The sequence below is a fragment of the Denticeps clupeoides genome, chromosome 13 (assembly GCF_900700375.1).
Source record: "Denticeps clupeoides chromosome 13, fDenClu1.1, whole genome shotgun sequence".
NCBI lineage: Eukaryota > Metazoa > Chordata > Actinopteri > Clupeiformes > Denticipitidae > Denticeps > Denticeps clupeoides.
The window spans coordinates 18,177,798-18,421,590 of NC_041719.1; the positions used below are offsets into that span (position 1 = coordinate 18,177,798).

A 243,793-nucleotide genomic window follows, 5' to 3' on the forward strand; every position below is an offset into this window, starting at 1 on the left:
TCCCCAACCACACAAACACGAACTCATCCTGCATCAGCACTGTCCACCCATCTTCATCCACAGATGCTGCATGGCCAACTGTCTGTTGACCCTCTTTCTACTGACCTGTTTTCTTGTTTTTACTTGTGCGTACATCTGTGTGTATGTGCACACGTGATTTATACCTTAGTATATGCCTAAGTATAATGATTGCAAGTGATCATAAGCATTTATACAAGGTTTCATGATGTGCTGTGTTTATAGTGTATATATCCTAACATATCATAAAGACCACAGAGTTTATGTATCATTTTGTGTATGTACGCATTTCAGTAGACAGAAGTTTACTATTTGTTTGCAAGCTTTTCTCATGGGACAACACTATTGCTACCATATATTTTGCCTCGTAAAGGCTTTGCATGCAGAATACATTTTTACATTTGCTTTGCTCTGCACTTTATTAGTGTAGATTAATCCACAAACAGTTTACTTTGATATGTCCTTGTTTTGCTTTAACCTTAAATAGTATATATATATATATATGGTTATATGTTTTTGTATCACACACACACAAAAGGTGTAATGCAATACATATGTGTGTGTGTGTGTGTGTGTGTGTGTAACTTACTGTGTGTAACTTACTGTCATGCCACAGGGTGCAAAGGAAGCGAAAATGGTAAACATGTGAAAAGGTTCAGTTTAATAAATGAAAAAGAGGCGAAAACTCGAAAAAAAGCAAAACAACACCAACTTAACAGAACAATTCAGCACAAGGGAGTGAGGGAGAAAGCCAACAAATGAAGGGGTCTAATCACCCATGCCAAACCCTTGTGTGCATGTGACTGGCAGCACCAGGATAACCCAGCGCTGCCTTGGCATCACAGTCACATACAAAAAAACGGTAATCAGCCATGTATGTTCTGGTGCAAGAGGACAATAATCTTCCTCTTTCCTCACATTCAGCATCAGAATGCTGACTGTTTGCTCCCATTTGCTCCCATTTATGCTCCCATGTGTTACAACAGATGTCCTAATGCCATCTAGCTTTTATGGCAAGAAATTGTTTGGGGTGGGATCATGCTAAATTGTTGCTCCAATGCATCATCAAACAATCTTTCATGACCCACCCGAAGAAAATCCTGAACACAAAACTGTTTTCCAGTATACTGTAACTCCTCGATTCAATTCATAGTTTTTAAACATGTTTTCCGCAATAATTTAAGGACCACAGCATTATGTAGTGGGCAAAAAAGTGTATTCATTTATAAAAAATATTAGGAAAAATAAATGGGAAAAGCCTGTTTTGAGTTGCCAGTCTGCTTGGCAGTGGGTCGCCAAATGGCTTGTTTTCCTCTCTCTCTCACTTGCTCTCTCTTCTGTGCTCTAATGATATCCACAAGAGACTTGAGGATGGTTCCTCTATCCTCATGAGCCGACAACGGGATATCTTATCTGGGAGCCATTAGTGCATTGCCCAACAGTACATGGCTTTGCATTCAAGGAATTAAAAATTAACCAGCTTGATATCTTCTTTTGCTGTCTCCTTCAGAATGGGAGCGGGTGAAATTTTCCCTTCTGTACCCTGAGATTAGAAGGGAATGACGTCAGAAACCCAATCAGCCCCACAAAAAAACTGATAAAAAAGAAAAGAAAAATGGAATCACTGACTGAATAGAGAAATTAAGTAGGGCACACCGCCAGTTGTGATTATTAACAATGGGCCTTCAAACTTGCTGCAAAATTGGTGCAGAAAAGCGATTAAAACATCTTAAACGACTACTAATAGCCAGTGGTGCAATTTCAGATGCAATATTTTACTAGAGTAAAAGTCCTCCTTTTAAATTTCCACTTAAGTAAAAGTAGAAAAGTATTTGCCTTTGAATGTACTTAAGAATTCAAAGTAAAAATACTGGGCTTTATTGCGGTTATTGCATAATAACCTTTTGTGCAATCTACTCCTTTTAGATGAAATGACAGTAAAGTCACACAAAAATCTTTTTTTTTCCATCACTAAAATGATCACAAGCACAAACAAGCACATGCATGCTATAAAATTTCAGGATTTAAGAAGAGGTTCTTTTTAAAATGTCTTTTTTTTGTTTTTCTGTGCAAACTGTGCATGTAAGAGTTCTTACACTTCTGAATTTGTATGAATTCAGAAGAAAGACGTGTGCGGTTTTGTGTCAACCTGCTGGTCTGCTGCATTGAATGTAAGAGCCGGGTTAGAAAACCGAGAAGAGAAGAAACAGTAGAGCAATGTAGTGTAGTGGAGATCTTTTTTTTTTTTAATTCCTTTAAAAAAAATAAGATAAAATTTCTCCCCAAAAGGAAATACTTTAGTACACATACACGCAAAAAAGAGTGATTTTCCCAAGGATGAAGCAGATTTTCCTCATGGGATGTACATGTGTGTTGCAGCGATTGGCGGGCAGTGGACGTCAGGAAATGATATTAGTCAAATTACATCAGCAAACTGAAGGCCAATGAGAAGTCCTTCATTTTGTGTGTGTGTGTGTGTATATATGTGTTTGTGTCTGTGTTCCGTCCGGTGGCATGGCACACCCCCTGTCCTGCGCCCAGTGTCCCTGGAAGGGCCCCGGCAGCCATGATCCTGAGTAGGACAGTAAGCAGTTATGGAAAATGTGTGAGAATAGCCAGTCCTACATTATTGGCCAGGATACAAATCCAACTGTGAACAATGACAGCGGTCCAGCAGTGAAGGGTCCAACGTGCAATGCAGAAAGGCTTGGAAAGTTGGTGCCCAGTGAATGGTTCTGAAGAGGACAAGTCCTTTAAAAACCGGTACAAAGACAATCCATGTTACTCTGGAGGAACAGGATGATAAAAGACATCTGACAATCAAAAGGCAACCTTTGCACCGAGGGACCTGTGGTCTGAAGCTGTGTTTTTTTTAATCTCTTTCACCTACACATGGTTGTGTCCTTGGCTTTGGGAAAAGGAAAGGTCCGTCTTCCCCTCGGAACTCTCCCCGGGTTTTAAATGGCGATCAGCCCATCTGTGAGGGTAGTTCTAGAAGCGAGGGAACGCATCACCCATGAATTTTCGGCCGGGGGCCCTGGATTACTGATCCCGGCGCTCCGGGGCTGCTGGAGCTCGCAGGATAACCTGACAAATCCAGCTTGTCGCATCAAGCCCACCTGCCTCCGTGCCAATGCTGATTTCCACCACAAAAACAAAAATGACAGAAAGTTCTGGGCCTTGAAGCGGATTCGAAATGAGCTGTAGCATGTGGAACACGCGCGTGCCAGGGCGCAGTGTCTCCGTTTTTGAAAAATCTGTTGTGACTGCCAAGAAAAGGCAGTAGCGAGCTTGCCGCTATATCCCCTTTCACACTCCCCTGTTTTTGACACGTGAAAGAAGCGGAAGCTCCACCCACGCGGGCTTGGCTGGAACGCTCACTTCCTCCGTATCTAAGGTGACGAATTGGCTTATCGGTGGTTTCTGCTGCAGCAGGGGTGCCCTTGCGAGGACACATGCTTGCACTCGGCGGTCATGGGCGGCTGTTAGAGCCGGTCCGCTGTGCAGGCCGCTTCCCGCAGGCACCTTGGCCTCGTAGGGAACCAAGTGGAGCATGCTGACTGCGGGCGTTCCCTAGGGCGCATTTACTGTATTACAGTCACGGGAGCAGATGGACCGCGTGGGGCAGTTTCTGCTCCGTAATGCTGGGAACCTGACTTCTATGAAGACCATTCATGCACAGGAGACCAAACTTAGCCTTGAGAGAGCTTGCCGCTTATTTGTGCCAAGGGCTTGGCCACACTTCATTAATTCACCACCGAAACCCAAAGGCATGAAGTCTCCCTAAAAACAAAAAGTTTTTTTTCCAGGGGAGAGTACAACAGTGTTTTTATGGTATTGATCAATTCTGAAATTATAGACGACCGCAACCTAAACACGTACAGCAAGGAAGGCTGGAGAAGGGTTTGGGTTGAGAGCGGCCGTTCCCATAATGCCCCTTTCTGTGCTGATGACTGCTTCTAATGTGTGCAGCCTCACTCCTTCTTCTCATCCATATAATTACAGCCCCTTTTCATCCCCACAGCACTAATGCATCACCCTCCCAGCCCCAAGTTGTCCTTCCACTGTCGTGCACTTCCCCCATCGCCTAATCACCAACGTCCTCCTGCTTCCTTCCAGTTAGGGTCACAACGAACATGAGAGCATTTTATAGTTCTTTCCTTGATGCTGATTCTGCTTTATTATCAGCAGAATTGCACACAGAGTTTGACGGGCCTTCGTTTGAGATGTGAAAAGCGTGATGGCGTCCCTTTGGACAGACACACCGCATGTGTGCCAGACCACCTGCTGGTAACCCCTTTCCTTCAGATATGCTACAGATGATGGGCTGAAACTTTGACGGGAAAGGTCAGCATGTTTAAAGAGGAATACGTTTTTCCGTGACAACTGGTGCTGAAAGAGGATTTGTGTTGTAGTATCAGAGGAGGGCTTCTCTTCGTTGGGAATTGTGATTATTCATTTAGGAATAGTTCAGTGTACGTTTATTGTCAGATGGACACTCGCTTTCCTCTTGTAGAGCTTTAATCCTGTTGCCGGAGTCAAATTCCTCAGTTAGTATTTTCTGTGTTTGTTTTTTCAGAGCACTTAATGTCACGCCCTCCTTCCCATCAGCACCGTTTGGCATCGAGGAAGAGGATTACTGACACTTAAGGGTTATGCATAACAGGGAAAAGCCTGTTTGGCCTCAGTCCCAATTCCAGCCCCCAACCAAGTGGCACCACTTCCTGCACATGAGGAAACAAAACCATGGACTGGAACATAATCAAAGTACAAGATTTAGCTATGGAGTAGTACCTCCACTATTCAGATGTGAGCAGTTTCAACAGGGCCTCAATCTGCACAGGACAGGGCACGATTCGAAATATTAATGTAAAATAATCGTTCAAAAAGTACACAGCTTGTTTTTCATGTGGTTTTACTGATTTCACAAATTAAATCCTTGTCTTATACAGTTCACTTTTCTATTCAAATGGAACAGTTGTTCTCTGGTGCATGAGATACTTGCATACAGGAGTCCATTTCCTCAGATGAAACTTGGTCTTTCCCAGGTACGTAGCAGCATCATAAGCCTCTGCTTTTCACTGGGGTGGTGAAATAGTCTTATGACTTGTTTATTACACTCACTCACTATCCATTACCGCTTAATCTGCATCGGGGTCGCAGGTGCCAGAACCCACCTCAGGATGTCCATGACAGGATGCACATAGCAGTCACTGGCACACTCATACATATGGCCAGTGCCCAGTCATCAATCCACAGTGTGAATGGCATAAATTTTTTTTTTACTTTAAGACGTTGGTGATCATAATACTATTATTAATTGTAAATAAAAAAGGACTGAGGGTGGTAGTAGCCTAGTGGGTAACACACTTGCCTATGAACCAGAACACCCAGGTTCAAATCCCACCTACTACCATTGTGTCCCTGAGCAAGACACACAAGTTGCTCCAGGGGGACTGTCCCTGTAAGTACTGATTGTCGCTCTGGATAAGGGCGTCTGATAAATACTGTAAATGTAAATGAGTTTGGCACAGATCATAGTTGGTACACATCTTTCCCAATACATCCCTCCCTGAAATGCTAATTCTGCAAGGTATCTTGCATGCATTGCTTGTCTCTACACATTTTCATTAAAGTTTACGTAGAGGGACTGAGAGGCCCATGGCAAAAAACTTGCAGGATGCGCTTCTTGAGGTTGTGCTTCAAATCATATGACCCCTCCTCTTTTCATCTTCAACATTTGTAGAGCCATGGTGATGTTTGCTTGGTATGAGTTCATATTCACTCTTGTCACATTTAGTGAGGTATTCCCTGTAGTGCTGTGCAATATGGCATAAAATTCATATTGCGATATAAATTTGACCATAGATGCTAGAATGTATTGCGGTATACAATTTGATCTGTAAATTTCAATGTAACAGTTTTTGAAAGGGCAACATGTGTCCATAGCAAAGGCGCTGCAGCAGGAAGTTGTATAAGAAACTTTTTACAGATACATTAACATATAGCATAACCGTATACCAGATAAAATAATATCTGAGCACTTTCTGTCACACTCATAATGTGAAAGGGAAGTGATTGTCATTGTGAAACACTGCAGCACAGCACACGGTGACACTATGAAATGTGTCCCCTGCTTTTAACCATCACCCTTGGTGAGCAGTTGGCAGCCATGACAGGCATGTGGGGAGCAGTGTTTGGGGACGGTGCCGGGGATATCGAGTCCTTACCCGCTAGGCCCCCACTGCCCCCCTTAATTTTTTTTGTAAAATAGTGAAATCCCAGGTATTTGTATGATGTGAGATATAACATTTTTTCAGCTGTAGTGTTTACATTAAAATTATTGTTAGAAAAATTTAAAACAACACTATGATTGTTCATATTTTATCATGCAGTCCCTTTTTTTGGGTGATTTTTAAAATCATAATGATTGGGCAAGTGGTACAGATCTGGCACTGAGATTATTTGTGTTATTTAGTATATGTAGACAGATCTGTATACTGAGAGAGAGAAAGGGGCTGTTACTGATACAAAAGAACCCAGAAAGTGAAGCTGAAAAATCATGATCAAAGTTCTGATATTAATACATTCATACGAAGACAGATGAAACCCTAAATGGCAGATAGGCTGACACATCCTGTGCATGATGAGAATAAATGTGTATTGGGCCAGAGAGAGTATCTATTGTCAAAACCACACAGAACAAAAGATATTACATGTACAAATATTCAGTAGCATTAAATCCATGCCTCAAATAATTCAAAGATTTTCCTCTACTTGATGCTGGAAAACATGTAATTATTTCAAACTTTGGCACAACCAAAAACAATTTTTTATCAAAATGTTTCAGAAATATCCTGCCAAATAGCCCGCCAACACTGAACTGGAAAGAAAAGCCCTAATGTTCAGCTGTGATTTGTTGGTGTGGAGTAAAAAAATGCTGGGTGAACATCCTCAGTGTTGCGATTCCATAATTCATCTCAGAAGCTGTAGTCATATCCAGGGGCACTTGTAAAAAACGTGGCCTATGAACTAATACACTATTTACACCATTAATAACCCCCCCCCATGCATTAAGGCACCCCTGGTCATATCAATAAGAAAGTAGGCGCTTTCCTTAAAACTCAGCGACATACCATGCGCCACAACTTAGTTACAGGATCAGGGTGGTACAGTATCAGTGTACACCAGGAATAATGGCATATTGTACTGAACCAAAAGAAAATACATTACTGCCTTGAGACTTTGGTTATCCAACATAATTAAATCAACAGATTTAAATAAGGAGGAAGGTAAAATCCTCTTGAGTAAAAAAAGGCTTTCAAGGGGAAGGCTAAGCTACTAATGAAGCAGAGGCCCTTTGTGATGTGATTAGTGGGTGTGCCACTAAGTTTAATTGAATTGTTGGCCTGACCCAGTCTTTGTCCTAAGGTATAAAGTGATTGAAGGCCTCAAACTGCAGGTCGCAGGGGCGCGTGCTGGCAAAAAGGAAAACCATGTCCCCGTGGACCCCTGAAAATGGGGACCACTCTGTTTTTATCTCTGTTGTGTTGCCATCTGTGCAACACTCTAAAGCCATTACGGGCCCTGTTTAATCATCCATACCCGAGCGGAGGAGGTCGACGCAACCTTTTGCACTTGTTTTAAATTAGTGACATTCTGTCTGTCTCTAAAGAGTGTGGGAGTACCGGAATAAGCAATGTGTTTAACTGTTGCATGTAAGCCTGATTAAAGTTACACAAGGTGCATGGCAATTATTCACTCAGTTTCAGAGTACTCGTGGCTGGAAATCGCGCACAATTTCCGCGTGTGGGTGTGTGTTATACACAAACAGTTATAGCCGCAGATGAATCATGTTTTGCTGTGATGCAGGGAAATGCATATAATGATGCAAACAAACAATAATGCAGCCATGCCACCCTCCCCCCATTCTTGTTGAAAAGGAGAAACGATTATTGTAGTTTAATTTTCTTTTTTTTTTTTTTTTCATTCTAGTGTACAGTCCCTGACAAAACTCCTGTCGCTTGTGTACAAATTGACCAGAAGTGCCACTGAAATATATTTCCATATATTTTACAAGAAATTGCTCATTTTATTCCCAACGGCTTTTGTAATAATGTTTCAGTGCAAAATGAAACTGTCAAAAAGTATTCTAATATTCAAAGCCCATTGAGTAAATTTTTGCAAAGACATAAGTGTTGTCACCTTGTCATATGAGCTTCACCTGTGACTAATAATGAATCTTCTGTTGAATTACACCACAGTCGCCACAAATATTGCAGGAGACGTACTGGAGCTCGCATGGATCTGAGATTCACACAGCAAATAGTGAAGTTTGGTAATAATCATAGTCTGGGGTTACATCCCGTATGGGGGTGTGCGAGAGATCTGCAGGGTGGAAGGCAACATCAATAAACTGAAATACCAAGAAATCTTAGCTACCTTTTATATTCCCAACCATAAAAGAGGCCAAATTATGCAGCAGGATGGTGCTCCATCTCCACATCAAAGTTCCTCAAGGCAAAGAAGATCAAGATGCTCCAGGATTGGCCAGCCCGGTCACCAGACATGAACATCATTGAGCATGTGTGGGGTAGGATGAAAGAGGAAGCATGGAAGACGAAACCAAAGAATATTGATGAACTCTGGGAGGCATGCAAGACTGCTTTCTTTGCTGTTCCTGATGACTTCATAAATAAATTGTATGAAACCTTGCCAGACCGCATGGATGCAGTCCTTCAAGCTCATGGAAGTCATACAAGATATTAAATTTGGGTCTTACAGCACCGCTACTTAATTTGCTGACATATTTTTGTATTTGCAGTAAATTTGTTCAAATTCTGTATGGGTGACAAAACATTTGTCTTGCCAAAATTTGACCTTTCTGTCTTGATTAAATGATTAATCTTTTTTCAGTGAAACTAATTCATATCAATGCATTAAACATCATTTGGTAGGGTTTTCGTTTTTCACATAAACTATTTCTAACACCAATTGATTAATTAAAAGTCAGGTTAATAGCAGGTGTTTCTATAAAATAGATAAGTGACAAGACTTTAGTCAGGGACTGTATTCCCCATGCAACATGATTGTGTGTGAATTCCTAAATCGCTAAGATATCAGCTCAGCTTTCAAAAATTCTCATTTAATTAAATTAATTTAATTTAATTAAAATCCCATTTTTTTTCCAACACATCAGCTAAAACAAATATAATTGGATGTTTTTCCATTTCCCTTGTTTCAAGATTTCAAAGTTACTTGGAGTAAGTTTGGTTCTATTATACGGCACTGAGGTGCCACTGAGCAAAGCACCGTCCCCACACACTGCTCCCCGAGAGCCTGTCATGGCTGCCCACTGTGATGGGTTTAAAGCGGAGGACAAATTTCACTGTGTGCACCGTGTGCTGTGCTGCTGTGTATCACAATGACAATCACTTCACTTTCACTTAGATCAGCACATGAGTGGCAACATCACACTAAAGCTAAAACTCATGTGCATTGCTGGGACATTACCACCAAATATCTGTGTATGGTTGTTACGACATATAATAAACCATAATCTGGAAAATGCAAATTAAATAAAAAAACAACACTTTTTGACATGCTGCTACTGTTATTTTTATTTTACACCAGAATAAATGGCAACAACAACAGACAAAATAATCCTCATAACCATGCCACAGTGTACACGTGACCTTTATGTCCCAAAAAGCTACTTATTTTGGTACTTTTCACTGATGGCATTTGGACAGAAGTGTATGTGTGTTACAGTTTGTCACTGTCAGTTTGCGGTGCTTTGCTGTGCAGTGAATGGGCCATGTGACATGTGTGCAGACATGACTGATCTTCTGTCTCGTGCTTCCCAGAAAATTAGGAAACTTGCACAAGTAAGGTACCTGCCGTGTGCATTATATCAATCTTGTCTGCGCCGCTGAGTACTTGAACAGATACAAGATTGATGCGTAATAAGTGACTCGCTCAGGTGAAGAAAAGTCCTCGTATTGCATGCATGAAATATATACAACATCACATTACAATGCGCAAAACGTACAAATGTGCAGCTGATATCATGTCGGATGACCACTGATGACACTTTTGTCTAGGAATTTATCACAAGGGCCCTGCTGTTAGGGCTTTTGCATGGCGGGAACGCTTTATTAAGCTCACAGTGGGGAACTTCACCAGGTAAATGTGATTGCACCACGGTCTTTGCCAAGGTGCCTTACTATGTGTTTGACAAGAATGATGAAAAACTGGAGCCTCTTTAACCCATTTCTGATTTAATCAAGTTAAATAATAATTTTTCTGTATATTTAAACAATTATTTTTAGTTTTTTTAGTTTTCTCCCGCATGTACACTGACAGTGTACGGTATATTGGTATATACCTGGTATATTCCAGTATATGATTATATGATTCTGGAGCTTTAACAAGGTAGACCCCAGTAGAAACTATTTTTTTTCTGTGTGAAATTCTAAATAACCCATCCACCATTATGGGGTTAAGTTGCATCATTTGTATGTTTTGGTTTGGTACAACCAAGGTTGTGTTCAAAAGCAACAAATAAAAAAAAATTCTGTGGCAAGACTGAAGGTCGTATTCTTTCTAGTTCTTTAAAATGTTTAAAAACAACATATTTAGTGCAGAGTCTTGGGTTATCTGAATAATAAAATAGTTAGACATTAAAGCCTCAATCAGAATACTGTTGAGTCAGTTCTGCTGGGCGGAGGAATTCTAGAATCCTACATCTTCAACGACCTTCATCAGTGGAATACTAAAGGAATACTACTAAAGGTTTGATTTTGAGTTTCTTTCATGATTGAATAATACAAAGAATGCAAGTAAGTGCATGAAAATAAAAGCAAGGAATACATTAATCATCATTGTACAGCAAACCAGTAACCTTGGGCAGGGAAGTTTAAAAAAAGTAATAATGAATGCATGAAAACACCGAGCTGCGTCGCGGGAAAAGCGCCCTCATCACGACGCGCTCCGTAAAGTGCCGACGGCGCACGAGTGGAGCCGAGCGCGCCGGCGTGCAACCTGTGCGCGAGGAGGGGGAACGCGCGCGGGAACGTGACTGGCGGCGAGGAGCCGAGCGGAGAGCCGAGCCGAGCAGAGAGCCGAGCGGAGAACCGAGCAGAGAGCCGAGCGGAGAACGGAGAGCCGAGACGAGCCGAGCGGAGAACGGAGAGCCGAGACGAGCCGAGACGAGCCGAGCGGAGAACGGAGAGCCGAACCGAGCCGAGCTGACGCAGGGCGACGGGCGCCCGAACGCGGAGAGAACTCCCCACCGACGCCGGAGAGGAGAAATTCGCTCCGTGTCGCCTCGGAGCGCGAAGGAATATGCACTGACGAAACTGAGGAGGCTAAAGGACGCGTGAGTGAAATAGAAAAAAAAAACCCGGGAACCTGAGAGAAGAAGGGCAGGATTTTTCTCCTTTTTTAACTCCTTCAAGTGGAGCGGGAGCTCGAGGTGGCCGCCGTCGGACGCGAGAACATGAACCGGAGCGCGGAGAAGAGGCAGAGTGAGTGAGTGTGTCCCCTGCAAAGTGCTGCTTATTTGTGTTAATTGCGCTAGTGATGGGTGTGTGCGGGTGTGCGACGTCGGGCGACCGGCGACCGTGTCATCGTCTGGCAGGATCCGCGCATCACCTGTCAGGGCGCGAAGACTCCGGACACCGAAAAGTGCGCCGCCGCGGCGTCTCTCGCGGCTTTTCAACTTCGTTCTCACTCCCTATTCCACCGAAACAGGACTAACGAAGTTCCGCACCAGAGATACAAAAAACGAAATAAAACCCCCCAACACCGACCCGACCCCGGAGCGCGTGCACGCGGAGCGCGTGTAACACGTTGTCGGGAGCGCGCCTGCGGCCGCGCGGAGCCGAACGCGTTAAAAGCGGCGGCTGGTTACCGCTGATGGATGGTAATTCCTCTAACTGGGATCACGGACGCCGCGATGACAACTGCCGTGACGTGGCTACCTGGCTTTTTTCCCACCCTTTATTAATATACGTATTATTGTCACTATGATTATCATGTTTCCGCCGCGTTTTTGCGTCGCGTGTTGGCGACTTGCTGTGCAGAACGCGTCAGTGTGTGTGTGTGTGTGTGTGTGATTTGCAATTTCTGTGGTAATAAATGAAACGTAAAATAAAGCGTCTCTGATGAGTGCAGTCGACCTACCGCCATCTAGTCTGCATCACGTTGTGCGTTAACTTCTCGGCCAGCTCTACATTTTTTAACATTTTGCTTCATCAATCCTCATCCATATCCATATATAGTGTATGTAAACACCCACGGTCGGTGACGTGGATGTAACTTGTAATAATGGTTCCTGCCAGTGGCTGGGAAATAAGTTAGGATTTGAGTGACTTGGGCCAGAGACAGACCTGCGGAGGCATCTTCAAAACGGCGTCTCTTTTGCAGTGGTCGGGATCTACCAAGAGGAAAACCCAGATGGCCAGGGCTCACCGATGATCCAGAATATGGGCGTTGGAGCATCGGAATGGGAAAGAAGGTGGCCTGGTCTTTTGGATCGTGCGGACGGCCACTTTCAGCAACCTGTGCGTTTTATTTGGTCAAAATGGACGCTCTCCAAGTGAAATTGGACCTTTCTAGTTACAGATAGCAGGCTGCTGTGTTCAGTTTCGGCGCGAAGGCTCTGCTGTGTGGGCATCCAAGGTTACTCGGTGCTATGAATACATCCATATTCACGTCAGTGCATGCGAGATCGGGGTCAGGCCTGGCCGCGGTCAGGGCGCCTGTTCCTGCCGCGGCCCTTTGCTAATGAATTCCCGGACTCGCGGGCGGAGCGGAGCCCGCCGCGGTAAACAAAAGGGGCGAGCGCTGCCGTCCGTAATTAGCGCGGCCTGCTGCGCCGTTCCACCAGACTCTCTCTCTCTCTCTCTCTCTCTCTCTCTCAGGCTCTCTGCCCATGCTCACTCATGCACTCCACGCTGATGAATTATGTGTAATTTCAGAGATGAGTGGGGGGCATAAACGTGTTAGAAGGGTGGGCCTGCTCGCCCCAGTTTTAACACCCAGGGTAAAGTCATGCAGCAGGTAGCCACGCCGTGTTAATGGGGCGGATCTGTACGATAATGGAGGCGGTTGCCTGATGACATTGACGTGGTGCTCTTGAGAGCGGCAAGTGAAAAACCGAGGTCAAGATTGTTTTTGATAATCGTTTGCGAGTGTTTATTTGTGCCTGACTGGTCGGCATAATAGTCGGTTTGCCGCGGTGACGCAGTTTTCGCTGGAGCTTGCACGTATAAAGATGCCCCAGCCGTTGCTGCGTCGCCGTGGGCTTCCCTGCTGTTGTCTTAAAATGCAGTTTGCCAGTTCCGCTCCGAGAGGACCACCTGCCAGAACGCTCACAACCCGACACGTTCCGTATTACGTTGTTGGGAAACACCTCCATTCCATGCAGCTGCTGAATAATAGGAGGATGTACACTACCACGCAAAAGTTTTTTTTTTACTCTTATACAGCAAAACTGACGACTGAAAACTATGGAAACAATTCATATGTCTGGTTCCTTAAGCATCTCATTTTTCTGCGATGACAGCATTTCACACTCTTGGCTTCGCTCAACCACCGTAAATTCTTTTCAAAAACAAATCTTCCTGTTTTCAATTCTTAAACGAAGTCTCTGTCATAGTCGCCACAACTTGTGTAGAGTTGGCATGTCCACGGTTTAACCAGGAAGGGTTGGAGTAGGACTTTCGGCTTGTGTAGAACTATTTCCAGTGTTCACTAAACCAATACTCAAATAGAACATTTTGTCATGAATGCAGAATAATTGATGGTGTGAAGCGCGCAGTCTGTACCATTTACCTGAACCTTTCTGAACATGCGTGGACTTTCATTCAGAAATATCTGGAACGGATCAGATATTGAGGCAGAATTCGAATGAATTCTGGGATTGAATCTGTTTTGGGCACCGTGTAGGGCACAGTGTAACCTCATACTAAAAAAATAGCTTTTTTTCCACAAAATGGAAACAGTCAATTTAATTCATTTTTGGAAATGTGAAAATGTTTTAAAATGAGCTAAGATAATGAATTATTGTAAAGAAGCTACAAATTGCGTTATACTAGTGGTGGGATAAATGGCGGTAGCCGTAATGGCCTTAAATGATGCCAGAGAGTGGATGTACAGTGTCTTGCTGTATGGCTGTTATTGAATTACAAATGTAATCATGTCCTGTAAGAACCACTACGTTGCAGGACGGACGGCACAGGGCCTGAGGACATTTTAAAACGGGAATATCTCCGCGCTTGAAATTGGGCCTTTGTTTGCCCGAAGAGGATTTTATTATGTCTCACTGTGGCTATGTACAATAATACATAATAAATAAATAAATGGTGTTTACCGCGAGAGCAGAATCTCAGTCGTAATTGGATGCTGCAGGGCATGCTTTGTCTGTCAATCCTACTATCATTTGACTAAACGCAAACTAATAGCCTTAAAAAAAAGGGGGGGGGGCTGAAAAAGGGAGGCGCAGTAAATGAGTACTGGCTGTCAGGGAAGACCGCGAATGCCAGCCGATGTTGCAGGGAATCTTCTGCCCTTGCACTGTGGGAATTATGCTTTTTAAAATAAATGTTTAATATATTGACAGAAGCTCATGGTGCAGAGGCACAAGTGAATAATGCGAAGGACAACTGTGAATGGAGAATAAATTGTATTAACAGCACGTTTGTAACATAAAAAATGACTTAATTGTTCACATTCCCATGGGTAAATGTGGTGGCGGGGGCAGTGGTGGCCTAGCGGTTAAGGAAGCGGCCCCGTAATCAGAAGGTTGCGGGTTCGAATCCTGATCCGCCAAGGTGCCACTGAGGTGCCACTGAGCAAAGCACCGTCCCCACACACTGCTCCCCGGGCGCCTGTCATGGCTGCCCACTGCTCACTCAGGGTGATGGGTTAAATGCAGAGGACAAATTTCACTGTGTGCACCGTGTGCTGTGCTGCTGTGTATCACACGTGACAATCACTTCACTTCAAATGCTCTAAAACCTGAAACACACACATACAAATGACATAGAGTCACATCGAATACATCTGAATTTTCAGCACTGCACTACAGGATGCATGCATATCATTTTTTTAAGACCTCTGTTACACAACTGCTGATTTCACTAATTAATTTCCTCTCTGTGTTTCCGGTCTGACTAATTATTTATTAGTCGGTGCAGTGACTTGCTTTGTGATGTGCACATTCCTTCATGTTGCTTCTCAATAGGTATTGTTTCTGCTCTTGAAGTTTGGCTGTTGTTTCTGGTTGCTGCATTTTTAATATAATCTCAATTAAAGTGTCATTATTTTTTGTCTTAATTTGCCTCTAGGGTGGGGATTGTAGTTACTCAGCAGATAATAACCTGAAGTATATGATAAACTGAATGCTGTGCCTCAGCAGTATAGGTGCATTTCTTGTAATAATAATGAAGTGCACAGAGAGGATATTTCACTTAGTAAAAGCCAAACACATGTAACTTGATATTGGTGCTTAAACCCGTTAATCCACTAAACAATGTTTGCAGCTATAAATGCCCGGTGCATTTGAAAGAGTTATTTGTGTTTTTTAACGGCCCGGGGAGGGGGATAATCCCGTCAGTACAAAGCAAACTGTACAGTGTTTACACCGTGTTCCCCAAGAAGAGACCGGAACCCACAGCACATCCATTGCCAGCCTGGCATTGTATTGTGCCTTGCCTGATTGACCTATCAGCAGAACAGTCGAGGTGTTTTCATTATATCCTCACAAAAGAATGAAAAAAGAGGAACTTTGCAGCCGAGGTTTCAATTACCCCCCACCTCTGTTTGTAGTTTGACCAGAGTGTTGCTGGTCGTCTATTTTTCCCCATCCTGCCTGGAGAGTGGATCAGGCTCACTCAGACACAATCATGGCTGGTCCTAGTAAGGGTCATATCACGCAGTATCCAAAAAATGCTGGTAATTATGATTACCACCGCATTGGGATTGTTACGTACGGTGACGTGATTTATGTGACTTTTGGGAATACTGTGGAGAGGTAGTCTGCCACTTCCTTGCTCCAAGTGTCGACTCCGCCCTGACCACTACTTCTGCAGGTCGACTCCACCCAGCCTGGTGGTCACAGGGTATATTAGCAGGGAGAAATGTCTAAGGTTTCATATGTGCAATAAGGTTTCTGCCTCTCCCTTTAATTTTATTTTAGTATTTTGTATCATTTTTTGTATTATATTTGTATTCTATTTTGTCTTTTTAAACTAGCTTTATGATACCTCTCCAGCTCAGGGACTCCCCCTAATTTCGTTGTACTTGTTACAATGACAGTAAAGATATTCTGATTCTAAGCCGGAATCCCCAAAAGCTCCAATATCTTGTGAAGGTCTGGCAGGTTGATCAACACGCCTCCTGCCTTTTGTGGTTTATTCCTGGGTGTTGACCTCGGTGTCAGGCGTGTTCTAGGCTTGTGTTTGACCTTAAATTCTTTTGTGTAAGAGACCTAATGTGTGATTTGAAGTCTTTTGTTTATTCTTTATGTGTGGGATTCTGAGTTGGTGTTTTGGGTATTTTCATTTTGTGGTGTTTATCATATTATTCACTTATTGTTTACTTAGATTATTAGAAACACTTTGAAATAAAGAATTTCCTTCTTTAATACAATCTTTTCTGTGTCATTCATTCATTTTCATCTACACATCATATGTTATGTAATACCTCCCTTAGCTCCATCAAGATGTAAAAATGTTCAAATACAATCGGCGTCTCACCTGCACACTGACAGTTTTTCTGCTCATTGGAACAAATCTAAAGACTCTTTTAAACTCCCGGTTAGTCAATAATGTGGTGCTGTAGATCTCTGGACACTCAGAGACTGATAAGATCCGTTTTTCCTCCATTTCCGCTTTGTGTGTGTGTTTTGAAGGGGTAGACCAAACACTAACCTGCGAAAGGCTGGGAAAGTACCGCGGTGCGTGCACAACGCCGGCTATTATATATTCAAATTTGAATACTTCTGTATAATGCCTGCCTCTCCAGCTATATGTTGATGGAAATCTTGATATTAGGTCCAACTTGAAGAACTGGCCTGTGAAACTGACCCCATCTAATTAAAATAATATCATCTTGATATGGTTCTGTAGCCCAGTACAGATGCGGTGCGTTAGCTCAGCACATGAGCATATTTAAAGCGTTTTTGTTTTTTGTGTGTTGTGACATTTATACGTTGTACCTTCACACTAAGACATGACATGATCTTCTAAGGCGTGAACTGCCTGCGTGTTAAAAGATATTTTTATTTATTCCAGGGGGGGGATGATTAAACGACCACGCAGGTCCTTATAAGTGGATTTACCATGCTGTCCTACCTTTCTTTACGTCATTTTCTGCACTTTGAAGTGAACGCTGTCAGCTGCAGGAGGAGTTGAGACACTTTGTAGTTTGCAGCATGACGTTAAAATGTTAAAACAACCGAGGCATTTGCTGTGAAACACAGGAGCTTCTTTTGATCATGAGCCGAAAGGCAGGGCCCGCAGAGTGCAACCTGCAGGATTGTTCTAACAAATGTAGAGCGGGGATGACATGTTGTTGATACAGTCGAAAAAATATATATATTTCGCCTCCCCTTTAGTAATTTTTTAAAGAGTTATAGCAGGCGTGACACCAAGTGGAATTGTCAGTATTTGACTTTTTTCCTCTTCTCTTCCACTTTTTCTCTACCTCTGCCATTGCGCCAGCACTCACAGAATTTCATCAATTAATGACACGTCAGCGAGGACGACTAGCTCTCTGAAAAATACTCAGCTGTCAAGCCCACCCAAGCCTTTCCCACAATGCATCAAGAGGAAATTTCACCTTTTTCTTGCTAGGCGATGTGCGAGCGACATTTTAGTTTTTTGTGACGGTGGCCTAGCATGAGACACCAGCCAATATTTTGCTGAGGAATCTCGTGCGTATGCGTGTTAGACGTATACAGAGCCTTGACTCTTGTGAACGTGATAAGATCACCGGCTTGAGTAATTCAAACTCGGTCAGGTCGCGCACCTCTCATTTGGTTTTAGAGTCTCAGTGGAGGTCCCCAAGGCTCTTGTCATTGTACGTGTCACGCGAGCAGACAAATACCTTACGGATAAGTGAACGTAGTAGCTCGATATTCGATGATGAAAACGTCCTGTTTATGATGGCGAAACGGGTGAGTAATTGACGTGCTTCCTGGGAGACTGCGAGTAATTAGCATGTGCGAGGAAAACTGATAAAAGCACACTGCTGACTCAAATTGCCATTTTCTGCTTAATTTCACATCGGTGCGTATTCAGAGGGCTGCGCTCTCACGTCCCCTCAAATCTCTGTCATGTAGCATAAAGCCAGAAATGCGAACTTGCTTGTCCGAGGAGACGAGTGGCCGGCACTCTGGGATGGCGGATGATTGAGGGCTAAACACATTAGGCAGCCTGTCTCGTTTTTCCTGCCGATTGCCCTAATGCAAAGATGTCAGTGGCATCCAGCTAAAAAAAAAAAATCAACAACTCACAAACAATTTCGCAATTTCATTCAGCGTTCCCTGAAATTCTGGAGATGTTGCAGATTCAAACGGAGGGGCTCTTTCATCTGAGCAGAAAGAAAGGCACATTTCCGCTCGTCGCGGCGTTGAGGGATATGCTGTCTGATAACGCCGCAAACAAAAGATGCCAGAGATGTACCTCGCCTGCAAGGTAGATAGCGTGGAGGGTTTTGTTGTTCTGGCTGCTGCAATTCACATTTCTCGGGATGTGATCAAAATGTTCTTTGAGTTCTTTTTGCTTCCGAACAATGGTGTGTTGGTGTTGGCGCATTTGGCGTTTTTTTCTGTTGTTTTCCGGCCTCCTGCCCTGCTCATTGGCAGTCTGGGAGCTGCCATTATGGTGATTCGATTGCTTGAATGAGAGTCAGATGACTCACACTGGCCATTAAACCATTTGTTAAAATGGCCCGGCCTTTCACGCTCAAGGACAGAGTTGGTGGGGACGGGGATGCGTAAATGTGTCACCCAGATCAGGTGCTCCATCTTAAAAGGGCGCACGTGAAGGTAACCAGACCCCCGTTTTGCTCTTTTTCTTTATGGCTGCTTTTATGAAGCCACGCACCGACGGGATGAAGATACGAGCTGCGCTGTGACCAGGGTAATAGGGACACGGGCCAGAGTGGTCTATCATGGGCCCAGACGCATTCAGGAGATTGAAATTCAAGTATATATATTGTGGAAAATGGCAGCTTAATAAAATATTCCATCAAGTCAGCCGTGCTCAGATGCCAAGCCATTAAAGATCATGCACTGCAGTGCAGGATGGGAAACATGTTCAAAGGACGCCAGTGATTGAAAGCTACTGCAGTGATGGAGCTGTTTTCAAAGAATGCATACTTATTATTGCCTGCTAAAATCGTTTTAAATTAAAGACCTACCGGTGATGAACTGCTCTCCTGGTCTCAGATGACATTAATTTAAAAATGAAATGTATTTTTAATTTTTACTATTCAAATAAAGGTTTAAACGAGTATCCCAGTGGCAGTCAGCTCAGCCAGACTTTTCTTGAATTAAATCAGATGTAAGGAATCAAACCTCTCATTAAGCCTAAAAATTCATCAGAAGGACATCGGCATGAAATCTAATTTAGATAATTTGCTGTAAAGTCAGTGTGATGCAATACCATGTTGTGTATCAGCTACATGTTTCCAGCTTATGCTTACTCTAAGGTAGCTTAATATTCATCAAAGTCAGGCCTCCCAGGGGAGACAGCTCATCAGAGGCATCTATTATGCTAAAGGAAGCAAAAAAGAATGCCCAGAATAGTACTGTTCTCCTTTTAAAATTCATTCTGGAGAATATGAAAAAAGAGGATAAGGTAATGATCTAAAATGAAGCTTGGCTTCATTTTAATTAGAGCTTTGTCGTGATATTTCAGACCAGGTTTCAATTGCTTGGTTTCACAGAGTCGCATCATGCTACCATTATATGTCCAGATTGGGGCCTGATGTCACATGGTGCAAGTGTGGGTCTGGCTCTGCTCCCATCTCAGTGTGACGCGTCCTCCCAAATGCTGGTTGTGCCTCCGTGGCACAGAGAAAATGAGCACGCCCTTATGCACCATTACAAAGGTTTGATAAGGTTTCATAACCTGTCAGAAAGAGCAGACAATGCTGTGACACTGAAATGCCTCACAAATATATTGATTTGTTGTGGCCATTCATATCATCATCAATCGAATATATGAATGAGCAGTTGATCAAAGTAAAATAAATCAGAAAATAAGTTTCCCACTTTTTTCCCAACATATTGATAGTTTGTGCAATATGTGATTGTGTTTGATGAGGAAAATTAAACAAAATGCCTACATTTTGGTGACTGTCCAAAAACAAATATTGTATGGATTTAAATTATATTAAATAAGTCAAATGATATTGAAGCTGTTCTTTCATTATAAGGTAGACATGTATAATCTCCACCCTTAAAGGGGTTAGCCATTTGCATTGTTTGGTTTTTACATGTAAAGAACAGCCTCCTCTGTTTTTTAATGTCAGTATGTCTTCTGATAAGATCTTAGAACGTATGTTAAGAAAGTAATTAGAAAGTATGTTCATATTTATATCATATTTAAAATAAGAAATCTGGTTCTTTACTACAAGGATAATTAGTTTCAGTTTTGGCTTGTATGGTCTTTCAATTTACCTATGGGAGTGGCTGGAAAGGGGAAGAGCCTGGGAGAAAATGTACTTCTAATCAAATTTCGCAATATACCAAACAATGAATTGACAGCTTTGTTACATTGTTACACTGATGCAATGTCATTGGAAGCAGGTGCATGAAGAGTGTCTATATACCAACATTTTTGCTAATCCAGATGTTAGGTGTTGAGCTAAAACAAATTATTATCAATCCTGTACTATCTTTATCTTGTCACCTCAAAACTCACAAGAATTGATATTGCTGGTCCATCATTTTTCACTTTCCATAAATGCTCAGTCCTACTCATGGTCGCGGCTGTCGTAGTCCATCCTGGGACACTGGGTGCTGGGCGGGGACTCACCCAGGGTGCATACACACACACACACACACACACACACACACACACACACACACACACACACACACACCTTTCATTCACACTCTCACACCTACGAACGAGTCGCCAAATCACCTAGTGTGCATGACTTTGGAGAGCAGGTGGAAGGAAACCAGAGAACCCACATGGGGAGAACATGCAAACTTTGCTCACACAAGGTCCACAGTACTAATCACTGCACCATAGTCATATCAAAATGCCTGTTAGCAGTATTTGTGTATAGAATGTGTATTGAAATCATCTTCTTTGATTTCCACATTTCTGCAGTGTTAATTGGACGAAGTGTGTGGCGTGGCAACTGATAGCCTCTCTATGGATGTGGTGAAGGAGAATTGTGATGGAAAGTGGGCGAGCTGGTAATTGATGTGGGCTTCGTCTGAGCTAGGTGAGAAGGTCGCGCTCTTGATCAAGCTGCACATTACTTAACAAGCTGAGCCACGGCAGCAGAGGCTCGTTCATAATAGATGGGCGAGCGGATAAGAGTGGTGGTGATGTTAGGATAAAACATTTTCCTCCCCTCCCTCCCTCCCTCAGGTCCTCTCCTGGGCCCTGTGCCTCGTGCGCCCGTAAGCCTGGCGGCCAGGTGACACGCGTTGGCAGCAGCTTTTCCCTGGCACGGTGGCGTTGAAAGGATTGGTTGATTCATGGCCGAGTGTCACATCGTCCCCCTCTTCCTGCCCCCTGTCCAGGGGCCTGAGGGAACAGCAGGCATTATCAGTGGTAAATGGGCCTGCAAACGTTTGGGCCAAGACAAGCTAGCCAGCTTTTGATTTATCGCGGGGCAGTGCTGTGAATAGTTAGCTGGGTTACCGATGAGGATATAAGCATTTTCATGGCCACAGTTCAAGTTTATTTCAGATATAAATTCTAAACAGGACATGGGGCAAAATTCAGCAGGGAATTTATGACGTGGGAGATGTTGTTTGTGAGCTGCCAGGAGGAAGTGGTGTTTTAATGCATCACAGACAAGGATGAACGGTTGTTTTGTTCTCTTATCTCTCTTTTGCTCTCTTTTTTTTAGTTGAGAAGTATATTAAAGATCTTTTCTTCAAAGAATAAAGAACTGAAAGCAGAAGTTACGGCACAAAAATACTGAGGCTATACATTTTTTTCTTTTTGAAGTTCAGTGTTACTGATGAATTGTACTCAACTTTGTACTCTGTAATTGGATTTATCTGACCGGATATATTAAACGAGACGTACAGGAGAGTGAATTTAAAAGAAAATGTTTTTGTCCTTTTCATTTTGACACTCTCCATTGGTGTTTTTAAAGCCCACAATCAATCAGAGAAAATAATTAACCTTTGAAATGTACCACAGCCGGTGACAGAAAGACAATGCCAAGCCTCAGGGGCAGCGTCGAGGTGGCTTGTGTCTTCAATGGATTTGTCAGGCCATTGGCTGCGCTGTCTGTCCGTCTGGGTTCCACTTGTATTCCCTCGGTCAGTGCTCATTACGGCCCAGAGACTATAATCAATGGCGGGAATCAATAGCCCACCACACGGCTGGCCTGGACAAGATCACGTTTCCCAGCATTCAGTTCCCAGCACCTCCCCTTGGGACAGGAAGCACTCATCCTGCATTAGGCATTGAAATGATGTTTTGATGTGGAAGCTTTGTTAATAACTTGTTAGTACTCAAGAGTATCCATTATGAGCCACACATATAGAAATGAATGAAAAGCTCTGTCAGGTTTCATATGACCGACTGTTAAAGTAGCTTAAGAACAAGGTGTGTGTGTGTGTTCTCATGCACATTTACTTTATTTTCAAATCAAGCCATGCAGCTGCTTTTCAATCACAAGTGTGCAATGTGTCAGTGTCTTTTTTTCAGGCACAGTGAGAGTGGAAATCAGACATGACCAGATGAAAATATTTAAATGCTCACAGTACCATGTGACCTGTGGTTCATAGCTTTTCTGGGTTTTTAGAGTTATTATTGTTTACTCGTGATTATTTCATAGCAACATGTATGATCAAATTGTCATTTTTTTTTAATTGATTGACAGCCTTAAAACAGTTAGTCAAAGTAATTTGGCCTTAATCTGACTTAATTGTTTTAAAGCTATGTATATGTAGGGCTGGGCGTTATGGCATTCAGGGTAATGTGTCCGTAGCAAAAGCGCTGCAGCAGGAAGTTGTATAATAAACTTTTCGAGATACATCAACATATAGCATAACCGTATACCAGATAAAACAATATCTGAGCAACTCTACTGACAGTGGACTTTCTGTCACACCCATAAGGCCAGTGAAATACCAGGTTTTTGTATGATGTGAGTGATTATATACATGTTTTCCATTAGTATTCAGCTGTAGAGATTACATGAAAAAAATTCGCAGAAAATATTTAAATAACACTATTCTTGTACCTATTTTACTATGCAGTCCCTCCAGTACTGACAAGTGGTACAGATCGGGCACTGACACGTGCGCTGCACTTAGTAAACCCGGAATTGTGCAGTGATGTCAGGATTGCCTGCAGCTGGGCTCCACACCGGAACCCAATCCTGACGCCCCATAAATGCCGGAAGTTTCCGCCCGTTCGGGGTCGCTGGCATTTTCGTGAACTCTCTGCACGAGCTTGACCTGATTTAGTTTTATGTGTTTTGAGTTCTGGCAATCGCCACACGCCTACGGGTTAGTTTCAGTTCTTAATTTAAGTTAAATTGTTTTCGGCCACCGCGCCATTGTTTATTTGTATTTCGTTATTGTTTGTTATAATAAAACCCCCTTCCCAACATGTCAGACCTCTGCGCTTCCTTCCCCCATAAGTCCGTAGTCGTGACAGAATGCCAGCGACCCACCCAAAAGCGCAGAGGTGGAAAGCAGAGGAGAAGAAACGCCGCGAAGGACGCAGCCCGGCGCGGCGAACGCGGACGCCAGGGGAGAGACGCGCCGCCCGTTCTGGTGGAGCGTTTTCTCCCCGAGAAGCCGTGGTACGCGGCGCCACGTGATGACGTCACCCCCGGGAAACTCCGCGAAACCCGGAAGCGACAACGTCGGCGGGTGAGTGGGCGGAGCGAGGACGTTGGCGTCGGCAGCAGCGAGGAAGTGACGTGGGCAGCGAGCGCAGAAGATGCGACCCCCACGATCTTCGCCATGTCGAGCCAAGAACTCTGCGCTCTGCTGGCAAGGCTCCCTGTGGACTGGGACGACACGGACGACGACGAGAGCACGGGAGACGAGAGTTGGGCTCCGCCCATCGCGCCAGTCTGCGATCGTCGCAAGGTCCGTGGGGACCCATGTCACTTCCAGGGGGGTGAGAAGCGGCAACAACAACGGCGGCGTTCCTCCAGCGAGGAGGTGGGCAGCCTCCAGCCCGAATGGCCAGAGTACTGCCCATGGGAGCTTATCGCGCCATGGGTCCAGGATGTCCGCAGGGTGGACGACCCTCGGAGTCACCGGTGGGAGGACACGGATGACGAAAGCGATGATGACGTGGATTTTCGGTGGGCGGTCGGTGCCGGGATGGCTCCGCCCAGCGTGCGCGTCCAAGATCATCGCGGCGTCCGTGATGACCCATGTGACTTCCGGGGGTACGAGGTGGACACGGACGACGACCAGGATGACGCCGTTTGGGCAGTCGGTGCCGGGATGGCTCCGCCCATCGCGCCCATCCAGGATCGTCACGAGGTCCGTGGAAACCCACGTCCCTCCCAGCAGTGTGAGGAAAGCTGGTGGAAGAGGGCGACGGGAGGTCGCCAGCCAGCAACTGCGCTGCCGGGACTGCCTCGCAGGGAATCCTCCATTCCTGCTCCAGTCGCCGACCCGCCTTCCCTCTGCCCGGACGTTCCCCAGCGAAATGGCAGCGCAGCACCAGCGCCCACACCTGCTGGAGAAGACGTCCACCCCCCTCCACACCACACACCTACCACCATCTCCAGCGACGTGCCCAGCCCCGTGTGGGACAGCCCAATTGTCCCGGGACCCTTCAGTGGGGCAGCAGACACTGATAAGACCACCACCATCCTCTCGTGTCTGCTTGGGTCAGCATGGGGCTGGAGCGCAGCCCTCTGGCAGCAGGGAGAGACAGACAGCAGTTTTCGGGACTTCCAGCAGAGACTGAGGGCGGAGTTTGATCGGCCAGAGCCTGAGCCAGGGATCGAACTCTGCCCCTCCACCACATCCAGCGCCAGTCAGGATCCGGGGCAAGAAGACCAAGCACTGGCGGGCGACGAGAAGGTCGCGCCTCCCGAGATCCTGGCTGTGCCCCCTGAGGAGGTCCCGGAGTGCTCAGAGAGGGAACTAGACGACCCTCTCTTCTGTCTGTCTCTGTCTGTGTGTGTGTGCGTGGCATATGTGTCCGTATGTCGCCCCCACTTCCCCTCTTTGTGTCCACCAGATGGTGACCCAGCAGCAGAGCCGAACCCCAGGGAGGGAGTTCCCAACCTGACTGCACCGGTCCAAGGCGAGGTGGACGAGCCCCAAGGTACCCCTAAGTCCAGCCGGGGGGGGTGCTCCCCCAAAGAATTTTTTGGGGGGGTGCAGTTCGGGTTGGGGACTCCTCCTGAGGGGAGGGGAGGTGGGGAAGCGATGGAGCTGGGTCCTCCGGTAGCCAGTGAGGAGGGCGGGCCAGGCATGGGCCTGCGTCTGCCTCCAGAGGGGTGGAGCGCCATAGAGCCCCCGGGTAGGCATGAGGACCCAGCTGGGACAGACAGGAAGAGGGCCTGCTTGTCCCAACGGACGCAGAAGGGGCTAGCCGGATGGTCTGGCAATGCCCCCCCCTTGGCACCAGGGCCGTGCAGCGAGAGGGGCTGCATAGTCCCAGAAGGCACCAGCCTGGGGTGCCTGGAACAGTCGCCGGAGGCTCTGGGACAATCTCCCTGCGCGGTGCAGGGGGTGACACAAGACGTGTCAGAGGGGACATGTGGAGACAGGGCCCACACGTACCCAGATGGATCGGCCCTGATTATTGTGTGCAGGTACGGGAGTCCGGGGCCGCCATGCGGGACCACGCCGGGGAGCCAGGCCGAGGGTCCGGGGCCGCCAAGCGGGACCACGCCGGGGAGCCAGGCCGAGGGTCCGGGGCCGCCAAGCGGGACCACGCCGGGGAGCCAGGCCGAGGGTCCGGGGCCGCCAAGCGGGACCACGCCGGGGAGCCAGGCCGAGGGTCCGGGGCCGCCAAGCGGGACCACGCCGGGGAGCCAGGCCGAGGGACCGGGGCCGCCACGCCTGACCACGCCGGGGAGCCAGGCCGAGGGACCGGGGCCGCCACGCCTGACCACGCCGGGGAGCCAGCCCGAGGGACCGGGGCCGCCAGGCCTGACCACGCCGGGGAGCCAGCCCGAGGGACCGGGGCCGCCAGGCCTGACCACGCCGGGGAGCCAGCCCGAGGGACCGGGGCCGCCAGGCCTGACCACGCCGGGGAGCCAGCCCGAGGGACCGGGGCCGCCAGGCCTGACCACGCCGGGGAGCCAGCCCGAGGGACCGGGGCCGCCAGGCCTGACCACGCCGGGGAGCCAGCCCGAGGGACCGGGGCCGCCACGCCTGACCACGCCGGGGAGCCAGCCCGAGGGACCGGGTCCTCCAAGGGGAGGATACAGCAGGGCAGGAGCCCTGTGGTTGCCGCCATCCGCCCCGCCGCCTCCACTGATGGTACTGTTGGGGCTCCGAGGACGTAGCCCTTGGAGGGGGGGCTCTGTCAGGATTGCCTGCAGCTGGGCTCCACACCGGAACCCAATCCTGACGCCCCATAAATGCCGGAAGTTTCCGCCCGTTCGGGGTCGCTGGCATTTTCGTGAACTCTCTGCACGAGCTTGACCTGATTTAGTTTTATGTGTTTTGAGTTCTGGCAATCGCCACACGCCTACGGGTTAGTTTCAGTTCTTAATTTAAGTTAAATTGTTTTCGGCCACCGCGCCATTGTTTATTTGTATTTCGTTATTGTTTGTTATAATAAAACCCCCTTCCCAACATGTCAGACCTCTGCGCTTCCTTCCCCCATAAGTCCGTAGTCGTGACAAGTGACCAGCGAATTACTGACAGATTGAAGGTTTATTTTATTTATTGGGTCTGCAGTATTTTTAAGACCTTTAAACTCTAAATGCTGCAAGTAGGGTGATGCGACTCATTTTCGCGAGGAGCATATATTTTTGCGCTAGGCCGGCATAATAAAAATCTCTCTCATTGGCCAAATATATATCGCATACCATTTATATTGTTTATAGCATGCAGCTCTCTATATACAGGTATACAGGTTGGGTGGTAGTAGCCTAGTGGTTCACACACTGGGTTCAAATCCCACTTACTACCATTGTGTCCCTGAGCAAGACACTTAACCCTAAGTTGCTCCAGGGGGGACTGTCCCTGTAACTACTGATTGTAAGTCGCTCTGGATAAGGGCGTCTGATAAATGCTGTAAATGTATATACAGGTATAAATAGAGGCGAGACAACATGGCTCCAGCACTTACAATACACAGAACAAATAGGGATTATATACATAGAATATAAAAATACTGAAAATATAAACACACATTAAAACTATATGTGCAGTACATTAAAAAATGCACATATTCGGTTGCAGTAGGTAGACAGTGTTGCACTATGAATAATGCTTTGATAACACCAACTGCTGTTCTCGACTGTGTTAGGTGATATGTATAGCATCTAACAGCTCATTTGTCCACTCTTTATCTCAAGCCACTGGTGTATTTTGAACACGGCTGATATGTAACTTTGACCAGGAATGTTCAGCCCCCCAGACAACATTACCTTGTCAATGTAAAGCCTGATATTACACCAAAGCCTCAATGGTTCTCACACTAAACCAAGATGAACCAGCATATATCTGGAATATGTTCAACATCGTACACTGCCACAATGTAGAGCATAAAACAGATTAATGCTGTTTTACAATTTAAACATTTTAATATTCAAGACAATAATGTAAATAGAAACACCTTTGTCTCAGTATACTCACATTATACTCACTCAGGTTAAATTCTTAATATTGTTATAAATAGTAATTTTAACCTCTTTCCAAGGTCTGATGAAGAAACATTAAACTGCAGAACAACATCTGTGCAACATCATATTGAGATGAAGACAGTGTTTTCCACCTCACTCGTGCAACCTAATTTACATGAGCCCAACATGAGCTGATTTAACTGGACACATCTAGCAGCACCTAACACATGTCTCACAGCCTGGAAAGGACTGACCTGCAGAGGGCCAGAGTAGCAACGGGTTTGCGCTTACCATTCGCATCCAGATCATTAGGATATTATTTTAATTACATTCAATATCTGTAACCAAACCCTGTACCTAACCCTATGCTACTAATAAATATTGAAATAATTTTTTTCTTTTCAATAACATAGTTGAGTGGGTATAGGTATTTATTTTATTATACATGGGAGCAGCACATGTATGTTCTAGTTATTGGGTGACTTTGGACTTTAATTGAACTGAACATCCTTTTATCTTATATTAATGCACCACTTTTAAGAAGAGATTAATTGAATATTTAATCTGTCTCAGTTCACTTTGCTTCTGGCTCTGGCACTTTTGAAATGTCCTTGAAGTGACCTACAAGGGAATGCCTTAAAGGAAATGATGTTTGGTTGGCTGGAATTATTGTAAAGGTGTGCTGCGTTTGTCAATATTTAATACCATTTGAGTCTTAAAACCTCCTTTGCAGAGATAAATTTTTATTTTTTCAAATTTGACGGAAAGGATTTCAGGCATGTCTTATGAGATTTGGGTGACATATACAGGGAAGTGTAAAATGAAATCTCCTCATCCATATTCATTCCTTTCTGAGCGTCGGACATTATGAGGGCTTTACATTTTATTCACAGCATACGCTGTCAGCTACATCCAGATCATTTCAGTTTGAGTGTCTGTCAGTTGACTTTGAGTATTGAATTAAATGCCAATCCTTGGTCCGCTGCCTTGCTAGTAGGACATTCTGGGCACTATCCATCATGGAGGTGCTCTATGTGTCAGGCAGCCCAATGAGCAGTCTATAACGTACTGACAAATTAGTGTTTTAGCAGAAATTCTGTTCAGGCGAATGGAAAAAAAAAACGACTGTATCCTTTCGGGCGTGCACCTTGATGTCGTCCAAGAACCCTGTGACCAGTTCTGTCAAAGATGTGATGTACTACGTCAGTCCCGGCAGCCTGACTAGGCACCCCGGTGATTTAGTATTCAGACAGAGCACCCGGTCTCCGGGCTGCCACGTCTGCGCCGTAGTTAAAATTCAGATAGCGGTAAACGCGGCGTTCAAAGCCTCCTCCGTGTCACGCATCGAGCTGCAGTTACGGCAGGGGTGAAAGCGGGGCCTCGCGAATCGGCTCCGGCTGCGAGAGTCCCGGCCGTTTCTGCTGAAAGGGACAGCCTGCTCGGCCGGCACGCCGTGTGCCATTTTGGGAAAGAGCGGCGCGCCGTTCTGACAGGTGCTCCTTCTAATTGCTCCAGTTGCTTCAGGAAGGTCTGTCAATAGGCAGGGCACTCTAACGAAGATGTTCCACAGTTTCGCCCCCGGTAGTGGAAGCCGCGCGCGGGCCCGGGCCCCGGAATGTGATGAATATTAAAGGCCCCCTCTGAGAGGCGCGCCTCCGGGGATGTTTCAGTCGGCAGCGTCTTTAGCTGAAATTAATCCGCAGTGTGGCACCGATGATTGTGTACGTGTCACCGCCACGCCGCTTCCGAAGCACACGCCGAGGCCTCATTTGGAGAAGCTGCTGCCATTTTGTGCCCTGTCATGCTAAACGGTTTCCTGCACTGATTGACATCAAAGTCAAGTGTGCGCACAGACGGAGAAGGAAAATGCAATTTGTTGCATCAGGGCATGACATTAATGCCTGCCTGGTTGCCCTTAGCAACCACATTTCAGCATACTGTCTAGTTTCCTGGCTTTTTCAGGTACATTCGAAAACATTTTTTTTTTTCGGGAACAATGGCTACATTTTAAATAGGAAAATCTTGAGCTAATTTGGATTTTAGCCCGAGCTCACTAAATGAACCATCTGGGCAAAGCATTTATGTAAACCAAGTACTATTAACCTCACCAAAAAAATCTGTATTATGTAATGTAATATAAACACTGAATAAAATCACCTTCTATGTTACAGTCTATACGTAACAAACCTGAAAATGTACTGGCAGGTGTGAAGAGTTGTAATCTAAATGTTAGAAGCTAGAAAATGCATCTTAGCAACAATGGCCAATTTATGATGGCTACATGACAGGATCAGAGCATCTCCAAAACAGCAGATGTTTCGGGGTGTTCCTTAAAGGAAGTGATGAGGGACCAGGGCTCATTGGTGTGCATGGGGGCCTGGCTCAGAAGATCTCAGAAGATCTGCTGTCGCAGTATTCAGCACTTGCGGGAAACCGTAATGCTGGTCATGATGGAACGTTGTCAGAACATGCAGACTGCTGTGTATGAGGCTGCATAGCTGGAAGTGGGCCTTGTCTGATGAATCACATTTTCTGGTAGATATAATTACATGTCCAAATACTTATTTTACTGTAAATCTGGATCTATTGTCTATTAGCATTTCATGTCTTCTTAAGCATTTTATTAATAGGACTGCAGTATGTGTTTTGTCACTGATTTAGTGTGTTGTGGAGCATTTGTTTAGGGATTAAGCATGGTTTGGGATAATATGCAGTAAATACCATCTGAAGGCCATGATCTGTTGCAGAGTTTCATTGAGTGTTTTTGTGCATTCTAAATTTTACATATTTCCTCAGTTTGATAAATGCATTGAACCTGCTGACTGTTGTATTATTTCTTCTGGTCATTACTCTCCTGTTATTATCTTGTCTAGACTTTGCTGTAATAAGTCAAACCAGAGAGTCACACCACAGGCTGTGATGCACTATTCCGCTTTCATCAGCCTCACAGCTGCAAGTGTGGTGGGGGTCACTGGTGTCTGAATATCCATCTTCACATTGGCCTGCTGGAACAGCCTAGCCATTGGCTGCTCTTGGTGTACAGGCGCAGGTCACATCCCACCTGTTGAAGTGCCCTGGATTCCAACCAGAACAGTGATGCTCATCCTCTGCTGTCTGGCTGCTTGTGCTTCCAGGTCTCATCAGAGCTATAAAGCTTCAACTTTTACTGCCTCCTGGATTAGTTTGTCCTCGTCCTGGCAGGCTCTACCACTGCAGCGGGGGCCATCTTCTTCCAGACGAGCTCAGCTACGCAGACCTGGCCTGTTCTGCTCCCACTGGATGGTGCTAGCCTGCAGTTACACTTTGAAATACATATTCAGATTCCAAATGACACTCTTATCCATGCTTATTTCCTATGATTTTCATATCTCAGTGGGACACCTCGTGGGCTTGGATGAAAGGTTAAGTGTGTCAGTGTGACGGAAGTTTGCCGTTTTTTTTTTCAGGTACAGGGGAGGATTGTACTTCGGGGGCGGATTTTGCTGAGGGTCCGCAGAGTGGCAGTGGGGTTGACAGTGGTTGATGATGGCTCTGCAGCAGGGTCGTGACAATGAGTTGATCTCATTTTCAATTCTGACCTATTTAGCTGCCGGCGTGACGAAATGGAGAAAAACAGCTGATTTCCGAGGCCGCGACTTTTAATGTAGCAGGGACACCTAATTGAGAAATCAGTGAGACAGTTAACAGATATACTTTCCCTCCGATCAATATACATAACTCGTTATTTCACGTTTACTAATCCATCGACTTTTTTTTTTTACGGTAGACAACACTTCATCATTTATTTTTTTTCAAGGTTACCGGGATGTCCTCCACGAGTGGGCAAATTAATGGCATGCCTTTAGGACTGGGAAATGCTGGGCTTTGGCCTGGGTTCCTCCTGAGCATTTCTGTCACACATAAACGGCGCATGCTGCTAAGTGGTTGCGACCCCCCCCTCCAGCTCTGAGCTCAAAATGCCGTGTCACCACATCAAACGGGTGTCCTCAGGGGGCGCAGCGTCCAGAAATCAGCCACCTAATAGCGGCTTTTCAAAGTGCGCAGTGCTGTCAGTTTGTCAATTAACAAGCCGAATTTGGCTGGCGAGGCACGGGTTCGACACTCACGAAACTGGGAGCCTCGGAGCTGCACCGTCCCCTCTCCCCATCTGTTTGACTCAGACAGTGATGGGGACGCGGCGTGGGTCCTGGACAGCCTCCATGCTGCAGTGTGTGGATGGGAGGGGATGTTGCCCGCTGTGTTTGGCATTGCCGAGGTCTGGCCAATCTGCCGCGGCCGCGGGCATCGAGCTTACGTGCCACTGGAGCTCCTTAACTAAGATCACCAGTTTTCCCATGACTACGTGCTTCTCTCAGCACTGGACAGTCATTGGTTGGACCTTTTGCCCCCTTTTTTCACGACGCTGTTGAGGTTTTTTTGTGCTGGGACTTCAGTTCTTCAGTCTTTCTCTCTCTCTCTCTCTCTCTCTCTCTCTCTTTACTCAGTGCTGTTTATTCTCCTGCAGAGATAAGGTGATAAAGCACCTGTCCAAACAACACACTCACACGTCCACGCTCGGCTGCCCCATTCAAACAGGAGACACTGCTCCATTGTTTAAAGCTCCAACTCCAGGCATTTTCATCCCGGGGCCAAGGATGGTGGTCACGTGCGGCAGAAAGACTTGCAGGTTGTACGCACCTCCTGGCAATTAAAAACTCAGTGGCCATGGAATGTTCTGGCGTCCATATTGTGTGAACAAGAGAGGGAGGCTCTCCTCACCTCATGGCTTGGTGAGCGCTGTCCCGCTGAGCCTTTTTGGCTTATGTTTGAATTGCTGACCACTCTCAGTCGAATAATTGAGAGCAGCACTTGGGGAAATGGCTTTTTAATTCTTTGAAAGTGTTTTTCTCTGAAAGCGGCCTTTTGACGGCATGTGTTTGAATGCACAAGACAATAAAAAACGTCAGAAGGACTGACAGTAGATTCAATTTTCAGACATCTGCCTGAAACCGTTTTGAGACAGAACCCAGATCTTCCAATAACCGTGCGGTTGGCGGGCCCTACGCCTGTATTAGTTTGGGGATTACAGGCCCTGTTTGGAGGCTGGTATGATTTATGATTTAACCCTTTGATTTAACCCTTTGCCTCTCGGACCAAATATCCATAATCTTACAGTTAGGGAACTGTACATAGGCCGTTCCCATTTTTGTGGAAAAGGTGCTACAAATATGAACTTGATGTTTGCCGACATTCCCAACATTCACCGCCATGACGTGTGCTACGAGCATCCTCATATTAATGCCTTTGCTTATCACCCAGAGCACAGAGCTCTTTTGTGGTCTGTCTCTCAGCGCTCAGCCGCAGAGTTGATAATGTTTCCAGGAAGTGAATGGAATGTGCGGCGGCAGATGTCGCTTCTCGCTCTCCCACACCATTACGGAATGTGTGGACTAATTGATTAGTTTTGCTTGGTGTTACTTCCTTGCCAAATCCATGCGTATACGTGTTTTTATTTGGTTTTGTTTTTCTTGCATTTCCCTATGGACTTCTGAGATGATTCGATTAACACTCAGTTGGGCACCTGCTCCTCCTCTCATCTCATGCTTGATCTAAGTCAAGCATCTGTTAGGTTCTTTACATGAGAATTGGCTGTTCACAAAGGTGCTTCAACTCCCCCGCAGGCGTGCGCAGAGGAGACATTAAAGCTGAAACTTTCGGCCACTCATTAATGTAGATGAATCCATGGACAGGTCATCTCAGGACTAACGAATCGAATTTCAGTTACATCGCATTGCGTGATGTGAAATATAAACACACATTTTCTTTGGTAATTAGGTTTCTTTTTCTTAGAATACAAATTAGACCAGACGTTGTTGTTGTTTATGCATATATGCATATATTATGCATGTATAATTAACCTAATTCACATCTATTAGTACCTGTTTCACTCATTATATGAAAACTCAGATCTTACAGCCAACTGTCAGGTTTGTCTTCTACATATCAGGTTTAATCTGCACATCAGAACCATCTACCCAATAATGTCTGGGTCCCTCCTTTGGTTCTGTAACATCTCTGATCATCAAGAGCACTGAAGTGACCTGTGGTGTCTGGTTTCAAGATGTTAGTTGTAGATCATTTAAGTCCTGTAAGTGTGTATCGTACGGATCTTAACAGCACATTCCGATGCTCGATTGGATTGAGACTTGGGGAATTTGGATGTCAAGTCAACACCTTGAACACAAACCATCCCTGGCAAAGAGCATTTTTGGTACATTATCCTGCTGAAAGAGATCACCACCATCAGGGAATGGCGTTCCTGAGAAGGGTGTACATGTCAGAGTAACAGCCATATGAATAATATGAAATAAGGTTTCACAGCAAAACATTGTTCTGAGCATCACACTGCCTTCACCAGCTTTAGTCTTTGCTGAGAGCATCCTGCTGTCATTTCTTCCCCAGGAAAGCAATGCACATGTTCCTGCTATTCACAGCAGACCAGCCTACTTTCTTCCATTGTTTCATTGTCCCATTTGACACTCTCGTACCACTGTAGGCACATTAAGCGGTGGACTGGAGCGTAAAGGCACCCTGGCACAGCAGGCTGGGATTCACTGTGTCTTCTATCATGACCAGCATTAAGATTTTTAGCATCTAGTGCCTTTTTAGCATCTAGCCAACCTGTGACACACATAACCCTGTGAATATTTCACTGATGGTCCTTTCTTAGACCACACTTGGCAACTACTGGAGAGGCTCTAACCCTGTGACGTTGAAAGTGAAGAAATTTGGTCTTTGTTATATGACAATAGAGAGGGGAAAGTGTTTCTGTCTCGAGAAATATACAGAAGGTGTGGTGCACTGAAAAAGTGGGAGTAAAAGTAATATTCAGGAAAAAAAATCAGTAAAGACATCAAATATACAATAATATACAACTACAACGTTTTTAAAACTAGCACAGGTCTGTAGTATCTTTGCTAGGTTTAAGTAGTGAACCACGCCATTGCTTCCAGAGGTGGGTAGAGTAGCCAAAATATTACTCAAGTATGAGTAGCGTTACTTCTTAGTTAATGGAGTAAACAAGTAAAGAGTAGTCATCCAAAAAATTACTCGAGTAAGAGTACAAATCTATGTAGTGATAAAACTACTGGGTAAAATTTTTTAGAAAAGATATGTTCAGACTGAAAAAATACATTCTGGTAATTCCTAACAATAATAATATTGATACGTACAATTTGTAGTTATTAATGGACTAAATCTAAGCGTATAAACTATCTTCTATATCTAATTATATGTGTTAGCATTGATATATTAAATTAAAACAGCTAACACTAATTCCTTTCTCTAGAGAAAATGTTTAGTGGTCTACTTAGCTCATGGCAACATTTAACAAAATGTTTACCAGTGCTAAAAGGGTATTGTACCAGAAGCTTAGAATTATTGCATTTTGAGAACAATTATGGTAGACACGCAATTTCGATTCTGTCACGAAAATGTTAGTGTTAGCTACAGGCTTAACCACCCAGTAAAACTGGGCTATTCATTTCTGTAAGTCTGATGGCGATGTTACGTACTCTTTGCGTCTTCCATAATTGCACCTCCACCATGCAAATATGTCCTTAATCCGCTCATCATTATGCACTTTGTGTTACCACGTGTTATAGCGTGCATTGATTGGTTGCCAAGTGAAGGCATGTGAGACAACTGCACATAAACAAGCCAAGTATATCTGCACAGTTAAATGAAAAGAGAGATCTGTACCTTGTCGTGCTAATGAAATAAAATGAAGGGGGAAAATGATTGTACATTATGGGATTTTTAAAATTGGTACAGATGCTACAAATATGATCATTATAATACGTCTGGCAACACTATTTGAGCTGAACTGTCCGTCCCAGTTTGTGTGCAGCCATGTAACTGCACGGCTATGTCTGATTGGTGAAACAATGTCATGTGATTTTTGCTGCTATGTATGAATGGTGAAATGTGTTATATCTACTGGTTGGTCTTTATGGAAAAAATAAAGCATATAAAGGGTTTAAAAAAGAAACAAGAAAAGTGTTGCCAAAAGTAGCGAAGTAAGAGTACAGTTATAATGCTTTTTACTTTTTTTTGCTTTTCAACTAAAAAGTACTTTTTTTTTTTTCAAAAAGCTACTGAAGTAAATGTAACAGAGGAAATGTAACTCATTACTACCCACCTCTGGTTGCTTCCATATTCCAGCACTTCTCATTTACTGACGGTTTCATTTTACTCAGGCTCAGGCTTGTGCAAAGTTGGAGGAAGAAACACTGTCGTTTCAGTTAAACTTTTCAGGGCTATCATAAGTTTAACAATATTTTGGTAAATTTGACATTTAGTGATTTTTTTTTCCTTTCCCAATTGCACAGAAATTTCAGAGAATGTATTGTCAGGAAAATGTGCCTTAGTGTAACTGAAAAGTCATGGAAAAGTCTTAGCACACCTCCGGTTCTAATAACACCATTTCTAATATTAACATTGTTAACAGGACCGTTTGTGTGATTGATAAAAATGTTACCCAGACTTATTTCACATTTTAAAACCATGAACGTGTGGAGAACAGTTGGAGAACTGGTGAGGAGCCGAACAATACAAGTCATGGACAGGCCTGATGTATTTGCTGAAGTGCCCTGTCTCTTTTTGGGTGTGTCATGGGGCCTTTGACTGCAAAAGAAAAATCTCCATCTGCTTGTTTGATTTATGAAACGTATTTATTTAAGGCTAAAGCATTAATCATGGGTGAAGCCTTAAGACCAATAGGCTGCCTGCCAAGCTCACAACAGGACAGCAGGAAGAGGGACGAGATACAGACCCCCCACCTGTCCTGTTTTCCTGTGCTCTCTCCAAATCGTGCAGTGAATACAGCCTCTCACTCGACTGCTGATTGAGAAGGATAGGCCAGTGGAGGGCAGGTGGAACACATCATTGGCCACCTGAGCCTCTGTCTGCGAATTTTGGTTTTAAGAGGGTTCCTCGGCCTTCAGTGGAAGTGGCAGCAATTAGTATATCTTGCTGAGACGTCACGGCGCGTACTGCACCTCAGGGCCATATTTTCCTATGTCATAAAGCAGGCGGAGAAGACCTTTTAGGACCCCATCCTTTCGGTCACAGCTGTGTGCTGGTGCTGGATGTGGGCGCGATGGCATGGCTGATGAAATTTACACAGGTAGATTTTTACTAAAGCAAAACATTAGGTCACTGAGCTCCTTGTGCCCTTTTAATGAGCTTCATGTGGAACCTGCCTTCGTTGAGTCTGGAACGTGTTGTCTTGGAGTGTAGGGATTCATGCTGGTCTAAATATATGCAGCGAAGAAGAGAATTGATTTTATTTTGCCTCCTCACGCCCCACAAAAGGTCTTAGCTGGAAATGCATTCCTGTGGGATTCCATCGCCACGGTGGTGCCTACAGCCCTGAGCTTCTGCAAGCTCCTCTGCTCCGGCTCCTCTCCAGAGTCTTTGTGTGCTGACAAAAGTATTTTTGGACCAGTTTTACTATTGATCCATGTGCATTTGTCACAGCATTCTGGAGTATGAATGGCCGAAGAATCCGATGAAAATGTGGTTAGACTGATATGTCTATTTGTGTGAAATTCATTAGGTCTAATGATTTTGGATTAGAATGACTTGAATGAATGATTTTTGTAATTTTGAGTGTTTTTTACATTCACATTTATTCCCACATGTAAAATACAGTAGAACAGTGGCTGCCCCAGCAAGCTCTCTGACTCTCTCTAGCTCGCTCTCGTTCTTTCTCGTAGCTTGAAAATATAGCTTGATTGTGTGAGTGGTATTTAACCCTGGTTATGTTTGCTTCAGGTTGCTTGTTCAATTTGGTCGTTGTTCTCGCACCTCTGCACTCAATGCTGAACATGTGCCACTTTTATGGTTTGGAAGATTTGGTCGTTTGTGCTCTCGCTTTTACCCTTAGGGGAGTTCAAACCCAAATGATTTTCTGCAGTCAAACCCCTTGTAGGCTGCTGTTTAGCACAGACGAAGAGGAGGGTTTGGTGATGAGACCGCAGGGGAAAAAAGTGGGACATTAAATCTCTCCGTGGTCTGTTTCGAAGCCTACCTGTCATAGGGCTGCCCTTGACGGTATGTTTTTCATGCTTTCATGGTCTTCTGTGACCAACACAGAGATGAACAGTGACATGAATACCAAGAGCTGGATTTATGGCCAGGAATCAGTTTTATACTTTCACAAATATAGTATCTAATTTAAGACAGATTTTTTAGGAATGCAGCATAGCCAAATGTTATTTCAGGATAATAATATTGAACACATTTGAGTGAAAAAGGAAAGAAAAATTAAACTGAGTGGGCTAGTCTTGTAGGACAGACACCATTCTATCGAAATATTCCCTCCTTTTTAATGGTGGTGGATTAAATGGTGGACATCAATTCAAAATCTCTCAGTTGATATGTGGATGCAAATCATGTGATTTATTTAATTTTACTCATTCAGTTATTTGGTTTATGTTCTACAGACGAAGTGGGTTAAATCTTAGGATGAAGGTGAGCGCTGGTAACAGGGCACTTTCACACTTTGGTATGTTTGCTTTCGTGGATTGTCTCTGGACACTTTCTGCAGCGTAGGTTGTGTTGGTTTAGAAGCGTGGATAAAGTCTTTATATTTTAGGTGCTTGATTAAATTACTTGCGTTAAATGCGCTACCTTTTGAACCTCCTCTGGACAATTTCGCTGAGCACAATTTGCAGTCCGCTTTGTTTTGTCGTCTTCATTCACTTTGAAATAGTTCCACACGGCTGACATGTATCGCCTCGACCTTCTCCCCGCTCTGAGCTGGGGGCGGGCACTAGGCGCCTGTGATTAACCCCTTACACGCCGCTCAACCATAGATTTCTCAGACCGTGGTATCGGTCCCCGGTATCGGGGGACTTTTAACGAGTACTTTAGAAAATGTGGTATCGGTGCATCACTAATATTACATGCATTTACTATACATTTTGAAAAAGTATTGCGATTATGTCTTGAAAACAATATGGTGATGAATTGGAGTCTCCGAAGTCACATAAGAAGACAACAGAGAAGGTGGCGTGCATTAAATCATACAGAACTGTAGAAAAAAACTGTGTAACTAACATTGAAATTTAGTGATAATATTTGGTCATGTTTTGGTCTCACCAGGTGAACCACACTAGAGTTTGCGATTCGATTCGAATCGAGACCACCTCTTTTTGTGGGTCTTAGTGTGGTTTTTTTGATGCGAACTTGAGTGTGATTACTGTTCACACCAGATGAATCGAAGCGCAGCAAGGGGGAAACGAAGCGCACTAAAGCCTGTAGGTGTGAAAGCATTCTAAGAGCTACCATGTTGTGTACTTTACTTGTATTGTGTGTTGAAATAATATACACTGACTTGAAGATATAATCAATTCATATTGTGGTATCTGTCAGAGAAAAAATAGATCTATTGACCACTCTGAATATCCCGCAGATTGAATTTTATTGAAAATTAATGAGGGGTAAATTTGTGTTGAGTTCTTGTTCAAGGCATGACCTGCTTTTAAAAAAAATCCATTTGGGTGACAAAAAATGTCACTGTAATTACAGACACATTTTTCATCAAAGAAAACCAAAATAGAAAGAGCTCAATTTTTTGGTCTCCTCTAATGGAAGGTGTTAATCTTTGTCATGCTGAAAGATCTGTCAAACACTGATAGTCAGAATGCCATTGTTCAGGTTGTTTTAGGTTGTCTTTTTTTCATCGCACATCTTAAATAAGCAGAGAACCTGGTGAAATGGGAGACGCAGATGCTTTCAAGCTTGGGCGCTCTGCAGATTTGAAGAATGTGAGCGTACCTAATCCCAGTGCTGTTATTATATCTAATTGGCCATGATGTTTGCTGGAGGAGGAGGTGACATTTTAGCGTCTCTCCTCTTTCCCCGCCACCGGCCTCATAAAGCACACTGTGTTTCCATGGTTTAAAAACAGCCCCCACCTCGCATTTAATGCAACCACAGCGCTGCGTTATTGTTGGGAAGGCTTGTGATTTGATGTTCTTTCGACCGCTTGCAGGGAGAGTGCTGACAGACCATTAGTCACGCAAGTTGGGAGTGCAAAGTTCACCTCACTCTCCATGAATGCCCCAGGTAGGAAAGGTGGAAAACGAGGCCACCAACTGGTTCCAACACCCAGACAGGCGGCTGTGGGTTTTGGGTTCAGGCCTCGCTCATTCTCTCTGCGCTCTGATCTCCGTGTTGGTTACAGCTGTCCTGGCAACCAGGAGGTGTCCCGCTTCCTTGACATGGCACTGTCATAGCTTGACCTCAGGTATAGGGGAGAAGTCAATAACAGTTCAAGGTCAAGTGTAGTAGTGCTAGCATATACTTGATCACATTTACATATGGTTAAGTAATGATACAAATTAAATCTGAAATTATTTTTGGTGTGTCAAGTAGGGATGTCAAGATTAACATGCTAATCATTGTGATAAATTCCTAAATATTTAAAGTTTTAGGAGTTTAGCAGCTGATTCATGGGAGCAACATGCATGCAGTGTGTCTCTGATGCACCTGAACATGTCTTTTTTATATCAATGTAAAGAATAGAAATCAGACATGACCAGATGAAAATATCTGACATAATTGCGATTAATTATTTGCAAAATGTGCAATTAACTTGTTAAATACTTTTAATCTATTGATAGTAAAAAATGTTGCTATATCATGACTGATCACGTCATCAGTGTAATGATATCTCAGTGTCTTGTTTGGCTGTTGAACCAATGAAATGCTGCACAACCCAAGATTATTTTTTAATTTAGCTAAAACAATCTCTGTGTTTAAGGGAACAGTTATGAATATTGAATAGATTAAGCTGGTTTTATCTGGCAAAATGAATGTTCCACGGATCAGGAGAAGAAATGTTCCTCCTCTTTAGTCGAGATTGAAATCACACTTCAGCCTATCTTAAGAAATCCTATCGGACACCAAGCTGTAATGAAGCCCAAAACGTTTTGAATGGGAAACTTTATCTCTCGGCTTCCTCAGCACAGTGAAAATAATCACAGTTTTCTCCCTGTGTATAATTGAGGGCAGCCCTTGAAAGACAATAGTAAAGATTGAAGTGGCCTGGTTAATTGTCTGTGGGTGTCTGTTGCGTGTCCTGACTCACAAGCAGAGACTTCCTGTAGGCTTTAAAGGGGAGCTGACGTAGGCCCTGATAAAAATGTGCCATTTCATTTATCCTGATGTCCCCTAAAACCGATCTGTTTTGCAGAAGAAAGGGAATATAATGTATCATCATCTACCTGAAGTGCTGGTCTAAACAATTTTGTGGACCATAGTCCTTTAAAGTCCATTGGTCAAATGTCATGTCTATATTTTTTATTGCATTAGACTGAAAAAATTCATTATTGTTGTCAGCAAAAGCTATCATTTTTGCATAGACAAATGTGCCTATTGTGCAACTACTTTCACATGTATTATTTTTCTTGAAATATTATACTTCAGTTTAAACATTTATTTTAAAATCGCTGACACTTAACTGAATTGTTGAAGATCAAAAAGAGCAAATGCAATTTACGGTCAGTCAGGGTGCGCAGTGCTACCTGCTGCATGATGGTATCTGGTTATTTACCACCAGTTGATGCATACATAGACAATTCAGTTTTTTAATATTTAATGTAATATTGGTTGATGGTTGGTAGGATGGTGGCTCATCTCAAGAGAATTAATGCAGGTTTCCCAACTGGGCCTCAACTTTTGTCTGCAAGAAGTCAATGGTCAGATGTTTTTTACAGATCCACCCCCCCACTGTATTATGTTGTCATTGTTGTTCCTCAAAGTACACCCAGTACCCCATAATGTCAAGGCAAAATTCAGTGTTTCCTAAGTATTCACACCAATGTCTTCATATTTTGATGATGCACCTTTGCCTGCAATCATAGCCTCATGTCTTCTTGTCCCCTTGTATATTCCTCTGCTGATAGGCAGCCTTTTTTAGGTTTTCCAGAGATATTTGATTGGATTCAAGTGTGGGCTCTGGCTGGGCCACTCAAGGACATTCCCAGACTGCTCCTGAAGCCACTCATGTTATTTTGACTGTGCTTCAGGTCATTGTCGTGTTGGAAGATGAATCATTGCACTTTAAAGCAGGTTTTCTTGAAGAATCTCTCATTTGTCTTCTGTCATCATACAGTTTATGTGGACTAGTCGCCCATTTCCTGTCGCAGAAAAACATCCCTGTAGCATGATGCTGCCACCACCACACTTTACAGTATGGATTGTGACAGCAGTGCTTGTTGTTCTTCAGACATGATGCTTTGAGTTCAAGCTTAGGGGGGGGTCTGCCTAGAATTGCGCCTTGCCACAATCCGGACTCTGAACGTTTTTTAGACAGTTCCTTGGATGTCATTATTTTGTGTGTGTGCCATCCCAAATAATGTTCAATCAACTGAATTTACCACAGGGGGAGTCAAGTTGTACATCAAGGCTGATCAATGACAACCTGAGCTCAATTTTAAGTGTTATCCCACTGTGCATTGACACGAAGCAATGTCTTTTTCAGGTCATCTGTGCACATCCACTGTTGATCTTCTGAAGGTGCAGAGTGTATTTTTTTCTTTGTCTCATCAGACCATGGTCTGAGAGTCCTTGCCTTTTGGCAAACCAGTCAGACAGCCATGTGCCTTTTCTAAGTAGTAGCTTCTGTCTGATCTGGCCACTCTACCATACAGGAAGAGTCCTGGTTTTTAAGGGACCTGAAAAGCAGCAGAAATTTTTCTGTAACCTCCCTTAGATTTGTACTGAAACAATCTACAGACAATTCCTTTGACTTCATGCTTGGTTTGTGCGCTGACAACTTTCAACTGTGAGACCTTATATAGACAGGTGTGGGCCTTTGCAAATCACGTCTAATCAACAGATTTTTCCCCTAGTGGACACCAAATAAGCTGCAGAAACATCTCAAGGATGATCAGGGGAAACCAGAGCACACATTTTTCACATTGGTGTTATGGTCTTGTGTGGAGGCTGTCACATATGAACCAGCAACCTTCTGATTACAAGGCCGAGGTCAAATGTGTTTTATGTATATGTGTGTGCGTGTGATGTATGTTAGATGTTCCTAATAAAGGCACGTACACGTGTATTTGTGTGCATATTTTTCTAGCTCTCTCTGTATATGCATGTTCTTTTCCCTCTGGCGCAAAGCAAAGTAGGCCTGTAGCTTCATTTTTTTCATGTGTGCTGAAAATCAACAGCGCAAGCAGAAACACACCTCATTTGACGCTCACAAGGCTTATTGACTGCCGCCCGGAGACGTTAATTTGACAGGCACAGCCACACGGGCGTATCACCCGCCCCCCTTACCTTTCTTCTCTCTCAGCACTGTTTTGTTAGGCCCGTCTGGCTGTTGACACCACATCGGGGAACATGAGCTCTGCCATTGGCCAGACCTGATGAGTGAACGTTGCTAATGATGCCTTCAGTGATAGGACTGGATGCACGGACTTGATTCATGCTTCTCCGAGAAAGGGACTGTGGGCTATATGGGTGAATATCCTCCCACAGAAATATCAGAGAGCATATATAGAGCATATCAGCACTTTAGATGATGACAACTAAGACAAAAGCAGAAGTACCTTGGTAATAATTATGGAGCAGAATTAGTCCCATGTGCTTAGAATACATCTACTCAGATTTTTGTTGAGAAAGGTTTTGAAAGTGAAAGTGATAGAACAGCACACGGTGGCACCACAAAATGTGTAAATCCTCTGCATTTAACCCATCATCCTTTGTGCGCAGTGGGCAGCCATGACAGATGCCCGGGGAGCAGTGTGTGGGGACGGTACCTTGCCCAAGGGCACCTCAGTGGCACCTTGGCTGTTTGGGATTTCAACCCAACCCAACGCTTCGGTTATGAGTCTGCTTCCTTACCCGCTAGGCCACCACTGCCCCTTTATTACATTACTTCCATCTGACTTTTGTCTGCAAGATAACACATTTCTTCCAACACATACATTTTTACATATTGTATATATAAAATATATATTTGTATATATTATACAAAATGATAAAAAATAATTCAATTGCTGTGAAATTATATACTTTATAGAATGCGTGACCATACTAATTTAGAGAAAAGCTTGAAACCCAGTCACATGATCAAATCAGTCAGAAACGAATAAGAAAATATATAAATAAATGTGCTTTTTCTGTTAAAGTGGCCCACATTTGCACTCGAATTCACAACCCCACTGACATTAAAATGAAGTGGTCAAATTGTAATGCAGTGATTTCCATTAAACACTGTATTACTGAATTCTCCAAGATGCATTGAGTACTGCAGACTACAAAAGCACAGCATTGCAGTCAAAAGCACTACATGCGTTCAATAACCCCCAGTCAATAAGCAATTTGTTTTGTTTGCTGGAGCACGTTCTGTCACAGTTTATGTCCATTTCAACTCTCAGTAGGCCACAACAGCAATATTAAAACTGACAATCTGTATGGTTTGCAAAAAATGGTAATGAAAATTTAAATACTATATACAAGAGGCGTACATCAAAATGACATCGGCATATTGAACAACCAGTTTTCACATTAGCATTGAAAAGGAGTGCAGATCAAATTAATGCTATAGTTGGGAATTATGATAACAGGAATAACAGGAATCACATCTTAGACTAAAAATGTGTAATTAGACATTGTGGTATTAGGATCAGTATCTGATTTTGTCATATTTATATATAAAGTTATAATTTTTTTATTCATTTACATTTAAAGGTCCCGTTGGTCTCTTTCCAAAATTCAGCCATGTTGCAGAATTACAGCCACTTTGAGCCTGTCCAACAATGAGATTTCCCCAGGATGCACCATTTCGGTGTGTGTAGCTTTAAATGTTAATGAGGAGGAGAGAGGCGGGACGAGGAGGTGAGGTCATCAACACCATTCACCAACCACAATGTTTGGCACAGAAAGGAAGTCGTGTTGGCATTTTTCCAGAACCAAAATAAAATTAACCCGCTGGTTAACCCAAAGTTATTCAGAGTCTCAAATAAAAATAAAAAATTTAAAAATACATTTGTGCTCATTTTTACATCAAATCACTGAGCAACTGCAATGCTTCGTTTGCAAGCCATGATGGTCGCTGGAGATAATGTTTTAGGAGAGGGGTGGGAAATTCTCTGGGCAGACAAAGCATGAGATGCATGAAGTATCCTTTCCCCTTATGTCATAAGGGGAAAATTCCAAATTCTGCCGTCTGAGATGCGGCTGTCTGAACGGTGAAGCGGAATGGCCAAAGTACTCTTTACACCATTGTTTATCACCATTTTCAGCAACTGCAGGACCATAGACAGGCTAGGGGAACTTGGATTAATGTTAAATAATCTCACAAAGTGAAATTTTCATGTCATGGGACCTTTCTGGGGAGCACAATCCAATTTCTATTGGTTAATTCTGACACAAGATGTTACTGGTTGTATAGTACCAGTCAAAAGTTTGAATGCACCTACTCTGTGGCAGTTTTTTAATTGCAGGATTGAAGTATGTTTATACCTTCTTGACTGCTTTATTTATTATAATGATTGACATCATTAACATGAGATGTTCACTAACATGAGTGAATGATAAGAAACTGTTTAGCATAAACCTTCAGGACTGTTGGAAACCATCCCTGTTGTCTAACTTAAGGAGAAAAGCCAAGACTATGAAATGCTGCCATCAAAGCAAATGCTCCAGAGCATTCATTTTTAATTTTTTTTTTTGGTTTGTTACATAACCTCAAGTGTGTTATTTCATAGACCTGTGTCTTCGGTTTTGTTTTTTAATGTAAAAACATAAATTATTTGGTAACTGGTAGTGTAAGTAATAGATCATAAAGACAACTGCGTTGTCTTCTGACCACAGTCAATGTTTTCGTTCTTTAAAACCTTCTGATAAGCAAAGCCAGAACAATACCATGTTTTTGATTCCAGTATAATGTTCTAATAAATTTGAACAACAATGGGGAATTCAAAGCAGTTTAACTCTAGCATGCAACACAAGCCAGTTTTCTGGGTTTTCCTTCTGGATTCTATAATGATTCTATAATGCCATGTCATATCAGCCAATCACCAGCGGTTTTAGATCTCTGTATGAAATTTTGGCAACCATAACCAATTTGTGGATTATAAAAAATGCAGTAGTATTCAATTTGTTGTGCATCCCTAATGGCTTATTCTGTACCAACAGTAGCACTTCATTCCGGCTCTTGCTTTCGTGGCCAAGGGTGCTGGTCTTTTCTTGCAGCAAACCACCTGAAACCAGAAAACACCACAGTGTCTCAGCTTGTACCACAGAGGGCCCTCCATAATTCATTGGCTTTCCTGTGAAGATCTGTGGTCGACAGTATGTTCTCACCTGTTAGAGGTCCAAGCGCGTCTCCCCCAGTGCGGTACATGTTTCATGCTTTCAGCCTGTAGCACATGGCACAAAGGTGAATTGTGTGGAGAAACTCTGATCTGCCCCACATCCCACTTCGGAATGTCAAGTCCTGTTTCCTTAGCCTACTGAAAGGAAGACATGACAGCCCTTATATGGGGTTGATTTATATTGTTTTAAAATGCCTTGCCTGTCAGTGGACCCGTATCCTATCTGGTCTCTACAGTACATTAGTGCATTCAGTGAGGAAGATGGGCCCTCACATGAAGAACTGGGCCCTAATGGCATCTGAAATCAGAGCTTGCGGGGACGGAAGACCTCGGCCACCTACCATGCTTGCAGCTGAATGCATGTGGGTTTCTAGGATCTCCTCTGTGCAGCCGTGTGGGGGTAGACACTGAGTCACTCTTCACTGACAGTGGAGCATTCTTTGATCACTGATGTTGATTTCTTTCTTTTTTGTTCATGTCATTTGAGACATTTTAAAACAGTTTGAAAATGGCTCTTTCCACAAAAGTTGGATTTTTTGGCTCCACAGATGTAGCAAGATAGACTTTGTTTACTTTTTTACATTGTACTTTGGGAACGGGCATCCCGAATGCTCTCAGGAGCCATTTCTTCAAGAGCTTGTCCTTCAAGCCCCCTCTTCAAATGAACGCTTTAATAAACAGAGCTGCTGTTCTTATTTGTCGAGCACAGACGTCAGAGAAGGTCAGGCATGGATGGACTGCAGGCTCCATCCTGAGAGAGTGACAGCAAGCGAGCAGCGAGCGTTCACACGGCCCCTTAATTATCCCCCAGTGTGCAGGAGAGGGAGCATTTGTAATTACAGTGAGGAAATGTTAATGCATTCTGGGTAAGATAATGGCACTGCCTCGCATCCCAGTGGCCTGGCATAAATCTCGCGAATCAGTTTTTTCTTCTTCCTCCTCTTCTTCTTCTTCTTTGCACAGCCCTGCTGGTGCTGCTGCTGGCCATTCCTTGCCTTGATGGAGCTTACGTATTCACGGCGGCGCTCAGCTTCTCCGGCACCTTGGGATGCGGCGTGTTGTATGAGACAGATTTTCTGCTAGCGTGACCTCCCTCTTGTTGCCAAGCCTCCATTTTGAGGAGCCAAGGATTTTTTTTGTGTGAGATATTCTCTTTGATGCCTGTTTGGCGGCTCTGAAGGACGTGCAGCAGCATACATCAGTAATTGTTCACTGAAGAAAGACATTTTAAATGCTTAAAGGCTTTGTTTACTCTTTGTCGGCCTTTTTCTGCTTGCAGTCTTCGGGAACAACAGGGGAAATTAACGCAGCGGTAGAAGACGGGGATAATGCGATGGCGATGCTCATGTATAATGTTAACAGGAGGGAAAAAAACAACAAAGAATTCGGGGTTGAGGGGTGGGGGAGAAAACCATCAAGACCACCAGGCAGTTAGACGAAGTGGCAGGTTACTGGAGCATTCATACGCATTTACAGTGACAATGGAGAAGACCACCCTCAGCAGTCCATCCTACCCTCCGTCCCTCCCTCCCTCACATCTCTGCCCCACTCTAGCTCTCTTCTTTCACGTCCCTCTCCCACTTCTGCATTTTTTTATTCTTAACCCACCTTCTTGCATCCTATCTTTTTATCTCTTCCTCTTCTCTTTTCTGTTCCTCAATTTTTCTCTGTCTAGTCCTGTCTTTCACTTTAAAAACTTTACTGTTCAAGGGTTAGTCAAAAATTTTAAATTAGTTTGAATAAAAAGTAAAATATATATATTTTACTTAAAAAATTTTATTGGAAAATAATAATAATTTATTTCAGATTTAACTTTAGTACCATGTTCCATTTGCAGCAATTTTTGCTTTAAATTACTGAACACAGCTTTCTACAGCAAGTTAATACTGTAATGCCACGGCGGGGTGAAGGAGAGGCGCACACACTCGACATCATTTAAAGAAAATGTGAGAACATCAAGCTGTGAGTCCTGCAGATACATTATAAATGGTCCTGCTGTAAGTGATCAAGAACCAATAATCAGCTCAACAGTGTCGCCTGGGCATCACAAATACTAATTGTTTCTGATAATGGATATAAATGTATTCAGATATTCCATTTATTTACAACCATTTCCTGCTACAACACTGCTACGGTGTTTGGACAGAATTTCAGATTAATTTGATGGAATTTTAATGGACAAACCAATGGCTTTCTATTATAAATAAGGCAATGATATTTCTCTTGCCGTTACAGTTATGTAAATTTGTAGTAATAGGATTGTACACAAAGGCAGTAAGCCTTGCGATGCATCAGACTTGTATTCTTTAGTTCTGTGTTCCTCTCTGTCTCTTTCATTCTTGATCTCTGTAGTACTCTCCATCTTTCAGTTTTTGACCCCCCTTTTCATACCTTTCTTTAAGACCTCCTTTTCTCTCCATCCATTTATCTCTTCTCATTCAATCTTTTTTTTTCTTGCTTTGTGAGGGCGTGTCTTTATGTGCGTGTGTTTATTAATAGCTGGTGAGCAATGAGAAAGAACAGAACGACAAGCAGAGGGAAGTGATGGATTGCCACCCCCTTGTGTAATTAGAATTTGTCTTATTTTAGTGATAAATAGAGAAGTGTGTACGAGCCAGAAAGTGACAGACTGGAAGAAGATGAGAAAATAGGCTGATGTGACAGAGCAAAATTCAAAATCAAGACTGGCAGGCAGAAACAACCCCTGCTGTTTTGGGGCTTTTTACAATACTTAAGACAACTGAGTCATGCTCTGCGTTACGCTGCATTAAATCATTCACTGTTGCCACGGTAAAAATAAATCTGGATCTGATGTGTGACAAAAACAACAGAAATGCATTATTTTGTGTTTCCGTTAGCGTGGCATTAAATATTAATTTTCCAACTCTTGCAGTCAAATGTAGGAAATTAATAGTTAATAGCGAGTTAAAAGCCCTTGTTCTTCCATTTTCAACCATTCAGAAGTGTTTGTGCAACTTTGTATGTTTTTAAGCGACAGCATCATTTTATTGTTGTCACCGGGCCTGTTTAATACGGAATATTAAATGCCGTTACATTTCCCCAGCGAAAAGTAAAGCTCTCGTGTCACTGGCGTGGTAACGAACATGCACCAGAAAATATCACCATGGGGTGGAAGAGAAATGACATTGAGTCCCACCGATATGCCAGGATGCACCAGGCGTGCGGAATGTCATCGTCCCTCCCCCACCGTTGAGGCTCACACATGGGGGATGCAGAAGATGTCAGAGCTCTTGGCTCTGGTTGCACTCGTCTCCAAACCTGGCTTTTGAAGTATGCGTTCGTGCGTGTGCCTGTGTGTGTGTGTGTGTGTGTGTTCATGCAGCTTGAGGAGGCAGTGGATGCTGTGCCCTAAGTCCATCTACTCTGGCTCATTTCCTGATTTAATTTGCCTATTTAAATGCACCTCTGGTTTGTCAACACCTCCTGGGATCTGTGATGAGAAAAAAAGATTTGGTGCATGCATTCTCCGCCATGCCCGTCTAAACTTGGCAAAATAAACAACATCACGAGAGCTGCTCAGATGGCCACTCTGCCTCACTTTCTTTATTGTGACAATTCCTCTTAAGTGAGCATCCCACTCCACTCTCCGATGCATTGCTGTGCCTTGCCAACTGCTGTGGCTTAACCCGCGGTTCCTCCTCATCACGGGGCTGCAGTGGTGAAGCTGGTTAATGCTGCAGCTTTATATAATCTTTTCCTTCAAAGCTGAGGTCCCTCATGTGACAAAAAATGTCTTTCTGCATTCTTTCCACTGCAAATAAAACTTTGTATGCGGCCGGTGGAACAGAGCAGCTTTTGTTTTTTTCGTGTGTGTATTGTGATGATTGTTCCTGTGTGGTTTTCACTCTCTGTTTAATGCCACAACCACCACGTTGTTATTGAGCTCCCTGGTGACCTTGAGGCATGTGAGGAAATGGGATGTGTGGAGGGTGACGACAGACGTGCGCCATCTGTGATCTGATGTCTCATTGATTATTGTAATGATAAATAAAAACCAAGTGGCCCCTGATCATTGTCACTGCAGTAAAAGCATTGCATATTATGTCTACATAATATAATACGTAATAATTAAGTAACTGATGATTAAACATGTAATAATGACCCTCTGTACCTATTCCCCCCTGTTATTGCCCAAATAATTATTATAATTTGCTCTCAGACTTCTCAGATGTAAGGGTGAACCCGGCATTTCCAGGGATTCAAACTCACAATCCTGGATATGTATGTCCACTGTGCGGGTCATTGTCCTAATTTTAGATATTCATCGATGCATGTATGACCACAGTAAGTTCCAACCTCATTTTTTGATTGGGGACGTAGAAACTACATCTACAGCTTCTCAATAAAGCTTTTTTAAAACTTGATTTTTACATTAGGCATAAATGAAAAAAAAAATTCCAGAAGTGCATCGGTCATACTGTACTGTGAGATATGGGCCCTGCTCTGCATGCAACAGAGACACATGGGTGTCAATATTTCATGGGTGAATAAAGTACGCCCTTTTCCATATTATTGCAAAATTATTTCACATATTACTTTTACATATCATGCAGCTCTACAAGTTGTTCAATCCAACAGAGATGGGCAGAAATAAATTTAAATGTGCTTTGAATCGTAAGTAGTCCCCCATTCTTGCTTGTGTTGGTCCATTCTTTTTTTTATGAATTGAAACACAACAAAGCTTATTTGACAGTCATTAAGTGTGCAAATCTCCAGATCCTGTGAGGATTTTATTTAGCTGAATGGACTTTGAAAAAGATGGTAGTGCACTGTAGTGCTAAGCGGACACATGGAAAAACAATGCCCCAAGACATGAATGTTTCATGGCTCAATTTAAAGTAATGGAAATGTGCGCACAAAAGGTGTTCCGTGTAAATCGACGCTAACAGCGTTCATTACTTTGAACCTTTTTTCACAGTCTCATGCACTCATTAAACTCTTTTTCAATTCCGACAGAAGTAGTGAATTGACTTCTTCCTGCACACCCTAAGCACAATGTTAGTCAGGAGTGAACATTAAACTGTTAATTAGTTGACAGTTGAATAGGATGGCAACAGGACGTCAAAAGAATGCTTCTTAAAATCCTTTAATGTGCACCTTACCCCATTTTCCTGCTTAGACCGTGGTTGCTGGCCACAATAATTACATTCATTACATCCTTCTGTAGGGATCTATTGTCTTTTAAGGTTCAAGAGAGGTTTGTCAATGCAACAATATACACAGTATATACAGTGTATTGAAAAACGGTTTTATACAGACCCCCCATAGTGCAAATTATGTGGAACGTTACACTAAACTTAAATCTTTTAAAAAACAAGGGAGGACAAAGGGACATGAGACACTTCAAAGTGTCTCGTGGAAATGGGGTGTGGAGATTATTATATACATGCGTAAAATGAACATGGCCAGATTTAGTATGAGGGAAACAGTTGAAATTGTGAAAATATTGTTTGAGGTTTTACGTGCAATGTTGTGTGTGTTTGCCAGTCCTTTGGTGCTGAAAAAGAGTTGAGAGCTAAGACTACTCATCAATCTTCCCACAACTGACGATGATTCGTTTTCAGAAAGTATCTTTCTGAAACCTGCATAAACGTCCTTCCTAAATGAATTTATTTTGTTTGTTTGTTTGTTCATTGTGAGTATAGGTTCTCTATATAACTGTTTGTGCGACCTCACCCAGCATTATGTCACATTCTTAGATGATTTCTGTTATAGAGTTTCCATCCTGCATTGTTTCGGCCACTTTTACTTTCTGTGTTGCGGAGTTCCCATGAGAAACGTGAGAAATCGTGTGTGCCAGGTGGTTAAGTAGTTTGGGGGGATTCGGCGGTGTCTATTCCACTCTGTGAAATCACGAAGGTTGCGTTTCAGCGGCGGTAACTCGAGTGGGTCACTTTTGAAATAGAATGCTGTGATATTTAGCCGAAACCGACCCCCCCACCAGCCCACCTCAGAATTACAGCAGCAGGTTGTGGACAGATCCAGCGGGGTGTTGTTCTGTTTAGTGCTGAGTGAACGTCGAGGAGAGCCGCTCACAATCACATTCCTGCGCCCTTTTTTAATGGCTGGTGTGTGTCTGTCACTACGGCAAAACTCACTGTAATGTGATTCATGGGTATGAACATAAAGGAATTTTCCATTTCTGTAGACCATTGTTAACGTCTACTGGAGAAAAAAAAGAAAAACTCAGAAGAGTACATATATTACACTAATGCACTCTAGCTTTTATTCACATTCCTTACAAATGACACTAATTATGTTTTATTTCACAATCTCTTGAAATGAAAGTGGCTGAAAAACTCTCCTCCATGAAGAATTTGTAACTCTACACTAAAAGCGGTTCTTTGTGTGGGGGTGGGAAGTGGAATTGCGTTGTTTAACCTCATTAGGTGTACTCTTGCAATGCCCGACGCTCAGCCAACATTAAAATCCTGGGATGGCGTTCATCGGAGGGATCGTATCGGCTGAAATGCATCTGCACGAATCTGGGATATTTCTACAAATGGGGCTAAGCTGTGAAAAGAAGAACCAACCTGGCACTTGGTTAATAATTAGCAAGATTTTGAAACCTTTACTGTGTAGACTCATACCGACCGTGGCAAATGATTTGTTAACATACTGGTGAGTTGGAGTTTCTGCATTTCTGTCTTTTGTTCTCTTTTTAGTTGCACATTTAGTTCCATTTTCTTTTTATTGCCTTTTTCACACTCGGATTCATCAGAGGTCTTTAACACTGTGGTTTAAAGCACTTCACAGCACCAGTGTCCATTTTGTCTGAATCCCATTTCCTAAATAGTCTGAGTATCCGATAGCTATTAAAGCAGAAGCATGCCTGGGCCTGTGCTATATCCCAAATCAATAAACACGTGCCATTTAAAAAGCTTTATCTTAACTACAACGCCTCAGCAGCCAACCATCGAGCCCACCTGCATGTCTACTCATTTTCAAACAAGCGATGAGGAGATAAAGCTCAACTCCTCCCTCTGATCCGCAGCGGCCCGTGACTCGCTGGTATCTGATGGGATTTCCCTTTTTCTACCTGTACGACCTAAAGGGAGAGGGAAAAAATCCAAAAATCAAATCCTCATTGGTCGGTCACCGGGAGTAGCCCCTCCCACTCCAGCCCCCCTCAGTGAAACTCAACACCTTGTGACATCAGACGTAGGCACAGGCTGTGTTGGGACTAGCCTTGCTCAGACAGAGTCAACAGTCCCCGGAGAACCAAGGCTTGCATGACGTCCCTGCGTTGCAGCTCCTGACGTCCGACCGCACGGCACCGGTCCGATGGATTAACCCAAAGCGCCGGCTCTCCAGCACCACGTCCACCTGTGGCTTCCACCCCGCCGGCTTTCCCGCAGCCCCCCCGTCTCTGGACAGGCTCGAGCTTTGTGCATGAGGAATTTCTTTTGTATGGCACGCTGCACCCCGTGTGAGGATAACACTGGCTTTCCATCACAAATAAGGTCTGAAAGGGACACGTTTTCCACCGGGATTTATTTGGACTTGCTATGGGTAAGTGGTGGCGTTTATCCCCCAGGTTCTGAGAACCGTTGTATGAACTTCTCCCGTTTTAATAACCAAACATGCACACTCTCAAAATGTGACCAAGGTTCTTTTTATCATACCAATTAATGTAAGTAATGGTTCTTTTGCATCATGCACATGGGAAAACCAAATGAGTAATAAGTCGGATGACAAGATGAGATTTGGAGGTACCTGCTCCTGCCTGAAACACCGACCCGTTTCTTTCCTGGCTTTTTTCTCCACTTCCAATTGCTGCCACTGCACACGGATCACACAAGTGCTCATAGTTTATAGCTCTGTGCTCCATTCTGATCTCGGAGCAGACTGGGACCCGCACGAGTTTCAGACCGCTGAATGAACTTGTCCTGCGGCGGGATTGCCCTCAGCAATGGTAGCGTTAAGATGCGACTTTGTAGAGAGTGCCGGAGTCTCCTGAACTTCCTGCTGCTTTAATCTGCATTCAGTTCAATCGAGATCAAAAAGTCGGTTCTTGTGTACTCTCCCGGTTCTTTCGTGTGATTATTCTTAAGAAAACATCTTTCCCCTGTCTTATTCGGCAATTATTAATTGCTGTGCCTTCTTAACAAGATTCTAACATAGACGCACCGAGGCTGTAATTATGTTCCATGCGCTGCTTGGAGACTCTACAAATATATTTTTACAACTAATGAACTAAATGGGTATGTTGGTGATGAGAGGGAAATAAGTCAGTTGATTTAATTATTTTGTAGCTCTTTTCCTAGCCTTAATTGTATATGGAAGAGGGGAGGGTTTGCAGTAAGACGGATAAATACTTATTTTTTTGGCCCCTGGGGGAAAATGGCTAACACGAGCATCACCCTTATATAAATCATACGGACAGATGGATTGAACTTCTGAACTTTTCTCCTCGTTGATTGTGTTCCCCATCAAAAGTGTCTTTTGGTGAGAAGTCACCGTGAACAAGCTGTCTGTCTCGTTTCGCTTGGAGAGGAGCTGAGACCTCTCCGGGGAGCGATTGGATTTCAGGCAGCTAGGCTTACGTCTTTCAACCGTGCCATTGTCAGCCCCTAATCCAACAGACCTCCACAGTTCCTCACTCATTCATTTAGGGGAGGGTGAAGAAAAAAAGACGCTCGTTTGCTTTTCCCCGGCCTACATGTTCGGACGCCTCGTTGGTGGGCGCCCAGCATACTGGCCATTTAGACGTTTGACAGTAGCGCTGAGGTAGAACAGGAAAGGGAAGAAAACAAAGCCGGCATCTCCGGGAGGATGAGCGCCAGGCTCGGAGCAGATCTGGGTCTATTCTCTTACCTTCCTTTCAACCCCACCCCCCTGGCCCAGCTGAGGCATTGTAGGAACTGGTGTGGCTTCTTTTTACCTCACGGCCTTCTGGGACCTGACCACGCTGTTGGCTGCCTCCGCCCATGTGGTCTTTCTGTGACCTCGGCATTCTGTCGTTTTATAGCTCACTGGGTAGTTTTTTTTTCTGTTTTATTGCCCCCCCCCCTTCTTGCTTTTGTCACGTTTTCCTAAGCCCCCCCTCTCCCCATCTGCACTGGCGCCACACGTTGGAATCTGATCGAGGGCTCGGCCCGCTGCAGGTTAATTGCCACTGAGATTCCTGGCCTAATGGAGCTAATCCGGTCTTTGTGCCGTGTGTCGTGCGGATTTCAGCTGTTTGCCTTGTTATTGTGGCGGCGCAGGCATTAATTGATTAATCTTGAAGGTCTTGCTCTAGATTTGCTAGACTTTTTTTTGCCAAGTATATCCACCCCATGGGGCGTTGGTGTATGCACACACACACACACACACACACACACACACACTGAATTCACTAGCCTGAGGTTTACTTACAACCACAATTACATTCCACCCAAGCTGGACGTGGATCAAGCCAGCGTTGCCTGTAACACCAGTAATTTGGTTTCCTTTTAGAGGGAGTATTTCTGTTTATTTCTTTGATGGAGGATTCAAAGCTCTTCCCTGCACCACAAGCCTCTGAAGAGCGGTTCAAAATAGACGGAATTTAATTACCATTTCCACCCTCAGTTATTTAGGGTGGCATCCACAGTTAGTGGCAGCGTGTCTAATACTCACTTTATCTCACTTTGGTTAGGTTATGAGGGAAATGCACTGACATTTAATTGCAGGCCTCTGAGGGATCGTCTCAGCCCGGGGTTTTGAGTACAAGATTGATGGTTTGGTTTCCTGGGACTGAATGAAAATCAACATGTTTATTGTCTTTCAACAGTTTTTACAGTCACTTCTATTGTGACTAATTATTATCCTAATTAAGCAAGAATGTACAAGAAGGGGTTGTGTCAACCTCATGGCCCCAACACCGCAAGTTTACTCTTGCATTATTGCACCCAGTTTACCATGTAGTTATTATGTTCCTTTTAGTTTTCTATTGCAACAATAAAAACATTGGTTAAGAATGATGGGTCAGAGTGACATCATTGTGAGCTATTGTCTCAGCCAATGAAAATGCATATCCATTTGGTATAAGTGTTCAGTAACAGCTGCATTTTCACATATACATTCATGCCACTTATAAAGTGTGAGATGCATCTGCTAGTCACGTGACTCCTAGCTGAATAATGTTGCTTAGCAACTAAGCAATATGTGGATTAGAGATGTTCTTTCTTTAATTATGGTAGTGTTTGTATTATTACGGTTTGTGAAAGTTTGCCTTACAGTGCATTTGGCAAATGCAAATCAATAGCTGAAATATAATTACTTCTCTCAATCCAACAGAACACTTTAAATTGTCTAGCCAATCATAAGCATATACTATACTAGTCTAATCAATAACCTGTAATCCATTGCGAAAGTTAATTGGACAAATTCTCAGTTTGAGACACTTTTGGTGCCAGAGACACTGTTGCCACCAGCTCCAGCTGCAGCTACGGCGCTGATGAAGAGCCTCCAGGGGTCAGCTTCATTGTTTCTATGGGTGACTTGACTTGGAGCGGCCACACTCATCAAAGACTTCCGCTCTTCCCTCCTCCTTTCCCACCCTTTGGCCTCTCGGACATTGTGAGCGTGAAAGTCACTTTGAAGTCTTGACTGAAAATGACAACCTGTAGGGTCTGTCGCTGGTCTGCTGCTGTGGCGGCGAGGGGCTGATGAATCCTGACACGCCCTGGAAGCACACTGGTGGGCGCCAGCCTGATTGTTGTGACAGGGGTTGTGCCCTGAGACAGGGCCTCGAAGCCCTTGACAGTAAAATGGAGTTTTGTTCAGTAAGTGATGTAGGTGGCGTATGGAGACGCTCAGTGACCACTTCTCATATCGGTTATTTTACAGCCATCGTGCCTGTTTCAGTTTTTGTTTGTGGAGGTGGGGCACGTAATCCACCATGGGTCTGATGGGACCAAGGCTGAGCGACAGATATACTGAGTGACAGGACTGCCACGCTCGCTGAGGTGGCTGAGACCTGTCTACAGAATGTCTACAGGGTTGTGAGGGAACGTGTCACTCAGGCCACCCCTCCCACGCACCATGACCCTTTTGGACAGGAGGAATTAGCAGTCTTCGCATTTAACGCTGTTTACAAGCCGAGACCAATGGCCACCTGTCAGGCCGGGGAAATGTCACCTCAAAGCCAGTGTACAGCGGGGGGACACGGTGGCCCACGTCAGGGCTGTGAGAAGATTTTGGATTCCTGGGCCGAACAACTGTAGGCCAGTTGGAATATTTGACCGGCGTGATCTTCAGAAGATCCAGGTTGTTAGCTGTACTGCCGGGAAAACCAAAAAAAAACAAAAAAAACACGCAGATATGATTCATATTCATCGTGTGACTCACTGTGGCTGGAAACAATGGCACATGCAAATCTGTCCAGATAAGCGATTCCTCTCCCGCTTTCACTCGGCTTCGGCAGCTTGCGTCCACTTCCCTCTCCACCCCTGCCCGCAGTAGCCTTGGCAGATGAAAAGCCCGCGCTTGCCGTGGAGTGCTGCGGCACCGAGACGCCAGCCTCGTTCCACGGTAATTGCCACTTGCGGTTATCACACCGAAATATCTGCCCCGCCAGCTGTTGCGGTTTAATAAATAGCCACGGCGAGAGGGAAGACTTTGATTGGCCGACGAATCCTCTTTTTGCTTTTATTTCTCTCTCTGCTGGGTTTCTCTGTAGTAGAGTAGAGGGTCTAAAATCATGGCTCTGGACTCACGTCTGGGAGAAAACTGGCACGAAGAGTGATGTTGTTTACAGTTTTATTCATGAAAAATCAGAATTATTATTAAATAGTGAACATCTCGTGTATGAAATGTTAAATATTTTCCATATTTCCAGTAGTTAGTTTGCCGCATGTGAAAATATGGGATTACTGAGCCGAGGGTTCGTGTTGAATTTTAATTGTGCCACATTTCTCCCCTCTTGTGAATTAATTAAGATGAAGGCAGCCATTTTTCAACATAATTGATTAGCATGTTGATGTTCAACTCACGGTAGAAAATGGGGTGATTGATATGATTGGCAATCAATGATGTCAGGCTCGCCTCACATGCTGTTAAAGTGTCAGCGCTTTTGAAGGACATTTCCTCTCTTCGTGCGGGCAGCCGCTGCATGCTGTTTTGCGTTCTTCTGGTTTCTACCTGGCACGTAAGCAGGCACAGACTCGTCGAGCAGCTTGATAACCTGGGCATCTGCCAGTCATGTGTCTGAGTACAAATATTCAAAAGCTGTCTTCCACCGTTCCATCACTTTACGAACACATTTCATGCACTCGTTGGCCACATTAAACACCTTCCCTCTGGCTACACTTGTGTGTGTGTGTGTGTGTGTATGTATGTCTGTGTGTGATTTTCAGTTGTCATGGCACTGCCAACATGGAAGGGAAGGAGGACGCATACGTTCGAGTCGGCAATACACAGCGACGTAGACAGGGGTTACATTCAGGTGAACAGGTGAACACATACGTTCCATAAAAAACCACGCTAAGCCCAGAGCAGTAGCAGGGTCATCATGGTCAATACTGATCCCATAAGCAGTGGCATATAAATACATATATGCTGATCAGCCATAACATTACCACCACACGCTAGACCTATGGAGGAATGCTGCGGTATCTGGCACCAAGGTCTGTTGGTTCCTACGTGGACATTTCACCTAAAGTCCGTTGTTGTGCTCCTCAAACCATTCTTGAACCATTGCAGTGTTGCAGGACACATTATCCTGCTGAAAGAGGAATTGTTATAAGGGAATATTCTAGCCATGAAGGGGTTTACCTGGTCACCAACAATGTTTAGGTAGGTGGTACATAGGTACATTAAAGTAAGATTTCTCCTCAGTCTACCTTTGTAGGTGAGCCTTGTGACCCTTGACCCCCCATGACCCTGACACTTGTTCACTGGTTTTCCTTCTTTGGACCACTTTTGGTAGGTCCTGACCTATGATGCACCTGTGTATCCAACACGGCCCCAGTCACTCTCTAGCTATATCATTTTACCATATCAACATATCAACCAATCAACACTTAATTTGTAAATTAAGTTACTGCCAATAATTAACATTATAGCTTAGCAGATCAAATATTATGAATATTGATCCCTTGTCCAAACTGATGACCTGAAAATGAACATATCACCCCCAGGCAGGTGTAAAAGTGAGCGGGCAGTGTAAAAGAAGGTGAAGCAGAACGTTGTTTTGTCCACTGGAGGTAACTGATAGTCTGGGAGTGTTGGCCGTGAATAAAGCTCGTTTGTGATACTCCGCTGGTGGACAGGGATAGCGTGCAGCGAATAGAGGCAGACACTGAAGGAGGGACGTCCGAGGACAATAGAGGGCCGGTGTCAGAAAGATCTCACGGAAATGGTGCCTTCAAAAAGACGGCATACCTCGTTTTACGGCAAATCATCATAAGTCATGTTGGATCTTATCTAGTTGCCTGTCAGCTGACTCTCAGCGTTTTAATTTGGAAATTCTTCACCTTGACAAGTTATAAGCTGCTGTGAGCTTACATATTTGAGATGTTTTGCGACTTGTGCTTGCAGTTTGGATGCTGTGGATATTTTTCTGCCTCCGCTTGGTTCAGCATTGCTGTTAACGGCTCAGAAAAGAAAAAACAAGTGAAAGTTGAGCTACACCAATAAACGTGTTTTCTATGTAACTTGATAATAATAACAGAACACATCTACATTCGTACTGCATCAGTGTTGCAGTGTGGTTTTCATTACAACTTTCACAAAGGACTTCCTGGCTGGTATCGATCTTGATCGGGTTTCTAAGTGCTTCTCCAGTGTAGTAAACTTGATAGTGGTATTAATATAATATAGTGAATCAATATACAGATGGAACACACATGGATCCTTATATGTGCAACACTTTCATACACAACGTGTGTCAGGCATTTTTATTATCATTTTATTAACTTGTTTTAAATGACTGCAGCAGTTCCTTGTTTCATAAATATAACCAATTGAAACAATAATTGCATTGATGCCTTTAGTAGGTGATACATTTGCTATTTTCGTTCAGTCCAGCCTGCTTGCAGGGATAGGATGTAGTTTATGCTCAACGAGAACTACTGTATAACAGTAACAGCGTTATAAGTGATGCTGGTGTATGCTGGAACTGGGCAGGAGAACGGAGCAACCGTTAATTTGACCTTTTTTTAAAAAAAAAAAAAATTTAGAAGATAACGGGTAGAGTGAGCGTGTGCCCTGCGGTGGAATGGCGGCCGCTGCCGATGTCATGTTGGGCCACTACAATCACTACAGTGGTAGTAGCCTGGTGGGTAACACACTCGCCTATGAACCAGAAGACCCAGGTTCAAATCCCACTTACTACCATCGTGTCCCTGAGCAAGACACTTAACCCTAAGTTGCTCCAGGGAGACTGTCCCTCTAACTACTTATTGTAAGTCGCTCTGGATAAGGGCGTCTGGTAAATGCTGTAAATGTCATATGGTATATTCGGGAATCCGTCCATACCCCCAAACACCCCATTCGTTCCAGAGTGCGTTCTATCATTTTCCACCATTTTTAACCGCCAGTGCACGTTAATATGAAAGTGTGTACGGCTGCGACACCGCAGTGACAGACCTCCTCTCTGTACCCGGCATTGGCGGGCCTCAGGGAGATTGCTTCGTTATTGTACTCCGTCATTCATCCCGCACGATAGCATTTCGGAACAAGTTTATTAGCAGGCGGCGGATACAGCCATTTGTTACGGTGCATTGAAAACAACTCTGCGGTGTCGTCTGTGTTTTTCGTCCAAATGCGTATTTGAAAGATATGCCACCCTTAATGGAACGGCAACAACCGCTTCCCCCGCCAGCTCGTATAAGCAATATTTCAGCCTGCTCCAGTGCAGCGTTACGGTGCCGTAGCCCGTGGTGATGATGGTGCGAATTCTGCGGCTCAGCCCTGCTCAGCAGGCCCTTATCTCGCTGGACTTTCAACTCCTGCGAGCAGCAGTGTGGCGGAGCGCGCTAATAAACCCGGCTTCTCGGCAGTACATTAAGGCTGGGGGATTAGGGCTGACCACAGCCGCCTAGCGCCGCTCTCCCACAAGTACGTCGGCGGAGGCCCGGCAGCTCATCAGCGTAGCGCAGCGCCACTTTTTCAGCGGCATATCGATTAACCCCGCCTCCCCCCTTTGTCTGGTGTTAATCCTCACACTGCGTGGCTCTGTCAGAGGGGACGCTGGGCCGTGGCAGAGCTGCCAGCCTGGGTGAGGGCTTTTCTCCCCGCTCTCTGCCCGGGGCTCGTCTTTAAGGTTTAAACCGAACGGGGTGTGTTGACTCAGGGAGTTGAGGATTGTGGCTCTTAAGACCTTGTTCACTGTTTTATGAGCTCAGTATACATGGTCATAACTGCAGTGCTGCAGAGTGGCTCAAGTGGAGTAAGTATGTGGTTGGATGGTCTGCCGGAAATTACATTAGATGATTTTTGCTATGCAACGTTCTCTCAAGGTCCACGAGCAAAAAAAAGTTCATAATAATAAGTGTATTGACATTGCATGTGCCATGGGAGGCAGGTTCACCGCCCTCTTCCATTCTCTGAAGTCACACCAGAGTTGTGAAAATGAAAGTGTTTACTGATTTCACACACTGATAATTATTCAAGGCGGATTATCCATATCCCCTAGCTTGATTTTAATAGACTAGCTTGCTTTTCAGGAGTAGCTGTCACCGTTCTGTGCTCCCTCTGCAGTCATGTCACACAGAAACAGTTGGGACTTCTGCACACGGCACATGCATAATATGCTGCTTTTGGGGGAATAAAACAGCCGCTTCTGGAAAGGACAAAATGTGAATTAACAGCTCTTTTCCCAACTCTGTGCCATTAATTATGTGGTTTGTGTGACTACGCCACAGCGGGAACCTCCACATTGTCCACCGTGCGGCGAGACAAGAGAGACGCTACTGCCTTTGATTATGATGCTCTTCAAAGCGCCAAGCTCATAATTGCTCTTGTTGTCAATAGAGAGATTTTAATGCAACCCATCTTAGAGCACCCTGCCTGTAATTAATTCCTTTTCAGGGCCAGAGTGTTCCGTGATGTGAAAATGCCTGGTAGGCATCATTGACTCTGCAAGTATATGTGCTTCCGAGCCCATCAGAAACCTGGGCCCATTTTTCAGGTTCCCCGGGTGCCGCAGTATTTAAAAACCTACTAGGCTCGCCCGCCTCCTCCTGCGGCTGCCCTGCTGTGCCACCCCCTCCAGAGTAAGAATGTGGCACTGACCCAGGAAGACAAAGAGAAAAAAATTAAAAAGCAAGAGAGGAGAAAGGTAAAGGGGGGGAGGTATGTCACTTTCCCAGCCAGCTACTGTGTTGGTTAGTGACGTCAGGACCCTGAGCTGTCCCTCCAGGGGGTCATGACTTAAGTATACAGCTTCCACAGGGCGGCTCAGCTGTGGCCAGTAGAGTCATTGTTACGGGCTGATTTATGAGTCCCCTCGCCCCACTCTCCCCCAGTCGACTCTCTCTGGATAGGCTGCTGGGAAACCGGTGGGTCTGTATGATTATCTGCGCTCTAATCAAACCCGCCCCCGCAGGGGCGGATGCTACCGGACCCAGACTAGTGCTAGCTGTAAATACTGGTCTGTGTGCGAAGGATTTGAGAGCCATCCAGGTTGTCCGCCAGATTGGTGACGCTGCCTGTCACCTACGGCCCAGGAGACGGGGGCAGGGAGAGCGAAGGAGCGACAGAACGGGAGAGAGACGAGCAGTCACCACCCTCTCCATTCACTGACAGCCCCGAGCGTGATGGATGCCACCCCTCTACTCCGATGAAAGGGCGTCTGCCAGAATGTCCGGGAGAGACAGGAACACTGCTAACCCCTACTCTGGCGTGATTGAAGGGAATCGCACCGAGACGCTCTCCGAGGTGCCTGTTGGGAGAGCGTGGCTCTCTAAACAAAACCAGTGGCAGATTGGCACTGTCCATACTGTGACTCTTTCTTGTGTTTTGGGAGAGTGGCATCCTGGAATTAGTGGGTACTCTCTAGTAACAGCCCATGAATTCAGTTTTGTTTTAGTATTTTATTTTTTTGACATCTTATTGAGTACACAGAGGTCAAAGGAATCGGTTAAGAATATATCAATTTCAGTTAAGATTAGTATGCACTATGCATCATTTCCAAACCAAACAATTACTTATTGTATAGAAGAATTTTTTATTTTAAGTTCTTCTGAATGAAACAGAGAAATTCCCACCTGATTTAAACACTGAAATTGGATTCAGGTGAAGGAAGAATAGCTGTTGTGCTAAAAGGGAAGTTGGAAAGTAAAATACTGCATATACAGTACTATACAAGTATGAATCTGTGCCTTCAAAATTCACAAAATCATCAGTTCTTCTAGTTACGCTTGCTCACAGTTTTTGAAGGAACTCTGCTGCTAAGTTGTTCCAAAGATCTTGGAGAACTAACCACAGGCCTTCTGTGTCCTCAGATCCTTCTGTGACTTTTTTCACGCCGCCATAAGACCTTGCACAGTACTGTGCTGGGGCTGTTTTATGAAAGTAAAGTATGTTTCATGAATCTGAATGTGTAGAGCAACCTCTTTTTTCCTCCATAATGCACACTACTGGCATCATCATAAGACAACAGTGAAAAGTGGGTGGTAGTAGCCGAGTGGGTAACACACTTGCCTATGAACCAGAAGACCCATGTTCAAACCCCACTAATTACCATTGTGTCCCTTGAGCAAGACACTTATTTCTGTGTATCCATGGGAACTGTCCCTGCAGTGGTGTCCTAGCAGTTAAGGCAGCAGCCCCGTAACCAGAAGGTTGCCGGTTCTGTCACTGAGGTGCCACTGAGCAAAGCACCGTCCCCACAAACTGCTCCCTGGGCGCCTGTCATGGCTGCCCACTGCTCACCAAGGGTGATGGTTAAAAGCAGAGGACACATTTTGTTTTGTCACTGTGTGCTGTGAGGTGTATCACAATGACAATCACTCTGGATAGGGCGCCTGATATAAAATGCTATAAATGTAATTACATTTTGTTTAAAAGACCCACAAATAAGTTGGAACTAAGAAACTTTTGACAAGGAGAGTATTATACACAATGGTCCCAGCACTTGACCAATAAAACGGGAGGGCCCAAAGTTGAGAGTCAATGAGCGAAGGAGTGTGGAGGGGATCTCAAGTGGAAAAAAAGTCTACCCCACGTTTGGTGATGTATACAAAGTTAATTTAAGGTCAGGTCCTGCCTTGGGGTACTAATAAAAGAATTTTGTGAGATTAGCTCAACCTGCCTTGTTTTTTTTTGTTGCATATTCGGCAGTTGTCATGTCTGCGATGCCTCATCACCTTGTCTTGCTAACCCATGTTCAATGTAACTTCTGAGAACAATGCAATTCTCTGATTTGGGTAATAACAAGCTTCACACCATATCTGGAATGTATTTTTACACATCTGTCCCAAAGCAGGTCACACAGGCATGCAGTCCTATGATGAAGTGAGGAGTGTGCAGCAGGAAAAAGTAGGCTATCTTAACCCCGCAGTGGTTGATTGGTTTGGCCAGGATAATATACACTTATAACTCGGAAAAGGATCATGCCTGGATTTGTTCTCTGCTGCTAGACACTCGTGACAAATGACTCAACCGTTACCTTGTGCTATTGGCAGCAAAGTAAAGTGGTTCAAAGGGTTAAGATCAAAATTGGCCATTTTGATTTTTCGCCCTCACTGGGACATCGATCTCAGCCTCTTAATTAATGCCAGTGTCAGAACTGTCTGATGAACGAGGAGCGTTTGAGATTAGGCTGCCTGGGCCACTGCTAGTACAGTCGATGAAATTAAATATAACTGCTTTCCAATAATCAATGGAATGACCCCTATCTTTCAGTGCAAATACAAATATGGCCATGGAGGAAAAGTGCTTCCTTGCTGTACTCACGGTTTGTTTGGAAAATGGGAAGCGGACAACTATTTCATGCTTTTCCTGTTTCAGTTCTTGCTCAAAACGACTTTGTGCTTATGCAAATGTAAACATTGACTGAAAACTTGAATAGTGTTAAAAAGCAACGGTGGGAGGCCTCTCACTACAGCACTGGACGGAACAATGGAAGAGATGACTGCGGGGGTCAGTGGCACCGCCATGGTGCCTTTCTGCCAGTGTAATTGAGGTTTGGTGCCTTTCCCACAGGCCCAGCAGAGCATCCCTTCTGGATGTGGGTCCAGACAGGAAGCCGCTGTTCCATCATTTCCCCAACCACTGGAGCATGCAGCGGCTGTGACAGTCTGAGAAAATGGGATCAGTCCGAAACAAAGACCTGAGCTTTTATATAAAAAAAAGTTCTTTTTTTTTTTTACTTTTGGTGAAGCCATTATCCAACAGCTGAAACATAATAAGTAAGTTTATTTATTTATTTTGCAACTCAGTGCATGTTCTCGCTGAATTCATAATGAGGAGAAAAGTCCTCTGCAAACTCTCCCTGTTGCCACTATTGTGTCTTACGCACTCGGCATTCGGCGCGTGATTTGTGGTGTGGGAACAGCAGAAATCACAGGTCTTTGAATAATCCCTGCTAGATGATTATAAATACGCTTGTTGCTCGTAATTTATGTGGCTCCCGGAGTTTAAGGTTCATTCAGCGGCATAAAGCCACACAGCGTCGGTGTAGTATATCATGCCGAGGCCTGCGCGGCACGTTGGCTCGCATAAGCGGAATGATGGGTCACCCCCGGATAATCATTAACTCATTATGGCTACGTGTTGCCGTAAATCAACCTTAACTCCTGCGGTGTTTGGAGGACTCGGGCAGCTTTATGAGGGAGCTGTTGATACGTGTGGGTCGCACCAGTAAACCAGTCTGTGTGAACTGGGAAGGCTTATTCCAGTTGGCTAGACACTGGTGGCAAAAGGACAGGGATCATTTTTCCTTCTTTAATTTTACCTCATTACATGCCTGGCAGGTACTTTACATCCTGCTTAACCTCGTCTTCCCCCCAGCTTTTACATTTGATCTGATAAATTATTCCCCACCTTCAATTTGTAAAACCGTATTTAAATATTTATACATATTTCTACTTTTTTTTCTCTTCGTAAAAAAGATATCAGCAACCAAACAGAACTAACTTCTGATTGACGTCTGAATAATGCAAAAGAAAACAACGAACAAGGGTAAAGAAGGTAATACGGTTATTAATAGTCACTAATTAGCTTCCTGAACAAACATTTATCCCTTTGCATTCATGCACATTTCTGCTTCATTATTGACTGTGAAAGCAAACAACAAACCAAATTTGTTTGGATATAAACACAATCCCCCCACTTCAGACCTTATTAGTTGTGATAATTGGCATGGAATGTAATCAGAAAATTATCATTTTATTCACCTGTAAACAAATGTATTGTAGTTATTGTATTTTACCCAGACGGGGAGGGTTTCCTCACTTATCATGGGTGCATTTTGTTGCAGTCATCTGAAGAAAGTTCACTTTACAAGTAGGACAAGATTCTCCATAATTGTTAACTTCGCAGAATAAAACCAGTCTACAGAGACTGACCACTGTCACTGATGCTATTAGACTAATTAGCTGATTACAGTAGGATTTTGTGGCATTTTTTAAATCAGCTCAGTGGGCATTATTCCTTGTGCTCCAGTGTCAGACTCTTTTTTTTTTTTTAAAGGAGAGATTGATCCACCGTGATTCAAATGGATTCTGTGAATGGAAGAGATCAATCCATTCATGAGCCATAATACAACTGATGGTGATCCACTCTCAGGCCCTAAAGATCCTCCTTCCTTGTGTTCTCACCTTTCCTGGTCCATCCTAGACCCTGTCATTGTGTTGTGACATTTTTCAGCCCTCTCTCCTCGATGTGCCCATAATTAGCCTAATCGTGCCATTAACTCTGGCTCTGAAACTTTGCACTCGGGGCAAAGTTATTTCATAAATCTTTTATGGCTGCCCAGCAGCGCGCGTTATGATAGCGTGTCCCACGGGCCTTGTCTGCTGCGCTCCAATAATATCGTTCAGGTAACACTGGGGGGGCTGCTATCAGCCATCAGCCACCCCCACAGATACGCCTCCACCACCAGCAGCCCGGTAATTAGCCACCGCCGCACGGGGGTGGTTGCTGAACCGAGCCTCTTACCCGTCCCCTTAGACACGTAATCCTGTAAGCGCCATCGGAAAGCGCAGACGGAAGCGAGGCGGGGAGAACGGGAGAAAAGTTCAGGTTATCGGACGGCTTAAGATTCAAAACCGTCAAGTTAAAAGCCCCTTTCATAGCTTTGAAGATGAAGCCCTTTCACTCTGTGTCCACGGCCCTCAAATCACGTCAAGGTCAACATCAGAGTCTCACCTCAGTGCTTGGTGTTATTGGCTTATAGAGTTAATACTGCGTTTTTTTATTTATCGTGTTGTATAAAGCAGTCGTCGGGCTTGTGCTTCCTTTCAGCCCCATCGGCAGTAAAACAAGGCCTTTCATCAATAGCGGAGTTGTGATTATGCCCTGATTTTATTAGAGGCTTCTTGTCTCGCCGCCTGTGTAGTGATCTCTGGGATTAGCTGACTGTGTTCCTAGCATCTAGCTGGGGGGCTGATAAGAGTGCCTAGCTTGCAGGTAGGTCTATGCAAACAGGCAGGAGTCCCTGTTGAGCTCTTCACACAACCTTCCCTTTCCAGGCCCTGGGCTCATACTATTGTCTCACACTATTGTTTTTGGTAAGATGTCTCGCATACCCCTCCCAAGCTCTCCAATCATCCCCATTCACTGTCATGAGATGGTTTGTCCTTCCTCCAGGGACGATGGCGATGAAGGAACAGATAACTGTGTGAGCATGACCCCGGGAGGTTACCTCTTCCAGGATGAAATAATCTGCCTTCCTGCACCGTCTGCTGGGAGAAGATATCAGTCTGGCAGAGAACCTCCTTCTGTAAACACATTTGACTTTGGCTTCCTCCGGCAAACCAACGAATGCACCCTGCATTGCAAATACAGTCAACAGTGGGCCTGGGGCAAGCTTGGAATTCACTCCATGCTTATTTTGCAGCTGTAGTTAGTTGTGGCTGAACTTTGCAAGTATCTGAAGATTCCAGAACTCGGAGTAAAGAGGCTTCATTATTACTGGTTAGATGAAATTGTACTGCAGCTGTTACAGTGTGGATCTTTTGAACTGATATTGTTTGCCTGATGTCTATATTGTTAGTGAGCTTTGCCTCTCATGTCTCCTCTCCTGCTTCTGATTGTCACCAACTTCAGGGGTCAACTATTATTTAGCCCGGAGTGCTGGATAAGACCGACTGACTCTAGAGCGGATTGAAACGGAGAAAGCTTTGCGGGTGAATTTTTCAAGCACCTCTCCACTTTTTTATATAGATAAAAAACTTTCCAGGTAAATGTTTAATTCCATTTGCCTTAAGCCACACAAGATGATAATTCCTGATATCCGCATTAACCTCAAAATCCAAGGATTTGGGTTATTTTAATGATTAATTATGGCAGTCTTTAAAATAATATTGACAGGATTAAGTAACCAGTTGTACAGGAAGGCTCTTTAATTCACTTAAAAAAAGCAAGAATGAAATATGTTATTAATTCAGGCTGAAGTGGGAGCCTTTCTGTTCTTAGCTCTTCATTTAAAACAGTGCTTGGCAAATGTATTACTTTTACATTCCATTACCTTGTTATTTCATAGACCTACCTTGCAGGTCCATTTTTTCCCCATTATCAGTTTCAAACATGCTTATCAAATATAATTTAGATGTGACACCATCCTCAACATGCTGGTGGCTGTACTGGTTGAAGTAGACTGTCTGTAATGGGCAGAGCATCGAACACCCACCTCGATAACCAGATAGCAAGCACCCAGTAGTCAGAAACAAAGAGATGGGCCAGAAGATGATTGAACACAGGCCGTTCACCAGCAGCTGGGCTCCAATCTGTAACCCTACACCAGATCTTCTCAAATAGTGGCCGTGGAGCAATGCCGAGGGGAGCACTCAGGGAGACTTGCTTTTTTCGACCTGAGTAAAGTTAGCAGTGAATTCTGTATTCGACAGTCATTAATAGAAATTTACTGGATTTGCCTTGACTCAATAAGCAAAAACCTAGAAATCTCCACTTTCACAAAAAAGTCAAGTCTGTGAGCTTACACATACACATTGGTTTTTCAATTACTGCGACTGATACATTTTTATTTAAAAACAGCACATGGTGACACAACGAAATGTGTCCTCTGCATTTAACCATCACCCTTGGTGAGCAGTGGCACCTCAGTGGGAACTTGACGGTTCAGGATTCAAACCGGCATCCGTTCTTTACCTGCTAGGCCACTGTAATACAGCTGCTCTTCCACTTGCTGCACTTTTGACGGTATACAACGTTTCAAAATAAAAATTCCAAATGGAAAGACAGGGAATGATTTAATATGTATTAAAGTTTATGGTTAGGGTTTTACTTCTGTCTGGGATGGTTTAGAAGGAATGCTTACTTCTTCCTGGGGTGCGTAACAGAAAATAAAAATCTACAAAAAAAAGCTTATATTAAGCAGTCTCTAATAAACTGGCCAGGAAGCTTACTGTGGCAAGCACTTTGGAGAAACCACCCTCATTTCCAAAAAAAATATCACAGAAAGCATGGTGCCTGACATGTAGCAATCAGTTTCTGTGGGGGATTATATGAGATTATACATCAAATCTAGCAAATAGTAAGACGAAGGGGCCTATCATCATCCTAAAAGCCTCTAATTCACTCCTGCAAAATGCCAACAACATGTTGCTTGGGATTATTGACCATACTGTTTATGAACAAAGCACGCTTATCCCACAGTTCCAGCAGTGACACCCCCACCCACCCCACCCAGCCTATCCAAATTATACCTCTATATGCTGATTTTTCATGTAACGCCAGGATTTAGTATCCATAGAGTTCATTATGAATCTTTTGATGGGCGATCCTGTAGGCAAATGTTCAGCCCTGCTCGGCTCTTTGTTCGGAAGCCTCGGTGGAAATCTCACCACCGTAAACCTTTATTAACAGGCCCATTGTTGTGAAATTGTCCGCCATTCAAAATGCCTTTTTAGCTGTGCTCATCGATTTGGGGATCGTCAATACGATAGAGGACATTTTTGATCCTTCTTTTGATCCTGTTGTACGTGGCGCTGTGAGTCCCTGGGAGAATAAGATGTTTTTGAGTGGGGTGAATTCAAATTGAAGACTTGACTGGGTGTGTTCCTTAGAAAGTGCCATTCCTATTAGGCCTCCTTGTCAGCATACATTAGCGTAGAGGCGCAGCGTCACTATGGATTCTTTGAGACACTTTAAACCAGATTCTGCCTTGTCCTTCATCATCCCACTCACAAACAGCATGCCAGAACAATTCGTCAAGTGCTTATCACAAGTTTCAAAGTTTCATTTGTTCTGTGAGCACTGAAGTGTTTGTCAAAGGACTCTTACTCCATTGTGGGTTTAGGAATGCAGGCTTATAAACATTCAAGTAGCATCTCTGCAGCACGTTGTCTATGCTGGAGAGAGGAGCTCGGACATTTTTCTAAATTGTAAAGGTATTTCAATAACAATCTGACTTGTATAAACTGAGAACGTAGAGAACAAAAGAGAGAGAGAGACGCTCAATTCTGGAGATCTAAGCAACGTGTATAGAGAACCACTCAGGTCCTTGGTTGCAGCTGTGTGGTTACCCATGATGACCTGGGGCAACTTATTCATCTGTGCCGATCCTCCTTACAACCTGCAGTCCCCTTCCTCATAAGTAGGGGACTCTCACAGGTGCCGGGTCTTCTGGGATTTGTAGTTCCCACTTCACATGGTAGCGGGGCAGGTGTAGAGAGTAGCAGGTAGCAGCTCGTGAGGAGCCATGTGGTCTCCCCCAGCGTGTTGGGGTCTCCCAGCTCCTTCCTGGCCCACATTGCGTCTGTGTCAGTCGGCAGATGTCTGCCTCCATGCCTGCGCGGAATGATTAATTGCATTGAGACGCTGGTAAGGCTCTTAGGCAGTGAGCAATCTTACTTAATAGGTTCGTGAGGTGTCTTATTCATCAGTGCTACATGCGAGGACAGGCTGGGGACCCGTCTCTCTGGGGAAATCGTACCTAACTGGCTATTAACAAGTAGCATGTCCCTTGAGAAATGAGGAGGCGGCTTTATGGGGAGGGGGGGGTGCAAGATTCAATTGATGAAAGCAACAATAAGACTCTCATGGGAACCATTTTGCTTCTTTGTTTTGGTTTTGTTGTGGTCTAAACCCGGCACTTTAGTTAATTAACTCTGTGACATCAGTTAGTCAGTGGTGCCACACAGGACAATTGTAATTCATCTGCTCCTCTAACGGCGGCCTCCACGCAGCCATTGTTGTAACGCCAAGCCTCTTTTCACGGCGTTGTGTGGCCTGACGCATTTTCTCCTGCTCCTCCTCCCTTCTGCAGGTGTCACCCCATGATTGCGTCAGCTCACAGCCACTGAGCAGGAGGGAGCATCGGGACCCACAGACCGAGCAAGAGCTCCATCACCGATGACCATGGTGCCGCACCCCAAGCAGGCCTCTCCTCTCGCCAGGGCCCTCACCCTGCTGCTGCTCCTGCCTCAGCTGTGCTGCCAAGCGGGACCCTCACGGGCAGACAGTGAGTGCAAAAAAAAAACCATAACCATGTAACGCAATTAGTGAATAGATCCCTTTTATAAGTGTGTGTGTGTGTGTGTGTGTGTGTGTGTGTGTGGACATGTAACCGGTAGCCCAGAGCAGTATGGCACTTTGTCATAGATGGGGGCATGTGGAGAAGTAAGCCTTCATTTTCAGACAGAATGACTCCTGGGCACATGACTTCAAGAGCAAAGTAGAGTGAAAACAAACACACACACACACACACACACACACACAGCACACATAACACCCAATTATTACAGGCAATTCTGTGGGAGTGAGAACCGTAGTTAACATCCATTTACAATTACCTTAATTTTCACATTTACATTAAGGCAATTTGTATAATGTTAGAATTACAACATTATATGCGTTACGGTTAGAGTTCTGAAGCTGTGGAAAAGTTGTCCTCTTAACACACTTTGATGTTAGTCTGGTAATAATGAATAATCTCTGACAAAGTGTGCTGTGCACCTGAAAAATGAATTATCCCAGCGTCATTAATTGAGTTTGTTCTACTGAGCTCTGCAGCTGCCTGAAATCTGTGTTTTTACTGTAAAACACAAATCTTAAAGCTTTACACTGTGGGATATCGGTGTTGCTTCACAGGTGAGCGTGAAACTGGAGCATCAATTAGCATACCTGTCTGTGGGGACGCTTTAGGGAGCCTATCAGTGTGGGATAGCAATGATTCATGAGACTCCCTCTATTTTGGCTTTGTGTCCTAAAGAATGCTGTTTTGTGTGTGTGTGTGAGTGTGTTTGTGTGTTCTGACTTGTCGGTTTCCTAGAGACTGTTGCTTCGATGAGGCCTCATTTGAGAGAATGGGCTGTGAGCATGCATGTTTTACGGTCTTCTCTGGATGGCTCCATTCAGCTAATACAAAGGCGGCAGACTGCATACTTTCAGCTTGTCTTTACAGCTCTCAGGCAGGCCCTGGGCACAATGGGAAGAGTCCTTCACCCGTCCCTGTGCGCACATTTAACAGCTTCTTTACATGGCACTGCATCACTGGCTGTATTGGAAAATCAGGGTGAAAGATCTTCCTTTTATTTATTTTTTAATTGCCGTACTGTAATTAAGAATCATCGTACATCCCTTTGTAATAATTGGTGGTGGCTGAGCAATAAACCTTTAGGCAATGATTGCATCCCATAGCACGTGGACCAAATTGGTCCGACGCTCTGGAATTTGCCCTTTGAAACCATTAGGAAGGACCTTCGGGGAGTTTTAAGAAGAATGTGAATCATTTGTAAATTGTAAAACCTGAATGTTGTCTGCTGTCAAGATCGTCTTTCACAGTTCTGTGTGTAACCTATGATATTTATAGCCACACAGAGCACAAGACAACGTTAAGTTTTGTTGTTGAACCTCGGCAGCTTTGAATGACTAAAATGGAAAATGGAAATTCAGATGAAGCTATGAATGTGTTTGAATGCAGGGTTAGTACTAATTGTTGAGTCAAGTTTTAGTGAAGTGTATGAAATGTCCGATTGACAGATCATGGGTGCAAAGTCATGCTACTCTTACATTAAGATAAATATTTCAATAGATCTTCACTTATACACGCTTTTTAAAAATACTTCTTTAATTTATTTCAGCATTTACTAATTTCATATTCTTTTATTATTATATTATAATAATTATTATCATTTTATTATTGACCTTGAGTAATAAAATCACATTGTATGGCAACCATTTTGCATTTTATTGAATAAAATAAGTATTTTATACAATAGAAACATATTTGATACAGAAACAATTACAGAGGTCAGATGGTCAGAGATCAGCATACAGACCTTCTCCAGATCTTTCAGGTTTTGGGGCTGGGCAGTGTCAGCTTCCTTCATAGATTTTCTGTTGGGTTGAGATCTGGAGACTGGCTAGGCCACTTGAACTGCTTCTCACTCTTTGGTTGTCCTGGCTGTGTGTTTTGGGACATTGTCATGCTGGAAGACCCAGCCAGGACTCATCATACTGAGGCATACATGGCCTCACCCATCCTCTCCTCAATATGTTGCAGTCATTCTGTCCCCTTGGCAGAAAAGCAGACCCAGAGCATGAGGTTTCCACCTCCATGCTTCACGGTTGAGATGGTGTTCTTGGAATTGTACTTATACTTGTTCTTCCTGCAAACGCGGCAAGTGGAGTTCACTCCAAAAAGTTCTGTTTTAGGATCGTCTGACCAGATTATCTTCTCCTGGTGTAGTGTGTTCATAATGGTAACCTTTGAGACTGTAATCCCAGCTCTCTTCAGATCATTGCCCCAGCAGGGGTTACATCTCACCAAGTTGTTTGCCTATTGTCCATCAGCCCATCCCAGCCTTATGCAGGTGTGCAGTTTTGTGGAGAGGTTGGAGTTTGATTAATTGAGGTGTCTTTTTGAGGTGGTAGGTGATCAAATAATAATTTTAAAATCATACAATGTGAGTTTTTTTATTCTGTCTCTCCCATTTGAGGTGTACCTACTAGGGATGCTCATTTCGATTAATTTTCCCAATCGACAACCGCTGTTCGTTAACCAAACATTAACTGATCAGATTAGAATATGGTCACGGCCAGCATACCACCTCCAGCCCACCAGAGGGAGCAAGATCAGCCGGGGAGATAGCGACCCGGAAGCAGAAGTGAGCGGAAGTGACGCACTTGCAGACATGGACGTTGACAAATATTAAATAAGAATTGAAAATAGAACTGAGGAGAGTCTGATTAATTATGCGAACATTTCTTTCAGTTTTATTTTAACATGTGTGAGCAACAGCACAAAGAACATATCAGAACAGAATCTGGATTCACACATCATCAAATTTTCACGTACCTGCAGTGTTTCTGACCACAGACTAAAACAAATTAATATAAATTAAAAGAATAAAATAAATAGGCATGCACTAAATATTTTTTACTTACATAACAAATTAAGATTACAAAATGAAAAAGTTTAGTTGCGAGGTTCTCAGCTGTGTGTCTGCTTGTCATACTCTGTGTTAGTAGTACAGCTGAATTAACTTGCCAGTTTTATCTATGTAGTGGCAAGTTATTGTTATATAGCTTTCCATTGTAAGTGCCATCTGGCAGTCAGTCGTAAGGGCCACAAACTTTGTGCAATTGAGATTTGTTTTAAGTGATTTTTTCCTCTCTTCAAAACAGGCTTCAATTCTACGGGTAATAGTAGGTCTTGATGGGATATCGTAATTAGCCTCAATATAGCTTAGCAGCTCTCGAAAACCTTCACCACAGACAACGCTGATGGGCCTAATGTCCTTAACTAACACTCAGTTAGAGTGTTAACACTCAGGGCCATCTTTGTTGTCCTTCATTGCACAGTGCTTGTGGATGTTTGCTTTGCTAGTGATATTGCATCGTACTTGTACTTCTGTTGTATTTTAATACCGCGTAGCATATTTTGCAAGTCTCTTTGTAGAAATGGTCCCACACAGTACTTATTTTCGCTCGCTTCATTTTGTTTGCCCAGCAAAATATGTCTGAAGGCACGTGTGGTTGCACGTTATAACGCCCCATGAGTTAGCAAATGGCGTATGTGTAGCATATTTATGCCGCAAAACTTTTTACTACTACTACTACTACTAATAATTATTATTTAAATATATATAAACATTTAAACCATTTAACTGATAACAATAATTGGACAAAATTCATTCTTTCGGTTAACGTTTAAACGGTCAATATGAGCATCCATAGTACCTACATTGAAAATGATCTCCACAAATATCTTGACAAATTGACAGTGTATCAAATACCCCATCCTCCCCCCACTGTATGTAAAGCACCTTGAATTGTCACTGTGTATGATATATGCTTCATAAATAAGCTTGACCTTGCCGTGCCACGCTATATCACCGGTAGACTCTAGTTGAACCGCTGTTAGTGAAGGTAATGGTCACCCCTAGGCCTAGTAGCCTATATCTCCATCCACTGAACCATAGGCTGTTAAACCCATTTTAGTATAAGAAGGCATCACTAAATCACCCCATGTAGTAAAAAATACGATTGTATTCATGGGTAGACGGGGCGGTCAATTGTGTTTGTAACCAAGTGTAGTGACTTTTATATTCCTCTTTGTCAGTGTATATCTGCGAGTCTGGATTAGTTGGGGCTGTTTTTGGTCTTCACCATGGTAAATTTGCAATAAATTAAGCATTGTACATTATTCTAACTTTCTGAAGAAAAACAAATGTATTGCTGCAGACTATTGACATGAAGGTTTTGCTCTGAGGCGGTTGTTCATGAATATTACCCTGGGGAAGTCCGCTTCTTTATTACCTGTAAACCTGGCTAGCGGAGTGTAACATAGAACACTGTTTCCTTAACCATCGAATGGCAAACATTTTAAAGCCTGACTGCAGTGCACTCTTCTCCAATCTGGTCGAATAATTCCAGCGGTTTCTGTAATTATCAAGAAAAAGAACATTGTGGGATACTCTCAGAACGGGGTTCTGTTATTAATGAGATGACGGTCAATTAATACAAATGTTTAATTCCAAGATGTTTGCCACAAAACTGTCACAACACACTCCAGGAACATACTAACAATTGATTGTGGCTAAATTAAAAAGCCACTTTTAATTCGTAGTGGCTTTATGACACTGCTGTGTGCTGCCAAACTACAGACAGGGGACAACTTTGAAATGTCAGCGAGGCGTCGGTAGACCACAGGACAGCTCCAACGCGTCCTGTTTGTTACCTCTCTGTTTACCGTGTGGACCGAGCACTTGTCTCAAAAATCCGGCAAACTAATTGGCCAGATCAGTTAAGTGCCCCGCGGATAGGCTGGTGGAGGTGGGTTCACTGCGGAAAAAAACACCACGCTCCTGAGGAGATTTGTATTGATTTGCAGTGACCCTTTAGTCTAGGGGCACACGTGGGCATAAAAAAAATGCGGCAACATGTCTCCCCAAATGAGATTTTCTGCTCATTTATTCAGAGCCCCCCGTCTGTGCCACATTTGACTTGGCAGGTCTATAACCATTTCAATGAAGCTCTGTACAGAGTGACGTGCATAGATGCTGCACACAATTTTAGTAATTTGGCCTCAGGGCTGCTTTTTCCACGACCGACACGTTCTCAGCAAAGGTCTCAAGGCCGCAGAGTGTACAAACAGGAGAATATTAAGGCGGGTGTTTGAGCTCGGGCTTTTTCTTTTTATTTCAATGTGTTTTGTAAAGCCTTGCTCTTAAACAAGGGTGAGAAAAGGCTCTCGGCTGTACTCCTCTCCACCACTGAAACCCCAAGACATTTTCAGTGTCAGATTCCCCAACGTGTGAATTCTTGTGGACTTTTTTTTTTTTTGTGTGTGTGTGTGTGTGTGTGTGTATGTCTGCTTTCTCCTCTCACTGGCTGCTTGAACCCTTCTGCGCCACGGCACAGACAAATTGTGTGAAGTCTTTGTGTTTGTGGTTCCCCTGGGTCGCATTCGGATGATGATCTGCAAAATAGAATCTCTTATTTTCCTCCTTTGTTTCCTTCTCCCTGCCTTTCAAGTCACTGTGTGGTAGTTCTCACAGACTTGTGTGGGAGGCAATTTGAGGGCTGCAAACACGGAGTGAAGGGAACAATGTATTATTTATAAGAGCAAATATGACCGGTGGTGGTGATGCTTTAGCATACAGGTCTTCCAAACAGCGCTCAGGCTTACAGAGTTTCTCACACAACGATTGATACTTTTTCTGCCGCATATTTTCCACTCTCTCCGATGCTGGCTAATGTAAGACTAAGCCTACTTGTGCAAGCTGCACCGCCATTCCACAATAAGGGGCTTTGCTGGGAGATTTGGCTTCTCATCTTCCAGCCCGTGTAACCGAGTCAGGCAGAGCCCATTGTTCTTGGCCCGCTGCAAATCCCAATGTATCTAATTAGGGGCGTGAGCGTGCCCTTCCTCCTCACGCCTCTTCCCCCAGCTGCCTCCACCACATCTGCACTGATCCAACCGTGGGCCCTCCGAGGCTTTGAAGAAGGTCATGTTGCCAGCACCCACCCATACCAGTATGCGTTGCTTGCTTTCGGAACCGTGAGCCCAGCACGACCCAGTTAAGTGCTGTGAGACCCAGGAGGACCAGCCATCTGCGGACAAGGTCATGCCAAGGTGTCTGCAGCGAGTCTAACGGAGAGAGAGAGAGATGCCACTTGACATCTGTTTTTGAATCTTTGCTTTTTTTATTCATCCGTTGGGTGGGTTGCCTAGCGGGTAGGGAAATGGACCCGTAATCAGAAGGTTGCCGGTTCAAATCCCGAACCACCAAGGGGCCACTGAGGGGCCACTGAGCAAAGTAGCGTCCCCACACACGTCCCCACGGGCATCTGTCGTGGCTGCCCACTGCTCACCAAGGCTGATGGTTCTAAGAAGAGGACACATTTCATTGTGGCACCGTGTGCTGTGCTGCAGTGTTTCAAAATGGCAATCACTTCACTTTCACTGGTGCGTTCATTGGTGGTTTCAAAACATTTGCATGGAATGCGTTGGCAAAGCATTTACTGTAGTTAAACGGCAACTGTTAATGGGGTTTGCACCTTTTGTATGTGGCAGAACTAAAATGCTGCACCCCGAGGCTACTTATTGGACTGTGTTGAAGTGTCTGCTGCGTATCGATGCTGGGGCTAACTGACACGGATGAGAATCGATTTTCTTAATGACATGCAACTGTATCTACAGCAGGACAGTCGGTGACAGGCATGTCTGGAAACGTTTTCACCTGCAGTGTCTGACACTAACCCATGGAGGGAGAGATGTCGGTGTACTAAATCCAGGTGTGTTGTCTTCTAAGCATATATTTAGTATATCTTGCCATTTTGGAGGGTGGGGTACCTGTCATGTATAAAAAAAGGTAGTTTATGAAGGTCCACCCAACCAAATAAAATTCAGCTTGATCTTGGTGATCAGCTTTGGGCAGATTTTTCAGAATCATGATAAAAAATGGCAGAAATTAGCATATTTGGTGTGCATTTACATTACTTTTAACTGGAAACTCGCAGAAGGTCCAGGAGTCTTCCGCATAGGCGGTTTCTTGATGCCCGCAAATTTGATAAAATAAAATATCACGCGTGAAGCCTGCACATGATGGGACGAGAGAAAGTTATTTATGTATTTGAGTACATAAATGTACGCTATGTACAAAAAAAATACGTTTTTGCTTACAGCTCCCTGTAAGTGATAGAAGTGCGAGTTTTGGGGATGAAGCCATCAAGAAGCGACCATGGTCCTTGTCTATTCAGTTCATGAGCAATAAAGGAATTGATCAAATGTGTTGACTGTGCTAGACATGTGTTGTGTTATGCTACAATATGCTATTTTGCACATTGTTATATAATTCACGGAGCAAAGAGCTGTCACTCAAATACTTGCTGGCCAATGATGGGAAGCCCCACCTACACGAGAGATAAAAGAGTGTATTGTGATCATTTTTTGACACATTGCCCATCTCTATATTTAGTACATATTTAATAGATTGATTATCCCATTACTTGGGAGGAAAAGCAACATTAGCATGTAATTTTTTTTTTGTTGTTGAAATTTCCATGTTAAAGAAATGTTTAACATAAGGACAACTGTTGGCTGAAAGCCCACAGGCACCTTCAGAAGTATCAAGGACAACACTAGACAAAAACAGGCAACACAGTGCCTGATGTATACTGGTGAAATATACTCCAAACTCCAAGGATCTGGAACGCTGGCTATGAACCTAGCGTGGACCTATGGATCTGGCATTTCTGTTCACACTAAAGGTATCCAGAAAGGACCTGTTTTTGTTGTATCTGTACTTATTTTCTGTACTTGCATGTGAGACCTCGCCAGTCATTGGTACTGTTTCATTTTAACATTCACATTTAGTCATGTACAGACCGAATAACCGGATGTGTTCTCATTCTTGAGGGAATTATTCAAGATCAGGGAATGATTTTGGTTGTCAAATGTCCCAGTATGCAGTATCACATAATAATCGAATAAAATCTGTTGCAGTGTAATTTATAGTGGCAATAAACACATTTTCATTTTAGAATGCTGATTATTTCATTTATTTCAATATATTCATTTAGAATATTACTTTGAAATAGTTTGTGGTTGACGCATGATGGTTGGAAAAATTAAGTCTGAGGAGGAATGTATACTGAGAAAATGTAGTATATTTTTGCCTCCTATAATTTACCACACTGTATCTTGAACCTGACAGTTTGTTGTTATGTTATTGTACAGTGAAGATAATGGTAAAAAAAAGAATGCAGGGAAGAGTCTATCCGAGCTTAGCTGTGACACCGAGCACCACTGTCTCAGAAGAAGACTGAGCATTATGCGTTCTGCTTTCCCCGGGAGTCTAGACTCTTGAGCTGAACTTGCCAAGATTGGGGTACCTGCAATTTACTTTGCATTATAGCCCTGGTTAGATGACTAATTAGAGGTCTTATTTGCTAAAGAGTCCTAGCTGATGTGAAGGTTCATAAACATTGCTAACATTGTCCACAGTCAAATAACATCATATGTGATATTAGCAAATTTTTCTTATTATTAATGGTAAGCTGGCCGTGTATCAATGGTGCTGAGGACTACCTGGCCAACACAGATTCAGCACACCAACTTGCCATCTAATTAACAGTTTACAATGTCGGTCCAGTGTTACATATTCTTGAGACTGTGAATTGCCCAACCAGAGATGCACCCTTTGACATAGAAGAACCTTGAACATGAACATGGTGCTAGGTGATGAACATCTTGCAAACTCTGGGCTGCAGAGGACATTTACATTTAGATTTACAGCATTTAGGAGACACCCTTATCCAGAGTGACTTGCAATCAGTATTGACAGGGACAGTCCCCCTGGAGACAAGTATCTTACTCAGGGACACAATGGTAGTAAGCGGGATTTGAACCTGAGTCTTCTGCTTTATAGGCGAGAGCGTTACCCACTAGGCTTCTACCAACCACTGATGAGGTGATGAAGATGAGTAGAGGAGTCGCAATATGGATGATAACATCTTCAATTGTTTATGGGGCTTCATAGTGATTGAAGACATCTAGTGAAGATAGCTGTGAAGATGACTGCCTTAGGTGGCACCACTGAGTCCCAGAAAAAGCAATAAGTGAAAGTTAAAGAAGGCATATGGGGTTTCATAAACTGAATATCTGTTCATACATGGCATGGAGGGAATGGATTAACGGAGGCATACAGCAACATACAGAGATAAAAGGTAAATAGTACAACACAATATATATTGTGTTTTCTTTCTGACAACTTCGAACTTTCCATCTAGAATGTCAGCAAGAAAAATGTTTTTAAAGGTCCCCTATCATGAAAATTTCACTTTGTGAGATTATTTAAAATCAATACAAGTTCCCCTAACCTGTCTGTGGTTCTGCAGTGGTCCTGAATGGTGATAGATGATAAATGGTGTAAAGAGGGCTTTTGGTGTTGATTACGTAATTTCTGCAAATGCCCCCTCAACAATGCATTGTGCAGCTCTACAGACTGTGTTAAAGCTGGGGGACATTGTTTTGGCTAAGGGGCATCCAGATGTGTGCCACACTACTATATCGGTTAGTGATATCCTGGGTTCTAGATGTGTAATACATATCCCCTGATTATAAAGATTATAAAGTGAAGTGATTGTCACAGCACACGGTGTACACAGTGAAATTTGTCCTCTGCATTTAACCCATCACCCATGGTGAGCAGTGGGCAGCCATGACCGGCGCCCGGGGAGCAGTGTGTGGGGACGGTGCTTTGCTCAGTGGCACCTCAGTGGCACCTTGGTGGATCGGGATTCGAACCGGCAACCTTCTGATTACGTGGCCGCTTCCTTAACCGCTAGGCCACCACTGCCCCTGCACCAAGTTAGGTTTCATTGCATAGAACTCTAAATTCTATCACCTTGATATAACGCTTTTTATTATATCCAATACTGCATTGATTGTGAGCTGACTTGATTAATCGACAGCCTATGTGACAAGGACAAAAGAATTGGTATTGTTTTCTCTGGAAACACAAGTGAAAGAAGAGAATGTCAGCAAGGAAGATGTTTGCTTGTTGTGATGGCACTGTACCTGGGTATTATGAATGACAGATGCCATGGCTGCGAGCCAATCATGTGTAATGGAATAGATCTTTCACTCATGCTGTCAGAGAGCCCTGCACTACCTGCATTTGCCCGTGTATAAGCTACTAGCTGCTTTGCATTTAGGGTCACATTTGCATACAGTGTAAACAGCTGTAGTGATTTCATTGTAGGAACATCATTTTAATATTTTTTTTTAAATAATGTCTTCTTTAACAGTACCTAGTGTTTTGTTAATGCGAACATTATGAGAGCATTAAACAGTTGTTGGGGGGCATAGCCCCTCTTAGATCAGATCACATCTCTAATTCTTTTAAATAAACTGAAACATCTTCATGGCAGATCAGTGTCACCTCATACGCCACGGGCACCCTCCTTGACTTAATTGGAGAGAATATATTACCACACATAATCCTTACATCCATGCGCAACAACACCACTGCACGCAGAGGAGCGGAAATAGAGGCAGAACCATGCCGACGGCAAGCCGCTGCCCCCTGTGGAGAGAGCAGCTCCGACTGAGATGCTTATGGAAGAGAACCAAACTTTACTTCCCTCTGGGGGTGTAGTCCCAAGCCTCTCCTTGACTCCTTTCTCTTCCTGGTCATGTTTGTATCAGCCACTCACCCTCTCCATTCGCTGGTACCTCATAGCCACAGGGGCTTGTTGCGATGGAGGAACGGAGAAGCATGGTTGACAATTCATGCATTCTGTGTGCTGTCAGGCATCTCAACGAGCAACAGCCTGGGAGCTGGCAGGTTTTAAAGTATTAGAACACCGTGGATTGTACTGGGGAACTGAATGAGCAAGTTCACTTTTTTATTTCCTCAATCTCCCTTTCAGAAGGTCTTAGCCCCTTTTTTCTGGTATCGCTGAATCTATCGCCCCTTTTTTCTGGTATCGCTGAATCTCCTTCTGTATCACAGCCTCTTTCATTTGGGCAAACTCAAACTCAAGCATTCCTCCCCTGGAAGTCTTATAAAGCCACTTTTGGGTAAATTAGCATTGAGTAATTATTTTTTACAGACTTGGCTCTATAAAATGGCAGAACGTGTGAGAGCAAGTAAACTCTTGAAAATTGACACAGCAAAAAAAAAAAAAAAAAAAAAAGCAGCAGGTAGTATATGATTTATTGTCCAAGGCACACACAGCTAGTTATCATTTCTTCTTGCCTTTTACAACGTTGTGAGCTCATAAATTATGGCACTATTGTCCACATAAGAAATTTGTATTAAATATTAAGTACTATCTTGCCCTCAGTGCCATTGGAAGAGGAAATTGCCTTCTGCTTGAGTATGTCATTCTTGGTGAACGTGTTGCTGGGAACCTTTAGTGAAGAATTTCTTCCACCATCAACGTTATCTCACCTGCAGGAACTGCAGAGACAGAAATTTTAGTTTACCCATTAATTTGACCAAACTCAGATATGCGTGATGCTATAGAATCGCACAGCTGAATATATTTTTTTTTAGTTCCAGAACAGATTTTAAACTTTGTCATTTGTCACTGGAAATTGCATTTGAAACACACAGAACACCACTCGCTGCACACAGCATTTGACTGTCTGGATGTCTGCCTAGATGCCATTAAATCCTGGTTATTTGAGCCCCAAATGAGAGAGAAAATGCCTGTAGGACAACTGAACTGCGAGGAATGACAATGAGAGCCGTGACGGATGGTTGTAAAGTTTAAGGCTATTCAAATAGGTTTCAGGTGGAACCCAGTTCGGGGAGGAGGCAATTTTCTGGCCCCTGTGGGGACTTTCTGCACAACTCAGAACATCTTCTGGTTATGGTCAGTCTGTTTTGTGTGCTGGGAAGCTCGTTCAGTGGTACCCATGAACATAACGTCTTTTAATATGTGAAATTTTCCTTTTGGGAAATACCACTATATGTTAATATATTGATACCTTGCCCATGATATCAATATAATTTCGTATTATCACCAGTCTCAACATTGTGATATATAATCAATACATAGTGAGTACATAATTACTATTTTGGATGACATTTCAGTGACAAAGCATCCTTTTTAACAACATTTATTTCTTAGCCCAAAATCACATACAGTATGTCTCAATGGGCTTTGACAGGCCCTACAGTTGACACCCCCCACACTTGACCCTTCTGCACACAAGGAAAAACTCCACACAAAAAAACTCTAGGAGAGAGAAAAAAAAGAGAGGAAGAAACCTCTGGAAGGAGTGATACAGAGAGGGACCCCCTTCCAGGGTAGAGTGAGCCTGCAAATGGTTAATGATAATTTATGGTATCATTTGGATTTTACTGTGCATATACATTGCTTTGTAACACTGATATCAGTACTACACTCCACATTGTGGTGCAAAATTACATGTAATGAAAAGCTAGCACCACCAAGCTAGCACTACAGGGTGGTAGTAGACCCAGGTTCAAATCCCACTTACTACCATTGTGTCCCTGAGCAAGACACTTTACCCTGAGTGTCTCCAGGGTGGGACTGCCCCTGTAACTACTGATTGTAAGTGGCTCTGGAAAAGGGCATCTGATAAATGCTGTAAATGTACCATTTGTCCTGGGCTTTTGCGCTAATTCAGTTCCAAACAGTCCAAAAACAGCATCTATTTGGAACCGTTTCTCTCCTCTCATCCTTATGCTTAACGATTAATGACTTTCTTACTTAGCTGTCATGTTTTACTGTCTTCAGAGGATTAATTGTGCTACAATTAGCTCTGACCTGGCACTTTGATGGGTACAGAGGAGTCCTTGGAGCAGTACTAATGCATGAATATAGCAGATAATGATATTGTGCAGAATTTTAGTCTATTGTCCACACCTAAGTAGTGTGATTAAACATGCATAGCAACGTGGTCACACAACAGAAAAGTGCACCGTGTATGTGTAGTATGATCCATCTGTATGGTAAGCCTGTTTGTCAGAAGAGCCCATTAATGGATTTCCTGGTCAGGTCAGAAGCCATTTAATGCCTTGCTCTCTGTGATGTCGTACCCTAAGCCGCTTTTGTCCATACAGCACTTTTGAGACAGGGAAGAGGTTTAAAAGCCGACCCCCCAGAGTGAAAATGTTTTCACGCTTGATGGAGTCTCAGAATGGCTGATTTGCAGGAGTTTAGGGAGGGAAAACACTTTCTTCACCTCTGAAGGTCAGAAACAGGAAAGGCGATAATGGGCACTATCATTTTCTGCATACGTTGGTATTTGGACTGTCAGAAGTTTCACTGGCTAAATGTGTCTCGTGAAGCAAGAATTAGCCGAGATTACATAGTTGACTAATTGGGAGGTAGACAAAGAAAGAGTTCACTGGTAATTTGCTGGGCGGGAGCATTACTGTGACCCCATGCCCTCATATGAGCCTTAGTCAATGGGTTGTTGGCAGAGGCTGAGAGCTCTTATGGTCATTAACCATAAACCTGGAAAAGTCATGGGATTTGAAAAGAGAATTTTGTAGGTCTCGAAAAGTTTTGGAATAAGATAAAATAATAAAAATAAAACATAGAAATTCATGATTGACACATGAATGTATAACGAAGTACATATTTCTTGTAAGGCTGCATGAGAACGTTTAAAACTAGCTCAAGTCTGTAGTGACTTTGCCGGCTTTACTTAGTGAACCATGTCACTTGGTGCTATCCATGTTCCAGCACCTCTGCAGCCACGTGTAACCAGAAAATCGGTCCAGAACCAGAAGCAGAAAATCGGTCCATTTTACTCGGGCTCAGGCTGCACGAACTGTGCCCGGGCGTTTTTCCTGACTGTTTTGCATATCTCTCACTGTCCCTTATTTACCCTTCACTGGTCCCAGAACTCAGGGAAAACTGGTTGTCTTTGTTCTAACAGATGCCAGAAATAGCTGAACTCCTTCCTCTACAGTTGACGCGCAATTAGGCCGACACCCCCACCGAGTATGATTCGTACCCCGGAAAACAATGGCACGGTGCATTATTCCAGCAGAGGCCGTACTCTGCGAGAGCACAGCGAGCCACGTTCTTAAAGGACGCGTATTATTTCTTGTAATGGTCGTCGTCTCTTGTTGCTGGCAAGAGTTTTTCTGCTTGCCCAAGCATCACCAAGGCCCGGTTACGGAACAATCTCTCCGGTGATCCGCAAGCACCTCCACAATGAAAATGGATTGACCACCCAGCAACATGGTTAAGGTTATATAATATCCTTTCGAGGCGGCAGTGGGGGCATCGCTGGGAGTGGAGCCACAGTGAATGGATGGGCAAATGGGGAACCCTGGTGATAATGTGCACACAATCCCGCTATTCTTCCGCCTATTTGGAGAGGACCATTACTTTAATGCACTTCACAATGGGAAATAAAGGAGAGGCAATTTCACTCGAGGTTTATCTCTGACTTTCTCCTCTCCTGAATAATTCAGAGCCGAGAGAATGCCTCAGCTGGCAGAGAACAGGACTGCTCGCAGTGGCACGTCAAAATCTTGTCTCCGGCTTGCCGTAACCTTGCGCGGATCCTACAGGACACTGAGTCATCTCTGAGATTTGTTCCGGCCCAGTACGGCACGCACTGCCCGGAACGTGGCGACGGGGTCCGTAATGGGACCGTGCCCACCTGAGCTGCGTGTCCTGCAGACATTTGTTTCTCTCCCAGACACGATTTAACTAATTGGCTACTGTCTGGAGCACCCTGCTGGGCGAGGGGGATTGATGGCCTTAAGGCATGCCAGGCAGGGCAGGTCTTTTAGTGCAGACAGAAACCCACCTCACAACACACTGACAAAAATGTCTAACACAGTTAAACGTACAATGTTAAAGATTACAAGCTCATTAATGTTTCGGGGTTTTTTTGTCCTTTAAAAAATAACAAGACAGACGACATAAATAATTTTGATAAAATATAAAGAGCGCAGGCAGCCCTAGAGTTTTATGCGTGTGCGTGCTTGTGTGTGTATGGACGCGTCAAGAGCAGAGCGAGGCAGGCGATCATGGAGATTTTTCTGTCACAGCCTCCTTGGCTCAAGGACACACTAACCTGGAGGACAGCAAGCAGCACAGAGGCTCTGAGAATTCTTGTCTCATCACTCATGGCCAGTGCGTCATGATTAGAGGCTGCGGCTCCCGAATCAGCTTAGTGTTTCGGGCCTTTTTTTTTTTTTTTTTGGTTGCAGGAACCAAAACCATCAAACGAATGCCTCAGCATCGCCCTGCAGTTTCCTCTTATTCTGGGCAACGATGCCCATGGATACTTGGCATGTTTTTTTTTCTCTTTTCATTTTTTTTTCTGGCCTTGATTTTAGGTGGTAACTGCAGTTTGATACAGGAGCCACCCCTCAGCGTAGCAGATCACGAAAATGATGCGTGCTGGGGATATCCCCCGTTCTGTCTTCATAAAGAGGCCATTTAATGAATTCAGAAAAAGGGGGCGGCTCTCAAATATGCAGCTCCCGCATGCCGCTAAACCACCCATGAAGAAAGGCATTCATAACCAATATGGTTTATTCCAGCAATTATTCACAGCTGGCTTGGGGGACCTGGTGAAATGCAATTGAGATAAATAGTCTATTTCTTTCTCTGGAAATATAGCTGTTGACATAATAAGCCATCGGACGTAGAAATAAGCATGCAGTGTGTGTAATGTTAACTTAAAAAAATTTGAAGTGATCTGTCGCACCTAAATTTTTGCATTGGCATTTGAATAAACCAAACAAAACCTGCTGCCAGTAGCATTATAGTTAAGTAAAAAAAATATTTACTCATTAGCATAAATTAGACAGCAAACTAATGAACCAAATAAACTAATCAAGCCTGCTGTAACCTGTTTTTTTTCACATGATGTCAATGCTGAAATATTAGGTGTGACAGATTACTTAAATTTAGCCAGTGTTCACTTTTTACAGTGAAATGCACGGTATTTAGCAGACATGTCGTTCAGTTATTGGTGGTATGGTCATTTAGTTATTACATGGCTCAAGGTAGCTAAACTTGTGCGCTAATACATCTGCAGAATCTCTGCTTAATTCTCGATCTTTAATAAAAGTAATTTTTGTTGTTCGCCTGCCTACACTGAGTAAAGAAAACCATTTAAACTGTCTTTTGTTTAATGTGTTATTTTTTTATAATTACAGTAGTTAAAAATATATAATTTACTCTTTTTTTTTTTTTTTGCTGTTTCTTTTAGTCAAAGTATGGCAATGCTGAAATATTAGGTGTGACATATTACTATTTAACCAGGTGTATTTCAGTTGAGCCAGGGTTTTCTTTTTTCAGTGTACTTTGTCTCTCACTTTGTACCCATGAAACCAAATTTGTATATTTCTAGCATCTCTCTATATACATGCAGGGTTTTGATTATTAAGTTTGTGCTGTCCACTTTTAAATAGCCTGTTTTAGAGTTGCTATTAAATATTTAAAGCCCTTCAGATATTTTCACAGGGCTTTAGGTTTTTGCCTGGGGCTCTAGTGGTGTCACAATATCTAATTTCCTGAATAAATCTCTAACTGCATTACGTGTAATAAGGACACAGTTGATTGTGATTAATGAGCAGCCTGGATGCAGGAAAGAGAAATACATAGATTTGTTGACCAGCCCAAAATGCCACTGCATTGTATGCAAACAAACAAACAAAAGAATGAACTTCTCTTAACAAATAAATTACCGGCAGCGTACCAAATGCCTCCAGTTAATTGCAGGCTGTGTCTGCTAATGGTGCAAAACACATTAAAGACGTGCTCTGTTGAAAGCACCACCGATCCCGTCTGACAAACATATATTAAGCCTAAATGAAAGTAAGTGTCCCATCCATTATTAATGAGAATAAATGGCTCAGACTCCAGTGCAATTATCGATTCCTTGTCTCAGATTGCTTCTTAATAGTGGGTTGTGGACAGGGAATGGGTCAGTGGGCCGGGCTCCGGGCTTCCGTCACGCGGAGCTCAGTGCTTCTTGCTCGGGGCTCAAGTTCCCCCAGATCGTAATCCTACTGGGGGCTGCTGGGGGAGCTGCAGGTCCAGCTGTGGTCTGGTGTGGAGAGATGAGCAGGCATCACATGATCTGCACAACAGATGTGATTTATGCCCCTTCTCAGCTTTCACATTGCAGTAGTAGTTCCGTTCCACCCTCATGAATCTGTGATGAATTCCAGTTCGTCCCACATTGTGTTTTTGGCTAATGCAGAATCGGCGCTTGCGTGTGTGACCTTATGTGACGTATGAAAGCATGAAGTACACACTTTTTTATGTCTTAAATCTCACACAACACACCAAGCAATGGGCATCTTGCGGCACCAGCTGCGAATGGTGGGTCAGTATTCCAGCCCCGGATCCAGACTCCAGGCTACATTATGCAAGCAGATGCACTGATCTTCTCCAGCCCGGGCGCATTTGGAGCTGTTCAGGCATTCAGCAGGAACGTATGCATGAGCCCCTCAGCAAACAGCCCAGGCTTATTAAGTACCCAGGAAGGTGCCAGTCCATCGTGGCAGTGCCCACACCCTGGGGTTAAAAAACGTGCGTGAGGTGCAAACATGGACTCATTTGGTGTAGGGCCGGAGTACCGTGGCGAGATGGTTTACTTAAAACAGGCCTATAAATGTGGTCGATGTTGGATAAAGACAGCTTTAATCCAGCCGTCAGAAAACATGCGTCAGAACATAACATGGTTTTCATCCTTGAAAGCAGGATGTCTAGTACAAGGCGAATATGATAATTTTAGCGAAATCAAGGACGAGAACATAAATTACCATAATGAATGAGCAAAATAAATACACAGGACCTGCATGATGAAAGCTAAATGGTCCCCTCATGAGGGGATCCCCGGACAGTTTGTGGGTCGTGGCAGGAAGTGGGTGTATAAGTGGGCCGTCGATTCATGTGCTCTGCACTTTCGGTGAACCCGATTATCTCCCAAATTTGTGCAACTGTCTCGTTCATGCGGGTTGGAGATAGGATGCTTTTGTACTCCTGCTTCCTCTTGTCCTGCTCATGCCAGAGCCCATGCAGAAGCGATGGCTGGATGGCAGGGGGACGCGGCACAGTCGCACTCGTAAGCGGCGTGGTGGGCATTTGTCACTACGGAAACAAGACTGGCTTTAATGTTTCATCGAGCGGCTCACGTTCGCTGAACGGATCCTGCAGAAAGAAGCATTCTCCCTGGGCTCCATTTTTCGATCAGTTGCTGGCCTTTAGGTGAATCACGTTTAAACTTCAATTTAATCTGATTATTATTAAATCATGGTGTACTGATCAAGTATTTATGCGTCAGGAGACAGAATCCTCCCTTCATCTTTTTTTTCTTTTTTTTTTTTTTCGTTGAGCATCTTCTTCATGGAAAAATACATACAGTTTGACCACAATTTTTTTTAGAAGAATACATTTTCTTTTCGGATTTTTGTGCATGCATCAACAGAGCAGTTCCAGGGAACTGAATGAGCTTGCTTTAAACTATGAAAAACGAAAAGCAAGTCATGTATGAATATGGGCTGGGTGAATATCCAGAGCTGCCAATCACATGACAGGCTGGAGGAAGCAGCGTGCTGCCTCCTCGTTTTAAACGTCAGACCTGCCCTGCTTTGGTCAAAGGGTCAGCTGACTCCTAAATTAATAATGGGCTGACCTTTAAACCTCTTCCCCCGGTGTCCATCTGTCTGCAGCAGACAGAAGTCTTGTCTGTGGTCCTCCTGTTGAGGTGAAGCAGTGAGGTGTCAGGCTGACCTGGGCGGCCTTCTTTTAACACTCCAACCTCAGGAAGCGGCCCCGTAATCAGAAGGTTGCCAGTTCGAATCCCGATCCACCAAGGTTCTACTGAGGTGCCACTGAGGTGCCACTGAGCAAAGCACCGTCCCCACACACTGCTCCCCTGTCATGGCTGCCCACTGCTCACTCAGGGTGATGGGATAAGTGCAGAGGACACATTTCACTGTGTGCACCGTGTGCTGTGCTGCTGTGTATCACATGTGACAATCACTTTCACTTTCACTTTATTTGTGGTGATTAATCTTCCAACATGATATTGTGACAAATTAAGCAATTAAATGAAAAAAATTATGTGTTTTGTGATTTTGATGCCAACAGCGTCCCCATATGATGGGCTGAGAGCTGGTGACTGAAGGTCACATCATAAGATTTATATATTGTTCATTCCGATCAGTGACACCCATGTCCTGTGGAAAGACAGCACTCCAATCAGGATAGAAATGTCTCATTATAGGTTTAAGATGATCCCTCACAATCACTTAATGATTGATTTGCAGTGAACCTTCCCATTAAGGGGTCAAGTGGACCAAAACCCTGACAGCAAAAAGCCCCCAGGAGCATAACAAATCCATCAGCCCAGTCGTATGGTCTTATTATGGAACATGTGGAATAACTGAAGGGGGACATATTTTTTTCCTTATGGGGATGTATTTGTTTTCAGCACGTGTGTGTGTGTGTGTGTGTGTTGTTTTTTTTGGATGTCAAACCAAACCAAACTTATTATAATGTACAGAATATTCAACCTCAGGAAAAGCGCTAAGATGCAAATTTTCACTTTGCTGCCGCTGGTTTTACACATTTCTGACAGAGATTTTTTTAAAACACACTGACCTTATTAGCATACTGTATTTTGCTGTTTTCTGCCTTGTCTTTGACACAATAGCCTATGTGGCTGATTTACACACTGTCGCCTGTGTATAAGTGTGTGTGGGCAGGCGTGTGTGTGTGTGTGTGTGTGGTTGTGGCCTTGCCCCAAACAGCATACCTGCCTTCTGCCGCCTTTGTGTGGAATGCAACCACAAACCACATCAGGAGGAAGAGCCCGAAGCAGGAGCTTGTCAGGACTTCAGGCGACCGCAGAGCAGAGCTGCCATTCTATCACTCGGAAGCCTGGAGCAGAGAGGAGAGCTTCCTGTTGTGAAAACAGAGGAGTGTTCCAAAGAAGAAGGGACAGGAGTACATCATTACCTGCACCCTCTTGCTTTCTGTCCCTCTGACTGCCTCCCGTTTTCGGTCCGTATCACATTTTCCACCTGTGGACTGAGCTCTTTCTCACACCCACACACACACACACACACACACACACACACAGACCTTGTCTGCTGTGAAAGCGAAAGCAAAGTGATTGTCATTGTGAAACACAGCAGCACAGCACACGGTGCACACAACAAAATGTGACCTCTGCTTTTAACCATCACCCTTGGTGAGCAGTGGGCAGCCATGACAGACGCCCGGGGAGCAGTGTGTGGGGACGGTGCATTTGCTCAGTGGCACCTCATTGGCACCTCGACGGATCTGGATTTGAACCGGCAACCTTCTGATTACTTTCTTTAACTGCTAGGCCACCACTGCCCCACTGCACCACTACCACCACTGTAGAAACACAGAACAGACACTGTCTCACCCAAGGGCAAATTATCTTTGCATTATCTTTGCATTATCTTTGCATTATACATCTGCAGTGTGAGAGAGGTAAATAATCCAAAGCAAAGTAGGGTGTTGGAGGTGCTTTACCCTGTGGTGGTGCGACCAGAGCGCTGTGTTTAATTACGCGCCACATTGCTGCTGGCCACTAATGATGGCTGTGGGGGGATGGGTGTGTGTGTGTGTGTGTGTGTGTGTGTGCGCGCGCAGGGAAGGTGATCAGAGGGGAACTGGCGGAACTAAGTTTATTTGTGTTGCCATGGAGCTCCTCCAGAGAGGCTAATTGTGTTTTTGGATTCCTGATACAGATATGGGTGAATCACAGACCCCAAAGGTTTAGTGAGGCTGGGAAAGAAGCCACTGCTCAGGGAATAGCATGCCACATTTAGCGGTCAAACAAAAGTAAAGAGGTGTGTACTTTTATATTAGCGGTTTGAGACTTGGATCGATTTAAAGCAGTGTGTTGTGTTCTGGTTGTTGTGAATGAGCAGCGTATCACTGGTGTATACATGTTGCATATTACCTGCTTCACTGTCCACTGTTTCTAAATGTCTTATGTGTTATTTTTTGGTCACTGATTTCGTTATTAATGGTTAATTTCATCACTGTCAAATATTTTCTTCCATATTCTGTCATGTAGAGCCAGTTCAATAGATTTCTAAGTGTTGTCAGGTCCTCCATCCGGCTTCATATGTAAATAAAGCTACGCAAACGAGGCATAACATGCACAATGAAGAAAGCAATATAAACATATTGAAAAGATTTGAAAGATTTATGCACAGCACTAAATTGGGAAATGTAGTTTACAATCTGGAAGCTAATGGGAAAATAAGAAGGAGAAATGAATTAGAACATTTTGCTCTTTTTTTTTGTCCCTACTCCCAAGCTCCTAATGTAAACTCTCTTGGTCTCGCTCTCTCTTTCTCAGGCATGCCCAGTTTCATTAAATCTCCTGATGACCAGACCGGCATTTCGGGAGGGGTGGCCTCCTTTGTGTGCCAGGCGATCGGAGAGCCCAAGCCCCGCATCACATGGATGAAGAAGGGGAAGAAAGTTAGCTCACAACGCTTTGAGGTGACTGACAGATTTCAGGCCACACAACAACAACAAAACAACAATAATAATAAAATGTTTTTAACTTAAGTAACATGTTTCAAGCCTGGTAAATAGTAACAGAATGAACATGGTAACTAATTAGTAAGTAAAATAAACACAAATGCACGTGATTGTTATATTACTACATTAAATTTGATCAAAATCCTTCCTGCATATAGCAGATCTCAAATCAAGTTGTTACACCACATAACAATTTTATTTTAGTATATTGGGTCAATATTTTTTTGGCCACCACTCTCTGTTTCATCGTTATATTATTTCCTGTTTTCCAAGGATTATTCTCCTTGTCGTTTGTTGACTTGGACAAGAACATTCCATTCATTGATGGCCCAGGACTTAAAGCAGTGCCATCCAGTGCTTTATATCCTGTTAAACAGTCACTGGCTTAGGGAAGCAGCATCTGGCCTGGATGGAGGTCTGCCGCAGGAGACGTTCTGGCTGGTGCGGAGCGCGGAGAAGCGTGCTGCAGACCTGAGAGGCTCCTTAATTAGAGGACAGGCTTTGGTTTGTGTCAGATGTCCAGTTTTATTTCCCAAAGGTGCAAATGAGATTTCGCTCCTCTGCCACCAGTAGCTTCAACAGCAGCAGTGCTGCACCTCTGCCCCCACACAGCTGCTAACCTGCTGCTGCTACACGGCTGTTCATCTGTGTGGGATTTTGTACCTCTGAGTGTAGTTTAGTACGTTTTGGGGTAGGGTTGGCCTTCGTGGAGTTTATAATACGTAGTGTACATTGCATGGCAAGCAATAATCTGTTCCTCACAACAGTTTGTATTATTGGCTGATGGTGCAGTCTCAGGCTGATGTAATGTTAACAGTAGCTGCTGATGTGAGTCAATCTGATGTAACAACAGTGACTAATCTGCCACAGCAGCCTCCCAGCACCGGTTTTCAGACAGCATCACCCCCTCTCCCCAGCCCAAATGTAAAGTAGCAGGGGCTTACCCCTGCATTAGTCTCCCCGCCAATGATCAAACCTCCAGCGCTCCTGGGGCCGGTGCGCCGAGCGCGCTCCTGTACGTGTCAGCCAGAGATGTTTATGGCTGCCGAGATCAAAGGCTCTCCTGAGTGAACACTCAATGGTGGCACAGAATGAAGAGTAAATGTAATTCCTGGTTAGAGGTCCGTGGGAGTGGGGTGTGTTGGCAGGAGGTGGGTGTAATGGCTGCGCTCCGAGGGTGAGGCCGGGCTGATATGCGGTCTTCCTGGGCCGGCAGGTGATTGAGTTCGATGACGGCTCGGGGTCGGTGCTGAGGATCCAACCGCTGCGCACTCACCGGGACGAGGCCATCTACGAGTGCACCGCCACCAACAGCGTGGGCGAGATCAACACCAGCGCTAAGCTCACTGTGCTGGAAGGTAGGGAGCTCCAGATCTCTTTCATTACTTTTCTTATTTATGTTTGTTCTCCCCCACTCGCTCCATCTCTCAACTATTTTTTTCTCTACTTGTTTGTTGTAACTGGGGATTAAAAAATTATTTTCTACTGTGTTCATTCCAAAGAAAAATTTGATTTTTTTTTATCTTTTTTATCCCCTTTTCCAAAACACATACACACAGAGTGATATAAATCAGGGTAGAGTATAAGCAACATGGGCACAACGCCGTTTTTTCTACACTAATGTGCCCGATTCAAATTATTTTCCGTGGCTCTCCTACATAATAGCTATGTAATATGCAATTTAATAATATGCAATTTCCCACTTGTGGGACTAATAAAGGTTTATCTTATCTTATCTTCTTATCTTATCTTGTGTATGTGGTCCTGATTCATTACATGTTAAAGAATCTGTAATGGTCTTTCTGAATAACCCTTATAATTCAAGTAATGTATATATTAAAACATGTAGTGAAAAGGTGTTTCAGATACTATGAAAATAGTATTTCTTTATATTGATTAATAAAATGACAAGATAATCAATTTAAACATAGTGTGCACAGTGAAATATTGTACATGTTTGGTGCTCTATACTGCGTTGGTGGAACTGTGATTTGTAACAAAGCACCCGTTTATTTTCATTAATGTAGGAGTAATGTAAGATCACCAGCATAGAAATATGGTGGGTTACAGTCACACAATGTTAGAATGTTATGGCTAATATATTGCTGAATACATATATTAAGGAGTTGAGAAATATTAGGATGCTGTCAGGGGTGGGCTGGACATGGCGATGAAGGAGGACGCATTCGCACGATTTCACACGACAGGGGTTTAATACAGACTACACACGACAAGGGAACATAAACACAATGGGCCCGATGGCGAACAGACACGAACAGGATAGTTTTATACAATTATATAAATAGACAACAGGTGAACACGATCAGGGAACACTACACAGGACAAACATGAAACTCCGGTCCGAACTCCGGATCCGGAGTCAACCCTGCTGGTCCGGATCATGACAGATGCTTATAAATTGTCTTTTAATGCACACATTTTCACAATTTCTATTCATTTGTTTGCATTGTAGTTTCTATCTACACAGAGTCTGATTTTAATCAATTACCACTTTCAACATTTAACTAAACACATTGCTTCCCAGTCAGGACAAAATATGATTAGTTACTGCTTTTTTGCAATCATTTGATTGCGCTGGTGACTGCACCCTTTTCTGAACACGAGCAAAGCAAAGCAGAGTTCACTCAATTCCATTCGGCAACTGAACGCCTTCTCCTTCCCTGACTCCTCCAGCACAGGTACATATGAGGGCAGGGTAAGGGCAACAAAGGAAAAACAAAACAGCTTTTTTATTATTTATTTGTCTGAATTTTGGGGATGTTCTGCCTCCCTGAGGAGATATTTCACCACTCATTCTCTCACTGGAGCGCCAGCGCTGTGTGTGATTGACTCTGAGGGAAAGGAAAAGGTGAAGAGATATGTCCTGGCAGTGTACGTGATCATCTCAGTAACACAGAGAGAGAGAGAGAGAGAGTGATGGAGGAGTGTTTTCTACACCTCATTTCCATCCTTGCTTTTCCTCCAACTCATTTCTTTCTTCTTTTCACCCGCACACTATCTCTCCATCTGTTGTCTCCTGTTCCATCACCTTCTCATATTCATGTTCTGACACAGGTACTAGCTGTTCTTTGGAGCCCCACGTTCATGCTGCCTCTTGCTCGGCTGATTGCGGAGGTGCACGTTTTCAACGCATATGGTCACACTGCTCTTTTTTTTATAGTACTTTATTTCTCCCCTTGAAATGGTCGCTTAAAAAAATGACTTGATGACTTGCAATTTGCTTCAAGGGTAGATGTTTGATTAGATATTTGATTAGAAAATGGCTCAGCATCTGTATTTGATAACATGTAGCAACGCATAAATCTTCACGAATTGATCTCGTTCTGCGCTTGTCTCCGCCTGCAGGGAGATTAAAGATGATGTCCGACAGCAATTATTTCATTCCATGTCGATCCCATACTGCGTGGCCCACACAGAAATGTGTTTTTCTATGCAGTTTTTATTCTTCCTCCCTCACCTTTGATTTTTTATCGTTAATCTCCCAGGTATGTATTTTCTGGAGGTAGAGATGGTGCTGCAGATATCGTGAGTGTTGGCTGGGGAGGCGTAGCTGCAGGCTGTCACGCAAAGCAGACAAGTCTGTCTTTAAAGTGGATGGTATCTGCCTGCACAATGAACTAATGCACAAATTAGCTTTTTTTTCTGACAATATAGCTGAGGGGGGAAGGGCATGACCATATCAACGTGAAGCAAAGCAGCAGGACCTCCTGGTAATCCCACATCGTCATGTCTTTCCACTGTGACCTAGCGGTGCACATCCTACCACGTTGTGACAAGCTCAGGGTATATGTTCTCAGAACACCTTTGTCTGCTAGAGCTGATGTGTTCTACTACCAACACCTGTCATTTATTTGCTTTATTGGATGTAGTTCTGTTCTTATTCACTTGTCTGATACACAGAAGCAGGGAACGCATGAAGCAACGATAATGGAATGTCAGTCATGACTCCATCATTAGCAGCAGTCAAAGTGAAGGAGGCAAGTGGAGAGAGAGACAGAGTGGGAAACATGGTGGGGAGGGGGGGTGTTTGGTAAAATTATCATGGAAGACAGATATAGGCCACTTGCCCTGAGTGATATCAACAGGCAACTCTCATTTCAACTCTTACTGAGGAACTCCAAGATTTACTTTATTGCCAGTAGACGAATTCTTAAAAAAATCGATGTGTTCAGTTATCACGGGGCACGATTCTTAAATAAAACCTCAGAATAACTGAATCATCTGCTTTTTTGACCACATCAACTTCAAAATAGAGAAGAGTCTAGATGAATATTTTCCTTTTACCTTCAGAGATGGAGGGACCAGGTGAGCAGTACTGGAGGCTCGGAGTATACGAGGTGCAGTGCGAGGTGTAATAAGGGCTGTGAGGTAGGATGGTGCTACTCCATGTTTGGCTTTGTAGGCCAGCATCAGTATTTTGAACCTGATGCGTGCAGCTACTGGGAGCCAGTGGAGGGAACGTAGAAGAGGGGCGGTGTGGGGGAGTTTGGGAAGGTTAAAGATCAGTCGTGCTGCTGCATTTTGTATTAGTCGTAGAGGTCAGATGGTACAAAGAGGTAGACCAGCTAGAAGGGAGTTACAGTAGTCCAGTCGTGAGATTACTAAAGACTGAACCAGTATCTGGGAAGCCTGTGTTGACAGAATACACTGAATACACTGAATATTACAGTTTACATTACATTTACATTTACAGCATTTATCAGACGCCCTTATCCAGAGTGACTTACAATCAGTAGTTACAGGGACAGTCCCCCCCCCCCCCCCAGGCGAGTGTGTTACCCCACTAGGCTACTACCACCCTTGAGTGATATACTTGAGTGAGATGAGAGTTATGTCCTCATGTCTGAGCCAGCGTTGTTCTGGCGTTTGTGATGTTAGGTGAGCACAGACTGAACGCCAATGTTTTTTTTTTTTTTTTTTTTTTTTCAAATCAAAGTGTCCACATGGCATCAGCATTCAGTTGGCTGTGCATTTAGATGGCATCAAATAAACGCTGCATGCAATCTTTGCGTCAGTTTCTACCGTTATACTGACTGACGTTAAACAACATTTCTACCTTCTGGCATTAATGTATTCCATTTTGATGAAGCCAAAATGTTAATGCAGACAAGTAATTAACCGATACACTTTCTTTATAACATGAGCCAATGCAGCACACTAACAAGACATACACTGGCAAAATAAAGTGATTTTTTCTTTTGATTTATCATCGGGACTATCTGTCATTGGTTCATTTATTCTGTCTTTCTCTGTGTATAAACCTGTCTTTATGTCCCCATGGGTAAGCAGCACCTATTTAGTTATAATTGTACATTGGCTGTACACAGCGTCATTTATTTAGATACACATGTATGAATTTAAAAGGCTACCCTTCAATTGCTAAATATATTTGAATTGCAGATCAATGACTATAAAGGGTTTTTAGTTTATTAGTGCAATTATTTATATACAGTACAGGCCAAAAGTTATGACACACCTTCTCCTTCAATCTGTTTTCTTTATTTTCATGACCATTTACGTTGGTAGATTCTCAATGAAGGCATCAAAAGTATGAATGAACACATGTGGAGTTATGTACTTAACAAAAAAAGGTGAAATAAATGAAAACATGTTTTATATTCTAGTTTCTTTGCTCTGATTACTGCTTTACACACTCTTGGCATTCTCTCGATGAGCTTCAAGAGGTCGTCACCTGAAATGGTTTTCCAACAGTCTTGAAGGAGTTCCCAGAGGTGTTTAGCACTTGTTGGCCCCTTTGCCTTCACTCTGCGGTCCAGCTCACCCCAAACCATCTGGATTGGGTTCAGGTCTAGTGACTGTGGAGGCCAGGTCTCCACTTTTTGTTAAGTATGTGTTCATTCATAGTTTTGATGCCTTCAGTGAGAATCTACCAACATAAATGGCCATGAAAATAAAGAAAACACATTGAATGAGAAGGTGTGTCCAAACTTTTGGCCTGTACTGTATATTTTAAATATAAGTGATTTGAGAGATCCTCTTTCTTTGTACCACAGCAATAGGCTTATTTGTAGTAAACCCACCTTTTCCTAACTATTTCCCTGCTATTCCCTGCACTTTGCTTAGTGTTTTGAGCTGGTGTTTATACAGAAGAAGAAAAAACAGGAGCTCTGGGGATGTGTATGATTGTCTCGGCTCTGCCATCTCAATGTTGAAACACAATGAGAAATGAGGAAGAGAAAAATGGGCGGTGAAATCGTGAAGAGATATGTCTTGGCAGTGTAAAGCCTGACACTGTGGGAAATGACAGAGGTGAACGTCATGATCATCTGAGAGAGAGTGAGATGGAGTTGTTTCAATGGTTTTTAATCTCACCAATATTCCCATTTTAAACAGCTCACTAAAAAACATTTCGTTATTGTCGCTTGCATAATTCAGCATCGCTGATGCGACTTCCATGATTGTGGCAGAGGTACAACATTCATGACACCTCACACCTTACTTAAGCAGGCTTCCCCTTCACGGCTCCATTAGCACTCAGCCTACATTAGCGTAACCTCAGCCACCCTCTCCCCTCACTTCCTCTACAGTGGGCCTATGGGACACAGACTTGCAACCTCTTTCTTGAACACACCCGTCCCAAAAGCGGCACATCTTGGGCACTGCTAGACAGGGGAGTGTTGTCCTTAAGTGCTGCCAAAAGTGGGCAAATGTGTGAAGCTCTGATAACTGCTTTTTGTGAGTTTGTAAGCCTTTATGTGGTCAGCCAGATCAGTGCAATGTTGTGTGTGTGTGTGTGTGTGTGTGTGTGTGTGTGTGTAGGGTCACACACAGATTGACATTTTAGCAGATTACCTGAAGCGGCGGGTGACATGCAGCGATTGCTGTCCTCACATGTACCTGCACAGTGTTCACAGATTACAGGCTGTCTTGAGAAGAGTGGCCTGCCTGTCATACACACACACACACACACACACACACACAATTGTGAACATTGCAACACTTTCCTAATCTTAATCTCACACATTCAAAACAAGCAATTTTAGAAGAGCAAAATATAACTTTACACAAACACATCACAAACACAAACACATGGTAGGCGAGAGTGTTACCCACTAGTCTACTACTAGCCACCAGTCATCTCAGTGTGCGCAAAAACTCACACCACATATGGACGTGGGGCAGGGAATGGACACAAACGCACAACTCAGAAACACAGGGATTTAATAATAAATAAAACAGGGCACAGGGACCCTCACATAGACACTACTCATGAAACAGGGCTAACAGACACAAGACATGGCTAGGATTAAGGCTGGGCAAAACTTTTTTTTTTTACCAATTAATTTAGAAATTATTTTTTTGATGAATTGATTGCTCTAACAATATATATATATATTTATGATCAATTATTTCCTCATTATTGACTATTGACTAATCCTTATTTACATATCTGGATGAAAAAAACATTAATTTCTTAACTTGTGTTTTTAGTCTGAATCAGTCAGTTTGTAACATTGTAACATTTTCCACTTTGTTTGGTTCTCTTGCACACCGGAAAAATCTATGCTGCTTCAAATCACACAAGAAGGTTCTCACTGCTGATTGGTCAGATGTATCGGATGCAGAACTGCTGTTGTGGACTGTTTGAATGAAATTGCTGGGGAGTCAATTTTTTACATGGGTTGGCTGTTGCCCTGGTGATTTTATATTATTAATGCTCAATGATTTAAATGCATGATATTACATGCATTTACCACTTTAGGCAAAACATACATTTTGAAAAGGCAGTGCGATTACATCTTGAAATCAATATGCTGATGCACCTGAGTCACCAAAGGCACATAACACGACAACACAGGATATTGCATTAATTATTCATATAGAACTGTGAAAAAACTGTGAAAACCACATTGAAATTTACCCATAATTTTCTGTTCTCAAATCATGTGACAGCATTTGGTCCTGGTTCGGTATGCATTCTCACCAGGCGGAGTTCGCGATTTGATTCGAATCGAGACCACCTCTTTTTGTGGGTCTCGGTGCGGTTGTTTTGATGCGCACTTGAGTGTGATTGCTGTTCACAACAGACGAAATGACCCGCACCAAGGGTGGAAACGAAGTTGAGTTCGATCGAAGCGCACTAAAGCCTATAGGTGTGAAAGCACCCTAAGAGAAAAATAAGTGGCAAATAATGTCAGAGGTAGCTTTCAATAAAAAATAAAAAAGCCACTCAGAATACTCTCTCAGTACAATTGAAATAATATCATAATCATTGTAAACTTGAGGGCTTGAATACAGAAGGTGTTTTATTGCTTTTATTAAAATAAACAGCATCAGTGGAAGCCGTCAGCCCACTATGGTGTATTTACTGATCACTCAGAATTTAACTATCTTGAAATCATAACATCCCACTTCCCTTTTAGGTATCCTCTTATAGTCTAAGTACAAATTACAGAATAACTTCCTTTTAAATTGAAGTTCTCCCACAGCGTTGACCAGCGATCATGTTTCTTGCACTGTTGAAACTCAGAGTAACTCGTGTTGTTGCTATTTGCTTATGCATCATCTTTATGGGCAGTTAGGCCTAGTGGTTAAGGAAGGAGACCCCTAATCGGAATGTTTGAAGGTGCCCACTGCTCACTTAGGGAATGGGTTCAATGCAGAGACCACATTTAACTGCACTGGGTGCTGTTAAATCACTTTCACTTTATTTTGGGTCCAACACATAGACGTGCATATTGATGACGTTGACGCGTTGCCCCAGCCCTAGCTAGGATACATTTATACTAATTATAATATCTGGAAACAGTCAGGGCAATCAGAAAAACTCCAGACAAGGCTACCCAGAAATGTCCGGATCGTAACACATATACACATGATCTGCTAACATACTGAAGAACATGCAGGTAAACACACACACTGAAAGACATGGTGAGCCATCAGCCTGTGCTCATAAACAAAAGTGTATGATTAAGTCTGGCTGCCTTCCAGATGTCCTCTCCGCATTCACCCTCCTCCTGTACCCACCCAGCTGCCTCTGTGGCTCGGGCTCATTCAGGGTGAGGCTTCCCCTCTAACCTATTTATGGCATTTACATTTACAGCTTTTTTCAGATGCAACTTACAATCAGTAGTTACAGGGACAGCCCCCTGGAGCAAGTCAAGGTTAAGTGTCTTGCTCAGGAATACAATGGTAGTAAGTGGGGTTCGAACCTGTCACTTGGTGCATCAGAGTCAAGTGTATTACCACCTAGACTCCTTCCCCCCTGACAACCCCCCACGCCACCAGGCGCCAGGAAAAGTTTCTAGTCACCGGAACGGAATGGATGAACTCATTCATTCCAAATTACCTCCTGCTGTTTTTGCATCCGCCCACTTTAAGGCTGGAAGGATTGTGGACGAGATGCGTTGGCTGTGCACACTGGACCGGGTGACAGGCTCCCCTCGGAACAGCAGAGGCAATTCGTGGAAGAGCTTTTACGGCTGTAACTTCAGCCTGAGATGTCCAAGTGTGATCAGAGTGCCATTTTTCACACTTGTTTTTTTTCCACTCCACTTCTGGTTAGGACAGACAAGGAGAGCTGTATTGATTTTTATAATGCCACGTTTGGAGATGACAGTCCTGCTTGAGCCTCCATCAAGATTAATCTCAACACGAAATTCAGTCTAGAGGAGCTGACCCTGAGGATTCATCAAACCCGTACGAAAAAAGGGAAAAAGTTAATAAATAAAAAAGAAAGGTTACTGTAGCTACAAAAGGTTAGGTCCTTAGAAACGGATGAAATTTCAACTTTGTGTCAGAAGCGGTTTGTTTTTCTTTGAGATAATGTGCACTTATATTGCGGTAAAACGACCAACAAGGCAGTGAATTTGAAAAGGGTTTATTTCTGTTTGCGCCTGCGGGGGTGTGTATGTGAGGGGTTGGGCGGTTATCTAATAATCAAAACAGGCGAACCACCCCTGCACACTTGTCCGTCAGTGTTTCAAGTGCTGTCATTCATGTGAACTGAACTGCATGCATGTAAAATATAAAAAAAAAGGGCGCTGGCGTATAACTAGGTGTGGGAATCTCATACTCACAATATGACACTGCAACGATGGTAAAATTCGAACTGAGCATGTCTTGTTCAGAGAACAGCTCTCAGAATGGAAGTCGAATGACTGCTGTAACTTAAGCTTCGGCGTGGAGAACCAGCTATGTCATCCTCTGCGGCGGTTTGCCATGGGTGCCCGTGTTTGCCACCCTTGTTGACAGTTCAGCAGCTGTATGCTCTCTCATCCCACCCTGAACCCGATCAGCATGCTTGTTTATCCACACAGAGAGAAGTGGCTTCATTTTTTGCCAATTTATTTGCAATTTCGTCTTCTTTTCCAAAGTGGCTGTGTGAGGACATTAAAATGGTGCCACGCTGTTTTTGCATAAAATGTACCAAACACAATCAGTGGCTTAGCTCATTGTTAGTGGGTACTGACTCCTGCCTGGTCCCACAGTGGGCTCTGTTTCTGCCCTGGTCTTAGCTGCAGGGCAATGAGTGTTTCACCTTTTTACAAACCTATTTTTAATCACAGTATAATAGCACAAGGCTTGGTGGTCTTGCCGTTTTTCCTTTGGCATTCCTGTAAGGTGTCATGTTGTCCCATCCTCTCAGATTCCAGCACACCGATGAACTGTTTTAACTCCCTATGGCTTGGAATCACTGTTATCGTAGACAGTCCTTTTCAAGAAGATCTACTAAACAGTCGGAATGTATCTAACAGCTAACAAGAGCCAAATCGACAACGTGGAAACACAGGTGTAGGAGTTAAAGAAGGGACAAAATACATTTCAGGGCAGGAATGATGCAAACGCTTGACTCAAGGGCAACACACAAGAGTTTAATCACACATGGTACAGGTAGATCATGGGAGAGCCCGGAACAGAAACACACAGAAAACCTTTAGAACACACTACGGGTGATGACAATCGAGGGGATTTGGCAGACAACCAACACGAGGCACCAGGAAAACCAGGCCTGGAGCGTCATGACACTCTCACCAGAGGACGTTACCTTCTGAAAAAACCCCACACAGTAAATAATGGGATAGGTCCGGGAATAGAAAGGGGCATTATCGGGCTGCATTAGGTCCTAATTGTCATTTCAAATATGCCCCCAAATTGAGACATGCCCAAGAGATTCAACTCAAGGCAGGAAGTGAAACTCAGAGGAGAAATAGATGACAGTTGTTCTGATGTGACGCGGAGAAGCGTGCTATTGTGCATTATGGTCTGTGGAATAAGAAAAAACCAGATAGAGACCACTGACTCTTCGATTTTACATGCACACGGACACACGCAAACACCCCCCCACCACCACCACCACACGGCACGGCACAGGCCCGAGGCTCCGGCCGCTGTCGAGGGTTAATTTGTCTGTCTGCTAGCTGGAGCACCGGGAGGACGGAGGTGGGGAGGACAGGAGCCGCTCCGATGTCAGCCTGCCGGGAGCCGGCTTGGGCGCGCTGCCTCTTCTCTGCACATTATTTTCCAATAATAAAATCCATTTACATTCGTAATGAAGACACAGGCTGCGGCGGCAGACCCGCACAGGAGCCAGAGGGCCAGAATCGGTGTGAGAATCAGCCTCTTTTTCTCTCTCCCTCGCACTTTCACTCCTTCCCTTGCACATATGGTGGGGGGAGCTGTCCAAAAACAACTGCGGCTCCCTCCACCGCGTCTCGTCGCTGCCGCTGCCATCGCTGCACAGCACGTACATCAGAGAGCACAGGATGAAGGAGGGACGGAGGGAGAGGGGGCTATAATAAATGACTGAGGCAAAATTAAATATGAATGATGAGCAGCGTTTAGCAGTCCTGTCGCCGCTGTGGGCTTTATGAATGTCGGCACGCCACGCCGCCTCGTCCTCCTCTTCGTCCTCAGCCTCCTCGTCCGCGGCCACGCTGATGCAGCTTTTGCTCGAATGCTGCGGGGCATCAAACAGATGTATGAATTATCCAAGTTGCATTTTGATGTGTAGATGAGAGGGGTTCTTCTCTTGGGGTTCTGAAAAAATAGAACCACTTAAGAGTCCTGATGAATCTCAAACAGCGGAAGAGAAAGAAACATTATAATAATTTTTTCATGCTGCGCTCACATTTATATGATGTTTTTATCACTGTAGTGGGGTTTGATAAAGATACTCACCTGCTGGGATGAGGTCAAGATGGAGAAATAGAGATGGAGTGTGTGTGACTGAAATGAGATTTACCCTGTTCATTTACCCACCAAAATGCATCTAGCAAGGCAAACGAGGGAAAGCTATTATACACACAGAACCTCAAAAAGCTTTAGCTGAACATGTTAAATAATCATCAAAAGAATGTGAATAAAATTAGAGTTTGGACACAAACTCTTTTTGATCTTTTCTGAGGTTGGCGCGCTAGCCAGCTAACCAGCTCGCACTGTCTATCTCTATAGCATTCAGTCCTACTGAAAAAAAAAAGAAAATGCCATTTTGTAGGCCCGCTGAGAGCAACACTATGCTTTTTTTGTGTATTTGTTTGGATTTGTAGAATTTTGGACTGTCTCAGATGAACGATGACAACCCAAAATCCCTTGTGGTGAAATGACGTATCTGTCAACGCGGCACTGCGTGCAAAAACCCAATTAGCACGGAGGCAAAACATAAGAGTAGTAGTATGTCGGATCGCAGCAAGAATGAAATGCTTGTGGACTTCTTATTCTCCAGCTCCGAGGCGGCTGTTCTGAGTACATTTTCTTCACACACACACACACACACACACACACACACACACACACACACACACACACACACACACACAAAAAGAACTGATTGTGACTACACGTGCTTGTGACATTTACATTGGAAGGACGTATTCAAACAAATCTATTGTAAACTGTTTTGCAGGTCCATGTCACACACTGTCATTAAATCGTACGGACTGTAGAGGTCTACAGACCGGGGGAACCTGTGCATTTGGATGTGATGGGTGGTCAGTTTAACACGGGGGGGGTTATTTGAATGCCTTTTGTTACTTTATATCAGGAGATTTATGAGAGTAATGTTATTCATCTGGGGTTGGTATGGGTGCGGTCCAGTCATTCTATTCCAAATAGTATTTATCCATCGTGCTGTAAACATTTACATTTACATTTACAGCATTTATCAGACGCCCTTATCCAGAGCGACTTACAATCAGTAGTTACAGGGACAGTCTCCCTGGAGACACTCAGGGTTAAGTGTCTTGCTCAGGGACACAATGGTAGTAAGCGGGATTTGAACCCGGGTCTTCTGGTTCATAGGCGAGTGTGTTACCCACTAGGCTACTACCACCCACAACAACACGTGCGCTTCCAGTAATAAGCCCAGGGTGACATATCGACGATTAATTTGTCACCAGTCCCATCTCCAGTACATGACAAGCCATTTTGTGGTTGAAATGCATATTTAGCTGTGGGTTTCAAAAACGCAAGTTGATCAGATCAATTTATTAATGAAACATTATTGAAGTGAGAGCCTTTCAGGCTCCTGTGGGCATAACGTGTCCGTCAAGTGTCTGTCTTTTTGTATATCTGAGGAGCAGTTGTGGCCTTGGGTTTCCTGGAGTCGCTTTGAACAGCTTTGACCTTGATCAAATGCAGCTTGTGTAACAAATCTGGGGCTTCTCTGTCTTCGGTACAGAAGCATCGTGAAAACATAAACTGTAACATTTCGGCGGCCCTCGATAGTATTGTCTGATCAGAGGCATGGGGGCTCAGATGAAAGGGGCCGACTTCAGACAGACGCTGCTATTCCTGAAGTGCAGGAAAAGCGGAGATGACTTTCTCATTTTCTGCTGGACACCCTGTCATTCGTCAATTTGCCCCCCCTGCCACAGGTGACCTTTTCGTAAAGGACAATGGACCCTATTTCTTTCTCTCTCAGTTGTTGCAGTGGTTTGTAGAATTTGTCCTGAAGTTAATTAAATACTAACGAAGATAAATGTAACTCCAAGTCCCATAGAGAGGTTTACATAACGTTGCGGCAGGCGCCTGTATGGAAATGTTGAAGGGTAAACATGTTTACCGTTTACGCCACCCTAAGCGAAGTATGGCAACGATTCTCTAAAATAGCTAGAGGAAATAAATGATGATCTCTAGAACCTGCCCTGATTTTTCTATTGCCAAGCAAATTATGCTGCCTTTGGGAAGATGTGCCATTTCACATTATCATACCGTTACACTGAAGATTTCGCTCAGCATGCATTTATTTGACAATAATGTGTGATTTGTCTACAGGTTTCACGTTAACAACTTAATAGAAATTGGAAAATCATGTTCACTTTGGAAATGTCTCAGCACACTCTTCTTAAAACAACTTTCACTCTGACTGCACCCCCCCATCTGATGGTGCAAATGATACACCGCATCATAGTTTTCTTGGTTTGGCCCGCAGCAGGTCATTTCCAGATTGCGAGCTGGGATGGGGTCACGAAGCCACTGAATTAGTGCAGGCCGGACGTGGTGCATTCCGCCTGTGGGTTTGATGGGCAGAGATGGAAGGCTGACTCTTGGTTTGATGGGAACAACTGTGCATCACAGCTTTGGTCTCTTGCCACCTTGAATAAAAGGCATATTATAAAGTTATATTAACTTTATAATACAAGATATCATGGCTTTACCATATGTGAAATCTTTATACTGTCACGTCCATGCGGGCATGACGCGGCGGGTGAACGGAGAGGAGGATGAAGAGTGACGAGGAATGACGAGGAATGAAGGACGCTTTCACCTGACATCACGAAACAGGGGTTTTAATGGTGAATCACAGGACAGGGGAGACATCCGAGACGTAGACACTGGTGACACGGAACATAACGTCAAAGACCTGACAGCGGACAGAAACTAACAGGGCAGCTTTATACAATTAACACAGGTGAAAACGATTAGGGAACATTTCACATGACAACAATGAAATCCCGATCCGGACCGGAGTAACCCCATTTCGGACCGGATCGTGACATATACATCTTTGTCTTTGTTGATTCTGTATTGCTCTTGCAACACCAATGCGTTTTTTTCCCCATATATCATTACCTAGGTCAGCAGGTGCTTTATAGCATCTCATACCACTGGCCCGTTTTTATTGTCACTAAATCACTATATGCATATTCAGTCACAGTCAGTGTTTCCAAAATTAAGGCACCCTGTCCATAAAAGGAAGAAAAGGTCTTTATAAACTTCCCTGTACTGACTTCATTTTCTGTCATACTGCTAAAAATAGCCACATGGGTTTCATATCCCTTGAAGTGCATGGAGTGTGACTAATATTGGACAGAGAGCTGTCTCTCACACAAAGCAATCTTCTCACCAATGTGTTCCCTGAATAATCCATGAAGTCCAGAATACCTTGGTTTTAACCCTGCCGCGCAGAGGGCGGAGCCCGTCCAACCTCCTCCTTGTTTCAAGCGCGCCCGAATAAAAGCGGCGTCTCTCGGAGCGGCCGCGGCGGTCTCACCTGGCCCGGGATCCTGCCCGCTTTTCTCTCTCCCGGCGTTCAGGATGCCGGGGCGCGCTGTCCTCTGTCTGTTGCACAGAGCTCTGCTCGCACATATGAATAGAGACAGTGAGGGCGAGCGGGGGGGGAAGAGCTTCAAAGAAAAAGAGATGTGAAGGGAGGTGAGGTGAGGAGAGCTGGGCCAAATGAAAAATGTTAATGGCCGTGGTTCCTCTCCCACACACTGCCCACCTCGGCAGCATAAAAGGGCTACCGGTTAGGTAACCACAGCATCACGCCTGCTAATCGGTGTCACTGAAGGTTTGATTGGTCATGCAGAGAATCCCTCCTGCTGCTCCGCGCTGTTATTCAGCCACTCAGGGTCCAATTGTTGCTGATGGATGATGGCGGGGGAGCTGCGGTTCACCCGGGAGCAAGACCGGTAAATATGGCTGCTCTCTCGCGCGACCGCGGCCTGCTGCACTGGCCAGGGGAGTCAAGCAGACGAAAGGCCCCGGTAATGTCACCCCTGGGTGCGTGAGCTGTAAATCTGCCATGGAAACTTTTGCCTGGGCTGGGAAAGAAAAGCAATGACTGGTGTGTGGTAGGTGTAGGAAGATGGGGCTCTGCCATCTTGGCTTCCTTGAAATGTGCTATAGAAAGTTATTATTATTATTATTATTATTATTATTATTATTATCACAGTAGTATTATTATTCTCTGAGTGTGTTTGCGATGGCAACTGAAGTAGTGGTCATGAGCACGGGGTCAAGCCCCGCCTTCTGCCCCGAAAACAGCTTTCATATGGCACCAGCACAATTACAGTCGCTGCTGTAGAGTATGTGTTTGTACATAATTGCATGGGACAGAGAGTGGACTAGCTCATGGCTTGGACGACCATCGGCGGCTGTGCATCCACCATCCTGTTCAGTTTGTGCACAGCTGCCGACTCAGGCAACTTTTGGAGATATTTTTTGTGTGTAATGGTACAATCCTACACGATTCAGTAACATTCATTATATATATATATATATATATATATATATATATACACACACACACACACACACACACACACACACACACACACACACACACACACTTATTCAAAGTGCATTTAAAACATAAAAAAGAACAAATTTGAAATGCCACATGCCTCATCATTTATGATAGAAATGGTCTAAATGGTGCTACACCATAACTTAAGGCTGTACTGTCTGAAACACAGGAGTGAAACATTTGAACTTTTTTAAAGCTGCCATGTAATGAACCAAACAGCGGGATAAAAGCAGTCGTTCACCAATCTCAGGTGTGGCATTTTTGCAGGATGTTAATATGAACCCACACATTCAAATTCTACCATTCCCTTCATTGGGATGCTAAAAAGGTGGGCTTTTGAGCATGTGATGTGAAAAGATTCTTTTTTTAATCCCAATCATTCTTTACACAAAGCATCTCTTATGATGATTAGTCATATTTTTGACCTAAGGACCAGATATTATTCTCAGTGACACTGTGGTGCTCATGGGGTGCTGGTGTTGTTTTTGGGGTATATTCAGGATGTTGTTTTTCATAAAATGCCTAGAGAGTATGAATTTGTTTGTCTGTTGTCTACAACCTTTAATATGTAAGAAACAGTCAGGAGAATAAATATAGTGCGATAATCCCATGACCTCATGCCGTTTTCTTTGAAACCAGAAGCCCGCTGCTTTGGGGCGAATCTCTCACTGGCATTAAGCTTGATATCTGCATTACCTGGACTGTTCGCTGTTGCACTCGTATTGCAAAATTTCGGCAAGACTCAATGTCTCCATCTGTTGAATGGGGGGCCGGAGGCCTTTTAAACCAGCCAGACAAATCACGGGCAAGCAGGAAAGCCCTTGGTGGCTCATATTATTAAGTTGTGCTTTATCTTGTGCGCTTGCTTTGCTCGTAAAGAAGAGGGGGCTATTTTATTACAGCAGGGATTGCATAAGCGCATTGACACAATACCGTCTGTTCGCAAACACAATATAGGACGAAACTCTATATGACACCTCTGATATTCCAGTGTCTCACTGTCTCTCTCGCTCTCTCGCTCTATGTTGGTTTTATGTACTCTTGTAGGGACATGGTGTTAGCTCTGTTGAAGTGCCCACCGGAGGGGGATAACAGAGGGACGCAGAGAGCGATAGAACGGGAGATAAGGGAGGGAGAGAAGGAGAGAGCAGCTTCAGGCACATGGAGGATGCTTCTGTGCACATGTGAACCGGCTAAGCTGGACGGGTTATGTAAAGAGAGAGGCGTGGCGGCAGACACTGAAGTAGCGGCAGAGTTGTCGAGGTCGCGTGCGGAACTATGTAGGATGTATGCATTGTTCCTCATGTTTCTTCCCGAAGTGTTCATTTAGAACGTTTGTAAGAAGAAGGACGGGGCGCGTCACCTTCTCTCGTGTTGGTCTGTAAAGAGCCTGTGGCGATGAGCGCAGGTATGCAGGAGGGATCAGGCAGCCTCTCCCATGCACGCACGCACACATCCCCCATAAATAGTCTGTAAAATGTTGCATGAGACATGAGAAGAGAGAAAACGCGAGCCGTGTTTTATGCCGGGCCGGCGAGGCGTCCTTGGCAGAACAGAGACCCTCCGCTCGCCGTGCCCGGGGGCGTGGATGTGTTGATCCAGTGCGTGTCAGTTGGCCAGCCTCTGTTTTCTCTCCTGGGCCGGCGCTTATTTGTTTTCCGCAACGGAGCCCCGGCGAGAGAAGGCCGCGCTCTGGGAAGGAGAGGGAGCGCTAACGGAGGGGTGATGAAGAGCGCGAGGGTCCGAGAGTGAACAGGCATGCTTTACAGTTGTAATATCGCGGCAGAGGAGAGGACATGCTGGGTAATTACCCTCATCCATCACCCCCTGCGCTGCCCACGGAGCAGCGCCCAAGGCCGGTCAGCCCATACCCACGTAACCGAGTCCTACACACACAAGAAAAACACAATAATATGGAAAAAATGTCATATGTGTGTACACTTCATATTTAAAGCATACAAAACTCATACAGGCATGTGCACAGTTACCGAGTGTTTATCCCATCACCGAGGTGCCACTGAGCAAAGCACCGTCCCCACACACTGCTCCCCGGGCACCTGTCATGGCTGCCCACTGCTCACTCAGGATGATGGGAAAAATGCACAGGACAAATTTCACTATGTGCACTGTGTATCACATGTGACAATCACTTCACTTTAAAGTTACACACAGAAATGTGTGTACACACACACATAAAGAAACGCAAGTTACGCAATCACTAAGACACACAGACAGTCACACCCACATCTGCTGTGGGGCAGATTCAACAAACACACACACACAAATTCTGTCTCTCACCCAGCCGTGGATTTATGATCTCGCCAAGTATTTGTCGTGTTAAATGTGCCAGAGGACGCGGATCTCCGTTTGCGAGGGCTGCTGGCCTGCTGATGAAGGGCCGCGCGGCGTCCTGTCACACGGACCTGCAGCCTGGCCTCATCAAAATATTTAGCCGCGGTAAAACACTCGGTAAACTGATACGAGGCGTCACCATGTGTTGCTCAACAACCTTTTGCTCAGCTGTTTCTGTGTGTGGGGCTGTGGGGAGAGTTTGTGGGGTTTGGAGACGGGACTTTGGTCCACGACGCCCTATTGGCTCTCCCATGGTCCCCTCTCCCTGGTGATTAGAGCAGGCAGGAGGCTGGAACACACACACACACACACACACACACACACTCAATCAATTAAAGACACCAGAGCTTCCACAGAGAACGAGAAGCGTGGGTTTGTTTCTGCCCCTCGTCCTCGCGCTCTGGCCAGATGTGAAGGCCCCCAACCGTAAACTGAGTTGTACGTGAAGGGCCGTCGAGCGCAGCGGTACCTGGACAGAATTAAAGGAGATGTCCTGTTAAAAGTGTCAGCAGCGCATGGCCGGGGGATGATGGATGCTAGCCGCACGAGGCGCATAATGCGCTCTAAAGAGCAGAATTCCTGCCTTGCCTTAAAAAGAAACTGTGCCAATTACAGCTTGCCCTCCCTCGCCTTCCACTCGCAAATCCGGCCGCGCGGCTGCCTGAGCGCCGGTTCTGGAACGTTGCTTTGGAATTGCGGGGCGGCACGAGAATACACAATGTGCTGCTTTCCTAAACACGCCGTGTGGGGACTGAAATGGGGTGTAAAGTTAAAGGCTTGATTTTATAATACAGCTATTACCTTGTCTTGCATAACATGCATTAGCTGCATGGTTGTGCGTGTAGCATTTCTTGGAAATTCTGCAATGGGGAGCTGCATAAAAGCCTTCTGCCTTGATGTGGAACAGGAGATGAATACTTAACAAATAAATAGCCGTTTTATGCCTGGCTATTTCATACACCCTTCGGTTTTGTCCTAATGAGATTGGCTGGGTTGGGTATATTGTAATTTATCGCTTGCAGAAATAATGCAATTGTTTTTCATTTCCTTTCTTGTCTAATAAATCAACAATGGAAGCTGCCTTGATATTTGTCTTTCGCTAGCAAGCTGCAACTCACGAGTGCTGTTAAGAATGAAAGACGGGAATAAGCACTTGGATAGGCAAAGATTAGAAGATAGTGTGATATAGGGCACTATTTCCAAACTGGCCCTAGTTGCATCATTATGCGTTAATCATGGGTGTAATCGTGGGATCGCTAGTGTAAGAGCAAAGGATTTGCTTAAATAGGATAAAAAAGAAAGAACCATTTGGTAGTTATTGGAATGTAGATGAAAGGAAACTTTATGTCCATGTGTGAAGCGGGAGGAGGGACACCCTTCATGTTGGACACGATGCTAGCTTTCGTTGTTTTAAAGCATTTCTTTAGGCCTCTCTGTCGATCGGTTCTCGGTCGCAGAGTGGGGCGCCTCCTCGTCTTCTGAGGTCACATCACAGAAAGCCACCGTCTGTCACGGACATCTGCAACACACAGATTCCAGCTGCAGCTATCTTCTATCTGAGCCTGCTGTTTATCTCCAGCCAGACAGGCCTGGTGCACAAACACACATACACTGAGGCCCACAGGGACCCCGAATCCCGATAAAGAAGCAATTAAAGCTGTCAGAATTGTTCTTTTAATAACAAGGACTTATTTATCCCACAAAATCTTTTCTTTGCAGTATGACATTGGGATTCTTTTTTTTGTTTTACTCGTATTGCTTGTACTCGTACTCGTCTCGGTGCTTCCAGCCTCCTTCAGTCCTCTGTAGTGAACTCATTTGAGTCTGTATCTGTAGTATGTTTGGTATACGTGCACGCCTGTACATGTAATTGGGACGCCCTGACTGACCTGTTCCTCTGGAGAACCGCAGCTCTGGAATACCTGTAGCCCAGATTCCAGCTGCCAGGGACAGGACGCTGAACTGGTATTGGCTGTAAAGTGTTAAAGCGCCAGCCTATGAGTAAACTCTGCTGCCTTATGTAAACCTCCAGGGAGCAGTCTTCAAAGAGTTCAGTTCAAACAGCAGCTATTAAAGGCTTATTAGGAACTGTGATGCTCTGTGTGTGTGTGTGTGTGTGTGTATGTAAGGGAGAGACAGAAAGAGAGAGACAGGGCAGAAAAGAAAAGAGAGAGAGAGAGAGAGAGAGAATGAAATTATCAATGCAAATATATTCCACTAATTATCCTTGATGAAAACAAGTGAAGGTCGGAAGCTCGGCTGCAGTGGCGGGAAGGCAATTCCATGTCGCCGAGGGAGGCTGGGCAGAACGGGGCGTGGCAGCCGTGTTTCCCACCACCATCACTGTGTCTGCGTGGAGCTGTTGCCGTGGCGTTTGTTAGTGTACCGAGACACATCCTCCCGTCCTCCCTCCCCAATTACGCTGTGACAGGCTGTGTGACAGATCACGCCACGGCTTCACTCCGCGCCGGCCCCGCCAGGGAAGATTACGCAGTAGCGGCGCACTAACAACCGTCAATACTCTAAAATAAAAATAGGCTTCTGCCCAATATGCCATTGTGCTGTTGTCTGTGCAGGTGTCTTTTTTCTTCTTCTTTTGCTCTTCTTCTTTTCGCTCAGCTCAAACCATCAATTACCATGAGATGTCAGGGTCATCACACTCTTCACACCTTTAATACAGTGTTCCTGGCCAAATCCTATACTTATCTATAAAATCGTACATATACCATAAAAAGGCCCCAAAATGGAAAGGATGAAGCAAATCTTTTTTTGCTTTTTCACATCTCAATATTGTTCTGTTAGACTGGGTAACAGTGGGTTATATTTGTTTAAGATTTAGTTTTGTCATTACAATGTAAAATTACAAATGTTTTTAAAAATAAAATCTGGGCCCACCCAGATTTCTGGCACGAAGTCTATTAGCTATAAACATAATGAGCAACATATAGGGATATTGTGAATAACGTGTAAGCAGCAGCAACTTTTAGCCACCAGTGCGATGAATATATAAATCAGGAGTAGGCCTAATATTTTAACCAATTATCTCCCGGCTCGGATTTCAGAGCAAGAACCCCATGTTCATTTTGTGTTAAGATACTGCAAGTAATAAAGGCCATAGGCTGCTAGATGACAGCCTTGGGGTCTGGGTGTCTCCCTTCTGTCTGCCCACATCTTTATCTCGGCCTCTGATGAGGGAGTGGCTTCTCATTTGCTGTACTACCCCGGCCTTAATTGGTAGAATTGGTACCTTCCTCAATTTCCTTACCAATTCTATTTGCCATGCTCCTGTCTTGTTTTTTTAAGCAACTTCCTGTCTCATTTTAATACCCATCACCTCCACTACACACCACACACACACACAGACACTTCAGCCAGCTCTCCTCTGACACAGACTCAGTACGAATCTTTTAATTTGCCAACAAAGGAAGATCTGATTAAGGGCATGCAAGTCCCTCTGGGGATTTTTGCCGTCTCCTTGTTTAAAGTACTGACTGTGTGTGTGTGTGTGTGTGTGTGTGTGTGTGTGTGTGTGTGTGTGTGTGTGTGTGTGTGTGTGTGTGTGTGTGTAGAGGAAAGAGAGAGAAGCTGGAAATGTCACAGGAGAGAAAGGTGTCCTCTTTTTATTTTAGAGTCTCCCAGGTTCATTTCATGGATTTGGCATTAATTAAAGTAGCGGTTACCGTTGGGGAAAGCCAGGTTGGCTGCATTTGAAGCCAGTGGAAAACCTTGACTCTCTTGACAGAGTCAGGAACAGAATTTCAGCCTGACTGAGAAGAACATGTGCCATCCAATGACATATTTATCTTTTTGTAAACTGGTATGCAGAAAGTGCTGGTGTGGGGAATACAAAACATGGTCTGCACACAGTCATCAAAATTCAGTAATAGTAGCACATCGTAAAGCCTGAAATAGTCAGGGGGCTGTAATGTTATCCCTCATTTTTTTTTTTTTTTTTTTTTACCAAAAACTAAATGAGCAAAGATTTGGTATTTCAGTGTAAAATACAATTTCTTAACTTATAATTAACTTATAATACAGTTCTAAATTATTATTCTAAATCTTATTCTTATTTCTTAAAATTCCTGGAATCGGGATATACAGTCTAATGCTAACTAAAATGATCATTATGTCCAACACTTTATTTAAAAGCAATCAGATGCTTCGTCCACTTACCCTTCCGTTCAGAGAATTCATTTAAATTGATGCTCTTTGGCTGTAAGAAAATTAAATTAAATGCATGCATATGCCATTAACATGTTGTGATATTGTTATTAGTATTTGTTCCCAGTATCGTGCTGCTTTAATATCCACTAGAATTGTGAGAATTCTGCACTCTCTATAATACTCCAGTTGGATTACCCGTCGCAGACACTGTAAACCCATCCTTGGGAAAATTTGTGGTAACTGATATCCACCTGAATTCCTGAGGCTGACCTGTCAATCCCACATGGTATGGAAAATTGAGATGTGTTAATCCATGTGTGTATGTGTGTTTGTGTGTGTGTGTGTATCCATCCCCCCCCCATGCCTGCCACACACGTTCTTACACAACCAGGGGAATTCCTTGTCTGTCGCTCGTCTTTGGCCCACGTCCCAATATGAACACACAGATTATTCTGACCATAAAAAGCTAGACTCTGCGCAGGCTCCTGCAATGGGAGCAATTTTCAAGATTTACGACCCCAGCGTCCGCCCGACTTGCCTGTTTGGGTCACAGCTGCAAGGCTACCAGCCTTGTGAAGTCCTGCGGCTGGAAGCACCAGAAAGACACCTCTGACATTGGGATGCATTAATTTCCTCCTGCGCCAAGCTTCCTAACCCTTGACTCGGCATGAAAGGGAACTCCCAAGAGCTACCGTCATCGCCAGTAGGTTCTATGTGCCACCATCATCTCAACTGGCATGCCCAAAATACCCTCCCACCTTCTCTCGCTGCCTCCCTCTCCCTCTATGCCCTCCCTGATTATGTTTCTCTTCTAAATTACACCAGGAATGCACCACTTGGCCTGAGCCAAAAACCTCATTGCAGAGCCTGTCCGCGGAACAATAGCACCAGCGCATGCCGCGAGCATCGCATTGCACAACAATCTGCTAATGCTGAGAACTACTCCGTCCTTGCAAATCACGGCCTGGAGCATTGCAAAACAACGGTAGAACATACTGGAACAATGTCACATGGCCCCTATTGATTTATGGTAAATGTACATCCATTGAGCTGAAGGAGGGCGTGCTTTACGTCACTGTAATGGAATGTGTGTATCAGTTACAACCGTGGTGGGAATTGGCACCCACCACTGGCCACATATGAGTAATCCATGAGAGGAGAGAAAGCATCTGATCTGTTGGGGGGCATAAATGCGGCATACGCCGCTGGTCTGCTGCAGGTGCCATAAACATTGCAAAAAGAGCTGAACAGAAATGTGGCGGAACAGGCGCGGTCCACCGGATGCCGGTTATAGAAAACACACAGTGCCGTTAACGAAACAACACTGTTTGCATGCATGCACAGAGCAGGTAGCCTCAGGTACATGTGAAGCGGGTGTCAAGCATTGAATTGAAAATTAAATATTTAAATGAGATTGTGTTCATCATAATAGTGGTAAAACAGTGGCTGACAGAAGTTGTTCAGTCATGTTGCATCTAAACAGTAGATACTATTGATTTTTAGATGTCCAGTGTGCTGGTTCTCATTATTTACTCATTTACTCGTGACTTAAACGTTTTTTTTTTGTTTTTTTTATACGATTGCCTGAAATGGAACAAAATAGAAGGTCACACCATTTGTATGTGATTATGTTAAAGTAAAAAAAGTTAAGAATTACAGGAATAAAGAGAATGCTGTATCTGTGCTGGTCGTTGCAGGAATGGTGGGATGGCTCCTATGCGGTTCTGCCCAGGTCCGTCTGCCTGTGTGAGTGTGTGTGTGTGTGTGTGTGTGTATGCATGCATGTATGTTTACATCACCAGTTGCTTAATCAGTGGACTCCCGCGAGCTGCAGCAGGCATAGTGACAAGGGAAGACAGACGGGAACGTGTCAGCACACCGTAATTTTCCGACACTCATTCCCCGTGAGTGACAGGCCGTTAGCCCGGCAACAATGCCCGGACTCATTGTGTGCGCGGATTATGTACGTAGGTGAGGACCGTGATCCCCAACTGAAGAAATTCCACTGTGGGGGACCGCTTGAGGTGTACTGTTTTTATTTTTTTATTCTTTTGTTCTTCCACCACGTGCTTTGTTCTTCCTTGGAGAACAATAATTCCCTCCAACAAAATACACAGGAATGTGTCTGTCATACAAACCAACCATTTTCCCTTGAAGCCTGTTTTTGACATCCATATCCAATGTCAAGCAAGCAGAAGAAGAAAACATCGCTTCTCCGGGTCGCGGCCGGGAACATTTGAAGTAACAGCGTAAATGCGATCTTTGTGGTCGTTAGGCGTCATCGTGTCAGCTTAAACCCGACGGAGGGTGTAGGATTTCAGGTGGACCTGACTGTTTCTCCGTCTGCCCCTTTTATTTTTTTGCCCAGGTTTTTTTTTTCTTCATTGTTTTGTTCTCTCACTCTTTCTGAAAGCAGAGATATGACATGTTTTCTGCACCCATCACAGTCAACAAAGACCCGCAGAAGGAATCCTTCAGGCTGCCTTTGAAAGCCTCCCGGGAGAGTGACACTTAGCCGCTTCACTGCAAATAGGCTATGCAGGCCCAGTTTCTGAATTGTGGGGGGAAACCGGCTTTTTTCACTTCTTTCTCTGCTCCTTCATAATGTTGCTTAAACTTCAAGGTTTTTGGGGGGATTTTCATCTGATATCTTGTTTAAATCTGGCTTGCTTCTAATTCATATTTAGCACTCGGGATCAATGAGCGTGTGGCTCATTGTGACTCAAAAAAAAAGTGTCCCACAGTACCTCTGCAGTTGAAATTGTGTTGGCTGCCCAATTATCGCATGTTTCATTCCGTTCTTCCATTTCCATGACTCCCAATCCCCCCCGCACACACACACACACACACGGGTGTGTTAGAACGGTGTATGGAGAGATGGATGCATTCCCACTGGATACCGTTACAGCATCTGACTGTCATGACAATTAGCACAAAAAAAAGAGTGAGCACATTGTTGCTCTCTCCTTTCAACAATGGCATAAAATGCTCTCCCTCTCAGGTGGCAAACAGCCTGTTCCACCCTGATGTCAGTTTATGGGAGCGGCTTTCAACACTTAGTCAGATCCAGGCATCAACGCTGAAGAGGGTTTTCAATTGTCCCGTTCTCAATTAGAATCTCCCACCCTGGGAAGTGGGTATGATGCTGATCATTAGAGGAGTTTCCAGCTCACTCAGTGCATCCTGTGTAGCACAACCCACAGCGATCCCACTGTAGACAAAAAGATGCATCAAATTTAAAGATCGGAACCTGAAATCAGATTTACCCATGTTGAATTCTGGAGGAAGTCATCAAAACTGGATATTTCCAAAATGGTCCATTGTTTTGGCACTAGGATTTAACACTTTATTTCAGCACTGCCTCATTAGGCAGCATATGAAGGAAGGTTTTTTCTGCTAAAACTACATGATTACCACAAGTCAGGAGTTATGAAAAACGTTTCCCAAATACTTCAGTCCACTTTGCTTCCAACTTGGCCTCAGATGTCTTTTCTTTAGATGTGTCCTTAGACGCACCTGCAATCTTTTCTGCTCCGCATTAATTCTATCACAATGCAAATCAAGGAAATTGAATTCTGTTTCATTCTTAAATTGGTAGGGCTGGCATTTGACTGCACTTAGCCTCTCAGATCATCTGAGCGGGTGAGCAACTTTTTTTTTTTAATCTGGTTTCTGTGCTGTGGGAGAGAATTGTGTCTTTTGCCCTCTCCCTTGAAAAGGATCCATGACGAGAAATACCACAGCCGGATTAGTCATGGCCCGGCACGACGATATTTACATTATGAGTGGATTTCACACCGTTAAAGGGGGAACACCTCCTTTTTCAGGCTCTGACTTCTGAAGTCGAACAGTCAGATTGCAGTACAGCAGACTTTTCTCTTCTTTTTTTTTCACCATTGGTTGTCTGATGTCTTATTCTGTGCTGGATCTGTCCTGTCCTACCCTGTCCTTCCCTGACCCTCACCTGCTCTCTCTGTACGTGTTTTGCAGAGGACCAGATCCCTCACGGCTTTCCCACCATCGACATGGGTCCTCAGCTGAAGGTGGTAGAGAAGACACGCACGGCCACCATGCTGTGCGCAGCCAGTGGCAACCCTGACCCAGAGATCTTCTGGTTTAAGGACTTCCTGCCTGTTGACATCAACAGCAGCAACGGCCGCATCAAGCAGCTACGCTCAGGTAGAGAACAGGTTCCATCTTCACTCTCTCTCTTTATCCCACACCTAAAAACCAACAGACGGCTTACTCTAGAATGTTAAGTGTCCAAATGGTCTCAGTGTACTGTCAGTATAAAAAGTGCATAAATGAGAGTATGACCATATGTTCATTTGGACTGGCTTGGAAGACGCCTGTGGCAGGGGGATTTGATGTGTTGCACATAGACTCTGCAAATGTTTTCCACTTTCCACAACAAAAAAAAGTCTGTAATTATTTCATATGTCAGAGAATATGCATATTTTTTTAACTCCGCTGCCTGAGTCAGTTTTGTGTGGGAACGTTTAAAGTGCCCCCGGTGTCTCACAGGTTCAGGCAGTGATTAATTTTAATGAAGCAACAAGCTATACCAAGCTCGACTCGTTAGAGGATGAGGAGGGAAAGTGTGTCCAAGTAGAACAGTTCTCAAGTAGAGACCCTCTCGGAGCAACCGCGGTCGCGGCAAGGCAGCCTATCTTGCATCCTATCAATCCGCTTTCATATAGTGACTCAGAAACAATAACTTATCAGTATTACTCCAGGCCAAACATTATCACAGCAAACTACCATTTTTTTTAAAAGAGCGAGCTAGACATGTATTTTTATCTTTTGTTGTGTGGCGCCCTCACATTCTGCCTCCAATTTCCTCTCACAACAGAGAAATGCCACGAAGCCACCTTCAAGGCATCTGGGGCTTTGAAGCTATCGCTAGAGCCTTTTCTTTTTTCTTCTTTCCTCTGGCAACATCTGAGGCCGGGGGTGGAGGCAGATATGCCATGCATTATTAACTTGACAGCACGGCAATTGGTTTCAATTAGGTCCGTGCCCTGTCTCACCCCTTGGTGTACCTGTAGTCAAATAACAGTAAGCATATTCACAGTTGGCCTATCACGGCAAGCATAAACCAGGATTTAGCCCACTGCCACATTACCTCCAGACATTTGTGTAATTTATTTGTTTTGATATAATCTATTATTTTTCCAAAGATTAGATTTGCTCTCAAATTAGCAAGCGGAGTGAGGTGCCTCTGTTCCATCAAGAAATTGTAATAGGTCCATTTTTCAATTTATGACCTTTGCTCACCACACAGCACAAATATGAAAGTTGATGGCCTGCACATCAAATGCAGCTTAATCCCTCCCCCCCAAGTCATTGTCTCCCAGTAATTACAGCCGGGCCTGTCAAATGAAGGATTTCGTCCCCACCATCGATCAGACCACTGTTTACAATGCTGGCCACATGAGAAGCAAACAGAAAACTACTTGCCCCAGGATCTGATAGCAAGGTGGGAGTTGGGGAGAAGCGGATTAGTGTCTCTAAGCGAAAGCCTAATCCTTCTCCTGTCTGGTAAACACAGCCCAGCAAACTCTGCACTCTACAGTACATCAGCAGGCCAAGAGGTACAGAACTGACGTTCACAGCCATCATTCCTTTAGTGAACAAGTGTGTTACCTGCACTTTCACCACAGCCATGAGCAGCCTCTTATATAAAGGACTTGCAAACACAAACATGCATTCTGTATCAGATAGATGTATTGTCCTTAAAACAATGTTGAGGTACAAAAAATACACTTCTGTTAATATTAGGTTATTCACCATGTTAAACATTACGGCTAGATGAATGTATGATGATAGATCTGGTCAGATTTGGACACAAATTCTTTTGTTCCTTTAACCTCTGTTACACTTCCACAGAAGAGCCTAATGCCGAGTCTGGTGCTGTCACTCTCTGGTGTTGTGGACGGTGACAGGCTTTCTGGGTGGTCTCAGTACACATGAAGCCCTTCGTAAAGCTGCTGATGTCCTTCGTCCTCGGGCCACACAGCTTACGCAGGCTTCTCCCCAAATCTCAACCCTCTCCCGTATCTACGTCCCTGTTCTCTCACTGCTGACTGGTTGGATTATTATGGAGATCTTCTGCATCTGCATAGTAACCAACAGCCAGCACGATTTGCCCGAAACTCCCCCAGTACTAACAGAACCGCAGGTCCCACACTGTGCCAAACTGACGTTTACTCCTGTGACACTGTATCTGATGCGGCACATTTTTTCACGTGTCACACACTGGCGAAAAAGACCAATTTTTGTAGAGTGAGAAGGTGCATTCACTTATGTCTACCTGGATCACTCGAAAATGCTGCTGATGCCGTATAAGACCGCAGCAATAGGACTTTCACCACAGTTTGGTGCAGCACAGAAGTACTTTTCAGTTGATTTGCTTGAAGGGGACAACAACAATGTGCCGTTGCTTGGCATAGGTTTCCGTGTGTTGCATCAGAGGCGTGGCATGAACTCGCTTTTTACCAGCACAGCTCTGGGTAAATTTAAAGGGCCAGGCTTAGTTTGAATGCGGAGGGCCACCGCAGACCTGAAAGGACAGTAGTCTAACTAGGAATGCCAGATTATTTTTTTCCCAGAAGTTTCTTGGCCTTCAGCTGAGACAGGTCTGATGCACACTTACCCAGAAGTAACGCCCTAATGGGTACCGTATAAAACTAGCCGAGTGTAAGTAAAATGCGGCAGCAATGTTATCACCAGATGACAACCAGATGACAGTAGAAGCTCCTCAACTCTCGGCTAGAGATACCTGTTAATAGAGCTCATGGCGGCTCTGCTTGTCCCTTTGCCAGAAAATGCGACCTTGTTTTTCACAGGGTCTATTTCTTATTACATTACACATGTTTGTCACTGTTTGATCCGAGGTGCCCAGGGACTGTCTCTCACCGCACAATTCCTCTTTCTCTGTGTTCTGTTTTCTCTCTCTCTGCCCTTCTCTTTCTCTCTATTAACTCTTCTCTTCGATCTTATTTGCATTCAAATTACCTCACCAGGTGGTACACCAATCAGAGGTAAGAATGCTGAAACCGGGAACTGTCCAGTTATACCATCCCCCCTCCCTCTGCCACTCACCTCGGTGTCCCCATCCCTGTTTTTTTTTTTTCCACCCTCACTTTTCTCTCACTCTTTTCTCCACGACCCAGTCACTCTATGCGCCTCAGTGCATGACCTTCCGCAAGTCTGTCTCATTAAACGGCTTCCAAAACACGAACCACAAACAACTACTAATAATTCATAATCAAGAAAATTACAATTTAATCACACTTCTAGGTGCGGATGTATTAGGAGAAAATGAATAGTGTAAAGCAACTCCAGCATTTTCAGCTTGTGACTGACACTGCAATACGGTCTGTAGTTGAAGGCACAATGTAAGGCAGGATCTGTGGTGACCCCTGTCTGATGCTGCAGAGAAGTGTGGGAATGGAATCAAGGTCAGTCTGGGTTTCTGCCAGCTTCTCCTCTCCATGAAAGACTTACAGAATTCGGACCTGGTGGCAGACCCTGATTACTGCTTTGCATTGAAATGCCAGTGGAGATGAATGAAGAGCAAGTGCATGCCAGATTTAACATCACCATTATCCTTCACAGTTCATAGTGCTGATCACAAGTGAGAAAGAGATGCTCTAGAGCTGGGGAGGTAGATGGTGGAAGGTATATAAATAAAATAAACACAAAATATAAATATAATAAACACAAAGACAGATTTAGCTCTGCCAATAACAACTACTTCTCGCTTCAGAACCCATGTAAGGATTGACCTAAAGTAAGCTCCAGTGAAGGCCTGTGGGGACTGTAGGTAACACCCTGAAATGGAGGATAGCAGACGTCTCTCATTTTCACCCTGACACACACTTCTTGTGTGAGCAACTTGGGGGAAATATTTCATGAAGGAAAAAAAGGAATGTTGTTCTCAACGGTCAAGACTGTTTCTGTGTGTGTCTGTTTGTGAATACATCCACAATAGTCTATGTCTTTAAAGTAGTGTGTTTGTGTGTGGGGACACGACGTATTGGATGAGGGCACGGGTATAGGATTTTATATATGTGTGTTTGTTTTTGTCCGCGTGTGAATGATTGTTAGTGTAATAACGTGTCCAGTGGGTGTGTGTGAGACAGAAAGAGCTTGTACAAAGAGATAAGTACATGTGTACATATTTGTATGAGTGTGTGTGTGTGTGTCAGATAACTGGTATATGTGGATGGGGGCATGTGTAAAAGCGTGTATGAGTGTTTGTGTGTATGAGTGATTGTGAGTGTATACATCCATGACAATGTGTGTCCTCATGTCCGTGGGTGTGAGTGACAGAGAGAATTTGTATATATGGATAAATGCATGTACACACATTTGTTTGTGTGTGTGTCCACAAGCCAGGTTCAGCACAGCACTCATCGATGACTAATGACAGGAGGGTGATGGAAGCTTGTCACCAGTGTTGCCATACACTCATGGTTTCTTCATTTCTCTGTTTGGATTTTGTTGTACCGGCACTCATCCCATAATGCATTTCAGGAATACTTCTGAAATATGTCGCAACTCTTTTGTTTGAAATCAGTGTGCTTCCACTCCTCAAAACCGCATGTTATGTGTGTTGTGAGGTCAGCAGCACTGCCTGGCGTTAGGAGAAAACATCATGTCGCTGTGTCTGTCGAAAGTGTTTTTTGAAAAAGTCTCCCATCAGTCAGGCTGTTTCACGGCTAAACAGCCAGTCTGATCCCTGTATATTTTATGTGAAGGAGTCGGGCCTAAGGTAAGTTTTGGGGACATGATTTGTTGTTGGGCTTATTTCTTTCTTTATGTGTCTTTAGCGCCAGACAAGCCCTATATGTTAGGCTTCCGTTTGAGGAATGGCGCGAGTGATGAGTCATCAGGGCTCAACAATCCTCCAATTGATTCGAGATCTGCTCGGCTCCACCGTTACAGGGTGATGTGTTGCCAGCTAAGCAGAGCCATTGAATTTTCATTTTTGCTATCATGTCAGGCTGTCAGGGTTTCCTATAAGCACCCATAGCTGTCCAATCCATATCCTAGCTCAGAGGTTCTGGCACGGGAGGGTGGTGTACATCAGCACACCGTGGCTATGTTTTTTCACCCATCCCTTTAGATGAAAAAGAATCGCGTCAGTCATTTCCCCAAAGTACACTACCCATCTGGTGTGGATCGCCATGGAAGCATCCACATTTTTATTCTGTTTTGCAGTATAATATATTTTTCCATTTAAAAGCCACATGTTTTAGGGAAGGTGGTCTCTCACCTGTTCTTGTCTCTGATGTATAGGGCAGAATGCAAAATGAATCCGTTTCTTTCCCACAGCCTGCCGACAGTTTGGTTTAAAACAGTGGTGCTTATGTGGTTTGTGACCTCAAAGACAGATGGGCCTCAGAATCCCTTCCCCAGGGTCGCCCCTGTGTTTCATGCTCTCAGTAAAGAAACACCAAATGCATTGTTTCTCAGTTGTAATATGGTGTCTTGTTGCTACATATATTGGTTTTGTCCCCAAAGTGGCTTCCGCTGATTGTATTTTGGTGTTTTTTGCTCCACAAAGCACTTCTCAGAAGTCTGCCACTTCCTGCAGTTCCTTCTCTGTGTATTAATGAGTGTGTGTGCTGGCCAGGACCCAGCCGAGAGTGTGTGCTGTTCACGAGAGTTCAGGCGTGACACTGCGTCCGTGTGTTTGCAGGAGCTCTGCAGATTGAGAACAGCGAGGAGTCGGATCAGGGCAAGTACGAGTGTGTGGCGATGAACAGCGCTGGGACCCGCTACTCTGCACCCGCCAACCTTTACGTCCGAGGTAAGCCACTGAGTTCCCCAAAAACACCACCCTCACCTTATATCACCTTTACAGCCAGAACTCACACCAGCACCAAGCCTTTGGAGCTTCTTCTTTTATCCCTTCTGCTTCAAAAATAACAATTTTTACTAATAAACACTGCTTGTGGTTCTTTTTCAACATTAATTTGGATGACCCACCACTGACCCGCGAAAAGGTATCCTAATCCTTAAATGACCTCATTCACCTCATTGAAGAAGAGGTGCTGTTTACTCCCGGGAGGTGACGGTGGGGTCAGCCGGAGTTGCACCACACTGTCTGGGCGAGGCCGGGGACGAGGCAGGCGTGTGCAGTCTTGCGAGGGGTGAAAGAGACACCTGGATGGCGAGCGCTTTGGAAACCCCCGCCCTCGCCCCTCCACAGGATGTGGCTAATGGCTGTTTTTGATTGAGCCTCCAGGTCTGTTAACACCCAGGTTTCAGCATTAATAGTGTCAGATAACCGTTGCAACCTCAGATCATTTTCCCATAGACCTTGTTTACTGTTGGCATGGAAACAAACACATTCGAGAGCTTATGACAAATTGTGTGGATACAGATGGTTCGGTTTCTGAGTTTAGTGTAATCCCTCTAAAGAAAGAGAACCAGACACTAGGCCTTTTACAGGAAAGGACCTGAAAGGAGACAGTCTGTCATTAAATTAGTCCTCTTTTTGACACCATCGCTGTACACTTTGCCTCAACTTGTTCCTGCCAAAGATGTTTCTTGAGTCCGAGGCTTAGTTTTCTGATTACTTTCTTCTTTTTGGTTACATGCTATTTGCATACAGTTGCTCTATCATTGGACACCATTTACTTGTTGTGTCTTTTCCGGTGTTTTTTCACTCGGCTCAGCCCTCAGGCTCGTGTAAACTGATGGAATGACTTTGGATTCTCTTTGTTCCTGCAACAGAGAATTCAAGCTTCACTTTTTTTCTGTCAGCGCTAAGCTGTGCCATTAACTTTTCTTGCATAGAAGATGAGGCAGCAGCAGGACCTTGGCCCTTTTAGTTGAATCACACACTGTTCAGTTGTAAAAAAAAAAACGTGACAAACATTGGACAGGCAGGCAGCTGGTCGTGGCATCTGCTGTCAGTGTTTACTGTAAAGCAAAAATGTAAAAAAAAACCAGCCGCTAAAACAATCTTTCATACTGCATATCCTTACGCATGCAGGGAAGAGGAGGTTGTGACTCTCCGGTTGTGTCCCCGGTTTCCAGCGTGAACAGGAATCACCTGCAGCAGGTAGCCACGCCCACCCGCAGACTGCGGCATTGTGGGAGCTGTAGCAGTTGTGTTTTGGCAGGGTTCACACGCTCTACTGCTCTTGTATTAATCAGGCCGCCGTACTGTTATCATGCGCGCAGAAAAGCTTGCCGCTGCATCTGCCGAAATCACCGGCGGCAGCCAGGCAGGCCTGGCAAACTCTGAGTGAGAACAAAATGGCGGCAAGATACACTGGAGTTAAGAAGAACGTGCTGTGGTTCCACGTTGAGGTTCCGCCTGTGCTCGGGGGTTAAGGAGGAGCCATGTTAAAGAAAATTTTAAAAAAGGAAACGGCGAGAAGCGCAACGCGTGGCACCAGCACCGGCACAACGCTGGACTCTTTGACCTTGCAAGCGAATGACCGGACGCACTGGGGAAATGAGTCAGAAAAGCTGCTCATAAATTCTGCCCCATCGCATTCATGACCCACTCAGATAAGGGAAGGAGACAGGAAAAAAAACAGATATTAAAGAGAAGAGGAGAGGAGAGGAAGAAAGTGTAAGGAGATGCGGATGAGAGATGCTATCTGCCTCTTCTCCTTTGATCTCTGCTTAGACCACACTCCTGCAGACACACAGTCACAGGGAATAAAGATTTTGGATCCCCGGCTAGATGAATGACATTTAATATATATGTATGAGGGTCTGTAATCAAACACACCAGCTTTGTGTGTGTGTGTGTGTGTTTTGCTTTTCTAGGTTAAAACCTTTGGAAATTTTCAACCTGTCGTTCCATGAAGTCACATTTTGCATTTGCATGGCGAAGAAAGAAAAATCTTTATCCCAGACACGCGTGAGCCTCCCCAGACAGTGTTTTTTAATGTGTGCGGTTTTCTTGCTGCAACCAGTTTAACTTCTGTCTCTCTCCAGGTGGGAGTCCTCCCCCTTTGGACTCCCTTTCTCTTCATCACCGTGTGTGGCCTGGTGTGTGTTTGTGGGCGGGTGGGTGGGTGGGTGTGGGCTTATTAGCTCTCCTTCTCTCTGTCTTTCATAGTATTTCTCTCTCTGTCTGTCTCATTTTTTCTTTGTGTTTCTCGTGGTGGGTCTCTCTCTGTGTCCCTGGCTCCCAGACCCTGGGTCAGTCGGCCGCTCACACAGACTGTACGCTAACGCTCATCCCGCTAAAGCTTATCCTGGGCTGGAAAAAGACACATTTCACCGAAATTTCCATGTGTTTCACCATAACCTGACCCACAAGGCTTGCACTTGAGGGCTTCCTGTTTCTACAGTGCTTATGTCATCTGTGTGTTTGTGTGCGTGTGTGCGTGTTTGCCTACATGTATGTGAGCGCGAGGAAGAGGGAAAATCTGCTTTGAGCATTTTAAAAAATGTGAAAAACAGCGTAGCCGAGAAATGGTGCGTCCCATCACTGCCTTAACTCTTCAACTGTGTGCAGGCAGCGATGAAATGACCATTTGTGAGTGTGTGTATACAGTATACGTGTGTGTGTGTGTGTGTGTGTACGCTTGTTTGTATTCCTGTCTAGCGCGCTCCTCCCTCTAGTGCCTTCACTCTAAAGGACTCAATGGACAGAATAAATGTGTCCTGTCTGAGCAGCTGGACCCTGTCTGCTTTGTGTGTGTAATGAAGTCCAGTTGTCAGCAGTGCCTGCATCTCTAATGTCGTCTTAATTCAGCTCAAGCTTAATATGTCTGATGGCGTAAGGATAGTTCTTGTGAATATTTAGATGAAGCAGAGAGCAGAATATGATGTAATACAGGGGACTAAGCGTGGGGTTTCTTCACTAGTGTTTGGTCAGGATTTACATAAATATAGAAATAAAGTAAGAAGGAAAAAATCTTTAATGATGAAGATATATAGTGTATTTTATTAAAACATTTATAAAGATTGGGTGACAGAAATAATTACGCACAAAAAACATTGTCTTGTAGAGAAGCTTCAAAGCAGTTCTTTTTTCTTTTATTTAAATGTCCCTTTTAAAACAATAAAGTCAAACAACCAATCTATCTAATCATTCTAATATATCTATTTCTGTAAATTCTTACACTAGCGAACAATCCCCATGTAGCCCTTATTTGCACAGCTGTATATTACACTACGTGAAAGGGTTTAGAATTATGATTAGGAATAATGTGTGTGAGGAGTGTGTGTAACGTTTGTCTGTGTGTGGTATAGAGATGTGTGTACATATGCCTGTTGTGTTGATTGGCGTGTGTGTGTGTGTGTGTTTTCATCTTGTCACTCAATGCTCTGTGTTTTTTCTCTCCATGCCGTTCTTCTCAGTCCTCACTTTTTAATGGATAAGCGGAATATTGGCCTGTTTCACTCTCTCTGTTTCTCCTTGTCTTCTTTCTTCTCCTCTTTTGTTCCTTCTTTCCTCCCCTTTTCTTCTGTTATTTTTATTTCCCTTCCTTCATCACCATTGCACCCTGCCATCCAAAACCAAAACAATCCAACCCAATCCTCACCTCTCAGATCAGCGGGAAGGTTGGTTCTTTTCACTCTTTTCATCCTACTTCAGAGAGAGGTGCAGTGGGCTCGAGCCGGCGTGGCCGTCTGGCCGCGTGCCCTGGGCTCGCCCCGACCTCCAAACACTCCGCCCGCCCTCCCCCCTCTCTCCCCCCATGCCAGTGCACCTCCCATCTTTTATGCCACACATCCTCTGCGATGCTGCCCACCTCCCGAACCCTCCCACTGTTGGCATGAGTCTGCATGGCTCTTCCGTGGCTGTCTTCTGTTGCGGTGCTGGATGTTTTTGTCATGTCTGTTTTGATCAGCCATGTTTGCCTTGATGGGCGTGCCATTGGTGTTTTTGCACTGCCTGTTGCCATGGCGTTAAACCCAATGCTGTTTTCTCTTGAGTGTTGGGTTTCAGGATTCATGGTTGGCAACCATTCAATGTGTCATGGCTTGTGTTTTGGGTGTTTTTTAAAACTTTTAACTTAACTACAATTTCTGTGTAGTGACTCTAACTGATAAATGTGAAATCTCCGCCCCATACACCAAAATAACCAGTTTAAAAGAAGATCAACCATCTGCTTTAACACTGATTCGGGGCTTTAAGCTCCAGGTCAAAAACAAACACAAGAACGCGGCCCTGACTTAGAGGATCAGGGCTGTTTACACACCAGTTCAAATTTCAGCAAGGGCCTCTCCCCGTCCTCAACCGCTTAGCCTATTTAGTCGGGGAATGATGTGTTATCCTGGTTAACAACGGAAAGCCTTTTGAGTTTTCGGGCATTTAATCTGGCCAAAGCTGATTTGATTGTGTGTTTTGGACTCGAGCATTCAAAGCTGGTTCCAGATTTAGGGTGGAGAACAATGGGAGGAGAGTCAGCTGAAAATAAATATTGAAAAGTTTTAAAGGCGTTGTAGGAATTTTAAATCCTTGAATAGTAAACAAAGGAAGAAAGAAAACAATATGCTGTTTATCATGAAAGCACGTGAAAATGGTATGTGGTTTCCATTTTAGTTGATTAGCTTGATTAGCATTTATTCAAATCTTCACAAAAGAACAAATTTCTCAATTTTTTATACACAGTACAGGCCAAGAATGTGGACACACCTTCTCATTCAATGTGTTTTCATAACTCCACATGTGTTAAACACATTGAATGAGAAGGTGTTCAGACTTTTGGCCTGTACTGTATTTCAAAACTCACATATTCAAATTCCATATTCAGACTCAATATTTAGATGTAAATGTGGCTAAAAGAACTATTAAGACATATTCATGTTATTTATGTGCATTATTATAACCTACCTTCAGTATTTACATTTACGGCATTATTAGACACCCTTACAATCAGTAGTTACAGGGACAGTCCCCCCCTGGAGCAATTTAGGGTTAAGTGTCTTGCTCAGGGACACAATGGTAGTAAGTGGGTCTTCTGGTTCATAGGCGAGTGTGTTACCCGCTAGGCTACTACCACCCATTCAGTACTAACTTCCACCACCCGGTCGAGCTTCAAAAAGGAAAGTCATTGTGGTAACAAATAGAAATGGATTCTTCAAGAGTGCATAAGTAGTGCTCAACCAATCCACGGCCTACACACAATGTATTTTCTCTCTGTCCGAGCTGAGGGCGTGTGACATTTATGTCACATGGTGGCCCATTTCACGAGCTGCTCAGAAAATGTCTTCCCATCGACTCATCCCGGAGCGTTTATTTATTTATTTACTACTCCTCCCTCTTTTTTTATTTATTTCCTATTGTTTTCTGTTCCTTTTTTTTGGCCTCTGGGCTGGTAGAAGCCGGGCTTAACGAGGACTTTGTGTGAGGAGAATGAATCATGAGCAGAAGCAGATCTTTCTTTTCTCTCTCATCGAGAGACTCTACCAATGCATAAGCGGCAGTAGGCAATTAACCAGCGTCTGCTACTATTAGAAACATTTGCAAAAGCAGCGCTGTTCTTTGGCCATTGAAATTGGATTTCTTCAACTAAGAATGTTTTTTTCTGGTGTTTACTCGGGCATGTTCTCATGATTGTGGCTGATACAGCTCATGCACTGATGCTTGTCTTCTACGTGTGTTCGTGCATGGATGCATGCTTTTGCATAAAAGTGCTTTTGTGACTTCCCTCCCTTCACACACACATGGATGTGAACTCGCATGCACACAAACACACACACACACACACACACAAACTCTTTTCCATACCTAGATAGGCCCTTATCACAAGGCACCTCCTGAAATCTCCTTCACTCCTCTCCTCTGCTCCCTCCTTATGGCATGCCAATGAGTGTAAGAGTGTGCGCCTGCATTCTAACTGCCAACTTGACTGTGCTTCCGACATCACCCCCCTAAAACACTTCACGTGAGACTGGCGCAAAAGCATAAAAATAAAATAGTCACTGTCACATCCAGGGACTCATACCAGTCACTCATAACAAAAAAAAATCTACAGCCATCACGTCGTAACCATTTACATCGTCATGAATAACATCACCATCTTTATGTGCGGCGTTACTAACCACGTCTGCGGTTTCCTCCCGAGCTGTGCAGCACGTGTCAAACGCCTCCTGGGCTCTCGGGCTAACACGTCTCCACACTAACCCGGAGTCAGCTGACCGCTGGCCTCACTGACACGATTAGCAGGGTGTCCTGCATCTCAGTGTTTACCTGACTTGAGTCACAGATTCGGAGGGGAAAATCCGCCATTAAATACCTGCTGAAATCGACACACTCGCTCCGTGACAAGCACTCGAAGACGAGGCATGAAATGGCACCACCAAACCATTCAGGGAGGGAGAAAAGCGACACAAACTAGCCAGAATTATCATGAATTGGCCAGAATTGGAAAATGGGAATCTGCTGAATGTCAGTGGCTGTACGGGGAATAGAATTCCACACGATGTGAAAAGTGGCTAAATTCTCTCATATTATGATATTTACACCAAATATTCCCAATATGAGTTAAAATGGTTTTGTATTTTGGTACTGCTGGGAGGGGGGGTAGTAGATAAAGTCTTGTTATTCCCTATGGCTGCCAGTTATCAAACGTTCCTTTTTTACGCCAGACTGGTGCTTTGAGGGAGAGGCGGTCTTATAACAACACACTCAAGTCACATAAATACTGAGATATTTGTTCTAAAAAAAAAAATTATTGTAACAATAACAACAACCCTATTGGTCCCGTGCCTGTTTTCAAATTCACTTTGGCGATATGGCATCAACACTGCTGGCTAGCTTGGCCCTTTATGTCCCTCACCCCTACTATATCCAGCGTTAATAAAGGGGGAACACACAGGTAATTTGGAAGTCACAGTGATCGAGGTGGCTTTTTAAAAAAGGTGCAATCTACAGTTTTTTTTTTTTTTTTTTTATCTACAGACACACCCAAAGGTCTGCAGCTCTTCCCAAATTAGACTCATTGTGAGCGTTCGGCTGAGGCTCCTGCGCTTTCAGCAGGCAAAGCGATGATAAAAGAGTCTTTATTTATAGCTCTCTCTGCCTCCCCCCCCCCCACCATTCTCTCTTTTCCTCTTTCCCTCTCGCCGCTCGCACACTTTCTGTAGACGCTATCAGACTGCTGCTTACCAATGATTAAGAATCGCTGCAGTGTCTGTATGGAGTCGTTTTTGCAGCGGCTACAAACAGGAGGTCTGCAGTCCATCTGAGTGCGTCTGGAAGATCGCTGTGGAAAATGGCTTGGCTTTCGCTGCCCACCCCAACACCGCACTAACGCAACACTAATGTTTCAGCCTCTACTCCTGCAATGCAATCACAGAAACTCAGGGTTTAATAATAAAGAAATGAAAGAAAAGGAAAGAAAGTTTACCCACTAATATATCAAATTCTGGGATTTAATAAACCTCCTCCCTGAAGGTGCTTGCCATGGTTAGATGAGGGCAGTACAATAAGCGGCGCCAAATAATGAGGCTCAACTCTGCGAAATCCCAGAAACCCCAAAAAGACCTCTAGTTTTCCCACTGAGCGCATTGTTGAACCCATGTAACTTGCATACATCCTAATGGAAATATATTAATGAACATGTCCAGAGGCTTATGCCTTTGATCTGACGTCATACTTCATATCTCGCACTTTTTGGTGAAGGCAGTAGCTGCTGCAGCTCTAATGCAGATAACATAACAGATCATAACAGCATCAGACCTGATGGACTCAGAAAAGAGCTACCATTCAGCCTGCTCCACTAAACCAAAGCTCTACTAATAAAAACACTAACAGCTCTTCACAGAAGAGACCTTGAAGGCACATTGCTAACGTTTAACCCTTCTGACCCTCCACACTTCCACACTTCACCTGTTAAACATTGGTCCATGGTCTCCATAACACCTGGACAGCCAAAGCCAGGTCTGAATGACCAAGGTAGTCAGCAGAACCAGCGTCTGGCCATGTCTCGGTACCGGCGTCTCCTTCACCGCCCTCTGCTCTCCCCCCGCAGTCCGGCGCGTTCCGCCCCGATTCTCCATCCCCCCCACCAACCACGAGGTCATGCCCGGCGGCAGCGTGAACCTCACCTGCGTGGCGGTGGGTGCCCCCATGCCTTATGTCAAGTGGATGACAGGTGACGTGGAGCTCACCAAAGAGGAGGAGATGCCGATCGGACGCAACGTGCTGGAGCTCACCAACATCCGGCAGTCGGCGAACTACACGTGCGTGGCCATCTCCCCGCTGGGTATGATCGAGACCACCGCTCAGATCTCCGTGAAAGGTAAGGTGCCGCTAACAAACCAGACTTAAATATGGTATAAACATGGCTGCAGCATCACTAGAGGTGTTTTCAAGGCAATTTCTCCACGTTTCCAGCGACCCGAGATGGCAATAGTTGAAGGGGGGGCTCATTAAAAATGAAAGGGCCTGGAAATTCCCCCAGCCCCTACCAGACAGCGCATGTAATCGCTTCATCAATGTTTCATCAAAGTTGAAATTTGACGTGTAGCTGCTACTCTTCGCGACACTGAAGCTTGCAGGAAGTTTATGAAAACAAAAGTGTCTGATGGAAAATCGCTCCTCTGTACTCAACAGAGCCGAGCTCCTCATGCCATCGGACCCTCGTGATTACCCCGATAATAAATAAAAACACATTTATTTTTCTGCATTGTTCATTACATCAAATTTACATCTTTTTTTATTCCCATGCAAGTGAGCCGAATGAGCCATGAAATATGAAGAGAAATAAACTCTTGATATTCTTGCTAGTTGCTGAGGCTTGATGAACAAGGGATGTCTGAATACTTATCAGTCCCGCTTATCTTTTTTAAGTATTCATTCAATGGAGCTTAGTTGTTTTTTTTTTATGAAGATTGAGTGAGGATGAGGCAGAATTTTAATTTTAAAATTTTCTATTAAGAATATGATGTGTATAAAGAGGGGTGTGAGGTCTCTGCAACTAACATATTGTGATGATATGACTCAAAGGAGTGACAGATGGTGATTCACCCACTGCAGGAGCCTCTTCCAAACGCCCAAAATGTTTGGTGTGTGCTTTTGCAAGTCTAATCAAAAGGGCGTGTCTGCTGAAGCCAATTTAGGCATTTGTCAAGATTTTAAACATTTGAATGCATAGTGCATTTCTGCCTCTCAATTACACCACGGTCCCTCAGCACCGTATGTCAATTCTTAATTTCCATGTGGCATCGTAGAGCCCCACGGTCGCAGACATGATGCCAGTTTCAGAGCTTTTCCCATCTTTTTTTGTGCCATTGCTTCTTACTCTATCTTATCCATTCCCAGTGTGTCAGCAGCACAATCACACACAACGCTAAAGTCATTTGGAGTCATTTTCAGATGCAATTTTATTACAAAACAGGCACTTTCCATTTGCTTTTGGAAATAGAAAAAAACCTGGTAGCGCTAGCCCATTTACTGCCAAGGCAAAGTAATGATAATGGCAATGTTTATAGTTCAAGAAGTGCATTTTAAAGGATCATATCTGCATTCTGTTTGTGTCAAGCGTGAGGTCTTTTCCATTTCGCTGATTTATGTCATTTGACTTGGGTAGTTTGTCTTTCCCCTGTCCCTCAACCTGTTTCCAGAAAGTTTCCAGCGAGAAAGACATCAGCAGCACACAGTCATGGCTCCACCTCCATCATCATTACATTTAATCATTTAACTGTGATTAGAGTGCTCGCTCTTCATCAAACTGTTTGCATCAGGGAACATTAGGATTTTTTTCCCTTTGGTTGCGTAGTGTTGGTTGTGGGATCAATGACTTAGTGGTCAATGGCAGTTGCAGGATAGATTTAATCACAGATGCTAATGGCGTAAAAAGCAAACGCATATTGATCGACTCCTTATTTCAGCCCTTTCAGTCACTGTGGAACAAATTGATGGTAGATAGGTAAAAAAAAAAAAAAATGCAGGTAGAGCTGCTTCAGAATGATAAAGTAGCGTAACTGTATTAACCCAAACTGTGGAACAAATTAGTCCGTGTGAAGATTTATAAATGCCGTCTCACTGCTACCTTATCTTTTAATTCAGTTTGGTCAATGAAACGCAGAATCATATCTGTGCAGCCCAAACAATTAATCATCTGTGCCATGTTTTTACAATAATTGAAGATAAATAATTAAAGATCTCAATTTGTGTTTATTGTACTTGTCCAGAGAGGCAGTGTGATATGATGAGATATGAAAAGAGTGCTGTGCGACTGCTACTCTAAAATCAATTCCCCCAGCGTGAAGTTATCAACTCCATCATTACAAACGTGTTCACGTAGCGCGCACATGGAGCGACTCTGTCGGCTGGAGAGCAGGGGAGCGCGCCGCCATGTCGTGCAGGGAAAGAGATGTTTTGATTTGAGAGATAATGAACATGGCCTGTCTGGACCCTGCAGTGACAGGTGAGCCTCTGGAAGAGACAGTCACCAGAATAGTGATGGATTGATGAAAAATTAGTGCAGCCGCTCCCACTCTCTCGCTCTTGCTATATGTTGTCTCTCTCACTCATTTTGAGGCAGAAATAGAAGTAATGTTTTTTTTATTTATTTCTGTTCATTTAAATACAGCTCTGCCCAAGTCCCCAACATCCCTGATCGTCACAGAAACCACTGCCACCAGTGTCACCCTCACCTGGGACTCAGGCAATCCTGAACCAGTCTCATATTACGTCATACAGTACCGCGCTAAGACATCAGACAACGGTTTCCAGGAAGTGGATGGTGTAGCGTCCACGCGCTACAGCATCGGTGGCCTCAGCCCATACTCGGAATATGAATTCCGTGTCATGGCTGTCAACAACATTGGCCGCGGTCCCCCCACCAGCACCGTGGACACTCGTACAAGCGAGCAGGCGCCAACGTCACCGCCACTGAGCGTCCAGGCACGCATGCTGAGCTCCAGCACCATGCTGGTGCAGTGGGAGCCGCCAGAGGAGCCCAACGGCCAGATCCGTGGCTACCGGATCTACTACAGCTCCGACATGCACACGCCGCTCAGCACCTGGCAGAAGCACAACACTGACGACTCGCGACTCACCACCATCTCAGGACTCACCCCAGACATCACCTACAGCCTGCGTGTGCTCGGGTTCACCTCGGTGGGTGACGGCCCACCTTCAGACATCCTGCAGGTCAAGACTCAGCAAGGAGGTCAGTTCTCATCATGAAGGGCTAGACTTAAGGTTACATCTAAGGTTATGTAGTAATTTAAAATCATAACACAGATTAAAGGTAGTGCTAGTTATTACACTGGGATTTTTTTTGAAGGGCTTTGTCTCAGCTGTGTGCTTTTAATGTTCACATAACTACACAAGTGATGATTAGAAATATATAAGGTCATTTTCTAGCTCTACAACCAGGTCGCAAATAAAGAATGAAACAAAGCAGGGAAGCAAATTAAGCTGTTCCAGCTTAACAGAAGATATGTGAACCTTATTTGTTTGAAAAATTACACTTTAGAAATACTTAGAAACAGGTTAATTGGCCCTTCGATAAAATTGTTCTTTTCTTTAGCTGATTTACGAGTCTTAGGCTCCCCCATCCATGCCCTTTGCTACTGAGGCAATTTTAGTTCTCAAAAAGACATTAGAACTAAATCAAACACTGCATGAGGTGAGCTTATTGAGTTCATATACCATCTCAGAAATGTACAATTTCATATTCATTTAGAACGATTAGTTCAGATGAGAAGTAGGATCAGTGTGTTTAAAAATAATGAAGAACAGCTTGGCTGTTGGAAAAGCATCTCACTGCTGGACTAGGCTTAATCCATGTCTGGGAAACCAGCACATGTTGCTCATATGTCTTCTGAGCACAGTTGGATCAGCTTCACTCTGTCATCTCTGCCTGCAGTCCCAGCACAGCCCACTCGCTTTGAGGCGGAGGCTGAGCTGGACACTCGCATCATGCTGTCCTGGCTGTGGCCTGTGCAGGACCCCATCATCAAGTATGAGCTCACCTACTGGGAGGCTGATTCGGGTGACAAGGTACAAAAGATCTCTGTGACATTCACCTGAAGCGTGACCATTTGAACAAATATGTATTAATATGTGTTTTCCTAATATTTGTTTCCCACCCCAGCGTCACGTCACTTTCAATCCCACTGGGTCATACGCTGTCGAGAACCTGAAGCCAGACACTATGTACAAGTTCTCTCTGGCTGCTCGCTCTGAGGTTGGCTTGGGGGTTAGCACACAGTCCATCGAGGCCCGGACCGCTCAGTCCAGTAAGTAGCTAATGCTGTTTACTTCCTCGTATAGCTTTGGGAGATTCTTTTTCTGTAATGAGAGAGCATCTTGAGTGCAGTTACAGTCCCAGCCTAAAGGGTATGTCTGCTGGCTTGTCTTCAAGAAAATGGTAGGTTTCTTTATTCCACCCCTTGTTTGGTTGACAAGCCTTGTGATTTTCACATCAGACCAGTCATGGAAACAGAAGGAGTGACCTTGTGGCTTGAACCACAAAGTCTTAAACCCTGCCTTGCTGTTGAGCTCTTCTGACAGACCTGCTGTCGGCCCACGGCCCCTTTTTCTTGCCTTAATGACTCAAAAATATGCTTTTTGAATTTTCTAATTCTGACAGGGTGCCTTGCTGACGCAGACAGCCCGCCTGCCTTTATCTCCTCCGTCATCTCCTTCTGCCACCAGGCTGAGGCTCAGCATATGTGTCAGAGCTTCCGTCAGTCACCGGGAGATAGAGTTGAACCTGAAATATTTATGACGGTTCCCAAAAGAAATCCGGGCTTATTCAAAGCTATTTGTTATAGTTGTCAGCCCTGAAAGCCTTGGTTGCTAACAGGGGCCGGGTTCCCATAGGAACAGTCGCTCCTAAAATCTGCTGGTTCCCTTATCTGTAGGCCTGCTGACAGTCTTCCGGTCTCAAGAGAAGGTCTGGCCTGTCATGGAGTCCAGCAACCTTCACTTTTCCTTACGGCTCTTTTACTCCCTCTCATACTGTGTTTGAATCTCTTTGACTCTCCTCATCCAATCATTTCATCTGTTACATTTGTGTCTCAGTCACAATTTAATGTCATTTCATACAACCCCGTCCCTCCAATTTTCTTTTCTCCATTCTTCTGTTTAACTTGGATCAGGAGCAATTTATTCCATTTGTATAATAAAATAAGCTTCGTTGAGAAGCAAAATGCTTCATTTGGATTCCATTTTGTCCTTCAACGAATCTCTCATGTTGAGGAAATGCTTTGGAATGAGACGCAGCATCTCCATAAACTGGTCTGATGTCAGAAATCAGAGGCGAGACATGTCACCTCATCCCTCCATTAATCTGACCGTCCCTCACCTTCTTTAATATTTCTTGGTTATTTGTGTTGGTTTGAATGCCGATGTTTGAGTTTGTGTGCATGTTGTAAATGAACTGGGAGAGATCAGAGCAACAGGTGAATTTCACTGTAAGTTCACTCATTTACACACATCACAAGAGTAATAACTGCAAAGACACTAATCTTACTCCTACCTTATTTGTTTAGGATTATTTATAATAATGTCTCCCAGTTCATGATTCATATCCTCCTCTGTCCATCTCCTCCCGTTCTGTACCTCATCCCTCATTCCTTTCCTACCCCAGCTCCTTCAGCTCCACCACAGGAAGTGCACCTGCTCAGTCTGAGCTCCACTAGCATCATGGTGAGCTGGACAGCGCCCCCTGCCGCCCGGCGGCACGGCAACATAGTGCGCTACTCCCTCACCTATCAGGCAGTGGATGGGGAGGACACAGAGCGGCACGAGGTGTCCAACCTCGCAAATGATGCCTCCAGCTATGCACTGGAGGGCCTGGGGAAGTGGACAGAATACAAGGTGACCGTGAGGGCCCACACTGACGTGGGTCCTGGCCCTGAGAGCCCACCCGCTTTCATCAGAACCAAAGAGGACGGTACGTCCAGAGGAGGGGCTGTCTTTCGTCCCCACTGTGGCTCACTCTGGCCTGGCTTTCTACTTTTTTCTGCTTCCTCTACACCTTCAGTTCACTGCCTGCAACCCGCTTCCCCATGTCCCCCAGTGTCTGGCCTCTCCTGCTCCACTGTCCTAAAAGCCTGAGCTTTTCTGTCTCTGAAGTTACGCCATGCCCAAGCCCCTTTTCTTGTGTCTCTCGCCTCTGTCGCTTCTCAAAAAAAAAAAAACATGGCTTTCAGAGGGTCTCCAGAGAAGCCTGCCCACTTCTGCTGTGCCAGATAACCGGACACAGAGCAGTGCCGGGCCCAGTGAAGCGACCGCAGAAGACGCCCACCACCACTTCACCCTACCACCATCAGTCTAATAAGGATGAGATATCACAGATGAGGAATGGTCTTTTGTCCTGAAACAGCAGTGAAAATTGTTCACTGTGCACAAGCTGCTGCAGACTCTGTAGGCCGAGGTTCACTAGTGGCACAATGTGGAGCTGCTCCGATAAAGATTTCTTTTATACTGGTCAGTAATCAGCCCAGCGGGCTTCTCTAGTCCACATCTGCGCACTGCCCCTGGCATCACCCAGCATCCGTTTTCAAGCCCACCGCCCCAGTTACGCTGGATGGGCCTTCATCCTGCGCTCATAATCTCCGGTAGTATGCACCCCATGGTCCAGACTTCCTGTATTCCCTCAGCTGCAGGAGAGCTACTTGACCAACAACTCATCAGAACAGTTGAATTAAGGATGGAGGACGAGCCCAACCGTGATTGGACGCAGTGTGACTGATACAGCAAGTGCAGCATGCTTGGCTTTTTTCGCTTTCTTCTCTTCTCTCTCTCTTTTCTGGCTTGCTCTTTTGCCTGCTCTCTAGAGGACCTGTGCCATTTGCCATCCATTGTGGCCCTTACAAAGGACAAGCAAAGACTTTGTTTTAGTTAAGTACCCAGTGCTCTTTCTCTCGCTCTTTTTCCATACATTCCCTTTTTTTTATAGCAGACCAAACAGCTGCACCGGCCTTCCTTCTGTTGCCTGTCTCAGTTCTCTCTCACTACAGTTGCATTGTGGTCAAACTTCTAGAGCTGTGATCATCACAAATGCTTTCTGCCAACTTTAGCAATTCCTGGGCTTGACATCAAGCCGTGGACGCTTCTGTTTCCTCAATTGTCAGAACAATTTTATTTAATGAAGCATGGGTAAATGAAGCAGACAGATGCCGAGCTCAAGAATACAACCTTGCCTAGAGCCAATCAGTATGCCTTAAATTTTAAGCAAACTGAAGCTAAGCACAGTGCTACGCTGTTCTCTAGTGTGAGGTCAAAGGAAGAAATACATGAAACAAGAAAGAACTGTTTGGTAGTTATCTTGAAGAAGAAAAAAGTAACTGGCCTTTGTGTTGGTGTGTTTGTGCATGTGACAGGCGTGGGTTTAATTCACCCAGAATGAAGATGTATCATGCATGAGTGCTGTTAATCATCAAGCTCCTCCTGTGTTAAATTCTTTATGTTCCAGTTTATACATCATCAAAAAGGGCACTCCATTTCCCTTTAACTGAAAAGTAGCCACACGTGCTGGGGGGATATGTCCTTGGTCGAGAGGGCAGGTTGTTTTGGAAGACTTGGTGTCCTAGAAGACCCTACATCAAACTGGCTACATCAAACAACCTTGACCCAACTGGGCACAGATACTCCAGTTTTCTCTTCTCTAAATCACTTCTCCCCGCGGTCTCCACCTGACAGCCAGATGATGCGAGCCTGATTACCTTCACGATTGTAGGAACGTCCAGTCGTGGATTTTAAGTTTCCATGGAGACCTGAGCAGAGAGGATCCCATTAGGGCTTGAGTACCATTGGAGGGACAGCAAGCAGCGGGTGACAGTTAATACAGGTTCATAGTTCAACAGCAGCTCAAACAGCAGTCCGTAGATTCCAGGAAAAAATAAAATATTATCAGCAGTCTGAGCTTTAATGTAGATTTATGCTGCGAAATGTACAATAAAATGTTTGGAAGTTGGTCCAGGAAGAAATGTGGCACCCCTGCCACTCGGCCTGTCTCGGGCGCAAGTGTGGGCTTTATCAATTTTACCCAGAAGCTCTATTGATGTTTTTTTGTTTGGAAAGGTCAAGGCAGGATTCCAGATGCTAGCAGATTTATACGCTTAAGTAATTCCAATTAACGGGGTTGTGTCCTGCTGATGGTGGACTCCTGAGCCCACATGGATCAGTCCTCACCATGTCATGCCTTCATCCGTAGGCCAAATTAACGCCTCTCCACCTTTGCATCGACGCGTAAATAAAGAGCTTTGTAACCTTGTGTATGATGCTCAGCTCTCTCTTCTCCCTCTCAGTCCCTCTTTCCCACTTCCAGTTGACCATCGTTAGCATTTCAACAGTTGATATGAAATTTGTATTCATCCGAAGCCCCCACCCCACCTGTGGGAGCTGACCAAGCACCCAGACGCCACTCATAAACCCTGTATCAACACACGTATGCTCAGAGAGCTCTGGCCTGCTTACAAAGTCCCAGCACAGCCCTCTGTGAATCTTAATGTCATTTATCCTCCCTTTGCGGCTTGGCTAACCTTTCTGTGACCTTTATGCTATTATGGATCACTTTAAAAAGATCACACTCGAACTTCGCACAGAGTGATAAGTGCGTCTTTGTAAGCAGCCTTGTCTTCCAGACTTGATTCAGTGTCTTCAGCTCATGGCGGGTGTCATTTCAAGGTGGTAACTGCAACCTGTCACCTCCGCAGTGCCGGGCGCTCCTCCCCGGAAGGTGGAGGCGGAGGCGGTGAACTCCACAGCGGCGCGGGTGACGTGGAAGCCGCCTCTCCAGGTGAAGCAGCACGGACAAATCCGCGGCTACCAGGTGGTCTACTCTCGCATGGAGGACGGCGAGCCGCGCGGCCAGCCGGTCATCGTGGACGTCTCCCTTCCCGAGGCCCAGGTACCGTTATTCTGTCTGGTAATTGCCACATCAATGTGACTCATCCTACCAGGCGGCTCTGATAACATTATTTTTCATTTTTTCAAGTGTGACTGAGTGGGTGGATGTGTTTACTTTCGAGGGTAAAATAATAAAAAGGAAACTCACTGCCTTGTTATAGACAATGCGTTTTATAAAATTAGAATCACACAACTGGAAGAACATGGTGAAGAAAGTTTGGAAAGAAGCAAATTTATCAAATTAATCCAAAGGAGATAAAAATGGTATTGAGCCGACTGTCAGAGCTTGGCTGGTGATCTTAGTGTCAGGTAAGGGATTGTTATCCCAGAATTAGCTTGCGGGAGCATGTCATCCCTCCCAGACCCCTTCCAAGTAGCTCTGCTTATCAGAGCGACCACACCGTGCCTTTCCCCGGAAGGAGAGAAAAAAAATCAAGGGCCTGACATGAAATGAAGGTGCGATGAGAGCTGCTTTAACAGAAGAGCAGAAGCCCCAATCCAGCCAGCAGGGAAATGAAATCCACGACCGCAAGGAGGTTCCAACATGGCACCCTGCATGGCTAAAGTGCCGCTGTTCAACGTTTTAAAATGGCTGAAGAGCATTTCTGCTGCGGTAGCCTCATTTGAATTTGAGCGTGTTGGTGGTCGAGGTGGCTAGTGGCGGATTTTCGCGGCCACCGTGACTTATCAAAAATCTTTGGCTGAAACGTTCTTGTTTGTTTTTCGTTTTGCTCCCTCTTATTCCTTCTTCACTGATAAACCGCTCAACCCTGATTCCCTTCAGCAGTCACATTCCTGCCTTATCTGTGCATGCGAGACGTCTTGAGAAAGTCCTCCCTCACACGTAGGCACACGTACACACAGAGTTTACTCCTCTGTACCTGTGATGGGTTTACATTCCCTCCTCACCTCCAGCGAGATCTCAGAAAACATGACCACACATGCCAGGCCTGCACCAGAGTGACTCCTTACTCAGGTCACTCAAGCACAGCCAGAGGTCTGTCCCATCAAGGGAAATACAATTTCTCTTTAATTAGCAGTAATCACAATTATTTCGGCTGCTTGCACCATATCCTCGCACCTCCAAGATTGTGAGTTTGAATCCCGGCCTGTGCATGTGTTGCCACGGGTTCCCTCCAGGTTATCCGGCTTCCTCCCACCATCCGAAGGCATGAGTGCTAGGTGAATTGGCTGAAGGTGTGAGTGAGTGGATGAGCATGTGGGCGCCCTGTCCTGCATGACCCTGACCCTAGCGGCTGTTGAATAAGCTGTTATTGATAGTCAGTGAGTGAGTGATTACTCCTTCTGGAGTGATTACTTCAGAATATCCAGTCGTTAATTTAATTTGCGTTTTAACAGTTTAATAGAATATAACAGATTTTTTTTTATTAAAAAGTTGTTAAAGAAAATAAATAATTCATAAAACGTGGGCAGGACATGGTAAAAGGAGTGCATCATGCAAAATTATGGTTTTATCTTGGTTATGGAATTTTTGTAATGGTTGGTATAAATCCTAATCAAAATGAACCCTAATGAATAGTCTAATACATTACACAGTACATACATGTACTGCTTTTTATACATCATGAAAATGTCTTACTCGGCAGAGTAAGTGCTAAGATCCTGGCCAGGTTGGTTTTGTGACCTGATTGTGGTTGTTTGGAGTTTGACTGGGCATTTTGTATCACCATTCGTTCATCAGACGGTTCCTGTTGCCGGATTGGCCACTTTACCGGCCCAGTTCTGTATCATTTTAAGTGGGCAGTTCAGGCCTTGGGAGCAGATCCTGATGCCAATTGCCGCTCGTTCTGTGCCAGGTTTATGGCCGGCGTGTCCTTGTCTACTGGATGAAAAGTGTTTTTCACTCCCTCTGCTGTACTGATGAACTCCTGTTTGGGACTAAATCAATTGGAAAGTATTCTTGCCAAAAAAGAAGTTTAAACTTTTTTTCTCTGCATTTTATTAGCTCGTGTAGCTCCTCCAGACACATTCATTCTGAGTGTCAGCTGTCGCCATAATTTACAAAACCACTCAGATAAAATCACATTAAACTGCCCTTCAATTACAAACACACCGTAACATTAATCCTTAATTACCTTCTCATTTACTGGTACTTCTTATTTGCACTTACACCTAAACACCTCTTTGTGTTTCATGTATTTCACCTTTTTTTCCCTTCCAAAAATGCACCCCGCCTACAGACAAGGACTTGTTGTAGAGCCCCTACTCAGATAAGAGGTCCTTGTCACTCGCTGATCTGTGTTTAGAAGAGAGGTATGCTTCCCAGACACAGGCAGGGGGAAAGAGGGGATGAGCAGGAGGTAGCGGCAGACGGACAGAACAATGGGAGGTGTGAGACGCATAGAAGGCCCTGTGAGTGTGTATGTGTGTGTGTAGGAGGTGAGGATGGATTTTTCAGTAAACATGGCCATTCATGGTGATATGAGAGCCCACACAGCGGCCTACGTGGTTCCAACTGGTACCAAACCCAACGTCACAAATACAGGGACTGTGGAGGTGCTTCTTGCCATTGATACACACATAAACTCATGTGTGGAGTGGACCTGGAGAAAACACTTTAAACCAGTGTCCCCTGGGGACCTGTTTCAGTAATGATGATGCCCTCCAACTGAGGAATGAAGAAGGGAGACACGTTTTAGCCCTCAATCGCCACAGTACACATTATTTCCCTCACTGCTCTGTGAAAGGGTAATGGAGATTACCCACCTTTCTAAAGATATTTGGACTCACACGCATTGGAGACACCAAATTATACAGGGAAAAGGCCAAGATGGCAAAATAATCATGGATACCAAGGATGAGTTGTTTTTTTTCCTCATCCCCCTAGGATACCCTGTTTATAGTCAATTAGTTGTGTTGTCTGTGTGTGTGTGTGTGTGTGTGTGTGTGTGTGTGTGTGTGTGTGTGTGTGTGTGTGTGTGTGTGTGTGTTTGGGTCCAGGTTGTTATTCTGCACCTCTCCTACCTTACTGCCGAAACATTTGCTACACGTACAACATCTGCCAAAATAAATTATCTTGACAGATCGTCTCGGAGGCATTCGCACGCCGCACCACCCCTGCCCTCCAAATGAATTTCAGAAAAGATGAAGGCTCCCCCATAACTCAAGAAAGACAGCCCTTCCCGCAACGTTCTTCCATTTTGTATTTTACCCAGCCACCTGCGCAGTGCCGCGGCTCGGCTCGCCGCCTATGGAATGCTGTTGTCCTCCGTAATGCTGCTTTTCCAACCAGCAAAGCAGTTTTTTGCGGCTTGTGACAAACGCCTTTCTCCTGATAGCGCAGGAATCAAGGTGAGGCGGAGCGGAGCGGAGCTGAGCGCTGCAGCTTGGGTCCTGATGCAGCAGAAGCGGCGCGCGTGGGGCTTGGCGTTGACGTGTGAAAGGTGATATTCAAAACCTGACATGGACGCCGGGTGTCAGGATTCAGGCCCAGGCAGCAGAAACACACTTACAAATAAACAAACGTAAATGCGCGCACCATTAGGCTTTCACCCCGGGGTCAATACTGACACTTCCTCAGTCGGGCCCCAGGGGCCACGCCCAGCCCGGCCCTGCTGGAATATGGAGGAGGAGCTGTGTGCCACGGCCTTGGGATATTGGTCTGGAATATGGAGTTCAGACACCATGTGCCAATCCAGCAACCCAACCTCAACACAAATGCACTTTCAGGCGGGTCACAATGCTCTAACGCGCCTTGTCACAGACTTCACAGTTAAGCAATAATAGATGAATGCTACTGCTATTCTGTTAGATAACACATCCATTACTAGTGCTAACAGTAGAAGTGGATGGTATAAACATTATAAGCAGGATTTCTTTAATGCTTATATTCCCTATGAAATAAAATGTTTCATACGTGTGACATTAAATATTGCATCATTTTATTTTATAAAGGCATTTAAATGCTTGTTTGCTGAGTTTGTATGTTAATAGAAGTCTGATCCATTCATTTCGATAGCTAACCAGACTGTAGATGGCTCAAGAGTCATCGGTGCCAGCGGTTATAGGAAATATTCCAACTGGATATATTCTCAACCTAAAGAGTTTATATCATCTGATTTACATTTTCAGCCTCATCAACCATTCACTGACTCATCCCACTCCCATCACAGGATGAAAGTGATTGTTCATTTTGTATCCATTCGCAGTGACCTTTCATTAGATGCCAAACCATGTAGCAAAACTCCATGCACTGAAGACATTCTTCTCTAAGCTTCTCTAAAGGTTTTTCCTTCCGCATGCCACTGTGTACGTCAAGACACTTGCAATTGATGTATACCTACACAGACGTTTGCACAGTCCAAAAACAGACACCAGAGCTTTAGCTGAGGGTGCTGAGAGTCTATAAGGTACTTCTTTATTTGGACAGGAGTGTGTTTTATTGGCTACTGTGCATGATGTATGTCTCCCTGATGCACTGCCCAGACTGCACTGTGAATAGGAAATGTCTGCATTTAAAAATTATTATTTCTTTTTTTTTTTTTTACCCTGGCCCTCATATTTTTTCGAAGAAAGCCGAAGGTGCACAGCCCCTTTGTCTCTTATTTGTCGTTACTCAGCAAGGTCGAGGAGTGGAATACAAATGCACCTTCGCTTCTGAATCAATTCCTGCCACTGACGTCTCCTCCGCATGTACGGCTACTGAAGACGACACACACCCCTATCGAATATCTGTTGGCCTTTTTCGAAGTAGAAACAGCCCCCTTCGCAGCTCCAATGAACAAGAGTGCCGAAGTGCTGGCAGTTTAAAGGGAAAAGAAGGCAGCTGAGGCGTTCCGGGCCGCAGAGAGAAAAATGTAATCCCTGCCCTCTATGCTGAGCAAGCAGAAAGGACTCCAACCTCTCAAGGTGAAATTTAATCTCAAGCCACTGACAGACACATTACAGCGGCAGTGGGAGAGCGCTAAATCACCACACACAAACACACACTTCCTTCTCAGCAGTCATAACTTCGCGCTCGCACACTAAGAGATGCGTGCACGTGGGAAGACTTTATATTAAAACTGGGTCATGAACATCACAAGTTGGGGGTTTCATGAATGTGTGAGAGATGGTAAAGGCAGGGAAATGTAGATGAAGTACAAAATCTGTATTGCTCTCTCTGCCAGCACTGGCGTCTGGTGTTTGTTACTACATCTGTAGACTGTGTTCTGAGGTGACGTGCAAAGCTTGGCAATTGTGTTTTTATTCCCCCTCAGCCATAAAAAAGTGTGTTCTCTGCAGGGTCTTGCCTAGCAGCCAGGAGCGGTGAAAATTAGCCGCGCTTTAGCAAGCGTCCACCTTTTATCCAGCGCAGCAAGATGCTATAAACTGAATGGGGCCGAGAGAGGAGTTCTAACAAGGCAGTGAGTTGCACTGGGAAGCGCGAGAGAGAGTGTGTGTGCACACAATCATTTCATTACGGACGTCCTGCAAATGGTTGGCATTCTCAGATCCCTCATTAACGCTCTGCCGCTGGTGGCTTTTAATGTATTTACAACTCCCTCATCTCTTATTGCATTGTTTTTTGATAAAGGACTCATTCACAACCCAGGTACTTATTCAATGGCCATTATTTTAGAATTGGCGCTAAGTGCAGTGCTAGAAAGAGCCACTCGGTTGTTTTCTGTATCTTGATTGAAAGAAACTAGCTACACCCTGTTTGTTGGTGTGTTATTATTTCTGATCTTTAAAGATCTTTATATGTTTAAAATGGGATGAGCCTGATAATTGACAGTTCTTAAGCACTTTATATTTCCTCGTTTTGCATGATTTAAAGTCTGTCACATATGCTGACATTGTTAAAGATAATGTTTATTCCTTTTTTTTTTAAATCTATTTATTCATGTTAAACCTAATGATGCCTTAGGTCATCATGGCCCACATAGTGCCAGTTTGCAAAGAGTACCCATATCTCACTTGGAGGTATGAACCTGCGGGAGCTAAGGCAAGTATTCATTCAGCCACGCCAGGAGGTGTCATTGTAATAAACCAGTTTTCCCTCCTTACAGCATGGAATATCTCCCTCTCTCTCTCTCTCTCTCTCTCACCAGTGCCACTGTTGCTGCTGTTATTGTCATAGATACGTATGGGTCTCATATACATATCTATGTGCAGAGCTTTTATTTTCATGCTATGCTTCTGACATTTTTTTTTTATGATTATTTTTAATGTCCCCCCTCCTTCCCTTGTCTGTGTCAGTGGAAGGATGACGAGTCAACGGACTATGTGAGTAACAGTGTGCTGCCGGGTGTTTTCTTTTTTCCCCTGTCAGGCCGAGGGAGTTACCGAACATGGATACTAACACATTTTCCCACCTCGCTCTTCTCTTTTCCTGTTTTACGCCCTGTGTCTTTCTCTCTCTCAGCCTATCAGCCCCATGGAGTGAGATTAGGAACTTTCGCGCTGTAGAGTTTAATTGGTGCCCCTGCAGGCGCTTTTGATAGAGGAGGATTGAGCACCTTCTGAGATGGTAGTAAAGCCTTTTTTCTTTCCCTTTTTACTTTTTCAACACGTCTGTATCTTTAGCAGAGATGAGACGGGTTTTGTCTGAACACCACACCTGCCCCTCAGCTACATAGCCGCCTGTGCAGAGCCTTGCCGTTGCACTGATGCAGCATATGCAAGTCTGAAGTTCCACATTTCAGGTCTCTTTTACCACAATATAAGATATATTACACCATCCTAACTTGCCTCCCACCCATTTTTTGTGATTATTATTTAAGTTCCCTCATCTCAGTCCATCACTCTCTGAGAAATGAATGGTTTTTAAATCTCTCTTTCTCTCCGTTCCCACTTTCCATTATAACACATTTCAAAGTATGGTGTTTGGGATCTGGGTATAAGAAGTGGGGGAGTGGCACATCAGATTTCAAAGTGGAGAATTGTTTTTTATGTGTGGTGTGTGTGTGTGTGTGTCTAATGCAGGTTTAATGGTGTGGCATCACATTGCGTGACACCGCACCGCACCTTTGCTTCATGGGTATTAGGGCTGTAAATCCGCTTTTTGTCTAAAAAAAACATCAACATATAACAGTTGATGCTGGTTAAGGTGCATTTAGTGTTGCCAGCCTGCCACACCCAGCCCGGTCCCGCCAGCTCCTGCTCTGTGTGAAGACACTCGTCTGGGCACAGGTTTGACTGGCTGCCAGCGGAGATACACATGGGTCCGATGTGTGGTTTAGGCCCAGTGTGCTCTCAATCGACGTGGAAAGAAAGTGGATTTACACCTCAACCCTGAGATGGAGAAGTGTGAGCCACGTTCGATAAATGAGTGTGTTTGATCCTGTGCTTGTGTAACGGAATATATATGCTGCTTGGGGTATTGCTAAACTGCTCTGCATGTGACAACATGTGTGTGTGTGTGGTGTGGGTGTGAAAACATGGAAAAGAAAAACTTGATCATTGCTCAGCATCAGGCCTGATGTTGTTTCAGATAAAGAGGAAAACTGGTGTCTGTCTCATCCCCTTCATCAATAGTGAGGTATAAAAAAAACACTAATGGGGCTCCAGCCTGTCCTGAGCGCCGTTGCTCCGGCAGCCTGCAGGGCTGGAGCTCAAAAAAACACCACCTGCAGACAGCCTCTGATGTCCCTGACTCTCAGATCTGGCAGGAAGCTCAGGTCTGAGTTATATAGAAGGCCAGAGAACCAGGCGAGCAACAGAAAGGAGGACGGGAGGTTTCCAATTGGTTAATGACCACTGATTCCGTTGGGTCAGCCAACAAAGAGTCTCACAAACACTGTCACTACTGCTGCGTCCCTAGACAACACACTTAACCCTATGTTGCTTTGATAAATGACTGTAGAACCACTTCCTACAGAAAGGCTTAGCACTAGATATCCCCTGTTTGCTGATTGGCTGCAAGAGGGTCTAGTGTGTGTGTGTGTGTGTGTGTGTGTGTGTATGACATTAATGAGGGGTGTCTGTTGATGCTGACTCTCCGCAGCCTTCTGCCATCCTGACATCATTACGGTGCCCTGCAGGTTACCGTGGTTACCCGGTCTAATACGTTTGGATATATATTCTACAGGCTGCTATATTCTCTTCTTTTATTTCTTTCAACCCAACATTTAAAAAGCAATAAGGGGCTGATGAGACTTTTTTTAATTGATTATTTTATTTTAATTGAGAAACTGGAGGCAGGGGGATGGGGAAATCCTCCCCTCAGTACGACTGGAAGGGAATCCTGTGTGATTTAAATAATGAGGCTTTTAAAGGAAACTTAATAGCAGCAGAAATTTCATATTTCTCTCTCATCTCGCCCCCCTCTGCAGTACCCACCCCCACCCCCACCCCCCTCCACAAAAAAGCCCTAAGTGAGCAACCTCTGGAAATAGCCAGAGCAGACTGCCGCTCAGCCTCCTCTGTGATTATAACACTGGGCTTTAATTAGGAAGCACCGCTCTCTTCCCTTTTTTTTTTTTAAATGTCGTGCAATAAAGATGTGAAAAAGTAACCATGAAATCGTAATTAAAGACGAGCTTGGTCTGCGGAAGCCCGAGCCGTGCTGCGTAGCCGTGCTAATTTGCACGCTAGCAGTTTGCCTCTCTCCGCAGTGAGCGCCCCTCTCTTAGCCACAGGCGATAATCTGACGGCAGAGAGGCGAAGGAAAAGCGCGCTGGGTGTTCCGTGCCGCTGGAAACCCCACCCCCCCTGCTCACCTACCTTTCCCCTGCTTCCTTTTGTCAGATCTTCATCCATCTTTAACCTGCACCCGCCCCTCTCCACTGGAAACCCGCCACCCGCCACCCCCCGGCTGCAGCCATCAGTGACACTGAAGAATCCTCCTGCTCTCCTGCTGGAGACCCCCCTCGCCTTCTCCTGAAGAGCAGATCATAATCGCTCTGCATTTAGATATTTTAATGAGGCCTGTCTGTCACAGACTGTGTGTGTGTGTGTGTGTGTGTGTGTGTGCGTGTGTGCGTGAGGGAAAGGAACAGGGACCAGCACATGCGATGTGGTATCTTTTAGAGCTATGGGCGTGTGTACCATTACTGTTCTGGCTTTGGTTTGTGGGTATTTGCATGTGAAGGATGGCTGTGTTTGTCGGGACGGCCTTGTAATCCAGAGTTAAATAGTCCACCAACCTTGAGATTCTCCCGCTCTGCTTCAGTGGACGTTTACTTGTAATCTGATTGCGTGTTTGTTATCTATATGATCTCATTTCATCCTAAATATAAGTGGGAAATCATAGCCTGAGAAACAGGTCACTCTGCGCTGATGTTATCTCCCACGACCGTGTACGCCACACTGCTGATTTAGCTCGTTCGGAATCTTCAAGGAACACCACATGCTATTTATCTAGCGGAATCACTTTGTGATTATTTTAGAGCAGTTTGAGGGTTTGTGGATGAAGAATATTTTATCAGACCAGTGGATATTTTGAGGAAGGAGGAAAAAACAAGGCAATGGGATTATATTCCCCTAGACTCTGGATAGACACAATTACACCTCCCCAGCTGCAGATCTTTTGGTTATTGGAGGTATCAAAGTGTAACCACATTTTCCCTTCATCATTTTCACATCAACTAGCTTTCCTTTAACGTGATCTGGCAGATCGCTGTCAGATGTATTAACCGTCAGCGTGCCGTATTGGGGGATTGAGTCCCTTCTTTCCGTGAGACTGGATTATGTCTGACAGCGCCAAAAACACGATATCACAGACACTTTCCAAAGAGCTGTTATTTGATGTGATTAAATTAATAGGAATTTTTAATTTCTCATGGGCATTCTCATGGACAGCCTACAACAGAGCAAATTTGTTATGCATATAAAATAGTTATTCTTAAATGGTATACATTAATAAAACCGTAATTACTGATTAATAAAACAGACTTACTTGTAATATTGATTTTGTCTTATGAATCTTTGATGAGAGTGTGAATGTTTTAAAATGATCCTTTTGTAACATTAAATGGAGAACTGCCCTTTTTGCAGACTGTTTTTTAATATCTCAAGCTCTGTTAATGAATTCTGCTTCTTACTGATGACGTTCAGCAGATGTCAGCGACCCAACACATACAGTCACCAGCAGCTGGAGTCCTGCCTCCAGTGTCCTTCTACAGACTCACAGCTCATCTTAAATCACATGGTGCAAAGTCTGAGGTCATTGGTCACAGTGACTAAGGAAATCTAAATATCATTTACCTTGAGGAAGAAATGGTGGATATAACTTTTAGATTTTTTTTCTTCTGTGTGTCTCTTTATTCCAGGAAACTAACAGTGCAGAACCAGGGGACCGTTTAGAGTGTAACACTGTTGTGATTGTACATGCGTCACTGCGTAATTAGTAGAAGTGGCCTGTCGTGAAGGCTGGGACATTACTTCTGTGTCCTGACACCTGACCCCTGGTGCTTTTGTCCTCCTCAGGAGGCCATAATAACTGGACTGCAAGCTGAGACCACATACTCCATCACCGTAGCAGCCTACACCACCAAAGGAGATGGGGCACGGAGCAAAGCCAAAATGGTCACCACTACTGGAGCTGGTGAGTAGATGTGTATGTGTGTGTGTGTGTGTGGAACAACACTGATGTGATGTTGGTGTTTTTGTAGTATGGGAAAGCATGTCATGGGAATAGCACATTTTGAGTGAGGGCAGCAGAGTTCATATGAAGTTCAGGCTTCCGAGGTGCTGAGTGGGGATGCTCACGCATTCAGAGCGCACAAAACGATCTGTGAGGGCGCACTTCAGCCTTTTTAAGTCATCCGTATTTGATGGGTTTTCTAGCTGCTCACAGTGAATGTGAAAGGCATTGTCAATACGCTACACAGCATAGCACAACACACAGTGCACAGCAACAAAATGTGTCCTCTGCCTTTAATCCATCACCTTTAGTGAGCAGTGTGTGGGGACGGTACCTTGATCAAGGGCACCTCAGTCAGGATTTGAACCCGCACCCTTTCGGTTACGAGTACACTTCCTTACACTCTAGGCCACCACGGCCCCATAAAACGGTAGTAGCCCTTTCACTAATAATGTGAAAAAAATCATAAAATACATTAGAAGCAAAATTAGAGTGTAAACTATGAAATCCGGATGAGCCATGGCAAATAAACATTTTGAAAATAATTAAGAAACGTTTACGCCGTCACATCGTTTGCGCTAAAGCGTGCATTACAATGATTTTATCCCAGCCAAGGAGGATTGTCCGGGTTTGGTGTAACCTATTGGATTTAAGGGTTCTGTGAGAAGTGTAATTAAAAATAGAAGTCATTGATTAATAATTTACTTTAGGATCTTTAGTCTAAAAATAAACATGGTAGTTCAGCCTTCAGTGCCTTGATGGGGGAAAAAAATGAAATTAAATATGGAATATGTTAAATTAAATATAGGAATAGCTGATTCATAATTTTGTAGCTCAGTTGACAACCAGTCAACCTATCAACATGTGTACTGTGGCTGCATTTAATCACAGCTTAGCCAATATCAGAACCAGGATATATATTCCAGGCTCTGCTGCAGATAATGTACTATATGGTACAGTAGCATTTCATTTGGGTTTATTCAAATTTTATCATCCCCTTATTATCCCCTGCAGTCCCAGGGAAGCCGACGATGATGATCAGTACCACCATCGGCAACACGGCGCTGATCCAGTGGCAGCAGCCGAAGGAGATGGTGGGTGAGCTGATGGGCTATCGCCTGCAGTACAGACGCGACGAGGAGCAGGCCTTCACTGTGCGTGACTTCCGCAAAACCGATGACCACTTCACCGTTACCGGCCTTCACAAGGGTGCCACCTACGTTTTCCGGCTCTGTGCCAAGAACCGGGCGGGCCACGGTGAGGAATATGTCAAGGAGATTAGTACACCAGAGGAAGTGCCCAGCAGCTACCCCCAGAATCTGAGCGTGGTGGGCCTGACGGCCACCACCACCAAGCTGGCCTGGGACCCGCCACCACTAGCCGAGAGAAACGGGAAGATATTGCGTTACGAGGTGGTGTACCGGGACATCAACAGCCAGCACAACCACACCAACTCCACCTCCAGCACCAACATGACAATCCATGGACTTCAGCCCGACACCACCTACGACATCCGCGTTAAAGCCTTCACCAGCAAGGGTGAAGGCCCCATCAGCCCCAGCATCCAGAGCAGGACCATGTCCACTCACCCTCCTGGTAAGGCCATATATTCCACCCACTGGCATAAATAACCACACAAAATACCCACCACACATCTACAAGAAATACCCATTTTATAACAAACAAAACTGCTCATCAGTAGTGTCTGATGAGTTAAAAATTTCCAACCTGCCAGAGGCATCAAAGATGTGGATGCATCCACTCTTCCCCACTTGTAATGAAGAGTGGTAGCGACATTGGGAATTCGGATCATGTGTTGCAGCTTGTGCCAGTCATCCTCCTGCCCGACTCATTAAACCTGTTTGACTGAACACTGAAAGCTCTAAATCAATAACATGATGTCTGAGCAGCCGGGGAGTTTTACTCACAGTTGAACCATTTTGATTTGCGATTTACAAAAATCTGCGTTTTCAATCATCCCTCACTCTTTCATCTAATCCATTTACAACTCATATTTCATTTTTTTTGTCGTGGAGAAACATGATCACAAGGGTGAGAAAGGAAATCCCTTATAATGAAATGTTCTTTTAAGGAACGTATAAAATTCTGGTTTCAATTAGAATGTTTGTATGCCTGCACTTTTTCCAGCCTCTGTAAAACAATTGTATACAGATTAGGTGGTTTTACTAGACGTTAGTCGTATTATTATATTTTTATGCCAAAATCTAACAATACCTCTGGATAACCGAAAGACTCCACCTTTATCTTCAGAAATAAGCTTTTTTTTTTTTTTTAAACACCGCAAATGTCTTGTTTTTGTCACGTTTTTGTAAGGGCGCGTGTTCCCTACTAAAATGTAAATACATTTGTGAACATGCACACAGACAGCAGATGGTAGTAGAGAAAAACAGATGCATTGCTTGGTGGAGGCCGGTGGCAAGTGGACCGCGGTGTCTTAACCAGTGCAGCGTAACCAGTGCAGACCACGGATCCCTCTCCTTCGTGTTCGCATTAGGTCCCACATATGCTGGCACGCACCAGAGGGGGAAAAAAAAATCCTTTTACATGGTCTGTTTGGAATTGTTCCTTTTTAACGCCTAGCTGGCTCCTTTCTGCCCCAGTGAGTGCTTACCTTTCACTGCAGAAATGCACACACTGATAACAGCGTCGCCATCATTTCCTCACCCAGACATGCCCTCTGTTGAAATGTAAATGTACAAATTATCCTAGAATTCCACACACTGGCGTCTTGGGCAAAGCCCCACTCTTTAACTTTCAGATGGCTCCTTTTTCCATCAAAGACGGTTTTATTTAAGAAAGGGGACTTTTAAAAGTTTTTTTTTCTTCTTCCTCTTATTTCTCTTTTTTTTTTGCAAGTAACTGTATTCAGAAGCCAGATGCGCTCTAAACTGCTGCCTCTGGGCTCTCGCTGTCACGCTGTCTGCTGCAGAAGCACAGACACCACACTGCTCCTACTGCTCCCACTGATCCCAACCTACTCCTTCTGTCAGCAGCCAGACAGCCCTGGCAACACTGGGACAAGTGCTGAATAAAACCCCTTGTTTTTCACCAATCTGACTTGTGTCTGGTGTGTGTGTGTTTGGTTGCCCCCACAGAGTTCACCAAAAACTTTGGCGTGAAAGCTGTGATGAAGACCTCGGTTCTGCTGACGTGGGAAGTGCCAGAAACGTATAAGTCTCAAGTGCCTTTGAAGGTAAAGCCAATGAGAATTCTGAATTCGGTGGGATTTAGCTGAAGGAGAAGTGCTTTTGAGATCATCAGGAGGACATGTGGTTTGTGTCTATCGTGGTTCAGGCCAGACAGAGAGCTGCAGGTTCTCACGGCTCTGTAAAGTTCTGCTCCCCTGGGCCTTTACATAGGTCTACATAGACAGTTAGAAGACTGACCCTAGACCAACTGTCTATATGCATACATGTGTACCTAATATAAGCTTCTGCTAACTTCTCCTGCCAAGATCCTGTACAACCACCAGAGTGTGGAGGTGCAAGGGCACCTGAAGAGAAAACTCATCACCAACCTGCAGCCAGACACGGACTACTCGTTCGTCCTGATGAGCCGGGGGAACAGCGCAGGGGGGCTGCAGCAGCAGGTGTCCATCCGCACCGCGCCCGACCTGCTCAGGACCAAGCCCATCCGCTACAACCACGACTCCGAGGAGGGGGGCAAGCTCACCGTCACGCTGCCCAAAGTGCAGACGACCTCTGCAGTCAGGTGAGCATGCAAGCCAGGCAGAGCTCACCTGTCATGTTTCAGCTGAGGCGAGCTGACACATCGCGCCGCTCGACACCTTTCCTGATCGCCGGGGAAATCATCTTCATCTCCATTAGTACATCGGCTGGTGTTTCAGCATCTGGGCCCATTCAGTTACCTCCCGCCATGGAAATGCAGAAAAGGCATGCGCTCAAGGCTCATTGTGCCATGTTGGATGAACACCTTGCCGTTTTCTCTTATTCATGAGTTCATCGCCGTCATCAATCTCTTCGTCCTTCCCTAAGGCCAGTCTATCGGTGCCGCGGCAGTCAACGGTGCAAGCAGAGCTCCGGTAAACCCATGAGGATGGACATAAAGAAAAAGACAGCATCTTGGCCATCTGCCTGTTTCTATATCAATGTCTAGGATTTGTAGGGAAGGGCGGTAAAAGCTGAAAGAGACCTTGCGTATGCAAGATCTCCTCGTGGTTTTTGTTTTTATCTTGGCGATGTCAAAAAAAGTTTTAAGAAACAAACAAATAGCTCTAGTGAGCTGTAGAGCCTGAGCGGCATGTCGGCGCCTGAGCGGACCACACAGCGCCGGACAGGTTCAGAAGAGCAGCCAGAATAAACAACATGTCCTCCATGCTAATGTTAAATCGATACGGCTCCACGCGAGGGCCGTATTCGCCTTATTTTGCCCCCTGTTTGCTTTTCACTGCAGCTTTTGTTATTCTCCCTTTTCATCCAGTTGGGTACTGCTGCATACGCCAGAGGTCTTTTTCAGGTGGAGGACAAACTGAAGGCTTCTAGTGCACGAACCTGAGCTTCATAAACCGTAGGCATAGTTCATTCCAGAGGGGGTGAAAAGTAGCGATTGATGGGAAGCTGCTGTTTTTACACGCCTTATTTTCATTTAGAAGTGATGTGCCCAGACTTAATGGCGTTTCAAGTGTTTGTTTCTCAGGCAGCACTACTACCTAAGCCCTGTAAGGTGTGAGACATCGAAGGGGGCCAAAAAACTAATTTAGAGCCCGTAATCAGAGTGAAAATTGGAAGTCAAACTCACATTCAGAATCAATCCACAAGAGTGAGAATTAGAAAAGTAAAAGTTTATGGAAAGCTTCAGAGAACAGGCTGTTGGGATTTCTTTTGTTGGTAAGTTTGTGTTATTGAGCCCTGTGAGTCAGGCATCAGGAGAGGTACAGCAGGGGTTGGATGCGGCTCAGCGTGCGTCCGTCACGTCTCTGAAAACTTGACTGCCATGCTCGTCATGCAGCAGGAGTCATGGTCCTTTTTTATTCATTCCTTTATTTTAATGTTCTCAGTGCTAATACTAATTCCTAATGCTAATGCACTCTTTACAGGTGGTACTTTATCGTGGTGGTTCCTGTTATGCCTGGAACACACAAATGGGAGAACCCTGAACAAATGGACCTGGATGAGGTTTGTGTCTTTGTGTTTGTATGTGTATTTATATGTATGAATTTGGCCAATTAATCAATTAGGTATTACAAATTATTAATCACAAAATATTTATGTCTAACTAAATAACATTTTTCTTTACAAGGTTATGTATCCCCGCATATAATATCACTTTAGTAACATAAGCATTTAATACTTTTTTGGTAGGAAAGAAACCTCTCTTTGCTCATTTAAATCCCTTCATATATCAACTACCTATAATAACTATAAAAAAATAATTGTTATTATAGGCAAAGTATTGTAAAATATTGATATACTGTGATGTATATCAGCAGAAAAATACCTGTATTAATGTGAACAGTTAGTAAAGATATGTGCGTCATTTAACATGGACTTATAAATACACACTTGAAAAATGTCAATGGAGAAAAAAAAAACAGTTTTACTGCATAACAGCTCGGTCTTTGCCACAGAAATGCAAGACATCACACAACAGGAGGCTTGTCAGCAGGTTTCCTTTTTCAGCCGGTGTTCTACATAATACTGGGCTTTTATGTTAGAGTCATTTTTATTCTAAGGAACTTGATGCAGGCCTGCGTATTTTAGAATCTTTGAGATTCCGAACAACTCTATACTTTGTATATTGAATGTTAAAACTTTATTTTTCTAAACAATTACTGCAGCATTTTAGTCACTCTCAACACTGATGTGTATGAGAGTGCATTTATGGTACACACACTTTTGTGCATTAATTATTAAGTCATATGGAAACACTAAAAAGCTGAAAACAGAGCAGCAACTTGATTTGAGCGTCAAGACTCTTCTTTACTACCACATCAGGATAAATTAAAGTGCCATCTGTTGTCACGGCACTGAAAAAAATAAAGACAGATGCCGCAGCAAATTAGTAATGAGTGCTTTGACACAATTTACTGTAAATACTCTGTTTTCTATTTTCCTTTGTTCATCTGCCTGTCGCTGTTTCCTGATCGAGTTACCCATGTCGTTTAGTCCCAGCTACAGCTCAGTCCCAAAAACCGGCTGGCATTGAAGGGTCTTGAACAGAGCCCACTGAATATCAAGGAGTCACCTTTGCTCCGTTTTTCCCTTTCTGCTGCTATAGCAGCACAGATCTTACAGCGCACCTCCCTGCATGGATAAAAAATTGCTGTGCCACTTTGCAACTTTCATGACACTGGTGTGGAAATAATGGCTGAATAATGGCCAGTCTTCCGCCACTGTTCTCAGAACAGCGCTCAGCTGCACCTCTCCGATACGGAATCCCTGACCTCCAGCTGGATTCTCTCAAGGAGTAGGTGTGGGGCCGATAAAGAGTTACATGCTGTCTGGGACGGATATTTTAATAAGGGCTGCTAAAGACAGAGACCTGGGAGACGGTGCAGGAGAGAGTCAGAAGGAAAGAGAGCTGTCAAGGAGATGAGACACCAAGGCCAGACGCCCCCTCAGTCAGTGAGAAGGGAGCATTAGCAATGTCTCTCCCTTCCACGGACACCTGAAGTTTCCAAATAAAGCCCAGAGGTCATTCTGAGGTTGACGTAGCTCTTTTATTGACTCAATTGTATATGTTCTGGACTGCATTGTGGCAAATGCTGAAGAGATTGAATCAGAACTTAACACAGACTGTGCTGCTGTGGTATTTAAGCTAACAAGGTAGGCCTTATCCACCCAACATAACTGATACGTGCTGGTGTTCAGCTAAAGGACACCATTGTGTTCAGTGCCGCACACCACAACCCCTAATTTGCTAGAACATGTGCGGTGTCAGGGTGCGTAAGAGATTATTTCAACATGCTTCAGCTTGCCACAGCAGTTTTTAAAGACGTTTTACTGTGTACTGTACTGTATTTGAAGATTATTGGAGGATGTATGGTGTGTGTGTGTGTGTGTGTGTGTGTGTATGTTTAACATCTCCTGTGTTTGACAGCTCCTTGAGGCCAGCTCAGACAGCAGTGGAATGAGGAAGAGGAAGAAAAGGCAGGCACAGGACAGACCCTACATTGCTGCCAGGCTCGACTCTCTGCCCAACACTTTCACCCTCGGGGATGAAAAGAAATATGGAGGCTTCTACAACAAGCCCCTTCTCGGGCAGCAGAAATACCTCTGCTTTGTGCTGGCTGTCCTCAAAGATCATGATACGGTCAGTGTGTGTGAAATAGCAGGTTTATATTATTGAGTATGCATAGAAATCATATTTGCCATTTCAGTTATATGAAATTGATGGTATGTTGACCACAGTTATGGATGGTAGTAGTGTAGTGTAGTGTAGTAGTAGTATGTTACTCAATAGATAATAGCCTAGTGGGTAACACACTCGCCTATGAACCAGAACACCCTGGACTCTGCACCCAGAACACCCTGGTTCAAACTTACTACTATTGTGTCCCTGACTCTCTGGGTGCAAGACTCTCTGAGTGTCTCCAAGGAGACTGTCCCTGTAACTACTGATTATAAGGCTCTCTGGATACAGGCATCTGATATATGCTGTAAATATATAAATATAATTACAATGACTTCTCAGCATATATTACACACAACGATGAAATTTTTTGACTCCATATGAACTCACATCATCATCATACATATTTTAGTTAATGTGACACTAGCAGGGAAATTAATTAATATAAATGTATTCTAAATATATGTGTATTATGCTCTCATCACTAATAATAACATATCACTGAATGTATATACAAAAATATTAATAGTAGTAAGAGTAGTATAGCTATATTGTTATTATTTTAATTTTATTACAGTGTGTGTGTGTTAAATATAAAGTATAAATAAAGTATAAATACATTTTAAATAAAGTATAAATACTTTGATATTTGGTCTTTGATAAAGCTCAGCTTAAAAACCTCTGTGAACCAATCACATCAAGGAATAGAGCAGAGCCATGGTTGCTATGGGAATGAGGACAGAAGGAAAGATAGGGAAAGAACAGCTTTGGGTGACTCCCAGGAACGCTAAACAAGGCGGGAGTGTGAAATTGGATGAAATAAACGGGGCCAATATAATCATTCAGAGTGGAGCCGGGTGACACAGGCAGTGAGAGATGGAGAGACGACCAGCAAAGACAAGTGGAAGATGTGAAGAAGAGGTGAGAATTGGGGGCCTTTAAGGGAAGAAGAATAAGTAAACGTGGGGTTCAAGGTATTGAACAGGGAGAAATAGAGAGATGTCAGAGAAGGATAAAAGAGGGCCTGTCAGCTCTCGAGTGTTGGGGCAGGCCTCTGGCTCCAGTCCTGTTTGTCACTGATAGAGAGGGACAGGGGGATTGTGGGACTGGGGGAATTCTGCAGCCCCCCCTGTGTGCACAGGATTCACTCGGCTGTCATTTTGCGTCTTATCGAGCGCTTGTGGAGCCTTATGAATATGGCAGAAGGAAATGCGAGACAGAGCTCAGTGCAAATGCTGTGCCTTTGGACTAACACACACACACTCACACACAGGTTTCCACACTAATGTCTTAGTTCCTCTTTCTCTATATTTCCCCTCTACATCTTCCTTCGTCTCTGTCTCTATCAGTCTTCTGCCGTGACGCCCTCTTGTTGGCTCCCGCTCCATCTCTGTCTGCCTCTCGGTTTCTGGCAGCATCTGTAAATAGTCAGGCTGACGTTCGGAGGGAGTACATTATTCACTCGGTGGGATGTGCTTCCATCAGACAGACCCTGATGTGCTTCTATCAGATAGTGCTGCTCACGCCGAAACTTTCTCTCCCCTCGGAGAATACTCGAGGGGCGCGCCGCTCCGCCCCTCCCTCCGCCATTCCTCCGACTGTGGTGTCACAGAGCCGTGACTTCTGCCATCTCTCAAAGAAACTTTTCTCCGCCGCCTGCGGTACTTTGCCCCAAGTACAAAGGAGTGGGAGACAGAAAGAAGGCAGTAGAGAGAAGGGGAGAGAGAGACGGGCGACAAAACACCGGAGTTTTCCCGCTACAGCAGCAGCTTCAGCAGTAATCTTACAATTACTTAACATTTATTATGCCCCACTGGTATCATAAAGCAGGACCAATGCCTGTTCGTGACAAGGTCACATGACAACTGCTGCATGTTGCTTATGGACAGGTGGATCAGAGAATCCACAAATACAAAGAAACGCTGAAGGCCATAACTACTTATTATTAACCTGCACAGTATAAAGACATGGAATGGGCATCTACATCTGACAAAAGGTCAGAAAATATCGGGGTTACTCAATGCCAGGTTTAATTTGAAGGGGAAAAAATGAAAACATGGCTAATAATGCTATATCCGAGGTTCTCGCATCATTAATCTTCTAAGGCAACCTCTCCTCTCTGTCTATTGGTCAGTTAGTTCTGCCTTTATAAGATCAGCAAAGCAGTCACTTGATGGCAGAAGACCGTAATAAGCGGCACGTTATACGTAAGTGTGCGTCTTGATGGTCGTTTTGCCTGTCAATATGGCCAAAGGACAGACTCCGAATACAGATTTCCCAGAGAACAGAGCAGAGAGCTGGTTTTGGTTTAGCCTGTTTTTAGAATTCCCTGTTATCAAGTAAATAGTTTTGCAATAAAGATTAGAACATTGACCTACCATATCATTAGTTTTGCAATATTTCAGGCATCATTACCTTCTGTAATCAATTGAAACTGCTTATCAAACAGAACCCAACAAGCAGCAATATTTATAGTGAATTACGCCCAAATTAAATCGATTCCTTTAACTTTATTATGTGTCGCATCAAGGTGAAAACAGGGAGAGTTGCTCCCTGCTCTTTGAGTGTGGAGGGATAAAAAGATGATGTGCGGGGAAAATCATTACAGAACCGCTTTTTGCGGTGGCCTTTTAATTGCCATTGTAATTGATTAGAAAAGAACTTGCTGACTCAGATGATTGCTGCTGGCCTTTGGCTCCCGGAGGGTGAGCCGCGGAATGGGACACAGAGAGCAAGCTCGTGTGGTGTTTTTGGAGGCTGTAAATCACTCTTTGAAACATTTTTATCTGTGAGCTGTGGGCGGTGAAGGAACGTACATGTCTCTATTCCTTGGATCCATAGAGAGAAACAGGAGTGTGTTTGTGTGTGTATGTGTGAATCTGTTGAGCTCATGACCTTGTCCTCTCTTATAAATGCACACTTTTGAAAAGTGTTTTGTCACCGTGCGTCTCTGACGATGTCTCAAGGCAGCTTGTAAGTGCACTAATTAGCTAGATCTACTTGTCTCACATGGCCGAGGATGACATCGCTGCTGGCCAGGAGCTTTTAATGACAGGTCAGAGGATAGGCCACTAATTAAAGTTTGTACTGTATAATTTACAAAACAGTTAGCTGGTGAGTACACAAGATGAACATTTTGGTTATCTAGGATCCAGAATTCTTAGATGGAAGAAATTTGAGCAACTACATCAAAAGACTCAGGCAAGAAGACTCAGGGAAGAAAAAAGATCTTCAAAGGAATCTGAGAATATCCCAGATACCCCTGGTCCAGCATGACTACCATCAGTAGATTTGCTGAGAACTTGAGCCTTTACTCTCGGCGTTGTCATACAGTGTCACTGTTGTTCCAGCCCATTCTCCTCCTGCTAAAGATCGGTTGTCTGCTGAGTGTTGAATCAGCCCTGCAGCTTCATGTCGTGTCTCCTCTGTCTCTGCAGAAGACGTTTTCAGCCAGCCCCTACTCAGACCCCATTGTAGTGAAGCTGGTCGCCCAGCCAGAGGACCCTGAGATGCTGTGGGTGATGGGCCCAGTGCTCGCTGTGGTCCTCATTATCATCATCGTCATCACCATCCTACTCTTCAAAAGGTGAGTGTGACACACCAGTCCATACAGTTTATTGTGTAGTTTTGAGTCCAGCCCCTCAGCTAAGATTTCTTGTTTATTTCACGTAGGCACCCAGTTACAGACATTTTATATGTGCTGCAGTGACATGTTTATTCACCCAGTACTGGGTGACAAATCCCGATTTGTCAATTTCCATTGTTTACCTCTGCAGCACAAATTTCTGGATTTCATTTGGGACCATCGAGTAGAATTGTGACCTGGCATTTGCTTTTGCCACATCTTAATTATAGCGCAAGTACCCGGGGACCCGGGGTGTTTGTGGAGTACTGTTTTTTTTATCTTTTTTCTTTGCCTGGAGCGATACAGGAGCTTAGCTTAGCATTAGGGAGGCTCATGAACCCACAGGACCCCCTGTGGCACTTCCCGCACTGGCACACGGGCACACAGGATATGCCTGTCCCTGGCTGAGCGTCACTGCCAGCAGAGCTCTACTAATAATGACATCTCAGATGGGATATGGAGCTGGCTACCCATATCGGTATCTCTGCCTGCTTGTTTGTGTCTCACATTTTGTTGTCTCTCTCTCGCTCTGTTTCACACATGGCCCCTTTTCTTTAAATCTCTCGCGAGGTCACAGCGGCTGGGAGGTTTTGTGTTGGGAAGTGGCTGCTGGCGCCTTTCAACTGAATTCCATCAAGGATGAAACATCTCACAACTTGCACATTTGCAGCCGTAGCTTAGGGTGCTCGACTTGCGTTTGACCCCAGTAAAAACCTATAATTATAAGTCCACAGAACCTGCAGTGTATGTACGGCACACTCTGTAACTATAAGCAATTGAAAGCTGCCGGTTAGTGTAAACGCCCTGGCTCTCCGAGTCCCGGTGTACCGAGGACCGAGAAACCCAGCAGCTTGCCTTCCCAGCCATATTATACAAGTTTTGATCTAATGAGTGTTCCGTTAATGGCTTGACCTTTAGGAAATTAAAGAACACAGTCTTTATTGGAGCTGGCAGAGAGGCAGGGGGAAGCTAATGAAAATCCGATGGCCGTGAAGCAGCTGCAAAGCGAACAGCTTGTCACCTGGTCTAAAAACAAACCTGCGACAACATCAGAGGGCCTGCCTCCCCCTGCTCTCTAAAGTTTCCACTCCCCTTCTTCCTCCTTCTCTTTCCATCCATTTTTTTTTCTCCTCTCCATGCCTCCTTTTCTCTCCTCATTATCATTTCATCGTATTGGTGTCAGTAGCCGGGTTGATTTGAGCTGCAGCATTCTTTCCTCCTTCTCCTTCAGTATGCCTACCCAGAGGGCTGGCGGATCAAAAGCTGTCACATTTCAGCAGCTCTGGTTCTTGCTTTGCAAATTTCTAGCAATGACCTGTAATTAAACCGAGCTCGCTGTATTGGTTTCCCATTCGCTCGTCATGTGCGGTAAATGTCTTGATAAGACAGCTGCCACATTACCGCAAAAACAGCCCCATCACTGCAGATAACCGTACTCACAACCCTTCCCCGCCCCGCAGCTTAAGTGATGCAAAAGAAGAGCGTGTTTAGTAAAGGTTATCAAAGAGCAAGGGTTTAGATGTCAGGCTTCCTGAAGGGGAGATCCTTCAAGGCATGCTGAGACGGAAGCGGGAAGTGATGTGGGTGGACTGACGGTGGGAGGGGTGTGCGGAAGACAGGACAGGTCCGGTAAGTCAGGTGCGGTTATCCTCCTCCACAGCGAGGTGGAGCTGAGATGGCTGGGTAGCATCTGTTGAGTTGACAGCTTGTAATTTAATCTCCACCCCCCCCTTCCTTCTCGTTCTCTCTGTCTCCTTCTGGCTTCCTCTCTTCCTCGACGTCTCAATGTCTCTCTTTCTTCTACCGCTGACCCCCGTGCTCTGTGGACACAGCAAGCAGGAAAGGTGGGTACTCGCTGCGCTGTCCCTGGGGCTCAGCTGTCACAGGGCATCCCTCACTGCTGCCCGGCACAGATCAGTGGCCGCGGCCTGACTGATGCTGCCGGCCGCTGTTTGGGATCGACTGGGTAACTGATGTAAAAGCGCGGCCCTTGGTTTGTGATCTCTGTCCTTCTCCTGTGTGGTGTTTTTGGACAGCTGTGTCTGTCTGTCTGTCTGTCTTTGTCTGTTTTTATTTATGACGCCCTTTTCACCTGAGGTCACAAAGCGCTGTACGTAAGTGACCCGTTACTCTGACGGAAATTATAATAGTAGGGACAGAAGGGACTGGCTATGGTGAATTTTACATACGTATTACATACGTGCATACGGTCAGACACCACACAGGAATGAAAGAAAACGCATCTGCATTAACTGCGTACACATAAAATATTTATAAATCAGTTGCAACATTTTGACAACCGTAGTTCAAAAAGACAAAATGGTTGCTTGCCCATTGTAAATCTAATCTAGACCATTTTATTACATGTCCTAAACTCTACCTTAAGAACATGGTAATAGGAGCTCACTTTCTATCTGCAGCATTCTGAATAACGCTCCCGATGAGTCAGACGGCCATTCCATCATCGCCGCCCCACCCCCGCACATTATATAGAATATAAAGTAGAGCTTTCTTTGATTTACTGAAGCCCTTGGCCCAGTGGACACCCTAACCCATCCACGATATCAGATGTGTTGTGCAGAGAACAGATGCTTCCCCTCAGAGGCGCCGTGCCTAGCCAGCCTGGCCCTCCTCAGATTGATCGGCTAATTGCGCAGGCTGTTTTGGTTGCATCGTTTCGTAGCAGGAAAATTGAGCGTTATTTTTTAAGGAGCTCACCCCCCAAAAAAACCAAAGTGTGTTAGTACTTTACCTCCAGCTGCGAGGAGAAAAATGCAGGCACCTTTCCTGCACGTAAACACAATCTTTTTTCTTTTTTAAAGAGCACCGCTGTTCACACTTGCTGATAAGCTACGACAGCACTGTTCCACAATTATTTCCCAAGGGTTTACTTGACTTTTTTTCTTTTTAAACCAAGAGTCATCTTAATAGTTTCAGATTTAGTCGTAGTTTTTGTTCCATCTACCGTGTTTGTGTTTGGATGTGCATCTGCATGTCTTTGTGACTCCTTCTGGAAGAGCTGTATGTGCAGATGGGAGTTCTCATGGTCCTCTTGTTCCTGTCATCTCCAGGAAACGAGCCTCTCCCACAGCCAAAGATGAGCATTCTGCCGGGGTGAAGGACTGCCTTCTGGCCCATTCCTCTGACCCCGTGGAGATGAGGAGACTCAACTATCAGACACAAGGTGTTGCAATGCACACACATACAAATAGCTACCTCTCCACTTTTTCTGAGCCTAAACCCACCCTTTCCCTTAAACAAAACCACAATAACCAAACACAAATCTTTCTGTTTCTTCAACAAAGTACATAAACACATAAACTGAAATGTCATGCATTTGTTTTTTTTAAGTACATTTGGTCCTCACTAAGATATAATCACACAGAGAGAGAGATGGACTTGCCCTGAGACCCTGTGTGGTGTTATCTTCCTTCTGCCATATCTCTTCTCCTGTTGATAGGTAAAGCATGGGCTCTTTCAGTGTGGTGCAGCATGACAAGAGCTGTGGCTACCTGAGGAGAATTTTTCTCTCTATCTACTCTCCGTCTCTCTCAGCTCCAGGCTGTTTGTGTAAGATGCAGCTCGCCTCTTCCTCCCGCTAATGAGCGGAGAATCTCTGAGGCTCTGGAGATGAAACCTCCGCTGGCCTTAATCATAACAGGGCCCACAGTCTTCACTCAGGCCCTCCACCCAGTTGCCTGGCCCAAATATGGGCTATCAGTGACAGGCCTGTCCGCCCCCCCAGGCACTCCACTGACACGGCAAGGTTACTGGCGGAGCATTCATAGCTGTTGTGGCGCTGTCAGTGGACCCATGTAGTCAGTAATTACCTTTTCATACACTTCCGTTTCTGAATGGCCATGTCTCTGTCCAGATTAGTTTCCTCTCTGCTCAATCTGAGCCTATTAAACTCATTAATGTGTTGATAATTACCTTACCTGAAGAGTTGCAGCAAGGATTATCCTTGTCGGGGTGATTTTAATGCATGACACAGTGGCATAGGTCCCTCAAAACATATTCAATCGTTAAAGTAATATTTATTTGGAGTTTGCTATAAAATAACTGTTACACATTTAATAAAAAAATATGTAATTAATTACAAAAATTCTGGATCATTATTATGCGCCGGTGCAGTGTGTGAATTTGGCTTGATAGGATGCAGTAAAACAAGCCAAGGACATACAAAATACTTGAATGATTTTCAGCCAATAATCCCTTCACGACTCAGTATTCACATAGCAGTATAAAATCCTGGCCTTTGTAGTGGTCTGCTGTGGCAGAGACCTTTGGGTATGCCGTGAGGAGCATCCTTTTATAGTAGTGTCTGTCAGGGCCTTCACTGTAAGAGGTCACTCTCGCATCAGATACGGGCTGATGGCTCTTACTTATTCCAGCCCTGGCTTATAGACTTCGACAACACCTCCTCTGTTTAATTAAGAAACTCCATAGTTGGATTGCACAAATGAGGCACAACCGTGTCGGCGAGAGACTCTAGTCTGGACATTACTAAATTGAAGACGACTTGCAATTAATTTGCTGTCGGTCAGTTTGGGTCTAACATAATTTACTGTTTTGACTCTCAAGGTACAGTAAATAGGCTGCGGCTCTGGATTTGCTCTCTTTTAAGGTGGATTGAGACTGTGGTTTGGCTGATGAACAATTAGAAGTCCAGCCACTGTCATTTAGTCATTTGAATACACAGGACATTATGTTTTTCTGTAGGTCCAAGCTTGTAACAGTTTAAAACTGCAGTGGAGGCTGAAGGTTTTCATTTACATTTACAGCATTTATCAGACGCCCTTATCCAGACCGACTTACAATCAGTAGTTACAGGGACAGTCCCACCCAGGAGCAACTCAGGGTTAAGTGTCAGGGACACAATGGTAGTAAGTAGGATTTGAACCTGGGTCTTCTGGTTCTTAGGCGAGTGTTTTACCCACTAGGCTACTACCACCCTACTTAGCTCTCCTTTTCTAACATCCCATGAAATAGCCAGTTGTGTATGACACCATCATCGGGCCTTTTAACCCCATCGCCGCAATACACCCCCTCACTTCTTGGGGCCAAGATTGGCAAATTGCTCCATTTGCTTAGCGGCAGGTTCAGAAGGTTTTGTTTCGAACCTCTTGCATGAATAACTGAGTTAAAAATGTTGGAGCAGACATCCATGTGAGGGGTTTTATTTTCTGAACCTCAACCTTCCATGTCTGCTTAACAGCCAGACATTGAGCTCGGCCATCGATTCCCAGGCTCTTCAGCAGCCTAGTCCTGGATGTTGCATCAGCAAGTACCCAGCACTGGATGAGCCTGAAGAAACCTATGAAATCCTGAAGGGACTGCCATTTCCCGACAGTTGATATATGCATGGTGTGGGATGGAGCTTCCTCTGTCCTCGTTCTGCACCAAAAAACAAAGCTGGGTTAATTGATTCTGTCATTTTTCAGGATCGCAGGGTCCTCTGTGCTTGGCCTTTTAACCAAGCGTAAGGGTATTCGCCACCCGTGTTCATCTAAAGTGTGAAGGACACAGTGTTGATGTGAGGTCAGCCGTTCTCAACAGGTTCTGGGTGTCGCACAAACCCGATTGATTAATTAAAGAAATTCAGCGTGTAGAGGCCGAGTCTTTGAACTCCGCAGACGGAATTAAGCTGGATGACTCTGGAGAAAGCCTCTTCAGCACGCTTCCTGTCTTTCTGCGGTCGTTTCTTTCATGTCTCACTCACTCCCTCCTTCTCTTTGCTGTTCTTTCCTGTCTCTGCCAGTCTGTTTCTCTCTGTGGGAGTTTCAAAGACAGCATCTCTCAAGAGAGAGTCAAGTCGTTTCATACGTCCTCTGTCCACTTGTGGATAGAGCATTAGGGGATGGTGTTCTGACGCACAAATTTCACAGAATTTGTTTCCATCGCACTGTTGAGGCAGCGGTGTGTCCGTCTCTTTGAATGAAAATGTGCTGCGTTAGGAAGTTCCATCCTTGAAGCTGGTGGTCTGTGAGCTCAGAATTGTCCCCTTCCCCTTCACACGTCGCTGCGCTGTTATTTCTGTGGGTGTGGTCTTTTCTTTTCTATCGAGCCACTCTGCCTCTCTGTGTCTCTGCATCAGCTTTCTGTGCAATGTGAGTGCTGGGTTTGGGTTCTCCCGGATTTGACAGTCCTGCCCCCCTCTTTTCTCCACAGATGCCAGTGTTCCCACCTGCCCGAACACTCCAAGTTAGTTTCCATTCCTCCTGTGTTCTCTGTCCATACTAAAGTGCCTCTTTTTCTTTTGACGTGCTTCTCTATTGCTGTCTTTTTTTTCCTGCAAGGGTCATTTCACACAAATGTTTTCCTGCGTGATCATACTCAAATTTTGGAGCTTCAAAACCAGTTGATTATCTGAGTACAGTATTTTTCTACATTAGTAAGGCAGCGTGGAAGTGTGATTCAGTGATGGAGGCTGAAATGACCCTGACCTCTTAACTCTCCCACTGCACCATCCTCTCTCTCTCTCTCTCTCTCGCTCTCTCTGTCTCGCTCTCTCTGTCTGTCTGTCTATCCATCTATCTATCTGCACACGGTGACATCGCTGGGCTACATCCACACCTCCACCACCATGCCAGTTCCACTGCGTGGCCCCCTTCGCCCCTCTTCACCTGCCCCGTCTCTGCAAACCGCGATCTCATCGGCAGGAACATTCCAGAATGTCCTCGGATGGCTGATAGAATGTGTGCGGGAGGGCTGGACAGGGGGGTTGGTAGGGGAGAAAAAAATTATACCAATCCTGGCGTTCCCCAAGTGGTTGCTTTTTTGTTTAATATGAAGTTGCAAATGTTGAGGGGTTGAAATTATTCATAATGAAGAAGGAAAACGGGCAAACAATCTGCGATCACCTGGAGGTGGCGTTTCAGGGGACCCAGAAGGATTACTTTCTGAAATGCAGGGTGCAGAGTGAATTTCGCTTTTGAGAAAAGCGTTCTCATGTGGATGGGCCTAATACAGTAAATAATATTATGGTGCATTCTAGTTTCACCACAATGAGGACTGGGCCTAGCTCATGGGTGGGTTGTTGTGTCGGGTAGATTCTTACATACAACCTCCCCCTCACCCTCCTCACACTGTTACTGCCCTTCAAACAGCCAAGCCAATGAGCAATCAGCATGTGCATGATGTCACCACTGAGCTCTAACGTCTCTTCTATGCTTACTGTCTATCTCTCCCTTCCTCTGTCTCAGCCCAAAGCTAGAGCATCATCTTGGTGACCATCATCTCTGCCACCTTTTGTGTGTGAATGTAGCAGTAGGTGTACCGTGCTGCTCTGTATGTGGCCGCAGCACGTGTTGCCCGATGACGTAACCTGGCTTTATCTCTCCTCTGCAGGAATGAGGGAGCACCCGCCCATCCCCATCTCTGACTTGACAGACCACATAGAGCGGCTGAAGGCCAACGACGGCCTACGCTTTTCCCAAGAGTATGAGGTAGGCCCCACTCCAACATCTCCTGCAGAATGCATTTCGCCAGGGTGGGCTTGGAGTACTTCTCTCCTCAGTAAACCTGTCTTCCTCTCCTGCACATACCGAGAATAAAATTGTACGAAACAATAACATGCTGTGTTCAGATAGCTCATTCTTTACTAGACAGGTGTAGCATGGAAAATAGAAAAACATAGCATATGCAGTAAGAGCAGTGTGTAATTGTGCTCTCTGCGAGACAGTACCAGTGTTTGTGAAGACAACTGTGTGAATGGCATCAGCCATCTATCGGCAAAGCTGGGTGAATTCAGCACACGAGCTGCTAGGAGCCACTTTGATCTTAATCCGACAGTTCCTCGCAAATCAGCATTTCCCGATGCCATTGTGTTGTACATCACACTCCTGCACAGCACATTTGTTAGTTCCAGCTTTCTAGTCTTAACCCAAGCTAAGCAGAAGCTCAGGATCCTACTAAATAATGCATGAATTTCATCCCTCCAAAGAATATTATTTCTCTGCCCTTACCTAATGTAAAAAGGCAGTATGGGATTATTGGTTGTTGATGTCCTACAAAGGGAGGTAATTTGCATTTAAAGTGGTAAATTTCGGAGTGGATAAAGCAGGACAGATGGATACTGAGGGGAGTGAGGAAGTCAGATTAATTATGAAGCATCCCAGAGTCACGTCCACCAGCATCTTGCCATTTCCTGTGTTTTTTCTCTGAATCAGGCAACTGCAAACTGGCATGCAGCACAGTCAACCCAACACTTGAAACATTTTCTAGATAAAAAACAAACCCATACAATCAAACATTTACATTTATGGCATTTATCAGATGCCCTTATCCACAGCAACAACAAAAACAGTAGTTACAGGGAGACACTCAGGGTTAAGTGTCTTGCTCAGGGACTCAATGGTACTAAGTGGGGATTTCAACCTTGGACTTTCATTTTTGGTACTTTTAGAACTTTAGAAAACGTTATTATTAACCCTACTATATAACTGCATGAAGATATTGAAATTGGAGCCAGATTCCATTGTCAAATCGTGATAAGATGCTGTTTGTGAACATGAACAGTGGTTGATGTTTTATGGTATCACATGAAGCTGTAGTTTAGCAGGAGTTTAATGTGAATCAAAATACTTAACATATAACTGGCCTTGAGGAGAAACCCATTGGTGAAGGCTATAGCAACAGAATAGCAGCAGCAGTATGTCATGTCTCACACACACGCACACACCAACAGAGCAGCTGTGTCTTCAGCAACACTCCCACACACTCCCTGAATAACACAAAGGCACACGCAAAGAGAGAGACTATTGCCTCGTCATGTCAGGCAGCCCATAGTGCATCAGAGCTTGAAATTAAAGGTTCATAATGCCTCCGTTACAGTGTAGACGGCCTCCAGACTCACATGGTTTGTTAGATCTTTAACTCTGACAGATAAGTGTGCTGTCTGGAGTCATCCGCAAATAGAAAAGCCTCATTGTGTTTTACGTTAATGCAAGCCTTAATAGTCACATCACTACACTCCTGAGCTAATGGTGCTCAAATGAAGTGTATTTAATTGATTACAAATAAAATAAAGAGTGCAGTGCTGTCAGAATTGTTCACATGAAATGGCATGAAAGTAAATAAAAAATGTGGCCTTGAAAGTGTAATGAACACAAGAGTACGGACCCATTTTCACTCAAGATCAACATCGCTTGCCTTCATCTTTTCCTCTCCCTCTCAGTTTGTGAATAATGAAATAGTCGTCTGCTGTCCAGTGCACCCTCGGGACTCCAGGGACTCCATTAAACACATTACATTCAATGCACATTTTAACTTCATGACCAACAGCGCGCTGTTTCAGAATTAATGTATGCTAGTCTGCAGTTATGAGAACCAGTGTTGTCCCATTAACTGTGAACGCGATCGGCCTAATTGGTTGTGGAAAGGTAGTCGAAATTCTGCCTTGCAGAAGAATATTTTACCTCTTCAGGACAATGTAGTAATAAGAAGATGAAGTTGAGACAACCACTTAAACACTGCGTTACCCACCCATCACCCCCTTCATCATGCCACATCATCCTCTGCTTTATTAAAATAACTCCTGCACATTACGCTAGCACCTTTCTAGCATACAGACAGCCAGAGACACTGTGCCATACCTGCTTGGGCCTATCTAGAGAGCAGAGCACAGGCTTCTTCTGCTGACGTGCTGGAAATCCGGCGGGAAGCCATATGCTCACGACGGAGCGAGGAAAAAAAAAAACTAAAAATAGAAAAGCTAGTTGAGATGAAAAATTTAGGGACAGGCTCTGAGAACAATTTATCTCCCTGCTCCGGCACTAATGTACGCACGGGGATACCAACAGGTGTTAATCTGGCTTTTTTCAGAGGCCGTGCCACGTCTTAATGCACCCCCCCAGTTTAGGTGAAGAATGCGAGGCGGGACTTTTTTCACCCTCCAGCGCCGCTGTGCAGTTTTATTTTCCCCTCTCTGGTGAGGCAGAACGAGCACGGCTCTTTAACATTGCTCATGCAGTCGGAGTTACTCACGTGCCCGCTTTGCCTTGCTGGAGACTAAGACAGGTGCCATAAATAACCGCGCATTGAGGCTCCGAGGGAGAGGATCTGAGAAAGGCTCATTGTGGAGTCTGCAGCGATGCTGGAGAGAAACAGAGCAAGTGGAGTGTTACGGAGTCACTCATCTCAAAAAGCTGTCAGTCGCCATCAGATTCCCCATTCATCCCAGTACGGCAGCGAGACCGCGGGCCTGCGAAACGGAGCTCCACTGTACCTGTGTTGAGTCGCTGCGTGTGTGGATTAGTGATGTCCAGAGTAACTACTGTTTGTACTTCTATCTGTATCGGTTGAGGCAACAAAATTAATTGCATTCGTTCTAGATAGACGTGGTAACTTATTTATTTTTTTCCGCAAATCTATGTTTGTGACACTACCTGCATACAGATTTTAATCATGTTAATACTGGATGTGATTCTGTGTAACCTCTGTGTAACGTCTCCTCCGGAATGTCCCACATCCAGTGTATTCTTTTGGTTTGTTTTTTTTGGTACTGTAATAATGTTGAAGCCCTGGAATGTTGAAGCCCAGGGTTTTCCTGACAAAACCCTGTTCCTGACAAAGATTTTGCTCCAATTTTAGTTCTATTATGATCAGGTGCTACTTAACAACCTGCTAATGAAGTTGGCACACTGAATACCCAGAAGGTTGTGATGGAAAAACATTCCATCAGGGAGGCATCCAGGAACATGGAACATGATTTACCTGCACAGTCTAGTGTAAAGCGTAAAATAAGTGTAAAATAAATAGTCCTGAACATCACTTTGGCAAATAGGGGCTCCCTGGTAGGAGGGGTGTGTGTTTGTGTGCGGGACGGCTGGTGTCGGTGGGTGGGATAGTGTGTGGTGGTGTATTCACCACTCACTGTGAGCGTGTGCACTGAGACGGTACAAACAAGCTCCACTGATCTCACAATACATTTACTATCCACTAAGCTGCTAAATCCCTGTGTCACTTTGGGAGGAACCTGTGCTGCTTGAAATGTAAGCTGGAGCATAAAACCTGTGCTGTGCCTTTAAACCAAGCGTTTGCTGTAATTACAGCCGATATCTCATAGATTCAGGGGGTATTTAAATGTTATCACTGACATACGGGCAAGGGCAAATCCAGTTGCAAAACAGAAAAAAGTTTCCCGGAGGTAAAAAAAAAAAATAAAAAATCGGAATAATTAAAGTGAAAAAAAAAAAGATTTTTGTCACCTTGACTAATTCCATTGCTTGTGCCAGGCATCTTACCCATGCATAATTACCCGTGCTTTTGTGGGGTCTTTTGGAGCGTTGTGAGGGATACGTTGCCGGGTAGGTGTTGGATTGATCGGCGGCACTGCGCGCCAGCGACGTATGCTGACAGGCACGGTAACTGATATTCATGTCAGACTACGCGCATTAGCACTAATGTGCATGATTCGTCAGCAGCGCGGGCGCAGGAAGCTCTACCTAACAGGCTGTTAAATAAGATGTGCAGTCGTCCCCTCGCAACAGCCGCCGTTATTATCATCAGCGCGACAGATGCTGGCGAGGGCAGCGGGTGTCTGTCACGTCCGCTTCCCCTGGCCCGGTGGCTGGTTCCGCACTACGCCGCGTCTTGGGCTGTCACTCAGCCACCATTCATTCCCCCAATGAACAAAGTGTGTGGGATCCTGTGTGTGTGTGTGTTTGTGTTTTAGTCTTCCTGATGATGTTAGATCAGCCGCTGGAGCAGGAAGGTCAATACTGAATAACATTTGACTGCATGGCATTATCGAACTAGGAACGGGGTCTCTGCTGAGTGCCAGAGATCGATGGCGCGCTCCAACCCGTCATCAGCAAACACGCCGTGACCCCTGAAAGCCGGGCCCGAGTGGTTTAGCCGAACTCTCCACAAGCACCTCCAGACATTTCCTTCTGCTTTTGACCATCCCTGATTTTCCACTGCCCTCTCTCCGGGCCCCGCATTAAAAACAGCATCGCACCGCGTCTACCCCCAATTATAAAACTGCAAGCCACAAGCACTTCCTGCACGCTTCTGCACTGTGTGAAAATAAACCGGAGAGCTGTGAAGACAGCACCATTCTGTCAGTCTCCAGGTACGGTGGCTTTCTCAGAATTCCCTAATGACTCTGCACCTCTATGGGCCAGATCCTAATGCTGATCATCGCCAAACAGCATGGGTTCGCAGCGCTGAGGGAAGAAAAATGGTGTCTGTGAGTCCAGAGTTTCTTCCTAATTTACTTCGTGCAGAAGAGTCTGCGAAGCATTTGTGTCACAGCTAATGGAGCTTTTCCCAGAGAGCAGATCACTTTTAAGCCTCCGTGGACGTTAAGAGCTTCTCCTCCTGTCCACTGCTGGCAGCTCTAAAGCCAAGCTCCTCGCTTTTCTCACACATTCCTGGCTGACGTAAATACGATTCTCAGAGACGTTCCACGTGCCCGCAGACGCCGAGCTCTTCTCTGGCCCCACCTGGCTTGAAGATGCTGACTGCAAGCAGGAGAATTTTCACATGCTGACGCCGAAGTCTTCCTGTTACTTCTCACCCCTGTGACCATTTGATTTCATCACTGGGTTTTAATGGGTGCTGGAAAATTTTCTGGGACTGCATGAATATTTGCGCCATGAGTGTATTTATCCATGTGTCATTGCTTTTTGATTGAATAGATGCCTTGCATTTAGGACGCAGAGCTGGCTGGAGTTGCAACCAAATGACATTTTAACAGTGGGGTGGTCATTTTGGGGACAGAATGATATATAGTGCTAATGTATTGCAGGCTAACGCACGCTCCTACTTTTTCCTTTTCTTTTCTCTTCTGAAGTCTATTGACCCCGGGCAGCAGTTCACTTGGGAGCATTCCAACCTGGAGGTCAACAAGCCAAAGAATCGCTATGCAAACGTTATCGCCTACGACCACTCCAGAGTCATCCTCACCTGCGTTGATGGTAAGGACCCCTACAGTTGTGTTCCCTTCACCACCAAAAGTCTGTTCAGTCAGCTCTAATGGAGATCTGTCCATGTGTTTAATTTCTCGATGATTGTAACCCACACAGGAGTACCTGGGAGTGACTACATCAACGGCAACTACATAGACGGTTATCGCAAGCAGAACGCCTACATCGCCACACAGGGGCCTTTGCCTGAAACTTTGAGCGACTTCTGGAGGATGGTTTGGGAGCAGAGGACCAACACCATTGTCATGATGACCCGTCTGGAGGAGAAGTCAAGGGTAGGTGCTGGGACGTCAGAGTCCTAGACAGACAATATACAGACCAGAAAATAAGCATTAGTTAATGTCTGTGTATAATGGTTTTAAAGTCAGGTAAGTACATGACCTCCCTAGTATTTGGGTTGGTACTCCCTAGTATTTGGGCAAGTCCCTTAACAGGGGGTTGCTCTGGAAAAGGCCGTCTGATAAATGCCACAAATGTAGTTGAAGTTGAGCTTTATTGTCATTTCAGATATATACATGTTAGACAGTACATAGTGAAATGAAATAACGTTTCTACGGAACCTGGTGCTGCATGTAACATTTGTACAATTACACAAAGTTACGTACTGACATAAACTGCACGTTTGAGATGCAGACAAACTGGGCTACATGAAGTGCCAACAGGGGACATGGGCAGTGCAAGAGTAACATTTAACAAATAAACATGTAGACAACTGTGATACAGACAGCGCTAAACTAGTGAAATGAATTATAAATGTGCACAGTAAAATAGTGCAAATACTACTGTGCAAAATGGAACAGTGCATTAGTAGATAATATTACAGACAGATAATATTACTCAATATAACAGAGGTATATTTAAGTGTATTTTTGAGTCATCATCTTTTTGCTTAATCTGACATCCATGCTTTTTGTCTGGAAAATTTTGCAGCATAATTATTGAAAGGTCCACAGACAAACCTTCCAGGAACACTTAGTAGAGACACATTTTTCCATGATTAGAGATGTTTGCAGAGCAGATTTCAGGAAATGGAGCTCAACAGAAGCTATTGCCAGTTCTCCAGCTAGAACACTATTGGGTCAGATTAAACTGGTCATGGACAGAAGAACATCTGATGATTTTAATAAACACATTTGGAATAAGAGCCCTGCATGTGGAGTCTGCGATGAGACTGAGAACGTTGCCTTTACGTCCCATTCCCAGCCAGTTACAGGAGGCAGGGCCGTGCTAGGTTCACACAGTTTGTTTACACCGTGCGATCTGTGTGCGGACGGGGACAGGTTTCATGTCCATGGCAGCGTGAAGGATTGTAATATTTGCCCATCTATGCAGACTTGCACATTACACAAAATATACAAGCAGAGTTTAAGATGCAGTCTCTCTTACTTACTTAAGACCCAGGGGTTTATCTGAGTCAAAGGCAGGGAGATAACATCAGGTAGGGTAGAGTGAGGGGTGTGATGCACTGAATTGCTCTGTTTGCAACAAGATTAATAAACAAGCGCCCACAGGCCATGGAAGTAATCTCCCATTATTGGCAGTGGCAGAGTGCACTTGCTCACAGAGTTAATATCACACGTCCCCATCTCTGTATTGCCTGACTGGTCATGAGTCCCTTTATTAAATACCCTTTACCCCCAAACACGACCTTCCGTGTTAATATCCCAGCATGCCTGCCCCACTCTAGCCCTTCTCTGCCCACCCTGGTCAACTTGTTGTCAGGAAATGAGAATGCTGACGTAAAGGCAGAAAACGGGAAGTCATGTGACCAGAGTTGGGAGGGGGTGCCGTCACACCCCCTCTGCGATGCCACCTGTCTGCCCGGTGACGACTCTCGATGGAGGACAGGCACTCAAATCTCAGGCTTGTGCGTACAGCCAGGCATGTTTCTGGCCCACGGCCCTCAGAGGGCAGCGTTCTGTCCAGGCAGCGTTTATTTAAAATTCCACACAGCGCAGCACAATGGCCGAGTCGAAGATTTATATTCCCAAGTTTATTTTTAAGGGGAGAAAAATTATGGATGAGGACACACACTTAGAACAATTGTTCATCCACGCGCGTGCGCTGTGATAAATTCTGCTGTTATTGAAAAGCAACGTAGCAAATCTAGCTGTAAAGAGCAGCTATAAGAGGCTTAGATCCTGCAGGGGTCTGCTGATGATGTTCGCCACTGATGTCATGCAGGTATCCTGGCACTAGGCCACAGTGAGTCTCCTGGAGCGATGAGGCCAGGTGGTGGTCCTTCACGTAGAAAAGAAACACTGAACACATTCTATATTCGAACCGCAGATACTACAGAAGCTAATGCGGCTCTGAGCGGTAAGCAGACATGCACTGCCTGTGCCCTCATTCAGGGCAGCTCTGTGTAGCGTGATGCCCCCATCTGTCGGGGCTTCTTCCTCGGCCCCCTGGTCCCTAACACAACACTCGCCACCGCCCTGCAGGCCTGCCCTCCACTCCAGCTGGCCGTCCTGCCCTATTACTGTCCTCGTCCCTTTATTTCCTCTCCTCTCACCTCCAGGACATGAACGCAGACACAATGGAGCGTGAGGAGTCCAAGCTGTCTTCAGAAGACTAAATCCCCATCCAAAAAATGACCCTTTCAACTTTACAGCGTCCTGAGCCTTTGTTTCTCAAAACCAGGCCATTTCCACTGCTGACGGCATAAAACTACTCTCCCTACCTGTCCTCATTCTGCTCCAGGTGAAGTGTGACCAGTACTGGCCCAGTAGAGGGACAGAGACCTACGGGATGATCCAGGTGACCATGCTGGACACCGTGGAACTGGCCACCTACAGCGTCAGAACCTTTGCCCTGTACAAGGTGAGCATGAGTCCCTCTTCTTTCTGCCTGCACATGTCATGACTCCATGACTAATGGAGGCCCTTGCTGTCCCTGCAGAACGGCTCCAGTGAGAAGAGAGAGGTCCGGCAGTTCCAGTTCATGGCCTGGCCCGACCACGGCGTGCCGGAGTACCCCACTCCCATTCTGGCCTTCCTGCGAAGGGTGAAGGCCTGCAACCCTCCAGATGCAGGACCTATGGTGGTGCACTGCAGGTGGAGTAAAGTATACATCTGCCATTCTGAGGGGGTGTTGTTTTTATAGGTTCAGGTGTACTGTAAGTAGATATTTCATCATTTCATCTTTAAAGGTCAGAGACCTTCTCTAGGATGTTGCCTGTACGTTTATCAGTGAACTGCGGACAAGTTGAACCTCAGCAGAGCCAGGTGAATGTCTTTAAATGAAAAGGTTATTTGTTTGTCGCAGTGCTGGCGTGGGGCGCACCGGCTGCTTCATCGTCATTGAGGCCATGCTGGAGCGCATGAAGCACGAGAAGTCGGTGGACATCTATGGTCATGTGACATGCATGCGCGCCCAAAGGAACTACATGGTACAGACGGAGGACCAGTATATCTTCATCCACGAGGCCCTGCTGGAGGCGGCCACCTGTGGCCACACGGAAGTCCCCGCACGAAACCTTTATGCTCATATCCAGAAGCTCACACAGGTGCCCCCTGGGGAGACCGTCACCTCCATGGAACTAGAGTTTAAGGTGAGGGGTGAAAGAACAGTTCAGAAAGAAAGACTTGACATAAAAGGTTGTTTTGTATTTTTTCTGTCTTCTTACACCTTCAGGTAATACCTTCTCGATGCGATCTTATCTCCAGTGGTAATGTGGAGAACAAAGGATCTTTACAGTACATGTTTAGAATTTAGAAGGTTTTTAAACATTTTCTTTATAATTGTCAAGAAGTTAGCACTGGAGCACATTAGGCAGCTGACAGACCTTTTTGTGCTGATGGCAGTATCCAAAGTGTCGATTTAATTCTGACTTTAATAGTATACCCCATTGAGATACCCAGTGTTGGGGCTAATAAGATGAGCTTATTCCCGACAGTGTTCATTTGTCTCTCCGTATGCTGCTCTTTCCACCACATGCTGCAGCCCGATGCTCAGTGAGCACACTACAACCAGACAGACAGACAGACAGACAGATAAATTGATTGATATCGGACTGTTTAAAGTTCTGCACATTTTTAAACTTTACTTTTAAGCTACCTGCAACTGTTGACCTATTATTATTATTTGGCAGTGGTGAAAGTGTAGAACTCCATCCAGGGTGTCCACCTGCCACAGTTCTGTGTGGCGAGGAGCCTGCCCACAAGAGTGTCTCTCACCACCTGCCATAATATGATGCGGCTGAAGTCGTGAACAGACCTCCAACGCTCACACAGACTCCCAGGCCTGCCACGCTGATGGAGAGGAGGGACCCAGAGAGCAGGCAGCTCTTGTGTGGAGTGTCTGGGCTCTCTGAGTGTGAATTGGGGGAGACAGGGAAGAGGCCTGCGGGTAGGAGAGGTGGTGATTGGTGGGAGTTATTGCCGAGATGAAGGGAATCTCTAGTGGAGGGGTCTTGTGTTACCTCTGTTCCTGAGCCGAAACCAGAAGACATGATAGAGCTGGGAATGAGAGAGAGAGAGCGAGATGAATTGAAAAACGGGGAGAATCGTATGAGAGGAAGAATGAGGACAGAAGAGAGATTAACTCTGGGAGAGGGGGAGATGGAGAAGAGACGGAAAAACAGAGCATGATAGGAGAGGTGGAGAATAATGACTGGCCACCTCCTGGGCAAATGGGAGAAGGAAGTCGGTCCGGGCACCCGGCAGCGAAGGTGAAGTGGGAGCAGCACCGTTAGCCACGCCGCTTCCTTCCCTCTCTGCTCTGCCCTCAGGGATATGCTGCAGCCTGAATTATGTGGATCAAACTTGTTCTGCTAGCTGGATAATTGTAGAATCCGGCGCGGGTATAATTAGGTTTTGATGCTTGCTCCGTTGCAGATTTGTTTCGCAAGCAGCTTTGAAATTGACACTTGCTTTTGCGCACGCATAAGAATCACATTACGACCCATCTGCAAAGCTTGCACAAGCCTGTACATCCTCTTCAGGGAGCAGCCTCCCTCAACTTCTTTTTAAACAAGCGTGGGTTTTTATATCTCAGAATACAGCCGTCCCAAATTTGTGTGGGGGTGTTTATTTTTACTCCCTGATGTCTGCGCGACATACACAGTTTTGAGAGAGGAGGCGTCAGGCTTCCATTTGAAGTGGGAAGAACAAAGAATAATGGGGTTCATTGCTCCCCTGTGTCACCCACCCACTCAACCTGCCTCCTGGGACACACGTTGCAAAGTCATGGGCCATGCAGACAGAAATGACTGGGTCATGGTCCCAGCATGAAAGACTCTTCAATGAGTCCACCGCAACCATGTGACTGTCATACACACACACACACACACACACACATATATATATATATATAATGTTTATATAATTGTTTCTCCATTTGATCCATTCAGAAACTGGCCAACTCCAAAGCACATACCTCAAGATTCATCAGTGCCAACCTGCCATGTAACAAGTTCAAAAACCGGCTGGTGAACATCATGCCCTTCGAGACAACCCGTGTGTGTTTGCAGCCAATCCGGGGCGTCGAGGGCTCCGACTACATCAATGCCAGCTTCATCGATGGCTACAGGTGAGGGGACGAGAGCGCAACGCGAGTGTAAAAAGAAGCGAGGAGTCCCTCAAAAATCTCATCGTACGAACAGGGGGTGGAAACCAGGGCCTTTCTGTTTTAAAATTGCATGAGAAACTGTGCCGTTCAGTACTGTAGCTGCTCTAGCATGCTGGAAGATGTGCTTTTCAGGCATCTGACAGCCTAGAATTATTGGCTGACATGGGGGCAGCACTGGGCTCGTTCTCTTCCCATTGTGTTGGCGGTTGTCAGGGACAAATTGGTCTTATTGGCAGGAATGTCCATAACTCCTCAGCCGTGTCCCAGGCAGCTAAATAAATAGCCCGGTTTGGCCACCGTTGCAGGGGAACAGGTGACCCACTCCACGCTGGCGAGAAATTAAATTACTCAGTCTGACGAGTGTGTTAGCAGCGGCATGTCAGGATTTCATACACATGCTTATTTACCTGTTGTCTCATGTGGAAACAAGATGCTGAGTCTTGATTAAGAGCTGAAAGTAAAGTGAAGAACACAACGAAATGTCCTCTGCTTCTAACCATCACAATTGGTGAGCAGTATGTGGTGACGGTGCTTTGTGAACCAGCATCCTCCCGATTACGGGTCCACTTCCTTACCCGCTAGGCCAACCACTGTCCCAGGTTCCCTAGCGCTGTGGAGGAAGTGTTGTGCGGATCCGCCAGCAGGGGTCGCACTGGGCCGATGCAGTCTTGTTCCTAATGGAATTAACATGCGATCAGCCCCACCTCTGCTGAACTGTACACAGTGCCGATGCATATACGGTTGCCTCGGTGTGATAGCACAATAATGAACGAGTTGCACACTTTTCTTATTTTCTCCCTTCGGCCTTAATGAAGCGAATGAATTGGATAGAAGGGGAGAACGTGGCAAACAGAATAATGTGAATTAGGTGGAAGTGATTTTTTTTTTCATTATGACAAAAATGTGTCCTCTGTATTTAACCCATCACCCTTGGTGAGCAGTGGGCAGCCATGAAAGGCGCCCGGGGAGCAGTGTGTGGGGACGGTGCTTTGCTCAAGAGAACCTCAGTATCGCCTTGATGGTTTGAACCTGCAACTCACTAGGCCACCACTGTGAATTTTTAGCGAGTTATTTTGTATGGAGAAGCACGCAGTGTTTTTTTTTTAATTGATAATGATGACATGATGATAATGATGATGATAATGGGGTGGATGGCACTTATATTTCCCACAGTACCCAGTTGCCTCATTTTTTTTTAATAATGGGAGCTGGAAGGGAGTGGCGCTAACAAAAACTCACACCTCCCACTCCCCACCATTCATCACCTGAGGAGTGTAGCTCTCACCTATGGGGGGGTGTGACAGGCGCTTTCCACGTGATCACTTGCTAAGCGCTTATTACGCCACTCAGCTCTCTTCTGTCTGACCAGCTGAGCACTTTCCCTCCGCCGAGCGCCGTAGCGGCGGCCGCCTGCTGCTCGTCTATCAGAGGCAAATGGCCGTCGCCGGCTGCTGCCTCCACGCTGGGAGAGGCTCAGCTAACTCTCCACAGCTGAGAGCTGCACCAAGCAGGCTCTCTCCCCCAGCGTGAGACATGCAGAGACAGGGCCTATGGTGGCGCTAATCTTCGGCACACACTCACCCCTTCAGGCCCTGTTGCTCTGGTTCACCTGCGGTGCTGTGTGTGTGTGTGTGTGTGTGTGTGTGTGTGTGTGTGTGTGTGTGTGGTTTTGGAAAATGCATGTGTTGTAGATAGTAAACTCAAATTTAAACTGTATGCCACACCGCCCCCTGATGTCTGGTGGCAGGAACTGCAGTGCAGATGTAGCTCTGCATTTTTTTTCTTCATTGGTTATAGAGAGAGGGGACACTTAATCTGGCCGTCTGCATAATGAAAACTGCACGCAGGGTCTGAATAATCAGCAGCAGAGCCTCTCACACCCACACAAAAACACTTTCAGACGGCAGCTGTTTGCACAGAAGCAGGTCACCCTAAAGCAGCTGTGTGTGTGTGTGTGTCCGTATGTCCGCAGGCAGCAGAAAGCTTATATCGCCACACAGGGACCCCTGGCTGAGACTACTGAAGACTTCTGGAGGATGCTGTGGGAGCACAACTCCACCATTGTGGTCATGTTAACCAAACTGAGGGAGATGGGCAGAGTAAGTCACCAGAGATGCCAGTTAAAAAAAAAAAAAAAAGAAAACGCATTCAAACACGTCATATCTTTCCATGTACCCATAATGGACATATATACACACATAGGGCTGAATGTGCAAACACATGCACTGAACTTTTGTTTTGGCCAACAGGAGAAGTGCCACCAGTACTGGCCAGCAGAGCGCTCTGCCCGTTACCAGTACTTTGTGGTGGACCCCATGGCTGAGTACAACATGCCACAGTATATCCTTAGAGAGTTTAAGGTGACAGATGCCAGGGTACGTCTGTGCTTGCCCCTCATTATAGACCTGACCCACTGTTGATCCGTGTTCATTTTTAATGAACATACCGGTGTGTTTCACCCTACTCTTTTCCACTTTCAGGACGGTCAGTCCAGGACCATCCGCCAGTTCCAGTTCACTGACTGGCCTGAGCAGGGCGTGCCAAAGACTGGAGAGGGCTTTATCGATTTCATTGGTCAAGTGCACAAAACCAAGGAGCAGTTTGGGCAGGATGGACCAATCACTGTGCACTGCAGGTCAGTATTATAGTAATTTGTGTGAGGGTGTTATTAAGTGAGCGAGCGTGGGTGAAAATCCCTGTTTTCCCGCAGTGCCGGTGTTGGGCGGACTGGAGTCTTCATCACCTTAAGCATTGTGCTGGAGAGGATGAGATATGAAGGCGTGGTGGATCTGTTTCAGACAGTGAAAACACTGCGCACTCAGAGACCGGCCATGGTGCAGACAGAGGTACTAAAGGAGGAGGTTTGAGGAAGTGTGTGTGTGTGTGTGTGTGAGAGAGAGAGAGAGAGAGACAAGATTACACTCTGCTGGGCCACTAAAACAGGACATTTTCAGTCAAAGTTATCAAAGCAGCTCATGATTGCTCTGCTGAATGCAATTTGTCTCAACAGCACTGCTTGCTCTTTAAAAACTGCTTACTTGCCAGGTCTTCTGGTGTCAGCCAAGGTGATGAGTTTCCCTTTCATTTCCTCTGCAGGACCAGTACCAGCTGTGCTACAGGGCAGCTCTCGAGTACCTGGGCAGCTTTGATCACTATGCAACGTAACTGCTCTCCATAACCCAGCGGAATACCCCCTTCAGGAGCCCCTCGGGCTCTGCTTGTGCCGAACCTGCCCAGCTAATTCTGATCGGAGGGTGTCCCCGAGGGGTGGCTTTGCGGGGGGGTGGGTTGGGGGAGGGGGGAGGGTGAAAGAGATCAAGGGAGCCACAGGTCACAGCAGATGACCCCATGGTTGGATCTGTACCCATGGTCTGGAACAATGAACTTGCTTTATTTCTTTCCACACACACAAAAAAAGAACTTCCTTAGAAATGAATAATCTTAATCAAAGCAACAACTACAGAGGTTCCGTTCTGGCGTCTATACTGCACAACTTCTTCCCCTATCAGTGCATCCTGCTGAGACCATGTATAACATTTCAGCGTTTTCATTCTCATTGCCATAATGCTACCATAATATTATGAATTATTATTATTACAACTTATTTGTACTTATGTTTATTATTTACACTGGCTGTTCTATGTATGTGGGGTCTTTTTTCAAATGATAAACATATTTTACTTTTCTATTTTGTTTTATAGTTTTAGCCCAGAGGACATGTATTTTTAACATGCCTACAGTAACTAACACTAGAGGACACATACTCAGAACTGCTGCTGATTTCTTTTTATCATTATTATAATGATATTGTCATGTTCTGGTTATTTGCTCTCTAATTCATTTGGGGAAGGGGGAACAATCTTTTATAGGCCTTTTCAGCTCCTGATACTTTATAAAATGATTATCTATATAAAAAAACTCATACAACAAGAGTTAGTGGAATTACATAAACCTATTGTTCTTGAAAATGGAATAGTCTAATGAAATTTGAGACTTGGCCATGTACAGATTCTGGCTGTTCTCAATAGCTGTAAACTGTGATTTTATTTTTTTCCTCTTTCTCTTGCTCTCGCTCCTTCTCTATAAGTCTGTCGCTCTAAAGACATCCTCATTAAGAAAAATACGGACTTTCTGAAAGGGTGTTTTGTCCTGCGACAGAGACACCTTTCTCGCACATCCCAGGTATTACCGGGGCCAAGAGACAAACCGGAATAAAGAAGTTCCCCAAAGCACAGAGGGTTCTGGCTGTCGGCACAGAAACGTATATACTCCCACGTTTATATCCTTCTCCTAGAGCTCTGACTAGTGTTTATCTGGCCACAAACAGTATCAGTTGATGTATATCAGGTGGCCCGTACCGTATGATCTGAACTTTTGACACTTTTGCGAAAATAATCCTGGATTCAGTACAGCGGACTGCAGCCCAGAGGATATCCTCTGTCACTCAGTGGAATTATATGGTATGTCTTCTCACTCACCGAGGAAGGTCTGTCTCTGCTAAAGAAGACCCAAGTGGACAAATAAGAAGAAAAAATAAGAAAAAAAAACAATCATCACATTTTTCACTGGCCAGGAACCACAAAGTGAGGTGAATTTGCACGCATGGGGACCAGGCCAGAAAATTCATTTCACTTTGTGTTTGCATAGTGCCATAGGGGTTCAATCTGTTGTAAATGCAGTCTGTTTTCTATTTGTTAATACAACAAAAAGGCAAGAAAAAATGTTGCAAAGACCTTGATGTTAATAAAATTGAATAACTGGGTTTTGTACAATGTGTTTGTGCCTCTATCTCTCTCTTTTTCTCTGTCTTCCTCTCTTTCTCACTGTGTGCTGGTGCCTGTGACCTCAGTGCATATGGGACTTCTGCTTGGTCCCCCTCTCCCCATCACCCAACCTTCCCACGTCCGTCCTGTCCTGTGCCAAGGGAACAGATGGTGTGTCCCCTTCCAGCCACCTTGTCCTTGGCCTGCTGGTCCTCCACAGGCCTTCAGCTCCAGTGTGGTCAAGCTGCAGAGGGGGCAAGAGGTTCAGCTGGCGGTGCAGAGTACCAGGAGCTGTGTGAGGATGACTACGCCAGAAACTCACTGAGTGGACACCTGATGTCAGACCTGATCTTATAATTCATTAAAATAAACATGAATGCGAAGATCATTAAATATTATTGATATTAGTCATTACATTATTTTACATGGAAAAAAAAAATTAATTGAACAAAAATGGCACTGATATTGCCATTTACACAGACATAATGTGGAGATGTTGGCAGTCTGAGACAGACATTTAAAGTCATATGAGTGGCTCATTGCCACTGAATGTCAGTAAAATAAAAAAAATGTATTTCATACCCCTTTAATGGGAAGCCAGGAGAAGAGAGTCTGTGTGATGCATTTACATTTACATTACATTTACATTGATGCCAGCGTTATAAACTAAACAGATGGAAAGGGGCAGTGGTGGCCTAGTGGTTAAGGAAGCGGCCCCGTAATCAGAAGGTTGCTGGTTCGAATCGTGATCTGCCAAGTGGCACCACTGAGGTGCCACTGAGCAAAGCACCATCCCCACACACTGCTCCCCGGGCGCCTGTCATGGCTGCCCACTGCTCACTCAGGGTGATGGGTGAAATGCAGAGGACAAATTTCACTGTTTGCACTGTGTGCTGTGTATCACGTGTGACAATCACTTCACTTTCTTAAAAAGAAATAAATAAATTTTTGGTATGTTGTTAGTATTAGTAATATTACTATATTCAGTTTTGGAACTGTTGTCCTCAATGATCGACGAGGACAGGTGTAAGACGAACCTTTGCCGAGGCAGCAGGACTCGGCGTGGGTTAAAGGAGCGCACGTCCCTGAGCCTCAGTGTCAGCGCGGGGAACGCCCACTTCTCGCAGCAGTGTAAACATTCGCCCACTGAGCATGCGCAGTCGCCTGGCAATAATGGACGACTGGCTTTCGTCTCCGTGGTGAATTCTGTGCAAATATTTCACAAACTCCGGAAATCTGGAGACAGCACTCGCCGATCCGAGGTTCGATATATGTGAGTCTCTGCCCAGAGTTTTCGGCTTCAGCTGCTTACTTTTTCGTCAGTTTCACAGTTTTTTTCTCTGACTTAAAATAAGTAGATAGCAAACATGCTAACGATAGCTACCGTCAAGTTGAGCTACCTCATAGCTATGCGCTCAGCAGAACTTAAGCAAGTTAATTAACCAAGGTGTTGGCGAATGTTGGCACATTTGCCAATATGTCGAATCTGATTTAATTATTTAGAAGCATTTGTACAGCATTGCTCTGCAGATTTCGGCCTTTTAGCAACTTGATTTGCACACAATACAAGCTAGCTGTTTACTTTCCGGGAGTTACGCTTGACTGGGCCTTGTTTTGATGAGCGTTTGATTCCGCAAATCACCGAGGCGCTGGATAACATACTCGATCCTTCTGTCCAATCAGAATTCTGCTTTTTTTGTAGTGGGCGGGTAGCTTGTAGCTCTGACAGATTGTCATGCTAACTTTAGCAAGTATGTGCAAGAAAACATTAGCAACCTCACTTAAACATTGCATGAATTGTAAATGGAATAAAATTATATTCTTAAGTCAGTTTATGTGGAGTATTTGTAAATAAAGTGTTCATGACTTCATTGTTGATGACTATCTGGTCTGTAAATAAAACGTTTGTAGCTAGCTTGTTGGCCAGACGCCGTGGAAATTGTACACAGTTGGCGAGCTCTCTAGCTTCCTAACTACAGCTAGAAAAGTTGTTTTAAACTCTCCTGTGCGTCGTGAACGCTACAGTTGGTGAGAGCTGATTGTGTCTGCAGCATATTCATGCGTTTAACTAATGCCTCTCATTACTGATTCTTGTTTTAGAGAAAAAGCTCACCTGTGCAAGATGTCTTCAGATTCTACACCCCAGAATTCTGTCTCCAGGATAATGACCTTTCACCCCACCAAGGAAGAGTTCAAAGGCTTCAGTCGTTATATAGCTTACATCGAGTCGCAAGGTGCACACAAAGCTGGGATGGCAAAGGTCATTATGATTTGACTAGTACTAATTACTGTAAAGAGAGTAATATTTGTTCACCTGTTCTTTAAATCATAGTCATATTAAAGCTTCCGTTGTGTGCATCAGATTGTACCACCGAAGGACTGGACACCCAGGCAAACCTACGATGACATTGATGACCTTGTGATTCCCGTTCCCATTCAACAAGTGGTGACAGGCCAGTCAGGCCTCTTTACCCAGTACAATATTCAGAAGAAGCCCATGACCGTACGAGAGTTTCGTCGAATAGCAAATACAGACAGGTGAGTCTTTCAGTATGACACCCATCATATATATCGGTTTGTGTTGTAATGACGCTCGTGCTACTATAATACCAAAATCCATGTGCAGGCTCTTTGATCATTTTGCATGGCCATTGTTAAGATAACTCAAAGTTCAAAGGAGCATTCAGGATCATCTCATAGTAACCTGAAACTGACTGTGATTGTAAGTGGGGAGGAGGGGTCTCCATGGATCAGACCTGTTTTTCAGTCAAATATAACGAATGCTCTATTGGACATTGGGTCATCCGGATCTTCCCACGTGGACTCCCAGTCGACTATGTACTTTGTGAGAGGAACAGGGGTCTGCATGTGCACTCTAACCGCTCTTCAGCCATTCTGATCCAGGTGTCTTCTGCCATCATGACCAGTTTTCTGTACGTTTGGGCAGGTGGCTCATCAGTAGCTGCATTTCCGTTCCCTATCTGTTTGGCAGGTTTATTTCTGTTGCTGCAACCACACTAGCCCTCGTTAGTTCTAATAGAAGGTGACCAGGGTGGCTTATGCAGGACATTATGGAAAGGCACTGGAGATATTTTCGGAGATATTCTGAAATTGACATTTTTCTATTTCACTTCTTTCTATTTTCACTCATTCAACCTTTAATAATTTTCCATTGCGAAAGGGAATTTCTCCTTTCAAAAAAGCAGCCTTTGAACTGTGTAGACAGGGGAGCGTCAGCAAGGTGCGCTCATTGAAATGTCAGCACAGTTGGGACTGTATAGTCAATCGAAATCTGCCTTTATAACTTAAATATTGTGTCCTGCATTTATCTTTCTTAAACCAAATATTTAAAGGGGTTCCTGAATTAATTATGAATTCATATCATACTATATAATTGAAATAACCAGTGCAACCTGTTGCTTTATTGAACAACCAATTTCATTTCTGTTTTTCAGGTTTTGCAACCCCAGATATGTTGACTTTGATGAGCTGGAGAGGAAGTATTGGAAGAACCTAACGTTTAACCCACCTCTGTATGGCGCTGATATCAGTGGCAGTCTATACGATCCAGTAAATAATGCTTTTATTTGAACAGCACAAAAACATCTTTTTTACGTCACACCAGTTTGCACCAGTATTTGCCCTGTCTTATCTTGCTGTCTGCAGAATGTAACAGAGTGGAACATCGGGCAGCTGAACACTATCCTGGACACAGTGGAGAGGGAGAGTGGAATTAAAATCAAAGGGGTAAACACTCCCTACCTGTACTTTGGCATGTGGAAGAGCACTTTTGCCTGGCATACAGAGGACATGGATCTCTACAGCATCAACTACCTACACTTTGGAGAACCAAAGTCCTGGTATGTAATTTTCAATTGACTGTAACATCTTCTTAAAACTGCATATTTATTTATATCTCAGAAACAATAAAGAAAGCGCATAAACAAAGGCAACAATACAAAAGAGTCCCCTTTCACTATCCCGTTTACAAAGAAGAACCCAAAAACATCAGTACACCAAACCATCAAAAGACAAACCAGGGATGCACTGCACTAACAGAGAGGATAGCCCTGTCAACATACCCTAGAAACAGCTCCCAAATTCTAGAAAACAAAGTGACAGGACCACAAAGAGAATGTTTAATCCTCTCCAGCATCATAAAATAGACCACAAGCTCGGTGAAGTGAGGTGGTCAGGGATGACCAGAACTCCAAACAGTGCGACTAGGGCAGAAGGACAAATGTCGACCAAGGTACTAGCCAATAGAGTGTCAAACACACCATTTCAAAACAATGAAAGGGCGGGACAGGACTAGAACATCTGGCCAAGACTAGCTGGGCAGAAGTGGCACCACTTAAACTTGCTTGAAAGATCAGTTTGTGCTTCCTGCTACTTGACCTGTGTTTCTCTTTTTTTCTCTCTCCAGGTATTGTGTTCCTCCAGAACATGGCAAGAGACTGGAGCGCCTGGCTAAAGGTATGTCTGTGAGACGGTTGTGAAAGGTTTTATACTCCGTACTTACTTTACTTACTCCTGTAACACTAATGAAATGGTTTTGGTTATGTGAATAACATTATTCCCAAGGTTTCTTTCCTGGAAGTGCCCAGAGTTGCGAAGCCTTCTTAAGACACAAGATGACTTTGATTTCGCCATCAATACTGAAGAAGTATGGGATTCCGTTTGAAAAGGTAAGAATGTTTATACAAGAAAGATGTCGCTATATTAGAACAGCATGGTTTTTAGTTCTGTAGTGTACTTTGATCCGCAGTACTAAGTGATCCAAACTGAGAAGTACACCCAGACCTATTCACATGTGAATAAACACTTTCCCACAGCAGCGCAGATTAGTTGTGTATTATATTTCTCTAGTAATAAATTGTTTGTTTCCTGATGTTGTGCTCTTTAGGTGACCCAAGAGGCTGGAGAGTTCATTGTGACCTTCCCATATGCTTATCATGCTGGCTTTAACCATGGCTTTAACTGTGCTGAGTCCACTAACTTTGCCACTCAGCGTTGGATTGACTATGGGAAGCAAGCAACACTTGTAAGAACAAGTATCCTACTCAGGCTGCATTGAACACTTTCAACTGTTTTAAAGACACACTCCTGAGGAAACGAGTGAACGCATTCTATTACTATGTAATACCATTTAATGGGTTCATCATAAGTCTCTTCCTGTCACTGCAGTGCTCATGCCGGAAGGACATGGTGAAGATCTCCATGGACCTGTTTGTCCGCAAGTTTCAGCCGGAGCGCTATAAGCTGTGGGAAGCTGGTAAAGATAACACACCCATCGATCATTCTAAGCCAACGCCAGAAGCCGCTGAGTTCTTGCAGAATGGGAAGGATGGCTTCCTCCTGGAGCCTCAAAAGGAGGAGAAGACAAGTGAGGGAGGAGACCAAGGGGTGGGAGAAGAAGCTGCCAGCACTGCTGTGGAAGAGGAGAAGAACTGTGAAGATGTCAGTATATCCAGCATCACTCTGAGGTGAGCAAAGTGTTTTTTTATTAATATACATTTTTACAAAAATGCATATCAGCTTTACCTGTCATAACAGTATTAAACATGTGATGCCCTGTTGTGTGGTGCAGCACCAATTCTGAAGAGACGAACACATTGAAAAGGCAACATAACTGTGTGGAGGGTGGGAAAGAGGACCACGGCCAGGAAGAGATGGAGCAGAAGAGAGCTCGGGTGGATGACCAGAGACACGAGCCAGGCACGGTGGACCAACGTAAGCACTGGTGGGGTGGGGGTGGGGGGAATAACTAAATGATTTTAGTCTTGTTAACTTGGTCTGTGTTGATTCTGTATGCAGGGGGACAAGTTGTAGACTACAGTATTCTTACAGCGTATCATTTTAAGAGTTTGCTAATTGTTGCAGAATCTTTTTATAAACTCCTGTATACAGTAATACATATTTCACTCTTTTATGAAATGCAGGTGCACCAGAGCCACAACAGGAAGAGAACCGGGGCACAGAACAGGAAGAGGACCGGGGCACAGAACAGGAAGAGGACCGGGGCACAGAACAGGAAGAGGACCGGGGCACAGAACAGGAAGAGGACCGGGGCACAGAACAGGAAGAGGACCGGGGCACAGAACAGGAAGAGGACCGGGGCACAGAACAGGAAGAGGACCGGGGCACACAACAGGAAGAGAACCGGGGCACACAACAGGAAGAGAACCGGGGCACACAACAGGAAGAGAACCGGGGCACACAACAGGAAGAGAACCGGGACACTGTGGAAGTGCAGGAGGTGGCTGTGGACCCAGAGTCCAGTGGCCCAGCGCATCAAGAGCAACAAAGTAGCCCGTGTCCAGCAGAGACTCCACAGCCCGGGTCAGCAGAGCAGGAAGCTGCAGGTGGGAAGTCAGCGGAACCTCTGCTGGAAGAAGCTTCCCGTACTGAGCCTGAAGCAGAGCCCAGCGTTACGGAACTTAACACTGCACAGACTGATCCTGAAGAGCCAATCCCAACTAATGAAGCACTTAATAACGAAAAGGTGGAGTCCGCAGGTTTACAGTCTACAGAGAGCATACATGTACATGTTGAGGAGGACTCTTTGGAGCCAATAGAAATACAACCCACGGGGGACAAATCTGAGGATCAGCCAATGGTGACAGACCACCAGTCAATTCAAGGAAACCATTTAGAGGAAAATCCAGAGCAAGGTACAGAGGAAACGACTCCAGAGAAAGAGCCAGTGGGTTCAGAACCTGAAGAACATTTGGAGGTCCAGAGTATGGAGGAATCGCCTGTGCACAAGCAGCCTACAGATGGAGAACCGCCTGAGGGGCATCCAGAGAAAATGGACACTGCAGAAGTTATGTCTGTGGAACAAAGCCTTACTGAAGCAAACCCTGCAGACGCACAATCAATGGATGTCCAGACTGTGAATCCAGAATCTTCAGAGGTTGAACCTGAGGAAGAAGTTCCAGTTGAGGCTGGCCCTGCAGACTCAACAGAAGAGCTTATGGCACCATGCCCTGCAGCCATGACATCCAAAGAAGAAAAGCCGGTGGAACAGCAGCCCACAGCAGGAGACGGTACAGAACCGAAGGAAAACCCCGCTGAAGTACAGCCTGTGGTGCCAGACCCTGCACCCGCAGATGTTAGCCATGCCACCATTGACTGCGCCTTGCCACCTCCACAATCAGGTCAACCGCCGGCCCAAGTTTCCACCCTGGAGACACCAGTTAAAGATCACCCAGAACCTTCAGTTCTGCCCATGCCCACCTCACCAGAGCCAGCGAAACCGACACCCCCAGAAGCACCGGTACCCCAGACACCTTCCAAAGACAGTCCTGAACCACTCAAACCAGAATCTCCATCTGAAGATGATTCTTTGGCACAATTACCCGAATCGCAAGATAAAACCAGTCCAGAGCCTTCAACGCTCAGTCTAGTTGTCAAGGTCAATTCTGAAGCACCAAAGCCAGATGCATCAACACCTAAACCATCAACCAAATCCAGCACGGGGCCACACACACCCAGATCAGCAGCTAAAGCGCTGATCCCCACATCACCAGCCCTGCTGAGCAGCAAGCCCAAGCCTGCCATGGACACTCCTGGCCCCAGTGAGCCCAGTCTTCCTCCGCCCTCCTCCCGTACCAGCCCAGAGCACAGGATCTTCCAGAGGACCCTGAGTCCCGCCGAGGTGCTCCACGTCCACAGCTACGCCAAGGGGGACTACTGCAGCGAACCGGAGACCCCGCGGCGAGAAGAGAGACATTTTGCGGAGGACTGCAGTCTGCAGAGCAACAGCAAGGTCAGACAGTTGTACGGTGGCGGGGATGCGGTCCTGCGCTGAAATGATGTTTCTGTTTACTGGATAAGCCGCGCCGTTGGACTGCCCTGCCAGAATTTTAACTTGAGAGCTTTATGAAGTGTAAAATGAATTTACGTTCCTTCTGACGCCACTGTTTATAGGTGGCAGATACGAGCACTGAGAATGAGGGAGCCCAGAACAGGTTAACGAAACTTCCCCGTCATCATCCTCTGATGAAGGACAGCATGAGTGATGAGGGTAAGCTTTCTGAACTCTTCTTTAATGTTCAGTGTGGTTTTTTTGGTTTTGTTTTTATGACCATTACGTATTTTTCAGAACTCCAGGACCAGGCTGCAGTAGACGAGGATGGCCTGGAGGGGGAGCTGTGGGCTAAGCCACTGACCCACCTGTGGCAGAACAGGCATTGCAGCCTGGAGAAAGAGAAGGAATACAACCGCAGCATGGGCCTGCAGCGCCCCTACTGCGCCGTGTGCATGCTGTTCCAGACCTACCAGCGGGTAAAGCCTCGATCCGCCCCCTAGCCATTATACCGCTGTTAAAAGCCCCTTCTGGCGCCTTGTACGCTCAAAGTTGGATGAGGCGAATTTCTTCATTTTTCTATTGCGTCCCCGTAATTCACTTCTTATCTCTTTATTCTCGTTGGCTTTTATCTCAGACGGAGTGTGGTGAGGGTGAGCCTGCGCCCCCAGTGGGCCCTGCCGGAAAGCAGAGGACTAAGCCCCTGATCCCAGAGATGTGCTTCAGCACCACCACCGAGGATAGTGTTGAGACCCACCTCTCCACCCCGTACCTGGAGGAGGACGGCACCAGCCTGCTCATCAGCTGCGCCCAGTGCTGCGTACGAGTGCACACCAGTGAGTGCCACCCAACACCCCCCAGTAACAATATTACAGTATTTACATGGTCATTTATACTGTTGTAGTCATGTCCTTTATTGCATCCGGCTTGCAAGCTGCGGTGCTCTATAAATAAATTCTACAGTTTTTTGTCGTTTAGTTTTTGATTATTGTAATATGTGTATAATACAGTATGCCGAACGCTGAAACATTTGCTTCTATTTATTTTTAAATCACGTTGCTGTGTGTCCTGTTCTAGGTTGTTATGGCATTAATCCAAAATCAGTGACAAAGGGCTGGAAGTGCACTCGCTGCAAAGCCAACGCCATGACTGAGGTGCTGGTCCTGCCACACACACACACACACACACACACACACACACACACATATATATATATATATAAAATCCATTCATTCAGTTATCTTTTTTTCTGCTCAACTGCTGAATGCTTTTCGATTCACAGAGCTGCTGCCTCTGTTCACTGAGAGGAGGGGCTTTACACCGAGCCAACAACGACAAGTGAGCAGCATTCCGTCTAAAGCGATCATAAAGAAAAACATCTTGTGGTTTTTATGACACTTCCTCAGCACCGCTACTGGAGCGCTTGAATGAGACCATAGTCCTTTAATGACCTTCTGGGTTCATAAATCCTTACAAATCACAACCTCTCTACAAAGAGTGATTGTTAACATCGCTTTTCATTACTGAGTCATTTGCAGACTCGCATTTCAACAAAGTATTTACCTTTTTCACGCTTAGAAGTATTGAAGAAATACTCAAGGGTCGTCTTGAACAAGTACTTTGCCTGGTTCTGTAGGTGGGTGCATGTCCTGTGTGCGGTAGCAGTGCTGGAGGCGCGGTTCGTAAACATCACCAGGCGTTCTCCCGTTGACCTGAGTGGCATCCCCTTGCAGAGATTCAAACTGGTGAATCAAACATGTATTTTTTACAATGCAATTATAACCTCATTACATCTGAAACATTTTTTTGAATCTTTGAGTTTAAAGTGTTTGCCAAGATGTGCTGAAATACTGACCCCTTTAAACAAAGCGTATACCACTGACTGTCGCCTCCTCTCCCCTGCAGAAGTGCTATTACTGCAAGCGGCGGATGAAGAAGACATCGGGGTGCTGTGTCCAGTGCTCCCACGGCCGATGTCCCACAAGCTACCACCCCACCTGCGCTCAAGCTGCTGGCATCCTCATGCAGCCCGATGACTGGCCCTTCATAGTCCACGTCACCTGCTGCCGACACAAAGGCCCCGTCCAGACCGAGGTAGGGACCTGAGTGCTGCAGTTTCAAGACAGTTGGGTGTGTTGATGGTGATGCTCTGACTGGCAGCTTTTTTTGCCGTTGCTCTGAGCTGGTTTTCAAGTTGAGGCCTTTGGTATGTTGATCCAGACAGAGGCAGCAGCTAGTGAAGTCTTCTGTTCTTCATTTTCACATCTTATTGCCTTTTGATTCATGTGCTTTATATTCCGTCGTAAGAGCCTGTCCAGTCTGTGTGAGTTTTAGTGTGCGTCTGTCTGTTTGCAGCGTGATAAAGCAGCCATGCGGGAGCTGACCGTCGGCCAAAAGGTTATCTGCAAGCACAAAAATGGTCGCTACTACCAGTGTGACGTGGTGCAGCTGTCCAAAGAGACCTTTTATGAGGTCAACTTTGACGACGGCTCCTTCAGCGACAACCTGTTCCCTGAGGATATCGTGGTAAAAACGCTCCTCCACCTTGCGTGGGGGTTTGTGGGCGGGTGGGTGTGGATTTGTCTGTGTTTGTGTTAATAATCGCTACGTGGTTTGCTCATTCCGATTTTTTTTTTTTATGCTGTTTTGTAGAATCGAGACTGTTCTCTGTTAGGTCCTCCTGCTCAGGGCGAGGTGGTGCAGGTGAGGTGGACTGACGGGCTGGTCTACGGTGCCAAATTTGTGGCAGCTCATGTGATCCAGATGTACCAGGTGAGAGAGAGCTAGGAGCCCCAGTGGCCTAATGGATAAGGCGCTATAAGGCAGACTTGTGATCGGAAGGGGGCTGGTCTCTCCCCGGGCGCCTTTCGTGGGGACACATCGTTTTTGAGTGCTATGTATCACATTTGAAGTAGTTCAGTGTCTGCTGGTAGTTTGATGGTGTTAATGCATTAACCTTCAGCTCTATAGATGATTCCATTTTATCATTCATTTAGTAACTACATGGAAAATGCAATAGGTGTCTGAACGTTAAGGGGCTACCAAGGCTAACTAGATAGCAGTTGCTACTTCACCATTGAATTCACCGTTGATTCACTGATAAAGCGTAGTTGTGAGTAGCCAGAAGCAGGATCTAGACTGGAGCTGTAATCTCGCCTACAAAGTTAGACCCGACCAGACAAGTACAGTGTTTGAAAGCCCAGAGCGCGTGTCGGTGAAGACTATCAACCCAGCTGCGGAGGCAGCGCAAGGGGGCTGGTGAAAGCTGCGTTTTCGCCGTAACACCCACGGATGTTCCCGCTGGAATGAAATCCGCTTAACACAGGACGGAGTAAACAAGGAAGAGACGAGGAGCCGAGTCGATTCATGAAACGCACACAATGGCAGAGCGAGTTCCAGCTGGCCGGAGAGCGAACTTCCACGTTTCAACTTATCAGCATCCATTTGCAAAACATTTGATAAAATCCTTTTCCAAGCAGTGAATCATGCAGAAAGGATAGATACTATAGACTGGAAGTTCGAACTCAACTTAACCCGACCCATTTAAACCAAGACTTACAGCTCTTATCTAGACTCGTCCCTCGAGGCCGATACAGTCAAGCTCCAGGCAGAGATGGCCGCTGGGTGCAGTAGCCATGATGCTGTCCCTCAACACGGCTTCCCCTCTTCTAGGTGGAGTTTGAGGACGGCTCGCAGCTAACAGCCAAGAGGGACGACGTCTACACCCTGGACGAGGAGCTGCCAAAGAGAGTGAAGTCAAGACTAGTGAGTGGGGTTCTTAAGGTTTTCTTACAAGAAAGAAGTAATCTATTCCTAAATAAAAAAAAAAAAAATTTGATTGGTGTCAATCATTCCCCTCTTTCTCCACCTCCCTGCAGTCAAAGGCCTCTGACATGCGATTTGATGAAATGTTCGGTGAGAAGAAAGTCCAGGAGACAAAGAGACAGCGTGTGATCAACTCGAGGTACAGAGGAGACTACATCGAACCAGTCATCTACAGAGCCATCATGGAGTAGCCAACCAAAACCAGCAGCCGACTATCCTCCCATCACCAGCACCGTTAATCGGGACTCGTCAGTCAGTGGACTGTGGGGCGTGATGATTAACACCTTGTGTGTCTCTCTCTCTCTCTCTCTCTTTCTCTCTCCTTCACGCGTGTGCTTTTCGACTTCTGTCCAGGTTTGACTGTGTACACACACACGTACACAGAGCAGTGTTTAACCCCGTCGTTCGATGCATTAATTATCAGTGGCTTCTTTTCACCAGTAATCAGAAGAGAGCACTACGAGAACGTTCTTTATTACCTTTGTTTGTTCATGCAGGAAGGAGGGTTATCGTTCACAGTTCTCTGCATTTCAAAGAATGTTACCAGTTGTTGGTCACTTACTGGTTCTTGTTTTTTACTCAGTCAGGAAGCCTATTAATGAGAGAGATACCATTGCCATTTTTTTTCTAGAAAACGCTCCTCTTCTTTCTGCAGATCTTTATTTTCTACAGACATCCACATTCCTGGACAGTTTTTATTATATTAGGAAAATAATGAGTTAACATTTTTAGACATTTTTACCAACATATTTATTACATGGTGCTTTATGAAAGTAACCTTGGCAATACATTTGTGTCACTTATGATGCTGTAGCGGTCCTGCTCCTGTTTTTGCTATGAGGATCATTTATTGACCTTTATTGAAATGCCACGGATTCCTTTTACACTCCGGTCACTTCCTCCCTGTTTTAACAAAAACTCTGCTGTATTAATTTAAGTCCTGTTGTTGCAGTCTGCCGAACTCACAATAGTCCATTTTAAATGCATTAATTTTGCACTTGCGATGATCTATATTTGTCACTTCCTGGCGTATTTTGGCAAATCGAAAGATGCACTTAAGGAAGAGGAGGAGGCTTTCAGTGGGACCCACGTTTGCCTGTACATTTGAACACTCGTAGTGTTTTTGGTTCAACAGATCTGATGGCTTCATGACTAGTAATCCTTCCTTTATTGCCATTCACAAGTCGCCTCAGTGTATCACCATTCTAATGAGTGGCGTTCGAAATGAAAGATGTTTTCTATAAAAAAAAAAAAGCCTATTTTATTGCTTTGTTTTATATTTTCATGTTTTATGTTCTTATATACTGTGAGATAGACTTGTATGTAGTTTATTTAAGATGTGTTTCTGCTGGCAGTGGGTGACGTCAGCTGCCTCCTGTTTCTGCTTTGTTCAAACGTGACCCACATCTCTGGCCCTTCTTCATGAATGCCAGGCTCTCAGTTTTCATTCATGTATTTTGTGAAGACCATCAGCGTGTCAGTAAAAGATGGGCAAACACGTTTACCTGTGTCTTCAGAGACTTTTATTCTTGTGTTTTTATCACTCACTCACTGACAATTATTCCATACATCAGCGGCAGGACTTTGGGGACGAACTCAGGGCTTCTATTACTCTCGTGTTCTCAGCAGGTACAACTTGACTTCGTATGAACTGGACATTCACAGCTCTCTCGTTCTACAACAGTAACAATAAACAACCAACTCTCCTTCTCGACTCACATCAGCGATCTTTCCCGCTCATGTAGATTCCTTCTCTACAATATCAGACAAATCCGTCCTTATCTGTCGACACAGGCCACCCAGCTACTGGTTCAGTCCTTAGTAATCTCACAACTGGAGAATTGTAACTCATAGAGGTCTACCTCTATGTACCATCCGACCTCTACAAATAATACAAAATGCCGCAGCACGACTGATCTTCAACCTTCCCAAATTCTCCCACACCACCCCTCTGCTACGTTCCCTCCACTGGCTCCCAGTAGCTGCACGCATCAGATTCAAAATACTGATGCTGGCCTACAAAGCCAAACATGGAGTAGCACCATCCTACCTCACAGCCCTTATTACACCTCGCACTGCACCTCGTATACTCCGAGCCTCCAGTACTGCTCGCCTGGTCCCTCCATCTCTGAAGGTAAAAGGAAAATATTCATCTAGACTCTTCTCTGTCTTGGCCCCTCGGTGTTGAAATGAACTTCCCCTGGAGGTCAGAACAGCTCAGTCACTGAGCACGTTCAAACAGCAGCTCAAGACCTTCCTCTTTAGAGAATATTTAGATGAACTTGTAACCTTCTTATTGTCGAACTTGTGTACAGAATCTACAACAGAGTGAATAAAAAGATTGTATTCATAATTGGGGTCCTAATGAACCAGAACTGATCACTTCATCGATGGTAACTTGAAAGCACATTGTAAGTCGCTCTGGATAAGGGCGTCTGCCAAATGCCTTAAATGTAAAATGTAAATGTAAATGGACATGAAGGATGCACGTGGCATGTGGGAGGGGCGGGTAGAGGGTCATCTGAGATTGCTACATGTGTCTATAACCAACTTCGCATCCTTAGTACAGCGGGGGGTGGCAGAAATGTGCCTTCAGGCTGTCCAGGACCTTCCTTTGCTCAACAACGTCCACAAGTTCCTCGAGTCGGGACACAGCCAAATGGACACTCTTAAGAGTGTGTCTGTGTCCTGTCCAGATGGATGTTACACCGTGTGTTAAAATGCTGTTTCACACAAACCCCCCATAAAGCAAGCGCAAAAGAAAGAAAAATATATATGTATATACACATTAAACTATACTAACTAAAACGTAAATACTGTACAGTACTATAAAAGAAAAGTACACTGAACAAGGACAAACAGGACAACATCATGTAAGAGGATATGCTGGATATTTCAAACAGAACACACAAGACAAACGTGTGCAACATGAGCAGAAATGTGCAAAAGGAGACTTGTGGTGAATAAGGATACAAGATCATCATCATCATCGACACTAACCTGTCCCGCAGGCTTCTACAGAGTCTACTTCTAAAGGGCTCACTGCTACTCTTCTTAATGAAATAATATTTCGAGTATTGTACAAACTATTTTTGAATTTATTACTCTGTGTCAGTATCACATATTTTTGAGTGTCGCTTATGGCCATAACAAGAAGCAAAATGTAATCCAATGCTGGTACACAAAAGGCATAAGTGATGTTTTGGCTAAAAAGTTGTATTTTTGGTGTTAAATAAAATGATTATTCAAAATATGGATTCTGTGAAGGCTAATCTCTAGAAACGCAGCGCTTGCTCAAATATGTTGTTTTTAAAAATTTGCTTTAGGTCTCCTGTAAAATTCTGAAAATGTCCTTTATGCCTCTTGTGCTCCAAACCATTTAATAGCTTCCACACGAAGTGACCCTGTGACCCCAAATCAATGTAGAACTGTGCTGCTGCATGACATTAATCAGACACGCCTCCATTTTTTTCTACACCCCAACATTATATTAATATTTCAAAGAAAAACGGTGGAAAAATCTTTATTTTCTTTGAAATATTAATTAAAAAAATCAGGGGTACTGAAACCCCCAAAAGTGTCACGCAGTAGCACAGTTCCCAGGAGGGCGGGCATCAGCCCAGCACAGGGGGCACACACACACACACACACACACACACACACACACAGGTCACCTAGTGTCTTTGAGCAGTGGGGGGAAACACGGGGGAGGGGCGCTCAAACTCTGCACACAAAATGTGCCTGGAATTCAAACTCATGACCGTTTCAAACAGAAAAATCGTTGTCAACATGTTATTACATGGATACACACGAACACTTACATTCATGCCCTTTACCAGACGCCCTTATCCAGAGCTACTTACAGTCAGTAGTTACAGGGACAGTCCCCCCCTGGAGACACTCAGGGTTAAGTGTCTTGCTCAGGGACACAATGGTAGTAAGTGGGGTTTGAACCTGGGTCTTCTGGTTCACAGTAGCTACGCTACTACCACCCTACCACCTGAACAGAGTGGAAACTGAAGAACGAGATCTGACGTAAGTCACCCTTCATCCAGGTAATTCTGGTTTATTTGGGATGAAATAGTGAGGCCGGATCCCGACCCACGTCCACACTCGGAAAAACTTCAGCGGTTAATGGCAGGTGCCGCAACAGTACGAATCCCGTGAAACGGAATTCTCCACCCGTAACTCGCACGGTCATTGGTCATCACATGCTGCCCTGCTGTAAACACGTGGTTCTTAACCATGACACCTTCCATTACTCAGACTTTACTGGGTGCAGTCATGAGAGAGTCATGAGCCAGAAGCAGTGACCTGATCTCAGCAGAAGGGGGCGTCGTTTCCTCATTTACAAGACAAACTAATGACGACGCGTCATTCTTTTTACTGTAAAAAGAAAAGCTGGGTTACAAAGCGTCGGCATAAAGCACAAATGCAATTAAAGTCTTAAAATATAGAAATATATTCGGTTTCATGATAGTCCTTGCAAAATGTATCCAAATTGTGACGTTTGCGTAAGACGGACAATTTATTGAATGTGTGAGCATGAGCAACACTTCCTGCCTTTATTCTCTTCCCAGAAGTGTCACATGGGAGTTATAATAGTCCCACTAACATCTAACATGTCAAACGACAAAGAGTTCATTAACCAACACAATTATATCTCAGAAAACCTGATGCCCTGATGTTTCGAACGCTAGATGAATCTGTCCTTATGATTGCTGAGAGGGCGGGTCTCGGTTCGTGTTGTGTTCTGTGACGTCACCGTGAAAGATCCCTGTAAAGCTGCTTTTTTATTATTATTATTATCTGCCAATGAGATAAAGGGGTCACGGGGGTCCCCGTTTCTGTCCATGAGAGTTGGTATTAACCACCGCGCCTCTTGGTTATTTATCTTGACGCTGATTTGTAACTGCGGCCAATCGCAGCGTGTCCCCGCCCCCGCGGGCTCGTTCTAGGAACGCGATTGGTCAGTTTGGAGCGGTCCACGGCAAGATGGCCGCAGCTCCGTTCCAATCAGGGCCGGCTCCTCCGGGCGGTCGGTGCCGATTGTCAGATCAATGGAGAGTCAGCGGCGCTGAGCGGCTCTCCCGTCGCCGGAGCTTCCGCCCGCCTGGCCGAACTCCAACCGAGCCGCAGCCGCACCGATCGGAGCCGGATCGTTTGGGTGAGTAGGCCGCGGGCGGGCCGGTTGTCGGGCGGGCTGGGCGGGATCGGGTCCCAGTGCGCGGCCCTTCTCTTTGTTTTTGTTTCCTGACTTGGACCGACGTTGCCGGCGCTTCCCTTCCCGTCTGTCGCGCCCGGATCGCCGGGATGCGGCGTGGCCGGGTTCCGCGTCTACAGCGGAGCAGTGCGTGCGTGCGTGCGTGCGTGCGTGCGTGCGTGCGTGCGTGCTAATTAGTTGATTATCGCGTGTTTTGTCCATCAGAGGGGACTTCAGCGTCCCTCCCAGCTGTCACCCCCGGCCGGCCGCACAATGCGCCCCCTGTCCCCGCGGCGCAGCTGTCGCCGCTGCCGCCTCCTGGCCGAGAGACGCGGCCGCCGTGCGGAGGTGGACCGCCGGCCCGGAGCGTCCAGAACCGCGTACTGACGCGCGTAATGAAGCTCGGGTGCCTTATGTAATTGTTATTTACGTCACGGCAGTAAATAACGGGATTATTACGAAGTCTCATGGGCGTTCTGAGCACCAGACGTCTCTTACGTAATGATGGCCGTTTGTCTCTTGCTGTTCAGCAGGGTTCCTCGGAGAACACTTCCTCAGAGGATCCTGCTCGGGCCCTGAAAGCCCCATCTCTGGCCCCGGGCCCTCCCTCGCTGTCTCTGTCCTCGGGGACGTGGCGCGTGTCCTCATGCACGTATTCTCACTTTCTCACCCTTTCCTACGAGTTCTGTGGTTCTCGGACAGGCTGGAACAGCGATGTCGGCCTGACATCACAGAGAGAGGAGGTTTCCATAGTTACCTGGGGTCTGTGAGGGAGGTTGTCGGGACCGTTGTGATGCCAACTCGACCTGGTTGTGTGTGTGTGTGTGTGTGTGTGTGTGTGTGTGTGGGGTCAGCTTGCTCGCTGTCGGATGATTGAACGCATCCACAGAACTGAGAAAGCAGCGGCAGCAAAACCTGATCCTTCCGCAGGCTGCAGCAGAACCGATTGGTGTGTGTGTGTGTGTGTGTGTGTGTGTGTGTGTCGGATCAAAGATGGAGAGAGAACAGATGGGACACCGTGGTGGCTCTCATGATCTGGACGTGCTAGATGTGGAGTTGTGACGTCATCACCAGTGACACCAGCCTCATGTGCCCTGAACAGGGATCCTGGAAATGACAAACCAGGACAACATCAACCATGATTTAGGGGTGTGTGTGTGTGTGTGTCAAGAGCCCATGAACTAAAATTGATAGTTTCCTCATCTATAGAAAGTTTTTAATAATATCATAATAATAATTTTTCGGCCAGACGGGGGGCGGCCGCAGAGACGTGCAGCTGCCGCTTTCTCTCTCTGTGTTGCAGGTATTTGCAGTGAAGAGCTGTGATGAGCGGCGGCGTCTCTGATTGTCCCGGCGGCAGGGCGTGACCCTCTAACGTGACCCCGCCTCCGTTAGACCCAGGGCAGCGTGGGTAATCTCTGCCTGTGTGATTGAGGTGATGCCCGCACGCAGAAGAGAGTCTCACAGACGGCCGTGACTCAGCTTCACCGCCCGGTCCACCACGCTGCTCCTAGTTCCTTCCCGTCTTTCGCCTCACATGTACATCATTTACCCGTATCCAGAGCGACTTACAGGGACAGTCCCCCCTGGGGACACTTGGGGTTAAGAGTCCTTCTCAGGGACACGATGGTAGTACGTGGGATTTGAACCTGGGTCTCCTGGTTTATAGGCGAGTGTTACTACCAAATCGCTGGTGGGACGGAGTGAAGAGCGGGATCATGTCTCTCGTCTCTCAGTTGGCACAGAGTCTCCGAGGCGATGGCTTAAGTGGATACTCGCTGCGCAGGAAATGCTGCGTCCATTAGCCCTCCTACAACACACACTCCTCCGGATCAACTCTCCCGGCGTCTACCTGCGCTGCCGCGCCAGCGTTTAGCTGGTAACTAGTGGCTGGTTAGTGGCTGGTTAGTCGGGTTTTTATTCCTTACGGCGCTCAGCTGTCCTGCTGGAACTGGAGACTAATGGCTCAGTGTCAGCAGCCTCATTTCCTCCATTAGCCGAGTCCGGGCCGGATTATCTGCAGTCTGTCATCTTCTCTTCAGTTCATCTGAAAAACCCGAATAGTAAGAATGTCGTAAAACTGTTATACGCTGTTAAATAAAGGCCACGGGGATGAATAAGGCGTCTTTCTCTCCGTCTCTCCCCCCTCAAACAGTAGGGCTGTTATTTCAGCACCCCGTCCTTCCCCCATCAGACACCTCTTCTCACACTGCCCACAATGCCGTGGGGCCGGAGAGCGCGGCCCAGGCGGGAGAATGGGGACGTTACGCTCACGGAACAATAACCTTCTGCCAGCACGTCTCTGCCTGTGTGTGTGTGTGTGTCCTCGCTCGCTCGCTCTCTCTCTCTCTCACTCTGAGATGTTTAAACAGGGGTGAGAGGGCGGTCGGGGGTGCAGGGGGGTGCTGGAGACGTTGCTGGCTAAAGTAAATATTATGGCGTGGTGAGTAGGGGCCGCTCTTGGTTTTGTCAGGAGGTGACAGTACGCAGGAAGGCAGGGGACGAGCCCGCCGCCGGGTGTCCCCTCCCGGGACACCGACTCGCCCCGCCTACAGTAAATCTCATACACACGCTCATACACACCACTGCCCTGCATTACCCAGAAGGCCCTGCAGGCAGGCGCATGTACGGAGGTGCAGTGTTTACTTCACTTCCCGACTGACAGCCGCCGCTCCGACTTTCCGTTCCCATCAGACACCCAGTACAGGGGATTGTCTTCTCCCGAAGGACGTGCCACCGCTGCTTCCGAATGTGGCTCCGCTGCATTATTTTTTTGCTGCCATGTTGTGTGCAGTAAAGAAAAGCATCCATTAGCGACCATGTAGGTGGCCATGAAGCGCTGGTTTAAGAGACAATTATACACTTCATAGTTCCTTCATGTAAAATACTGGCATACACTATACAGCTTTGCCCTGTCGTTTGTCATTGTCATTTTTTTTTCTGCAATGCTGGCAGCTTGCATTGTATTGGGCGAATGCTTCATCCACTTTAAGATGATGAGTAGCCAAGTTAACAGAGGAAGTAGATAATGTTTGCCTTCAGACAATTACTTGTGCTCGTATTGTAAGAGTTTTCTTAGTAACTTCTTGCAATTTACCTGGACAACTCGCAGCTCGTTCTACAACAGCCCGCAACCTTGGAGTAACAGTGGACAACCAACTCTCCTTCTCGACTCACATCAGCGATCTTTCCCGCTCATGTAGATTCCTTCTCTACAATATCAGACAAATCCGTCCTTATCTGTCGACACAGGCCACCCAACTACTGGTTCAGTCCTTAGTAATCTCACGACTGGACTACTGCAACTCCCTTCTAGCTGGTCTACCTCTATGTACCGTCAGACCTTTACAACTAATACAAAATACTGATGCTGGCCTACAAAGCCAAACATGGAGTAGCACCATCCTACCTCACAGCCCTTATTACACCTCACACTGCACCTCGTATACTCGGAGCCTCCAGTACTGCTCACCTGGTCCCTCCATCTCTGAAGGTAAAAGGAAGACATTCATCTAGACTCTTCTCCGTCTTGGCCCCTCGGTGGTGAAATGAACTTCCCCTCGAGGTCAGAACAGCTCAGTCACTGAGCATTTTTCAAACGGCAGCTCAAGACCTTCCTCTTTAAAGAATACTTAGATTAAATTGTAACCTTCTTATTGTCTTACTTATGTATAGAAACTACAACATGTCTACAACATATCGCTCTGGATAAGGGTGTCTGCCAAATGCTTTAAATGTAAATGTAACTTGAAAAGATGCTGTAAACAGCAATGCAATAATGTGATTGGCTACCGTGATGCACGGTACAACGTCACCGGTCTAAAATCTACATGAGTGCTGTTAAGTTTAACATATGATAGCCAGTACTAAGAGTTAAAGTGTGTTGCATAGTATGAATATTTTAATTAAGCCTGATGCACTATTAAATATAACATATATAAGCTGAACTTTGAATGTCTGGGTTATGATAATTTGTAAATGTAGTAAAAAGTTTACATCGTGAGAGCTAACCATGTTTTAAATATCTGCAAAACCTTCAGGTTTTTTTTTTTTTTTTTTTTTTATAAATACATGATGTTCCACATTATCTAAGTACCCATCTTAAATACCAGGTCAAGTTTTAGGCAACCAGGTCCACTGATTAATCCTATTCCTGCTTTTTTTCATAACACTGGGCAACATCTGAAATAAATGGAACAGGGTTTTATTTCATTTGAATGCTGAACAACAGGAGGTGAAGGAATGTACTTAATTTTTTCTGTATGGCTTGCCGTAGCCGGCAATATGCACTCACCAAAGTGGCGGTTGGCGGTCTGAATATTAGTGACGTAGGGCTCGAGAACAGTCTAGGTCTCAAGAGCAATTTTTTGGTGGCCTTGGTCTCTGCCTCGTCTTGGTTCTCGGCACTATTTGATCTCTGCCTCCTCTTGGTTCTCGGCGCTATTTGGTCTCTGCCTCCTCTTGGTTCTCGGCGCTATTTGGTCTCGGCCTCGTCTTGGTTCTCGGCGCTATTTGGTCTCGGCCTCGTCTTGGTTCTCGGCGCTATTTGGTCTCGGCCTCGTCTTGGTTCTCGGCGCTATTTGGTCTCGGCCTCGTCTTGGTTCTCGGCGCTATTTGGTCTCTGCCTCGTCTTGGTTCTCGGCGCTATTTGGTCTCGGCCTCGTCTTGGTTCTCGCCGCTGTTTGATCTCGGCCTCGTCTTGGTTCTCGCCGCTGTTTGGTCTCGGCCTCGTCTTGGTTCTCGCCGCTGTTTGGTCTCGGCCTCGTCTTGGTTCTCGCCGCTGTTTGGTCTCGGCCTCGTCTTGGTTCTCGCCGCTGTTTGGTCTCGGCCTCGTCTTGGTTCTCGCCGCTGTTTGGTCTCGGCCTCGTCTTGGTTCTCGCCGCTGTTTGGTCTCGGCCTCGTCTTGGTTCTCGCCGCTGTTTGGTCTCGGCCTCGTCTTGGTTCTCGCCGCTGTTTGGTCTCGGCCTCGTCTTGGTGATCTTGGTTCTCAACGCTATTTGGTCTCGACCTCGTCTTGGTGATCTTGATCTCGGCCTCGTCTTGGTTCTCGGCGCTGTTTGGTCTCGGCCTCGTCTTGGTTCTCTGCGCTGTTTGGTCTCGGCCTCCTCTTGGTTCTCTGCGCTATTTGGTCTCGGCCTCCTCTTGGTTCTCGCCGCTGTTTGGTCTCGGCCTCGTCTTGGTTCTCGACGCTGTTTGGTCTTGGCCTCGTCTTGGTTCTTGACGCTGTTTGGTCTTGGCCTCGTCTTGGTTCTCGCCGCTGTTTGATCTCGGCCTCGTCTTGGTTCTCGACGCTGTTTGGTCTCGGCCTCGTCTTGGTTCTCGCCGCTGTTTGATCTCGGCCTCGTCTTGGTTCTTGCCGCTGTTTGGTCTCGGCCTCATCTTGATTTTTATTGCCCGTTTGTGCCTGGCTGTTTGACGATTTTGTAGAACCACCTCTACAGAGACAGCTGGGACAACGTCTGCATTCACCAGGCATCTGGAGAGAAAGACAGCTCTGCATTTCTCATCGTTAAAGAGGGGAAAATAGTACAGTCGTCTGTTCAGGAAATTCATTTAGTTTCTTTGCAAGCAGCTAGCTAACTACTACGGATTCCTTGAACTACTACGGGGTACCATGAAATACAAAAAAAGGATCCTGTGCGCACAAGTTTGTGAAAGTCAAGAGATTGTTATTGTGATACACTGCGGCACAGAATACAGTGACACAACAAAACGTGTCTTTCGCATTTTATCAGTCATCTTAGTGGACAGCCATGAAAGGTGCCCGGGAGCAGTGTGTGGGGACAGTACCGTGCTCAGTGGCACCTTTAGAACCGTGCATTTTCCCTCGGCCTTGTAGTTGTTCCTGGGTGAAGTCTATAACACGACTTAAATCCGTGCAGTCCTTCTGTCCGCTGAGCCGGTTCAGAAAATGTGAATCCCGTCCAAGCAGCAGTAATTTAATTGTATGACATTTCAAAATGAAAATTAAACTTGATTAGCTGAGTCCTCTCAGTCATGAGGAGTGTATATATATTTTTTTGAGATTTGAAATAAATCTTGCGCAGTTCAACACTTTGTAGATCTAGTCTGTAGATCAGTGAACCAGCACTGTCTTACTAATGTTAATGCAATGAATTTGCTAGAAGAAAATATATGTAAGAGTTTCAGTGGACATTTGAGAGCTAAATGTCCATTGTCTTCAATTCAAAGCAAGGAATCATTACATTGCCATATTCATAACTTACATAAGTCTCTTATACAGAAGTCTTATCATATCATCTTCATGGTACATTCCATCTCTTAACTTTCATGAGGTGTAATAAAATAGTTATAGTTATGAGATTATTATTTTCCATCAGGCCTCGTAACTGACAAATCTGGGGGGTTTTAAACAAGAGACATGGAAGAAATCATTGAAAAGATAATATGAATTAGAATTTTAATGAGTAAAGATGCTTTACAGCAACACACAGTTGATCTGAGTAATGTGATGTCAGTTCTAGCCCTAGGCTCTTTTGGACTTGGTCTCGCCATCGTTTGTCTCGGTCTTGGTACGCTCCGGTCTCTGGTCAGGCGGTCTTGATACATTAATAATTACATGAAATGAACACTCGCAAGTCACAAGAAGTCTAAGCCAAGTCACAAGTCATTGTTTGTGTGACTTAAATGTGATTTGAGTACAGTCTCAGACTCGAGTCCCCATCTCTGTGTTACAGCAAATAAATACATAAATAAAAGGAAATAACAGCGCCAACATTAACTTGATTTTTTTTTTTTATAAATATGAGACGTCCTGAATCCTAACATTGACATGGGGTTCTAGCTCATTTTTACAAAGGGAATTAATACAGATATGGTGCTTTTGTGCACATGCTGCATTCATGGGCAATGAAAGCAGTTTCAGATGCTACCAAAATTCCCAGAATTCATGACACGCTGTTAAAACTTTACCTGGTAAACTACTACAGTATACCATGGTAAACCTTCAGGTCCAATATGGGTCTGAAAGTTGTTACACTTCTGTTGTGCCATCATTTAAATGGAAAAAATTGTCTGTATGCTTCAGTTCGTAATTTTCCATGATTATAAAAAGGTGCTGGCGCGCTCGCTCACTCTTGCTCACTCTCGCTCGGTCTCCATTGACTGTCTAGAAGAATGTGATTTATGAAACTTATGAAATGTATTATATAAAGCTGGTAAATATATGTAAACAACCTGTACTTGTCCAGTTTGTGCTGTGTACATGACCAGATCAGATTACTCCTCTCTGAGTGTTTATTCTTATGAATGTTTGTTTGTTTTATTGTGTAATGAGGTTTAATAAAGTGTTACTTCATTTTGTGTGTGGTTTTTTTTTTTTTTTTTTTGTTTTTTTTTTGACCCGTACAGCAGTTCACCGAGAGCACAGCCGAGTCCTAGCTGCTGCCTTCTCTCACACACACACACACACACACACACAACCTGCCTCTGAGCTAAGCCTGACAGGAGGAATACTAGTGGAAGGCGAGGGGCGGGGTGAGTGTGTGTGTGTGTGTGTGTGTGTGTGTGTGTTTGTGTCTACTATTGGGAAGAACACCTGGTGCTTTGTCCAGTGTGGGTTTTTGCAGTAAACACTGCCCTCATGTCGACTTCAAACGGCTCCGAGGGCGTGGAGGGGCATGCTGGCAGCCTGCAGGAGGGGGGGAGTGTTTGATGATGTCCCTCACTCCTTTATGCACAGGTCACACACACTCACACACACACACACACAGAAAATGTCTCTGTTGCAGCAGCCTGGCCTGTCTCAATTAGTTTTTGTTAATGTGTTCAGGGATGGGTCGTTCTGTCTGTCCTGTATGTGTGTGTGTGTGTGTGTGTGTGTGTGTGTGCGCGACCATGTGCGCATGTTTCTGTGGAAAAGACAAAAATTCCTGTGAAAAAAATTCCTCAGAAAGTTTCATATTTTCCTTTGCCTGTGCTGAGAAATGTTGATGTTGCAGCTCTGTTTTTGATACTAAACTCAGATCTGATTAATCGATATTTCCTTTCTGACTGTTTTTGTGAACAGAGTGGTTTGTGTGTGTGTGTATGTATGAGAGTGCTTGGGTGACATTTTGTCACACGTGTCCCTGTGTGTGTGTGCAGGTGTGAGTGCGATGCTCTGGAGGGGGGACAGCGAGTGAGGCGATGGGCTGCACCTCGGCTAAGCAGGTGTCGGCCGTGCCCAGCGATGAGGAGGGCCGGGGCAAGGCCTACAGCAACGGAGACCTGTTCAGCGGTGAGTGGCCGGTCACTTGTCATTCCCCTGGTGGTCTGTGCCAAACGTCCTTCCTTCGTCTTAACACTTGGTTTATGTGAAATGGGCAGTGACTTTTACTTCTTTTCACATTTGTGTTTCTCACTGTCAGCCGATTAGGCAATAATATACCAGCCATGAGGAATTGGTTCAGGTGTCATTGTGTCATTTATATATTATATGACATTCAAAGAAATGACTCTCAGCCAATCAAAATGCCAGGTCTGACGTCACTGTGGTAAAATCATAGAATTACTAGATGCTGCTTTCACAGTGTTTTTATCTATAATATGAGTGGAAAGTACACGCTGTAAATCAGTACAGGTAGATATGGAAACTGGGTTAAGGTAGCAGTGACGTTTACATTCAATGGATGAATGTTTATATGCAGTACAGGCCAAGAGTTTGGACACCTCATTCAATGTGTTTTGAATGAACACATATGGAGTTATGTACTTAACAAAAAAGGTGAAATAACTGAAAACATGTTTTATATTCTAGTTTCTTTGCTCTGATTACTGCTTTACACACTCTTGGCATTCTCTCGATGAGCTTCAAGAGGTCGTCACCTGAAATGGTTTTCCAACAGTCTTGAAGGAGTTCCCAGAGGTGTTTAGCACTTGTTGGGCCCTTTACCTTCACTCTGCGGTCCAGCTCACCCCAAACCATCTCAACTGGGTTCCGGTCCGGTGACTGTGGAGGCCACGTCTCCATTTTTTGTTAAGTACATAACTCCACATGTGATCATTCATAGTTTTGATACCTTTGATGTGAATCTACCAACATAAATGGTCATGAAAATAAAGAAAACACATTGAATGAGAAGGTGTGTCCAAACTTTTGGCCTGTACTGTATAATTGGCAATAAAAGACAGAAACGAAATGTAATGTCTGCAAATCATTGTTGGTGTTTAAAGTGCTAGGAGATGCTGTTGTAGTGTACATCTCTAGGGGCAAATGGCAATAATCACAATACAAAAAGCAAACAACATAATCAATAAAATCATCTACATATATATTGCTTCACTTATTTCTCCTCAATGTGATATGGTTTTAAATGTGTGATTTTTTTTTTATGTGTGTGTGTGTGTGTGTGTGTGTGTGTGATATATATATATATATATATATGGCCACCTTATGAAATAATAGACCTTGCCATATGTTCTTAATATGTAATCTTTGATTTGTCTCTATAATTACTAGCGGCCATCTAATGTACAAGCAGGTATAATAATTCATGACTGAGACCCAAATGCTAGTGGCTTTCATGGTCTTCCTCAATATGGCATCTATCTATGAGTATAATTATCAATTATATAACAGATATATTTATTTATTTCACACCACCAACCATCCTGTTAACGCACTGGCATTAAATCTATTAGCTGTGGGTCAGTCCATTAGTGTGTGCGATTGCCTGCTAGTAACTACAGACACCTTTCTTCTTAGTAACAGTCAGGTTGGCGATTCTGCCTCTGCCCGAGTATGGCTGCACTCTTCATCTTCTAATGGACTCTCGTCTATGTTAAATTGTCTGTCATTCTGCGCCATGTTCAGGATCCCTGTGATTTGCAGGTAGCAGGATTCGTACGGTGAGTAATTGTGAACAGGGGTTGTGCTCCGCGTGGCTTTTTTTTGCGTTGGCCGTGAGAATCGGAGCTCTTTTCTGCGCTTCTGTTATAAACGGCGTGTTGGGCACCGCACGCCGAGGCGTTTGGGCTTTTTCACACTGTCTTTCTATTCGGGGAACGGCAGGAATGAGTCAGACGGCTGTCTAGTTAACAGCATCAATTATAGCTGGCTGCCTGTCGCTGCGAGCGAGAGCGGGGGATTATGGGAGATTAAGAATTAGGAGCAACAAAGTGAAGCTTCCACGTGGGGAAATGGCAGATTAGAAACTCCAGGAGGTCTCGCTCGGCCCTGCCCGCTCCGACGCGTCCAGGAACACATGCCTCTCCCATCAATCTCAACGCGCTCCATCTTACACGGCTCCCTCCCTCCCTCCCTCTCTCTTCCCCGGATTTAGTGCCGGTCCCCTCCTCCTTTTCCTGCCTTTTATGGAAAGACCCTCACTTTCTTATTCTCCTTTATTTGGTAGCGTTCCATCTGTCCTTCACCTTTCCATCTCTCCCCCGTGTTCCCTTGTACCGCTTCCTTCTTCCACTCCCGCCCTTCCGCGCCCCTCCTGCCTTCCATTTTCCACAGTGTTGTGAGCATTAGGTCATGGCCCCTGTGTCCCTTCTTCCCCTCCTCCACCCTCCTCTGCTCTCAACTCCGCCATGTCTTCTTCTGTCCCCGGGGACTGTGAGTCCCACCAGAAGAGCAGGTCCCTGGGTCTCTGGGATGATGTGTGAATGGATGGATGGAATAGTCCCGGAGTGACCTGGATACCGTGGATTATGGTCCATTCCTCTCTCTACCCATATCCCATCTCCACATTACTCATCTATCTCCATCCCCCCTCTCTCTCTCTCTCTCTCTCTCTCTCTCTCTCTCTCTCTCTCTCTTCCCGTGTCTCCCCTATCTCTGTCCATCGCTGTCGGGCTGTTGTGATGTGGGGTGGGGGTGGAGTTGCTGGGTCTCCAGCTCTGTAAAGCAGGTCTGTTTGCTCCGGCGTACTGTGGGACTGTCGGCGTGTGCGGTTGTGCGATCGCTCTCCTATGTCCCAGTTAGCTGGCTGGTTTTCCATGGCTGTTTTACCGGCTTCTTAATAGCACACGCACACGCACACACACACACACACACACACACACACACACACAATGACAGGAAAGGCCAATCTGCTTTTTGCACAGAGGCCAGGAAGAGAAGCGATATATATATAAAAAACACTTTCTCATTACGAGCTGTGAAGTTTGTACCTGTGTGTGTGTGTGTGTGTGTCCTTGTTCCATCCTAAGGCATTTCTGTGACATTGAGGATATGTTTTTGTTTTTTTTGTTTTATAAGATGAGGTAAAATGCACCTTTGGCTACTGAGGTGAAATTTCAGGGTGGGGTCAGGTTGAGACATGGTGGAGTCTCGATATACACTTATAACACAGTTGTTATGTAGTAATTACATTGTTCTGTGGTGTGTGTGTGTGTGTTTATTGGACTACCTTACATCGTGGCTTTTTATTGGATTGGTTTTGTTGTTTTGGAGGGGGCACGATGTTCCAGAGAGCCGCTTGTGGGCGTTGGCAGCGAGGTGTTGAGGGCGGAGTTCCGCCATCACCAGTCGTCAGTGGCGGAAGAGGAGGGCTGACATTTACATAACACCCTCAGACTTGCTAATGTCGCCTTTTGATGTCTGGATGTGAGTCAGAGCACAGACATGAACTCACACAACACAGAGATGATGTCGGGCATATCGGCGGCGGCCACGGCGAACCTCTCCATTTCTACTGGGCCCACGTCAGAACGCCTCCCCCCGAGACACACACACACACACACACACACTTCAGGGCATTTCTTTCATGTGTGTGTGTGTGTGTGATGATCAGCACACTTAACCCATTTGTGTTGCATTGATGAAGGATGTGTGCTGTTTATGGCGCTGCCAACGTCACAAATCCAGAATTAGCGGCGGGAGTGAGGACCGTGACGTTCACGCTCGGGAAGAGGCTTCAACTTCTGTACAACATGAGAGATATCTTCACATTAAGGATCATTTTCCCTTTAGTCCCAAAAATAGACCCCCCCCCCCCCCCCACGCACACACACACACACACACACACACACACACACACACACACACACACACACACACTACTCTGGGCCAGAGATGACAGGAGAGGGGACACTGGCGTCACAGATGCTGGCGGCAGATCAGCGTTTCGGGGACGGATGCTGTCCGGCGTGGGGAATGGACGTTTCTTCCTCTCTCCTTTTATAGACATATGAGGCGCAGCGTGAGCGGCGTCTGTTTACCGCGGTGCTGATTCGGCTCTGCTCCATGTCAGGTCCAATTCAATCAGGTTTGATTCGATTTTTCCTGCACGTGTGTGTGTGTGTGCGCGTGTGTATCAGAATGTCCACGGCAGGTTTGACTTCATCACATTGACATTCTACAGAGGTTGACAGCTTCTCTCTCTCTCTCTCTGTGTCTGTCCTCCCCACACCTTTTAATCCCTCCATCTCCCCCTCCCCTGTTTTCCTGTCTCTCTTCGACCTCCACCCTCCTCTCTGTTTTCCTGCTCTGTCTCTGGCCCCGGAATTGCCTGGCTTCTGCAGGGTTTATTCCCAGCTTGGGAGAGAAGAGGAGAGTGGTGGACGCTGTGTCTTTTGCTCTGTGTGTTGAAATCTGAGATTGTTGTGCATAGCGATGCCCTGTCACTCACACACACACACACACACACACACACACACACACACACCGCCCTGATAACACCAGAGGGGCAAAATACAAATCAATGGGCTGATAAAGCATGCGAGTGTGTGAGAAGCCCCTCTATCGGCCTGTCTTTGTGTTGATCAGGGGGACGCGGTAGTGAACTGCTGTCCTTGCCTCCTGATTGGCTGCTGTATTGGGTCGTGGAGGGCCGTTGGGCGGTTACGAGTTTTGAGTGTTTGCCCGCTGTTCTCCAGCAGTCAGTGAGTTTCTGCACGTCTGTCTCTGCCTGCAGACGAGTACAGGATGAAAGCCGTGGAGGAGGTGAAGTACATGAGAGGAGAGGAGGAGCGAGTGAACGCTCGCAACCAGGAGAACCTGGTGAGGGATTTCAGTCACCACACACACCCCCACATATAATCTCGGCCACATATACACATGTCCACGGTCATTTTTCTATTTTTGTGAGTATAATAGCCATGTAACATAAGTAACTGACATTTCTAAACCTGACAAACCTTTCACAACCAACAAAATATCCCCTAAAAATGCTGAGGTCTCCGCTAGCATCTGAATACATGCATCCAGTCACACGCCCAGACTTACAGTGCCAACATAAACACACTTCTATATACATATATACGTCTCTGTCAGATTCCAGGTCTCTCACACACTCTCTCAGCACACATACAGAGAATATGGGGACACACACCCTCGAATAAACAAATATATACAATATTCACACACACACACACACACACACGCTCTTTATATCTGGAAAAAGAACTAATCAGGTCACGTGTTTCGAAGTGTGTTTTTATCAGTTTCATATCTTCGCACTGCTACACATTCACTCCCACCAACGCCCATGCAGCCTGGAGCTTACACTCGGAGGTGTGTGGCCGTCCCAGGAGCAGGCACAGACCTGCTTGGGAATGTGAATTTTGCATTTGATGTATTTTCAAGTGGCCTTAACCCTTTAGCACCCAAGCTTTCCACCAGAAGTTTTATTATTAGAATCGACACAATATCTTTTGCTACAGGCTTTGGTTACCCCATACCATGTAGGAGCAGCGCATAATTCACAGTGGCAGCCACAGTAAAACAAGCGCGCTGGTGTAGGTGCCACCGCTGTGTAGTGAGAGGTCCAGCCCCCAAAACATCCGCTGTCCTGTAGACAGAAGGACGGGCTGGAAGATATGAACAGAATATGTACCGGGCTTGTGTTACTAATAAATGCACAGATTTATGCCATCAGCCATTACGTTTAACATGTGCACTTCCTAATTATTGCTTTTGGTGACCACAAGGGGGTGATTATGGGCTATTTATTTATATTATTCCTGTAATTTTATTTATATTTGAAAAATACTAATATAAAGTATGCCAAAAAATGTACTGATTTAATAATGCATGATATATCAGTCCTTATTTTGCAATTTTGCTGGGGGAATATTGTGGTTTTGTGGAGGGAATTGGACCTAAAAGCCTAAAGTTACTGTCAAAATAAGCTTCCATAAAGATATGACTGGACTGGTGACACTGTACTGTGAAGCCTGGAGGTAATGAAGTCGAAGGCCAAGCCCTCTGACAGTACACCCCTCCACCCCACCTTTATTCTTTACTGTTTTTAGCAGTAAGAATGAAACAAAAGGAACTTACTGTGAAGCAGCGGTGAAAAGAGGCGCATCTGAGTCTTTGGGTGATGTAGTCAGGATGTTCACTTCTCTGTGTCTCGTTTTGCTCTGCAGGAGAAGAGTGCAACACAGCACAGAGGCAAACAGCACAAGGAGGCAACCGGAGCCAACAAGACAAAGTTGGTTGTGTGCCTGACCGTGTGTGTGTGTGTGTGTGTCTTGGCTTCTAATGGAATTATTTTGTGGTTTGTTGCTGCTTCCCTTTTCCTCCTCCTCTCATCTAACTTCCTCTTGCTGTCTTTGCTCGCTCTGTCTCTCTCCCGACCCAGTATACACACGTCAGAGAGTCAGCAGGAGTTCTTCAGGATGCTGGATGAGAAGATTGAAAAGGTGAGTGTGTGTGGATGGGAGGAGGCTGCGGCAGCGAACAGGTCCAACCATTTAAAGGGACAGTACATCCTGATGTCTCGGCCTCAGGAAGCAGTACAGTCTTGAGAGGGACCCTTTCATGCCATGTTGCTCTCTGACCTTCCGTATACGAACCCATCTTTCCTCATCTCTACCTCCACGTCCACAGGGACGAGACTACTGCTCTGAAGAGGAGGATGTGACATAGCAGCAAGGCCCCATAGCTCTGCTACTGTAGTGTTTGCGTGCGTGTGTGTGTGTGTGTGTGTGTGCGTGTGTGTGTGTGTGTGTAATGAATCAGTATTTGTGTGTGCCTCTGTATGATGTGTGACTGGGTGTGTTTGTAAGAAGCAGCATATCGTCTTCAAAGGCTGTTCCCAACGTTCCTCCGTCTTGGTGTGGCCCTTTGGAGGCATGGGAGGTTTGGGGTGAATGAGTGGAGAAATGGACTCCGTGTGGACACCCCAGCTGTTCCCGCCTCCTGCTCAGAAGCGAGTGAGACAGCGGGCCGACGCAGATGGAGGGAACAAGGGAGTCGGTCTTCGTCCTGGCTGCCTGGAGCCTGGGAGGGAGAGAGGGAGAGAGCGAAGGAGCGAGTGCAGTAACGGAGGATGAGTGGGGCCTGTGGAGCTGAACTGAGTGGGCTGGGCTGGGGATACGCAGAGATATTTTAATATGAGAAAGATACCCAGAAGAAAAAAAAAGATTATTTTCAGGCTCTGGGCCCCTTTTTGAAGGATTTTTTTGTCCTCTGTTTTTACATTTTATAATTTTTTTTTTTTTGTATTTTGGCCTTTGTCATAGTGCAGTGTTCTCCTTGGGCTGATGCTCTGAAGGTCTGTGCCCTATGGCTGTTACAGTCTCAAATTCCCAGTACACACACACACACACACCAACAATGCATAGGTTTACACATATACTGGGAAATACCCACACAAACCTAGATTCTCTGAAGGTTTCATCTATTATTGTGTTCGGTCAGACTTAAAAAAAAAAAAAAAAATTAAACAGTATCTACAGGCTTCATCATTACTCGTTCCTGCATCTTCAAATCTGTCCTTCTGAAATTAAAGCTTACTTCCCCGTTCTTTCTGGCTCTCTCTCTCACACACACACACACACACACTACACTACTGACACACTACACGTTTTGAGAGGGGACGTTGCCTGGGAAACTGTCCTGACCGTGCTTCTGTCATTATTGTCATGTTTTTTTCCCCTGTCTTTAATTTTTATTTTTGTATTTTTCTGTTCCAGTATCAATGCAGTTTTGTTTTTGCTTTGTTTTTCTATTAAAAGAAATTTTAAAAGCACACTAGCGATTTGTCGGAGCTTTTTCAGTCTGTGCATCGGATTTGGTTTACTGCTGATGGTGGGAAGGTGTCAGTGTGGAAAGTAGACTGATGCGAACATGAGCTCCATTTCAGGCCCAGCTGCTGATGTGTCGTGGCCCAGAGGAACGAGTCCGGCCCTGAGCGCCACCTGCAGGCCGCTGGCTGCAGCCGCTGAGAGGTGTGGAGCTCCAGCCCAGTCCTGATCGCAGCCAGATGCTTGTGCCCAGCACCATAATCCTCCACTAACTTGGTGTGAAGATGCCAGGTCATGTCAACAGGCCCAGCCATGTGCTAGACCACGGAAAGAACAGAAAAAAACCCAACAAGATAAGAATGATCACGACGCATGCAGCCCGACCCTCTTACTGCACGTTGTTACTGGCTCACCCTCAAATTAAGATCAGGGATTCGGGACCCAGGCTCTGCCACCAGGGCCAGAGAGATCTCTGGAGAAAGTTGCCTGTTTGCCTGAGAAAGGAACGCGGGCAAGACGGTGTTCTTTCCAGCATGAGGTAAGCGGTAATAAATCCGTCCCTGGGAGAGTCTCATTAGGCCTGGAGCGCTCCAGACTGCTCCTCACGTGGAGAATGTGGCCCTTCGTGCTGGACCGGGGTCCGCCGGAGTTTACAGCCTCTCTCTCTCTCTCTCTCCCTCTCGGCCCGGTTTACCCCCGAACTCGTGCCAGCATGACATCGGCCACCCATTCACACGTCTTCCTGACACAGGAGGCTGTAGTATGAAAGGGGATGTGAGAAGACGGCGGCTTGTGTTAAAAAACACAATGTTCCGTGCCAGATGGGAGTTCTCCTTTTGTCCTGAATTATCCACGTCAATGATGGATGACCAGAACCTGGGTCTGAAATCTTCTCGACAGAATAATTCACCATTTCCTGTCATTGCAGCGCCTCTCAACAGAATGTGCTGGTGTCTGTCAGAAATAAAAAACTGCATGTCCTCTCCGGCACGAGCAGTCTGGTCAACCACCATGTATAACTGACTCTGGTCGGTCCTAACGAGGACGCCGAGGACTTGATCTTTGGCCACTGCCCTGTGCAACAGCGGGTGTGCTCCTGTGGTGCATCTAGCAATACTTACACACCAAGCTGAGTAGACCCCCCCGTTCTGTGATTAGGGTGGCCGGTTCCCGCCCCATAGCTGTCCTTGAGTCTGAACAACATGGCGTTTGTGTTTGATTAGCGCACGTGGGGACGGTGAACAGTAAGCCTGCAGATTTTATAACTTTAAAAAACCGGAGACGTGTTGGCGTCCAGCGGCAAATCTGCAGTTTCTCTCTGGGGAGGAAACAGACTTTTATAACCCGTCATCCGTTCTGCCCACCGTTACCCCGTATTCACAGTAAATACACCCTCTGGCAACGCTGCAGATTTTTATGTGATGGTTTTACCATGAAGGCAGTTAATCAAACAGGAAATAAGGTTGCGAGTTTGAATCCCGGCTCTGACCTTGTGTAGTTGGAGTCCATGCTCTCCCCATATCGGTGCAGGTTTCCTCCGGGTTCTCCAGTTTCCTCTCACCATCCCAGGACATATATACACACTAGGTGAGTTTGGCGTGAGTGTCAGTGTGTGTGTGCTGGTGCCCCACCCATCGCTGAAGCCCCGCCCTTCACCCAGAGTCCCGGATGGCCGCCGGCTATGGAAACTGAGTGAGTGAGGGAGGAAAGAAGGCCAAAACCTGTTCCTTTGACCACTAGAGGGGGATGGTGGCCTGATCTACGTTCCACACATTTCCACGCACAAGACCAGAACATTGGGAGCTTCCATGGAGTAAATAAATACACAGGCCCTAGAGAAGGTGTCGACAGCTGGGAACTGGTGTCACCAGTCCAGAAGACGGCCACCGCACAGACACAGCGTGGAAATAGTCAGAGATGGACGATCTGTGTGGTCCATAGATAAAATGTGAATGCACTGAAGTTGAAGTTGAGCTTTATTGTCATTTCAGCTACATACATGATAGACAGCACGTAGTGAAACGAAATAACGTTTCTCCGGAACCTGGTGCTGCATGAAACATTTAGACAATTAAACAATTAGACAAAGTTACGTACTGACATAAACTGCACGTGTGCGACACATGAAGTGCCAACAGGGGACACGGGCAGTGCAAGAGTAACATTTACCAAATAAACATGTAGACAACAGTGATACAGACAGCGCTAAACTAGTGAAAACTGACAGAGTGAGTCTGCCTGCGTGTGCAGGCAGTGGGAAGCAGTCAGGACAGTAAATATTCATAACCTGTTACATAAGCTTCAAAAACATCAAGCTTCAGCCTCAGAGGGCAAACAAGATCATATTATTAGTATAAATCTATGCTAAAAATGATTGCCATGCAGCAGTGATGCTGCCTGACTGGCTTGGTTTTTTTTCCTTCATGTGGATGTGGGGCGCCGGACATTGTGAGACGTGTCCCCCGATGCACTGTGAGAAGAAGACAAGCTGCTGGAGGTGCAGTGTGATTTTTAGGTAACGTTCTACGGAGAAACCCGTGGTCCTGCATTCATGGGGACGTTATTTTGTCACATGCCACCTACATTGTTGCTGAACATTCATGGAAGTCCAGCCCTTCATGGAGACTTAATGCGTTAGACACACCGTACCACAGACACCACAGCAGATACCTCCAGTGGAGACCAAGAAAAAGAGGGAATCTTCCTCCACTTCATTTCATTCTAACCTGATTTGAAGACTGAAAAAAAGAAAATCAGTTCACCAATACAATATCTGTGGAGTCCGGGGGGACCCCGCCTGTCACCTTCTCCATCGGTCTCCGACCCCACCCACCTCCCTCCCTCCCTCCCTCCCTGCCTGGTTCCCTCCTTCTCTCCCCGGTTGATATTGAGCGGCGGCCGCCTGCCTGCGCTCCGGAGGGATGATGCCGGCGCTGCGTGTCGCGCTGCGTGTCGCGCTGCTCTGCGCGCTGGTGGCCGCGTGTCGCGCGGAGCTGGTGACGCTGGTGCGGGATCCGGTCCGGCCCGAGTCTCCGATGATGAAGCCCAAGGTCCTGATCGCCATCCTGGCGCGCAACAGCGCACACAGCCTGCCCCGCCACCTGGGCTGCATCGACAGGCTGGAGTACCCGAAGGAGCGCGTCGCCATATGGTAACTATGCGTAATAACGCCATTCAGAAGACCGGGGGTCGTTAGGCTGGGTTCGGGTCCGGGGTTCGGGTGGGTCTACTGCGTCGAGCCCTAATTAGGGTTCCAAACACTCCAAAACTTTGCCGAACTTTCTCCAAGTCTGGAGAATCATTTTGCGTGATTTGGTTTGGACCAGAATAACCAGTGTTCATAACTGTCATTAAGGGAGTGGCCGTCAGGAACCGTTATATTGATCATATAAGCGGTGTTATCTGTCCGTTTATTTCACTGCATCCAGGTCAGCATCCTGGTTTTCACACCCCGCTGCAGATTCCCCGGGGGTCTCCGGGGTACGGTGGGATCCTCTCAGCCCTCTGCTCCCGTAAAATGCCCCCTCGTCTGTTTACTGCCGAGGCCTCTTCTCATGGGGTCCCCCGGTCCAACGAGCAGGCCGAGGTCACAGCGGGAGTCATTTACAGGGACAGTCCCCCCGGAGACACCCAGGCTCACACGGCTAGTAAGTGGGGTTACTACTGCCACCCTACTACCTTCAATCAGCATCGTTTTTTTTAGTTTTTTATTTTGGTTCATGGTGTCTCTCAAGTACAATCTTCAGTAGAGTCAAAAATCTGATAGACAGAATATACAAAGATTACAGAAATGATACCACAAGTGTACAAAAATCTCTGACAGCAGATATTTTTACCACCCTCTAGCAGTGCTGTTACTAATATGATGTCGAGTGTAAATGCTGGTTACTGGGAGAAGGCCTGTGGTCCACCCCTCTCCACCCAGTATTAATATTAAATGGGTGGAGTGTCCAGTGTCAGGAATAACAGCCGAGAAACAGAGGCCGATTGTGTGCGCGAATGAAGAACGTCTTCGCTCGTCTCCCTGCCTCTGTCCCAGCCCGCCTTCTTTTTAGGGTTAGTGGGGATCTCAGAAGATGAACGAAGGGGCCTGTCATTGAGGTGAGGAGAGACTCTTGCCTTGTTGTGAAAGAATGCGGAGAATTAGAGGACGAGAGGGGAGCAGGGGTGGGAGGAGGGGGCAAGCCTTACCCAGAAGGCACTGGGCCGGGTTGAGAATTCACATTCCATCAATTCTCATTTTCAAAGCCGTGCCCTGTTCTCCCGCTGGGCAATAATGGTCCACCAGGCTGGATTCAGACCACCTGAGTCTTGTACCGCACTGAAGGATCTTCAGTATTTTTAAGAAGGTGATAAGGCTTCTGGGTCATGACCTCTTACCCTTCAAGTTATTCTTCAGTCCAGAGGTCTGAACGCAGCCGAATAACTCACCCCTGGGAGATGGGAAAATTGTCCTTGAACAGCTCAGCTGGGTGGAGGTCACATTGAGGACATCACCATTAATTGTTCCCCTGGCTGAAAAGTTTAGAGCGAACATCTCAAATGTACTTTAAAGAATCAAGTGGAGAGATGACACACATTATGATAAAAATTTCGGTTAGTTGGATCCTATTTGACGGAGTGGCAACCGGGGGTTCTTCCTGGGATGAGCTGCAGTGCCACGCCTAGTGTATTTGGAAACAGCATGTTTAGAAAGATGCCACATGGTTATGGTGCTTCTGCATGGTGAACTCGTGCTTTCAGAAGAACCCTGGGAATCTCTGGTCGTTTTTGGTGTTCTGGCACCTCACGGTAAATAACATTTCCCTCATTTCATCATATGACAAGCTGCTCACTGTCAGAAGCTGTCTTATCTGTCTAAACTGGAATAAATAATATTAGGCCTGTGCATTGGCAATAATCTGGCAAATAAAAAAAATCAAGACGTGTGACATTTGACAGACTGTTTCATGGATGGATTTACGACGGACAAGAATGTCTCACTCTTCCCTGAAGGCTCTCCCTGTCAACAAGCATCCTCCATGAAGGTTCCAGCTGAGGCTGAGAAGCATGAAGCATGCATCCACCCGCACATGCCAAAACGTGGGAAGGGGGGACAGTCCGTTCCGAGGACCTGGATGCCAGTATCGTGATGAGAGCAAGACACTCACGTTCCAAGTATCTGGGGAATATTGGTTCTGCGTATGCCATATTGGTTCTTCCGATGCTATTGGCTGGTGGACTGTATTTCCCAGCATGCACTGCTGCAACTGTGTATGTAGGCACAGGTGTGCTTCCTGACGGAGTGTGGGGTTGTGGTAGGGAATCTCTACGACGGCGTTTCATGCTGCAGCCACATTAGACTTTAGACTTTATGCCTATGAACCAGAAGACCCAGGTTCGAACACCACTTACTACCATTGTGTCCCTGAGCAACACATTTAACCCTGAGTGTCTGCAGGGGGGACTGTCCCTGTAACTACTGATTGTAAGTCGTTGAACGTCTCTCTTCTGCCCAGAATGTCTTTCTGCAGTGCACAGCAGAAGCCTGTTTCACTTACTGCTGATCCCCTCTGTCTCCGGCTCATAACTGTGGATGATGAGGCAGGGCGGGGCAGGGCAAGTCGGTGTCTCAGCTGTTCCAGGACCAGCACTGCCAGTAACACCAGTACAAAAAAGACCACAAATAAGCAGGAACATGCAGTGCAGGTTGGCTGCTGAGTGGAGAAATCTTGCAGCTTAGCTGTAAACAGGAAGAAATGCAGGACAGCCAGACGACGTGCTGGGTAAACAGCTCTACAGGGTATTTATACAGACAAAGAGGTATTCAGGACGCACTGCTGTTAATGTAGTGCGGTGGGAAATGTCATTTTAACTCCATTCGCTGCTTCCATCATGCAGGACTGACACCAAAAATATGGCCTGTCCTGCTCAGGCCTCCGATGTTTATAGTGGAGACGTGTGTATGCATTACTGACTGTCTGTGTGTGTGTGTGTGTGTGTGTGTGTCGTTTGAAAGGGGACGCGTGAAACTAGTCTGCAAGTAAGCCGGAGAGCATGATTTAAGGTGAATTGGTGAATGTGTTGAATGAACGTGTGGATGTGGTTCTTGTCTGTCTGTCTGACAGGCGTCCATCTTTGCTACTTGTCCTTGTCAATCAACTGGCTGTAAAGTGAATATTTTGTGCATATTAGTTGCGAAGGTGGTCATTTTTAGCCTCCGTTTTTTCACTCATTTTAAATTTAAACGCTGGGCTCTGTGGGCACAAAGCTGATGACTTTAAGCAATATTTCGGGGAATAGTTGAACACACATGAGTTCATCCTTTTTTATACCAATTATGCACATGTTCTGGTTATTATGACATTATTTAATTTTTAAAAATAATGACTAAGTATCATCAGAAAATCCGTCTGGTATCCTGGGTTTATTCGTGGTCACCTGAAGAACTCGCGCTCAGGAATGTGATGAGATTTTCCAACAGGCCTGTTCACAATAAGTCTGAAAAAAACTGGGTTCTCCGTGCATTGGACGTGTTATGTCCAACACACCACAGATGCTCAATCTGATTGCAATCCGGAGGATTCGGAGGACAAATATACACACGAACAAACAAATGAACTCATGTTCCTCAGAATATTCCTGAACAATTCTGGCAGCATCAGGGAAATGGGTTGTTCATGGTTTATGGCCCCAACGTGCACCCTGCTGCCATCTCTAAACTTCTTCCTTCTGATTTCTCAGACCACGTTATAGCTCTGAAACCTTATTATATAACCTTATTATAACTCTTTTTAAGTGTACTGAGTAGGTTCTTGTTGGATGGAGGACAGGGGTCAGCATGGTCTGTGGCTACACGGTGGCATGCAAAAGTAGACGTGACTAAACACATCTTACCTTTCTGCCACAAGCAGCGTTAATGATTTGTACAGGAGAAGCCCATGTCCCTCACTCTGGTTTATCACTGGTTATTACTAGCTTTTTGGAGATGCCCTGGCCCACTGGTGCAACATCATAATTTGGTCCCAGTTACTCAGACCCATCATTTCCCTACTTCCTGACTACTATACCGCCCCCTTGAATGGTTGTGGTGGTGTTCAGAATGAGCAGTAGGTCAGTTGAAGTGCTGGCTGAGAATAGCAGTGATTTGTAAATGTGTGTGAAACAGCTGATGAAAAGTGTGTGTGTGTGTGTGTGTGTGTGTGTGTAAGTAAATATATAGCGCAGTGTGAGGGTGTGTGGATGGCTGATGTAATAGCGGAGATCATGGGAATTCCGGCCTCCGGTGGGAATTGCGCTGGCCACTGCACTCAGGGTCAGTGTTGACTGAGAGGGGCCTGAGGAATTCAGCTGTGGATTTCCAATAGACCCCCACCTTCCCATCCCTCCACGACCCTCCGGCCACGTCAGCCCCTGAACGGGGGCGGGGCAGTCCAGGGGCACTAATTCTGAACTGCAAACATGGAGCCACACCCCTTTGTCTACTCACACAGATACACACTCAGCCTTTCCTGCCCCATTGGCGCCCTGCTCACCCATCTGATCTGGTTATCGTCTGGAATGGCTTCTGTCGGATTCGGTTATGTCAGATGTAGCCCTGGTATGTTGCGTGTGAGTGAGGGCCCTGTGTAGAAGTGCGACAGGGGCGTGAGTCCAAGCCTGTCTCTGTGTGTCACCTGAAGGATGGAGGGCATGGTATGGCTGGGCTGTATGTGAGTGATGAGTAACATGTGGCATCCAGATGTTGTTCACAAACAGAGAGAGTTTGCGGCGCTGGAGGCTAAAAAATAATGAGACAGAGAGTTATTGTACAGTTCAAAGAGCAGGGGGAGAATGAACACGTTAGAGGTTTAAGAGATAGGGCCTGCCGTGACTCCCCGAGCCCCTAATCACACATCCTCCCAAAGCAGCGGGGGGGTGGGGCACTTAAACACAGGACACACACTTCCGAAAGTGCAGACGTTGCCACACACATGAATGCTGACTTAATGCATTCAGTCTCTATAGAGCCGAACTCTCCACACTTTATTTTGGATTTTGCCCTAATTCTGCAAGCAGGCACGCACTTGCAGAATCATTATCATGCATGCGTGTACATTCACATATTTATTCACACACACACACACACACACACATACACACATTTATGCAATGCAAACGTATACTTATAGAATTCCACAATATTGTTTAGAATTGTGCCATTCTATACAATTCTATACAATTGTATAGAATTGTAACGGGAAGGTTGGAAGGGGAGTGCTGATGTAGGTGGAATGTTTTTACATGGTTGTGTGTGTGTTGAAGGCAGTGTGTATTATATCTGTTAAATCTGGTCTCTCAGCCCAATATTCCCAACACAACTGTATTCTCTTATGCTAAATGCTAAACCATAAAAGTCTGTCTGGGCTTTTCTTTTCCCGCTCTCTCTCTCTCTCTGTCTCTCTCTGTCTGTCTCTCTGTTCGCTTTAGGGAGACATTATGTGTGCAGGATGTTAAACAAGCTGGTTTTATATGGATTTGGAGTGTCCGATGGGGATATCCAGAGCCCAGAGCCCTTGCACCCTGTCCCTCAGGCTCCTGATGCCACCTTGGGACAGATGTTGCCCTTCTGTCTGCTGAGGACCCTAGAGGACCCTTTTAGAACATAGTGACTGGATCAGAGAAGCTGGGCTTCTGAGAGTGTTCATCCACAGTACTGTGCACAGCAGCTGCTTATCAAAGCTGCAAGCAATTTTGTTTAAAAAATGTATTTGTGAAATCTGGTTATTGTGATTTTTTCTACAGTATATAAAAGTGTAATATGTGATGTAAAAAATGGTGCTCGTACGCCCTCATTGAATCACTATGGTGTGAAGATGTGTGCATGACCTTGTGTGTCCTCATAGGTTTTCTCATGCACGCTTGCACTGGCTGCAGTAAACAGCTATGTTGTCAGCTCAACTTGGCACATGTCCGTGCTGAAAACATCTTGATTACATCAAAATGATTATTCTACACATTTACAGAGAATGGATGAACTTGGGAAGTGCTTTTTCCAGTCCTAGCTTTTAGCACATGCTTAAATAATTATGGAACAAGGCCTTCTGGATCCAGCACTGCAGCATTACATAAATAAACTCTGGGCACAAACGTTGGGCGTGTGTGTATGATTGGAGACCCTAAAAGCCTCCTACTGCCCAGTTGTGTTCTCTGGTGGAGCCCAGCGCACATGTGAAAGGGAGTGGACATTGTCCTGCTCATCTGTTTAGACGTTTGCGTACAGGCAGTGCCAGAGCTGAGCTGAGCATCCACACTCAATAGTCAGAATGACGTAAAAAAGAAGGAAAATTGCACAGATGTCCAGCCTGGACCCGGACCCAGGAGACCCGTCTTTCATTTGCGGATAACAAGCAGAAACACATTTATTCCCCCTGCAGCCATGGTATGTTTAGGGTCAGAGGAGGACCTGCAGTGCTCATTACGGGGTGTCAGGTGTTGCAAGCCTGCGATAAAAGCAGAAAGTGGTGATCAGGCCTGACGCACACACACTCACACACACACACCACACTATTATTACAGAGTCATCACATAAAAAAATGGCCTCTTGAGTTTATGCCACACACACACAAGCCTGCACACACAGACCCACATAGATATTATAGTTATAACTCCTGCACAAGCCCCTGTTCCCTGTATTCCCAGCACGGCTGTATTTTAAAACCGAGTGTCTGAGTGCTAGAACCATCTCATGAGAGTCTGCTCTGTCTGGCCTTTCCTGTTGTGTGTGTGTGTCGGGACAGAAGTGTTTTTGTGATATGAGTTAACCCAACTGTGACTGGTGCAAAGCAGCCGGTGAGTACTGCGCTTTTAATCTATGAACACGAATCAGTGTATACTGCCACGCCCACCGGGAAAATGGGGAATAAAGAAACAAAGAACACATTTGGGGAGGCGTGAAGCAGGATCAGGCGTACTTGAATCAAGCTAAAATAAGCTGGAGACAAATTGAAGTATTCCAGGGCGACACTGTGTAAATAGAACAGGAATCACCTGTCACTGTCTTCAGGTTCCCATCATGTGACGTCGGTGTGGAGTGTCACTTGACAGGACCCCCCTCTCCAGGGGTCGTCCCGGGACTCCTTCGGTCCATAACCGATCCAGTGAACCAGGTACTGCATCCCGTGACCACGGCAACGAGCATCGGTTTGGTGGTGTGTTGGGTGGACCGGGTCGATGGCCTGGGCAGTGCAGACACGTGACTCGTGCAGACTGTGTGTCACGCTGAACCTTCTGGAGAAATAACAGCATGGGTGACACTAGCCCTGGTCCAGGCTACAACAGCACCCACGATGAAAGGTTGGGTTGGATCCGGATGCTGAAGGAGCGGGGTAGTGGTGAAGCGGAGGCAGAGTTTGCCCGGGTGGCATCTGGCGAGAGCCGGAACGGACGGTGGGATGCTCTGGTGAGGGGTGACAGTATGGTACTGTCAGCAGTGAGGGGTGCTGCAACCATACTGTAGCCCCAAATGAATTGTCGTTAAAAGTTTGCGAACCCAAGAAACTGTTGCAGCTACTCCAGTGTTGTGGGTAGGGGCCTCTTGGGATAAAGCGCAGGAAGGTGGTGTAGTGCTGGTAGAATGTGCACTTCTCCAACTTACAATACAATCGGTGTATCAATCGGAGCAACCTCAACACGACTCTCATGTGTTGGATATTGGACTAGATGGTAGATGATGAATAGATGAGAACATCAAGATAGATGTACACCAGCATGTTCCAGAGGACATCATTGAAGAACTGCTGGAAGACCGCAGGTGCATTACAGAGGCCGAAGTTTGGAGGCTGATGAGCCCTGCCGCAAGCAGACAGCCATCCAAGGAGGTGATGGTGATTGAAGGGGACATTGGCTCCACTGGGATTCTGAGGCGCTAGGTGAAGGACAGGTCCATAAAGTTGCTGGCAGGCCTAGAATTGATATGAGCCATGGTCTTCTCATGACAAGAAGGACAGTGTGACAGGCAAACTGAAGCGGGATGGCGCTGATGGAGCCAGGCAAGACGGCCATCCTGTTCGAATGCCCAGGTTGGAGCCAAGGAGGTGGTGGAGTTGAGATGAGGAGAGACGGGCGCGGCCGGGACATCAGGTGAGGATCTACCTTCATCACGAGCTGGACCAATGAGGTGGTATTGCACGAGTGGCCAGCTTTCTGCGGATTCCAAGCCTTCCAGGAACAGGATGAACAGTCCACATAAGAGGGCTTGGTCATTCTGTCAGGAAGCGTGGCCACACTGACAGAACAGACATGTTCACAATACGAGTGAACCCAATTGCAGATTGGCGCAAAGGAGCCAGTGAGTATCATGCTCTTAATCTATGAACACAAATCAGTATATACTGTTTTGTGTGCTCACACAGGAAAATTGGGAATAAACAAGCAAAGGACACACTTGGGGAAGGGTAGAGCAGGATCAGGCGTACTTGGGTGCTGAATCAAGCTGAGATGAGGTGGAGATGAAGTGAACGCAATGACTGAGCAAGGATACCAGATCAACGTGGTTTAAGTAGAACAGGAATCACCTGTCACTGTCCTCCCATTCCCATCACGTGAGCGTGTGTGTGTGTTTACTGATTAATAGACTTGCTAGTAATACATCAAGATAAACTTTATTGCAATCATAGATTTATATTGCCTGCTGATTTCCTTGCATAATTAACTAGTTCCATGAAAAAATACATATTTTTTTATAAAGTGAAAGTGAAAAGTGGAAGTGAAGTGATTGTCGTTGCGATACACTGCAGCACAGCACACGATTACACAACGAAATGTGTCCACTGCTTTTAACAATCACCCTTACTGAGCAGTGGGCAGCCATGACAGGCGCCCGGGGAGCAATGTGTGGGGACGGTGCTTTGCACCTTGGCGGAACGGGATTCAAAGCACTGTCCCTAATAATACATTACCCATATTATTATTGTTCAGGGATATGGTCAACACCACACTGTTTCATTTGATACGTGAACCTGGTCCAGTTTGGATCCAACTCATCCCCAGAATTCAATTTCTGAAATGATATATCTAATTTTCATGCTAGTTATTATTTGTCATTAGTTGTATTATATGCAGAATGAGTGAGACTGATGCTGCTGCTAAATGTGTTTAAACATGTTTAAATAAGTGCATACATGTTACAATCAAAACCAGAATATGACCATACTGTCATTACAACATGCTAAATTTACACTCTTTAGCCCTACAAGAGGGTGTTGCATCATTATAGTGTTAACAGACTGGACCAGTGCTTTGTCTCCATTCATGTTGGTGTAGTGAGTAGTTAGTAGGGCATATTTCAGATATTAGAAATTGACTTAGAATTACATTTCTTATTGTCACCACGATGACTGCTCTGAGAGCTTTAATCAGGAACTCTAAATTCTGAATTTGGTGTATGTTCACAAGTGTCTGTACAAGTTTGTGTGAGCAAGACATACAGACAGCTCTGAGATTCTGCAAGGTCCACGTGCCATTGAACACTAGTTTCAACAGTTGTCCCTGGGAATGATCTCATGAAGCCAGCGGGCCGCTGAATATTCTATACAGTGTGAATTGGGCCTGAGGGCCCTTATTCTCCTGCTGATTCCATTCACAGTCTTTCTGTTCCTACTGTTTAGTCACTGCCACATATTTGTGTGTGGGAGTGTGCAGGACTGTCTGTAGAACCCAAAGGGACTTTGCATCAGTGATAATCAAATGAAAATAAACTAGATGCACTATTATATTTATTATAAGTAGTAGTAGTAGTAGTATTGTGCACTATTTTCAAACTGATGCGAAATCCAGCGTTAGATGCAAAGTATGTGGCTTGTTTGCTAGAATAATTTCAGAGGTATCCTCAGGATTAAGTATCTTAAAAAAGAGAAACAAACTGCTCTTTTTGTTTCTGTCACGCAGAACCTGATCTTTAAATCCATTTAAAATGGTATTAAAATAAGACTATAGTACTACTTTCACATTCTGGATGATTCAAATGTGCTGTATCAATGTCACAAGCACAAACATTATTACACATAGTGCTTCTTTTCTGGTTTTTATCAAACCTTTGACTAATTGATGTTCCGGGACACTTTAAGGGACCTGTGTCACTTTACATCAAGATTAGTTGCTGGTGGCCCCATCAGTCATAGTTTCTTCATGTGTCTTATTAAATATGTGTATTGTGGACTAGCTACGCCCATAAACAATGTACAAAGCAAATGTGTGCTGAAGATGCAAGTACTGTTGTGTGTATACAGATGTTGAAGTGTGTGTGTGTGTGTGTGTGTGTGTGTGTGTGTGTGTGTGTGTGTGTGTGTGTTTAGGGCAGCAACAGACCACAGTGTGGACAACACCACATCCATGCTGAGAGACTGGCTGAAGAGAGCACAGAGTCAGTACCACTACGTGGAGTGGAGACCAATGGAGGAGCCAAGGTTAGTTCACATGTGCACACATAGCTTTACACACATGTTCTGGGACTTTTAGAGAGTAAAGTCTTTCATGCAGTATGGGGTCAGTTTATGAGTCTTTCCTCTTTCCTTCTCCCTCAGGTCATACACAGATGAGTGGGGACCCAAACACTGGCCCCCCTCACGCTTTAACCACATCATGAAGCTCAGGCAGGCAGCGCTGAGGGCTGCTCGCGAGCGCTGGGCAGATTATATTCTGGTGGGTGGCATTATAGAACATTTCTTCTGTTATTTCAAAGCAGACGTATGTGCTCTGAATGGGGGACCTGTACCTGCCTGTCTCTGCAGTTTGTAGACAGCGATAACCTTCTGACTAACCCACGCGTCCTGACACTGCTGATGGCTGAGAACCTGACACTGGTGGCCCCCATGCTGGAGTCTCGCTCTCTCTACTCCAACTTCTGGTGTGGCATGACCCCACAGGTACTGCATCCATCTCAAATCCTCCACCAAGTGCCTTACCATCAGCATATTGGATATTGTAGGATAAAAAGGTGGAACTTTCATCCATAGTGGCTTACAATCGAGGAGTAACACTAGCTGTTAGTGTTTGCAGGTTAGGAGAGGTGGTACTCATGGATGAGACGAGTCTTCAAGAGTCTCTTGAAAATAGAAGTGGATACTCCATCCCTCTTATAGTGGAAGAGTGGAGCGTCATGAAAACTGTTTTAATTTTCCAAATTTGTTTTGTTTATATATGTTTATTAATAAATGAATGTATCATTCTCCCTCAGGGTTATTACAAACGCACTCCAGACTACCTGCCCATCCGGGAATGGAAGAGACTGGGATGTTTCCCGGTTCCCATGGTGCACAGCACCTTCCTGCTGGATCTGCGACGCACCACAAGTCGCCAGCTGGCCTTCCACCCCCCCCACCCCAACTACAGCTGGGCCTTGGATGATATCATGGTCTTTGCTTTCTCTACTCGCCATGCAGGTACACTGTACTCTGTGGATTTGTGTGTGTGCAGTTACTTTGTTTTTTTTAAACAATTTTAGACATTTTATATATTGTGTATTAACCCAGGTACTCAAACATTTTTGTACTGCAGTGAATGAATTGGGCAATCAGCAATAAAACAGGTTGATAGGAACATGAACATATAGATATTACATTCTTGAAAGACAATAATGGCAACACACAGCAAATGCATAGTAATGAAAGTAATAAAAGCAAACAAAAAGCAGTGAAAAGCAAGACATCAGCTGAAAGCAATGCTGAGCACTGTGTTTAATAGGGTGGAGCAGCTGCTAATGAGCATGGCAGCTTTAATGAGTAACATATGCATAGCTGCGTGTACGGCCGCAATGAGACTTGTAGGGTAATGGTGCATGTTGTAAAATACGCCGATGAAACCTCATACACGAGGCACAGTCGACCATATAGCCCGTAGACAAGCTCATGCACACTAGACACTAGCCTACAGTATACGGAACACACTCACACAGAGTACGGACATCTGTCACACAAAAGAAATTCTTCTGGTAAATATTGTGCATGGCGTTGCATGTCTGTACCTGTTGATGTGCAGGTTGTTTTTGTGTTAAGGTATGCACATGCTAATGGAGTGTGTGTGTATGTGTATGTGTGTGTGTGTGTGTGTGTGCGTGTACAGCTCTGGGTTTTGGGGTAAACAGGTTGGGGTAAACTTCTACTCACATTTGCAGTGTCTGTGGACCGACAGGTGTTCATGTTTGCCATGTTTCAATTTGAGGACGATAATTGAATGTGTGTGTGTTTGTATGTGTGTGTTGTAGATGTACAGATGTATATTTGCAACAGAGAGCACTACGGCTACCTTCCAGTCCCCCTGAAACCACAACAAACTGTTGAAGACGAAGAGGAGAGTTTTCTGCACACCATCACTGAGGCTATGAGTGAGTGTAACACACACTCTCACACAGGATAATACCTTCCTTCTTCCTCATCATTCATCAGTCTTAAAATGGCCTGTCCTTGAGCACAGAATACCGTTACTTAACCCTAAAAAAAAACCTTTGGCACCACAAACACACAGCCAGCACACAATTTAGTGTTTTTCCAGAGAGAGTGGAAGTGCTGATGCAGCATTAAAAACTTAAAATTGAATGATGACTGAAGAACTGAGATCATTTATTTCTTTACAGAGAAGGGAGAGACCAATACCCAGTTCTCTGTGCACATCTCTCAGTTTTTTCTTCCAAATCAAATGACGTTATTGCCACTTTCATTTCAGAATAATGTGCGTTTTACACATTCCAGAACAATTTACTGTTGGAAATCATTTAATTAGCTCACTACTTTTGCACAGTATTTTTATGTACAGTATATTTTATGATAAGTCCAGAAAGCTAAAATGTAAAACATTTTTGTCCCTTTTTTATACTCAGTACACCATGACATACCGCCTTCAGAGTACCTGTACACAGCGCCCAACCCTCAGGATAAAATGGGATTTGATGAGGTGAGGCAGAGCCCACTTTCACCCCCCCTGTTTAACAGATTTACAGGTAACCAGTTGAAAATGTCCACCCCGTACCTGTATAAAATACATTTTTCAGATGTACTTATCCAGAGCAACTTACAATCAGTAGTGACAGGGACAGTCCCCCCTGGAGACACTCAGTGTCTCGCTCGGGGACACAATGGAAGTAAGTGGGGTTTGAACCTGGGTTTTCTGGTTCATAGGCGGGTGTGTCACTCAGTAGGCTACTACCACCCTACTACCATACAACTGGGAGACAGAAATCTTGCTGATAGGGGATCAAAAAATTATTTAATTCATGATTGTTTATAATAATAATTTTGTTCTGTCTCTCACAGTTCAAATAAACCTACCATTGAAATTATAGTCTGATCATTTCTTTGTTAGTGGGAGACCTCAGCTGAGGATCAAATAATTATTAATATCCCCAACTGTGTGTGACTGTGTGTGTTATTTTCTGTATATAAAACCACTGCTCATTATCTTTCCTTTGATGCCCGTTTGGCTCCTCTGTCTCTCTTCTTTCTCCTCCCACTTCCTTCCTGAAATTCTTTTCTCAGCCTCTTTCTCTTTTCCTTTATCTTTCATTCTCCTTCGCTCATCGCTTATCCTATGATATATTCTTTTTTCTGTACTGTAAAGATGAGCTATTTTAATTTGAGTTATCTTTCCTTCTCCCAGATTTTCCTCATCAACCTGAAGCGGCGTTTGGACCGTAGGCAGCGTATGATGAACACACTCTCCGTTCTGGGCCTGGAGGCCACGTTGACCGACGCTGTGGATGGAAAGTAGGTCATGCTGGGCCGAGGTCAGCCCCTCTTCTGCGTCTTTCATACCGCAACAATAACATTTCGTCTGTCTGCTTACTGGTCCTGTGACTACTATCTGCATGTTCTACTTACATTTATGTCTTTATTTATAACATTATATTTCTCTCTCCCTCACTGTCTCCTTCTCTATCCCTATCTCTCTTTTTCGGTCTCAAGGGGCATAAGACGAGGCTGTCCTCTGTCACGTCAGCTATGGTTCCTGGCAATTGAACCTGTGCTGTTCAAATGGTTTCCAGGTGCTGGGGACGTGTCTGTCCCCAAAGGTTAAAGTTTCATCTCATGCAGATGATGTCACAGTTTTTATCGATGCTAGTAAGAATGTGGAGGCACTTGAGGGGATGCTAACCTTATATGATAGGGCTTCATTAGCTAGAGTTAACTGGACAATAATGAAGCTTACTGGGTTGGTGGAGGCCAGCAAGAGACCCTGACTCTTCAGTTGCCTGGAGGCTTGGAATGGGCAGGAATGGAGTGAAACTTCTTGTTTTTTGGTGGAGAAAAGTGCACCCGATTGTATGGCTACTGCCCTGATCTGTCCTACAGTGTTGGTGGCCAACATCCTGATCCTGAAACCATTGTTTTTTATCCCTTGCCATCCCGACTGCTGTCTTCAGCTCTCGGTCGGTGGTAGCTGGCTGTGTTAAATTGGGTCACATTGTAGACTCAAGCATGGCTGATTTGAGTGTGTGCACGGCATCAGCTTGTTTGTTGGGACAACTGGTGGTGGAAGTGCGTGGTTGTATAACCACCTGACCTGCAGAACATCCTGAAGGATCCAGTGGCTCTTGGCCAATGGATGGGGGGTGGTAGTAGCCTAGTGGGTAACACACTTGCCTATGAACCAGAAGACCCGGGTTCGAATCCCACTTACTACCATTGTGTCCCTGAGCAAGACACTTAACCATAAATTGCTCCAGGGACACTGTCCCTGCAACTACTGATTGTAAGTCGCTCTGGATAAGGGCGTCTGATAAATGCTGTAAATGTAAATGGAATGGAGGGAAGGAGTTACCTTTTTTCTTCTTTCACTGTTGCCATTGCTGCGGCGGACCACAATGGCCGCTGCTGTTCCTGGTTGTACCTGATTTTTTTATTTATTTTTTTGATCTGGCCAATTTCTACTTGTATGAAGCATGTATGACTGCATCGGGGGCACTGGCTCTCTGTGGCGTTTTGTCATCCATTTTTTGGGCCTGGCTGTGCCGCCAATGGCTATTGGCAGACACTGTACAAAGTTTTTGTTGTGTGGTGTTCATTTTTGGCCCAAAGTCAAGAAACTTGACAAAAATTCTTCGTGTGGTAAAGTGGTCAATTTGGAAAACACAGAAAAGTACAAGGATCAGCCAGGGCACAACAGATCTCACTGCTGTGTTTAAAGGGTTAGTGGTGGGATGTCTGCATGTGGAGTATGTCTACAATAAATATAATGATAATGATTAGCTCGTTTTGAACTTTTGAAACTTACTGCTTTCCTGTATTGTGAGTTGTCTTACCTGCTTTTACTTTGTGTGGTTTACTTAGTTTTTTTTATTTTGTTCTTTGTAACATGACGTTTCTAATAAATGTGGTTTTCTCTCCTTCTCGCTCGCTGTCTCTCTCTCTTTTTTAGAGCGTTGAATACATCCCAGCTGCAGGCTCTTGGTATTGAGATGATGCCTGGTTATAAAGATCCATATTCTGGACGGGTTCTGACCCGAGGGGAGATTGGCTGCTTCCTGAGTCATCATGCCACCTGGAGTCAGGTGGTGTTAAAACACAAGCACACACACACACACACACAGGTCTTTAGGAGGACCATGCTAACTCTGAATATGTCCTATAAATGTTTACTTTGTAACAAAACTTTTCTAAGCATGAACTTAACCCTGCCACATCCATGTAACCTATACTATTTATTTATTTCGCGAGTGCTAGAATGTGGGATTCTACAAATCTCCACTTACTGTCTATGTATTTGTTTAGGTACTGTGGGTGGCAAATGTTTCTGGGGCTAACCCCACTGTTCGTTGTACATTGAATTTCTGTAGATTTTGTGACTCCATGTGCACGGACACATACTTGGCCGCTGTTTTTATAAAGACTGTATTGTGCACTAATGCATGAAGTAATTTTAGTTTGCACATATTCTGATGGATTTCTGATTTGGTGCGTTTGTATGTGTTTGGTTTCAGGTAGTAGAGCAGGATCTACAGAAAGTTCTGGTTTTAGAGGATGATGTGAGATTTGAGCCGTTCTTTAAGAGGAGACTCAAAGCAATCATGGATGATGTTGAAAAATCCAAGTTGAACTGGGATCTCATGTAAGTCTCTCCTTTCCCTCTCACACACTCACACATTTGTCACTGTCATACACCAGCGGATTAGAAAGACACGTACAGATCACAAACGATCATTTTCACCTCCCCTCACTCCTTTGGAACTCCTTTAGCTATGTGGGGCGTAAGCGCATGCAGGTGAAGCAGCCAGAGGTGTCGGTGGAGGGCGTAAATAACCTGGTGGAGGCGGATTACTCCTACTGGACCCTGGGCTACGCCCTCTCCTTGCAGGGGGCCAGGAAGCTGCTGAGAGTCCAGCCGTTCTGCAAGATGCTTCCGGTGGACGAGTTCCTGCCCGTCATGTTCAACAAACACCCCAAGTGAGTCTCCTGCTGCAGAGGCCAGTCTCCATTCCTTCAGTACAGACTGTAAACCATCAGTTGCTGTACATTCATCTCTGGTCATTTCTGTGTTGAATACTTCAATAGTTTTTATAATATTTATAATAGTTATACTAGTTTCCTAGTATATATAACCTGAATAAGCTACAATATTTGTTGTCTGGCAGTACAGTGCACCCTAGTAGAATTCCACATTTTTGCAGTATGGCCCTGGTGTGTGGCTTTGGTGTGTGGAAACAGACAATGGTTACAGACACAGAGAGCTGCACTATAAAAAAACGTCTGACAGGGCATGAACAGGAACATGATTAGCTCAGATGGGGAGTTAATAAGACGTGTCCTGATGCGTCGTGGTGTATCTCCATTTGAAAACAATACAAATGTGTTGCTCAAAAGATCATCTGAACCAACCCCAAAACTCCATCTTTATGTAGGTATTGTCTCTGGTTAGAATTCATTTCTTTGTAGTTCGGAACTCACACAGGATATATTGCTGGTTTAGACTGGAAACAGTTTGCCTATTGGACTGTAAAATTCCGAACAAAACATTTTTACCAATGTAACTTTTAATATAATAGTCATAATTTGTTGTTGTGGTATCGTGGTTATCATGGCATTAGTACTTCACTCGGTGTGGTCAAATATGAATTTAGCATCAAGGTCTCAGATGAACCTGAGACCTTGAATTTGAATGTGTGTGTAAAATTCCTCAGTCTCAGTCTCTTTCCTTTTTTCTGCCCGGTCGTCGGTTTTATACAAACACACACACACACCTCTGTGCTCACACACATGCTCTAGCTGCTGGTAGCAGGCTCAGACACACAGGGCGGATTGTCCTGCAGGGATCAATGGCGACGGTGTCCCCACCGGCCTCACAATGGCCCCCTGTCTGAGGCCTTCCTCTGTGGGGAATCCTGCGCTGCCTCTCGCTCTCCTATTCCCTGAGCCTGGCGATCCTGCAGGCTTCATCTCACCCCTCCCTCGTTCTTCTCTGCTATCGCACCATCTCCCCTTCTCCTGCTTTTTCTGCTTACGTTCTCCCCCGTCCTGACCTTTCAGGGTGTGCTTGGCCCTTCTCAAGCGGCAGTTCCCGTCTCCCTCTCGCTGAGGTGAGGAATGTACGAGGTCAGTATGGTTCTTCCTGCTGCCCGCTGTAGAGGGACAGGATTCCCATTGATGGGGATCCTGCTCAGGAGTGGGGGCAGAGAGAGCTGGAACGGGTGGTGTTACTGTATAAATATAACAGTGTGTCTATATGAGATTGTGTGTGTGTGTGTGTGTGTGATTTTTAATTTTCTCATGCATTCAGGCAAAATGTCATGTTGGAAGGGACATCTGACTAAATATCTATTTAAACAACCAGCGCACAACACACGCACCCATACGGTGACGAATTTTACCGCATGCATCATCTACTGGTTAACAGAAATGATGTCAGGCTCCTCACATCACCTGTGGTCTGCTTGTCTCTCCCTGCTTCTCAGTCGGGAGTACATGTCTCATTTTGAGCAGAGGGACTTGCTGGCGTTCTCTGTGGAACCTCTGCTGATTTACCCCACCCACTACACCGGCGAGCCGGGATACGTGAGCGATACTGAGACCTCCACCATCTGGGACGACGAGTCGGTGAACACCGACTGGGACCGGCAGCATGCGGCCAAGACCGCCCAGCAGGACCACATACGACCCCTCGCACAGAACAGCGTCACTGGGGACACGCCGCCACCAGCGTCCCGCAGCACCAGAGACGAGCTCTGAGAGACTCACAACCATCTCTTCACCTACATGGACAAATAGAAATCTAGAAAAGAGAAAAGTACTGTGTGCAGACTGATTCCTAAATTATTTGGATGCAGTAACGTGTTACGTGCTACTAAAAAACAAACCCACGCACCGCCTGCCGTTCACCCCGAGACCAACACCCGCCGCTCGGCCCCGACTCGCCTTCTCCGCAGCCGCCTGCTGGCCTGTTGCATAACAGCGGGCTGAGATGCACACCCCTCTGGCCGGCCAGACGTTATTTATTCCTCAGAAAGAAACTGCGCACTGCCTCGGGGACACACAGGTGAGACACAGAGGAGCACTGGAAGACAGACGTCCTGCACCACACAGATTATTCGTGTCAAATGAGTCATTTTCTTTCTAAAGACGAATTTAAAAGCAGATGTGGTTTGTGGGCAGCACAGGGAATAAAATGATGATCATGGTGTGTGAATACAACACGTGCATAGTGTGTATGTTGGTGTAAGATTTGGCTTTTTTGGTCTGTGTGAACTGATAGATTTATCAAAGCGCATTACAGAAGATCCTTACATTTTCCTCTCGTTCATCATAAAAGCTGGACCGTCAAATATTGAAACCAATGTGCTTGCAATATCTGCCAGGCTGGCCCTGTTTGCAGGTGATGTGAGAATAGAACCAGCATTTGCATGGATAACAGGTCTGTATAAGGAAAAAAAACAAAAAAACGTTAATGAACAAATTCAACTAAAATGCTCATAAAAAAGCAGCAGTGCCTCTCTGCTTTGTCGAGGCTGGAATTGAGTGTGTTTACTTGGTGCTTAACAGCCGTGAGGACATTTGCCCGCATTCAGTTCTGCTCTAGCACCACGGCTTACACTAATCCTGGCCATTGTGCTGCTCCCGTGACCTTTTCCATCAGGCAGAGCAAGTTTTGCACCGCATCGCTGCACCAGCTCGTCGTGATGGAGTTGTTGGACTCTCGCCCTCTCAGGGCATAGCAGACAGGTCGCTCTTCTTCTGGATTTTTCTGCAATAAAGGAATTTTGGTGCTTCTGTGTGCATTCTGTTGTTAACATGCAGGGGTCTCACGGTTTATATCTGAGTTCAAATGGACCTTATGTAATTTGCGCTCCAGAGTACCGCAATGGGTTTGTGTACAGCATAAGGAGATTGGGTTGGAGGAAGAACCAGGCAGACGGCTATGAAAGACTGCAGGTTGAGTTCATCCCTCCACTCTCACCAGGTCAGCGGTGATTCTTAGAGTAAAACACAGCACTGCTCTACTCTGCAAATGTGTTTGCTGAGAAAGGTTCAGGTCCCCAGATAAACTACTTTTTTAATACAGCCAATTTCACCTGTCCGGAGTACACAGGTTGGCTAGTGTGAGCAGCTTTATGAACTTATGAACACCAGTGTGAAGTATAAAATTTACAGCAATAAATTGCACTTTAGAGCCATCTGCTGGTCAGGCCGCCGATGTGGAATTGGACAGAGAGATGATTTCTATATTTTTAGCCATGCATCAGGGGAAACTAATAAAATTAAGTAACAAATTATTTTAGCAATTATATTTATTTACACTATTTATCCCTTTAAAAACAGTGTTCAGTTAAAATACAAAGTTGAACATAAATATATATATCAATTAACTATAGTATGCATTAAAATATGAATTTTCATTAAAGGACCCCTGTGCCTTGTGTTTACTGTAATTTACTGTCACACCCTAGACAATATGGGTGGCTATCAGTGGTGCATTTGGATCC

General features: G+C 45.1%; 4 protein-coding genes across 27 annotated transcripts; all 4 read left to right on the forward strand.

Annotated features, from left to right (window-relative positions):
• The first annotated feature begins 11,160 nt into the window (after positions 1–11,160).
• Positions 11,161–188,119, forward strand: ptprfa (protein tyrosine phosphatase receptor type Fa). 23 transcript variants are annotated; one of them, XM_028999934.1, is made up of 37 exons: positions 11,162–11,550; positions 71,782–71,976; positions 93,337–93,482; positions 94,741–94,882; positions 120,544–120,732; positions 123,579–123,596; positions 126,263–126,373; positions 130,090–130,101; positions 134,520–134,789; positions 137,085–137,666; positions 138,369–138,502; positions 138,597–138,741; positions 140,097–140,402; positions 143,170–143,363; positions 149,564–149,590; positions 153,734–153,851; positions 154,905–155,486; positions 157,007–157,104; positions 157,366–157,622; positions 158,968–159,046; positions 160,971–161,183; positions 164,660–164,808; positions 166,680–166,691; positions 167,919–168,031; positions 171,019–171,051; positions 172,198–172,295; positions 177,647–177,770; positions 177,879–178,054; positions 180,483–180,602; positions 180,681–180,835; positions 181,047–181,332; positions 183,133–183,311; positions 185,323–185,449; positions 185,600–185,725; positions 185,831–185,985; positions 186,061–186,196; positions 186,447–188,119. In XM_028999934.1, exons 2-37 carry the CDS (start codon positions 71,868–71,870, stop codon positions 186,513–186,515), a joined length of 5,790 nt encoding a protein of 1,929 aa, XP_028855767.1. In that variant the 5' UTR covers positions 11,162–11,550; positions 71,782–71,867; the 3' UTR covers positions 186,516–188,119. The 23 variants fall into 23 exon arrangements, with proteins under 23 accessions (XP_028855774.1, XP_028855775.1, XP_028855788.1 ...); XM_028999933.1 differs by having other exon boundaries at positions 11,162–11,546; XM_028999935.1 differs by lacking the exon at positions 11,162–11,550 and adding an exon at positions 53,596–53,930.
• Positions 188,120–189,276: 1,157 nt separating this feature from the next.
• kdm4aa (lysine (K)-specific demethylase 4A, genome duplicate a) lies at positions 189,277–201,375 on the forward strand. 2 transcript variants are annotated; one of them, XM_028999958.1, is made up of 22 exons: positions 189,277–189,375; positions 190,214–190,373; positions 190,476–190,651; positions 191,569–191,683; positions 191,780–191,973; positions 192,540–192,589; positions 192,698–192,801; positions 193,020–193,157; positions 193,301–193,599; positions 193,704–193,846; positions 194,056–195,884; positions 196,046–196,142; positions 196,221–196,402; positions 196,561–196,759; positions 197,001–197,077; positions 197,206–197,261; positions 197,560–197,668; positions 197,829–198,017; positions 198,279–198,449; positions 198,576–198,695; positions 199,596–199,688; positions 199,802–201,375. In XM_028999958.1, the coding sequence occupies exons 2-22, from the start codon at positions 190,236–190,238 to the stop codon at positions 199,937–199,939; spliced, it is 4,617 nt and encodes a 1,538-aa protein (XP_028855791.1). In that variant the 5' UTR covers positions 189,277–189,375; positions 190,214–190,235; the 3' UTR covers positions 199,940–201,375. The 2 variants fall into 2 exon arrangements, with proteins under 2 accessions (XP_028855791.1, XP_028855790.1); XM_028999957.1 differs by having other exon boundaries at positions 189,277–189,386; positions 199,802–201,373.
• A 3,373-nt stretch (positions 201,376–204,748) lies between these two features.
• zgc:92140 (uncharacterized protein C1orf21 homolog) lies at positions 204,749–220,879 on the forward strand. Its single transcript, XM_029000011.1, has 6 exons — positions 204,749–204,915; positions 213,058–213,190; positions 217,815–217,900; positions 219,271–219,335; positions 219,486–219,546; positions 219,734–220,879. Exons 2-6 carry the CDS (start codon positions 213,100–213,102, stop codon positions 219,770–219,772), a joined length of 342 nt encoding a protein of 113 aa, XP_028855844.1. The 5' UTR covers positions 204,749–204,915; positions 213,058–213,099; the 3' UTR covers positions 219,773–220,879.
• A 2,884-nt stretch (positions 220,880–223,763) lies between these two features.
• Positions 223,764–242,961, forward strand: colgalt2b (collagen beta(1-O)galactosyltransferase 2b). Its single transcript, XM_028999975.1, has 12 exons — positions 223,764–224,023; positions 234,186–234,296; positions 234,414–234,531; positions 234,621–234,755; positions 235,067–235,271; positions 236,093–236,212; positions 236,705–236,778; positions 237,481–237,587; positions 239,239–239,371; positions 239,801–239,928; positions 240,057–240,263; positions 241,769–242,961. Exons 1-12 carry the CDS (start codon positions 223,794–223,796, stop codon positions 242,040–242,042), a joined length of 1,842 nt encoding a protein of 613 aa, XP_028855808.1. The 5' UTR covers positions 223,764–223,793; the 3' UTR covers positions 242,043–242,961.
• Positions 242,962–243,793: the final 832 nt, after the last annotated feature.

Bases quoted from the DNA above. Each gene is read 5' to 3' on its own strand.
- colgalt2b (XM_028999975.1), top strand. From the start codon at position 223,794: ATGATGCCGGCGCTGCGTGTCGCGCTGCGTGTCGCGCTGCTCTGCGCG. The intron at 234,756-235,066 runs GTACTGCATCCA...ATTCTCCCTCAG, and splicing joins GGTGTGGCATGACCCCACAG to GGTTATTACAAACGCACTCC. The intron at 237,588-239,238 runs GTAGGTCATGCT...TCTCTTTTTTAG, and splicing joins ACCGACGCTGTGGATGGAAA to AGCGTTGAATACATCCCAGC.
- kdm4aa (XM_028999958.1), top strand. From the start codon at position 190,236: ATGTCTTCAGATTCTACACCCCAGAATTCTGTCTCCAGGATAATGACC. The intron at 192,590-192,697 runs GTATGTCTGTGA...ATTATTCCCAAG, and splicing joins ACTGGAGCGCCTGGCTAAAG to GTTTCTTTCCTGGAAGTGCC. The intron at 192,802-193,019 runs GTAAGAATGTTT...TGTGCTCTTTAG, and splicing joins ATGGGATTCCGTTTGAAAAG to GTGACCCAAGAGGCTGGAGA.
- zgc:92140 (XM_029000011.1), top strand. From the start codon at position 213,100: ATGGGCTGCACCTCGGCTAAGCAGGTGTCGGCCGTGCCCAGCGATGAG. The intron at 217,901-219,270 runs GTGAGGGATTTC...TTTGCTCTGCAG, and splicing joins CTCGCAACCAGGAGAACCTG to GAGAAGAGTGCAACACAGCA. The intron at 219,547-219,733 runs GTGAGTGTGTGT...CCACGTCCACAG, and splicing joins TGGATGAGAAGATTGAAAAG to GGACGAGACTACTGCTCTGA.
- ptprfa (XM_028999934.1), top strand. From the start codon at position 71,868: ATGACCATGGTGCCGCACCCCAAGCAGGCCTCTCCTCTCGCCAGGGCC. The intron at 138,503-138,596 runs GTACAAAAGATC...TTCCCACCCCAG, and splicing joins AGGCTGATTCGGGTGACAAG to CGTCACGTCACTTTCAATCC. The intron at 172,296-177,646 runs GTAGGCCCCACT...TCTCTTCTGAAG, and splicing joins GCTTTTCCCAAGAGTATGAG to TCTATTGACCCCGGGCAGCA.